At 46.0% G+C, this 288,358-nt stretch overlaps 1 protein-coding gene across 4 annotated transcripts; it reads left to right on the forward strand.

Annotated features, from left to right (window-relative positions):
* Positions 1-26,078: 26,078 nt before the first annotated feature.
* Positions 26,079-226,632, forward strand: GLI2 (GLI family zinc finger 2). Of its 4 annotated transcripts, XM_075028752.1 has the most exons (14): positions 26,079-26,232; positions 79,509-79,671; positions 156,992-157,097; positions 183,780-183,982; positions 185,667-185,858; positions 196,461-196,662; positions 198,946-199,159; positions 200,784-200,897; positions 204,362-204,493; positions 208,095-208,244; positions 211,936-212,100; positions 216,578-216,859; positions 220,013-220,349; positions 221,377-226,632. In XM_075028752.1, the coding sequence occupies exons 2-14, from the start codon at positions 79,539-79,541 to the stop codon at positions 223,734-223,736; spliced, it is 4,590 nt and encodes a 1,529-aa protein (XP_074884853.1). In that variant the 5' UTR covers positions 26,079-26,232; positions 79,509-79,538; the 3' UTR covers positions 223,737-226,632. The 4 variants fall into 4 exon arrangements, with proteins under 4 accessions (XP_074884853.1, XP_074884854.1, XP_074884855.1 ...); XM_075028753.1 differs by lacking the exon at positions 200,784-200,897; XM_075028754.1 differs by lacking the exon at positions 79,509-79,671 and having other exon boundaries at positions 26,088-26,232.
* Positions 226,633-288,358: the final 61,726 nt, after the last annotated feature.

Below are 288,358 nucleotides of genomic sequence, written 5' to 3' on the forward strand. Positions count from 1 at the left end.
ACCTAGGAAACTAATGGTCAATTAAATCCCAGTGGAGGGTGCATATTAGCTTCCTAATTTGTTTTGGACCCATGACTAGAATGTGTACACACATGCTATTCAGTCCGGAGCATTCATGTGAAAGATCCTTTGGGTGATTTAACAGCTACAAATGGCACTTCCATCTAAAATTTTTATTGTGTTGTGCTTCTGCACCAATTGAATCTTTGGTAACAGATCTGATGATCAGGTTAGAAAATTCTCTCTCTCCTACTGATTTTATCATCTAAAAAAGGTATATTCAGATTCCTTCTGAGGTTCTTCAAAGGATAAAAAGCCTTCCTTTCCACTTAACAAATAATTTTTGATTTCCCATAAATAACATGAGAAATATCTTCCCTACTGCTGCCCCTCAGAAGTTTTCAAAATTTTGCACCCATGAAGACCAAAGGATCTAGTGGATCGTTAGCATGTGGACTAGATAATCCAACCACAAACCTTGTTTCTGAGCCTTTCACTCTCTGGCTTATTGACCCAAAAGTTTTTCATCTGTTCCTTGGGGGCTACTGAGAATTCTGATATTTTCTCCATCTGTTTCTTGAAATTTCCCCTGTGAGCACTCGGCATGTTTCCCTGTTCCTTCCAGATGACCCTCTCTTGCTGTTCCCACTGGGTGTCATAAACTCCATGACTACTTCCAAGAAACGTTGAGGTGAGTCGCATTTTATTTATTATGCTGAGTAATGCCATTAACACATTCCAAATTGATCCATCAAAGAAGTCAGCCTGGAGAGGCTGCTCAGTGGCAACTTCAGGTCAAATATTTGGGTGGGGCACTGCCGTTCACCTGAGCACTACATGAAGTTGTTATTGAAGTATATTGCCTAAAATACACCTCTGGGCTCTGCTGGAGTTGCTGGCCTATTCCACGAAGTCGACCAGCTGCTCCTTTTAGAGTCCCCCTCTGAAATGTGAACACAGGACAGTGAAATTGCTGTCCTGCTGGATCATTCATCTGGAAGAGACATTATTAATAAGGAGCAATAGACTTCCCATTGAATTGGGATGAAGGTATGTTTATTTTATCAGTGTTTTGTTTTCTCATTTTTTGAGCCCAGCACTGAGCCCCTGAGCACAGCCCGGCTGAGACTGAATCTTCCTTTAGGGGAAGCAGCAATATTGACACTTCCAATGACTGCAATGAATGTTGGCAAAAGTAATCCCGTCGTCTGAGAGGAGACCAAAGTAGTCAAAAAAACCAGAATCAGATAATTCCCTGTAATGCATTAGAGATATGAGGGCTGCTGTCTGGAGCTTCTCAGAAATTGCTTTTTGGTCCTCAAGCTGTCTGTGGGGGACAAGGGACAGCTATTTGTTTCCTAAAAACCCCAGGCATGTTCATTTAAAAAAACAATAATTAACTTATACTAAACCTATTTCTCTTTATGTATTTTGCCACGTGGCTTCACTGAAACCGTGTTGTGGGTTCCTCTTGACCCTGTTCTCTTCCAGCTGTGCATCTACGTTGGGCTGCACATACCATGAGGTTTCATGGTCCACCCTTTGGGAGAAGGGGAAGCAGTCCCTAGCAGGGTCCCAGCTGCAGGAGTGCTGGGCAAGCTGGAAGCCTGGCACACGGGGGAGAACGAATGGGAAGAACACGACCACAGAATGACAGTGTCCCTGGTTACCAGGGAAACACTCCTAAATTGGAGCATTTTTTATTTCAATCAGAATATTTGTTTTCATTTGAAATATTTTGATAAGGGTTTGGGGGTTTGATAAAAAAAATATTTCTCAGGGGGAAATCTGTTTTTAAAGTCTTAATATTTTTTTAATCAGTCTTTATAATATACAGGTTTGATTTTAAAAAAATGATGGCGAGTTAAGTCATCATCATCTTTTCATAAACGCCTAACCTTGTACATAACTTCATAGAAATATAGACATCATTGGTGGGGCTGGAGGGACTTAGAGAGGTGCACTGGTGCAGGACAGGATCAACTACACCTGAATTCCCCCGACAGGTATTTGTTTGACATGCTTGTAGAGAAGTTCCCATTGTGGGGATTCCCCCGTCATCTTAGGTGATCTTACAGTTTCCCTGCCCCTACAGTTAGTAAGTTTTCTCTGATATCCATCTAATCTTTGCCACAATTTTAAAGCAGTTAAATACAAATTTTGACTTTACTCTGTAAAGCAATCTTTTGCTTATTTGCAGACTGTTGTGTATCCCCAGCCTCTTCCAAATACAGTCATGTCAACATTAGAGGTTGTTGTCATATCAGAGGTCTATAATCCATGACCTTTCATGCTTATTCTCTTCATACTCTGTATCTTTCTTGAAGTGTCATGCCCACAGCTCACATGAATGGTTTTATCCCAGCATGCACATTTCTGATTGCAGAAAGGATCCTACTTTTTAAGCAATATCTGCATCTTTTCCTTTGAGCTGAACAGATATCTCACTATATCCAAAACTGTGTGTTTAAACATATTTTACCCTTCATGCCTATATAACAACAATATTTTGACAATGTAATTCGTCAGTAGCATCCTCCTGTTAAGAGCTATCATCTATAATCTGAAGAAGTGATACAAATCTTAAGTACTCATAACCCTCTTGACTTGTTCATCGAAGATGATCTTACGTAGCCTTCACACCTGCCATTTCTCTGGCATTTTCCTCCACAGTATCCATTTGATGCTCATTAGGTTTTCAAGTTATTTTCCCAGCTTTTTAACTATGTGTGCAAGCTTGTATTCTAAATAGGGTTGTTTATGCCCCATGTGTTTCAGTGAGTATTTTGGTAACAGTACACATGCAAGCGATATATTTGTCCTACACATCTTTGTCCCAGCATTCTGCAGTTCCTTCCCACTCATGCCTGAAAATTGGAGTACACTGGTTTTTTCCTTCATCTCATCATTGTTGTTGTATTTTTTTTACCCTCTAGCATTTTTAGAACATAACATATTTTCATGTAAGTAGTGTTAATTATGTAACATCAATTTATCTCAGATAAGATCTTTTATTTTTGTTGCAATTTGGCAATTAGAATGCAGAAAATTTCAGGCTTTGAACCCTGCCTTTTATGTCAAGTTGTCTGCCCACAACTGATGAGTATAAGTATCTTATTTGCCTCAGAAAAGGAAGTGAAAAAAGTACCATCTGCAAATTTATTGGGAATTTAAATATCTTGGAGGTATGGCTGAAGGAATAGATCATGGAGTAGCCAAAGATTTGCTCTGTAATAGTGACCAGAGTACTTTGTTTCAACACCCTAAGAACCGTTATCAGAGGGCATCAAGAAAAAAGGCAGATCTTGCTTCAGACACATCAGGATGAGGCCAGTGTCTGATGGGCAGAGAACTGTATGGCAGGGAACCTAAATGAACCTTTTTTGCTCATGCATCACAGTTTACTGGGGTTCTTTGTAGGGAGTCAGCAAGCATGTGGATGAGGGAAAGCCAACTCATATAGACTACCCAGATGTCTAAAAACTATTTATAATGCTTTTGTGGGAACTGAGTAATGGTTGGAGGAGGTGAAAGGCTATTGCATGAATTAAAACAGATTAAAATGTGTAAAATAGAAGAGTAAATGGCAAATCTCACAGTGGACTTCTACAGGGATCTGTTTTGACCTCTGATCCAACACTGATCTTATAGTCATTCTTATGTTCTAATTTAGTCAGTGCACCATGTGCTTGATCCAGGACTGTTGAGTGGATGGTAAATCTGACTTCATGTCTCCTAAAGATGTGCCTTCCACACCAACTCCTCCTTTAAAGGGACTTCACCTAGACTTTTTTTGTTAGGGTCCCGAAAGTAGCGGGGACTAGGTGCTCTACTACTTCGTTAGAAAGGCTCAGTTTCTAACTTCAATATCAATTACAGCAGACACTTTAGTTCTGGGCACACAAACAAATTTGATCCAGTATTCCCTAGCTGCCTTCCTACACATGTGGATTTTGATGTTGTATTATCTTGGACATGGATGTCATATCACCTTTTGGAGATCTCTACTGAGGTAGCACAGACCAAGCGTGCTAGGCTTCCCAGTCCTGCTGCTCTTCCTGTGAGAAGAGCTGTAGTGCTCTGCTTTATTCTTTTTATTTTATGGAAAGCATCTCTTTAGATGTTCATCTATCCCTCACCATCCCCCAGGATACCTTAGTGACACAGAATTATCACAATTACAGATCCTAATTTAGGTATTTTTTTCCATGTTGGCAGAACACTGTAAGTCCCATGTTCTCTATGAACTAACTGCCATGGCACTGCTGGGCTATGGAAGATATTCCTCACTCCACTGTATCTATCGCTGTCAGATTTGATTGTCCTCATCAAACTGATTAGCTGACAAATAGACTGTATTGCCTTGAACGTCAGAGTAGATTTTTCTAACTAGGTCTAGCTACTGAGCATATGCAGGAGCCAGAATAGCAGTTGCCTACCTTTATTTCACCCTCCTCCTCTGACAAAGCTAAACTAGCTGATGTTCCCTGCCCAACACGATCTTTCAGGCCTTTTAGCATCCTCTATTCAAACAACTTCTAATTTTCTGAAAGAGAAATTATAGCCCCTTCAAGCCTGCTGGGTGGGGATGATGGAAAGGAATTACTCCTTGTGGGTAGACCCTTGCACACATGTGACTCAAAGGGTATCATGTATTACCAAGATATATATCCTGTAGTCATCTTCAAATACGTACCTTTCTAACCTCAGACATCCATAGATCAGCATTCTTGTGGCACTCTAGGCTGTACATCTAAAAAGAACCGTAACTTCATCAGTGATGACTAAAGAAGAGTCTGCTGTCTTTTTAAATGTGCTAGCATTGCTGGCTCTCCACTGATCTGCAGCAGAGCTCCCTGGTGTACAGAAAGTCCTAATGACACAAAGTCCTGATGGACCCTCACTCTTACACCCTGGCAGTGGCAGATCCTGCTCAGCATGGCAAGAAGGCAAGTTTTTGTTTTGGGACCTGTGTGACTCGGAGAGTCACCCAGTGCCGCAGGACGTGAGTGCACATTCAGCGGGTACTGTAGTGCTGTGAAGAACATACCTATTTGGTATGTTTTCCTCGCACAGCCAGGTGTAAATCAGTCACCAGATTTGGGCTGAGGGAAGAATATTTCTACAGCAGGTACTAATGTCTGTCTCTGCTTCCTATAGTTTTGTCCTCTTCTGCAGCATGGTGCACGGTCCATTTCCCAAGGACTGAATGTACCAGAGCTTGTCCGCTGTATCCACCTGTATTAACTGGCCAAATCACAGTTATCAACATTACTAATCTAAGATCACCCACACAGTTTCACCCACAAATGGCCGTGAGTCACAGCGTCCTGTTCAGCGCCCCTCAACTGGCTGTGTCATTAATTTATCCTATTCTTGTCCTCTTGCATGGTCCAGTCTCTGAAGCTTTTGATCTTTGATGCTGAAAGTTTAAAATGGGTGTTGAGAGCTGTTTTGTGATGAGAGATGTCTAGGGCTGGGGGGACGGTAAAAGGAGAATATGGATTTCTTTCCTTAATAACCATTCATATACAGTGGTAGGGACTGTAGAGACCTGGTCCTCATGACCCAACTAGACTGTTCCAATTCTGGTTTTCCTTTCTTGAAGGACTGTCGTTCTTCAGCAAAAGGTAAATAACCCTGTTTCCTCTGACCCAGAAATACTTATATGAGTCATAATGTTCTAAATGTGCCTGTCGGCGTAAAACTACATGCCAATGTGAAATCCTTCTTTGGGTTTCAAGGTTGTTTTAGAACAAAGTGGATTTTAATTCTTTAACAAATGTTTTACTTTATTGTTCTTAGAACTGGGGAAGAAGGAACCTATATGCAATTTTATAGACACGAAGCAAATATATGACTGTTTACTTCTGATCTCGTAACTGCACCCTAGCGAGTAAAGAAAGGGGAGATGAGGAAAAGAAAGTGCAGAGATTTAAGCAATTCTGACAGGGACAGAATAGAAATCAGTGCTTCTAGAGAGTCTCTGCCTCCTAAATTTCTTTCTAGTGTCAACTGGACCACCTGTAATCCCCATGGAGTGGGATTTTCAGAACTATTGGAGAGGCCACGGAGACTTGAAGTCTCTTATAATTTGTCTTCCTGAGCCAAAGAGATTCCCCTTAAATACCTTAATGTTATTCAGCATAAGGTTATTCTGACTCAGTTAAGCAAAAGGAGCTCACCTTCTAATGAACTCAGGTGGACACAACACCATAACTAAAACTTGCTCTTAAAACTTAAAGTTCCTTGAAACAAACTCCTTTGTGAGTGGAAAGAGAGTAGGAGAGAAGGGGCAGACCAAACTGAAAAATTGCTGGGAATATGAGAATTATATAGGGCCAATAATGAGTTTATCAAAAAGAAGAGCTGGCTAAAAGCTGTAGGAGGACAGTGACAGCTTTGCCAGGTTTTCTTGGGTTTTTTTATCACTATTTTAAAGTTTCACAAAAATGATCTGTTCTATAGAAATAATGCTTTGAGATACTTTAAAATATATGGTAGCTAGAAAAGCCTCTTGCAACTCTCGAGGTGTTGGTATTTCTGTCTCTGGAGAAACTGTGTCTCTGCAGGTCTCAGGTGAAACCCCCTTGTAATTTTTTTTCTGTTACACAGTAGAAACTGTCTGTCTAACATGGGCATTACAGAGTTGGGAGATGCTTAGCTAGGTTTGGCAGCCTGGATCTGAACCTTGAGTGACTACAGAAGTAGGGGTAAAGGCAGTGAATGGCACTGTCACAGTCATTCAGAAGGTATTTAAGATAGTGCCATGGAATGTGACTATTGCCTTGTGCTCCCCTTTGTAAACAAAGCCATGAAGACAAGAGTTCCTCATACTGCTGCAGATCTAAAGTCGAGTTATGAGTACAGGTAAGCAAAGTGCAAGGCAATATCTGGTGCACCAAGAAATCAGGACTGAACAAGCAAGTGGATCATGACAGACCTCAACAATTGCAGGCAACCATGTTAACATACATCAAGGTTTTAAGGGTCTATACGTGCCTCTTTGTCCTGTATAGAAATCCACGTCACAGGCCATAAAATATTGTAAGAAACTTAAGAGCAGTAGTAAAAGGTGTGAAACTGAATCTGTAACTTATTGCAGGATAAAAGCAAGAAAGAGACAGTTCTGCTGATGTCCAAGGTCCCTGTGACAGCTAGAAATCTCTGGTGGAGAAAACTCACCGATGGCTCCTGGGAAGCAGATTACAGTCCGGGGTACAGAGAAGTTGGGGGGAACCCGACAGCACCTCTCCCAGAGAAGTTCCCTGCACATCCAAATCTGGTTGTCAGTTTGAAATTGGGTGTGTGCATGGATACCCTGACTGTGCACCAGATTTAGCAGTTGGGGAGAGAGGGGTACAGGATGTCAGTGATCTGCTCCAGGCATGAAGCAGAGAGATGAGGAGATCCTGGTTCCTATATCTTGTGCTGATTTTTTACAATGGTAAATTCAAGGAAAAAAAGAGAAAACTTTGATCACAGAGAGCTGTGATTGGGGTTACACCTGAGGGTGCAGAGATCTGGGCTTTACTATATGGAAATGGTCAATAGCAAAGACATTTTTAAGCTCAGTTAAGGTCAAGCAGAAGGGCTGGAAGCAGCGACAGCAGTGTGAAGTATTTTTTTTTTTTTTTTGCCTTGCGAGTGTTTTTGTGTACACTGTAACTGCTGTACATTGGTGCCATCTACTGCCTGGCCTGTGGCTGGCCTGACCCGGGCCTCTGTGAGTGTCACCAGAGCTACAGGTAGCAAAAGTGCAACACAGGTAGGAAAAACTCTACAGTTCTCTGTTGATGCCCTGACATAAGATGAAAAATTGTAACTATCTGTCATGATCATAGCAGCACTGATTTAAAGAGAACAGACCTGTCGACCAGCAATACAGCTCACTGGCTTTGGAGGTAGGACAGAAACCATGGGTAAGCATCTCTTTGACCTGGAGGAAGCAAGAAATTGTCAGCTCGATTCCTTAACCATGTCCACATGCTATGGCATGGTAAGTCCCATCCAATCCCATAGCAAATACCAAGAGCAGTGAGACAGGACCTGTGAGAGACAGGGGAGGAGGTGCTGCAGCTTTTGCAATGCTGATGGTTTATGGTTGTTTCCCTCGTGTCAAAGCAGAGGTTCATGCGGCTTCCACGCCAGGAGCCTGGCACTAGAGGATAGCCCCTAGCTCACACCCCGCAGCCGCTGTGATTGTCATCATGAGCAGGCAGCTGTGCACCTCTGAAACCCCTGTTTGCATGCCAGGGCTTCTCTGTAGTTCATGTCTCTCTTCCAATGTCATTAAAATAACCCACTCATAAAGCTTTTGCGGTGATCCCTTAAGCTGCTGTTCACAGCTGCCGTAAAATTAATACATGTGAGGGACGTCTCGATCAGCTGGTCTGAGCTGTACAGCACAGTTCACATCATCACAGTTGACTTGGCTGAGGCTGCTCCAGAAAACTTTGTGTGCAGGGAAGGCAGGAGAATGATGTTTAAATGTGAAAGAGTTTCTGATTGTACGTAAGGTTATGCTATCGGGGGACTGAATAATGATTAGGCAGCTCCTCACATATGTCAGATGTTGACTCCTTAAATAGCCACAGAAATTGTGAAACCTCTTTTAATCTAGCACAGTTATTCAGATTAAACTTTAGTAATATCTGTATGTGTGTTGAGTTGACCTACAGGATCCTTATTAAGAGCCTGTATGCTGCCTCACATTCAGTGAGGTGTTTTCAGTGAGCGGTAGCATCTGACAAAAAATCCAAAAAATATGACAAGAACAGAGAAACAGAAAGAAAAGTTAAAACTTCCCAGGAGAAGAAGGGTCTGACCTAAGCAAATGGAAATGCAGCAGCAGATGCTTTGTGCCTAGTATCCTCAGAAAATCCTAAGGAGGAACACTTTGTAAAATTAAAGAACAGTAAATTTAAAATCTGGAAAGAAATGTCTTTACATCACATATTGCTGATGGAATTCACTGTCCAAAGAAGCGACTGAGAGGGAGAGAGGGTATGACTGATGGCCAAATGACTTTGACAGTCAGGAGCACACCATAGCATCCAGCTCCTGAGGAATTGCTTGGGCTGGTAATGGTGCTCCCTTCAGGTGGGACAGCTGCAGGGATCAGGAGAGGGACCCGGCATCCTTTCCTCGGAGAACAGGAATAGGGTTAATGTTCCTCTCAATCCATGGCATTTGTTATTCTTAAGAATTGTCAAACTGGGTATTTACAAGGTCCTTAGCACTGCTGTGGTAAAGGCTTTAATTATATTCAATACACTGTGCCCTCTTTGTGAGTGTGCTGTCCTCCATTTACAGGCAATAGCAGCCAAAATCCCGAATCCCAGGTTTGTGACCAGCCACCAAGCCAGTACCCAAGGGACAAGAGCGGTGTCAGCAGCAGTAGCAAATGCCATCTTCCAATAGACCCGTCCAGAGGAAAAGGGGGAAGAGTTACTTGAAGACAGACATGGTGTTTGCCTGACTCACAGTTCAAGGTGAAGTCTCGTTTAATGACACAGGTCTCCATGTTTACTTTGTGACAGAGATTGTCTCACATCTTTTCAATCTGTGGGTAAATGCTGACTTTTCTAACATGTTATTCTGAAGCCTCGCTTGGTCATTATGATTACGAGGTAATCTCATAACCAAAGACTTTTAAGTGCTTATGGAGTGCCTGGGTTCAAAAGGATCTGTCTCACTTTCTCTACGCGGTTTTCTCTGCTTCAAATGAAGATCAGTATTTGTCGTAAATATCCCAAAGACAACTCCTATCCATGGATAAAAACTTTTACAGATAAGAATGTATATTTTTGTTATTATGGAAATTACCATTTTAAAAAGCACAAATAAAAGGGGTTTCATTCTCCTTTTAAGAGGGAAATTCTTTAGAAATTATGGAAAATAGCCTTTCCTGATAATTCAGTTTTATACAAATTGAACATAAACTCTTTCTGAGAATATGAGAATAAAGAAAGAACTTTTTTCCAGAGCTGCAAATCAGTGGAGACTGCCTTTCAGGAGAAGAAACTTGAGTTTCCCCCTGGGACCTGATCCCACACATGACTTTCAGGAAGACCAGCCACGGCCACCAACAGATACACCGTTAGAGCCAAACGTAAACCTTTGGGGGAACGTGATCTGACAAGCAGCTGCCACTGCTGAAAACTTTCTTTGTAGACCCTGACATCTGGCTTCTTCAGCTGCCAAGCTTGGCCTCCTCCAAGGTGCCACAGGAGACAACTCGCTGCAGCAGGTAGGAAACCGGGAGGACAAAGATCATAATTTGATGTGACTGGGAGGTAGGAGGCGAGGTTGGCTAGATGTAAGGCACTAATTTGCAAGCCCTTTGTGACTCCTTTTGTTTTCTACTGGTTTGCTCATGACTTTGCAGTTCTAGATGCATAAATTATGGCAGTAGAAGAAGGGAAAGGTGAAAGAAAGGAATGGGAAGGGTTGCAGTAGAACTTTTAATCTATGTTTGCATGCTCAAAAGATTGGGATAATTTGATGTGGCTTCAAACCAAAGCTCCAAATCCAAGTTCCTCGCTACATCTGAAAAGGATGCGTACAGCAATATTGAAGGTATCAGCAGAAAAAAGTGAGATGGGGCAAGTAGTCATGCATTAGCGATATCTGAGCTTCAGACAGTGAGGATGAAAATGGAGGTTGACAAGGTGGTGGTCTCTTGAACCACCCTGGATATTGGGCACCTGGTGACTGGAGACTCACATGAGCTCAATGTGGCACGGCAACGATCAGGTCTGCGTCTGGAGCTCAGCTCCCCACTGGTGTACAGGGGTTTTGTTTGATGCACAGAGCACTAGCACTTCAATCCTTTTTCAGGTGCAGTTGAGACCAGGCTGAGGCTTTTTCAGATCCTGAATAAGCCCAGATTTCATTTCAAGAGGTGGTCGCTTGAGGTCTGAATGGTGAGACAGGGTGAAGGGAAGTTCATGTTGCTATGCTAGGCGCGACTGCATCGTCACAGTGAAAACAAGGTGTTTGTTTTCCATGGCTTGCCAACTGCTGGCCCTACAGGGAGGGGGGAAAAGACCAAGATGAGTCACTTTCTGAAAGCAGGGTTTCGTACTCCTTCCTCTGAAGTATCTGGTCCCAGTGTGGGAGACAGGCTAGGTCACTTGTTTCAGCGAGGATAGCACTTTGTGTTGCCTCTTGGCACTGTGCAAATATCTGTTTTCCAAGAAGTTTAAATGGTTCTTTTCTTTATAATAATTTTTTGCATATAATTGACTGAACTGCTTTGTTCAAAACTTGGCTCCTACCTAGACCTCAGTGAGGAGGAAAAGAAATTGCCTGAGTTTAAATGCTCCCCTGTTTATAATTCAAACACTGCAGTATGGAGCTATTGCGTGAGAACTGGGAAGTGAACCTGACTGCAAGCCAGCTCCTCACAAATGTGAAACAAATGTCAACCTTTCATTATCCAAGATAAAATGTAAAGCAAACAGCTACAGAAGTGATTCACTTTTTAACCTATCTCATTGAAGGATGGAGGCATTCCTAGCAATGCAGAGGAGTGTCGTTACCATAAATATTTTAGCTTATGGGTCTTTAGCAAAAATCTTTTATATCCAGTATACAGTTATCATCGCCAGGAATTATTAAATAGTACCTTTTAAAATCTACCACAAGATGGCAGAGTTGGACTTAGAACAATTGCATTTTTCTGTAAACTAATGACTCTGAAACTTCATACTATAAAAATGTCTTTGTGTCCTGTAGAGAGCAAACAAACAAGAGCTAGTCATTCAAGAAACATCTTCCCATGGCATGGAGTTGCACATCTGTATAAAACCAATAGTAGCAAACAAACTAACCAGCTCTGTCTAGACCTAAACTCAGACACTGAAATGTGGGCTCCTTCTGAATACCCCTGGCCACAGTGGAGGGAATTACCTGAAACATGATGTGTAAGAGAATTGAAGAGTGATTTGGTGGTACCTCTATTTTTTCCAGGGTCACACAAAGTAAAAAGCCAGCCAGCAGCAGCTGCAAACTGATTTCCAAAGATGCCAGAAATGCACATTATGGCCCACTGCTAACAGCCAGTGTTACCATTAAACTTCCATGAATACATCTACTGTAAAGAGAAAGTTGTACACTTCTTGGAAAGTGCTGACGCTTACAGATTGTTGCTGCTAAGCAGCTCCTTCCAAAACCAATATCTTCCCACAATTACAGTGGTGTCTCCCACCCAGTAAAGTTGCTGTCTTGAGGAGTATCCTGAGAATGAGATTTCCTGTGCTTCAAAATGGTCGTAGGATCCCCAGGCTACTGATCACCAACATGTTGTACACCAGGTCCCTGCCATTTCTGCATGCCAAAACGAGGTAGGGAGAGGGTGTGTGGAAATGATGGAGATACTTCGCTATTAGGAAAGAAGTTAGTAACCTGTGCCCCGGTCTCTGGAAGCACAGGTCAGCATTGCTTGGCTGCTGACAGCAGAACAATACAGACTCCTATGGGGAAATCTGGCTCTGCCTGTACACCTTAGGACTGCTCTGAAACCATGCGCAGTCTCCCTTAGCTGTGTGAAATTTTGTTGTTGGGTGGCTAGAAGATAGCTTAGGCCACGCTCAGTTATCACATCGATGGGATGGGTTGTGATGATTTTGAATAAACTTCTGGCTAGTTACATTGTAAACATACAAGCGTGCACACATGTAAGTATCATATATGGTATAAATACACGTTATAAATTCCTGGCCGGATACGCTGCCCTTTGGAGATTAAAATGCCAACCTAGGGTTATTTATCCATAGAGAGCCTTGCCTGTGCATCTCCCACCTTTCTAAAATAGCTTATTCCACTCTCTCCAGGTTTCCGGATATTTTTTAGCACTTTCAGTGCCCGGTTGAGGTGCGATTTTCCCTTTTCCACTAGATGGCAGATTGTCATAGTTGAAATACTCCTGGTCCGTTAATGAGCATCGCCTACTTGCCAACTTTCTGTTTGAACTGTTTCATGTACAAAGAAAACACTAAAACCAGAATAGATACCGTGATGCACTCTTCACCAATTTGTTTAAAATTGAACAAGTTCGTTTGCTTATTTATAGAACTTACTATACATCGGTCTGACGTTTCGGTACGTATGCAGCAGGAGGCACGGTTCCTGAGAGCGCTTTGCAGATCCATACTACCTGTACAGCTACTTCAGGGCTCTTCAGAAAGGAGTGTGTTGGCCAAACCACTCCTGTACAGATCTAGGACATGTGTGCTGTGGCTCTCTGGGATTTCTGGACACAGGGCATCTCAAAAAGTCCAGTACTATGACACAAAACAATTTTTTTCCTCTCCGAACCCTATAGGGATTGAACCTACTTTCTAAGAGCTGATCGCTCTCCTAGTTGCGTATTGCAGAGTTTTTCAGTGCCCTTTTCCCTTGTAAGTGGTGAGCTCCCTTCACCAGAGCAGGTCCAGGTCTTTAAAATGTCACAGCAATAAAATCTGCAGTTCTGATGCTCCTGTGCTTCTGTGACGTTCTCCAGGTTCCAGTCCTGGCTTCAAAATTCAAAGCAAACTCCACTATAGCTACCATATTTTTTCTGTTCCACTCAAACCCATAAATTGTTACAGACCCCTGGAAAGATGACCTTGAGTCACAGGACCGTTCAGCTGGGTCCAGGTTTTCTCCTCTAGAATTTGTTATTTATAACTTTAAGAAATTCTTCTGGGGATGGGTTTGTGCTAGTGTTGTTCACTGAGTTTAATGGATTTTTTCCAGCTTTACTCTGATGCAAGAGAGATCAGAGTCGGTCCCATGGATTTCTCCCCTACCAATAACTAAGTTTGCTATAGTGCTCTCCTGACTCTGCAGTCTGTGCTAAGGAAGTAGATTAGCTGTTTAAGCGTCAAGCTGTCTCCATCTAAAACCACAGCGCAGAAGATTTCACATGCCCAGCTCAAACAGCGATGGGGATTTGAGCTCCATTAGTTGCAAAGCAGCCACTGACACCTGAAATTTCACTTCTGAAGGAACATGTGTGAGCTTTGCATACAAAGGCAAATAACAAATTTCACTTCTGGAGGTGTCAGCTTTGTCCTGTGCTGTTGCCTCAGCAATAGGGGCCTTTTAACAGCCCCAGAGAGGTGTGATGTACTCACACCTATGTGTATCTGTTTTCCTAAGCCTAGTGCAAGTCTTTCAAACTTTCATTTGTGAGTATCAATGTTTCCTAATAGGTTTTCAAAGGCATGGCATAATCTCCCACTTTCCTACGACCTAGGTAAGGGGCATCTTGCAGTACTAATTGGAGCCCGTTACAGCTGGACTGACCTGTTGGACTGTGGCAGCATCAGGCACACAAAGGTCACCCAACCTCTTCTATTTTGTAAATGATGCCCAGAGCTGGCCGTGTCCTGGAAGGTGGTGATCTTGCTTCTTCACACATCTAATTTGAATAACTCCTGTCGTGGTGGATTAGCACTGATTGGACGTAATAATCAGTACAATCCTGCTGCCCCGTGCTGCTGGGAGCTTCCTTACCCCTGTTATACGGTAATCTTTTCCATGCGCTTTTGTAGATGTCAAGCTGCCAAAGCAATTCTCTAGGTTTGTTGTTTGTTCTTTCCCTGCCCCAGGATCCTACTAGTTTGTTAATGTAAAAGGTGGATTTGCAGATCCGTCTCTCAGGGAGGGTTTGGCTCTTCAGGGAGCTGTACAAGTCCAGCAAATACAGCCGTGTGGAAATACTTCTTTTTCCCCAGACGTAGCCATTCCTTCAGGCTCCCAGCCTGCTTCAAGCCCATTCCCGTTTGTGTCCATCTGTAATTTGCTGCAAGAGTCATTTGTTGCCAAATATTGTTTTGACTACACGCAAACAGAAGATCCCTAGAAACTATCTGAATTGATCTAATGGAAATCTGAAGACCCATGGCAATGAACAGACCAGTTATACGGCAATGACAGGTTTTCTGTGCATAAAAACCTTGTGACTAAAAATCCAATACTTCATAGACTGCAGAAGAGGGAGCTTTATATCATTTCCAGCTCACTAATAGTGTTGCCAACTCTCATGATTTTATCATGAGTCTCATGATATTCTTCTTAAAAGCTTAGTTTCTGGAGTCAGGCAATTACACGAGAATCTTTCTCTCTCTCTCTCTCTCTTTTTTTAAACATTCTTTTCTTAGCAGCAAGTTTCTAGCCCTGCTGCTTCCAAAGAGGAAAAAGAAGGAAAGAAGAAAAAGAAAATAGAAAAAGCTTTAAAACATGACCAGGGTTTGTCCTGAAGACTCAAAAAACCCAAGAATGCAAACCAAAAGAGGTACATAGATATTACTGTTTGCTTGTTTCTTTTTAATCTTGTGGGTTTTTTAAAAGCCAACCTCATGCTCAACTCATGATTTTTGAATGCTTGGGATTGGCAACACTGTTTTCACAGGCCTAATACGTATGTGTAGCACTGGAAGTCCTGTTGTGGCATTTATTTTTAGAAAAGCTATTTTAGCTCATTTGGTGCATTCTTTATAGCTCCATCTACCTTGTGTAGTTAGACTCATGGGGCCAAATCCTTCGCTGGAGCAAATTAGAGCAAGACCAATGATTTAAACCATCTGGAGATCTAGCCCATGGTGCAGTCATCTGGCTTTACTGGCAAAGGGATACAAAATATAGTCGCAATAACATTTTTTAAAACTCCATAAAATGTGCCTAAAATAGTCTTTCGTCGTTCTGGAGCAGATGTGGTATATACAGAGAACACAGGAGGGAAAGCTTCAGAGGGTTTTCTTGCTGCTTGTCTGAGAGCATCCCCATAGCTCACTGCATCAGATCTGCCTCTTGTGGGTTTTGTAGTCTTCCCATGCACTGCACCACAACTGAGCTGCTGCTTAAGCGTGGCTGTGCTGGGTGCTGTACAGTCATCTTCATGTGTGTGATTTCCATACCAGGGAGTTGCCTACTGCGCTCCCTTTTCTTCACAACCTTTTACCCATTGCAGTGAAACCATGCAGCTTAGCATGCATGAAGGAGCCCCTCAGATAATAGGCCACACTCAAATCTCTTTGTGCCGGGCTCTCAAAAATCCCCCAAGGTCAGACAAGGTCAGTGGCGCTCTGGGGTTGGATACCTCAAGGACCACAGCGGAGCTGCAGGAAGCGGTCTTGGTGACTCAGCTGATGGCAGTCCTCCCACTGGTTCAGCACCGAGACGATGCCCCAGCATGACGTGAGAAGGCAATGTTTGCTTGGACATCCTTCAGGCGGAGTGCAAGGTGGGGACTCTGACCACTTTGCTTCCAAAAGATCTTACCGACCTTTTTTGTAGGAACAAAACTTGGAGTATCGTTTCTGGAGACTGAAGTGCTCAAGGAAATGTGATTGCTAATTCAAATCTAGGGAAGAGTATTTTTTAAAAATACGTAATTCATTCCCAGCTCTTCCTCCAGATGTTCTGCAGTAAGAGTCCCCACAGCATCATGCAGAGCTCCTGGATGTCACTAAACCATTCCGCTGTGCTGGCTGCCCTTCTTGAGGCTGAATTCCCTTTGCTGAACTGTTACCAGTGTTAATTAGAGTTGTTCAAAGCTGCTCTTTGACTTTAATTTCTGTGACTGTATTGTTGACACTGCACTAGAAGCCTGTGAACCTCTCTCCTACCATTCAGTAACTCCGGTGACAATCACCAGAGCAATTTAAACATCAATGCTCTGAGCCTCCATAGTACCTTCTGCTCAGCTGTCTCAAGTTGCTTCATGGAAGCTGAGTGTTTTGCAGTTCACAACAACTCTCTTCAAATATGGTGGTGGGAAGGAGACCGCAGCTCAGCAGCTCAGTTGCAAATTGTGCAATGCCCCGAACCACACTTGTGGCTGGAGCTCGTTGCTCCCAGAAAACCATTGTAACTAGGATGGCCCATTTCCTCGGGGACTGTACCCATGCAAGACCCAGGGCTCGCCGTGGTCTTCTGAACTGCAGGTTTTTTTGTTGTGGGCTTTCTCGTGGTTCTGCCTGCGTCAGTCCTTGATTGAGTTAGTCTCCTACAATACAGTTTGTGCTTTCTACCTTTGGCTACAGGGTATATGCTGTCTCATGTTACATCAGCTCTACCCTTTTTCGGTGTTTGCTTTGGGTTTTTCTCTGGACTCATCCAGAACCTGATTAAATAACTTCATCCTGGGCAGTTAACTCTTTAGAAAAGCTGGAGAAAATGGGCATTGGCCAGAGAGCATTTGTAAAGAAACCCAGAGATAGGCTGTGTGCAACACCCCCAGGAGGGTCACGGACCCAACGCAGGCTGGCAGAAAGCACTGTAATGCTCTGTAGACTCACTCTCTTCTTGTCATGGTCTTCAAAGGTGGCACACACTTCAGATGGTAACTGTGATGTTCTCTGAAAGCCAAGGAAAAGGCTGGGCAAGCATAATCCTTCTGGCTATACCTGATTAATTTTACCACAATTTATTTTTGTGTGGTCAGAAGGGGAAAATATAACCTAGTGGCATAAGAAAATGTTCCCCGGGTTAAATATGTTCCTATCAGAATATTGCACGTTTTTCAGACAAGCTGTGGGAGGTGTGTTGAGAGAAGTCTTAGGACGGGGCAAACCGTTGGGCTGCACCCGGTCCTGTGAGTTACCAGCCCTCTTCTGGGGAGACCCTACTGCTGCTTAGGGGTGCTGTGACTGAATGACAGAAGGACTTTAAACAGTATTCTTTCTGATGTTTGGAATTTATTAATAAGTCAGGACTGCTGGGCTGTATTCAGTGTTTGTCAGCATCTCGAGATGATCTTTGCAGAGAGGAATGTTGTTCTTTGCATTGATTACAATCTGCATGGTCAGTACGGAGGTGTTCACACCTTAAGCACCTGGCTTGGGGAAGCTCAGCTCCCCTTGGGGCTGCCTGGGCGGCTGGAAGAGAGCACAGCTTCTCCAAAGAGGGATTCACAGCAACAGCCTGACTTACGTGCTCTGACATGACCCGTGCACAAGTCTCTCCCTCTGCATTGATACATAGGGAACCCAGAGCAATACCCTCCTAGACTAGATGCTCAGTGTGGTGCCCATGTTTTCTGTCGTTCTCACCATGTTACAGTTCGTATTTAGGTTATGTCACGTTGGCTCTGCCAGCTGGAATTGAGAATTTTGCAGTGATACTAGAAGATTAATTGGCCTATTAATAGGTCACGTTACTACAGAACCAGATGTATCCCACATTTTTATATCAACATGATGTCATGGGGTTTTTTGCATGTTTTATGCCAAACAATTTTGTGATTGCTGATTCTGAGGAAATCAAGGATTAATAAACTACATATTAGCAACATAATCTCTCTTCTCCTTGCATGTAAGATTGTTACTACAGTCTATTTTCTAGGATTTGTCCACTTCAAATTCTGGAAATCTCTAGGGGTGGAATTTATTTGGTATTGGATTGTTTATTAGTATAAATGTTGTAACTTGCATTCTGTTTTGGCAAACTCCATTTGAATGCATGCATTGGAAACAATGGATTGAAATGAGTGAATGGTTAGAAGGTGGTAGAAATGCATTTCAGGCTTTTGGTGAAAGTTTATGTGGTCCTTGCTAGTCACCTTCTGCTAATGCAGATCTATATTAACAGATCTAAATTGTCTTGGATTATTAAATAGCTACTGCACTTAAGCCAAAGACACTTACATTGCAGTGGTGCTCAATGTGATTCTAATGTATAGAAGTTGCACATTTATCTTGTGTACGGCTACATGATCCAGTATATTATCTACCACTGAGGACTATATCCCATCTGCTTAGCACAAGACATGCACAGATCATCTCTTTTGTGTAAAGCCAGAAGGATTTAGGCTCTATTTTGGAAATGTTTGGGTTCCTTCTGGAAGAAAGGAATTATATTAATGTTATAGAGCTACTTACCTGTACATATGATCCTAAAAACCGATAACAAAGAAAAGAGAGAGAGAGAGAGAAGTGTTTTAGTTCTGTGGAAAGGTTTGATGCTGTGCATTTCAATGGAAATAACTTTTGTCTCTGTGGATGTGTAACTTTATAGCGTCAGTTCCCTAAGTATATGTAAAAAGTATTCTGCCAGTAAACCACTTCTTGTGTAGGCAATATGCATATTTATTGGCAAAACATATGCACACTGTCATCTGTCAAATATTTTACATGTTACTCAATTTCAAATGAGTAGAATAAAATAACTGCATTAGGCTGCAGTATATTTGTAAAACATATCTATTTTCTTATCATAAGAGGAAGTTCTGAACCTCACTAGTGATTGTAGTCCATAACACCAAACCCTATTAAACAGGGTATAAAATCTTGCTGTGGTGGCAGTTTGGGTTGTGCTCCCTTCGTGAGGAGCACTGAGCAACACATTAAGTTCAGCAGAGAACCTAGAGAAAAGGGGTATCCAAGCATTAATCATTCATCTCAATGCTTCATAAAAGAAATCTCAGTGAAAACAAAAGCAGGAAACTCAACTGTTCTGAGAAGCACTTTAAAGTAGCACTAGTTTCAGCTACCAGGTATTTGCACTATCAATCAAAATATATTTATTTATCAGTTGAATCATATATTAAAACTTCAGGCTATGCAGAATAAGAGGCAGAAGAGAAATATTGAATGTATACATACAAAAACACTGAAGCCTACACTTTCTGGAAATAATACATAAATGTCATTTGCTGACAGAAAAACAGATTGTTGTAAAAGGAACTCCAGAAATGACCTGACATCAGAATCACAATTTCCTGTGTCACAGGTTAGTGAGAAATTGCTTCTTTACAGCCTAACAATTCAAGGAATAATGACCTAACATTGTTCCACTGTGAATTGGGGCCAAGAGATATATTTTTGCAGGTAGCAACAAATAAGAACAAACCTTGCAAAGAACTAGAATGCATAAATCCTAAAGCACACCAGAGAATTCACCAGTCTTGACATAAGCAATCTATAAACAATATAACCAATTTGAAATGTATTAAGTATGATTTCAAGCATTGCTTGTCTCTTCAGCAAAACCAGGCTGGACCTCTGTGGGCCGTACATAGGAGGGCCAGTAATTAGGAATTTGGGGTCCTTCTGATTCCAGATGTTGATGGCACTCATTTATTCAACAAATGTAATGGAAATTCACATTGGCTTGATAGAGTTTTCAGAGACCTCATGCCGTTCAGCTAGCGGTTTCATACACCTGTGTCCACATTTTTTGCTCATCATCATAAGATGTTAGTCAAGATTTATAGTAGAGGATGGGTATTTTGGATGTCTGGCTTGAGATAACTCACAGGCACCTGATTTTCAAAGAAGGCAGGCTACCTCTGAAAAATTGAGTACTGAAAATTAGGAGCCCTTTCCAAAACTCTTAGCATTTATACAATTTTGGCTGTCGTTCTGCAACCCTTGGAGATGTTATCTTGACAAAAGGGTCCTCAGTACACAAGAACTCTAAGATGTGGACAATATGGTCATATTCTTGTTTCTAATCTTTTTATTCTGTTACAGCCTCCTAAAACTAGGACTAGTGCAACAGTCCATGCTTTTGCTGAAATGTCATCTGGAAGATTTGTAATACCTCCGAAAGTCTTAGAAAAAGTGACTTACAAAAGCAAATAAGGTGAGATGTTTTCAAACATTTTATATACCTTGAAAATCAGGGCGGCAGAAAGAAGACTGAGCTCTGACAGAATTTCTTCTTGAGACAGCACTACCTAGTAGCTTGAATTTGGGTCTAGGAATTGGGATTTCCTTTCTAGCTTTATCAGGGACTCTTTATCTGGCCTTGGACGAGATAAGCGTTAGATATCCTAATTAATACTTATGGAACCATAAAGATTAAATGAATAAAGATTTTTTGGCTGGGGGAAAGCACAAACTTTTATTAGAATCACTGGCCACTGTAGATAATGTTTCAGCAGTCTAACATCAGGGCAAATCAGTGCAAATTATTCATCAGTATATATACACTGCTACACAGTGTGTACATGCAATATAGTACAATGTGTAAAGCACCGGATTATAGATTTTGTACTGACAGGGATTTCTGGTTTTCTGCAAACCCCAACAAAATTTCTCTTCCTGGAGAGAAAGAAAAGTCTTCTCCTTAGTTTTCCCTCATGAAATATAAATACAGCTTCCAACAAATCTCATTAACTTCCTATCAATGGCCAAGTTTTGTTTTCTGTACATTGCCAGCTCCAGTTGTTTGCAGTTCTTCACACAACACTACGTACAGGTACCCCAGTTACTCTTTTGCACATCCCACCCCCTGCTCTCCTCTCCTTCCTCTAAGGAGACAACACGCTTTGAGTAGCCCAATCGACCCCGCGCAAGAAAATTGTTATCTGGCCCCTCATCAAATCAAGCATTTTGCAGGGGACTGATGAAGTCCAGAAGGAGCCCTGCGAGGCTGGTGTGCTGCCCTTCTCCTTTCTCAACCCCCCAGGTAGGCAGAGCCCTGTAGCCCATCGCCCAGCTGGCAGAGGGGGCTGCAGTTCGAGGGACAGGGAGAAGAGGAATAAAGAATGAAAAACTGCAGAGAGTCATGAGAAAAGACCGTCTCTCAGTAGCTGTGCATTTTGTTTTCACATCCATGCCAAAGAGCAACGTTTCTGCAGTGCCACTTATTTTCCTTATTTCCCCACGTAAGCACGACGTACTGCTGCTTTTCTACAGCTGGAAACACCGTGAGAGGCATAGACCCAGACTTGAGCTTTTCATGTTAAACTTTCCATAGTTTGGGTGCTAGAGCTTGGAGATCCTACTCTTAGAGCAAAACGTGCTTTCTGTTTCAGATCTGAATGGGAGAAGGGACATCTCACCATTCGAGAACGGGCCAGGTCTGGCAAGAGTGGCCGCAAGCGTGACACTTCTTGAAAACTGTGCAGACATCATGGGGTCTGTGCGTTTTGAAGAAGCTTCTGTCCTTCTGCTAAGACAGGTAACGGATGGCATGTATATTCCTAGTTCATGGCGAATGCATGTTCTAATGGTTTGCTTATCATTTAACGAGCAGTCATTTCAGTGTATGTAGTCACGTGAATAAGGTCCTGTTTTAGCAGGACATTTCAATTTGTGTTTAAAGTTGAATAAGATCTTGTATGCTCTCTGAAATGAAAGGCAGGTTTCCAGGCCAGTTTTGCAGTAAATGAAAGTACCACCTCCTTTGCTGATGTAGCATTGAAGTATCCTTTTGCAATCACTGAAAAACCTTAGAAAAGTTTATGGCATTAGCTCAATATTCATGATCCAATATAGATTAAACCCAGCAGGAATGAAAAAAAAAAAAAAAGAAAATGAAACGAAAGGAAAGGAAAGAAAAGGAAAGAAAAGAAAAGAGAAAAAACAAGGAGCTATCAGGAAATTAGCATTGAAGTTACACTTAGGATATACTTTGGAGAGAGGAAAAATAAAATGAGGCTTAATCAAAATGTAGAATGCAGGAAGATGGCACCTGCCTCAAGGAACTTACCACTGAAGCTTTAAACAAGAGACAACACATACATGGAGGCAGATAGGAATCAGAGCTGCATATCATCCTGATGAGTATTGTCTCATCGTCTACCCACAGCTGAGATTTCCCCCAGGTAACAGGGCTACTTTAAAAAAAGAAGGGAATGTCTTGTGCCAAAAAATCTTCCCCATTCTCCTAGCAAATTCTGAGCCAGCATTGCACATGACATTGTTAATTTATTAAATATCATTGTTATTAATTATATTCTGTAGATACGAGGTGCCTTCAGACTTAGTGCAACATCATTGACCCCAGAGCTGGTACAGCTGTTTAAATCAGGGCAGAACTGATTGTGTACTAGTTCCCACCTGGACTTAAACCAGATATCATAAAGATATGAGTTGCATGAAACGTGATTTTAGGCCTCTATCTCCTAGTCATCATCCCACATGTAATTATTTTCTTAATTCTAAAAGAGAAGCATATTTAAATATGTATTTTTTCTGGTAGCTTCTACCCGTGAGTATCCTTTGGAATGCTCAAATGGGCCTTTTAATTTATCATGAGGATCTATGAAGATTTGTAGAAATAAATCCTATAGACGTGAACAGAGCAGAATGGAGCATTCCCCGTTGTGTTTTCAACAATTTTTTAAAATATCTTCTTTAATAAAAAATTACAGTCCTCTTTCAGAACAATATCAAACATTTTAAAAGCCACATTTGTGCCTTTTGAGGCTAGTCTAACTTCCTCTGTGGTTAATCAGATTCATTCCATTGACCTAACAGAAGTGGGACAGATCCCAGGTTAGCAATCCTGGACCTGGTGGTATGTCAATCTTTTATCATAGTGAGAGCTTTTTTAAAAATTGTGATTAAAATCCCCTCTTCCCTTAGTCCAGAACATTTTTTAATGTATCCTCTATACCCACACACTCATGCTACAGCAAGGTGTAGTAAGCGTACGATGTCATATATCTTTCTGTCCCCACTTGGTTTCATCCCCATCAAGTTGTACAAGTGCAGGAGGGAAGACCAGAGGGAAGAGCTGCACTTTGACCTCTTGTTCATATTTTGGTTCTTTTATGTATACCAAATGTCAGTCATTCTGTCGTCTATTTAATCTCGGATACCTATGGAAGATTAAGAGAGGGCAGTTCAATGAGCAGAGCAGGAGAGGGAAGGATGGATGAGCTACAGCAGTCAGATAATGTAAAAGCCGACTCAAAGTTCTCAAAAAACTCCAGCCGTTGCCAGCCATCATCCTTCTGACAAAAAGGAGGAGTTTCCGTTTAGGCTTAAAAATCGCCATCTTCTAAAGGATTGACACGTATGAATTCTAGAAAGGAAAACTGTCCTTCTTAACTACATAACTGCTCTGAACTAATCCTTTAATTCCTCCTTCTTTTGATTTTAAAAATGTTCTTGGCCAACAGTCTGGATGTACATGTGTTTGTAACTATGCAGCAAGAATTTAGAACACACCTAATGTTAATTTTTTGCCAGCTTCCCTTTTTGGTCCATCCAAAACCCCATTATTCTAACCCACCTCCCAAGCTGCCAGGTCACCTTTCCCCAGTAAAGTAACCTGGGAATAAAAGTGAGCTTTGTTTTCTGGAGATCAAAGACTTCCTACTTTTGGTAACCAAAGCCCCCCTCTCCATTGTGTGGTGCTCTTCAGCAGTAGGTGCAATGAAACTCCTCTCAGCACAAAATTATCCACCTGCATGGGGTAAGGTTGCGCTGCTGTGCCAGCACGGACTGCATGCGTAGCGGGGGGGATGATGAGGGAATTTCTCTGGATGAAATAGTGGGTGCATGCTAGTGCCAGCCTTTGACCCCCTCAAAAAAGTTGCAATGTTGGTTGGTGGTTGGCAGAATAACCTGTTGCCCTGCAGTCCTCTCCAAGCCATCTGAATGGAATAAATGGGATTTGGGGGTGCATGGGGAGCCAGTTGTCACTCTCGAACATCAGACCTCTAATGCCACCCCCCCAAAAAAGGAGGCGTGCAAACTTTCAGACAGAAGGCACCCAAATTGGTAGAAGATTTTTAGGATTAAAATTGTAGGATCGAGCCTGGGGTCCAGCCAGGTTGCTTTGAGCAGGCTAGAAGAGGAAGGTTTCTGAGTGGCATAAAGGTCATTTTCCACTTGCCCGGACCTGGACTGTGTGTCGGGCAAATCCGCTGGCAAATGTTAACGCTGCCCAAGGGACTGAAAGTGAAGCTGGGGGCTGATGTGGCATGCGGTTGCCATGGTGCTGGCCATAATCCTGCCGGAGTCAGATACCCTGATGATACGGCGAGTTTCAGCTTGCTCTTGGGTACAGCGCGGTGACCCTCCCCAGCAGCATCTGGTTGTGTTTTAAACTTTTGATAAATTCCATAGCCAAAGAAATCAAAACAAATCAAGTAACAAGCCCAGTCTGGCCGAAGTCCAGGTTAAAACTGCTGCATTTCTCATTGGTATTACTGCTAATGCACCAGCTCAGTGCAAAAGCGCAGATATTTGGGGTGGGAGCGGGGCACTTTTTGCACATTCTTTTTCCTCTCCTCGCAGCCTCGATCCCCAAACACGAGGATTAAAATAGATTATCATGCTCCGGTGAGGCTGGTTACAGCGTTTAGGGAACAATCTTTAAGGAAGGCTTCTCCCACCGAAGGTGTTCCCGAAGGCTAAAGCCGCGGCTGCGGAGATGCTCCGCGGGACTTTACTGCCTCGAACCCCGGCGGGGCGAGGGTTTGAAAAGTAGCGCAAACTCCCGGGGAAAAAAAGAAAAAAAAAAAAAAAAAAAGAAAGAAAGAAAAAAAAACAAACCAAAAACCAAACCACCAAAGTTGGAGGAAAACCACCCCCCCAGCTCCATCCCCGCCTCTCTGCGCGAGTGAATCTGCACAAGGCCAAACTTTTGTTGTTCGGGGGAGGAGGGGGCTACTTTTCCCGAAGAAGGGGGGATTTTTGTGGGTTTAGTCGCAGATGCCGTCCAGCTGAGGGCTGGAGGCGGGGAGGGGGAAGGCTGCCGGTGACCCCGCTCCGGAGCGGCCCGGCAGGGCCGGGCCGGGGGAGAGGATCCCCCCCCCGGCTGCGAGAAAGCCCCGCACCCAAAATGGTGCGGGTGGCCGAGGCGAGGGAGAGAGCCGGGATGAAAGGGGATGGGCGAGGAGAGGGATTCGGTCCGCTGCTCCCGCGCCGAAAGGGTGGGAAGGTTTTGATTCCCCCCCCCCCCTTTTTTTTTTTTTTAAAGCGGGGGGGGGGAGAAAACGGACCCTACAGTCAGTTTTCGTCTTGTGTCAGGGCTTGAAAGCGCTCCAGCGTCTTCCCTGCAGGCTGCTCAACTTCAACCTGCGTGTATGTATGTGTGTATATATAGATATATATATATAAATAAGTGTGTCTATGTGTGCGCGCCGTGTCCCGCCGCCGGCCCGGGCTGATGGGCAGCAGGAGCCGCCCTGCAGCCGCGGCACCCCGCACCTCTCCAAACTGCCCCTGGCCCCCCCCCATCCCTCCTTCCCTCCCCCCATCCCTCCTTCCCTCCCTTCTTCCCTCCTTCCCTCCCTCCATCCCCGCCCGCCTCCGCGGAACCGCTCCGCGGCAGCCGCCGGGGAGAACACCGCGCCGCCGCCGCCGGGATTCGCGGCAGCTTTTGGCGAGGAGCGGAGCGGGGGGGGGGGGGGGGAAGAGGCACAAAAGGGAAGGACGGAGGGAAAGTCCCTCCCACGCCCCCCTCCCCCAAGTTTATGATGGGGGTCCGGAGGAGCAGCTCCGCTCCGCAGCAACCGCTCGCCTGCTGAAAACTTGCCGCTCCGCTTTTGGGGTAAAGTTGATGCTTATTGTGTCTTTTCATTGTGCTTGGGGTTTTTTTGGTTGTTTTTTTTTTTTTTTTTTTTAGTTTCTTTTTTTTTTTTCTCCCTCTTCTCCCGCTTTGGTCGGAGGTGCCCTGCGCCGGGGTGGGGTGAGGGAGGGTAGAAATATTGCCGGGGGGTCTCCTCGCAGCGAGTGCCCGAGTGGGGGGGGGTGTCCCGTCCCGTGTGCCCCCCCCCACTCCCCCGCAGGTGAGCAGGGCGGATGCGGCGCGGGTGTCCGTGTCTCTGTGTGTGTGTTTGTGTGTGTGTGTGTGTGTGCCCCCCCCCCCCCCCCCCCGAGCCCGCCGGGCCCGGGCTTTGGGCCGTGCCTCCACGGCCATTGTTTTTCCCGGTGGGTTGCGGTGACAGTCCCAGCCCCGAGCCGCTGCCGGGACCCTCTTGCCCCGGGTCCCGGAGGATAGCCGGGCTCCCCAAAGCCAGTAGCGAGTTCGCCTTTTTAAAAAAAAAAAAAAAAAAAAGTTGCCCCCCCCCCCCTTCTTGTCACCCCCCCGCCCCCCCGGGAGGGGCAATCTTTCGACAAGTATATTTGCTGAGGAATTTAAAAAATTCCCCGCTGCAACTTGATCCCTGTGTGATGAGGAGCGGCTTGGAGAGACCCGGACTCCAATCCTATTAAGGACTTAGAGAGTTGAGAGTTTTTTCCCCCGGACTCGGTGGCTTTAAAACAATCGGGGAGGAGGGGAGGGAGATGGGCTCATCGCGATGCCTTTTCTGCCTCAAGTGATTGCCATCAGTTCCTGGGAAACCTGACTTCTCCAGCGCTGGGGCTTCGGGGGGTTTATCAGTGGTCCTGCCGCTGGCCCCGCTGCCGGCTTTTCCGATGGTTAAGGGCTTTTCTGTACGTATATATAGTTACATTTGGGTTCTGCTAACCTGCAGCCTGGGCTTCAGAACTTCCCGGGACGGGGCTGCCCCCCCGCCGCGGGTGCGGTGCGCGGTGCGCACAAAGCCGCGTCCCCTCCGCGGGGCCGGGGGTCCGGCTTCGCCCCCCGGGACGTGTGTGCGGGTGAGAAATGGCCGGGCGTGGGGGTCACCGCGGGCCCAGCCAGCGAAACTCGGTGCCTTCCTCTAGATGCCCTCGTATTTCATACAGCTCCAGGTACTGGAAACCTGTATGCCCACCTTTGTGCGTAGAGAAATTAGCCTTTCATAGGAGTGTCGTGTTTGTATTTTTACAGCCGCAGATAAAGGCGCTAGTTGTAAAACTTTGTCCACCCCCCTGCCAATCCCCTTCACTTTTTTATTTTATTTTATCTTTTTTTTTGCAACTGAGGCTCTTGGGACGTACAAGAATTTGAAAGTAAACGTTCGACTAGCATGCTGCGTGAAACAGCATTTAAACAAATAATGTATTGGCACGCACTGTGGAGTTGGTGCCAAAAAAGTAAGGTAAATAAGCCATGAAATTCAAAATATACAGAAATGCAATAGACTGATTTGTTCTAAGACTTGCTGATTTGATCTGTTTGTTCTAGCTACCTTGCTTTAAAAAAGAAAAGGTTTGGGTTTCTCTAGTTCTAAACCTAATTCACTTAACTTCACTAGAAAAGAAACTACATTCACCTGGAACAGAGGATCCTGCTAAATAATTGTTTATGGTCCCGGGATGTTTGAAATGCACGGCAATTGCTGCATACAGCAACTACAGTTGGTGGATTGGTTTGGTTCAACTTTTCTGATGGGCAGATATGGTAATTTGTATTTTGGCTGGAACTTCAGGAAATGTTGACACCTGTCAAACTTTGAATTGCAATAAAAATGTCATATTGAACGTTATTGCGAAACTGACAACTTTTAGGAAGTGAATGAAATTCATTATGGCTTTTCCACTGTAAACAACTCTTGGAAATTTGTCATTTGATTGAAAACATGACCTATCTGTAGCACTGAAAAGTGCCTGATCCACTGAAGATGAACTGTTAATCTACGGGTATGTGTATATCCAAGCCTCTGGTGTATGTTTGTGAAAGAGCTAATCTTTAAAGCAAGGTGAGGTAAGATTCACTTGATCTTGAATGTTGTTATTGCTTAAAGTATGTGACTTTGAAGTGCCCAGAAATGCAACTGCTGTTCTTCAAAGAAAAACAGATCTCGAGGACTGTTTCCAACTTCCTTTCAATGTCTTTTTTTCAGTGTGTCAAAGGGGGATGTATACAGATGGACAAATACTGTTTGTGTTAGGTCATTCATTTAGAGAAAAATTAGAGCCGTAGAAGAATTTGAACTAGATGCATATGCCAGTATAAATCTAGTGTAATTTCATTGAAGCTACTCCAGTTTATACTTGTATAAAAGAAAACAGAACTTGACCTCGGATATCCAATAAGCAGCAGCCAGCATTCCCTAATGTCACACTGAACACTGAAGTCGCATTTGGGAAAGGCAGCCTTTTTGCAGCATATATATAATGACCAGAATTTTTGACGTTGTTTTGAAAACCAGTTGAAACTTTTATGGCAAAGAACCATTTTTGACTATGGTTTCTGTGATTCTAATGATCTCAAAGGTTTATATCACAGCTTCCCTTTCAGTGGCATATTTGTACAGAAGCTGTACAGGCTCTGAGGCTATGTGATCAGCTGTATAGGGGAAAGGTTATGTGATCACTACATCACTGTATAACTTGAAAATACATTTTTCATGATCCTGATACTTTATTTCTATTTAGAGAGTTTGACTTTTTCTAATGAGTTTTCCAGTCCTCTGGCCCCATCTTTTTTGTCTAAGGATACAGGAGAGCATCTGACCTAGTATCAGTAGCATTATCTTCATTTTCTGCTGGTAAGTGCAGAGGACACTTGGTTAACTGCCTCCCCCTGGTTTTGGTGGCCTACTGTAAGCCAGTTGTTTGCCCTGTAGACTGAAAGGTACACAGATACTTCATGCTTTTGTACTCTGAGAAGTGCTCTGTTCATAGTGAAGTTTCCAGTGCAGATTAGTGAAGGCAGTGGATTCAGTAAGCAGCGACCAAAATCTGTATGTATTTGTGCAGCAAACACCTATCTATTGCTCCATCACAAAGCCTCCACTTAATAATCTGGCCAAGGATTTCAAGGCAGCGAGTTTTTTCAAAGAAGCTACTTAGGAACATTAGATGTGACTATAGCATCAAACTAATTAGTTGCCACTCCATTTCTATGAAGCTGCCAGGGCTTTATAGAAATGTGATATTTGCACTTCTCACTTGCTGTTGAGGTATTGAGGTTAAGCAGTCTCTGCTTTTTGTCTGCTTTTTTTACTGATGGGAAAGATTCCAGAGCATTGTTTGAGAGCTGCACAACCCCCTTATATACCTGGGTAAATATTTTAAACAGTTGCGCATTTGGACAACTTGCCACAAAGCATTAAGTGGTATTTAGGGTTTGCTTCAGCTCTGTTCCCAGGGCCCTTTTAAAGAAAACCAAAACAACAGGAGGTTTTTGGGAATGAATTAAATCAACACTAAATAAAATAATAGCAAAGAATGACTCCTAGTATGAATGACGGCAAGAAGGCATAGTGTTTGAAGAGAAATAATACATGTGTGCCTGTGCATCTCTACCTATATGTACACACATGTGTGTATGCATGTAATACATACGGATTTTGACCCAGGTATATAGCAGGTCCCATGTACGTGTATCTTCTAGACATTTACTGGTATTTGGTGTGCAAGTAATAAGAATCGGATCTCACACCATAATCTTGATAGTTGAAGAGGCAAAATTGCAGGTTTCCCTTGTGAACAAGGGACTGGAATGGAAATACTGGGTAATCGGGTCTAATTTTCTGCAGGCCAGTTCCAGCTAGGAGTGAATATGTGTTAGATGTGTAGAGTCCAGGAGAGGCCACAGAACTTTTCTTCATTCACACTCATCTTCTGTAACACCGCACCCCATACCCTTTAACTTCTCCTAAACAAAACCAAACTGAATACACAAAAGCTGAAATGTGCTGCGTGAAGAGAACAGGAAAGTTGTTGTCCTGTAATTCAAAAGTTCAGAGCCATAAAAATTGTTTGGGATTTGTGAATATTCGGTGCCACTGAAAAAAGAGGCCTTGGTGCCTGGAAGTGGACACCCAAATTAGAAAACACTTGAAAATAGGCTCCCCTGGGCCCCCATTGTAAGGAATGGAAGTGTTTCTGGTACTGTCCTGGGCATGGCTGCCCAAATACATTAGTCACCGGTGAGTCTTTTCTCATCATCTCACAATTATTTGCGATTGACTGTCACCTTTCTGCAATTATAAATATTCCAAGAGGAAACAATGCAAATTAGAGCTGTAGGTACCAGGATCTTTGTACTGGATGTATTTCTTTTTACTTTCTAAGTGTTCTTTTTCATATGAAAAGAGTTTAGCAGCTTTATCCTTATTCAAGTCTTTTCTTTTTGTATCTGCTGGGGAGAAAACCATTAATTTTGAGGAATGGTGAGAGTAAGCCTTAAGCTGTCTTTGACATTTTAGTTTAACTTGAATAGGTTAATTTTTTTTTTTTTTTAAAGAAAACAAGTTGGTGGGAAGTGTGTTTTAACTGTGAGCGCCTGATTTCAACCATTAGCATAAGAAAAAAAGTTTTAGTGCATTTACTATTGTATTGAATGAAGAGTTCCAACAGTCAGGGAAAAGAAAGTAAAAGGCTGTAAAGAAATGATGGTCTATTCAGATTATTCAGCAGCCCAAAGCTCTGGTCATCTGCCTCTGAAATCTGTGATCGGGATATCACTTTTATCTTCCTGTGCCTTTCTCTCGCCTTTTTCACATGTTCACTTTTGTCAAGGTTTATTGATCACGTTTTCTTCTCTGCAAATCTGTGGAAAATTTAATGAACCAAAAACAACAGAGAAATAAAAGGAACTTTTTATTCATTAGCACTAGATTGAATTTTGTTCTATAGTCACTACCCTCTTGCCTCCCATGTGCGTCATTGTGTCGCTCCTGCAGCACTTACAGTACATACAGTGGGGATGGCTGCATTATGAATTCTCTTCCAGGGAAAAGTTTGTTTAATGTTGTGATCTCCTGGCAGATCCAGCCCTGCTGCTTGTCTCTTCTTCTCTGCCCTCCTGACATTCAGATTCTTGACTGTGGTGCTTCTGCCACTAAATACCTTAAAGTGTGTATTCCGCAGAGCATTTACATCTTCAAGAATGAAATGTATTTGCTGCTTAGCAATTAAACCCAAATTTAAATGATTGCAGATTAGTAGTGGTTATTTACAATCCTGATTGTTTTGGTGCTGTGATCCTTGTTCATTACACATCTGCTTTGCCGTGGTGCTGCCCCAGAGGGCTTTGTGATGCAAATGCTTTTGTTAACTTACAAATAGTTTCAGTATCTAGATCATCTCAGGTGACATATTTAAGTCTCTTCTTTTTTCCCAGATGGACTTAAAAAGCTGTAATTAAATGTGGCTTCCAGTATGATTAAGCTTTGCTAACATTTTCCATGGAACGATTTACTTGAACTCTGGCACTTTCTGATCCTGTCACTGGAAGAGTTTTCAATAAAGGCCCTTTTTAACATTAATTTTATTTCATTTAGTGCAGCTTGTAAGTGTAGGGAAATGAGTTAAAATGGAGCATATATCTGCCTGAGAGATTTCTTGGGTGTTTCTTGATTCCAAAGAACTTCACTGCTGCTCTGTGTTAAATGCTAAGGTGTAAATCCCAGGGGAAGGAGAACCATGGAGTTCTGTAGAATAGTCCCAAATACCTTGTAATGAGTAGTACTATCAGTGCTGATACTTTCAAGGGATGAGCTAAAAGCCACAAAAGGGCATCCGTACTTGAGCTTGTAATTTCAGCTTCAGCGATAGCACATCTGTGACTGCATCTGTTTTTCTGTGCACTGAGTGACTCTCCGTTCTGTAGGAATACACACCTCCAATCTTAAACTGCCTCTAAATCTAGAGAAAGGACTTTGTGCCCAGCAGAATGAACCCTGCTGGGAAAATCTGGGCTCCTGTTTAGAAAAAAAAAAAAAAGTAATGAAAAAGTCTTTTATCCCCTGTGAAATGTGGGGTTTTACTGTAGAGAATTCATTCAAATGAAACTAATGAAATCTTTCCAGAGGAACACGTCTTCTCTGGGATGCTCTGCTGCGCAGCGGAAGCCACTGTGGGTCCAGCCCCTCGGTGATGAGCACCCTGGGGTCACCGTCCCTCAGCCCTGCCAGGAGGGGACAGGGACCCCCGGCGGGGGACTGGCTGGTCCTGCCCAGGCTCTGCCAGGGCTGCTCAGCTGCACAGCTGAATTCCTGCAGTAGCAGCGGAAAAACTTCCAGTGTTACAAATGCGATTCAGATGAGTAGGAGATGCTGTAACATCACAGTGCTGTGGCTTATATTCCACACTGGGAGCTTTAAATATCCAGCCTCTGGAAGTTAAATCCTTTTTTTTCTTTAAATGTCCCATATATTTAGTGATTATATTCTCTTTGAGCAAGTGGATCACCTGGAAGTTGTCTAGCACTGTGTTAAGCGGTTTGATTCTGTTATGAAAATTCATTGAAAACCCCCTGAAACATCCCACCAAATTCTTTTCAGCTTGAAAAGCAGAATCCCTGGCTAAAATCAGTATATTTCTCCCTTCCATACTGACCTGTGGAGTCTTACTAGAGCCCCTTCTATGGTACCTTCTCTAAAAGCAAGGTCTGTTGATTGCAATGGTGTTAAAAGAGCATCGGTTCCCAACACCAAGATAGCTCCTTTTCAGAGCAATCCTCAGCAATGCCTCTTTGTGCAGTGGACAATGCAATAAGTCAGACAGGACTTTCTGAGCCACCTCTATAAGGAACTGTAAGGGCTGCTGAAGTACACTTGTGTTAAGTTGAATTGATTGAAATTTAATGGCTGTTAGTAGCTATGAATGGTAATGATTTTCTAGAGTATCTTCACCATGCTTGACATTAATAACTGGAGAGTGTGTATGTGTGATGCTAGTGTGTTATTCATTTTAAAGATGCTTTCTCCCAGCCCTCTTTCCCATAATTTAGTTGTTTTGATGCTTCAGAAAAAAAACCTGGGGCTTCGAAGAGCACGTACATCTTGTCAACATAATTTTGTGCTCGTGATTTTTATTTTTTCCAATTCCAACATAAATCAGACTACAATATAGTGAGAGTGATGAATTTGTTTTACATGCCATCATGAATTAATGTTATGCAAATAGAAGCTTTACAGGTGCCATGATTTACTTAATAATTTCAAGTTCTAATATTTAAGCTCATTCATTATGTTTGAGTAAGAAAAAAAAAAGCCACAACATGTTCATATTTTTAAATGTGAAATGTGAGATTTGTGTGCATTTGCTGTGTGTAGTTGCTGTGTAAGCACATTTGATGGCTAAGAAAGAATCAATCAGTGTTTGCATTCGGCACCTTATTCCTGTAGATGTTACAGAGACATTTCAAAGAGAATAATCAAATATTTGTGTGTAAGGAGAGGAAGATGCTGGTAAAACATCCTTCAAGAATATAAAGAAGCAGAAAACTGCCAAAGTAAAGTTTTTTGGCCTTTAAAAATTGAGCAGAGCAGCGTGGTTTTGCTATGCTAAGTGGCCTTTATTTCATCCTGAACAGCTCTCTGTGGGCTGCTCCCAGACCTGCCGTCTTCGCCGTATGGTGAGGAAGAGCAGAGGAGCTGGTGAGAGCTATAGGCGTCCTGGGTCAAAGGTGAATGCGAATGTGATCGCAGGGTTTTCAGGCTTTGATATCATTTTTAGTGTGCTTCCCAAAGGCTAAGGACAAGGGGGAGAAAGTTTGACACATAAATACATCTTGAATCTCTGAAGATAAGAATAGATTTTGACTTTATTTCTCAAAAAATTGAGGTCACTGTGGTCTGATGACAGGCTGAAAGCCCATCACTCAATTTTTTTCTTTTTCTTACTTTTTATTTTTTTTTTTTTTCCAAATGAACAGACAGAAGCTTATTTTTGATACATTGTACACATTGAGTTAGTGACAGCATATTCAGGTTTTGAAGTTTGTAGCCCCAGGGTCAAGGTTTAGCATCAACATGGGGGCCTCCCTGCCCAGGTAGTAAGAATGTTAGTGATTATGTCACAAAAGAACCAAACCTCTTAAATTTGGTAACGTAGATGAATTAAAAGTGAAGCTTTACAAAATGTGTTTGCTCCATGTAACAGGACCATGTGTTTCCATGATTGCTACAGCCATTAGTCATGGGACTAGGCTCAAGAATTGCTCCTTGACCTCTTCAAGCCCAGGGGACTGTTGGCCGGGGAGCAGAGTCGTACTTGGCTTTTAGTAATTTTGACAACTTCTCCTTTTGCTTTGCGTGTTCTTGAACAACTCAGAGGAGAAATTCATCCTGATATGCTAGTCAAGCCAAGGATTTAGCTGGGTGTTAAAGGGCCATTTGGGAAGTGGTGCACAGTGTATGTTCCGTGATCAAGTTAATTATGTTGCTTTGGCAACCACAGGTTTGGTATTTCCTGACTAGGGCTCGTTGATGGAGTCATATTCCAATATCTGGCGTCATCAACGCTAAAATCTCCTGCAAAATCAGTCAGTTTTGTCAAAAAGTGGCAGAAAAAAAGAGATGAGAGATCTTTCTGAGTGTTAAAAATTCATTTTTTTACAGGTTTTGTGTTGAAATAAGTGTCTACTTGGAATTTTAAAATATAATTCCATTGTAGGAAATACAGTAGCAATAAAATTGATTTTCCAGTAGGCTCCAAGTGATTGTTTTAAAATTCTTTTTGTGGAGAATTTCAGCATTTTTGGGTTTTGTCCCAATTCACAATAAGTCAGATATGGAAGTCTCAAATTCCTTTGTAAACTGCAGTAACTGTGTTCCTAACTTTTTTGATCTTCCCTTCTCAGAACTGTAAGGGAATACAGACCTGAGCATAGTACATGTTTTACCAAACCACGTCCATGGCTAATTTTTTGCCTTTGATTTATTGTGCGTGTTGTTGGGGTCTTTCCCCGAATTTTTTTAAAGAAAAGGGAATGAAGGGGAAAACATTGTGCCTATTGGGGTTGCATTGTCTCGGCAAAGCCTGCACCTAACGGCTGACGCTGCTGCAGCACTCTTTATTTTCTATTCAAAAAAATCTTCCTACTTCTGCATTTTACTCCAAGGTCTCTGGCAGGGCTTGCTAAAATTTAAACTACGCGTTGGACTTTTTCTGAGAAACTCGCTGGTGCTGGAGGTGAGTTCATCCCTCTGGGACAAAGCCCATGGCGGGAGGTGGGCGGTGAAGACAGGTCTGGATCTGCGTCGAGGGGACGGGGCAGCACCGGCAGCCGCTGGAGGTTGCACCATTCTCCCAGGAGCGTGCAAGGTGAGGGATCCTCCTCCTTTGCTTTCCAGAGGGCATTTCCAGCGGTGCAGATGGCAGGGGGATCTTTGCCAAGGCATTCGTTTCCTTTAATCTCTTCTCAGGGTAGAGATACCCGAGAGCCAGACGCCATCCAAGCTGTTGAAGGTGGGAGATGAGCAGGGCTTTCCTGGGGGGGAAACTCACTGACGGTGAGCCGGAGTCACTTTCTGCTGGCTGTTCTGGGCTGTTTTCAGGTTTGACCGTTTCAGGTCACCTTGGGTACCTCCACACCGGCCGATGGTTTGCCGGAGAGGCGCTGCCTCGGATCAGGCTGGCAATTTCTAGTGTCTTGGGTGCAGTCAGCTGATGATGTGCTCCAGCCGTCAGGCTGAAGGAAGGGGGCACAAAATAACTTGGGACCCCTAGCCCTGGCCATTTTGGTGTCTTTCTCCTTTGCTGTTGAAGACGCAACTTCGGAGCCTAGAGGGACCTCCTGGCTTCACCCCAGTCCCCCCTCTTGTTGCTGCATGTGGAATAAGCAGCATGTTCATGGGGTTTACCAGGAGCACATCTTCTCAGTGCGGCGTAGGACCCTCCGGTGGAGGTGAAGGCGGCAACCACTCGGGATGGCCTCTTCAAAGTGGCTTTTCCCTCCTTTCCTGGGCCACTCTCTTCTCCTGGCATGACGTGGCTGAGGGGCTGCCACCCTGGGGCTGGCTGGGTGTTAGCCCTCCTGTAAGGAAGAGGAAGCAGTTGGGTTTTTGTTGGGGTTTTTTCCCCTCTTGCTACGTGTTGTTAGTTGCTAGGGTGAAGTCTGTGCTTCTTGCGCGCCAAACAGCGTGCCTTCTGGGTGTCGTAAATCACGCGTCCCCACGAAGCTCCCGTGTAGGCTGGATGGGGAGCCGTTGGTGCAGCAGTTCAAACAAAGTGCAGTGCTGCAGGTGCTCTTTTGCTGGCTGATTGCTTCAAATGTCACACCTCTCCTTGACTTAATGTCTATGCTATTTCAACATCTCATGTGAGCTAATGGAGTTCAGGCATCACCCATTTCTCCCTCTCTCCCTGGAGGTTACAGATTTCTGGACACCCTTGAGATGGAGTTTTAAGGTTATCGGTGGCATTTTGAGGTCACAAAACTGCAGCACCCTGTCTTCTCACCAGCTAACCAAATGACTAATTAGTTCTTATATCGCTGCCGTTATCTTTTTCTCTAACTTTGGTTCAGCTCTGCAGGATGAAGCTTGCTAGGAGACGACATCTGAGAATAATTTGATTGGAAAGTTAGAGGCAGATATGGTCAAGAGACTCCATATGAGCAAACATTGGTGCCTGTGTTCGTCTGCGTACCTCAATTCATCCATGTATATTAAGGCATCTGTCAAAGCACAGTGTTTTTAAAAACAGCTTTCCTATAAGCCTTCTTATGATTATGGCAGTGAAGATACCAAATACACAGCACTTTTAATTCCATTGTAATTTGGGTTAATTCCACAAGGTTGGGTTTTTTCTTCTTCTTTTTTTTTTTTAACAAAGGCAGCTGTGTACGTATTTTTTAGTTTATTTTAGTGTACGTGCATTTTGCATCAGGGCACTGCGTTGTGCACCCTCTAAAACGTTTGTAAATAGGGACCTGGGCAGTGCAAACCTTTGTGTGTATCACAGCCACGTTAATCCACTTTATTTCCCACTTTTCTCAGGTGTTGATGGCATCTGGTTGCGACAGATGCTTTCTGATAAAGCCTTCAGATCAACATGCCTTTGGAGACATCAGTGCTCTGTGTTGGTACTTGCAGACTGCTGTATCCAAATACTCTTCTTTAATTGTCTTATTAAGTAGAGAATTAAGCTCTGTGCTTTGACTGTTTTGGTGCCAGTGACTCTTATTGCAGGCTTTGGCACGGTACCGCGTTGTGTTTTAAAGAGACAGCATCACTTTAATGATGTGGGAATTGAGTTGGAGGATAAAAATCCGCTGAGAAAATGGCTGACTGAGAGTACGGTACGTAAAATCTGATTTTATGTTCTTCCCTTCAGACTATTAGGAGGGGGGCTTAGTTCAAATGCCTGCGATGATTTAAGAAATAAAAAGCAGAAATTCTCACTGCTGCCAGACCACAGGCTCCTCAGCGCCAGACTTGCAGACGAATGTCACATGTTGCTGTATGTTTTGAAAGCATACCATGTGTTATTCTTTAGCTGTCTCAGTCCTCCCCCCAGCTATATCATCTTCTCCCCAGCCAATCTCACAGAAAAACTTCTAATGAAATAAACTTCCCTCTTCCTCCCCTCCTGCACAGACCCTGGGATATGTTCCCCCGTACCTGTCACTCCACACGAAGGTCTCTGTCTGCGAACTTGCAGAAGTGATTTTAACTTGACTTCATGTAACTCTGCCTCTCGTGCTTTAAATCAGGCACTTCTGACACTGATATTGCAGCTTATGTTGTGTGTTAGGATCAAGAGCTCACAAATGACTAAACATATGGTTAAAACTTTTTTTTTTCATGGACTATAATATGTTTCAGTTTAACTCGGCTGTGGGTCTAGATAACGAACGTTTGCCATTAGAATCATTGCGTTTCCAGAAACAATTTTTTACTCCTTCTTTTCTACTGTCTTGGATTAGTGTTTCCTCCAGCTAATGACAGGACTGGACATGCAAACTAGATTAGAGCATAGTGTGAATAGTATAAGCTGAAAATGCTGGCATCTCGCTTTATTGCCTACAAGGTTAAGCGGTTTACTGTGAGGTCGCAAGAAGTAAACTGAAAGCAAACAAGCAAATTAATCCAGATCTCTTGGGTCCCTCCCATGGCGAGAGCAGCTCCCAGGGGATTTGCCTCTCAAATGTTCTTTGAACCCCCCCCCCCTTGCCCATCCTCCCAACCCACAGCGATGCAGAGCTTTCCCACTGATGGCCAAATTGCGTACAGACGGGAGGTCAGAGCCCGGCCACCCATCCCATACCTGGGTGTCACTCTGGCAGCGCATCCGTGGGATGCCGCTCGTCCTCCTGATCTGTGGTGCCAGGATGAATGTGGCAGCAGAAGAGGTGGTGACGGCAGCCCGGCGCTGCGGCTGCCACGGGTGGTAAAGGCTGCTTCATATTAGAGCCGCTCCCTGGGGTGGCCTTCGGCGGGAGGTCTGCTCCTGATTTCGGTAGGGGCAAGAGGCAGCCAGCGCTTTCGCTCCACAGCTCTATTAAAGTTCTCCGCACCAAAAAGCCCCACGGCTTGGGAAAGCCTGCTGCTTGGGCTTCTGCAGAAAAGAGTGTTTGAGCTGGTCCGGTGGTGGGACTTCAGATCACATCTCTGATAAGCAACAAACTGTTGGGGAGTTATGGTAAAATAAAGGATAGACGGTGAGGTCTAGGAAGACCCAAGCAGCTGGTATGAGGGATCATACCTACATGTGCTAGCTGTAGGTACATTTACTTCCTAGACCTCTGCTGAAAATTCATCATATATTTTCCTGGTTTTTTTGTTTTGTTTTTTTTTGAACACTGCCATGAATGGGATTTGTGCAAGCGCCTGCATCCAGCTGTACCTTGTAATTGTAGGTGGTCCTCCCATCTTAGGGTGCTGGGTGTTGCCAACTGATGTCCCAGTTTGCGACCATACTGGCCATACTGGGGACTGGATGGGTCTGCATATTTATTCTACTCAAAAGCTTAGATTTGAATACATGTTGAAAGGCTGGATCCCAGCCTGTGTCTTGGGTGTCAGACTTGGAGTTTTCTCTCCAGTAGAAATGAATGATTTATTGGTTTTCTATGAAAACCAGACAATAACAGAAAGTTTGTGTTTCACATTTAGGTGTAATTATGAGTGCAGTGCTTGAATGATGAGGTGTACAGTGTTCAGAAAAAAAGCTGGCACCATCCCATGTGAGTGCAAGGTTTCCACCAGGCTGTGTCTCTGACAGATCAGTCCGACAAGTCCCGCTGCGACTGGGACCTCCTTCCTCACCAGTTTCTCATGTTTACTGGGGACTGCAGTGCTCAAACTGGGCTCAGCAACCAGCTGTGTTCTAGAGGCAGAAATACTGCTGGGACATGACAAGTGCCCATGCTGGGCCCACCCCACTAAGGGAGAGCAAGTGCTGTGTCCTGCCCAGCTGAAATATATAGCTTGTGTCTATGGGGAGGAAAAGAAAGATCCTCATCTCCCACCAGGGATATCACAGGGGAGATTGCTGGAGAACAGGGGGCAGATTGGGATACAGTGGGGCGGGGGATTACGTGGTATCGAGGTAAAAAGGTGACAGAAAACCATGAGAAAGCAGGAGGAATGATGCTTCTACTCACAAAAAAACTTGTTAATTTTTAAGTGATTTCTTTTTTTTTTTTTTCCCCCCAGTTCAGGACTGAGTTGTGTTGATTGTAGCAAGGTTCTAAAACTGCTTGATCTTAGGCTAGTGCTGCTCACTGAGACCAGGTAGGGGGGAATTTGGGCCATATTTGGAGCTAGGCCAGTTTTTGTCCTAGTGGATAAAAGATGTATCTAAGGAAGTGCTTTAGCCTCTGTCAGGGTACAGCTTTCCAAATGTGCAGTCAGGTTGCCTTTATCAGTAAATTGAAGGAATCTCAAGAAAAGATTCCTGTCTGCCGCCATCCAAATGCAGCCTTCCTCCCTCAGGAAAGCTTGCGGAGGGAGGTGGAGGGTACGATTCCCAGGCACCCAGAGTCCTCATAGATATGGTTTTGAGATGAGGAATTGGAGCAGAAAACTGCTGCTCATATGGACTGGTCGCCTACATCTGCCAGCAGAGTTGGATGAGCAGTCGGTGCAGCTGCTGTTAATGCTAACCCACCTTTAGCATCTCACAGGATGGTTTTGAGCTCTCTGGAGTCATTTAACAGTGCTGGCTCTGTCTCATCTTCTGCAGAAATCCCAGAGGTGCAGTTTCATCTATTCTATTCTATGATAGAATCATAGAATGGCTTGGTTTGGAAAGGACCTTAAAGATCATCTACTTCCAACCCTGCTGCCATGGGCAGGGACACTTTCCACTAGACCAGGTTGCTCAAAGCCCCATCCAACCTGGCCTTGAACACTGTCAGGGATGGGGTGTCCGTAATCCCTGTGGACAACGTCTTCCAGTGGCTCAGCACCCTCACAGTGAAGAATTTCTTCCTTAAATCTAATCTAAATCTACCCTCTTTCAGTTTAAAGCCACTACCCCTTGTCCTATCACTACATGCCCTTGTAAAAAGTCCCTCTCCAGCTTTCTTGTAGGCCCCCTTTAGGTACTGGAAGGCTGCTATAAAGTGTCCCTGGATCCTTCTCTTCTCCAGGCTGAACAACCCCAGCTCTCTCAGCCTGTCTTCATAGGAGAGGTGCTCCAGCCCGCGATCATCTTCGTGGCCCTCCTCTGGACTTGCTCCAACAGGTCCATGTCCTTCTTATGTTGGGGGCCCCAGAGCTGAAGGCAGTACTCCAGGTGGGGTCTCACGAGAGAGGAGTAGAGGGGGAGAATCACCCCCCTCAAACTGCTGGCCATGAATTTTTGATGCAGCCCAGGATACGGTTGGCTTTCTGGGCTGCAAACGCACATTGCCAGGTCATGTTGAGCTTTTTGTCAGCAACAGCCCCAAGTTGTTCTCCTTAGGGCTGCTCTCAATCCATTATCCACCCAGCCTGTATTGATACCGGGGATTGCCCTGACCCACGTGCAGGACCTTGCGCTTGGCCTTGTTGAACTTCATGAGGTTTGCACAGGCCCACCTCTCAAGCCTGTCAAGGTCCCTCTGGATGGCATCCCTTCCCTCCAGCATGAGGTGTGACCGCACCACACAGCTTGGTGTCATCAGCAGACTTGCAGAGGGTGCACTCAATCCCACTGTCCGTGACACCGACAAAGATGTTAAACAGCAGTGGTACCAATACCGACCCCTGAGGAATGCCGCTCGTCACTGGTCTCCACCTGGAAATCGAGCCGTTGACAGCAACTCTTTGAGTGCGACCATCCAGCTGATTCCTTATCCACTGAGTGGTCCGTCCGTCAAATCCATGTCTCTCCAATTTAGAGACGAGGATGTCATGCGGGACAGTGTCAAATGCTGTGCACAAATCCAGGTAGATGACGTCTGTTGCTCTTTTCTTATCCACCAATCCTGTAACCCTGCCATAGAAGGCCACCAAATTTGTCGGGCATGATTTACCCTTAGTGAATCCATGTTGGCTGTCACCAATCACTTCCTTATTTTCCATGTGCCCTAGCATAGCTTCCAGGAGGATCTGCTCTGTGATCTTGCTGGGCACAGAGGTGAGACTGGCTGGCCTGTAGTTCCCTGGGTTTTCCTTTTTCCCCTTTTTAAAAATGGGGGTTATGTTTCCCCTTTCCAGTCAGTGGGAACTTCCCCAGACTGCCACAACTTCTCAAATATGATGGATAGTTGCTTAGACACTTCATCCACCAGTTCCCTCAGGACCCGTGGATGCATCTCATCATGCCCTGTGGACTTGTGCACCTTTAGGTACCTTAGATGGTTTCAGACCTGATCTTCTCCTACAGTGGGCGGCTCTTCATTCTCCCAGTCCCTGCCTTTGCCTTCTGTGACTTGGGTGGTGTGGCTGGAGCACTTGCTGGTGAAAAATGAGGCAAAAAAGTCATTGACTACCTCAGCCTTCTCCATGTCCCGGGTAACCAGGTCTCCTGTTTCCTTCCAGAGAGGGCCCACATTTTCCCTGGTCTTCCTTTTATCACCGACATACCTATAGAAGCTTTTCTTGTTGCCCTTGACATCCCTGGCCAGATCTAATTCTCTCAGGGCTTTGGCTTTCCTAGCCTGATCCCTGGCTGCTCAGACAATGTCTCTGTATTCCTCCCAGGCTACCTGTCCTTGCTTCCACCCTTTGTAGGCTTATTTTTCGTGGTCTGCTCCCTGAAAAGACTCTAAGGTGCAATGCTGCAGATTGCTGTTTCCTCCCTGCTGCTCTGGGCTGCTGTGGGTGAGGGTGTTGTGTGGGGCCATTTGGAGCACGTTTGCAACACCAAAGGTCCTGACTCAGTATCTAATGTATCTTTCTAGAGGCAGGAGAATGGGTGACCAAGTGTTTTCACAAGATAGGCAAATGCAAGAGGGTAGCTTGACTTAGTCCCTTGGAAATACTGGTAAATGTTGCAGCTCTGGTACCCTCAACAAGGGAGTATGGCTGCTCTTTATAACACAGTTTCATAACAAAGAGCTAACAAGTGATGACTGCTTTGTGAGATCAAGTGTGACCAAGAGGGCTTTCTTCCAGCCTCATGTGTTAGTCACACCTGTGACCTGTTTGTACTAATGTACTAGACATGGAGCTATGCCTTGAAACCATCCAGAGCTTGTGCTAGAGTAGAATGGCCGCTTACCCAGCAGCTCTCCAGAGATGACAAGTGATAGGCATGTTCTGCAGCATGCCTTGTCTGTGTACAAGCATGCAGGGGCCGTTCAAGACAACTGCTATAAACTAGAAATGTACACCAGTTTTGGGACTTGTGTTGCTGTGACAGACCTTTCCTTTGTAATGTTGTCATGGTGGCACATGAGAAGCTGCCTGACCCTGATGGCCTTGATTTATGAAAGAGCTGTTTGTAAGTTTGGTTATTTCCCATGGGGCTTCTCAGAAAGCAATACTTTCCCTGCCCTTTCCTTATCTGAGAGAGCCTTTCCTGTGGTCTGCAAAGATCATCTTATCTTTCAGGGCATTTGTGGGACACGTGTGCTATGGCTCAGGTTGGTAGCGATGCCTGTGTGGATTATCCCAGGCAGAAGGACTATTGCATTATTATGTGGGAAGTTCCGAGACCTTTTACAGTCTATTTTTTTTAAGGGAGATCTTTGCCTTAAATTCATTGATTTTCAGTGGAAGAGCCAGTGCCCTATAGAGGAGAAGGCTGGAATGTGAAATTATCAGCTCTCTGCTCTGCTAGACCTGCAGGCTAGTGCAAAACCACATTTAGCTCGGAGCCAGCCACGTGCTGCCTCTTGGCTCACGTGTAGTTAAGGGACATGAAGGACTCCCAAAGAGACAGGCTCCCAGACAACTTGCTGGCAGCTGGGACAAATAGCATTGGGGAAAGAAGAGACGCAAGACACCAAACCTGTAGGAAACCAGTCTTCATTAGTTCTGCAACCCGTCGGACAACTTGCGTTCTTTTATTAACTTTTTATTACGGCAAAAGTGACTAGAATAAAAATAGTCTAGGTGCCAAGGGGATAAACAGTGAATTAAAAGGATTAAGGTCTGAACATTTTATTGCTTTTAGAAAGATGTTATTAGATTTACTAGCTTAAGTTAAATTTACATGGCTGAATTACTTCTTAACTTAGTAATGAGTTTTGTGAGGAAAAAAACCATCTGTTTAGGTGTTTTAGAAGGGCTTAATCCAGAATACATTGCAATTCTGTAGGCCATTATGGAAGAGTAGAGCAGCTATCCTTTCTGTCATGAGCTAAACGGATGCTGACTGGGCATTTGAGGCATCTTCTGGAAGTCAGCGTGACCTGCACATTGTGTAGGAATTGATAGCAGCTCCAGTGGGTAAGATAGCAAAGGAACTATTCCCAGTGTTATGTTAGTCTTATTGCCAACTGCGATATTTTGGATTATTTCAGTTTTCATAAACTCTTGAGACGCTTTAAGATAACTTGGGTTTTTTGACCATATAAAAAAAGCCTTTGTTTTCTGAAGGTGGGTCATGGCAAACTGATGACTGGCAGCGCCAATTCTAGTTGAGGTCACCTGCCATAAACTTCTCTCCCGATACCCGTCGACACAGTCAAGTCTAGCCAAGGTTCAAGCTCCTGCCCTATATAAGGGTTCAGGGTTGCTGGAGGTGTGTGTGTTGGCTTCCTCTGAATCCATCCACAGTGCTTGTGTGTGGCTCTTCCCCCCCACCCCCAGCTCCTCACGCAGCGCACTTGCGTGTTGGAGAGAGTCCAAATTTCCTCCCTCCTGGGGATTCCTTTGCTGTTAATTTAAGTGATGGCAAATGCAAACTTCTTGCCAGAGCTTGCTGTGTGTTTTTGGATGCTTTTTTTAGCTGTTCCCTGAGGGGTCAGCTTTTGTCCTTCCCCACCATACTTTCTGCTGTAGGGAGAGGGGCCTTGAGCTGGAGCTGATCAGTCCCACCTGGCTTTGAGTGCGTCCCTGACACGGCTTCAGTACCCAAGTGTCTGTCACAGTTTTCAAAGACTTTTGCTTTGTTGTTGTCTGTACGAAGCTGGGCTTATAAAAACGTGAGTGTAAATGGAATCTTTATCGTAATAGCAGAATGAATCATTCATGCTTATAATAGAGTGTGTCTAAGTTCCTATTAGGTGGTTGTCTGCATCACTGTGACTTGATGATTTTAGATGCTGAATGGAAGTTAAAATTAGGGGAAAAAATGACTATTTTTGATAGGTATGCAAAAGAGCTTTTCTCTTCAAAAGTCATGTGGTGAAGACATGGAGTTAATATGAGACAGAGCGGATGTGTTGAAGATAAGTGAGTGCCCATCTGTTGTAAGTCCGAACCAACGATTTAAAGGAAATCTTCTCAAACTGGGGATGTGCAGATAGATCAGACCACGGTCTGGAAAAGCGCTCAGCGGCCGCAGCCTCCTTCCAGGTAGACCAGCAGTAGCCAGGAGTGTGTGCTAGCTGGGAAAGCTGGAGGGCAGCTCTTCTGTTTGAAGTCATCGGTGCCTTTGGTCACCTCCCTCCGAGGGGTCTGCCCTTGTCACCGGAGGGGGCTTCAGCACCTGCCCCCGTGCCGAGCTCTGCTGCCCAGGGTTATTCTCCAGGGCCTTTGTCCTGCTGTGAGGCTTGTGCTTGCGCAGCCGACAGCTGGTTCAGTTGTGGTTTTACCCCCCGTCAGCTACTTTCAGCAGTTCTCCTCTTATTTGTCCAGACAATTTTGTTGGAGGAACTGTGCAGCAGGACGTGTTCACAGGACGGGGAAGAACAGTGCTGGCTTTATGAAGACGCAGGTGTTGGAGGAATGTCATCTGTTTATGTTTTGTTTTGCACTGGACTTCTGTGGGGCACTGCATTTTCTGTGACCATCCAGGCTGTTTTTAAAAGCAAAGTACTTGGCTTAGCACAGGGGTATGTAACCCCAGTCAGTGCATAGGTGGTGTCGTGGTTTCACCCCAAGCCAGCAACTAAGCACCACGCAGCCGCTCACTCATTCCCCCCACACCCCGTGGGATGGGGGAGACAATCGGAAGGAAAAAGGTAAAACTCATGGGTTGAGATAAGAACAGTTTAATAGAACACAGAAAGGAAGAAACTAATATTGATAATAATAACAATAAGAAAATGACAATAGTAATAAAAAGATTGGAACATGCAAAACAAGTGATGCACAATGCAATTGCTCACCACTCGCTGACTGATGCCCAGTTAGTTCCCGAGTAGCAACCCCCTCACCAGGCCAACTGCCCCCAGTTTATATACTGGGCATGACATGACATGGTACAGAATACCCTTTTGGCCAGTTTGGGTCAGCTGCGCTGGCTGTGTCCCCTCCCAACTTCTTGTGCCCCTCCAGCCTTCTTGCTGGCTGGGCATGAGAGGCTGAAAAATCCTTGACTTAGTCTAAACACTACTTGGCATCAACTGAAAACATCAGTGTGTTATCAACATTCTTCTCATACTGAATCCAAGACATAACACTATATCAGCTACTAGAAAGAAAATTAACTCTATCCCAGCCAAACCCAGGACAGGTGGGAAGGCTGTGGTGTGGTCTCCCGTTTCCTGGTGGGTTGAAAGTCTCTGGTGGAAGAGGTGGTGCACAGAAATGCTCTGTGATGGCACCTGGTGGGCAAGGGGAAACAACGGTGAAGGAGCGCTCCAGCGTGGCCTCCTGGATGCGGGGATAAAACCTTGAGGCTGGGACCAGCGTGGCAGGCAGACTCGGCATTTGGTGAAGTTACCGGATGACTTGTGGAGGGCACGCAAGCAGCAGCACAGAACTTCAAAATGGGATTCAAGTAAGAAAAACACCTAGACTATCTGGGGGAAAAAACAGAGGAGTAGACGTCTAGGAAGAAGCATCTATTAGGATACCAGGGTCCTTGGGAATCAATGGCTGAGTACAAAAAGGCTGAAAATTTGCTGCTTTTGGTGAATTAAAAAGACCCAAAGAGGGTTTGGGTGCTTGTCCTGTGGTGAAGAGGCAAATGGGACTGAGGACGTAGCACTGGTAAGTGCAGAAAGAGTAATGCATTCAGGTCTGCTTCACTCCATTACAACAGAGATTGACAAATTGGAGAGAGTTCAGGAGGAAAAAAAAGTAACAAGAGAGCTTGAGGGATTGACTTATGAGAGAAGACTGAAAGAGCTGAATATGGATAACTTGGCTAAAGGATGACAAATGGGGTGGTTGAGATATAAATCTACAAATATCTGAAGGGTGTAAACACCAAGGCTATGAAGAATTATTTAGAGTGGTACAATGGGGTGTAACTAGAAGTAATGGGATGAAATTTAAGAGAAGGCAAATTTCAGTTGAATAATGGGAGAAGCTTTTTGACAGTGTGATGTATTAGGCCATGGGATGCTCTTCCTATTGCTCACTACTTAGGGCACAACCCCGTTTATTGAGAAGCCAGAGTTGTCCAGAGTCTTTATTAAGGACAGTTTCAAATCATGCCTTTTGGTTTTTATGCATTTGGTGCAGAGGCACACAACCCGTACGCCAAAACTGCCGTGCCCCTCGACATGTGCGCCGCATCTGGGTGTGACGTAGCGGCTCTTGGTATCGCAGCGGTGGAGGAGAGGGCACAGGTCTGAGCAGCCCCTTCGAGCCACAGCTCAGCCCAGACGGTCCCGCTGGCATGGAAAGTTCAGCCGGGTCAGTAGTGTCCACTCTTTGATCAGGAAGGACCTCCTTTTACCTCCCGTGCTTTGCCCTATCCAGGCGTTGTACTATTACCGTTTGGGGGTTAGTTCAGTTATGGTCTCTGGAATAGACATCAAAGTTACACTGCAGTTCTGTGTAAAAACCAAGAAATCTCCCACTTTGCTTCAAAGAAATCAGGACAAACAAGATCCCATTGATGCACATGGTCTATGGTCTTTTATAAATCTACAATACTGTACCTTAACTTTTTCTTTAGAAACTCCCATTTCTTCTCCTGCTTTTCACTTCACTTGAAATGCAAACTAAGGTCAAAGGATCACTTTCCTACTGGCAGAACACACTGCATTGTCTGTCATTTTAAAATGTCCTCCACAGTAACTGAGGAAAGGTTCATTTCTCTACTCCTCGTGCTTAAGAGTGACTCTCTTGAATGCATTTTGCTTTTCCTTATCTTGAAGGGATAAATTAGAAAATTAGGTAAACTAGCTGTGTAAATCAAGTTAGAGCATCTCAACTAAAATGGTAGTTTATCTTCGGCACAGGGAAGATGGCAGATTCATGTAATTAGAGAAACAAATGCAGCTGTAGCACTTAGCATACACTGGCAACTCAGTTACTCTGTTGAAGAGAGGGAGGACAGAAAACTTTAAAGCATTGGCATGCTCAGAGCACAAATGAGACAAGAGCTGAAAGTGTCTTTTATAATTGTTCTTAAATGTGTTTCGTATTGCTCGTGCTGTCCCTGAAGAGGTCTGTGTCTGTATGCTTCAGGGAAATTTCTGAATTATATCCTTTCTCAGCCTGTGGGAAGAAAGAACCGCTGAAGGGTTTCATTCTCCTCTGGATGGGCATGAATATTTTCTTTGCTGAAAAATGCAGTTTTGGTCTCCTCAGAACTGGATTAATTTGGTGAATGCTTTTCATAGGGAATTTTGTATGTGGGGAAATGTCAAAACAATTGTGTCTTCATTGCAGCCCTTCCCGTCACTGAGGGCTGTGGTGAGAGCACACTTCTGGATAGGAGAGCTTTGCTTTGAACCACTTTTCATATCCAGATCAAGGGTGGATGTGTGCTCAGGCCCCCTCGTCTCAGGAGAGCAGCATAACCACTAAGCTACCTCAAGTTTGCCACCTTAATCTAAGCGGTTTCCATTCAGCAGAAATAAATCATTTATATCAGTATGACCCCAGAATTATTTTAAAAAAATTGTTTGGTTTCACTGCTGTGCAGGAGTATCAATTATTCTCCCTACCTTATTTCTGAGGCCACTTTAAAAAGGAATTTTAATTATGCAGCTGGGGGTCACTAATAGCATTTGCAGGAGACATGGCTGGGTTTCTTTCTGGAGTTTGATTCATGATACTTTTGCACCTCTATTAGGAGACTTGGATCCTACCCATTTACAAGGCAGACTTTCCAGCCGTGCGCTCCTCACAAAGAGGATGGGGCAAACGTGGTCAGGTTTCCTTTAACTGCTGTTGCAAACTCCTCTGAATCCCATTAGCGAAGTATGTCTTTGCAAAGCCACGGCCTGGAGCACACCGAGGGAAGTGTTTGTGGGTCACGAACGAGGGCCTGTGGGAAAGGGCACCTCAGAATAAACCGCAGCAAGTTTGGGGGCCACCATAGCAGCCCAGGCCACTTTCTTTGGTGATGGAGGTCTTGGAGCATCCCTGCAAAATGCCACCGTGCCTGCAGCTTCCTCTCCTTCCTCTACCCCCTTGCAGGTGTGTCTGTACCACCCAGTTCCCAGGCTGGTATTTTAGAACTAAGCCTTCACAGCAGGGCTAGATTATGACCTGGAGCATTTGGAGCGTTTCCACCTTGTTGGTCTGGGCTGATAATCTGCAGGTGAAGGGCCAGGGAGATGGGTGGGAACCATGAAGTCCCAGCAGGAGCTGCAGAAATTCAGCTCCCAGAGGCCCAGCTTGCAAGAGCAGACCTGTGCGGTGTGGCAGACTATAAGGTGCAGTAAGTATACTTTTATCAGTATAAGAAAGAATCTTTATCTGTTAAGGGCAATGAAAAATCTTGAGCCAGCTTGTGCAATGAAAGGATTAATTTGCTGCTGATATTTGATTAATAAAGCAGTAGTTTATCTTCTTACATTTCCCCGTGGTAACTGCGAAAGAATTTCAGATGTGCATGGCCTTTTCTGTTCTCCTTCTACTGTGAAACAGCTGTTTTGCTAACTGCCCCTCAAAATGACAGACCAGCACCCAAACCCCCCTTCTGGCAGGACATGAAGAGAAGCCCAAACTGAGGGAGTCAGCCCGAGTGCAAGGAACACACCTTTCTTTTTCTTCTACCATATGGGAAAACACATACATGCGTGTCCATGAAAGCCATGTTATAAAATCAGATTATTTTGACTTGAAATATGCTATTTGTTCGATTTAGCAGAATTTAAAGGTTGCAGAGGTTTTAGCTAATTGTACTGGAGGGTTGCACAGCTTCTCCGCTGCCTTGCATCTTTTCCTGGGCTTTTATTCTCCATTACTCCCATACTAGTGCCCTGCCTTTATCTCCTGCAAGTCCTGCTCCTCGGCCCAGTGCTGGGGGCCTCTGAGACTAAATGTTTATAATGTTCATTTAGCTTTTGGTGAAATCTGTTCCAACTTTCAAAGAAAGCTCTTTAGTTTGGTCTGCACAGATGTAAACTTTCAATAGGAGAAATTCCCTAGATTCAGCTAATGGCTTCAGGACTTCAAGTGCTGCTGATGTGCTCTAGTTCAGTGTCCTTGTAACTCTGTGTAAAAACTGTGTGCTACCTCTGATTTAGAGTTTAAGCACTCCACAAGAGTGGATTTAGGCCTTCTATACTTGCCGCATATACTAACGGTACCTATTTTTGTTTACGTATAAATAAGATGTCTCTCCGCAAGATCCGTCGGAGGCCAAGCTTGGGTTTTAAAAAGGAATAAATAAGCAATGGAAGAGTTAGTCTGTCATAAGGTGCATTGTGTCAACAGAAGTTTATTTTATTTACCTGTTAGAGTAGGAAGTGCTCTGACTTGTTACAGTTTGTTATTGCTTCCTGTTTTGTTGGGTGCTAACATGGCTCTCAGTCACTTTTGTGTTCTGTTTTCCCAGGAAAAAATTTATACCAGCTTCTTTTTACAGTTATTTTCCTTGGCAAATGTTAGTATTTTATTTATTGTCAGTTGCCATAGGCTATAGATGAACTAGCTCATCCTTGGAGGTATATAATTCACTCATTTACTTTGCACATTTATTAAAAAAACCTGAGGAGGTAGCACCAGCCATAGGTGATGGAAGTTTTTCCCTTGTTGCATTCTCATTTCACATCAAATCCAGATCAGGAGTGACTGAAGGTTGTGATAACTAAGGGCTGTTTGCTCTGCCCATCAACACCCCCACAAGTACTTTCCACCCATACCTCTCAAAGTGCTTTAAAAAAATACCCCAGTATTATACGCCAGACGCATATGTTAAGAAGCCGAATCACAGATGGATAGTCGGGGGTAGCAGGAGACCTGAAAATAGTGTCGGGGAACAGAGACCCTTGGCTCCCTGTCCTGGGAATCAGACCACTGCTTCACAGCGCTGTGTGCATTGAGTTTCCTTTGAGGCCAGATTCTCGGGGAGTGATGGTCCTCACCCGTGTCCCACCACGTCCCGCAGAACTTGGAGGTACACGTCGCTAAAGGTCTCGGCCACCTGCCAGCATTGCAGGATACTGTATTCTAATGCAGAACAAATTTCCCGGGATTTATTAGGATGTCCAGAAAAATCAGCTGTCTTTGCAGTACGTCCACCCTGGATGAATGATTTCTTGTCACTTTTCTCTGACAAGACGGGCAACTGAATGGCCGTGACTGAGCTGTGTCCTCAGCGTCTCTTGTGAGGGCCAGGAGGAAAGGGCAGCGCTGCAGCTGGGCTCCATCCGTCTGTGCCGTGTGGTGAAGTGCAGCTCCAGCACCTCTAGGCTAGCATCAGATAAGCGAGCGATAAGGCAGGTTTAGCAATGTCCTGGCAGCTCACTGAGGAGGTCAGGCAGCCTCGTACTGGGCTGCCTTGGACTGGACAGCCCCAGCCCAGAGGTGTCCAACACGCTCCGTTCACCCCACAGACGTGTCTGCAAATGAATTCCAGAGCTGCCAGGCTGGGCACTTTCACTAGGCTAAAACTCCCTTGGAAATGTAGAAATGAAGGTGAAAAAATTAGCAACCAACCAGTGCTGGTCCTCTAAAATCGGTCTTCCTTTGTTACGGTTTACGCCCATAAATCCTAATAGCTGTTGTAGTGGGGGGTGTGTATGTGAGTGGGGAGAGGAGGAGAGAACTGCTGGTATTGATCAAACTGGATCTTAAACTCTGGTTTGTGTTGAGCCAGAAGGACTTAATCATATATGTTTAACACGCAGTGAAAAGCAACATGGGACTTGGGTAGACCATGTGTAAAAGTGCTGCTTGGGATGATTGAGAGCTGCCGAACCAGGCTTTAGATTTTGGAGATGTGGTTCAGACACAGAATTGTGCTGGTGTCCCTAAACTTTCCTGGTTTTGAATAACATTTTTCTAGCTGAGGTTTTGCAAGTATGAAGCCTGAAGCCAGCTTAAGGAGACTTTATGATGTGAAAATTAAGTTTTCTCTAGTAAGCTGCAGTTTGTCAAAACAACAGCACACATTCCAGTTGGGCTACAGTTTGGCAGGATGCAAAGATTTCATCTCTTCCTTTGAATATCTGAAGAAAATGGAAACCTGGCATCTTAGTGCTGCGTGGATTTCTACACATCCCTTTCAACAGCTGGGATAAGCTACCCTGCTTTATCACACATTTCCCTTGTGTTATGAATCACCACCTTCTCTCCAGGCAGTTCACATGCAGGATTCTTCAGTCTTTGGAAGCTCATGTGTTTGGCTAAGGGGAGCAAAAAAAGGTTGTAAAGGGACTTGCCCAAGGAAAAGATGGATCTCAAATTTGGTTGTGTGACAAGGAAGGAATTGTCATATAATTGGAGCTGGTGCTAACTGATATTTCTGCTTTTGGGGGAAATATTTTGGGAAAACTCACTCTCTTTCCCAACAAAGCTCTTAAAAGTGTCTCACGGAAAGGAAATTCCATACGTTTTTTTGCTCTTGAAGAAAAAAAAAAAAAAAAAAGAACTGGTTTTAGCTGATTATTCCAAAATGAAAGAGAGCAGCTGTCTGCCTTGACTCCCAGAGCAGGGGGCTTAAAGCCCCCCTAAGCTTCGTGTAGAGCTTGAACTCCTGGAGCTCACAAGCTTTCTGCTCCTGCCAGCATCCTGGGATGGGCGTCTGGGCTCCCAGCTGCAGAAGGCAGCCCATGAGGTGGGGCTGCCTGGGAACAGCAGAAGGTGGAGGCTTTGACTGTCTGCCTGGACAGCTGGTGAGAAATTAAGCGGTTTTCTGACCCACGCCACCAGCGGTTAGCTCAAACTAATGCACAGCAGCAGACATTTCCAGTGCAGACAACCCATGCTTCCCATTGAAAGCCTCTTGTGATAGGAGGCTCCTGACCTCCGTTATGTGCGTGTTGGTGCATATGCGATGCATAGCATATTGCGAATAAGGCTGCGGAAAGCCATTTAGATTTGGAGTCTTGCTGGAGCAAGAGCTCAGCTGGGGAAGCTGCTCGGAAAGTCACCGTTTGGATAGGAACTAAATGGAGGTGCCCAAGCAGTTGTCAGCAGGTAGTCAATAAACCAGAAATGTCTGAGTTATTCCCTTTCTGCTTTGTGACCTCGGTATTTTAGAGCTTTCCCCTTTATGAAACTCGCCCCTGTGTGAATTTACTCACAGCTGTAAGAACAATTTAGTTCTACTCATTAGTGGTGAAGCAAAGGTACATAATAAAAAAGAAAGGATAATTCATCACCTAATGTATTTTGTTCCTGGGCTTGATGCATATAGGGCACTTTAAAGTATTAGTTGTTTCTAGATATAGTAGACGTACTGTTGTGTGTTTTGGAAAACCTAACTGCCTAAGTAATAGGAGACCTCGCCATACGCTCCGCTATTAAATCTTTGCTGAGGAGTATGGAGAAACTGGTTTGCTCTGCGAGCGTTTGTGTGAATTACGGGCTGTGCAGATCAGCGAAGTGCAAATTTGCAGACCTCCGCTGTCCTGTCATATCTTGACTCACAAAAAACAGAGTTCGGAAGTTCATTGCTTGGGGGAGGTGAAGAAAAAAAAAAAATTAAGAAAGTTTGCTCTGACTTACTTGTGCTTTTATGAAGACTGTCTGGAGCTGAATAACCCCTGGTGAACTTGCATCTTCCACCCCAGCTGCAGCCTTTCAGCTCCAACAAAGACCACTCACTAAATCCAGGAAACCGAGCGGCGCGTGGGTGAGGGACTGACTCCACATTCACACCCCGCCTGCTGCCCGGGGAAAGCTGCTCCTCCTCGGGCCCTCCGCTCGGAGCCTGCGAGCAAAACCCTCTGCGTGTGTGCGTGGAAAAAAGGATTCTTCACCATCCGCAGAAAACTGCACTTTCCATTGAGATTTTCCAGCAGTGCAGCTTTTTAGAAACCACAACAAAAACTCTGGGCTGCAGGATTTTTATTCTTTACATACCTCGCTGCACAAAAAGGGGCGCCGAATGTTTTTCTGGAAGCAGGATTTCCAGCCATGAGCAATGATTTAGGAGGGTGAGAATATCAGTTTTCAAGAATGTTTCGTTTGGAAAACTTTGAGATTTACTTGAGACACCACTGATCTATTTCCTCTGCTTTGATTACTCTGCTTCCATGTACATTTAGCCACTGGCTGTTGTTCTTTTACCCTCCAAAAATCTGTTTTGATGCCCTAAACATCATCATCTTTGTTATGCTAACGCGGGAGATGGAGCGGAGTGCAGAGAGAGATAAAAGCAGTGTTGTTTTACGGATCCTACGCAGTGTACTTTGCTGGAACTTTTTAAATACTTTGCACGGTGCTCCTTAGTGGGATAAAAAGTTCTTTAAGACCATTTACAAAACACGAACAAAAGAATATTAACAAAGATGAGTAAGCCCAGATTTCCTCATTTCAAAGGTGAAGAAACAAAATTCTGTAAAACTTATTTGTTGGTACAGGGTCTGGTCAGGGGTAAAAATGGTGAGTCTCAACCTGCAGGGCTGTCACGTCCATGTGTCGTGGCAGGTGGAGGAAGATGGTAGTTTAAAGTGAGTAAGGAAAGAGCTAGATATTCAGTAGTTTAGTCATCAGACTTCGCTGCTTGTGTGACATGACGTGTTTAGGAGATGCATTTAGGTGATGTGGATTTCTATCACTGGGGTGTAAAAACAACCCAAGAACCTCGACTGCCCCTGCCAGAAGCTGTAATCTTTTGCATTAGGGAACCTTACATTTTAAACAAAAATGTTGTGATGCTCAAAGACCAGAAGTTTCCTTGGGAACTTCCAGCACTACAGCCTGAAATGAAGCAGGTGGGCTGTTGGGCTGAGGGGGAGAAGGTCCCCAAAGGAGCAGCCATCGAGCAGTGCCTTACTGGCCCCGGGAATTCCCCAAGCACAGCTCGCTGTGGAAGTCCCACTGCCCGCTTTGCAGTTTTTGTTAAAAACCAGTGGTTGGTGGTTTAAAAACAGTTATAATAAAGCTCATGAGGAGAGGTTAATGCAGAGTCGTTAGAGCTTCACACGTCTCCTGCTGACAGTGTTGTGTTCCAGCTGTTTTTGGTCCATGGCAGTTTCTCAGGGGTGCTGTCGGGAGGGAACTCGGAGCCCACATGCCCTGTGTGGAAACCATCGCGAGCCCCCAGTGCAAATGCCAGCCTTTGAGAGGCTGAAAAGTTGTCCCAGGTGCCTTGTGGCGGCACATTCACGGGCTTTTCTGGCCCCTCCACTTGCACCAGGATTCCCCAGTCTCTGCTGCTCATGTGAGAGGACATAGTTAGGATTTTTCCTTGGTAAGGTGTTGGTCAAAGGCAACTTAAACTGATCCAGCTGTGACAGTCCTGTTTCTATCTTTACCACTCTGGCACTCATGCGGTCACACAATATACACATTCAGATGATGAAAACTGATCTGTTTTTTTTGTGTGGGTTTTTTTTTTTTTCCTTTTCCTTTCTTCCCAGAATCAGTTTTTTGGCTGGATCAGTTCCCTGAACTGATTGACACTGTAGTTGCATTAATGTGAGTACAAGAGAATGGGAGGGAAGATGGGAACAGGAGGGACGATGGGATCAGGAGGGACAATGGGATCGCAGCATCCCAGGGTCAGTTTGGTGTAAGTTGCCTCCTTGGTTACTGGGACAGGCTGCATTTGTGATGGCCGGTGGGGCATAAATTTGAAGGTAATGTGTACAGAAGAGTACAGCAAAAAAAATCCATTGATTGTCCTCCCAGGCCACTGGAGGTAATCCTGTATGTCAGCTACTATGCAGCCTAAATAATACTGTCTCTTAGACTTTTTATTTTATTTTTTTTTTTTTTAAACAGTTGACCGTGCAGTGGTTTCACTCTGTCATCTGCACTTAGTCTTGCTTCTACAGTGTGATACTACTGCTTATCAGTGACTGGGATTATGCTGCAGCTGGAGCTGAATCTCTCATCGAGCAGTTCCAGGCGGAGAGCTGGTCCCCAGGGGCTGGTCTGAACAGATGTACACCAAGAGTTTTGCAGCCCGCAAATGTCAGGCTGATGTTTTTTCCTCTTCTGACTGGACGTTTCTATGTCCCCGTAAGTGTAGGTACAGCTGCCTTTTCTTCAATTGCCTACAGCATCGGGACACAAACTACTTTGGTTTTCGGTGCTTACAGCTGGCTGATTTTCTCTCTAGCATTTGCACTGGCATCCAGGGGCACAGACTGACCGTCCTGGTCTAGCCTGCTTGCGAGCTGCTCCCTGCACGCTTTTAGCTGTGATTCAGTCATGTCTCCCAATGGCCTTGCCAGTAAACTGGAATCATCTGTCTTGCAAATGGTCCCGTCTTTAATTAGAAAATCTTTAATGTCTGCAAAGTCACATGTGGGTGCCAGAGTTTGCAGCTCTGTAATGTAAGTTCTGTTGCCTTGCTGGTTTTAGGCGTAAAGTTTTAAAAAACAGTCTCTTGAGCCTCAGGATAACAGTACCCATTGAGCCCTGCTAGCAGATGTTCCATGGGTTAATTCTGGCCAAAACCCCCTCCTCTTGTTCATATTTTTCCCCCAGTGAAACACTAAAAAAGGTTTTCAATTAATTTTCTCATCTTTATCCCCTATGGCCAGCTGTATGTGCAGACTATTTTTGTTTTCACTGTCTCTGTGCAAGCACTAATGTTTTTTTTTCCTGTTTTTGTTTTGTCCTGGAGTCCAGTATCTTGAGCCCATTTGTTCTTTGTCAAGCATTAGCTTGTTTTTCTATTAATCGCATGCTCTCCCTGGCTGTAGCTTTTGCTCTCTGGCTGCTGCCACCAAGTTTCGCATATATCGTGTGCTGGGTAGCACTGAGAGAGCAGCAAGTGACTCCAAACTGCAACCCCTTTCTGATGAGAGGGCTCTATGGGGATGCTGTGACTGCAGCCAGTGCAGAAATAATATAGGCTTCTTGGTGTACTCTCCAAATCTCTTTCTTCCACATCCATCTTGTGTTACGGGAACCTACCTTGCTCCAGACTTAGAAGGAGCCATGTCTGAGGGCAGGACCTTGAGCAAGTTCTTTACAAATAAAACCCTTGAATATTTTTCCAACTTTTCAGGAACCGGAAAAGCATGACCACGATTCAGTTCATGGGGTTGTGGAGGAGGCAAAGTCTTTCCACCCAGATTTAACAGGAGCTGTCCTGGAAGAGATGTATCCCAAGGCTAGCTGGACCACAGGTCTCCTGTTCCCTGTGTCGTTCCTATAAGTTGCTCCTGTATGTTGTAGCATAAGGAAAGGATGCCACTTCTTTCCAGAGACTAGAACTCCCAATTCTGAGAAGCATTTTGTGGACAAAGGTTGTTGAGTTCTGCAGAGAAGACTATTAATGAAATAGAACAGCTTCACAAGAAGCAACACTTAGTGCTTTGTCTGCGAAGGAGCCGGTCTTTCATGAAAGACTTCATGTTCCCCTGATTTATTTATTTATTTTTCCATTGAATGAGCAAGATTGTTTAAAAAGGGTGGTGGGGAAGGGCACTGGGGAAAAGCCCCCTCCTCTACTCACTCATCAATTCTTATAACATTAAAAAAATTAATTTAAATTGCCACTTTCCTCAAAATGAAGTGTAAAGCTTTCATAGTTCTGTTGTTTAATTTCCCAACTGGATATGAAATTAAGGAAATTGTAATTGTTTGACCTCTCGCATCAGGGAGTCTAGGTATTTTTTCTTCTGTTTCACAGGAGTACATCTATATGAGAATAATGGCTTCCCTAGAGGCTCCGTTTCTTGTAAGATACCATCTAACGAATTAAAATATATCTCCTCTTGTTGGTGCTCTTGCGTGCTGTGACCTGCCTTGGGTTTGAGTTCGGGGTGGCTCCCACTGAATTGTCTGAAGGCTCTCAGCACACTTCCTCCTGGTGAATTGTTCTTCCTGAAGTTTGTCTCTTGATTACATCCTCTGGATTGGGTCGGTTGTCTGTCTTACACGGTTCACTAATTTTTCCTCACTAAGCGTTGCTAATGTGCCTTCCACAAACTTGCAGTTTTGTGAGCTTTGATCCAGGAACCTTTCCAAATTCAGCAAAAACAACTAAATAGGAGAGATCCCCCCTCCTCTCCCCTTTCTTTGTGTCTTTTGTTATTGAAGAGGGCTGCAAATATTTAATACCATTTAAAGCCAGACAAAAAAAGCTCTCTTTTGGTGATTTCTCCAAAACACCAGTTGATTATTGTTGGCAAGGACATCACACTGGAAAGGACTAGCTGTTCTGCGTGGTTTTGAGGCCAGAGTACTGCTGGGATCGTCCCTGGTGGCTGGGTGGAGCGTGCTGGGTACCTGCCCGAGAGCCGCGGGGTCCCCACGCAGCAGATGGACCTCTCTTGGGGGGATCAGAGGGTGACACCAAAGAACAAAGCTCCTCTCCACTGAAGGGTGAAAAAAATACGCTGCACATCACCGAGGAAGCAGCAAACAGGGATCTCAAGACCAATGTGCTCTGTATGTCTGATCACATGCATACGAGGTTTTTCAGGGGATCTAAGACTCTGTCTTTTAGGGAATAGCTAGATGTGTCAGAGTGTGGCGTAAGGGTGCATTCGTTCTGAGGGCTCTTGCAGACAAATTTTTGTCCTGAAGTCAGCACTTTGAGGGGTTTCCCATGTGGTGGGAGTGGAGGCTGAGCTGACTTGCCACCAGAGTAAGGATATTTTGCTCTCAAAGAGAAAAGGTGAGCAAACGTCAACCTCGCCGATATATTTAGTCCTCAGTGCTTGTAAGGATGAGCTCAACTGGATCCACGATCTCTCGCTCAGCCCTTAGTTCCCAAACGGGCCACACAAGTGGCCTTATGCACACCCAGAGCAGCTGGTAAAACAGCTCAGCTTGCGCAACGGGAAGAAGCTGGCAGGAGAGGACTGTCGGGGTGGTTTTGCTGGGAGTTTGTGGCAGAGAGGCGACTTTGTGGAGGCTGCAGGAGAGTTGCGTCCAGACCCGATCGGAAGTCGGGACCCGCTGTGTCGCATTTTAGGTATCAGAAGCTCTGGCTTACGTAGCATACCTGGTTTTTTAACGCGTAAAAATCCTCATATTTGTTTCCCTCTCTCCGCTCCCCGTCGCTTTACAAGGAGAGGAACTTTCCAGCGTGCCCCAAACAAGAAAGCGGCAGAAGGCAGAGGGTCGACCACGCTCCAGAGCATCCCCCTCCATCCCGGGCCGGCCGAGGAGACTCTGCAGACGCCGGCGGGAGCGGGGAGAAGGCAGGGGAAGGCAGGGGCTGCTCTGTGCCGCGCTGCCAGACTGCCCGAGCGGCGAGCGAAAGCTGTGCCTGTGGCCGGCAGGCAGCTGCGAGGCAGGCAGCGGCGGCCAGCTCGCTGACAGCACGGCTCTGGCACCGCGAAGAATCGAGCCCTTTGTATTTAACCATCCAGACCTAATATACTGACATGGTCGTCATCAGATACAGTTGACACATGTTTCAATGGTGTATCTCGCTGCTTTGAACAAGTGGGAATGTGTTCTTGGACTGCTTTCCTCTCCGCATTTCTACGGAGTTTCCCACTGTCCATTTTCCATAGTTACTTACAGCAATTAACTGGAATCCAGGGCCGCGGCGGCTGCACGCATAGTCTCTCAAACCACACCTGTGGCTTTTTTGTGTCACATATAATTCATTACTGAGTGACGCTTCCTGCCTTGTCATCTTTAGTCCTAGATGAATGAATGGTGTAGCTAAATCAGCTTAGCGCCGAACTAAAGCCGCGGTTCATGTTTAGCTGTGGCTTTTGCACAAGTCGTGCAGAAACTTATTTGTGTTGGTATGGCTGGGTGTTCGCTGGAGGCTCCAGCTCTTTTGATATCGGATCCACTCACAGCTTGCATGTCCTGCCTTAGCTTTATTTTCCCTTCCAGAGGCGGAGATACTGCACGATTCACTGTGTCTTTGCAGAGGCTCCAATGGGCGAAGGTATTTGTGCTCAAACCTCACCAGGCTGTAATTAATCTGTAGACGAAAGGAAATGGTTTTGTGACAGCTAAGTGAAGACCAAATAATGCAGTGTGATGAAAGGTATGCTCAGCAGTCTGATTCGGGATCTGAAGTTTATATGCGTTTAGCTTTATGGTGAGCTGAAAAACGTTTGAAATGAGAACTGCCTCAAGTCCCGGTTAGTGGCAGAGAAAAGTAGACAGAGGAAAACCTGCATGTAATTATATATTAATATGCAGAAAACCGAACAGATATTTTAAAAATTACACCCTGTTATTCAGTGTGTTTGAAAACATTTAGGAAGCTTACATATAAATTGTATATGACTGCTGTACACGGAGAGGCACGTGCCTTATGCATTAGATCTGTGAGATCAGGGTACGTTCCAGTGAACAGGCTATCTCTTCTTTGGGCTTTAGTTATGCTGAGATAAAAACCATCTGATAAGCTTTAAAAAAAAATAATTGCAGACTTTTGTAAATTAGGCTGGGGTTTTGGTTTTGGGGTTTTGTTTTGGTTTTTTCCAGATTTGGATTGTTTCACAGAAGGAAAGAAGTTGCTGATCATCTTGTTTGAAAGTTAAGTATTTCTCCAGTGAAATGTTTTGGGGTTTATTTTGTTTTGTTTTTAAAATGAATTAAGTTGAATTCATGTTTCAGCTTGTTCATCATCAGTCGCACCATTGATGCAGGTTCTCTCACAGTACTTCGTATGTAGCTGAGATTGGTTTTAGCAAAAAGACACAATGGCAGCTTCCCTGCAGTTTGGTGACATTGGCCTTTGGAATAGGCACCCTAAAATTGGTTGACACTGAACATCTCAAGCAGAAGCAGCAGTGGGTCCTTAGCTACTTGGATGATCTTCCAGAGCGTTGAGATTTCTCAACTCCACTTGTGTAGAATCACAGAATCCTAGAAATTTTGGGGGCAGAGACCTGTGAGGGGCTCTAGTCCAGCCCCCAGCCCCAGTGGGGACTGTCATCAACACCAGATCAAGCTGGCTGTGGTTTGGCTAGCGGAGTCTTGAAAACCTACAAGGACGGAGGTGCCACAGCCTCTTGGGGTGGCCTGTTCCAGCACCGCATGGCCCTCCTAGAGAAAAAGCTTTTCTGAATGTCCAGCCTGAAGTTTCCAAGTTGTGTTATACCATCTGACACTACCAGGAAGGGTTTGGCTCCATCAGAGTTAGAATTGCAGACTCTTATGCTAGATCATGTGTACACGCTTATTTTCACTTTTAATCTAAGCCTCTGATAATGAAACAGCAGTTAGATTGTCTGTATTTAAGCTAAAACCTGATTAGGTTTATAGAATTTTTATGAAATCTTAATTTCACTGTGACTATATCATACCTACACCTTCATAGCATTATAGGACTGTGACAGTACTACTATGACTACTATTGTTATCATCATCATCACTATGTCTATACTTAATGTAAACTTACCATTTCAGGTTGCTATCCCTATTTTTGACAGCAGAAAGCAAAATTTTTTATGAATGGGCAGAGTTGCATACTGGTAGGAGAATGAGTTGGATTCTGTTATGACTATAGCATCATCAACAAAATGATCAAGTACTGTAAATTTACATTACAATTATGATGTCAGTCAAAAAGAATATAACTTGATTTTCAGGTTGACAGAGAGTATGCCCTGGGAATTTGGAGGGAATATATTTGTCTCATTTGGAAGCTAAATAAGTCATAACAGAAGTATTTCAAGAATATATATGTAGTTCAGTGATGTTATATTCAGCAAGTATTTTCTAATTAGCCCAAGTTTTAAGGCCAGGACATTTCATTTTTCATTCCTGTTTTATTTACTTATCATAAACGAACTCAGGATTCTGCACCTTTTTTTTTTTTTTAATATAATTTGCACTCTACACACCTACAGCAATACTCAGGTTTTTTTCCTTTTTGTCTGAGATGTGAATTATTCATTCAAGTAAGCAGGTTGTAGATAACTTGAATCTTGAGAAATGAATGATGGAGGAAAAGCTCTGTTTTCAATATTTTAGTTAAGACATAGGTCGGTATTTTCAAAAGAGTGTAGTGAATTGGCTGCTGGATTTCTTAGGGACACTCTGGAACACCTTGTACGTGCAGAGATGGGCTAGGTACCTAACTCCTCTTAGATGTATAATTTCTTTAAAACATCTTGGCACGGACATCCAAAATCCACATGTGAATGACGGTGGTAGGTGAGTCCCACTTTGCCTCTGTTAGAGAAGATATCCAAAGCCATATAGGACCCCAGCTGCTTTTCAAAGTCACCTGGAGGGAGTTATTCCTCTTCAAAACAAATTTTGGTACCTCTGGTGACTTAGAGTTTCAGAAGGACTTTGTCTTCAAGATCTTTCTGGTTCTTCCTTAAGGAAGGCCTCTCTCAGTCCTGCTCAGGCTTTTCAGGGTTCTTTCTCCAGGGTGACTTCAAGGAGGCGGTGAAAGCAAAGGGCACAGTAACACGGAGAGCGACGCTGTCTCTCATGCCACAGCGGGTATGCGAGCACATCCGCTGCGATGTGACGCGATAGCTGTTCCAACAGCAGCTGGGTTTACTTCTGTTTGTGCTGGTGTCTGATACCAGTCAGCTGCTTTGTGAACAAACAGCACCCACTGGAGCTGAGCACCCTGACTGCGCAGCAGCATGGTTCGATGAATTGGCTTTCTTACCTTCCTGCCTCTCTCCTCCCCTTCCCCCCGAGTTTCTACTACGCTTTCTCTCGTAGACAGCAATATAGGATCAGGCTGCTTTTCATTTCCATCACTTTTCCCTGCTGTGACTGAATCTGTTGCAATTAAATTTTAATTGAGATGCACACTGCTTAAATAGACACAAGACAGCTACAGCTATTGCTAATTAATTTTCTTCTAAAATGACAACATTTAATAATTATATTCCATGTCACTTATATTATTTATACAACTTTAACTCTGGGAATTTTTTTAAGGATACATCAGCTGTGAAAGTGCTTTATGGTGTTAATCTCCTGTAAGGCAATTGTGATTAACTTGAGAAGTGAAAATATGTTTATAGTGCATTTAGTAAGATAGCACATAGCTCTGCAAGTTGCAGGAAAGATTGAGATGTTTCTATGAAAAGGTAGTAGTGTTTCTGGTTGCAGCATTCAAATCTAGAGAAGCCCTAGTGATAATAATTTGTGCTTCTGTGTCATCTCTGATCTGAGGATCTCTAAGTACTTTCTGCCTACGAATGAACAAGCTCACGCCTTATGACAGAGATTCCTCCCCAGTTTCTCACTTCACTTTGCATAGCACAAAGATCATCTGCTGCCCCAGCTTGCAAAACTCCCTGCCCTCTGCTACCTTGCTCTAATACCAGGCAAAGAAAATGACCTTTTTGTATTTTAGTCTGAAGAATCCATCACTGGTTGCTGTCAGACAGGGTGTTGGATGAGCGGGACCATTTGTCTGTTGCGGCGTGACAGTCCTTAGGCAGCGCTGTGACAATTTGGGGAGTCTGTCTGTGTGAGAATACATAATTGCTGCATCATGGCATGACTTGGTGTTTGCGGAGAGGCGTGTTGTCAACCTCCAAACTTCAAATGTTCACCAAACAGGTAGAAATTTCTCGGGACAGCTGTGAGGAGAATTTTTCCAGCCTCTCCGGTGGGGGTGCGCAGCGGTGACGCTCCCTCCGCAGAACAAAGGAGCCGGCTACAGAAGGTGAGATGCATCAGCCCTGGGGATTTACTGGCAGAAGAGGAAGCTTTAGGAAGGACTGGAGAATCAGAGGGCATTTTTTTTTTTCTGTGCGAGGGTCCTGTCTAAGGTGAAAGTTAAAGCTGGGAGCTACAGAAGAGGGATTTTGTGGGTCAGAGAAATAAATATGGGAGGGAGGGACAGGTAAGACTTTTTGATCCCTCAGACCCAAGACCAATAAAAGTCAAAACTAGATGAGAAAAGTGACTGCAAGTACCTGGTTGTGCATATTTTCTCTGCTAGCATAGAGTAACTCTTTAGAAACCTCCACATCTTTCTGGTTGTCACAATCATGTATCAGTGCAAAGTTAAGCTACTTCAGGAACAGAGCTCTGGAAAAGCGTGGGTTTGCATTTACTAAGGATGTTGGGGATTAGTACTGATAAATCAGAGCAGAATTAGTTGGATGGTGCAACCCCCTTCCAGGAAGGCATGACAGAGAAATTTTCCAAGGATGGCATGAAAGGCAATTGTGTTGTGTGCTGCTGTGATCAGAAGAGGTTAAGATGTTGTGGATCTAGACGGCTGATCAACAGGGCAATTGGAGTGCCTCAGCCAAAGGAAATTTGATTAAATGTGTTAAATGGGTGTATAGTGAAACTCTCTTGTTGCATATGTGGGACTATCATATACCATTCATCTCACATAAATTTCAGTGTCTTCTTGAAGCTAGTAATTTTTGTTCCTTTTATCATGAATATATAGCAAAAAAGTATCTCCAGAGCCATTTCACTCTGTGTTCAGATGGATTTGAATGAAAAGCTGTCTGGTCATCTGTTCATATACTGTCATAGAAGCAAAATTACATTTAAAAAAACCCTTTTCATTGTTACTTCACTTTATTTTCCCCTCAACTTTGACAATAGCAAAGCAGACTGGGCAGTAATTAGTTCTGTTTTGGTGTCTATTTGGCTTCTTGCGCACTGTTGCACAGTGCAGGGTTAGATGCTTCAGGAAACTGCTTCTTGGGGTTTTTTAGAAATAATGGAAACTTTTTGCGCCTTTATTTTATTGCTCCTCTCAGTAGATTGTAGCTTATTCTACTCTAGTCCGAAGCAGGTACCGTGGTTAATTATATGCAGATTTTTGTGCTTATCGGTAATACAGTCATGATTCTCTGCAAAGAGAAGGTAGCACAGTGGGGTGGGACAAGGGTGCGTGCAGCCCCCTTTCTCCCCAGTGGCCCTGTCCTGGGAGCCGAGGGCCGCTCCGTTGCACCTGATGGGACAGGAATCATTTATTCCTCTAACAAATAGACCTTTTCCTCTGCGTGTTTCCCCTGAAGTTATTTACACATGATGTTGTTTGCTTTGAGGTCTCGCACGCACTGTAATTTGCATATGGTGCTGGAGTTACTGACGGTTTGTTGCTTTGATTGCTGATTCTCACGGTCCTGAAATCTGCCTTTAGCTGCCAGTGCAGTTGTGTAGCTGTAGGGGTTGTAACCAAACAGGCCACACGTCTGGTAGAAGCTGGAAGGGTTTTCTCCAAGACGCACGGTATGAGTGGTCATGTCCAGGTCCCAACCAAAAGACAGGGCAGGAGCCACGTGGCTTGGCGTCTGTTTTGTATCATTGCCCTGGCCAGCAAAAGGGAAGGCTTAAACATTAATGAATGTTCACAGCTACCAGTCCTCTGCCCTAAAAATCTCAGTGGGGTGCAGTGATGAAAAGCCAACCCTGTGCATGCTTCAGGTCTGTTTCTCTGAAGGCGTTTGCCTGGATATATTCACATAAACAAAGACTGTGATCTTCAGTTACAAGAGTGCTAAGGGAAGACATCTAATGTTTTCTCAGTATGCCACTAATGATTTGGGGATGGCCAACAATTTTTGTTTTCAAAAGATACATTTTCTTTAACTGTTTTTCTAATAAACAATTTATAAGTTAGTAAGAAATATGTGAAATCTGACTTTGCAGTGGAGATACTGGCTCAGAAATAGGAAGTGTGTTGAACTGTCTCACTTGTAATGCATGAAAGGCTGGGAAAAGCCCAGGGAACAAAGTGGTACCAAATGTTGGGTAGCTGTGACCGTGGTTTAAAGACAAGAAATTGTGTGGGTGTCTATAGCTGGTGATATGTCCTCTGTCCACGTGCCTTCAGTTCTATGAAAGTTTGGGCTCAAATGGATGACTGTAGAGATGGGAGATAACATATGTTTAATTCCTTCAGTAGAGAAAAACCTAACTTGCTTTTCAGTCAAGTGCTAAGTTATGACAGCAATTAGGATGAATACTGGAAGAGGTGCTTCACTATTTCTAGTGTATAATTTTCAATGTCGAGGTGCCCTGACACTGTGTGTTATGCAGAGAGCAAGGGGATATAAGAAATAGGCTCTTTCTTTTAGTAAGGGACAAGTGAGTTATGATAAATGAGTTATGCAAATGATTATTCCCTTACTTGAGGAAAAATACAGCGCAAAGGCAGTTAACTGAAGAACCCTAGTATTTCTCCTAACATCAGAACAATGGATCCTAACAGATATGTTCACTGGTTCCTGATTTTCGGAGGGGATCTGATTCTCATCTTGGAGACCTGTAATAAAACAGAAGGCACTCCAATTCAGTAGTTTCATTGGTGAAAACTAGTTATGAATAAGACTGGGAGTGGATGGCTATCTCTGGTCTGTATGACCAAACCAACTCAAAGAACACATATTTAGGCCCTGATTGAAGAAAGTGCATATGCATTTGCTGAAGTCTCCCTGAAGCCGATGAGATTGAAAGCATAGTGTGGTAGGCTTTGAAGGGCTTTGAAAGAGGAGACAATGGTTGAGGCAAAACAAAAGAGCATGCCATCAAAGGATGTAAAGCGAAGTGACAGGAACAAAGTGACAAGCTAGGAAAATGCTCTTTGCTCCCACATTCTGAATGGCTGTGAAATCAGCTTTGTACTCATTAGAGCCAATGTAAAGGAACTTGCTGTAAATGAAAATGAATGGCTTAGAGGCTGGTGTTTTGAGCTCAGATGTGTAGGTGAGTGGCAGAAAACCCAAGGAAGCGCCAAACTCTGAGACGTTGTGCAGAAGGAAGAAACAGGAGTCAGAGGTGGCCTAGAGGCAAAATCTTACGGTGAGGTTGGAGGAACCTTAGGACCACCCCAGGTTTCAGAATTGAGTGAGAAACAAGATGCTATCCACCTCTACAGCATTTGGCATCCTTTGCCACCTTCTAACCACAGCCAGACTGCTGCAAGAAGGTATTTGAGAGGCAGGCTGATGTTTCAGTGTGGTTGGAGGGAATCAGGTCTGAACTACGTTGATCGATGAGTAAAATGTAGGAGAGATTTAGTGGAGAGAAATCCCAGAGGCAAATGGGTACAGAAAATTGGATACAGCTTAGCCGTGAATGAGGAAGAAGATGGAATGAAAGTTACAGGCACCACTGGGATTTGTTTTTAGAAAGAGGCAGACCAAAGCAGACAAGGTTTGTGAGGAAAAAGAACAGAAAAAAGAGAATGGGCAAGGAGAGCAAGAAAAGTGGCTGTGACATCGTTTAGAAGATGGTTATGGAGGAGTGAGATGATTAGAGGAGAAGAGGAGGTGAAACTTTAGGAGCAGGGAGGGAGTGGTAGATGGGAGGTAAAAGACTTACCTTATTTTGACTGTTTTCTCTAGGAAGAACTCAACAAGCTTGCGTGCAGAACAAAGATACAGAGATAGAATACAATTATCATATGCATTAATACACAACAGAAATAATGTACAATAACTACAAGGTAAATAACTACTCCTAGCACTACGAAAAAGCTATATATATACACTTGTATGTGCATGTGTATATACATATGCTACTATAAAGGAGTTCTGTCCTGAAGAATTTATATTAATCCTTTGCATTTTGTCTTAAATTAGACAGTATCAAGGAACAAAAGCAAACAAGGAGGAAGTATTTACAGGGTCTTCCCAGGCTAGCCTTAATGATTTGAGTCTTATGTAATGAAATAGTAAAAACCATCTTTTTTTTGCATGTTGCCTAGTGGCCACAGCAGTCACTGTGCCCCAAAGTCTGGTATACCTCTGAATAGCTGTGGGGACCTAACAAGCATGAATGCAGTTTCCAGTGCTCAGCCCCTGGCCCGGTTACCGCCAAACACAGTTCTTTTGCTTCACTTGCTTGAACTGCCCGGTTGCATACATGCAGCGTGGTTCCTAAACTATTCCTCTGAGCCATAGCAACCTGCTGACATTTGCTAAAAGTTTACTGCTAGCCTGGGTTTTGTTCCAGTAAGTTTTGTGGACATGAGATGTGCTGGCATGTCAGCCCAGCTTGTTTTGTATGTGAAACAGCTACTGCAGGGCAGTGGAGGATCAGACCTCTTCGCATTTCCAGTCTTCTGTAGGCTGTGGAGACACCACTGCTGGGACTGAGAAGGGAGTTTTTTCCCTTAGCATTTGTAACGATATAAATTACAATGTTATTTCTTTCCTTTTTTGATGCTGGCAGCTACTTGCCAGACCAAGAAACCAAGTCAGTTCTTGTAGGCTACCAAATAAAAATTGCATGATACTCTGTTGGTGAATGGTTTTATATCTGTCTCAGTCATCAAAATACTTGCAGCATGGTAGACATAACTGCATAATAAAGGAATGTGTACTCGGCAACTTTGCCATTGGCAGGACATAAACACCGTAGAGTTTATCAGTGTTCTGGGAGGTGTTTATTACTTGAGTCTTACTAAGTCCTTATCACAAAAGAAAAAAATAGAGAAGTTGGAAGGTAGAAGTTAGTTTCGCTTATCAGCAGAGACAGGCTTGGTAAGATTCAATCATTATAAATGCAGATGTTTTGATCTGTGAAGGTATGGCAAATCAACTATTTATAACACACGGATATATAGGTGCTATAAGATCACAGAGGATCAAGGTGCTGATCTAGTCTAACTTTCTCTATTACACCATCAGAGGACTTTCCTGTACTTAACTTTCCTGTACTTAAACCCATCCACGTCCAGTGACAAGTTTTAGACTTCAGCAGATCTTCTGGAAAAATACCTGAACAAAGTGTCAGCTCAGCAGTGCTAGAGAGTCTGTCACCAGCCTGAATCCAGTGCTCTTCTCTGTTGAAACTGGGAGCCTTGTTTCTAATCTGAATTTCTCTAGTTTAACTTCTAGCTCTTCATCTTTGTAATTGCTATTAGGTAACCGTAATTAGATTAGCCATAAATTCTTGTAACATCCCTTACCTCTGGGTCAAAAAGCATCAGTTATAAAATTTTTGTTGATTACATATGTATTAATATTACTGACCAAGTCATCCTGCAAACGCCTCTCTTTTGAGCTCTCTTTCATTTTTTCTCATGGATAGCACTGGAGCCTTTGCAATTTTCATCCTTCTGCTTGAATTGCAGACACCAGAGCTGGGCGTAGTGTTCTGTTAACAGCCAATTCAGGGTTAGACAGAGAGGTATTATAGCCTCCCAAATTCTGCATAGACAAACACATTTTGCTCTAGTTGTTTGGATGCCAGCAACCTCCATAGAACTTGTCAGCCACTGTTTGCCCACCATAAACTTCAAGTCGTCTCCAGTCAGTGTTTCTCAAAACACAGTCTTCATTTTAAACAATTGTTTTCCAGATGTGTGGCCTTGTATGTGGTTGCTTTAAAATATATAATCTTTGTATCTAGCCCATCTAGGGATAGAGAGAGGGTCACTGGTACAAAGCAAGCATCTTTATTTACTGTGTCTGCAGTCATTTATCACTGACAAACTTCATGACTCTGTAGTTGTTTCCAGTCACTGATACACAAAATTATTGTACCTCTCCAATCATATGAGTATTTCCACCAGATTCAGTAATACCGGTCAGGACTAATTTGTGTATTAAATGAGCTATTCCACTTCTTGTTTATTACTTGGGTTTGCAGCGCTAGAGTCTACACAATTAAGGAATCTCTTCTCTTTGAGTCCCTTGGTACCTTGATTAATTTTAATCTTGACATCTTGATTTCTGGCTAAATGAGTGCTCATTTTCACCCTTGTCTTTTGTCATTAGCTTAATACCCTCCTGAATACTTTAGCCTGTCTCCTGAAAGACTTATTCCCTTCCACTCAAATGACAGCCAGCCACGTTGTACAGTCTCTTTTCTCTGTAGAAGATGGACCTGCACTGCTGAAAACTGAGGGTCTCTGCCTTTCACCGCTTGCTTAACTGTTGATTTTTTGAATTGTATATAGCCCTGTAACTTGAGTCACAGCTCGCAGAAATGAGCACCGTTCAGAGTACTAATTTCATTCTCCCTCATAAAGTTTCTTGCAAGGACTCTCGGTCGTTCTTGAATCTTTCTTCACCAGTGTGCTTGTGTCCTTGCAGACCAGGTTGCCTTGCTCATGGGTATATCCCATATAGCTCTGTCGTCTCCTACTACATCAGCTGTCGGATATTTTGACAGTTTTGGGGTTTGCAAATGCTCTGTTACTTGTGCGCATGCGGCTGGACTCAATGACCTCCCCAGGTCCCTTCCAACTCCAAATACTCTATGATTCTGTCAGAAACTCTTCTCCCATTCCCATCTGGATGAATTTTTCTCCATTCTCCCGTTTATGAACTGCCAACCATTTTATGTGGTCTGCATCCTGCCTTCAGCTGGCAACTGTAGTCTTATAAAGACAATATGTGTTTCTACCCAGTGTGGAATAGCAGCTTGTGTGGTGTATGTGTTCAGCAGAGGAAAACGAGTCAATTGAAGTGTTGCTTTTTTGTTTTTAATTACATTCTTGTTTCCTTCCCAGGCTTCTCTCTTCTACATACTTACACGTGTGCCTCTGGAGGGAGGATTCAATAGGCTGATGAACTGGAATGTTTAAAAATAACCCAAAACTTTGTAATGAAACATTTTCTGAAAGAATCCAGTTGCTATAGGGATTTTTGCAAGGATGCAGTCCTTCGTCTTTCATTGCTCAAAAGAAAGGTTTTCCTTCCTTGAGCCAAACGACGGTTTTCTTATCCAAGCTTTGGAGCCTGTTCAATGTCATCTGGATGGACTAGTCACTACAAGACAATATTACTCATCCCACCCCTACATAAAGCAAACCCATTAAACTTCACTGCATGTGGTTTGTATTTGGGGTTTCATTCATGAGAGTTGAAAGTGCCCAAACTACTGCAGCACGGAAGTGCAACCCTGACAGGATTCTCCTTCAGTCACCACCAGCCAACAAAGCATTCACTTCCACCTTCTCAAAAGCTCCCTCAAATCTGATTTCAAGGCAGCTCTTTTTCTCTTAGCCAAATCTCCTGTGTTGGCTCTCGCCCACTCTGTGGAACCTGCATGAACATCTCTGTTCAGAATCAGAGTCCCTGCTCCACTTGTAGTACATGCAATTTACTTTTCTTAGTATCTTTTACTCATAAACCTGCTGAAAAGTCAATAGGTTAATTATTACTGCTTTGGAATTAGAGTCTAATTTTGTTGTAAACAGTTTAACTGCTGGTCCTCCACCCTGGTCTTAATACAGTCTGTGTTTAGCTGTTACCCACCCTGGTATATCTGCCAAGCACCACAGACATTTTATCTGACATGTTAGTTATTAACAGTTTCTGCTCTTGTTGAAGCACGAAGACTTGATGAAGGGGTTTTTTGGTTTCTTCATTTTCATTTTTTTTCTTTTTCTACTCTGGTGTGCAGCAGTTTCCTAAAGTGAAAAAAATATTTTTCATTACATAGATGCACACACATATAGGTAATATTTGTCTTTTTTTATTTTATTTTTTTTTTTTTTTTGGAAAAAACCCAGAAAATTCTATAACAGGAAATTGAAAACTTCTTTGGATTTACATCAAAAAACCAAACTTTGGCAAAAGAGTTGTCTAAGTTCTCTCACCCTTACAAAACAAACAAACAAACAAAACCCAAGTGAAGATTCATGGACCAGTTACAATGGTGATGCATCACTTTTGAGCAATTTTTGTTTACCTGATTGCATCCTCCCATATTTTTGCAGCATGTTAACACAGAGTCTGAATGCAGGAGTGTCTTGATTATCTTCTTTGACGGTTTTTCACATGTTGGAATTCGCATAGTAAAAATTTTCTCATGATAAGACATGTAGGATTGGCTTTGTAAAAGTACAAGCATGACTTTGTTTTCCTGTTCAACCACAAAAGGCTCTTCCCTCCAGCCCTCACTCCTCCATCTTCTCAGTTCTTCCAAAGTAAGAAACAAAGATAACTTCTGAGAGAGAGGAGGGAAAGTCATGTACCCCAGCCTGCATGTCTCAGCATGGACCAATACCGAATCTGTGTCTGGCTTTGAGCTTTTATGTCTGCTCGTATGTTTTGTTGACGTATTGTAATTGTTTATAACCCAGCATCTGAAAGATAACTTCTGTTCAAGGCTCTAAGGTTGGCCACTTGAAAATATACTTGAAGTGGGGAAACGGTTCAAATTTATCTGGTATTTTATAAATTGGTCTTATTTGTAAGGAAGCAGCAATATTAAAGTGACATTAGTGTTTGTGAAAAATATGAACGTCAGGCTAAACCCAAAGGACGGGTGAAATATGAGTTACTTTATTCAATATCATCTCCCTTCCAGTAACTACAGCCCAGAAAGTAAATGGCTTTAGAAAGGGAAAAACCATTTATGTTTCAATTCACTAGCCTCAGTGTGGTCATCTGGTGCCATGGAGTGTCCTAGGATAGCGTGGCCTCTGGTTGACATTCCCAATGGATGCACGTCTCTCGTAGGTCCTGTGCCACGTCTGTCAGCCCTGCCCAGGACCAGGGGTCCCCGGGTGCTGGGTGCCCCTGTGCGGACACTGGCGTTGCACCCTTGCTGTCCAGGACCCCAATAGTGTCTGGTCCCCGCCGGAAGGTCTGCAGGGAGCATGCGGCTGGTGAATGCTAGTTCTGGAGCAGGCAGCTGAATACTTATAGACCTTCCACATGGTGGTAATTTCTGATCACCACCACTGACTCTGCAGGCCTTGTTTGATATAAGTGGAAAGCTGCTGTGGGCAGTGTCAGGGTAAGGAGGGGCAGCACTTGTGGCTCTTTCTGAGGTGTATCTGATGTTGTTCTTTTCATATGCCTGGCACCACGTGAAGCAGTGGATTGTATCCTCGTGTCTAGGTGCTCCAGCTACAGTGATAGAGCATGCTGGACGCCTGCATTCCTTAGAGCTATTTGCAGGGCATGTTTCTTCCATCAGAGACCTTTGCCTCTCTCCATTTTGCTCCCCTGCAAGTTCCCTGAATGTCTTCTGTCTCTCTTCCCTCTGTGCCATGCCTTCCTGCCCTGTCCCTGTCATGCTAGACATCATGCTGTGCCTTCCCCTGCCCTAGCAGGGCTATGTATCTCCATCTCCCACGGTACCAGGTCTGTCTGCAGCCTCTTCCCCTTTCCCATGCTACTCTTTTCTGTCTCCACAGGATTTGCCATTGCCTGCCTTGTGCCTGTACTTCCATTCACTCATATTCTTCAGTAAGGTCTTACCTACTCTAGTCTGTAAGGTCATCCCTCTTTCCCCTTACCTCTTCTCTGTCTTCCAGGCTTTTCTCCATCTTCAGGAACCCGCTGCTCTTTCCACATGCAGCCAATCATCCCCGCAAACATCCCTCCTTCCCTCATGCATTTTTCCATGCTTTGCCTCCTCTCTTTACCTCCCTGGGCAGAGTTGTGCCCGTTGGCGCCTGGAATATCCCCAGATCTTCTGGAGCTGGTTGGAGGTGATGTTCTGAGGTTATCACATTACAGAGAAACGCTGCCAAGCACCAGGCAGTCCTGGGTGCACTTTGACCCCTCGCAGTAAGGCAAGAGTGGCTTCTTCCTCGTGCTTTTGGTTTGCCGTTGCCATATGGAAATGGCAGATGGTGTTGATCAGGAAGTTAATCTAGAAGCGTATCCGTTTCATGCCGTACGTGAAAGATTTGTTCATTAAACTTAGAACTCTAATTTAAAGCCAATTAACAGAGTGATTTGAAGAGACTTGTTGGTTTTGAAGTTCAAAAGAGATGCTGAGTCTCTGATTTCAGCCTTTGTACATTCCAGAACCTGTATAACTATTGCAGTGTTGCCAACTCTCCTGGGGTTTTTCTGTCTCTCTCTTTCCCCCCTCCCCGCCCCCCCCATTTTCTTTTTTTGTCCTCTCTTTATTTTTTTGAGTCATGCAACTTTTGCCGTAGGCTGGAACTGTTTGGTGAAGCCTTATAAACTCCCAGCTTTCTTAGCAATTTTAGCCCTACATTTGGGGGTGAGTGGGCAGAACTTGTGTGTCTTTCTATCCTCTTTGCTGAAAGCCAGCACAGCTCTCTCTTCCCTCCCTTTGGCAGCCCAGTATTAGTCTTCCGTAAGCAGGAGTTGGGCAAGGAGGTAGAAAAACTAAAGAAGCCTTGAGCAGCTCTGTGCCCTCCTAACGCCACTCCTGTCAGCATGGGGTTGTCTCTGCTTCCTTCCCTCCTCCCCATAACATCTCCTGAAGCTGCTAGGGACCCACCACAGAAGCTTTCTCAAGCTTGAAAGGGACTGGACGGACCTCCAGCCAGGCAGCTCCTGCTCTACACACGCATGCCCCAGCGTACAGCTCTAATTTCCATGTGTAATCAACCCTGTAGGATTGGCCCAAGTAGACCATTCCTAAGAAATGGCAGGATGGGAAACCTTGTGTCAGGAGGACCCCCGAAAGTGATTAGTTCTGAATTAATATTTACGCTGCTTTTACCTGAGATTGATATTCTGCAAACGTTTGTAGATCCTTCAGCAACAGACAGCATGTTTGGATAGTCCCAACGTTTAGTAGCAGCATGTGTACAGAAAAAACTTTCTTCAGTAATTTGAAGCTGTTGCTGATATAAAAGAAAATAGAGGGGTCAAGTTTTCCTGTGGTATAGAGCCTATGACTTCACTGGGTTAACTGCTGCTACTTCCGTGTAATTGAGAACATAATTTGGCTCAAACCCTGGGAGACTGAAAAGGATCACAGCAGCCACTGTATTAAGGCAATGTTCAAAACAGTTGGCTCACACTGAATTTCATAAGCAGATCATGTATTCAGAAGGCTTTAGCTGTATGACACAGTCCACTGCAAAAGAAGAGATGGTGGGTGTATCTCTTTGTTCATCTTAACTAAAACAGCACGCCAGGAAAAGCTATCAAACTCGGTATTGTACCTACATGGGAGGCGACGTGGCAGAACAGATAAAGTACCTCCCTGTGGGTGCGTGAGGACAAACCTGGCGAGAGCTGCGTGAAGGCTGCCCGCGGTTATTCCAGCTCCCAGCGGTCACGCCGGGAGCCAGCAGCAGCGGGGCTTCATCCTGGCTGGGTGGAGGTGGTGCTGGTGGCAGCAGCCAACGCACCTCCGCCGTGTCCCCTTGGGGGTGATGGCACCTCGCTGGCACCGCTGGGGCTGGGCGTGAGGAGGTCAGGTAGAGGTGGACTTTAAATAAAGGAGAGGATAGTCATCGGCCTGAGAAAGCCCAAAATATTCACAAGAGCAGAATGGCTGCTGGAAGCCGCCTTTGGAAACCCCTTCCTGCCGCCCCGTGGGGCTGCCAGGCGTGAAGGTGGCATTCAGTGACTCTGGTAGCTTGTGGAAGATTGGACCCGTGTCACAACGTCACTGGTGGCACCTGCCCTCTGCCAGAGAGGCTTGCTTCCACGCTGCTACTTAGTCTTTGAGGAAAGGTGGCCAAAATCGGCAATTCGTGTTTCACAGAAAAGCTTAGGGGGGCAGATATCTAAGTTTTCTGCTCTGTCTAGGGGAGGAGAAGGGGGTTTCTTGATGAAAGAAAAATCCTGAAGAAGGAAATAATGCCTTTACAAGAAAAGAGTGTGCAGGGGGGTATGGTTGATTGAGTATCTGTTTATTCCCAAGTTTGCTGGCAGTCCTGCTCAGGCTGATGTCCTCCAAAAGAGACAGGCATTCTGGGACTGCACTTTCGACCATTCCTCGAGCACTTAGCGGGAGGGATTGTTTTATTAGGAAAGTTTACGGCTTCTTGTTTTCCCTCAAAGGCAAATGTGACTTTGTTGTTTTTAATTCTGTTGGGATTTCTCCCTTTTAATATACAACGCAGCTGTTAAAATAGCTGGGGTTGTCTAGGGCAAATCATATAGCACTTTCCTTGTTCAGATCTCAGATGGCTGCCTTTTTAGTGTTGCTGCAGAATTATATTACAGGGCATATGAATAGTGCTGGTATTAGTGTCAAAATCAATTACCCAACCCTCCTCCTGCAGAGAAAGCTACAAACCTTAGGAACAATCTGAGTAATCTATTCTGGTTTTCTAATTCTGAGTAATGACGGAGGGCAGAGTTGTGCTTGAATAAGTGCACAGGGTCTTTCTCCGTATAGTCACTCCTAAATGCATGCTCTTTACAGGAAAAAGCAGGCTCCCTGTGAAACCCTTTTTCATGCCAAATGGCTCGCTGCTAAGATTAATCTGTCATTGAATTTATAAATTCTGTGTGGCACAGAGCAGCGGAAAAAGTTTAGCATTGAACAGAAAGCAAACTATGTATTGCTTAAAAAATGAATGTTGTGCTCCTGGATGGTGTGGATTGACTGCCTCCGTCAATATATCTTCTTATACCGGTAATAAAAATACTTCCATAGCCTTGTGCCTCCGAGGATCTCAAAGCACTTTGCAAATAGGGCAAAGTATTATTTCCTATTTTATGGCTGTGGAAACCAGCTGTAGGAGAGGTTAAACTTTTTGCCCAGGGACACAGAGGAGACTGTAGCAGAGCCAAGGTGGGAACCTAAATCTCCAGAGCTGCAGCGCTGTGTCCTGGTCACACGCTGCACCAAAGCACAGCAGGGGAGTCTGCTGGTCACTGGCTCTCAGCCATCATCCGTGAAACCCCGGGAGGTGGGATGTAAAATCAGTGTGGGTGCTCCTTCGCTCCTGGGTCTCTGTCCCGGTCTGTGGGTGGGTGTGCTGAGCAGGGCAGGATCCGGCCGGGGAGGATGCTTGTGTCCTCCTGGGCTGGGACGGTCAGCTCTGGTTGTGGGTGGCTGTGGAAGGAGAAGGACTTTTGGTCACTGCTGACTCGGGGAAAAGCTCAGAGCCTCGCATCCAGCCTGCTCTGACCCAAGCACCTTTACGAAGCAAAAATAACTATAGACTTACTACCCTAAATCCTGCAAGATTAGAGTAGTTGTATGCTTTCTTTTTTTTTCTAAGCCAGTATTTGAGAAGGATTTACCTGTTTAATATGACCATTTATTAGAAACACTTGATTTTTTTTTTTTAAATTCATAATTCATCTGAAAAGAGAGCATACAGCTACAAAGGCCAGATTTTCAAATACGGGCCTGATCTCTTGTCAAATTCCAGTTGGATAAATGACACATCTGAAAACCTTGGTCCCTACTGAGGGGTCTGTGGCAGTGGTTTAGAGATCTCGCTTCAGATACCTCTCTGGACAAAAGCACGGCTCTAACCTGCGTGTTTCACGGGAGAACAATTTCTCTTACCAGTTTTTTCCTTCCCCTGCCTGGCTGCTGTGCTCCGCAGCCCCCCGAGGAAGCTCCCTCAGGCATGAGGCTGCCCTGAGGGTCAGGGTAACGGGGGGAGGCAGGAGGCTGGGAGGGGTGCGAGGGCGAGCGTCTGGTTTCAAACAAAAGTGCAAAGCCTTGAAAGGAGGGACTAAGAAGAAACAGGTGGGGGGCTCGTAATATAGCCTCTGAAGTTTATTTGCTTAACGAACAGAAGCCCAGGCTGTCAGACCCAGGTCAAATACTCCTCCAGTTTGAGTGTATTTATTTCCTACGTGGTCTGTAACCCAACCTGATTTCTGGATTAAACCACTGTAAAGTCCTGGCCCCCAGGAACCCATCCCGTGTTTGCCATCAAGCCCAGCACATGCCGGGGCAGGACCTCTGAGGGGCCACCGCGGCATTCACTGGAGCCTTGTGTCATCAGTAAAGCCTGTAATTGCGGGTCCCGTCATTTCCAATGCAGGCTTCGCCGTTTACAGCTGCAAATCGTGACCGCAGATCCATCGCTTAGTTGTGCCGTGAACGCGAGCCGTGCCTGGGGGCTCCTGGGATAAGCCGCCGGGGCTGCGGCACACAGCTGCTCGGTGGGCCATCGTCCTGCCGGAGCCCAGGCAGCGGTGACAATGCTGGAGGACAACATCCACCACATGCCAGCTCCCTCTAGGGTGCCGGCAAGGGTAGCTCTGTATTTATAAGAAAGTTTTAAAGTGGCTCAGAGGAGGAAATGGTTTAGGGCAGCCTGTCTCGAACAGCGGTGCAACGTGGAGGGTCTCCAACGGTGGGTGGGTGCGAGGGAGCCTGGGAGCACGGGGCCACGCGCTGAGCCGTGGAGCTCCTCCTGGAGCGGGGAAAGAGGGTCTTTGCTTTCCTGCTTTTGTGTCCTGAAGTTGCAGCACAAAAACTGCTGGAAAACCAGCAAAATAGCAAGAGGGGAGGGGAAAAAAAAAAATAAATAAATCACAAAACGATGTGCCTACGCCAGGGTCATGAACAACTGAAGGGTAAAAGCTGCAGATCACACATGGGAGTTTCTGAAATCTTTGTGTGTTTTAAAGTTTTTAGGAGAGTTAACTTTTTAATCCAAGATGTTCAGGAGTCAGTTAATCCTCCAGAGTGAAGCGGGGGAAGTTTGAGCTGGCGCAACAGCAGTAAAACTACCTGCAGACAAAAAAATGTTTTCTGGTTTCCCAGACATTTTTTGGCTGATCCCATTAATTCCAGTAAGGTAAACAGCCAGCGTGCTCCAGAGTATCTCGGGAGCTGAAAAATTTGCATCTGAAAATTTGCATATGAAAAATTACAGATCTGCATTAAAATCAGAAAGGAAAGGAGGAATTAGCAGTCGGTTTTCCCAAGACCAGACTGAGGCCGGTAGTGCCAGGTAACTGGGTGGGTTCTGCGAAAACAGGAGTCACGTGGTGACATTTGAAATAAAACAAGTTAAAACGGGGCAAACTAAAGTATTTGCAGTCAGAAATGAAGCATGCCTCCTCATTTAAGAGAAGCCCCACTTTTATATTAAATTTGGGATACACATGTGTTTGCTTTTGGGAGACCAGTTGAATCATGCAGAACAAACAATCAAGCTAACAAAAAGTTTAGGAGCTGTTATTTTTCATGGACCTAAGTTTACAAAAAACCAGGTTATTTGTGCCTTGGTATCTTCTTGCTTCACAGAGCTTTCGGTGGCACTTAATTCACCATTTGTAATGGGGGTAGAGCTGCGGCTGATTTTCAGATGCGACCGGTCAGGATAGAAGAACTTGCTTGGGAGAGAGAAGAATCCGTAGATGTTAGTCCTTACCAGCGACAGCTGGATGGGTTCTGGCAGACCTGCTGTGGCTTATCCGTGAGCACCGTTGAAATGTTCTGGTCAGGGCACTGGCTCAGAAACAGCACACAGAATAAGCACCAACTGGGGAAAAGAAAAAAAACTCACCTTAAATGTATTTTTATCTCTACTTCTATTGGAAGTTTTTAGCTGACTCAGTTTTTTGTTATGATGGGCTAGGTTACATATAGGATGGACAAATTGGTTTTATACACGCTAAATTTTTTGCGTCTCACCTGTCCTTTAATCCCGGAAAGCCCTTTGGACCTGTAAGCTTTATTATGTAGCCCAAGTTTAAGTGGGGAAAAAAATGTATTTCGGTCTTGATCCTTTTAGGTCTTCAACTGCCTGAAGCCAGCGGGATGTGAGAATACCCATCCCTTTGCAGGGTTGTGTCCTTTTTGCTTGCAACTGCTGCGCTGGCTGCACCGCTGGAGTTAGAAACCCTGGAAATCTTTGCTGCTCGCCATTTACTTTTGAGCTCTGCCGAACCATCGGCCGCTTCCTCGTGGAGCTGATTTTGCCTGTTTTGTGAGTGGTGACCGGAATCTGGTTTTGTTTTATGTCCTGTAGGGTTGCTGAGCTGGAAGATGCACATCTAAGATGGAAACTTCTGCTTCAACTGCTGCTGGGAAAAAAGAAGGGAAAGGTGCAGTTCTGGAGGGGAATGGCTTTACGGAGACGGGGAAGAAACCCACTCCTTTAGCAGCTGCAGGAGCAGCAGTGGCACAAGGAGGTACTTTATGTTTTCCAGAATTTGAAAGCAGCAGGGGTGTTTTTCATTAGACTGTAAGAATTTAATAAGTACAGTGGCATCTGTCCTCCTGTGAACACGCTGAGTTTATTGGGGTTCTCGGCCGTCGGAGGTCACAGGAGCGGGAAGCCGTGTCACCGCGTGGCGTCCAAACGTCACTGCGCCGTGACGAGTCGCCGCCGGTCCCAGCGAACGGGGCTGGGGTGAGGGAGAGGACGGGTGGGCAGAGGTGGCCGTCGGAGAGCTGAGGCATCCCATCGCTGCTTGCCACCGGCCGCCCCACCGGTGCTGCGCGGTGTAGGCAGCACGGTGCCTGCTCCTCCTCCACGGCTGGCTGGGGAGGCTGGCTGGAGCTGGGGAGCACCCTCGTATCACGGCCGGGGAGGGGTGTCGTGTGCCGGCTGTGATCCTGCTAATGAGCTAAACAGACTGCACCGTCTTCCGTCGTTGCTGCTGGGATTTCACGGTTAGGGAGGCATTTGGGATGGTCCAGTCCCAATGCAAGAAGGTTCGCAAAGAAAGTTCCCAACTTGCGCCGTTCAGAAATAGCTCAGGTCCTGATTTCTTTTTCCTGTCGGTGTTTTTGGCAAGATTTTGGTCCTGCTGGTGTTGAAGTCAATTAGGAAGCTGTCGTGGACACCCATGGGCATGGGGTCATTTTTGGCGGGTGTAACACCAGTGTGTGGGGGTCATGCAGGCACGTTGCTCCTGCCTCCTCTCACCCACTACGGCAGACAAAACGCAGCCCCAGAAAACACGTCCCTCTCTGGCACACGTGTGCTGGTGGATTGCCAAATTGGTGCCAGGGGCCCCGTGTGGTGGCTCCAGCTGTGGGCAAGGCTGTGCCCACCAGGGAGGCACTACACTGCCCTTGCTGGGGACTGGGACTGGGCATCCTTTCTGGAGAGGGCATAAGGAGACAAACTTAGAAGGGGCTGCACCAGCTTGGATGTGACAAGAGACATCACAGCTGTGTAAACTTTGCAGGCAGCTTTTTTTTTCCCTTTCTAAAATATACCTTATAGCTAGCCAGAGTCTACCTCAAAATAAACCCTTCTCCTCCCTCTCCTTCGCTGCAGGGTGGTTTCTCATCACCCCGTGAGAGCAGCACGACTCCCCTGTGGGCTCCTCTGTTTCTTACACAGCTCAGCTGGAGAGTTTTTGTTTTCTGTTGGCTGAGTTTTGAAGAAAGTTCCCAGCCCAAATTGCTTAAATCTGCTCTATCCATCCTTCCTTTTCAACACCTTTGTTACTCAGTTTTCGTTTCCACATTGACCTGGGAAGATTCAGATGTACAGAATAAGGTAGCAGCTGCTAGATTATAATCTATCAGATTAGTTCATGTGTTTGATAAACTTTGTTAGCTTTTGTTATCCAAAGGAAAGGTTTTCTTAAAAAGAATTAGAAAATCTTTTACACCTTCCTTGTGAGCACTATGCAAAGTGGCAGAAGGGAAGGTTTGCTGGGCAGCAGAAATAGGGGAAAGGCAGAGACGGTAACATGCGGAAGTTTGCCATCCCCCAGCAGATTTTGATCCCCGCTGAAGAAGCACAGGCTGTCGGAACGACTGAGGCTGCCCACTTGAGGCATCGCCTCAGCAACTGGCAGAGCCAAAGGGCTGATTGGCACCAATGAAGTCCGAATGTGTGCTAAAATTGAAAACCCACAGATGTGCTGTTCTGAATAAACAGCTTCTCCCCACTTGGCACTTGCCTTGGGAGTGCCTCCACCAAGGAAGCAGTCACCGCATTTCCAGAGATGCGATGGAAATGAGGATGCCCCTGAGGTGGAGTGTCCATCGGCCCATTTGGCACCCCCGGAGACTTGATTGGTTTTTAAGCGTCAAGTATTATATGTCCCATTAGCGGTGTGCTCTCGCCTCTGGAAAGAATGATTTACGGGCTCAATATTTCTCCTTTTATTAAGAGGAAGTGGAGAAGTAAGTGGAGGATTGTTTGAAGATGTCAGGAGAATTGTGATGAAAGCATTGTGTAATGAGATGTAAAGAGCGAAATCTATGTCATGCTGTGAAGAGAAGTGCTCATAAATGACCTAAAATGGCTAGCAGCGGAGCAGCATGGGATCAGACACCAGCCCCGGGACCCTTCAGGTGATGCACATGCTCTTGTGGTTCGGAGGGCTTTCCTTTGAATTCTGGCTAGACATAATACCTGCTCCTGAAAGGGAGCAGCATGGCGCGTGTGCTTGTAAGTAGAAAAATTAATACAAAGTCATCTTCTAACATCAGTGAAGTGCAAGGTGGGATTCAGCAGATAATAACAAAAAGGCTGAGTAGTGATGAGACTGTACTTAGGTGGTATTAATGCTAATATAACATATTTGACTCACTAAACTAGTGTAATTACTCATAACAGGCCAGAAATAAATACATTTATGCTCATTCTTACAGAAGAAAGCAAACGAGGCATGGAGATTAATTACGATGTTCATCTTGAGGAGGGGAACAGCTTTAAAGGGAGGGCCTCTGAGCTCCCCGCCCTGCTTTGGGGCCATACGAACAAGTCTTTATTCTCATCCAAGAAAAACTCTTGATTTTATTTATTGTAGAGGTTTTACTCTTTGTACTAGCATGTGAGAAAGTGGCAGCAAGGCTTAGCTAGTGCTGCAGATCACTAAGCTGCTCTCCAGAGCCAAACAAACGTAATTTGTAACACATTTCTTCTCCTTTTATTCTACTGAGTCACACAGATGGAGTGCCAACATAGCATGTTTTTCAGATCATACGGCTTGCTTTTTCCCTTGTAGAAATGAATAGATTCACAAGCTTTTATTTATAATTAAGGTAATTGAAGCAATAAACTGAATATTAGTTAAATAATTGAAGAATAGCTATTTTATTGTATTATTATTCAGACTATATTATTATAAGGTAATAATATGTTCAGTCCCCGTTTCTAGTTGCCGTGCTTTGGATATTTGTCCCAAATGTTTCCAGCCTTGAACAAATTAAGTTATAGCTGTAGGAAAAGAGATGGATATTGTTGATGCTGTCAGTGGAGAAGAGTCCTTTTGTACTAACAATCTGCATTTCATATTTTTAGTCTACTGAAGCTGCCATTTTAGAGATCTTCTGTGACATTTTTTTATAGTAACTCATTGATCAGATGTTCAGAAATTGGCCTCACAGAAATGACATCAGGGAAGTCTCTCCTAATTTTCTATTTTTCCATAAATCATGCCAGCCAAGGAGTCAAAGCTCCTGTCTTCTGTTTCAGGAGGTGCACATGTGTATGTGCGACAGAGATGGAAACTGCTTTTAATGACAGCATGTAGGAGTTGCAGACAAGTCGAATCTGTAGAAGAGCCTCTCGCTTTCAGTGCCTCCACTTCTGGAAGGGCAACTCGTAACACTTTGTATTTAGAAAGCCCTTTTGCTGAATGCAGAAACGCATATTGCTGCGTAGGGTAGGAGGCTCTGGAGCAGAGCAGCATGTGAGCGAGACTGGGCTGTGACCTCCAGGCTGGCGCTGCGACACCCTCTGTATCAGCACGCACAAGGAAGCCCAGGCACGTGGCTGAAGGAGAAATTTAAATGAGCCACTCTTTCATAGGCAGAGATATTTAGGAAGATGGGTTTCTCATCTTGTAATAAAAATTAAATACAAATTCTCCTAAATGCTAACTGCCTAACTTTAACAAGGCCCAGAATGCACCTTTCCCTCTCCACTCCACCCTCCGCATGACACAAACACCAAGTTCCCAAATTGATGGTGTTTATGTTTGAAACATTTTTCTGATGTCTGGCTCTGTCAAGACTAATTTTAGCATTTCTAAAGCTGGGTAAAAATATAGCCTCATTACTTTGATGTCAGAGCATAGTTTACTATTAGTATATTCTGGGGTTTATCATTTTAGTCATGTTTAACACGGCTGCAGCAGGCATGCACTATTAAATCTGGCTTATTTTACATTCCTGTCTGAGATTATTTATTTGGAACAATTTCCTCTCTATCAAAAGACACGGCTAATGCTGAGTTTTAATGTGTTATTTACACACAAAATAACCTATTTACAACTCAGTATCTGCCGCAGGGAGAATGAATGGGGCAGTGCTCCCTTCATCCTGTTGTATCTGAGTTTAACAATCTGGATTGCTAATAGAACCATTTATCACGGGGTGGTAATTTATTTTATGTTAGCTGCACAGGTCTCCCTGCCTCTGATCTATGGAAATACTTTGTATATAATGAAGTTCAACAAGTCATTTGGTGTAAACATGGGGAAACCAAGCTGCAGAACCAGTAAGACTCTGGCTACACTTTTTTTCCAGAAGGTAAAGACTCTGATATTAAGGCTTCGGTTGATGAAATACAGCTCTTCGACCTGCGTGTGCTGTAAGGGCAGAGTGTGGGGCTTTTCTGCAGTGGATCAGAGATTGGGATGGAGTTCGGTCACTTGATTTACGGGCTGGCGGGAATGCTCAGAGCTGCAGAAGTAGCACACTCAGCCCTTTCATAGGCAGAGGAGAAGGGCAGGGAGCACCTCCCTTTGCTCTCCAGAGGTCTTCTGTAAGCAAGCCCCGAGTGGCGCTGGCAGGGAGTCCTTGTGCAGTTCAGCTTGTCTCAGTGCTGGATTATGGGAAGACCATGTAAATGAGGAGGAGGAAATGCCAGCATCCCAGCAGACCTCAGCGCACTGAAAAAATATATAGTTTGTGTGGCCTGAGACGCAGACAAATTAGAAGGAGTACAGCCCCAATGAAGTCATCTCCTCTGTCCACCCTGGAGAGGCAGGGATCTTCTCCAAAGAATGTTTTTCATTCAGTTGTTCACATGTTCCAGGAAAAGGAATATAACTAGTACAAGCACATTTTTAGCTTCCCTGCCCTGTCTCGCTTTGCTGTACACAACTTAAAACGTTTTGATACGTGCTTAACAGAAAAGCTGGGGTTGGCTCCAGGAAGGAAGGGGGCAAGTGGTAAAAACTGAATGATGGGAAAATCCCATCATTTAGACTGCAAAATTCTCCTGACAGCCACTGTCTCTCTCATGTGTCTACTGCATATAGCTCAGTGGCCCACACCTTGGGTAGGGCTTCAGTGCAACGCTGCCGTTAAGAGCGGTAGCAATCAAGAATCCTATTTCTTCCCTGAACATTTCCATCAGTCTTAAATAGAAGTAATTCTGCTGGGTCTTAAGGTGGATTTCTTTGCTACCGTAGCCCTTCTGGCTGGCCAGATTGCCTACAGGTCTCTCTCGTGTACCCGCTCCTGTCCCTTTGGGAGGTCTCAGACGCTCAGACTGGGGCAATGCTGAGGCTGTTCCTCAGCCGCAGGGTATCAAGGCCTGTGACTAGCTGCCCACTTGGAATCATGCTGGTTGCCTGGCACCTGCTCTTTGGGATAGTTTCGAAGGATCCCTGTAGAGAGGGGTGAAGTTAAAGCCGTGCTGCACCATTTTTATGTTCAGCGAGCGGTATCTGGTGCGTGGGCATGGTGGAGAGCACCCTGGGAGCAGCACGTTTGTTTCTTCAGCTACATGTGACAGAATTTTCGTAGATAAGATTGCCATGAACTGTGCCACAAAAGCACATCTTTTCTTCTGCCTGCCGTCTCTCCTCTATCCGCGGCTTGCAATGTTGAGTCTTCTCTATTCTCTTCTTTAAAATAGTCAGCAATACATCTTTGTCGGGTAACCCTTTGCTTTGCTTAATCAAGTGACTGGAATCTGACTTCTTGTCTGCTTGTTTTTGGTTTTTGGTTTTGTTTTGTTTTGTTTTTTTCCCTCATGGGGGAAACCCCTTTCCCAAGCCCCTGTACTGGGTTTCTCTGTGTGATAGCCAGCCCTGTGGGCAAAGGTGGAACCTCAGAGTGGATAACCATTAATATTTACAGACTTTTGATTCACATTGCGTAGACCTTACAGATGCTGCTAGAGTCCGTATCACCAAAGCGTTTGATGATGCAGCAAGTTTACGGTTGGATTCAATGGTCTTAAGGGTCTTTTCCAACCTGAATGATTCTGTGATTCATAACATTAGCCCGCATTCGCTGATTGTATACAGCTCCCCAAAACTGTCATACCAAAAGTTCCTACAATTTCAGCCTGTTATAGATGCTGAGGTACTTTGAATACAGAGTAATTTAATCTCATCCCTAACCACGTTGCAGGATTGCACACCAAATTGAAAAGCTTTTATGGGTCTGAAATGAAAAAAGGTATTCTTCACAGGTTGGTTCTGGCACTGGTGAGCCCAACCATTAAGTACCAACTGAAAGACCTTTGTATTTTGTGAGTGTATTATTATTGTTATTATTATAATTAATAATAGTTGTAATAATGATAGCTTCCACTTTTCTGTTACTTTGTAAGCTCCAAAAGCTTATTCTGGCAAGTACTGATTTATCTTCTTTTCTGTGGATCCAGTTTAGACTTCAGTAAAGCGCCTCTCAGAGGGTACCTAAATATAACCTTTTTAAATGATGCTAAACTTACCTATTTGTGCGTTGGTCATTTATAGTCAAGTAAGAAAATCCAGTCACGGTAATGGATTATATTTATCACGATGCTTTCCTGGACTGTCTCCTCTGTGCTGCCAGCATGTCCCCATAGTTTGAATTTTTAGTATCTTTGGCAGCTTTTTGCCTGAGCATCTGAGAATTTGCACATGTTTTGTAAATTAATTTTCCCAAATCCATCCATTAACTGTGGCATTTGAGTCTGCTGTAATCATGGGGGATAAGGAATGGGACTTGTTTTGTCTGAGGTTGGCTGCCTAAAATGTTAGGTGTCTAGTTTGGGATCCCTTTGTGTTAGGGTGGAGTAAATCACTTTGTGGAGATGCCTGCTTTGTTCCCTTGAGGGCTTCATGCCTGATTTAAGGTGGCTAATGTTAGGGGGACAAATCCCAGTTTTCCTGACTTGGCCAAAATTGCAGAGTGGGGTTAAAGCAAGGAACCAAGGTGGGACTAGATTAATGCTTTAAAGCCCTGCATTCACGTTCATCAGTCTGTAGCCTGATGAGCAGTGTGAGAGCCCTGACTGCCAGCTCTGAACTGAAATCTTGCCCCACAGCTTCTCAAATCAGAGGCAAACTTGACGCCCAAGTGTCAACACAGTTGGGGAAGCTGCTTCCCAGAGCTGCTCCAGCTTTACACCAGCATTGACAAAACTAGTGTTTTAACAGTCTGTTCAGAGAGTTGGGCAATTTAAAATCCCCACTAAAAAGACAAGGAAAAAACCTAGTAAATTCTAGAGGCTACAAAAGGCTCCTAAAAATAGCGCAAGTGGAGGAAGGCTATTAATGCAAAAGTAAATAATTATGTTAAGGGAAGCAACTAGAGAGGCCAGTTGTGTAAATCACTTTAAGGGGAACAAGCCTTAGATAAAATCCATTCTTTTATCACAGAGATTAAGTCTTCCTTTTGACGCTAAATAATTGATAGGGTTTGGCAGAGCGCTCCACTGCTGCCTGTGCAGAGCAGTGGGACTGCTCCCGGGGTCAGATGAGTGGCAGAGAAAAATGTTCTTAGAAATGCTGTGCATCCAATACCAGCACCAAGAAATGGGGCTTGTGTTCCTGGCATTTCCTGAAGAATTTCTGCATGGCCTTGAGAAGGTATCCATACACCTCAGACTGAAAGGAGGAACTGGCATTGCTCATCTCCTCTTTAAATTGCCCTCCATGAAACCAGGCAGTCTGTTTTGACGGTTTCATGTGGCAATGAGTGAGGTGGCAGAGGCCTGGGAGGACACAGCCCATTCTGCTGCACTATTTTTAATTTTTTTTTAATTAGAGAACATGAATTGTGCTGTCTGGTGGCTTCTGGGAGGGAGCCCAGGTCCTGTGGGGGGTTCTCTTACCTTGGTCAGCCCCAACAGTGCCTGAATACTTCAGCCCCTTGCACTTCTCTCCACACGTGAACATCCAGGTAAAACAGGGACATGTCGTTGCTCCCATTCTGCAGACAAGGGGCACAGAGGATTTTCCAAGGCCAAAGTGGCTGTAATGGGTTCAGCTGTTTCAGAGAGATGTCGAGAACTCTTTGTCTCTGCGACTTTGGAAATTCATAGGTGGCATACATGGGACATCCGTGGCAGTACGGAGGACTTAGCCCAGGTCCCTTGGGTCACCATATCCACTAGCAAGTCCTTCCTCTCTGAGTGATATGTCACTTAATCATGGTCAAGTAACTCAAATTCTCATGCCCATCTGCCAAACGTAGGAGTTGTTTCTTTCCCTTCAGGAGAGTTGAACACAAGTTGTCTATGCATCATATAGTGCTTTTGAGAACATCACATTGCAGCAGTCAGTACCATTCCTTTTGGTTGTATAAGGGTAGGAAAATGATCAGTAGCACTAATAGGATTTTACTGAATTTAAACTCATTTTTGGCAGTGCCTTTGTCCAGTACCTAGCACAGTGGGCTCATACTTAGGGGGCTACAATTTTTTCCAGAACCAAATGGGACATAACTTGCAGAAACATGAAATTCTGAAATAAATCCATATCATATTAGTTCTGTGTGGGTTCTACATTTGGCAGGATGAGTTCTCTCATCTTAATGGTAACGACAGGAATAAACCTCAGCCAAGATTGTAAGTTTAGCTCTTGAAGGAACGAAGTGGATATAGTCTCTTCATGTTGACTGGTTTAGGATTACGTTAAACTCATGAGTTTACATGTGTTTGGAAGTGACCTGCACTGGGCGTTCTGTGACTCCTGTAGTGGTGCTGGGTCGAAATCGGACAAACCTTGGTGGAAAGAACTGAGCAAAAGTTTGGGCACATAGGCTGACTGAGTTCAAAATGAAAACAAATTAATAAAAAAAAAAACATTGAGTGTGATCTCACATGAACACAAATGAAGAAGATTTCACACAAACTTGTCTGAAATCAATTCTGTCTTTTCTACGGTTTGTTAGAGAGCTCCATGGGGTTTTTCTCCTTTTCTTTTTTATACCTTTCCTTCTCCTGGAATCCCAGATATTTTTAAGACTGTATTCCATTGAAAAAACTTCCACTTGTAGGTAAGAACAGGAGTATTGCAAACAAAACATTTATGTTTACTGCCACTAATATCTGATTTTTAAAATACAGCAACATTTGCAGGGACTGAATGATGCTGTTTTGGCCAGAAAGCTCCTCTCTTCTCTTACATGGATCAGCTCCTGACTGACAGATTTTCAAAAAAATCACAGCTTGAAACAGATGCATCCTTAAGTAAACAGTTAAAGTAGAAGTTTTGATGACTTCAGTTGTATTGATGTAAAAGATTAGTGTCTGAGCATTCCTGAAAACCATCCAATAGAGGAGGTATCTTCCTGTAAGTCCCTGGCCCCGTGTGCGCTGCTTCAATAGTTTAATTGTTTAAAGAAAATGGAGATACTTTCTGCACCTAACAAGGTGCTCTAAGCCTAGAGAGAGTGGTAAGGGCTCAGCATTCCTGACCCTGGGTCCAGAGTGTTGGGAAATGTTTAGATTTTCCCCAAGTGAAATATTTTGCTCTGTTTGCCAGGGGGGAAAAATGATCTTTCTCTGCCCTGTTTTTCTATTGGGGCTTACCTTTGTTTATGGCTGCTCTCTGTGGGGTGGACCAGCAGTAATGGGGGGGGAACTGAGCAGCATCCTCTTCTGCATGCTGGCTGGTGTGAATATCGGTGTCCTGGGTGAATGCAGGCAAATGCTGCCTTCCTGAGACTCGAGGTTAAGCTAAATCTTGTTCATATCAGTTGGCAGGTAAAGCTGGTGATGTTCTTTCTGAGGCAATTACAGCCACACTTTAAAGCAAAACCAGAGAAACACGAAGGTGAGGACTTTAGGCATTGGTTTGCACGTCCCATTTTAACGAGAGGAGTTATTATGTGTTGTGGGAAGCTGACCCGACTCCCAGAGGCTGCTTGTGTGAAGATACCCATTTTTTTTGGTGGCTCCCTACGGTGAGGGCACAGAACTGAGTCTGGAGAAAATTAGTTTCAGTTCCTGATCCAGCCCCAAACTTCCTTCATGATTTTGGAAAAGCTGCTTGACTTCCCTTCGCTCCCCCGTTTATATAATGAACGTGCGTTGTTCTTTGGGCCTCCAGGCCCATCCATCAGCATCTGGTTAGCATGTTTATGGCATTGGTCATACTGAAGCACTTAACGGGTCAGACTACATAGAGGTTGCCTTTCCCCCTCCCCACCGCCTGCAAGAGGGTGCTGCTGCCCCTGGGCGCTGTGTTACAAGGGTGACCTTGCTCATATGTCTGAGGTGTCAACCTGCTGCTGTCAAAGGGGGCCAATAAAACAGATTTGCAGGGTTAGGGAAGATGAGGTTAAGTTTGTATAGTGAAGGTATTTTCAATATCTATAGTGGAGAGACTGTTTGGGATACGTAGAGATTGACTGTATTCCAAGAGGTCACGCTGTGCTCTGGAGTGAGAAAGTTTTTCAGGCTATCTTCCCTGGCAAACTCAGTTGGAGAACATCGTGTTGTTAATAGCTGTGTAAATCTTTTGTATTGAAACAAGAGAAATGAATTTTCCCAGTTTAAGAGGGTTTCCTACATACGTAATCTATGGGCGAGGTTCATCAAACTGTTTGCTGAGGTTCAAGTACCCGGACAGAGTTTTGCACAGACCTGGATGAATTTACAGAAACCATGCAGAGCTTCAGGGTTTCACCCTGACCCAAGTAGCAGACAGTGGTTTTAGCAAAGTCCTTTGTAATTAGACTCTTAGGAAAGGTGTTGTTCTGGGGACCAGGTGATGGAAGGAGAAGAAAATCACTGATGTGGGATGATGGCCTCCGAGGACACCTGAGTTTCAGCTTTCCTTCCCACTAGGCTGCTGTGCATGTGCATGCTCTAATACTGTAATCAGCTGCAGAGGAGCTGGCAATACTATTGTGTGGTGCAATTTTTTCCCTTTGAAAAACTCCGGAGGAATCTTCATGTGCTGTTACAAAGACATCCTCAAAACATCTTTACTGCAGGGTCCTGTATTTCAAATGCTGGAGCAGTGACTCTTAAAATAGATATGAGATGGCTGAATGTGTGAAAAACATTTGCATCTCTTTTTCGGAGCTCTGTGCATGCTACATCACTTTTGTAAGCAAGCTAAAAGGGTTGGGAGGAAAAAAAGAGTTTTGAAAATTTCTGTGCTTCCTTTAATTCCACTTGAAACAATGTCTTAGCAGCTGAAATAAGATCCAAAGCTATCTTTTGGCCACGTAGTGTCAGTGACACTTGAAACAGGCTGGATTTATATGTAGTTACTAAAAAATATATAGCAAAATGAAAGTCTCAGACACTGAGTTCATGTGCATTGCCCATTGTAAAGATAAGTAACGGCTGTTATAAGATCACTTAAATGGTTACCTTTGGGACATAAAAGGGATCTTTGAAGACAGTAAGTCTTAATACAGAAATGTTTACTCATAAAAAATACATTTGGAATGGGGGAGGGGAACACATTTCCTATTAATGTGGTTTTTGCCTTTTATGGCAGGTTGTAGCAGGTCTTTAACCTCTGTAGCACTTGAGCGAGGATAGAAATGAGCTTCTCTAAGTATCAGCCCAAAGGGCCTTTCCTCACTGCCCGTATCTGCAATGTCTCTTGTACAGATGGTTTTAGTTCATTCTTCCTTTCTGTGACCCAAATGAAAAACTATTCTTTTCCAACTTCAAAACCTTCCAATAGTTAAGTCCTGAGGCCAGAATAGAAATGTCCTCCTGAATTTGGTTCACCGAACCTTGTGGTTTTTGAGGTACGGAGCTGGTGGCCCAAACGATGCTTAGACACAATGGGAATTTGAAGGCTATGTCAGCTAAGGCATGAGAACAGAAGAGGGAATTGGCACTTGAACGCCGCAGTTGTAGATACCACAAAGGAGGGATGGTGTTTCTCCAGGTGCTCACAAAGGGTGCGGATGTGCAGGTCCAACATTCCTGATCTGCCTCTGGGTGCATATGAAGAAGGTGGTGGCTGATGTCACTTGTGAGTTTTCTGGTAACGGTTCTGCAGGTTATTTTGAAATACTTTTTCTAGACAATCGTTATGCTCCTAAGTGAGGCAGAAGGTAGTGTCAGCAGTATTTGATCAGTGCTGTGTGAACCCGTAACTAGGGAGGACACAATTTCTGCTTCAAAGTTTTGCTAAATTATTACTAGATGGGGTAAGACACAAGGTGCCAGCAATCTCAGAGTGACAGAGAGAAGTTTAGAGTCCTTTATGGAAACCATGGTGGATTATGGTCAAAAGTCTTTACTTGGGTAAGATGATTTACAGAGCAGCAGAGGTGGCCTGGACCAGAGGTGCAGGAGGAAGGCTGAGTTGTATAGAGGGATCAGAAGGTCTTTGACCAGCTGTTGTCCAGAGATGTGAGGAGCAAGACTTGTAACAGCAGGGTTTGAGCCAAAAGACACCATTTTGTGCAATCTTCGAGAGGAGAACTTGGTAGCAAAGGGAAAAGTTGTGAAGTATTTGAGCAGAGGAGCTACACGCTCATAGAAGGATAAGAAGAAACTGGCTAGGTGCAGAAAAAGACAAAAGGTAAAGAAGGTAGAAAAAAAGTCCGTGTTTGTTGTGAAGATGAGGTTACCAAGCTGAGACGACTGGATTTCTGATGAACCTTTTCTCTAAGCCCATGGCCCACTGCAAAATTAGCTCTCCACATGCCAGTGACAGGGCAGGACTATCGGTGGACTTTGTTATTGTTATTCCAAAACGTGATGCTCATCCAGGCAGGAATCCTTTAGGTAAGCAACATATATTAGGTTTTGAGTCACATACTGACCTGTCTTTGTAGTTAGAGTGGCATGTTCTGGTCACGTAATGAGACAGAGGACAGATTAAATGAAAGACAGGCAGGATTTTCATTCAGGAAATTGGTATGGTAATGACAGATATGCGGTCTTGGCATGTTTCAGATAGGCTTCATCTAGCTTCTTCAGGTAGCTGATACAAGCACGGCTCTTGCTTATATTCACCCAGTCAAGCATGAGGAGGTAACAAGTTCTCCAGAGAGACTGGTATTTAATATCTGCCAGATGCCTGCCGGAGAATACTAATACAGATCCCAGGTTTAGTGTGCCCTGGGAATGCAGATGGTTGGTAGCAACATGCCTGGCCCGACAGCCACATCTCCCTTAGCTCCATGGCAGAGCTGCCTCGGTTTTCATCCCCTTCTATTTGGATTGTTAAAGTGACAGCTTGGTCAAAGAAGCCTTTTGCTGACTTTCCTGGGAGATTTTCTGGAGGGTTAACGGGCAGGAGAGGGAGAGATGCTGAGGTTTCCGTCGGGGTATCACACCAGTGGGTAAGGGGAGCGGCAACTTCAGTTGCCCCAGACGTCACTGGGACCCTCCTCTCGGGCAGGACGAGCCAAGTGCTGTGACGCAGCGAGGGCCACGGGGAGGGTTTGCGCTCGAGGAGAAGCTTCGGCCAGCTCCTGTGGTGTGTGCATCCCCCTCCGAGACCACGCGAGGGGAGAGGGAGGGTGGCATCCAGGCCTGCCGCAGCCCTTGCGGGAAGCCCTGGAGATCCCACAGCTTGTCCTCAGGCTGGAGCAGGGAAAGGATTTCTATGAATCTTGCTTTCTTACCAAAAAAAGGGAAGGGAAAAAAAAAAAACAAAACCAAAACACAAAACAACCAACCCCTGCAAGGCTCCATATAAATCAGGGCAATAAAACTGCCTGTGGTCGCGATCAAATTATACGGTCTAAATCTATATAAAAGAACTGGAGCAGGTTCAGTCCAGTACTAATGTCCTCTTTGCTGTAAGCAGTGAAAGGGGGGTGAGGAGGAGGGAGGGCAGGCGCTGCCCTCCCGGCACCAACGCACCGGGGAAACGATTTGCTGAGGTGGTTGAAGTACATGTTTTGAAAATCTGTTTGTGTCCATAAGAGTTTGAGAAGAGGATGTCGTCTGCTTACTCGGTAACTTGTGTGTGGCCTGCGAGTGGTTTCAGATGCTTGGCCAAAACCAAGTAATCTCTCCTTTTAGGAAATTTGAAAAGTATGCATGCATCCCAAAAAAGAACGGAGATTTGCAGTGATGCCCCGTGCTCCTGCCGCAGCGCCTTGTGTAATCGTAGCACCGCGTGTCGGCGAGATGGTGAGAGAGGGATTGCTGAGCCCTCTCTGCTAGAAACACAGACCAGTATTATGATTTGGGCTTTCACAAGACTCTGACTTAATAGATTGTTTTTAACGGGAGAAAAGACTACCGGGGTATGTCATATATCTTCAGAATTCAGCTGAATGCTGCAAAAATGTCCAAATTAGGACATGGTGCTTACTAGAAGTGAAATAACAGAACTAGTGAACTTTCACAGTGAGAAGAACTTGCAGATAACATTGAAATTTATGGTGGTGTAGGAGATTTTTAAACTGAAGATTTTGGCTTCTTTTCCAAGTACCCTGGCCATGCTGACAAGTTTATAAATCTCTTCGGTGTTTGGCTAATATCCTGAGGATCTGCACTGTCCTCCTCAAAAGTGGTAGCTGCCTTCAGTATTAATTAAGGGCTGTATTAGGGAAGAACGATGGGAGCGAGAGGGGTCTTTCAAGTCCGGCAGCCGCCGCTTTCAGAGGAAATGAGCAGAGAGGCTGCACACGAGCAGCCTGAAAGCCGGAGGGACTCCCCGCGTCTGCGCAGCAGCTCTGCGGGGCCAACCAGAAGGTGTGAAAGACTCATCGGCTGGGGGGAAACATCAAATCTCCTGGGGCAAGGGGAAAAAAAAAAAAAAAAAAAAAAAAGCCGGGAAGCTAAAAGCAGTAGCAGGTTTAGGCATGATCCATCGAAGACCACTGCAGACTTAGATGAAGGAAATGGCACCAAGAAATTTAATAACCTGTTATATTTATGTAGCACATTTCATCCTCAAAGCATTTTACGAACTTAATGATGTGCAAACTATGCGCGCACGTATCCTTTCATCTGCCAACCACTCTAGCCGCCTTCAGCGTGAAGCCTGGTGATGGCTGCTTTGCAGCATCACAACAGTGTAGGACAGCAAGTGGAAAATGCCTTAACTGATTGAACTGGCAGCAGGCAACTTCAGGGAAGCAAAACCTAACCTTTGGACAAGACAGAGGGATTGAGAACAGTTGTGCTGGCAAAGGGCGTGTATGGCAATATCTTCTGCGACTACAATCAATAAGTGATTAATCTTTTAGAGATCCCGCCAGATAGAGCTTTCTTTAGGGAAAGCTGGAAAATTACCCTTAGCTGGCTAGAAATCTGGTATGAGCTTTCTTCAGTGCCACTTGGCAGTCTCCCATCTCAGAAAGTACTTGCTGACTCTGACTCACATGAGCTGCTTTTCCACCTGAGATCCAATGGGGTCAAATAACGAGGTTCTACGGATGGCGGTGTGATGTTGTCCATTTCTTAAATTTTCCCTCTTAATGGCATTCTTGACTCAAAGGAAGGGTGTTTCTTTTTAAAAAGGGTCAATAAGTGAGCATTAGAAATCCTGGGAGATGTACAAGTTGTCGGGAAAGAAAAAAAATGCCACACCAGCAGCTTTGCCCCTGTTATCTTCCCAAGGAAGTTCTGTATTTTCAGGCATGATAGTTTTCAATGTCACCCGCTCTGTAAGAGTTTTGGTGTGCTGTCTAATCCCCCAACTTAATGAGTTCTGCAGGGATGCACCATGATAGCTAAAGATCATTTACCTGAATTGCTTTTTAATTTCTGGAATGGGAAGCTGCTTGTGCAGCAGGATAATTACATTATAATTTACAGCAATCCAAAATCAATAAATTTAGTCATATTGGGATAGAGAAGGAGGGTGAAAAATCCCCCCACCATTAAATTATTTCACACTCTGTACTTGATGTTCCAAGAACTCAACAATAAACTTTGGGGGGATGGGAGAGAGGAGTGGAGAACCACTGACTTCCTGAGACTGGTCAGTAAATCAGCTTTGCCTGGTGATTTCTATAGTGAAATAACACATGGCTGTGTTTGCAGAAGAGGGCAAATACAGCAGATAATGTCCTCTTTCTGATTTATTTTAATTCCAGCATATTAAAGGAGAGAAAATGCTTTGTACTCTCTGGCCCCTTATTCCAGTGGGGAAAAGCTGATGAACCATCGCCAGCTGCAAGCTAAACCTGGGCGTCACCCGAGCTTTGCTCCCTGCCAGAGTGTAACAGTGGAGTTGAATAATTATGGGGTTAAGCCACTATGGGAACTGGTGGGGTTTCAGGTTCTTGATGTCTTCATCAGGATGAGATTGGAAGCTTTTCTCCAAGTGAGTATTTTTGCCGGGTACAAGCTATTGGGCTTATTGCGGGGAGAAATCAATGAAAGCCCGTGAAGTGTGTTGTAAGGAGAATGGGCTACGTGGCCTCAGAGTTTCCTGAGCTTCAGAGCCCCTGCTTCTCCCTACCCCATACCCAGGAGGGACCACACGAGGAACGGTCTTTTCTTTGGAGAGTCTTCAAAACCCAGCAACGCTCTGGCTGCAGGAAGCACTAAGGGAGGAGGGGTGACCTTGCAGTAAGAAGGTTGGTCTCGGGACCTTTGTATCTGCTGCCAACACCTCTTTGGAGCAAGCCAAGCCCTGGCAACACCAGCGCCGATCTGGCCGACCCCTGGACCACCGGGCTGGCAGTGTCCGCCGCGCTCTGGCTTTTCCAGGGTCCACCCAGGCGTCGGGTTTGGTTCCTGCAGGTGGGAGGCATGGCAGATAGACACAGGTAGCCCAAACACACCCCTTCATGATTTAAGAGAAATATTATTTGAGCAGACAGTTCAAAGGGGTTCGGTTGGGCACATGGAGATTGGAGCTGTGGTTTTGGTTTGGGGTTTTTTTTTTCCTTCTGTTTTCTTTAAAAGAAAGCTTCCTGGTTGTATTAAATCTCACCCATGTCTTCACTGAGGTATGGCCTGCTGAATTCATCTCACAGGAAGATGTATTAGGTGTTTCTGGACTTCCCCCGCTCAGACTGACTCGATTTTATTTTTCCTTTGAAACCACAGAAAAGCTGTCGATGCTGCACCCAAAAAAGGATGTTGCATGAAAGGAAATCACTTTGTCTCTTGTATTTGAGGAGGATTATGATCTGGCATGACCTCATTATGGGTTAGGCGAGGATATTTCTGGAAATACTAATTAAATACTTTTTCCATCCCTTGTGCCCTTGTAGCATGTGTAGACTTTATAACAAGAAAAAGAGAAAAAAAGCTGTCTGCAAGGAATTTTTTCAAGCTCTTTCTCCAGTCAAATGAAGGAAGTACAGTTACAGTCATGGTAGCAATATTAGAAGCTATTAAACAAAGTTTTCTTAGTTGTGATGAGCTAGAGGAAAATAATTATCTGAAAGAAGACAGTAAAGCTGGGACTCTCCAGGCGCTTTTGTCTGTGCTTGACTTTAGAAGTCTGAATAATTCTTGTAATTTCAGCAAGATCACTCTGGATTGCTAAAACATCCCTCCTTCTCCGTAGTTTTTTTTTGCTTTTAATTTTTTTTCACATTCAGATTCCGCGAGCACAAGCAGTAGAGCACAGCCTCACAAACCATCTCGTTGGCAAAAGCTGGTGGTGAGCTGTGGCAGGGGGTGGAAATCCGTTACACTGGCGCAGCCAGGGAAGAAATTACGTGGCACCATGTCTTAATATATTTATTAATGGATACCCTCCTGTTATTTCTTATGTGGTGTTCACCTCCTGGGCTTACCCATTTTGCTCCAAGAGCCGTGTCCTCAACTTGTGGCATTTCAGTGAGTTCTAGCAGCTCCGAATCCAGCCCTGACCGTCTGAGCTGTTTCCTATTGAGGTCAGTGGGAGTCTTCCAGTTAACTTCAATGGGAGCTGGACTTGGCCACTGACAAAATGTCTTTAAAAATTGCCTTCAGCAAATAAGCTTGTAAATGTTAGCACTAAAATAGCAACGCGCAGGCCCAAATATGTCTGTATTGAAAACACATGCTGTCAGATAAAAATGTGTTCTTACAAAACCTTCAAACATTATCACGTGGAGGTTGTAAAGATTTTTTTTTTTTTTTGGTGAAATTATTTTGATTGTATATTTAGCACTTTGGTTCGCTGCCCTGTTGTGTGGCTCTTTGCATAGGGTTGAGTCTAACAAGGCAAACCCCTGACTTGTCTGAATGAGCGGTTGGTGGTTTTTGTTTTCGGTTATTGTTCTAAATCCAGGGATGTGGTTCTTCTTTTTCCTGTGAATGTGAGATTTTCTCCAAATCGCAATATTCCACTGGTATGTAACAATATCCAGTCCTGCATTTTGTTTAGTCTCATTGCCCCCATGGATATGAAAGGAGACTGCTATATTGGAGCCAAACGAGGGAAACGGACGCTTTCTCACGTTAACTTCAGGAATTGCTTTCTGGCCCGCAAGTGGGGAACCTTACACTGTAACATTGCAAACGGAGAGAAGAAGTGGTGGAATCGGCCACACTTTTACACTTTTTCACTCTCCGTCCTTCCCAAAGGTTAAGGTAAATGAAAGCTCTGGTTAGGGTGGCTCGGGGCAGCCGATGTGTGGACCGTGGCTGGCTGGGTGCTCGCTTCTTACTGAAGTGCAACTGCTGGAGCAGTTTGTCTGTCATCAGCATCCTGAAGTGCTGCACTTGAGAGAGTGATGGTTAAGGCAAATGGAGCTGGGTGATGGCTTAAATGCCTGTTGTAAATTGTCAAGCCCCGGGAGTGGATTGATAATGGATAACTTGATTCAAGGCAAAGCAGGGGCAGCTGTGGAAGTGGTAACTCCATCAGCCATCCCAAGCCCCGCTGTCTCTGCCTGTCATTGAGCCAGCGGCACCTGGCCTTCGGCAAAGGGAAATGAAAAGATTATATCTAGGCTCATCTGAGATGACTTGTGTAACCATCTCCGTCCTCCAGATTCAAGTCGATAATGTTTGAATACTCCTCCCCGCCACCCGGGTGATGCAAACGCTGGTGTTGCCTTTGTTTCTGTTTCTCTCATCAGAAGTACTTCTTTTCAGGGGTCAAAATCAAAGCTCTTCCTATGAAGTCTATTAAAATGAGTTGAACCTGACTGCCCGGAACAGGGAACAGGAAAATCTTCAGCAGGGTAAACCCTCTTGGGGAGCTAATGGAAGCTAGAGCTCAACGGATAAAACATCGAGATGGGCTGGAGTTTGCCAAGACAAACACTTGGACTTTTCCAGACCCTGTCCTCGCCTCCCATGGGACACGCTTACATCAAGGGATCCTGCCGATCCTCGGGGGTGGTGGCAGAAGCACAGGTTTGGTGCTGTTGGTTTGGTGTGACCCCCTTTCCTCTTGCAGGAGGACTGCTGAAAGAAAATCGCCTGTTAGTGGGAGCTTGGCATTTGCGTTTGTCGTTGTTTAACTCCAGCTGGTAACTAAGCGCCACGCAGCCGCTCACTCAGGACAGTTATCTCAGAGAGGCCTCTCCAGCCTCATCTGCATCAACAAACTCCTCCAGTGGAGAGCACAGTTTATACCAGCAGAAGGGCTCCTCCTGCAGCTAAACCCCATTCCCCAACCCAGCACAGACTACACAGTAAAACGATGTTTTCCTGCTTGCTTTTTTCTTTTTTTTAGGGTTTGTTTTTTCTTTTTTTTTTTTTTTTTTTTTTTTGCCAGTGCATCTGTCTGTGCTCAGGACTCGAGGAGGGTAGAGCAGGGTGCGGGGGAAAGGGATCAGGAGCCAGCCCCCTGTGAGGCAGCTGACAACACCTGCAGTGCTTTGCAATTTGGATGTCGGGTGGCCAGTCCAGTCTGAGCCCATCATCTAGGGGGGAAAAGCACGCAGAGGCTTCTGCACAGAGATTTATGCATGCCACGACGTTTTGGGCTTTGCAAGAGAAGGGGCCCCATTCTTCCCTTTAGCCAAGGAGGCTTTTAAGAAGCTCCAACCTTCTTCTTCTCTGACTCTTGAACTGAAATATGTCTGTACCTTTGAGTAAACGCGCTTGTAGGATAAAGGTGCAGATGGTTCAGGTCCTGGTCACTGCTGTTATAACATGCAGTGAGACTAAAGCACAGCTCAGCACAGACACTGAGCCCAAGCCGATTATGTGAGAAAGTAACATATGAGGAAAATCAGGGTGAGGCAGAAGAACAGTATGGGATTTAAAAATCTCAGCCCTGTTATTAATTTCTCTGGAAAAGGTGAACTAATGAATCTGCTTTTAATTCATTATTATTTAAGCTAAAAATATGTTGGCTCAGAAAGAAAATGATAGAGTAAATGGGAAGATGTAATAATATCTCCCTCCTCCTCTTAAAAAAAAAAATGTTTTGCACAAAGCAAAGACAATTCACTGATTAGAAATGAAAGTTGTAGTCCCGTGGGGCCAGGCTGGAATTACTGCATACCACTTGCCTTTGAAATCAAGGCCTCCAACCTTCTTAATGTCCAGGTGGGGAATTCCGGTGGCTTTACTCTAATCCAGGCAAATCTGAAATCCAACCCTGTTGGGAGGAAACAATGTGGGAAACAGATTCATCTTGATCTCGGCTTTGTGCCTTGGAAAACGATTAAGACCAACTGTTAAGCAGCTCCTGATAGAGTTCACAAACCTGCCGGCCTCTGTGTGACACAGATTTCTCAGTTCAGGCTTCACCCCTTAAAATAACAGATGGAACTGATCTGGTTAAGCTACAAAGTGGGTTTCCCTTATTCCCCAGTTGTTAAAATATTATTTCTGTAGTCGCAAATGATTTTTAATCTGATTGCTTTGCTGTGATTACTTTTTTTCACTTTCTATTGTTACTTTGAAAAAATCAAAACCAAACAATTTAGTGTTGCTGACAGGCAGCCATGCTGACTTCTTTGAGAGTGATGCCCTGAGACACTAAATCCCATGCAGTACTGTGGAGGTCACACACATGGTCCTATCAAACTCGCACGGTAGGGTTCCTTCTCTACTCTTTTTCCTGTCCCGATCTCAGTCAAGATAACTGGTTTTATAGTAGCTTTTGAGGATTTCAAAGTGATTTAGAAAATCAAGTCCTTTGAGGTAGAGAAATACTCATGTTTTGCACATAAATAAAAGGGGGAAGCAGAAAAGCTGCTCTTTGTTAAAGCTTATTTTGGCAAATCCATGAAGAAAACCAAGGACTTGCAAGTCCATCTACTGATATTGTGGTTAGAAAAATTTCCTCAAGGGATCCTGCTTCCATGAGACTTCAGACCTGGTGAATGCTGGAAGGACATCCTGACCTTGCAGAAGCTTCCTGAAAATGAACACTAGAAAGTTTTGAGGTCTTTAGGCTCCTACAACACTGGTTAAGGGAGGGTGGTAAGGCAAGAATAACTAAACATTCACGTAATCTTTGTTATTCTTATTTTTCTTACTTATGTTAATTGCATATGGTTACAATCAACATCTATGGGTAGCAAAACTTGTTGCTGGTTTGATTCTTGGATAATTTAGCAAGTGGTTACTAGCAGATTTGTGAAGTTTGGCACTGGGTTATGCTATTTAAGGATGGGATTTCAAAAGCTTCCAGTGGAATTTGGAGCACAGATCCCTCCATTTCTCCCCTGCAAATAGACATTTTATTCTTTACAGTGGATTTATCATTATTGCTGTTTTGGCAAAGACGTATCAGCAAATTTTGTTTAACACTATTCCTCAGCATTCCATTACTTAAAAGGCATGGGCAGCTTTGTTCTTTTCCCTTCCTTTTTAGACAGCACATCCAACAGGTGATTTTTAAAAGTGCAATTAAATATGCAGTATTGTGCATGTCTTTTGCACTATGTCAAGGATAGAGGTATGGATTCTGCTTTTTTTTCCTACTGGAAATATTTTGCTAAAGCTGTGTGTGTCTCTGTGCGTACACACGTGCACTGGCCACCAGTTCTGCTTCATGCTGTAGGCACAGTTGATGTCTCTTGCTAGGAGCAGGAGGTGCTAACAAGCCAGAAGAAGAACCAGTCTGAAAGTCTGTTTCAGCCTTAAAGTGGGGGCAGAAAATTTCATCAGTTTGTCATGAGGAAAAGTTTCTGGTGTTAGTGGGGTTCCTTGAAGTCAGGTTTTTTTTCCTCTTTATCAACCCAATTTTCTCCAAAGATTGCCCCATTTATCCCTTGGAGGCTGCCCAGACACCACACATGTGAGTAGAAACTGGAGCTTTCTGGTTCGCGGGCTGGCTCGAAGAGACGATCTCAGCCCTGTTCCCGGTGCCCAGCAGGATTGAGGGGCAGTGTGGCAGCACTGGCATCTCCCGCGGGCTCAACGCCAACGCAGCCCAGGCAGGGCAGAGATGGGGGCTAAAGCCTCCCGCTGATCTGTTTCAGGGCTGTGCTTTGCTGCCTGCAGGTACTTCTGCTGCCCCTCGCTCCTCGTCTGCCGGGCTTCAAGTGCCTTCCCCGAATTGCATCCCTACCCTGTAAGCATCAGTGTTCTCCTTCCAGTGCACTTTTGCTGTTGTCCCTGCTGAGTTCAGTGGTATTTAAGCATGTCTTTAAAGTTGAATTTGAGCACAAGAGTTGGGCTGAAAGGGGATGTCAATGTAAAAAAAAAAAAAAATGCCATAAGGTTCCACTTGATTTTGCTCTTCACCTTTGCAATTTTGTAGCATTGCTTGCAGTTAAGTATGGGTGTTTCCTTCTTCTTACCTGCTGGGAATGTGGTAAAAGGGGGCTCTCTTAGCACCAAGCCAGAAGTCCAGTCAGATAGTCGAGGACAAGTTGGAAAGAGTTTGAGATAAATTCACATCTGTAAATGACTAGGTTTTTATGTAGCAATATACATATTTAATTTATGCTTGCAGCGACAGCAGTTGCATATGCAAAAGCAGGCGTGCAACTACATGTGCACTTCTGCTTGGGATTCCAGGCCTTAAGAAAGAAGCGATTATCATCGTAGATGAGTTATACTGTAACGGCTCTTCATGTTGTATAAGAAGCATCTGTATGCCATATTATGCACATGTGAAACTATTTTTATTATATTCATTTGATTTCCACGGGAGATGGCATAGTAACCATTTCCACTTAATGGCTGCATAGAAACTTGTCTTGCAAAGAGTTCATCGTTTATGTACGCAGCTCTTGATACACAGAACGTACCTAGATGGTTGACATTTGCACATGTATAGTTAGTATTCTTACAATGAAAAATCCAGTTGGTTTGCCCCAGAGGAGTTGCCTCATGAGATTTTCATTGTATTTACAAACATGCAACTAGCCAATTATTCTGTTCAGGTACGTTTCTTAATGAATAACAAATTTGTTTTGGTGAGAGTTAGTCCTCTGTTCACTGATTATGAGAGAATGATTGGAGGTGGATGGCTGTGAAGGAGCTTTTGCAGTTGCCAGCGTAAGATCTCTGCTTTTCTTTCTTTATTTATTTATCTATTTTGAACAGTGATTTCCTCTTAGGCTTCTCCCTGATAAAACTCCTCACTTTTCACAGGATGCAATTTCCTCATTTTCCTGGTTCTTCTAAGGCTTAGGAAAGTACGGTTCAGCAGTTCAACCTGCTATATTGAGCTACCTCCTTAAGAAAAGAGATGTGCCAGACCTTGCGCCAGAAGCAGTGGAATATCCAAACTTCTCCCTTTCCCAAGCTCATCCTTTAACTTGGTTATTTATTGTTTGTCAGTGTTGTCATCCATACAGATGTTCAGGTCTTTTTTGACTTTTCCTGAATTTTGTTCACACTAATTTCTTATGGCAAGAGGTTCCCCTGAGGAGCCACGTGTCAAAATCTTTTACGTTTGCAAGCAGTAGTGAGCGGTGCATTACAGCTGACCATCTCGATTACTGGCTGAGACTTCAGGCAGTGCTGCATTTGAACAGCCTCCTTTGCTTCTGACTGTGCTTTTTCCGAGGCTCACAGTTTCCAATTTTCAGATTGCCTCTGTCACAACCAGGAATTTTTTAACTTAAAGAAAACAACTCAGGAGGGAGGGTCCATGGATGATCGGCTCTTCATGGTTTTCATTCTTTGTAACACAATAGCAGGATAAAGAAATTACACGGGGAGAGATGGATTCTAAATAATTATGTTGATTCAGTACACAGAGATATGCCAAGCCTTGCCGCAGAGGTACTGCTGCTCTGTTTTATGTGGCTTTTACATAGCTTAGAGGGAGACCTGTGAGCACCACAGCAGGCTTTCAAAGTCTTTCAAGGGCTGTCCCAGTATACTACCAGTCCCCTTCCACAAGAAGTGCTCAAGGGGAAGGGAAGAGGACAGGAGGATGCAGAAAATTCATGTACATTAATAGAGTAAGAATTTTTGGTACAGAATTTAAGGTTATTTTTGGCACTGGTAAAGTAAATGTTCCTCTGTGAGTTTTGTTAACAGAATATTTAAACTGTAGGGGTAGCTTAATGTTGACGTACATCTTGGTGGGGCTTTTCCCAGTCTTTTTCAGGCTCTGGGTTTAATAATAGTAATGTTCTTGTCATATATTTTAGATGATGGTCATCATATTTGCCTGTCTCCATAGGGAGACCGTGAAAATTAATTAGCTAGTGTTCATAAAGGAGGACACTCAGATCCCCTTACCCTGACTAATTACTCTCTGAATACCTGTATTGATTTAGCAGGAGTGTTCCCACTATGGGATGATGTTTTGCAGGGAGAAGGGCATCCAAGTCTGGCCAGGAGTGCCTTGGGGATGACACATGCTGCTGGTTTCCCAGCCAGCTCTGAGGAGTATATTGACAAATACCTGATACTTGAATAGGTCACCTTCCCTTCTCCAGGCTCTGCAGGATGCATTTGTTGCAATTCATTTTCTCCATGGTTTGTTAGACCAAATAAAACATGACTTGAGGGGGGAAATCCTCAGGTTTCAGGGTCTGAACATTGGGGAAGGCTGTATCTATTGTAGGCTAATATATGTATGAGTGCGTGTGTTTGGGTGCATAGATAATGTTTGTACATGTCAGATCAGGAGAAATGCATTTCAATATGTATATTTTTTCCTGATCTAACAAGTACAAACTTCAACTGGTGGTAGAAGCACCAGTTTGTAATTGTATTTAATAAGGGGATGGCCTGGAGCCAAGCACCCAGAGATCTCAGCACTACTGGGTTAGGGATTGAAGCAGATATCGGTCAGGGCTCTACGGTGCAGACGCATCCCTTCCCCGTGCTCTGTCCTGGCAAGGGCTCTGGCACCCACTGTGGGTGACAGATATGACAGCTCCAGCTAGATTTTCTGACCAGAGAAACTGGGGCTTCAGACAAAAACTGGGCTAGAAGAACATGAGCTGAAAGGAAAAATCCAATGACTAATCAACTACCAGGTAATACAGTTCCCTGAGTTTAGCATTTAAACCCATTGTTCAGATAGCAGCAGCAGTTGAACCTCACTCAGTAGCCCAGACTGTAAAATCCACATCAGCCCTGTGCAGAATTAGCCTGTCCTGAGGCCAAACTACCATGCTTGATCTTGCTGCCCAAACCAAAGGCAGCTTGTCCTGGCCACCTCGTGGCTACCGGTACAGACGAGCAGCTCCCCCCGAGCAAGGGATGAAAGCGGTGCATTTGCACCAACGGGTTGGAGAGTAGACAGCAATCAGTGGTGTAAAGCATGGGCCTTTAGCCCTGGACATCCCCGGTTTCATGGCTTGCAGTGCTCCAGGTCCACGGTGCAGATCGGAGAGCGTACGGAGCAAGCAGAGCAGCTCCTCTACCCGACCCCAGAAGTCTCATATCTCATCCTTTGCCTATCACCAGCCTCTGAACTGAAGGAAAGTTTATCCCAGGCCAGGTACGGAGTGAAGGGTATGCATTTCTGCCTGCTATGACTCAGAGGCAAAGTAGCAGCTTTGGTCTGGCGGAGGTGGAGCTGGGTATATGTTGCAGCCCAAGCATAATAAAGGTCTGGAGGCTATAAGTGGGGAAAACCATTCACAGTCCTGACTTGGCAAAGCTCTTAAAAAAAAAAAAAAAAAAAAAAAAAAAAGAGCTCTTTGCCCCAAGCCACAGAGCCTCCCAAATCTCAGTTGGTTCCCAGAATTCAGACACCAGTGTTCCTACGAGAAATGAACACACACAGTTCATTTTAATAAGGATCGAATTGGCAGCTGCATGGAGTATTAGTTACAAGAACATAATAGACATCGTAGAGGGAACCTTTAAGCCACTAGAAGGGACTACAGGGATGTCCTGTCACTCCTGGAGTCCTTTTCCTCTGGCTTCTTCCGAACAGTTGTGCAGCAGCAATGTGTCATTCCGGGGAGGTGAATACACAACTGTCCTTCCAGTAGGACAGCAGTCCTCATGAGGCCTTCACCGCCTCCTAGATTGCATTAAGGGTTGCACTTTGCTGCAGCTTTTAGAGACACTTTTGCTTTTATAGGCCTTTCCCATAACTGCTCCGCAAGCCCAAATGTATCCTGAGTGTTGCGACCTGACAGCACAGCATGTATTTTTTGTGTGACTCTTGCGATATTGCCTCATTTAATAGTAATGTGGTATCATCTCAGCTTCACAGACTCAAGGGTCAGATGTTGTGAAGACTCAGTTGTGGCAGGACAGTACTGCTCGCTGTTAGGAAAGTTTCTCCCTGCAGGAACTCTGAGTGTGTGTGTGCATACATACATTTTCATGGTTTATTCTTCTTTAAGCAGCCTGAAATCTCTGTGGATCCCTGACTAGATGCAGGGAAAGCATAGATGTGACTCGATTCTAATTTTCTTTGGGACTTAATGGCTTTGCCTGTTAGAGCAAGATGTATGTTGTAGCGGGAAGGCCTTAGATGAGATACTGTTTCTGTGCAGCTGAGCACAGAAGCTTTACTGAAACCCCATAAACCTTGTTTGGGACATGCTGCTGGTGGTGTACGAATGAGCAAACTGAAGGTTGGAGAGGTTAAGGTCATGGCATCAGAGGAAGAACCTGGAAACTGTGAGTTTCAGTGCCTTTGACAGCATGGAAGAGAAGAAACCAAAGTTGCTAGTTCTCCCTGTTTGGCCACTAAGCAAAACTGCCCATATTGTACTGCTGCAGCAAAGTGTCTTCATCAGAGGTGGTCCCCTACATAGCCTGGATAAACCACTGAGGATTAAACCACAACAAAATATCCTCGTCACTAAGTCTGCAGATCTGGAGGGGAAAGAAATGAGGGATAGAAACAATGGATGTTTTTTGCTGGTTGCCAAGATTTATAATGATGATTACGATGATGATGAGTAGCTGAAGGAATGTTGCTCACATTGTAAACCACTGATCTCCTGACGCTCATCAGCAGAATTTCAGCTCTCAGATATTTTAGCACTGGGGTGTTTTCTATCCTTATCCAAGTGGCTTATTTAATACAGCTGCAGCCAAAACCCGAGCATGGTGGCTTCCAGCTGCAGAGCCTGCAAGCCCCGTCCCCAGACCCCCCCTCGAGCGGCTGCTGTGCTGAGAGCCCAGCAACGGGAGGAGGAGGAGAAGCGGCAGATGTCACCGTGTGACATATCTTGTTTATCTTTTATTTATTGCAGGTATTTATACAGGGCAGGTCTCTCTGCTCCCTACTCACAACTTTGCACCAGCGGCGGCTGCTGCTTGCCAGGCAGAGGCAGGAGGAAGGCGAGGGAAGGGGCATGAATAATGCAGTGCAACATATTTATCAACATTGTCAAGTTGAGCCTTAGATCAAGTTTAGCGGATAAAGAAGGGGCTTTGAATTCCCGCCGTACAACACATTAAGATTCAGATAACTTGATTTTGTAAAATAAGCGAGTCCGAGAGGCTGAAACCCAGGAAGTCTGTGTACAAAATGCAGCGTTTCCCCCCCTGTCCTGCTTGTGTCACTAGTGTGGGATTTGAGGCAGGGGAAATTGCCCGAAAAAGATTAGCTGGCCACGAAAACAAACTCCTCTCCTTCCTCCATTGCGCATCTCTCCCACACTGCAGGCCTGCTGCCCTGTACGTGGAAGCGTTGTTTCTGCCTCCCCAGTCCTCGTGCAACTTTTGACACTTCTTCGATATGCACCCTCATTTGCAATTGTCAAGGCAAAAGTAATAAACAATTCCAAGTCAATAAGCCTGGGCAGCCGGATGGACGGTATTTCAGCTACCTAAAGCCTCTCCTGGCTTTTGCGAGCACTGGCCCTGCTGGGGCCAGGCAGCGAGCCGCACACCATTTCGGCACTCCCCAGAAACCTCGAAGCTGCGTCTGACGGTCGTGTCGGACTGCCAAGCTCTGTGGCATCCCCCAGACATCGCTCCTACCCCTGCCGGCACCGAGGAGCAGAGCTCGGTGGAGATGGGCGATCTCAGAGTAAGTCCTCCCCCGCTGACCCGCCGGTTCCCCTTTCTCCCCAGCTTTGTGCGGTCCTTTTCCCATCACAGGCTGCGGTGCAGCCACCGCTCCTGGTGTCACCTGCGTGTTGGTGGCTCTCCAACCTCATCACTGGTCCATGCCGGGTATGGCACGGCTCCTGGGGATGGCTCTCATGCTCCAGCCGTGGGATGCAGCCCTGCTTGCATCCCCCGCCGTGCTCACAGCAGTGTGGGCTTCCCTCACTGCCCTGGTCAGCTGCAGGAACAGTATGAACTACTCAGGTTTGGAGAAAAGTGATTTATTTATTTATCTATCTATTTATTAGAGCACTGGACTGGGACACAAGAGATGTCCTCTGTCACAAAGTACTCCAGTTGTTTCGAACAAGTCGTTAGGGCTGGGTTTTTCTTAAAGCACACGGCAATGGTTCAACTCTTCTGCTGTTTGAAAAGAATGACAGTAAGACCCCAATAACTTCAAGGGGCGGGGAGGAAAGAAGCAAAGTGCCAGTTTAACTTGAGGTTGAATTAGCACTGAGGACTTAAGAAACCCTTACCCCTCGTGTTCCCATTTTCATCTCTGTGCAATGTTTCCTTACAGCGCAGAGCACCTTGAAGCTTAAACCACCTATAGCTGCAGTGGCTTTGCAACACTGTGGACATGAATAACTTATTTCAGCAAAAAATCAGTATATTTTTATATACCAAAGAGCATACGTAATCTCATTTTAATGTGAGTTGCTTGTAACCTAGACAGCCCGTGTGTTTTGGGTCCTGGACACCAACATCCCTACACCCCATCTCTTCGGTGTTAAACCTTGGTTTGTCCCCTGGGTTTGGGGGGGCAGGTGCTGGTCCTGGGCTCGGAGGTTAGGAACTCATCTGCAGCCACTTGCCCATGGGTAGTCGTTCATTAAGGCATAATTCAGGGGATGCTTATTTACTGATATCACTTTTGGCTGCAAATAGTAATTCCAGAAGAAAAAAAACCTGGTAAAGCTAGGTAGAAGCCAGGCTCCCCTTGTGTGGTTTATAGACCCTGGTTTTTAAATGTCTAGGCAAGGACACCCTGGTGTGTGTGTGTGTGAAATTAAAATGGGATTGTTATCTGGCCTGCATTTTAAGTGCCTAACCTCTCCATTTTGAAGACATCCTTCTACTTTGTGGGAAAGCTCATACTCCTTAAATCTTTTTTTTTTTTTTTACTGGGGGGGGAGGGGGAGCGACTCCAAAGGGAGTTTCGTGGGCAGTTCGCACTGTCAACTCAGCATTTTTGCACACTCAAAAAGCATAAGTCTTCACAGTCAAAAAAAAAAAAAGCCCCTAAAGAGATGATCTTAATTCTTAGAATTTTTTTTTTTTAATTTTAATGTGAAGGGTCTAGGCTTTTTTTTTTTTTTTTCCAAACAAATAAATATTTTCCAGAAAGCAAACATAATTTCACTCTGTCTACGGCACACAAGGGAAAGAGAGAAAAGGCTACTTGACCCCAGGACAACATGATGCTCTTTTTTTTCCGTTGTCTGGTTGTGGTGCAGGAATGTGCAATCTGCAGTCGGAACTGGCAGATGCCCAACTTTTGTTTGTAAAACTGACTTCATTATTCCCGCTGTAGGGGTGGGCTGGCCGAAGATGTTTGGGATGCTGACAGTTTCTGGCCTTCCTGTTGAATCATCCATATATTTGGCCTGGACCAAACGAGCAGTAGCGTCACTAAGCTCGGATCCAGGGTCTTGGGAATGAGGGAGCAGCTGGCATCTTTTAAGCAGAGCTTTTTAGCACTAGTTCTCATTATCTCAGCGTTATCATGATTTTACTCCACCCCGTTGCTCAGTTTTATTTTGTCATCTGCTGAGACTACAGACTTTTTGGACCAGGGTCGTCTCCTCACATCACATGCAAAGAGTGGGGCAGAGATGTTTTTTACTGGAGCTTTAGATAGCACTATCACATTACAAATAACTATGATCTAATGTTATATATCACCCTAGAGCTAAAAATCCCAGCCGCCCACCAGTACTTAGCTATATTTTACTTCTGATGGCTTGTGCAGTGCTGCGCCTCCTGCTTGTATCACTCTAATGACTGTCTTCCCTTATTTACCTTCTCAAATGTCTGCCCTAGTCTGAAGCAATTCCCTTAAGGTTAAGACAAAGGCACTGGGGACAAAAATGATGTGTGATTATGTAATTAAAGCCTGTATTAATATATGCGAGGTAGTCAGAGCAGCCCAAACTTTTGCATTCCTTTTGGAGCTCTTGAATCGATCTTCTCATTTGTCTAGTAAGACAAAACATTTTTTTTTCCTCATTTTCCAAAGTGAAGTTTCTTTGTTTTCTTATTGGAAAACCCTAGTTCCACTATGCCCGAAAACGATATTTCTGTTTCCTTTGCAACCACCCGTGGGGTTTGAACCACAGACCTACAGCCCTGTAACAGAGGTCTCCATCGCGTGCGCGTTAAAGGGATTAAAACCAAAGTTAGACAGAAGGAGAAAGCAACAGCTCGGGGCTGAGCATTAGAACTGGGGGGGTTGATGCAGGAACACCTCGCATCCCCTCCGTGGCAATCCCCGGCTGATCAAGCTGTCTCCACGGGTCACCTCTTGTGCCCCCCCTTGCTGATCAGACCACGGACCTTCCCCGTTTGTCACCTGTCCCCTTGCACACCTCAGCTGTGGAAACTTTCCCTTCCCCACGCTGCGGGACTGGCTCCCTCCTCCTCTCTCCCTCTCTGCTGTTATTTATCTCTCTAATTGTGTAAAACATTTTGGGCTGTAGTTTCCGTGAAGGATGCTATGCAGAGTAAAGTTGGTGCTGTATATATGAAATTGTGATCTGTAATTTGTATTTCCTCCACTGTATAACTCAAGATTATTAAATAAGGATGTGGCTGGATGCAGTTATTAATATTGAGTAGACAATGCAATTTGTTTTTACTGTTTCCTTTTGTTAATCCCTCTTTATTACTTCTCGTCTTGCTTGGAAACACAGAACGTTTGACTCGTGGCTTTGTGAGCATTGTAGCAGTGCGTCAGAGATGCAGGAGATGGAGAGGAGGTTAGGAGGCACGATTTGAGCGTCTGTGACTCAAAGTGACCAGGAAACTCCCCAGGGAGGGTTAGATGTCTGCGAATCTCATTAGGTTGTTTATTTTATCCTACCTTCCTAGTGTTTGATTTTTGCTAACGTTTAGAAATCTTGCACTTCTGAATCGCGTTGGCTTGGGATCTGAAGCACCGAACAGCGCATTACTATGGCAAAACTCAACTCCTTTGTGTCTCGTGACACTCCTACAACTCAATGACCTGGGTGGTGGCCCTACTAAGGCCTCTGATCCTACCTTTTTGTTAGTATAGAGAGGAGAGAAAAAAAAAAAAAAAGAAAAAAAAAAAGGAAAAGGCATTAAAATTAAAGTCTCACGACTGTAATGAAAAGATTATTTCCCCTTCTCTCGCAAGTTAAGTTCTGTGCAATATCAGCTCACTTTGTCCTGTCCATCTCGTAGTCTCATTAGCTGCCGGGCCACAGAGGAATTGAGGAGAGAGAGTTGGGGGTTTTATCTGCATGTCGTTCCAGCGTGGAAGATTCAATGAGACGATGGCTTGTCATTTTTTATTAATGAGTTGGAGCCTGATTCATTATAGATGTGTGGAATGAGCTCGGTGTGGCTGCAGGGGGAGGGGAGGGACTCTGCCAATGAACAAGTACCTCCACCACGGGTCTTCTCCGGCTTAGTCTTAAGCAAATTGCCTTGCCAGTGTTGCTTGCCAGCGTGCTACGGAGCAGTTGAGTTAGTGCGCGGCTCCACTGCCCGAGCCTGCGTGTTTCAGTGTGTGACAAGTAGCCCCAGAGGAGAAACGAGTATTTAGCGATGCTCAACAATTAGACATTACAAAGAGGTTTCTAAACTGTCCCTTAGGGTCTGGCTGGCTGGCAGGTTGGTGGCTGAGAAGAAGGTTTCCAAAGTTTCTCTTTGAGGCAGTAGATTGGCATGGTGGAGAAAATCATGTTCTTGCCAACAGAAGCAAACAGCTGTGTCTCTTTCAGTCCTTCTTTACGTGCTGGTGGCATGAATCGTAAATGTGTGTGATACATGTATATATAGATACACAGATATATATACATATATAAATATAAAAAATAATAATTTTTATATATATTTATAAAAAGCCATGTGGTCACACAGACCCGTTTGTGTTCAGAAGGAGGGGTGTCAAGTACTGGGCAGGTCGAGGGCAGGTGACCCTTTAAATCCAAACACCCTCAAGCAGAAGTGGATGCTGATGCTTTGAGGACCCCCCCCAGCCATGCCACCCCAGGAACTCCCTCTTGGTGGGTGCAGGCCGAGGCAGCGTTATCCACTGCAGCCGCTGACCCTTCACCAGCAGCTCCCAGCTCCGGCTGTGCCCACCGTGCGCTTCTCCCTCGCCGACCACACATGCCTCCTGCGAGATGCTTCCTTGGAGGGAGGAGGAATAGTAAGAGCCGCTGAATTTTAGAAAACAGGATTAAATACTTAAAGAGTATTTAAGCCCAGTTTAAAGAGTATTTAAACCAGCTTAAAAAGCCCAGCCCAGGCTCTTCTCCTTGCACGAACTTAATGAATTCTATTTTTGGTGCTTCTGTGTTTCTGCCTATCGCTAGAAGAAGCCCTGAAAAGCTGTGAGAGGGGCTCCTCTCTCACACTTTTTGTCCTATTTCTATGGGCCAAAGAAGTGCAAGTAAATATCCCAGCTCTTGGAAGTGTCTGTGACAATAATCTGGCCTTTTGGAGAGTCACCAAGTTGCAGCTAGAAGGAACTGGGCATCATTTAGCTTGCCTGTTGTATTGTGTTTATTATGTGTTTAAATTTGTAAGCGCTTTGCTCTTTACAGAGATAGGTAACCATTCAGCATTAATCTCGGTGCAGACTGTCAGAAAGAGACACACAGTTGAGTTGTTTGTCATGTCTTTCTTGATCTAAAGGGAAGGTCATTCGGATTGAAGTTACATCTGTTCTTTGTATACAGAAAAGCTTAAATTCTCTGTGTTTGGCAATGGTCTCCTGCTGGCAAGGTGTGGTATGTCCCCCTGTGCCATGCTGGTACACCGACTGGTGCACAAGTTTCTTCTCTACATCAAACCACCAACTCGGAACGACTGAGGAAATATTCTTGAGCATCTTAGAGAATCGTTAATTTAATAGCTTTTGTTGAATAAGGGAAATTTTTCCTGCTTTGCATTTACACTTGCCCTTAGATAAATTCTGGCTGAGGTTATGTTCTGGTGATCTGCAGAGGACAGAATGTGCTGTTTTCCAGTATTGTTATTTATAATCGTGCAGTGTGGTTCAAATGTTTTAAACGTAGCTGCACAACTGGGTACACGCAGAAATAAATATATGCTGCTCCCATTTTCGGTGAGAGCTTTCTTTTCCAACATTTTTTCAGGTCCCCAAGTCTTTTCAAACGGTTGGGTGTACTGTGTAGAAACAAATAAAAACTCAGGGTGCTGTTTGTTATTCTCTGCTTGCAAGGAAAATAAAAGATCAAACCGTCCTTGCAGTAAAAGTGCAGGCTTGAAAGGGTTAATGCAACAAATACACCTAAAGGAATCTTTTCCCCTTGTAAAATATGCAGCCAGTGTGACAGCAGTATTCCCAGAGTCAAGTTATCTTTTACATTAGTGAGTGTTGTTCCTAAAGCTTTAGCTGGGGTAATAAATGATTCATGGTAACCACACCTTTGTGCACAGCCGTCCACTTGATGTTCAGTCCATACGCGACTTCAAGAAGCCTTGTGCAGGAGCTCTACGGCTCCAGTTCAGCAGTGTTCTCCCAGTAACTGTGACAGGCTGAAAGGCATTTGAGTAACAAATGGTAAGTCGAAGGGAAAGGTTTCTCTTCTGCCTCTTAAAGTGTAAATTAGCAGTGTTTGTTTGTGCTTTCTGTGCAACCCGAGTTTGATGCACACTCCTAAGAGTCTGGATGCGGAGAGGAGGCTAAGGAGGAGGCGGCTGAGTCTATTCTCTTCGGAAAAAAAGAAAATAGGAAGGGAGCTTTAAAAGTTGTGCATGTCAGTTCTCCAAGCGCTTCCCCAACATGCAACTAATGAGACCTCCCAGTACATCTGTACTGGGAGGGAGCAGGGGAGACCCCCTTGCAGAGACGCTCCAAGACGGATGACATTTGGAGTGGGGCTGGAGAGCAGCTCTCCCACTCCCTGACCTTCTACTTACGCTGTCGAATGTCCACCGAGAGATCGAGCTCCTCCCAGATCCTTCCGCGCCCAAATGCAGCTGTGGACCCAGGCTCCTTCTTCTGGGAGAAGGCGGCTGGCCCAGGTGGGAGCTCAGCTCTGGATTTTAGAAGGCCAAGGTTCAGTCCCTGCTGCCTCTGCAGTTTATCCTGCTGGGTTAGTCATTTATTTGATAGTTAGTTATGTCCCTTGATATGACATGTTAGATATGTTAACTTGACCTGACCTAAAGCACGATACACAGTCTATGCTAAACCAGTTAAGCCACTGGAATAATTAGAGATGCACATCCAGAGGGGTCTTCATCTGATCTGGAGGACGAATTGTAAAATGGTTGGGAAAATTGCTTTTGGAAGACTCTTTCCACAGATGGAGGGGAACTAATGAGAAGTTACACATTGGAGAGATGAACCCTCTCTTTACTCTCTCTGGTAGCATTTATACAAGTAAAGAAATCAGGGCAGGACGTATTCTTTGGCCCTGCAGGCCAGTTTAACAGCACCACTCGTGTCCGCACAGCTGCACTGCCTTCCTCCCCAAAGCAAAGCAGTCTGGTCTGCACCACAAGTAAGGGAAGAGCCCCGGGCCAGCACCCTGCTCCCAGCCGTGCCCACTGCTTCCTGGGCACAGTGTGGGAGGGAGGTTGGGGTCACCCGAACAGAGCACCCCGGTAGTTCCCTGGTGGGACTCACAGCCCCGCTGATACTCCTGCAGAAGAGGTGACTGCTAGCGTAACTGCTAGATTTTGAGACTCCGTGATTACTAAAGATGGACTTGTCCAACCAGTAGGACTCATGCAAGATTAAAAAAATCTAGAAGAAAGTCTTCTGACTGGGGCAAACGAGGTAGGCACAAAGTTTGACCCAATTAGATAGTGGACATTGCTAACAGGCCATTATGTCAGGGCACTGGACGGTGATTTATAACACTCTTTGTGTTCTGAGATGCAGCAAGAAGTGAGTGGAGAGAGGAGCTATCTAAAAGCAGGCTTGGACAAGCCTGAGACATTTCTCAGCAGTTTAGAGAGGAGCTCAGAACTAAGCAGGACAGCAGACATCCAGGAATGACAAATACTAATGAAGGGAATTTGGCCCAGTTCATTCATTTTTTTTCCACAAAATCATGTGGGGAGGTTTTTGGTTTTGCTCTTGAGTTGACTTCCAAACGGATAGTCCTTATGTCATTCCCCTTATCACTATTCCCTGTGCGAGCGTCAAACATTACACCAAGTGTTCAGCTGACTTTCCCACAGTCTGGTTTCAGAGTGCCACAGCTCTCTGGAGGAGCAAGCATAACGTATTGGAGACCCGCGTTTTATGTATCTCTCTCTCTCTCCAGCAGTTCATGAATAGTAAGCACAGTGGGTTTTACAAGGACAGATATGGAATAGTCTCCATTGCATTTGAGTAGAAAGCGCAGTATACAATTGACATAGCTCAGTCTTGGGCGTTTGCTGGTTTAAAAGAAAAAATGATTTCCAACAATTGAGGGTTTTTTCTTACCAGACCAATCACAAACTTTTGAAGCATGAAATGAATTTCACTGGTCCTTGCCAATAAGCTTCTTTCTCTGATATTGGTTTTTATAAAATGGCTATAATCTTTGCAGGTAATGAATGAAAGCTACACTATGAAGTCCAACCTAACATTCTTCTTCTTGATTTATGGTGTATTGGTTAAAATAGTAAACTGATAATGATCGCAAAATAGCGATAAATCACTATAGGCTGATGTATCAGAAACAATAGAAAATGTTCTGGAGAAAGAAACTTGGAGCAAGTTGTGGAACAGCTGGGTGTTCTGCAGATATGAAAGATACCAGGGAGTCCACAAAAATACAAATTAAAAGCCTCTCTCCCTTTGTTTCTGTCAAGATTGGGCTGTTCCTTGCTTCTGTATGAAATAAACTTGAGACATTTATGATGAATTAAGGTTCCCACACCCCCCAGTGTATCAAATCTAATTAGAAAGTGCTGGTGGAAATCTGTTCAGGCCAAAATCCTGGCTGGATCTGAAGTTTGGTTCTGGACGTGATCATTCCAGTTTGTACAATTCTGCAGAAGACTAGTATTTAGATCTCACTCCTGCCAAAAAATTACCCTTGTGGATAAATTTATGCTATGAGTAGTTTTCTAAAGGTGAAGCAAAGTAATGTTGTTATCTTGTATTGCCTCAGCTTCTAGATAATGCACCTTTTCTCCTCTCTTTTCTGTCCATCAGATGTGTTTTCAGACAGTCCATATTTTTTTGTTGGGATCATATAATCGTAATGCATACTGGCTCAGATGTGCTTTGAATAATGATATGCCAATAGATAAAAGAAAAGATGGAGCAAAATCACCCCTGCCTAAATATAGTTTGAAGAGACCATGATGTCTCCTAAAGTCTCCTGAGAACCAAAAAGTTACCTGATCTTTTGGGGACTTGATCTATCCCAAACTGATCTTCCTAGAAAGGTTTTGGGTTAAATTGTCCCTCTTGTCTTGTCTTGTAATGGAAACTTTCTTTGGACTTGGCGCTAATCATACCAATGAGCCAGCTCTGATTGGTACTAGCTTGCAAAAGGCCTCTTTTGTTCTTGTTAGAGTATCTAACCTCTAAATCTATTTAATACCCTTTCCCTGGTTGTCCATCATTATGACACATGATTTTCCAAAGGATTTACTATTAGTTAGCAGCACAGGGCTTTCTCCCTGGGGTAGCAGCTACTTGCAGTGAAGAAAATGCATGTTCGATGTAGCAATTTGTCTTTTTTTATATATTTATTATAAGAGTAAATGAGTTATTGTGGGGGACTTCAATATTATTGCAAATTAGGTGCTACAAGCCAAGCCGTGCACATTTGTTATGTTTCCAGGCATACACAGCATGCATAGCAGTTCAAAAATCAGCAGTCATATTATATCTAGGCCTTTTCCTGGGCAGCTGCTACTTTGCAGGTATTTTTGTAGTGTGACTGTTCCATAACTCTGCTTACTTCAAATGAAGGGAGGGGGGAATCTGTCACAAAAGTGATTGCTATAAAAAAGGTTTTGATGAGCATGAAGGCATGAATTATAAAATCTCTCAAGATTTAGTTTCCAAAGTAGGCATGGGCTAATGAATATACAGAGAGCATTGCTTGTCGTATATTCCTTCTATAATAGTAATTTATGAACTGGGTTCTTTTTTCACTTGCACCTTTCTGGATGTACTTGCAGGCTGGAAACTTACCAAAATTATAAATTGTTCCTTCATTCAGAAAAGAGTACAGAATCAAGCAAAGCACACAGAACCGAATCCTACCCGACCTCTGCTTCAACAAGGGGCTTAAATTAACTGCTGAACTTGAAGTCAGCAGAATTAGTAAAATATTTTTGTTTCAGCAGCTTGCGAAAGCCGGGGTCTCTGTGTTGGGGAGGGAGAGGAGGGAGTTCTGCCCCAGGTCAAGCTTCCGAGTTTCTGGTTTGGGGGAAACCAGACTCTCGCCAGAAAAATCTCTTTTCACGTAATTTCATCTCAGAAGGATGCAGAAATGGCCAACTAGGCAAGAGACCCTTCCTCAGATCCTCTCCTTCCCGAATTGAGCCCTTTTCTCTAGTTTAGGCATCAACCTAAACCTGGATTTAGAGGCTAATCTGGATTCAAACTCTGTTTCTTTTGATGTTCCTGCAGGACAGGTGGTGTCTGGTGGAAGGGGAAAGCATCCTGTGTACAAAACAGTAAGGAAAAAAATTCTTAAAAGTCTCCTTGGCTCCACCAGCTTTCAGAAGAGAGGAATAGATAAGAAGGTGGAGCCCTCCTGCATCTCTTCTCTTCTACTTTTCCTTTTTTTTTTTTTCCCAAGAAGAGAGAGCCCATGTGTCATGTTTCATGTAACACTCGTTATATTCATCATAGGTGACCTGGATCATTTGTACTTGTGGTTTATAGTCTCTCGACATGCATTGTTTTCTCTAGCTTGAAATATAGCACATTAATGAGGTATGTATCTGTTCAGATGTATGCAGTCAGCTCATGAAAGATGCTTTGGTAGCACTTCGACTAGTTTGTCAACAGCTAGCATTTTGGCAGCTGCAGAGAAAAAAACATCCCAAATTCATACAACGGACTAAGAAAATCTGACATTAAACTTTTGGGAGCCATGTTTACACATGCTGGAGCTCACTGTGTAATTAGGCATGTTGTAACCTCCTAACGCAAGCTCCAGTGAAGTAGCTATCACTTTACAATTAATGCACATCCACTTCTGATGGGGCTATATCGATAATTCTGTTCCCTCTTTGCTGGGAGTGGACTGCAGCTGGTGTAGCCAACAGCCTGAGAAGGTAGGGCAGCACTGGAAAATAACACCAGGGTTGTATGCTCACAGCGGTTCACATAGAAGAGTCAGGAGGGGTATGTTTGGTGAGAGGAACCAGGGATGCTGAAGGCACGGTGGGACAGCCTGGGAAGCTGGTGCCTGGGCTGCTGCTGCAGCTGGACCAGGTTGTGACCTCCAGCATGGGAGATTCACGCTGCCTTTGGTCTGCGTGGGATGGCCCATGCAAGCAGCCTGCTCCTCTTGCTCTGTGAAATCCCCCCATCTCACCTGTGCTTTCCTCTTGAGCACGAGCCTGCGGTGCTCGGCAGTGCCCACCTGGGCGCTTTGCTGCAGCGGCTCCCCGCGTACCGGTTGCTCACTGATATTCCTGATCTGTTGCAGTGCCATCTTTGCCCTTCCTTATTACAAAAAGGGGTCACTTTTTATTATTTTCCTATATAAGATCTGGAGTTGCTTGGTGGTGAAAACAGAATGACTGGGAAGTGCTGGGAGTCCTAAATTTAGCTGCTCATTTGGCTACAGGTTACAGCTTTGTGTTTACATGCTTTAGCAGTGCCTCGGAAAGCTGTTAGTATATCGCTTTATAGCTGTCGACTTCAGTAAGCATTGGACTAGGACCTATTTGCTACATAATATTAGATCTACAGGAGCATTGGGAACAGTTTGGATTGTGTTCCCAGTTACCAGGACAAGCTGGAAAGACCTTTCAGACAAATTTAGGGAAGAAAAAACATTATTGCTGTTTCTCCATCAGATAAAGGGAAGAAAAAGAATTTTCTTACTGAGAATTTGTGAGGTTTAAGCAATTGTGGAGTACAGTCCCATTGTTGCACATGAATGCAACTTTTTATTATTAATATAAAATCATCTAGAAAGCTGTCTTAGTTTGCAGAAATAATTTTCTTTGCATGTTAGTGCCTTCTGTATCAATGGATTACGGGTACCAATCTGCAGTGGCATACTAAGGACAAAGAGCATGAAAAACTACATCTTGAAATCCATCTAAACTTGAATAGTTCAAGTCTCAAGGGGCAAAACTGTGTTATAAGTATTCCTGTTGAGTAGTAACAAGTAGTCCCATTAAGCAGTAGCTAGAAATCAGCATGCCTCCGAGACAACCCAGCAACATTTATTCAGAGACTGTTTGTGGGTGAGATGAGCGGCAGTGTCTTTGTACTTTGCTCTGAAATACTTATCCACCAAACATCCCTCTGAGCTCCTGGGTTTCCAGAGGCCAGAGCTGCCTCTTAATCTTTGTTTGCATTCACCTCTCAGAGATCAGTATTTTCTCGTTACAAATTGCTGTGCTTTTTAAATGACAATGAAGGTAACTTTTAGCCCAGAGATTGAGCCAGTTGTTTGATTTAACTGAACTAGTGGTGTATATTTAGGGGCTTTCTGATTCCCAAGAGTTTGTGTATATACGTTCTTAGGAGAATCTTTGCTGTCAGGGACTTTTTTTTCTTGTATAGGGACTCTTTATCAGAGCTCATGCGGTAGGTTTTGTAGGAGCTGAGACCATGAGAAGTTTCTCCCAGCTGTACAGAAATCTTTATTGCCTTTAATCGTTCAGTATTCCACAGAAATAGTATTGTCGTCATCTTTTTCTTTGCATGCGCCACTCTGATATAAATGCATCTTTTATGTTGGCAGATTTGGCCAAACCAGTATGTTATTTCAGCTACTTTTCATTAACAACTTGGGGTATTTTAGCTGCGCAGTAGTTTTTTCATTGTGTTTCTACGCTACTTTACTATTGAATGAAATTTAATACATTGCTTATAATTAGCAGTGAGGAATGTTACCCTATCATCAGTTCACTGCTACGAGGCTCGCTTAAAGATTTTAACAAAGAAAATACTCTTTACTCTTGAAATGCTTTGCAGTTCCACCCAGGCTGCTCAAAATAAACATTGTTTTTGAACCAAACTCTTCCCCCCCTACTCCCCCTTCCAAAACAAACAAAATATTTTCAGTGGCCATCAGATAGAAATTTGACCCTAATCACATGCTTTGTCTATTCATGTCATGTAGTAGGGGTCCAGAGGGTGATAGTTTGAAACTGAATGCACTTTAACATAGCATCAGGTGCTGGTAGAAATATACAGCGTGTGTTGAAAGGTGTAATGAGAGTTATATGCTCTTGTAAGCTACAATTTGCATATGTGAAATGAGATGGGATTTTTTTTCTATAGTGATAAGCGGTTCTGGGACAAGCCCAGAAATCCTTACTCAGCTGTAACTCCTGATGCTCGGTCATTGTTCATATATTCATAATATAAATGAGACTTTTGCATTAGTTGAGTTTCCAAAGACCATCTCATTTCTTGCACCACTGAGGGTTTCAGTAGTCTCTAAGGCAAATCTCTAGTGCTCAGCACTGCAGTTTTACTCATCACCTCTTGCTCCAGAATCAGGATGCAGATTTTCGGGGCTGGGAGGGGGGACGTCCCTTGGAGCTGCTGCCCAGGTCTCTTTGCTTGTTAAGTCTCCATGCGATTGCTCGCACTCCTGGGCATTTCTCTGGGGAGCCCAGGAAGCCAGATGGCATCTGCTGCTCATAGCAAAGCCCCTGTTGATGGCTGGATACCTTCAGTTCCCAAAGCCCCAGCAAAGCACCCAGAAAGGGGTCTGCCCAGTCCAGGCTCTGCTTAGTGGGACCTGCTGCAGATACAGCAAAGCATTGAGTGCAATGGTTGTTCCCTTGGGGTCAACTTAAGGAACATCTTAGTAAATATGCTCCTAATTTGTAGCAGTGAGGACATTCATTTGGCTATGCTTTTGCTTATGTCTGTGTGCACCCAAGTGGGGTCAGTCGGTGGCTCGGACCTGGAAGGTGCTGCAGGTTGGTGCTGGTGTGGAAGTGTCCACGCAGGGAGGTGAATCACTCAGCAGCACGACTTTTTTACTCTTCCCTGGGTTGTTATGGCCTTGTTGCACTCTCTTAGCTCTCATGACCCAGCTGCTTCTACTAAGCCCAGTATGCCACGCTAAGGTCCTGTCCTTCCCAAACTCAGTGCCTCTTCTGAAACCCAAATTAAAAATAATAACATTAATGTTGTTTCATTTCCCTTTGGTGGTTCTTTTTTGTTTGTTTATTTCCTTGTTTTGAATTCAGTTTATGACTTTGGTTTCTCTGATGCATAAGAAAATTTTGTGGCAGTTCTGCAGACATTACTTCTAGGCAGAGACCTAAAACAAAACGAGAGAGAGAGAAAGGAGGAGATTGTCTCTTAGTTACAGAACAGCTATTTTGTTTGTATTGAAAAAGAGACTAACTCTTAAAGAATGCACTGTAATTTGTATTGTAGATCTAATTTGTGTGAGTCTTAAGTGCAGCCATGCGTTAGAGTGTTTGCAAAACTTAAAACTTGGAGATGTGGGAAGAGATTGAATTTAATTTGTAATTTGCGCAAACATTTTAATCTCCCTCACAGAAGACTTGTGAAGTATCTTTAAGCCCAGAATGTTTAATTGTTCAGACAGAGCTTTTGCAAGGGGCCCAAGGTAAGCAGGGACAAATTCTCAAATGCAAATCACATCCTTGGCCTCTGTCCATGTTTTGACCAAATCTGCACTTTCCACGTCAGCCACATGAGCTACCAAAGAAAAGTGCTGTGGTGGGTCCTGCGTGGTCCATGAGCAATGTCAGCTGTGGCTTCTGAAGGAGGTATGAGCATGCATCAGATACAGGTATACCTGCCTATCTCAGCTCTATAAAGTGGAGAAATTGTAAGTACAGTAAGTAAGCCAGCATTACCATTGGATCCTAGAATGAGAAGGAAGAAGTGAATTTGTTCAGCAGCCATGTTAGAGATTCAGTTTTGAGCTGCTTTGATGGTTCTGTGGCTACTTCAGTCAAAAAGAGAAACGAAAATGAGGTACTAGTTTATTGCATACCTCCCAGTCCGAAATGTCTGTACCAGGATGGGGCATTGATGGATGTTTGCAGCAGTTCTGCAGTAGAGGCTTTTCAGTAAGGAACATCAACAGAATGAACAGAACTGTTCATTTTAATACATCGTTATTATTACCCTTGAGTGGTGTACCTCAAGGGTTCCTACTGGGACCAATACTATTTAATATCTTCATCAGCGACATAGACAGTGGGGTTGAGCACACCCGCAGCAAGTTTGCGGATGACACCAAGCTGCGTGGTGCGGTCGACACGCTGGAGGGAAGGGATGCCATCCAGAGGGACCTTGACAGGCTTGAGAGTTGGGCCTGTGCAACCCTCATGAAGTTCAACAAGGCCAAGCGCAAGGTCCTGCACCTGGTACAGGGCAACTCCCAGTATCGATACAGGGTGGGCGATGAGTGGATTGAGAGCAGCCCTGATGAGGAGGACTTGGGAGTACTGGTGGATGAAAAGCTGGACAAGAGCCGACAATGTGTGCTCGCAGCCCAGAAAGCCAATCGCATTCTGGGCTGCATCAAAAGAATCATGGCCAGCAGGTTGAGGGAGGTGATTCTCCCCCTCCACTCCGCTCTCGTAAGACCCCACCTGGAGTACTGCCTTCAGCTCTGGGGTCCCCAGCACAAGAGAGCCCAGAGGAGGGCCATGAAGTGACCAGAGAGCTGGAGCACGCCTCCTATGAGGAAAGGCTGAGAGAGTTGGGATTGTTCAACCTGGAGGACAGAAGGCTCTGGAAGATCTTATTGAGGCCATTCAATACTTAAAGGGGGCTTATAAGAAAGGTGGAGAAAGACTTTTTACCAAGGACAAGGTACAGTGGTTTTAAACTGGAAGAGGGTAGATTTAGATTGGACATTAGGAAGAAATTTTTTACAATGAGGGTGGTGAGACACTGGAAGAGGTTGCCCAGAGAAGTTGTGGATGCCCCATTTCTGGAAGTGTTCAAGGCCAGGTTGGATGGGGCTTTGAGCAACCTGGTCTAGTGAAAGCTGTCCCTGCCTGCGGCAGGGTTGTTGGAACTAGGTGATCTTTGAAGATCCCTTCCAACCCAAACCATTCTATGATTTTGTATTATAGGTTGTCTGGCTTGAAGCAGGTATGCTGAATGTTTCAACGGCATGAGACAAGCTGCCTGAAAGCAGCACAGAGTCTCAAATTGGACTTTCAAAATCTCTTAAAATGCTCTTGAAATATTTCTGTGAGTGTGGTGAGGCTCTGTTACACCCTCTTCAACCTGCTCTGAAGAAGGTACAGATTTGGAGCGTGGCTTGCCTCAAAGGCACTCTCCCAGACAATTTGGATGCTGTGCTCCTAGTAATACTGAATGGTGTGCCATAAACTGGCTATTTTATATTTTACACACACCCAGTCATCAATGGCTTCCTGCTTGGGAACTGTGGTATTCAGACACATTAGCAGCAGCAGCAGCAAAGACATGTAAACACATTTACACCCATTAAGTCAAGGCCAGAAAAATGTTGGCCCATTCCCACTAAGAATATAATAACTTGCTCACTAGTGCAGGTCCAGCTCATGTGCTGGGGTGGTTTCTGGAGCAGCCTAGACTGGTGGCCGCATCCCAAGGAAGCTCCATGACGTTGGGGTTGACTGAAGCGTGGGCCAATTGCAAGGCCATTGCTGTTCTCTTCTTTCTCTTGCTCTGTTGTGTGTTTGAGGGATGATGGCCATTTAGGTCATAGTTTATTTCTGGGGTAATGTTTGTTTCTCAAAGTCACCAACGGGTTGCCAGTTTCACTATTCACGATGGAAGGATGAGCAGAAATGATGTTGAAACCCACCATCAGGATCTGCTTGGGCAAAGCCCTGTTATTTCATAATTAGCTCTGATGCTTTTGGCCCAGCTGCTTAGGAATTGGCTCTAATCCTCTTACAAAGCCTAATTTCTGGTTTTTTTTCTTGGCTCTGGCAGTGCTCCTGCAGTAATGTGATGATGTCTGGCTCCAGGGATGCTTACAGTGAGTTTGTATGACCGAGTGATCAGGATGGAGCAATCGTACCTAGACTGGCATTAAACACAGCCTTCAGTGGAGTACATTGCCATGGTTTTGGTGACAGTTCTGTGGATGCTGTGTATCAGTCTTGCTCTGTATCGGAGTTGGTATTTTTGTACCTTCATGTGTGTAGGTGCCAGCAGGCACCACTTTACAGGCAACTGAATGTACCGTAGTACCAGTGCTCTACACTGAAGATTTCCAAAATCCTCCAGAATAAGCTCCAAATGGTTGAGAATATGGGGAGTGAAACCAGACTCTGTTTGTTTGCTTATTAATTGATATACTGATTGATTTTTAATGCATTTTGGGGGTATGTGTGGGGTTTTTTTACAAGAGGCAACCTGCTATTGCAGCTCCAGCCTCAGTAGCCTTAGAGGACTTCTACACACATTTTGCAATGGGTCTTTGAAGGCAATGACTCATAGGTGGTTTTGGCCTGACTCCATGGAAAAGTGATTTTGATCCCTTCCAACAAGGGGCACTACTGCCAGTCTGTGTCAGCCAGCATACGCTCTGTTCTCCTTCTGTGTATTCACATTTCCCGTGAACCCATGACAAATCTGAGCATGTGTGTGGCAGTGTTTTTCTTTTCTAAGCTAAAAAATGCAGTAGCAGTGGTCCAAGTCAAGCCAAACTTAAGCACTTAGATAATTTGGGATTATTCCCGTTACAACAGATAGGAAAACTTCCACTGCACAAAATGGATTTTGCAAATCCAAGTGCAAAGCAATGAATGGAAAGCTCATTAGAATATAGTCATTAATTCTTGAGCTAAATTAACAAGGTTAAATATAATTTAGCGAGTTTCTCAATGTAGGTCTGCCCGATCCATTAACAGGAGTTTAAAACAAACACTCTGTGATAACCACATTTCTTGAGAGCTGCATCAAAAGTGCTTTCGCAGAAGGTCAGCCCTGGATCTGTGATATTTTGGGCTACCCCATGCTCTTGGGACCACTTTCAGTGTTTAACATGCAATGAATAAATAAGCACTCCAGAGCCCTTTTTCTTTTTTTCCTTCTTTTTTTTTTCTTTCCCCGAGTGTGAAAAGCTGTGAGAAACAATATTGGCAGCAGGAACACCTTGTGCAGATGAGAAGAAAAACCTCTCCTCTGACTTGAGTTGACTCCCGCTAATTACACGGCTGGAGATGGACCTTTAGGGAAGCTGCTCCACGGCATTGTCCTGGACAACCCCCACCAAATTAGGGCCGGTCAGGCCGAATACGAAGAGTGGTGATTACGGAGATTATTTTCTTTTTAAACATGCTCCTTAGCTCTAGTTTGCTGGGTGTTGGTTTTCAAAAGGGACTTATAATAAACGTGGGCCATCTATATATAGCCCAACTTTTGTTCGTTTGCACAGTTCAGAAAGCCTACTGTTTGAGGTTAGCCTTGAGTAAACTTGTACCATTTACTTTGGAGCATTTCAAAGGGAACAAAAACACAAATCATGATGAGGCTAATAAGAAGTTTGGGTGTTTAGTTTAAATGTGTACACAGCAATCATTGTAGAGGAAGTCCTTCTCTTTGGGAGTACATTATTATTAAGCAGCATTGCTGTTTGCCTGGTTTTGTCTGGTCCACAATTTGCATTCACTTGATGGATTGCCAGGGTCGGAGGTGCACTACTTGGGAAACACTGAAGTGCCGTCTCAGCAAACTCTTAAGAGGAAGGGAACACTAATACAAGCATTTGCCCAAACTCCTTGAGTCTTCTTAGGCTTCCTTAGGCTGTGCTAGATCAATATGACAGTTTGCTAAGAAGCTTTGGACATGCATTCACAAACTCTCTCTATTGGCTTTCTTGGCGTGTTATTCAGGAGGTAGCTGCTAGTGAAACATGTCTGCTACCCGCACAGAAGATTTATACATGCATTTTCTTCTCCTGCTAAGTGATTTATTTACTAGCAATAATGCCTTGCAGAGCTGCTTGGTCCAGTTTGCAGAACTCATTATGTCGACCCTCAACAATCTATAGATGAATGGGATCGCTCTCTCTCGTTCCCCCCCACCCCCATCCCGTTTTTTTAACCGCGATCACATGGCTCCAATCCTCGTGTTCACTGGAGTGAGATGATCCCAAGCTGGTGAACATTTCTTTCCATACTATGCACAGAGGTAAGTTCTCTTGTGCCACCTGTCTCAGAGCAGTGAAGGGATTTGCTCGCTTGCTTGCTTGCTTTAATTGTAATCATTTTCTTTCTGGCTGCTTATTGTCAGTTGCTTGCAAATGGATGGGCTTATATGGGAGACAATTTATACAGCTTATTTCCCATGATCTACAAGCCCTGCAAAATAGAGGACAAATGTAATATTGCAGAAGTTTTCAATGGCAGAAACTTTGCACTGGCCTTTACTCACAGAGTGCTCAAATCTCTTCTCATTCCACCAGAGTCTCACTCTGGTGCCTCTCAGCCTTCCCGCTCGCTGGCTGGCTTTAATTCCTGCCTCTCCCGAGCACTTGGTGAGATTCAGCCCTTTCGCATCCCACTGGTGGAGGATGGGAAATTAGCTGCTCCGACAGCTCTTGCTGTTGATCCCTCAGCCGGGGAGGTTACGCAAAGGTGAAAGGTGACCAGATTATTCACGTTTTTATCGGTGAAGCACTAGCGGTGCTCTTCGTGTCACTTACAGGAGGGATGGAGGCAGTCTGGGCTCCGACACGCCAGGGTTTTCGCGTTCGCCTCAAAGCCGCGTGTCGGGGAGGTGCTGGCCCGGCTGTGGCAGGGCAGAGCTCCCGGCTCCCTCCACGGCTGCGGGCAGCGGGACCTCTCCCCTCTGCGACACGCTGAGTTTTCACTTAGTGGTGGAAAGTGCAATTCAAGATTTGGGACTCACCGTCCTTTGGGGGAGTGGGGAGCCTCATCCCGGTCTTCCTACTTCACCCGAGTCTTTGCTTAGGGAGCTCCCCGGCACATTTGGCGTGGTCCCCTTCCCCAAATGCCTGAACAGATATATGATTCCTCGGACATGTGATTTAAAAATGTTCCAGTTCCAGGGCATCTTAAACTGTTTTGCATTTTATTAGCTCTGCCAAGTTCTAAGCACACCTTGAATAAATTCATAGTTGGTGGTTGTGGCGTATGTACCTTGGCTATCGTGGGTGGATAAAAAATGTTTTATACCCCTGAGGAGCAGCAAAAGAGCTCGCTCGCTCCATGCAGCGAGAGGAGTGAAAAAGTTGGATTAAATCATGTCTGTCTGCCTGTGGTTGAACTAGCAATGAGGCATTTTCAATCAGAGGTCAGGGCTGTGGTCAAATTTCTGCTTCAGTTTTTGCTTGCCGTAATTTTCCCTCATACCAGATTCTCTGTGAAACTCCAGGACCGAGACACTCTCTGTGTCTGACCTTTCGGGGCAGGATTTTTCAGACAGTCCTGTTTCAATTGAACTCGCTGCCAGAGCATGCAGGAAGGAAGTGACATGTGTTAGTCATACACCCCGGTGTGTGTTTAGCATCCAATTTATGTACAGTCCAGGAATAACCCGGCATAATTCTGCAAAGCTGGACTCATGCTTAGAGGTTTTGATGTTTGGGCTAGGAGGGGATTTCTTCATACATGAAACAGGCTTTCAGCGCTCGGGAAGGATCAATACCTCCCCCCGGGGAGCTCAGGCAGTGAAAATATTTTTGCAGTAGATGCTAGAGCTCAACCTGTGCACGGGTGTCTGGGGCTGAGCGAGTGCATTTCACAGCTGGCGTTTACCTGCGTTTACCCACCCAAGCCGGACCCGTCACGGGCGCGCGCGGGCATCGCTGCCCCGGCTTCGAGGGCAGCATCGCGCCCCGGGCTCGGCTGATGTTCGCCAGTTTGGGGGGAGCGTGTGCCACAGAAGGCAGACTGGGAGCGGTGTGGGAAGAGCCTGAGCGTGCTCGCCTTACTCACCAGCCTTTGGAAACGGCGCTGGGGGCAGCCGCGCCAGGCTTGACATCTTGAAACAACATTAATTAAAAGTAACTTTTTAATCCTTGAGGGAAGAGAAACCAGAAGTGACAGTCTCCTGGCTACAGCCTTTCAGTTTTAATCCCAGTTTTGACTTTTTGCCTGGGATCGACAAGCCACAGAGAACAAAAACATATTTTAAAAAGTTTCTTTCAAGGCAGATGAATGTTAATCATGAGGGTGGGATTTTTTGTTGCCTTTTTTTTTTTTTTTTCACTGTTGCCGGTCTGAAGGAACTGCAACAGCAGACAGCCTGGCTTTAAACGGGTATCATTCTGCTCCTATACCTAGAACAGTATTTCTGCTCTTCGGCAATCACAGTCGTACATTGTGTCTGGCTATTTTTGGGACATCAGGCTGCCGTGCAGGATGGCAGGTCCTTCGCACCGCATGAGCATGGTGCTGGGACGGTCTCTGTGAAGGGTCCTTGACTGTGGTGGGAGGGACTGGGATGAGCCAGTGTTTGGATCCATGCAGCTTGATATCCTTGAAAATGGGCTCTTTGAAACCAAACTGGAAGTAAAGTGATGCAAGAGAGGCAGGAGATGCTGTTTCTCTTCTTGCTGCAAAATCCCCCCCGTTTTCCCTCTGACACAATGTACTAGTCACCACATCTGCTCCCTCACAAGGGCCTTGGCCCATTAGCGACTGGGAGCACCTCAGCAGACCTCCTCTTCTCAGCTACCTGTTAGAGCAGCAAGCCCAGGATTTCCAAATAACCCATTGATCCAAAAATGCGTGTGTGCAGTGCCACAATTAACATTCCTTCTGAGTGCCTTGCATTAAGCATCTCTATATGTGTCTTGAAGGAAACCTCTGAGAGATTGTCTTTTATGGAGGAGTTATAAGAGATTTCTTATGGCTGAGTTCACCTATAGAAAATACAGAATTGTAAGTCTATGTAGTTCAAGAAAGAAAATGAATTAGCCAGACCCAGACAAGAATAAGTTAACAGTACTCACTAAGGAGCCTTGAGTGGAATTAGAAAAGAGAAAAATGGCCTGTTGATAAAAACAAAAGCCTAAAAACTCGAAGAAACCCTTCCTTCCCCCATCCCCATCTAATCAGTCCGGGACAGAGCAGGAGCGGGGGTAGGAGGGAATGCGGGATCTACTTGATGCCAGTGGTATATCTCCTCCTTCCCTTCTTTATTTGACCCTCTTTTAGAGGAATGTTTAGCAAAGCTGTTTATTTTGCATAAACCCAAGTAATAACGTGGCCCCGGGTGACAGGACCTGAATGAAGATGACAGCAGTTTGATTTAACGATTAGCCACCTGACCCGATAGCACCTCTGGAATCTCAACTGCAGAATAAATTCCCATTCTTCCCTCATGGGCTGCATGTTAATCACGGGAAGAAAAGCAAAGGGTGGTTGCAATAGGCCCATTGTTCCTGGGGGCGAAGGCTTGAAAAGAAATTGCCCGTCCCTGCCTGCTTTGTGCTGGCTTCATGCTGAGTCTTGGACACTCAAGTTTCTTTTACTGCTTCTGTAACCCCCCTCCAACGAAATACTGGTTTCCAATGGGGCAGATTCAGTCAGGTTCATTCACTGGGGGACTTGCCTTCTCCCTGAATTATCACTACATAGTTTCTAATATTATTTTTTCAACTGAAAGTCGGCGCTCGCAGCGCGGGAGTCTCTCTATTTGCAGTTAGTGGAGCAAGTCGCTGAGGGATCCCTGCTTTTTCCAAATGTTCCCTAAAGCAGCTTAGCAAAGTGGTAGGGCTTTGTTTTGAGGGAAACCAATTTGGGGAAAATCTTGCTGTGCTTTTTGTTTCCTCCCTCCCCTCCCCCTGCCTTCCCAAGTCTTTCAAAGCCTCTGCATTAAGCATGGTTGTAATGGTACAACCCTCGCCTTAGCGGGCTAATATTCACTTACAGTTCAGCCTTCCAGCTTGGTAGCACAGGGAGAGATGTGGCAAAGGGGAATTAAAAAATGATTGCAAAGTCAATGGTTTAAAGAGTAATTACAGAGTCATTAAAGGTTATTATGGGGAAATGTTCAGCTGAGCAGCGATTAGCATTCCTGATACCTCAAGTTCACCATGGTTTGAGGGCACAAGTGAGATGAGTTGTAGAGGTCTCTGCCGCGAGGGGATGGAAGCGGCTCCCAGCCCTGCAGCTCCTCCGGGGCTCGCAGCCGGGCACTGGCTGCATGGCTGCATGGCTGCATGCCTCCTGCCTCCCTCGGGGCTGCCAGCTCCGCCGTCAGCTGAACCTCGGGATTGTAACCAGCTCCAAACTACACACGGCCGTGCTCTGCCCAGAGCAACACTTGCTTGGGTTAGCTTGTGGCTGGTGATCCCAGCCAACCATTCAGAGCTGCCTCAGTCCTGTCCCGCTTCCTACCCATAGAAAAACCTTCAGGTGCCGTCAGGATTCAGCTCTCACGACATGGGTGGTAGAGGGCTGCGTGCTGCGATTTACACCTGCAAATAATTTCAGCGGTTACAACACCCAGCAGGCAAATTCTTGAAAGCAGCGCCTCAGCATCGCCCTTGCATGGTCACTGCGATGCACTTGCATGGCCGTGTCACCCCAGTGCCCAGAACTGCTGGGGTCTGGGGTGCTGTCCTTGACATGGATGGACCTTGCTCAGCCCCAGTGGGAAGCTGGGAAAGCCTGGTGTCCCTCTGTACTGTAACTGTGAAAGTCTTGAAGAGCAGCAGGAGCAACCAGTGTTGTCTCTTGTGTGTTTGTGTTTGTCCGTATGCGGTGAAAAAAACCACAAATCAAAGTCAGGTCTGTTGTGTCAATGCAAGAAGAGTGAAATACTGGCCAGCGTCCCTGACATTTTATATTGAGGAAGGCCAAGTAAGTATTTAAACAGATAAAACACATAAGTAAAAGAAAACTAAGTATTAATGACAGCATTAGCAAGTTACAAATATTTAGGTACAAAGCAGGTACCGCTCTCATTGCTCAGGCAGTTGGCTTCTGGTCCGTGCTGCTGTTTGGCTTTTCTTTTGAGCATTGAAAAGGGCATTAATACATTGCCAGGAAATATTATTTCCAAGGTAAATTGAAAAAAAAAAAAAAAAAGAAACGGGCACAGCAAGCCAGTGGGAGCCCTGGGATATGCAGAGGCAGACCCCGCCGGAGCCCAACGACAGGGCAGGAATGCGCTTGTGCTCGAAGGGGAGCGATGGGCAGGCGCATCCCAGGTGGGTCTCTGGGCCAGCGAGGCAGACTCAGCTTTCCTTCTTGGGTAAAATAAACCGGGATTTGTTTTCGGGTTAGAAAGAGGTGTATTTCTAAAAAATCAGCGATGATAAAAGGCTACTTTTTTCCCCCCCTCTGAGGGCAAAAAAACACTTAGTTTGCTTACCAACTGACACCTCAGGAGGAAAACACTGCTGCCTTTTCACCGCGCCGCTCCCTGCGTGTCTCCCCCAGACGGACAGACAAGGCACGTCCCGCCAACCCGGCCGGCTTCCCGGGGACCGCAGCCCATCCACAGAGAGAGGCTGCGCTCCGAGTCTGTCCGGGCAGCTGGTATTCATTTATGTTTTACAAGAAAGCCTCTCACTGCAAATAGCTTTTGCAGATCTCTAAGATGTCGGAGCAGCGTAGGGAGGGAGGCCGCGTTTTTGGCGGCGTGGGGCTCGCTTCCGCAGCGCCGCTCGACACCAGCCTCTGCGTTTCCCCCCGTCGGATCCGTGCTGGTCTGCTGCCGGCGGGGGGATTTTCACGCTGACGTGACCAAAGCTCAGCCAAACACGTTCAGTTAATTCAGTTGATTTAATTATTCTTGTAGGCTGCTTCCACCCTCTCTTGGTAAATCCTGTGACATCTGAGACCGGGAGCGGTGGAGGCGAGACTTTGTATCCCGGGCTTTGGAGGCCCAACAGCCACAGAGAGATAACCAGGCGTCGTACGTAGCTGGAGCACGGTGCACGGTAACTGCTTTACGTCTGAACTAGGGGCACTTCCGAGGCCGTCAGCTTTGCCAAAGTATCAAGGATTGAAGCAGAGCCTCTTGCTGCTGGTGCGAAAGAGCCAGCTCCCAAGAGCTGGTTTGGGGCCAGGAGTTGGGGGTTTGCAACATGTCGAGCGAGCAAGAGGTTGGTCTTCAGCAAGCAAAATAGCAAAAGATAAGGACCCCCAGCCGCTGCAGGCATCCGGAAATATTTCTCACCTGTTTTTTTTTTTCCCCCCACTGATGGAAAGAAGGGCAGCCATGGGGTAGCTGTTACGTTTAGCTGAACAAAAGACATTGGAGGTAAGAAAGACCCGACTCAAGCAGGCATTGCTATTAGCCCAGCTGGCTGCTTCCCAGCCTCCCCACTGCTTCCACACTCCGCCATGCCATGTCGGGGAGCGGGGGGTCCACGAAACGTCAACGCAGGAGCAGCAATATCAGCTTAGGTCGAGGTCAAGGTCTGTCTACCTCTGGCTCCGGCTTTGGAGAGGGGCGAGTGCCCAATTGCAGGGCAGGTGTGCAAGCAGCTTCCCAGCGGTGTTCTCGCAGCCTTGCAAATCTTCCAGTTCAAGGACTGTCTGAATTGCAGGTGGTGTCATGGGATTTTTCATCCATGTATTTGTAGAGTCATTTCCTGAAGTGGTATATCCTTTTAGGGCGAGCACCATCCTACAGCAAGGAGTGCCACAGCTTAGCTTTGCGCTGCGCAAGGGAATGAACGCCTTTGATCGTCTTAGCCTGCGTCCTCTCCGTGTTATTTGGTGGCTTGCGGGTCTTGCATAGGAAAAGACTGTGAACTAGCAACCTGTAGCGCTGTCTTCATCCCAGCCACAACTTGCTGAATCTCCTTTGGCTGGTTATTTTTTGCAAACTGAGGAGTGTAGGTCTGCTCACTCTCTGCATTGAGCCTCATCACAGGCGCAAAACTCAGTCTGCCAGACCTGAGGCTCCTCACTTTTAAGTGCCTGAAGTAGGAAACAGGTCTCTCTGGGCCTCCTGAATAGTCAAAGGAGAGAAAAAGCCTCCCTCTGGCAGGAGAACTAGGCCACCCAGTCTGATCCCCTCGTCTTTCCTCTTTCTTTCTGCATTGTCTTTATAGGGAGACTCTTTATGTAGAGACTCCAGGGTTCAGGTGGTGTGGTTGTCGCCCCTGTAAGCTAAACAGCTCCTACCTGTGACTGTCAAAAGGACTGGGTGACTGGGTGCTGCTTGGGTTTTGGTGGGTTCCTACAAGCTAAGGTAGGGTGCTGATGGATTTGGGGGGTTCTTTGTTTGTTTTGTGTTTTTTTGCTTCTGGTTTTGGATTTTTTTTCCAAGGAATGGGTGCAGGACACATCTTCGAAAACAGACCCCTCTGGTTATGTACTGGCGATTGCTGGTCTCCTCTGAGAATTCAGGCTATACTGTCTTTTCTGTTGGCTGCTAATGATATGTAGTCCCGTATTCATAACGAGCCAAATATATAGCTTCATGGTGGGAGTCCTTTCTGCATGGCTTGCCCTTTCTGTTTGTATTTTGGTTGCAGGGGACTTGCAGTCCCTCCCTCAGACGTATCCTCCAAGGAGCTGTATGTTTTACCTTAGGAACAAGATGCAAACAGAGAGACGTGTTCCCTGCGTAGTTAGTAATACCGATGACGCTCGGCGCGCTGTGCAAAGCGCCTGGGGCTGTACAGAGGTGTTTTGTGCAGACCCGCGACCTGCTGGCTGTTCACTTTTTCCCTGAAAATATTTTGCGTGCGTGACGGTGCAAGGGGAAAATGGAGGAGTCGGAAGAAGGGCAGGAGCCAAGGATACTTGGGCAGGCGCTCGGCACATCTTTACCGGCTCAGCCCCGACCTCTGCTTTTTCTTGCCTTTGCCTGTCCCGTCTACCTGGCGGCGGCAGTGGGGCTGGGAACACAGGCGGGCGCCAGTGGGAATCTGCAGCCCCTCTTTGAGTTCGACCCACCCAGGCTCTGAACGCAGGTCTCCATGGGTGAATGATCAGTGCCTTAAACAATTGCGCTGTGCTCTCCCGGCATCTAATTACCAGGACAAAGCGGTCCATAATAATGGATATTGCAGAATAGCTTATTCTCCTGGAGGATTTGATCCAAACCCCAATGAAGTCGGTGGAAAGACTCCCATTGATTTCAATAGACTTTACGTCAGACTGCTAGCGTGCTGTTGGTTGCTTTGCCGTTAACCACAATACGCTTTTTCAAAAGTTTTTCATTTAAGAGAAGATCTCAATATCATAAATTATTTACTCAGAGCAAGGAAGCGCCGTCCTTTTCAGAACGACTGTTCCTCTATCTTTTATTGTGATGTTGATTGCTAGGAAAACAGGATCACTTTTGAAAATTGCCTAGTTTAGCTTTAGTAATGACAATTGGTAATTGCTTGCATTTTTTTATTTTCCAGTAAGTAAAGCTGTGCAGGATTTTGTTCTAAGATCATACCATTTCAGGAGCCTGGCAAAATATTTTATTTGCTTCCTCTGCTGAAAGCGTACACGAGGGCTGACATATACACTACAACACTGTTCTCCTGTGCTTTCGCTCCTTGTGGCTACAGTCTCATTAACATTGCTGCGTGTAAAAGACTCCTCAGACTTTTTTTTTGTAAACTAAAAGTTTCCTCATCTGATATTTTCATGAGTCTCAGGAAAATATTTTGATGTAAACTAATGGAGGAACAGTGAAAATTTTTATAATTTGTATGAGATACATATTTAAAAAAACATCTAATGCTTTAAAATTCTTATGGTCCCATGGGATTCCCTATCACCACACACTGCTCTGGGAAAAAAATGCTTGGTTCCCGCTAACACAACCATGTCCCTTTAAATGGACCATTTTCTTTAGGAAACTAAAATTTTAAAAGTTGGTGACGTTCCTTTGCAGCTTCCTGGTTTGACCCTGGTTAGCGGGAGGCTGTGAGATGACAATGCCTTGGTGAGGACTTTGGCTGAAGGTTCAACGCCCAGGGGCTGAGCCTCAGAAGTGCTGGGGGAGGCGCAGCCTCGACCTGCAGGGGGAAGGTGTTGGAAGGGACGGTGCACGTCTGGGAGGGGGAGTGCTTTGGGGTCCCTGAGTGTCGTGGTTTAACCCCAGCCAGCAACTAAACACCACGCAGCCGCTCACTCACTCCCCCCCCCATCCAGTGGGATGGGGGAGAAAATCAGGAAAAGAAGTAAAACTCCTGGGTTGAGATAAGAACGGTTTAATAGAACAGAAAAGAAGAAACTAATAATGATAATGATAACACTAATAAAATGACAACAGTAAGTAATAAAAGGATTGAAATGTACAAATGATGCGCAGGGCAATTGCTCACCACCCACCCACCGACACCCAGCCAGTCCCTGAGCGGCGAATCCCTGCCCCCCCCTTCCCAGTTCCTAAACTAGATGGGGCGTCCCATGGTATGGAATACACCGTTGGCCAGTTTGGGTCAGGTGCCCTGGCTGGGCATGAGAAGCTGAAAAATCCTTGACTATACTCTAAACACTACTGAACAACAACTGAAAACATCAGTGTTATCAGCATTCTTCACATACTGAACTCAAAACATAGCACTGTACCAGCTACTAGGAAGACAGTTAACTCCATCCCAGCTGAAACCAGGACACTGAGGGTGGTGGAGACATGCCCAAGAGCAGTGGTGATGTGCCTAAGAGATGGAGAAGGGGTTCAACGGGGAGACTGGTAAGTGCTGACACCCTCAGAGCTGGGAATCCCCTAAGGAAGGAGCTGGAGAAGGGCTGAGGGGTGGAAAAATGGGATACCCATAGTCATCGTGTTTAGGGAGATGGTAGAGAGGCCAGAAAGAAATGAAGCAAAAGGAGAATATTGAGAGGAGGACATTCAGAGCTGCTCCGGAGGAGGGTGCCTGGGAGAGGACAACCAGTGGGTGCCTTCCAGCCAGGCACCACCAGTGCGGGTCACGCAGCTGCTGAGCATGATCCCGTACCAAACCCAGAATATCATGAGCTACCAAAAACAGAAGAAGCGGGCCAGTACCAGGAGGGAAGGTTTCACCGTCTCTTTGTTACCTGCTGGGCCGAGGATGGGAGGTATCGGCACAAGAAGAAATCCTATTTGATTCCTGCACAGGAGCTTATCCCAACTCAACGGGCAATATTGGGCTGTGTGTGAACTTTATACTACAGCCATCCTTGCACATGAGCGTACAGGTGCCTGGGCAGTTCCTTCTGTCTGGCGGGCAGACAAGCCCGAGGGACGAGCTGCACTGAGCGCCATGCTCAGCCCGATGTGCCGAGTCCAAGAAAAACAGCGCGCTTCACTGCCAAGAAAGCGACAGCTAAATTTGTCTTCAAACTACAGCGATTTGGAGCAAGATCCCTGCAAGGGGAAGCAGGTTCGTCACAGTTCAGAAGATTATTCGAAACGCGTGAAATTTGCGTGGAATTTCCTTAATCTGCCTTTACAGGAAAATTCCTTTCCCATTTCCTGAGGGCAGGCCCATATTGTTGAAGGCAGCATTCTTTGACGGGGGGATATCATTTATTATAAAGGATCATGGGTCAAAGTATCTTAACCCAGATCAAGGGCAAGGTCTGTGGGGACTGCCTGGAGCCTTTCGTGGTAACTCACAATAAAGAGCCAATTATAGAGCAAGAGGCTGACACCAAACCCATGCCGCGGCTGCAGATGGCAAATGCACCTACTTGGGTCGTGCATCTTGTAAAGGGAGAAATTACCATAGGTTCAAATTCTTGAGCTGGGTGACCATGGCCAGCGGGCTAATTATGCCTTTCCAAAGTGAAATCCATGTTGCTTAATGCTCACTGTATTTTTCTCAGTAGTTTAACCTTGATATCTTTCCTGGGATTAGAGAGTGATGAAAGGTTGAATTATTTGTCTCTGAACTCCCACCGCGAGCAGTCTGACTGCATCTGTTCAAGTTCCTGGTTTCTCAATATTGGTGTTGCATGCAATGCTCTGAGGGTGTTAGGCACTAAAACTGTGTCACTCTAAACTACTGTTATTCACTTGGGATGCAGTTTACTGGTTTGAAAGAGACAGCAGGTCCAGGAAAAAAAATAGGCAGGTAGGGAATCCCATGTAATTAAAAGAAAATTTAAAAATTAAGGGGTTTACATACATACGCATGGAGATTTCTGTCCAAGGTTCTTTGAAGCCGTTTGCGAGCATTGGTATAGTTGTTAAAAGATTTTTGTAAAACTAAGGGCAACTTTTTTTTCAATTTTGCTGCTAGGGAAACTGAGGCACAGCTTGGCAGGGAAACCTCTCAAAGGTTATTAAATACAAAGGTACATCTCTGGCTCAGGACCCAAGGTGGGAAATTGCCTGGGGGCAGTACTTCGGAGTATTGTGGTGTGCACCTTCTGGCCTTGGGGTCTTCTCTGGGAGATGGCCACTGTAGAGATAGGACACCTGGAGCCTTGTCTGACCTGGTGGGACTGCTTGGAGGTCCTTGGGTGTTGCTGGGTATTGCAAGGGCTGGTCAGGATGTTGGGAGAAGGAGGAGGAGGACACTATCCACTTCTAAGTAGTAAAATCTGCTTATTGCGCTCTTTTGGAAAGCCAAACAAAACTGTAGACCTGTGTTTCATTCCTGTTTTGCGTGTATGCTTTCGACACGTCCAGCTAACTGGCCAAGCTGGGTGTTTGCAAACGTAGCCCTGGTGCACGGGGAGCTCTGCAGGGGAGTGGAGGCTGAGGGAAGTCAGCAATGCGTGGGATATCTGTAGCTGCTCTAAGTGCCAGGCTGTGCTAGGAGGTACCGTAACCTCTCCCTATGTCATTAAGGCTTATCATTGCCACAGACAGTGATTGGAAAAGGCTTTTTGCAAGGCTGAACTGTAAGCAATAAAACTTGCATTCTGATACAGGCATAGTGCACTTAGCTAATAAAAATAGCCTTGGTGTCAAAAGGTTTCAGTAAATGTGGCTAAAGATATTAGCAGTCGCCGTGTTTGCCTTTCACTTCTCTATAGACCCAGGATGAGGTGAGGTGATAAAAATGAGCTTTTTGTTTCCACTGGGAGTCAAAGTCGCAGAACTTTACTGAGGATGCTGAGGGAGCAGTCCCGATGTTTCCCAATGCAGATCATCTCCCTGCTCTTTCCCCCCTCCTTGGCAGCCCAATTATACTCCCCGCCACGACGGGTTCGGTCTCGGGTGTCCCGGTGTGGGCAGCAGAATTACCCTTTCCCCCTGACCCCGGGTGGAGTGCTGGAGCGCAGGTGACACGCCTGGTGTGGGTGGATGGAGACCTGGCCCTGCCTTTCCCACCGCTTGTGCGTGACCGGGCTGAGACACTTGCATCACGTTGCTTGAAAGTTCAGGCTGTGAAAAGAGAGGGATAACTGCGCTGTGATGGACATGAGGATGTGCACCATCACTCCACTGTTTTCCAAAGCCTAGATCTGCTATCCAGCCCCAGCTGGAGCTCTGTTAATTCAGTGGAACTGCTTGCAAACTACGGTATTACCGGACATAAGTAAGTGTAGCAAAACTGGACTTACAACTAATAAATTAAGGGTTTCTTGGGACCAGATGCTGATAAAAAGAGAAACATCATGTAGTTGAAGGTGAATGTTGGTTTGACAACAAAGCATTATTTGACAATGGAGCCATTAATGTCCATTATTTGCCCAACTATTAACAGATTTCTTTCATATGATCACATAGTCATTTGAGTCAGAGGAAAGTGTATTAACCAGTCTGCCTGCATTTCCCAGTCATATGTCAACCGCACGGTGTTTGCCAGGAGAGGTGACAAGGGTGCCTGTGAATTGGATTATACTCCAGAGGTCCCTTGTCAGCTGGGAGCTGTGGTCGCAACAGTTAATAATAATTAGCACTTATATGTATTGGCAAAGCTGTGTTTGGCAAATCTTTTAGGCTACGGATGTGGCTTGCGTTTATACTAGATGAGACAAAGTCAAGAGAATAATGCACCCTGAGAAATGGAGAAAACACAGTAATCCAGAAAATCGTTGTGCCCACAAACTCGTTTGCTAGCCAACTGAATAACTGAAAGACTCGTAGGGAAGTGCGTGAATAATTAAACATAGCCATAGCCATTTGTGGTGATTGTAGTTCAATTAATAATTTATAAAGGTATCTGCCATGGCCTGTCTTCCCCTTCCTTCACATCACAGCTTCCTCTGCTCTTTTTCTTCCTCTTCTTCTTCTCCCCCATCTTTTCGTAAATGAACGTGGCAGGATCTGTGGTACCAGCTTATTTCTGGGGAAATGTGATAGGGTCCTGTGAACCCACTAGTGTGGTTAGATGTGCCATCACCTCAATCAGTCATGGCCTTGACAACCAGCACGATGCCAGCACGGGTTCACCTGTGCCCTTTCTTTCCTTCCTCTTCCTCAGCAGCCCCAGAGCTGTTTCAAGGTGCTGGTGCCTACCTGGCACTCTTGGTTCCTGAGGAACAAAGTCACCCTTCTTGCAACGTGGTTTCTTCGTCTCCCCGGCGCCTGACCCAGATCCCTTCTCCTTTTAAGTGCATGCAGGCATGTTTGCCTACGAGTGAAGAATTGCGAAATCGGGGTTGGTAATGGGAAAATGCTCATTCAGGTGTTCAAAGGCGTCTGCCACTGGAGCTTTGCTGCTCAACTGAGGATGCTGATAGTGCTCCCCAGCAGCAGGTACCCCACCCTAGGCACATGTCCAGTTTATAGTGATACCTGCCCTTGTGGGGCTGGGTGAAAGAAATCATCCTCGGACTGGGGGCCAGGAAACTGAGCCTCTGGGAGAGCACCGACCGCTGCCGGTGAGGTGGCGTGGGTGATGTGACATGTGATGACGTGAGTGTAGAGATTAAGGCACCACGGCTTCCTCAGCTGTCAATACAGCCTCATTCACACGCATTAGAAATCCACTTGTAATTTTCAGGAGGATACGCAGAAAAATTCCTCTAAAACAACTCTCAACGAGAGTGTCACCAGCTCAAAGGACAAGCACTCATGTAGGCCATATTTGAGTTATCAAACCCAACAGCTAGAGGCAAATGTCAGCTTATCATAACTGCTCTGTAAACAGAAATCATCGCATAATCTTTTGTCTCACCCATCACATGCAGGTGACAGCCCAGGAAGCCTATTAGCAAATGCCAAGACGCCTACCACACCAGGGTGAGTTACGTGCCTGGGTTAAACACTGCAAGGGGAGTACGGGAACCTCAGCAGGGTAACAGCAATGAGTCACCTGAAGTCAGAGAAGTGCTAAGTGATTTTCTCATGGGAAAAACAGAGATCTAACATCACCAGGATTGAAAAGCCTTTTTTTTTTTTTCTTTAAAGTTTCTTATTGAAAATATTATGCATGATAAAAGGGGAGCACAGAAAGAGGGTGCATATACGCATACCACTCTGGATGGACATATTACAGTCTGAATTTTGCAGTGGGAAGATAAATTATAGAAGTAACCAGAGCCAAATGAATACCAGAGCTAGAAGTAAAATTGCAAGAATTACAGTACATACTTCAAAGTAAAGTGCTTGTACTAATAGCCTGATAGCAGTACCCGTTTCAAAGTTAGAAGTGTGTTGTCAGTAAAACACAGTGTTCACAGATGTTTTGATCTGCCGGTACTGCATTTCTGAAGAACTTAATATGCCCATTTCTGCTGTTGCCCTAGTTCGGGGGCTCAGTACACGAGTGGTTGTGTAGATCCCATCCTGAAACGGCGCAGTGAGCCCCAAGTAGTGGGTCAAAGCAAATCCAAGGGTCTTCCCCAAGCTTCTCCTACCAGGATGTCTGGCTGCTTTTCCTGTCCCGTGCTGCTCTGCAGGTGTTGCTACATTGCAGTTGTTGATTTTGTACCAGAACAACACTGAAAACGAGAGGAAAGTCCAATACGACAGTATATCTGTTGTGCAGTAGCTTCCCAACTCAAAGCCAGTGCTAATATTACTTGCAGCAAATGATGAATGAATAAATAAAACCCTAAATGATATCTGAAGCTGTTTGCCATAGGAGGCTACCCATCTTGCAGATCTCTCAATTTAGCTTGAAGCTATCAGCACACATCAGCCGGGCTCTGAATTGAGAGTGGGGAAACCGTTCCTTTTTCTGCTCACTGAGGACAGATGCTAACAGAGGCACGCACTGCAGAATCACCCAACTTGAAAGTCAAACGTGGTCTTTTACAAGTGGGGAATTTGCTGTCAGAAGTAGATAGAGTTTAAAAAAAAAACAAGCAATGCGTTAGTCACAAATTAATAAAACCATCCCAATTTAGGCAAAACATGAGGTCGAAGGGACCTGTTTCAGAGTCCCTCGTGTCATTAGAAATACTCCTGCTGTCACAAAACTCTTTTGATTGGTGTCATATTTTGAAGTCCTTTCTTTTTGTGCATCCTTTACGATTAGATGTTTTTTAATAACAGAGCTGCTCCAAAATTGATTGGGCGGGTGAGGGTGTCATGGTGATCATTAGATTATTTCAGTGCAGATGTCATTTGGTTTATTCTAGCTTAGTTTAAGACTGTGCCTAACTTTAGTCCCCTAAATTGTCACTTTTAACCCAAGAGAAAGGGGTTTGTGCAGGTTGTCTTAAATAATAAAATGCACATAAATTAAACAGCACAGCTTTTGTGGTTTGATCTGGCCAAAGTAATCTGCTTCACTTCCCCAAGTTATGGGATAGATTGACTGGCTGAATTAATATGGGGAGTAATACAGGATATTTGAACTCTTGTCAGTTATTTTATTCTGCTTTTTCCCAGCAGTGAGATGGATTTGTTCTGAAACCTGGAAAAGAAAGAAATAAACTTGGCAGATGTAGCCAGTTTATGATTTATTCTGAGTCTGTAGCCTGATCCAAACGTCACTGAAGTCTACAGAAATCTTTGGGGGGATTTCAAAAGGAATCTCATCAGGCTCTTGATTAATATGCTGGGGAGTTGGGGGGGGAGGGGGGGCACATGTCTGGGGCCAAGGGAGTCTTGAAGATCTAATCCTTTTTTTTCCAGGGTTTGCATTCTCTTGGTGTACATCCTTTCATGCAAGTCTCTCAGTGTTCCCTGAACCATATGTATTTGGATTAAAAGGTAATATGAGAAGCACTAGGAAAAGCTGGAGCCAAGTCCCATTTTATTGCAGGAAGGCCTCGAAGTGATGTGAGGAGGGACAGCCTGTCTGACATCTGGGGCTGTGGGAACATTGCTTAGTGGTTGCAATAGAGATGGGGGTTTCTTGTCAGTCCCGTTTCCCTCGTGTCCAAACTCTCGTACTCATGTGCCAACTCTGAGCAAATTCGGGGGTGGAAAGGAAGTGGGGGACGAAGGAGGAGAGGTTCGCATCGTGTCGTCTCCTAGCACGAGCCCCACTGCAAAGGATGCTCGGCAGGCAGGCGTCTCGTCTCAGGGTGCGGGTGGACCGAGGTGAGTCGCAAAGCCTTGTGCTCTGGTGTACTTTGGAACTCGGCTTCATGAGGCAGCGTAAGTGTGTGACTTTAATCAAGCCGATTAAGCTTGCTGAAACATCTGGAAATAGAGATGAGTAATAATTGTAGCAGAATTTAGCATGTGGCATCTTTTAACTTTACAGTTATCTGCAATGTTTTCTAGACTGGAAAATTTCCAGATTTTTCTAGGATGGGAAAGGGCACTACATGATGTATGGAAAGGAAACAGGCTTTGCATCTTGATTTATTCCTAATCTTATTATTGTGTGACAGGATCAGTTATCTCTCAAGGGGTGGTATTAATTAATGTTTACAAAATATTTGCAGTTCTTGGGGAAAAATGCATCACAAAACTGTGTTATTACTTGAGCTATTTATTAGATGGCACCCAAGATGTGAAACCTCCTGCTTGTAACTGTCTGTGACCGTGTTTCAGTGTGAGCTTTCAAACTCCTTTTGGAAAAGCTTGTCTTTTAAAACCTTATTATTTTTCTTCTTCCCCCCCCCCCCCCCTTAAAGTGGGAGGGAATCACAGATGATCTTTCACATGATTCTTCCAACACTCAGTCATTCATCAGCAGAGACTTAAAGATAATAAACTTTTTGTTTCAGGCAATTACTTAATCTCGACAAACTCCTGTGTTAAGCAGGGCTATTAACTGAGCAGGCCATAAATCAGCGTGTTGCCAGGTGGGTGAGTCTCCTGAACTGCAATCACTCTTCAGGACCTTCCAGAGACCCCTTACAGTCTTAAGCACCCTCATTACACAAGCAGCATGCTAACAACCAGCACTTTGCATGAGCTGCCCGGAGAATCCGCGGCAAACTGCACTGGGACCATTTTTAACACCCGTCGGAAAATTTTCATACCAAGGCAGGATGATACATGGGAGTTATTAGCCTGCACCAAAACCACAGCTGGGTAAAACAGATAACTTCCTCACCCCTCTCCTCATCAGACCTTCTGCTTAGTTAAGAGCAGCAGGCTGCCTTATGCTTGGTTAAAAGCCAGCTCGTGCAGTATCCTCTTAGTTTTTATGGACCGGGAGTGCTTTAGGGACTGATGTCCTGAACCATGAAAGCTCCCAAAACTCTTCTTTGAAGGCTACTGAGATGCTTATCACCTGGCTATAACTGCAAGAAAAAAATACCCAGCCTTGTGATTTTATCATGACTAGTGGAAAGCAGACATCTTTGCTTCCATTTCCAGAAAGAAGTTTGGTCAAAATGCACAGCAGACTGTGCACGGGGTTTTTCCAGACTCGATATGTTCAATTTTACAAATAATATAAACAGACCTTTCATACGAAGGGGAAATTTTTCAAACCATTGCCTATAGGAACAGTTTGATTTCAGTTTGTTTTAGTGCCTGGAGGAGCATATGCATAAAGAAAGCAAACTCACTCCTGTGGTTTGGATTGGAAAGGCTAGAAATGCCAGCGCTGCATTTGAAGCACAGCCTTGTCCTGAAAGATTGAGAAAGTCTTTGTAGCGCGAGGGGGTACGGGTGTCCCCGCGACGGCAGCAGGCAGCCCTGCAACGGGGGAGACCGTTCAGGTAGGTCTGTGCTCAGGGCGGGCTGGCGTGCCCTTTCTTGTTGGCGCTGGCACCTGAGCTTTCATGGGATTGAGGCATCTGCTTGGGAGTTTTTCTTCTGCGAGGCGGCTTTCCAGCTCCTGCAGGTTGTGCCGGCTCCTTGAGCAGACAGCTCGCGGTGCGCTACCCGATGGATTTGGGGAAACGTATTTCGTTTGCAATGGCCAGTCAGCCCAGCTACTCCATACGTGTAGTTTGTCCAACACTAGAAGCCCCTCAGGACCAGCACCTGGGAAGCTGGGCTGTGAGCGTGAAGCTCACCCAGCTGAGCACCAGCCCTTGGGAAGGGGTAAGTTATTTTTCATCGGGACGAGCTCCTCAGTCCAGTCAGCCCCGCAGCTGCACAAATAACAGCCTGGCCACCGTAACGGAGAGTGCCGTGACGTGAGGCCAAGTGGCCAAGGGAGGTCAGGACTTCTGCTTTTGGTGGCAGCCTGGCCTGGAAGTGGTTGCTGAACAGCAGCCTAAGGGCCTTTGCTTATTTGTGCACCAGCGATCTCATGGTAAACTGGTTCAGGGAGTTGATCCAGCCAAAACCCCATGCAATAAACTTTTAGGTGATTAGTTTTCAACTGGATGAACTCCCTGAGCTGGCTCAGTGTGTGATTGCGTGAGTGCCAGTGCCACCTCCGGGGAGGGGTGTGAAAGCGTGGCTGGGGGCGTGAGGCAGGGTCGATTTGAATGCTAAAAGGCATCCCCATCCATAGACCTGCTCCGAGGGCTGCAGCTTGGGATGACGCTCCTCAATGAGCTTTCATTTGCATGAGTGGAAGGAGCACGGTCAGGGCTCTGCTAGATTTGCTGTTGGATGAGAAGTGTCTCGCAGAGAGCGCTGCATGATAGCTGATGTGCTCTCCCTCCTTTTTCATTCACCAGTTTTGCCCTTTCGGGCTTAAGCACTCTTGTTGTCTCCAGTCTGAGGCTGCTGAACTTCGCCATCCGTCTGCATCTCACCAGCGGAGATCCTGGGCTTGGTCATGTCGGATGCAACTGAGGGCATCAGTGTCCTCTGGTGCTCCTGCTGCCTCCTGGTCATAAACACCAATTAGTGCTTTCTCCCATAATGCCTCCATCTAATGGCAAATTACAATTTAGCCGTGTATCATAGGCGATCTGAAGTAGTTGCACTTTTGAGAGCCAAGGAAGTTTCCTCAGACATAAAATCAAGTTCCTGGGAGCATTTGAGCCATATCGAGCAGCACGTTCTGCTGCCTATGGACTCGCGCTCTGGTTCTCGGCTCCCTGGGGTCCCTGCCCCACCCAGCAGGCAGGACCTCTGTCAGGACAGCATTTGAACACGCATCAAATGCATTTCTCTCTCCTGGGGGTACCCCGAAAAAGAAACATCTTGAGGACTTGTGGGGTCTCTCACAGCCAGGTATTGGGGACCACGGGAGAAAGGCAGGGGATATTGGGGAATACTCCAGGCGCTCAGTAGTCGGCTGAGGTTGACACAATCCCTTTTCACCAGTCGTTTCAAGCAATGTGGCTCCCACTGTGAAATGAGCTTTAATGTGAAATACACGGGGGACTGAAAGAGTTTGGCATTCGTTATCCTGGTCCTAGAGCAGTCAGTGGCAAATCTCCTTGGCCTGGTTTTTTTGGAAATTGCTGCATCAGTCGGAGATGCAGGCGGTTGCTGAATCCAGGATGCTACTGGCATGGCAGGATGATAACAACTTGGAGAAAACTTCTCCCCTTAAACCTGTAGGCATTTTTTCTTCCGTGAACGTGTCTTTCTTGAGGGATCCGTAAGTTTGCATAGATGTTTTTGACGTACTGAATTTTCTCCTGCTGCCCGTCCAGGCAGGCACAAGCTGAACCACCATCTGGTCTGCCCCCACCTCCCTGCCTGCCCCTCGCGCGCTGGGATTTCTTCCTCACTGGTTGGGCTTTTTTTTTTTTTTTTTTTTTTTTTTTTTTTTTTTTGTATGTGTGTTCTTTTTCTTCTTTCCATTCTCTGGCAGCAGCTGTTGGGAGAACAAGCCCCAAGATCCATCTGGCCCTTCGAGCTTATCGGGCTGTGTCTTTTCTCGACAAAGCGACAGTGGCCGCGCTTTCATACAAGAGTTACATTATATAACAGCAACTTGCTCCAAAAGCAAACTGCCTTTTATTAGCTTGTGCTGCCTTTCTCCCTTTAGAATTGCAGCCACAGCCGAACCACAATGTAGCCTCAGATCTGAGTCAGTCTAGAGGGCTGCTTTTCTCTTTTTCTTCTTTTCTTTTCTTTTTTTTTTTCCTTTTTTTTCTTCCCCTCCTCTGCTTTCTGGAGGAGTTGGCACAATCCTGTGTTATTAGGACATAAGCCAGCTTGTTCTAGTGGAATTTCCTGTCTGATTTTAATTTCCCCCTCATTTTTTTTTCCCCCCTCAAAGTGAGACAGAAAAGCTTTTTAATTGCACTGCCGTAGGTTGGCCTTTCGGGATATTATTATTCTTATTAAGTACTTCCTGTTGGGAGGCGGCACATGAGTAGAAGTAACAAGGATCTCGGTGCAGTCAGGGCTTGTGGCCTCTTTGTTTGTTAATAACTGTCAGATTGGCAGCATCCTCAAAATACATCTTGGCCTGCCAGCCTGGCAATTAAGTGATTTTCAAGACTCTCAACATTTGCAGCTAAAGACCTGTGGAATTAATAAGCCGCATTAGGACTTTTGGGTTTGTTTTCTGCCATTCGGTAGCCACAGCTCCTTGTCCATCTAATAAAAAGTCAGCGCTGGTGGGAAGGGCTTGCCCTGGAAATCCTCGGCGTGGAGGTAGAAACTCCTGACCAGGTGTGGTGGGGCAGGCTGGCACGTCCCAGGTGGGATCCGCAGCCCATTGCCCATCTCCGTGCCAGCCTCGGTGGCTCGCCGTGGCTCGCCGTGCCTGCATAGCGTCTAGCGATGAGCCCGGGATGGTTCTGGTTGAAGGAGAGGGGCCTTGACAGCAACCCTGTGCGGTGCAGCTCAGAGACCGAAACCTGGGCGACTTCTCCAGCGGAGGCGTGTGAGTGGAATGGGTCGCCATGTGCCATCGCGCTGCTGACGCTTCAGATTTCATTGTGTCCCAAAGAGGAATTCAACGCTTACTTAGCAGAAAAAGGCAATTTTATTTTCTTCTTAATTTCCCAGGAAGCAGAAATTCTCAGCAATCTCTTTCAGAAACTTCCCAAGCTGGCAGATATTGTTGTAATAAAGTCAAGGCGTTTCAAGTTCATCACTTCCACGTTCTTCTTGTAGTCTAAAATATAATAGATCATAAACCATCTTGATCTCTTCTGTGCCGCTTTTGACAGCAGCTGCTGGTTCCTGGAAAATGTTTTCTGACAGAAAACTGTTCTGCCTTAAACCTTCCCCCAGTTCAGGCTATTTAGGACTGAAGATGATGGCTGGTAGCAGCAAGGCTGATCAAGAGACTTTTCTAATTATTGCTCTTTGGAAAGCCATCTGAGCTTTGGTGTTTGGGCACCCCGCTGCAGGACTTCCTCGTGCTCGTGGGGTTCCCCCTGGCTGCAGGAGAGCTCTGCTTTCATGTTATTTACCCTTCCCAGAGGTGTAAAAAAATAATGACTTGTCCCCTTAAGGCTACCACATATCAGTAACCTGAAGACCCCAGGAATTCTTGTAGAATAATAAATAATGCATCGCCTTTATTCACAGATGCCTACCTGAATGGCTGAAAATACTTCTATACACGTAAATACATTCATCTTCCCAACACCATTTTGAAGTTTTTGAAAGTTTTGGGTACAACCTATTTTACAACAGCAAAGCCTGAACTTTCCATGAAGGTTGTCCGCAGGCTTCAGAAAATTCCTGTTTTCTCACCAAGAAGCAAAGTGCCCCATTTTTGGTCATACCTGAAGCGTGCTGCAAAGCCAGCTACTGCATGGGGGCACGTTGCAGGGTCTCCTGGTGTCCTCATGTCCCTACTGGGACAGCTGTCCCCAGCCCTTCGGTGGCTGAGGCAGACCCTCATGCAGCGTTTTGGAGATGGTAGGTAGCAACTCAGGTATTTCAGGGTTTGATTTCCTAATGACGATTCTGCATTCTTGTAGAAAATGTCAATGAACTCTTGCATTTTTAATCTAAATTTTCCAGGTAGAGGGAAAGGCCATTTTTAGCTTCACTGTAATTGTTCCAGCTCTTTCGCCGAGGAAAAGACTGACAGGTTTAATGCCCTTAACAAAGGTCAGGCGGTGCACAGGAACGAGCTGAGCGGAGCTGCCAGGAGCTTCAGGATGGGTTAGACGTCGAGATGAACAACAATATCCTACTTCCATTAGGGCCTGAGTTCATTTAAGCGTGCCGCCTCCTTCTTGGGGTGGGGAGGAAATTTATGGGCAAATTCCTTCCGTCTTGCCTCGAGTTGGCCACAGGGCCGCGGGGGGAGCTCGCTGATCTAATCTCGCCCCTTCCCAGCTGCAAGAGTCAGCTCGCTCTGCAGACGCCTGCCTGCCCTGCTTTTGGACACAGCCTGCGGCTCAGCAGCGCTGCCCAAATGCAAAAACAGTGGCCGGGCTGAATCGTGTTCCCTGGCTGCGTGGCCACCAGGACCGCTTTTCCACCTGCCATGGGCCGGCAGTGCCTGTGTCCTAGGTGGGGGCTGCGTAAAGGCAGCCCTCAGCATCTTCAAAAGACTTTTTCTTTGTTCTTCCACCTGAGCTGAAGCAGTAGAATAAACTTTGTAAGAGGATAAACTCCTCGGGGCTGTCCCCAAGAGGATGGTTTGTTGTTGTGATGGGTCCCAAGTAGATTTTCTCTGGGATGCTGGAGAGGGGCAGACTTGCATTTGTAGTGTCTGACAGAGATGTTTGCTGCGTCCTGTGGCCTTTATAACAGTTTTTATTATGCAGGTAACCCCAGGAATGGGCTTTATTCTGCAGAAAGTAAGTACCGCGTCCACATGGACATCCAAAGTCCGTGTCCCTGCAGGGAGCTGAGCGGACACATGTGTGGTCTCGCTGCTGGCTGGCAGGGAAGCAAACAGCTCCTCGGTATTTCCGTGGTGGTGGGGTGCTGGGGGGGGGCTCCAGCAGTACTGCTGGAGAAGAGGCAAGCGGAGAGGCAAGCCTTCTTGGTGGTGTCCTCTGCTCCTCACTGCACCTCAGTTTCTTCAAGCATGAAGTCACGCTGACTCTGTCCTGCGGGTGCTTTGAGGTGTCAGCACAATAATGCTTGTTTCAAGGCTTTTTTGGTGCTTTTATAGCTGAAGGGCAACGTCTTTTTTATTATTTCTTGTTTACTTTTCACGTATCTGCACCCCAGCAAGGCCCCTTTTCCTTCCAACACTCCTACAAGGTATTTACAATTACCTGAGCTGTTTGTCCAACAGAAGTTAGCTGTGTGCTCTTTATTGCTTACCTGAATGGGAAGCTTGGCTTGCTGTACCCAACCCACTGTTAAACTAAGCACGTTGCCTTCTCCAGCATCCTGACACGCATTGCCTGAGAAAAGTAGTTTTGTAAATCAGGCTACCACCATCTTTCTTCATTAGGTATGTTAGAAGAAGAGAAAACTGGTTCTGCATCCCTCTGGATGGAAACAGCTGGCTGGATGTGTTTCAAAATGGCCCGTAATGCTCGGGGTGGGAGAGGGCTCTCCCGGAGGTGAGCTGGTGGGAGCCTGCCTCCCATTTATCCTTGCTATAGTGTTTGTAACAGGCCAGGATGAATATTTGCTATTATTTTACCTGTGTAGTTCCTCTCTTATTTTCGTCAAAGCCACTGAGCAGGTAATATAACAACATAATAATTAACCAATAATAATTGAAGTATGCCGTATGAAAACCAAACCAAATGCTAACAAGCCAAACAAAAGAAAAGCACGCATGGTGCAGCCCTGTTTATAGTGCTGTCTGCTGGAATCATTACACGCGTTGATATAATAATACTGAGCACTTAATTACCACATCATTTTTAAAGTGCTGTATAAACATTAACCAAACCTCCGAGGTAGGGAGGTATTATTATCTCCATTTTAAAGAAGGGAAATTCTGACAAAGCAAGGTTAGTCGGTAATTTAGTGTCGTGAAGCCAGGCAGCTGGCAGGGCAGGAGATGAGGTTGCGGTTCCATGGCTGGTCTGCCGTGATTTTGGAGGCAGAACAGTGGAGCTGCTGAAGCACCTGAGATGGCTTTTGGTGAAACACATGGTGCTGCTGTTCGGGGAAGGCAGATACGCCCCCAGACACTTCTCTCTGCTTAGAAAAAATGCAGATTGGTGTATTTAGCAACCACATAATTATTCCTTGTTGAGGTAGGTGCACAGATGGTGTATTTTGCAAAGTATCTAAACAACATTAAAGCGAAGCCCTCAAACGGGGGCTGATGAAGGGCTAAGAGGCAGCTACTGTAGTCTTGTGTGTCTGCTCCCCCTCCTCCCCGTATCGATCCGAGCAGTGGTTCTGGGAATGGCTTTCCCTGCAAAGCCCTTAATATTCTGTGTGGTGGTACATGACTTCATCCAAGGAGAATCCCACAGGCGCATCAGCGTGATCTGCTCTGTCATGTTTCTGTGACCCAATTTTCCCCGTTCTTTGTCTCAGACCTTCCCTGACCCCAGGCCTATTATCTCTTCCAATAATTCACCCGGGCCATTATTAATGGTGCATTAACTTTGGCTGCGCTTTCAGCAAAGATGTTTTTCTTGTGCTCATTCATTCGCTCAACTCACTTAAACAGCGAGATCATTATGCTGGGGACGTCACACAAACACAAAAACATCTCCCTTGCCGACACCTACAGCCCTGCAGCACTTTGCCGGAGGGACGGCCATCCAAACAGAACACTGAAACGCCTAGGAGGGACTATCAAAGGGAGTCAAGTAGCCACACACACACTCGGTCGCCCGGGGCCCGGTTTACCTCCCCTGCTCACGCGCCGAGGCCGTCCGGCGATGCTCTGAAGCCTACGGAGGCCAGAGGAGCTCTGACATGAGGAAAATCACTGCAGGAAGTCTGGGGAGCAAAGCACGAGCCCCTCTTTGCCGTTTCAAAACGAACCTGATGTTTGCTGCCACAGCCGTCGCGTGCCAAAATGCGACCCTTTAAAATGTACGCTGTGGATGAGTAAAATCGGGACTTTAAAAAGCATAACAAGGAAACAAATGCCACCTACAATTAATTTCTCACTTGATGCTTTGGGCTTCTCTGGGTGATGACTGAGTGAAGGACACTTCATGGTTGTTGTATCTTTAACCTTGTCCTTGAGAAGAGAGTCAGATTTGGACATCCGGGAGAAAATGTGGTCAGTGAGAAGGGTCTTTGCTCTGGAGATGTGGAAAACTAGTGAATGCCTCCCCTCATGTCTTAGAGGTTTCCATGTAGCATCTAGTGCAGACAGCAGTTATTTTCCTATTATCCTTTTCAAAGCAGCTGGACCTGGGAAAAAAAACACCCAGAAGCTGTTGCAAGCTGCCGTGTCGCACCAAGCAGCGTCCCACCACCCCCAGTAACAGGGATGTGGCCCGTGACAGCAGAGTGCTGCTGCTGCAACAGCACTCATGGACACTCACCAGCATCTTCTGGGACATCCCCTTCCCATTTTTTTTTTCTGTGTCAGCTGCTTGTGCACAGCTACTAATGATACCGCGGTGACAAGAGTGCATGAGCTGTTGTCTGGAGAAGTTTTTCTCCCACTAATCCAAATCAATCCAGTACCCCTGGGGTCTGAAGCCTTTTAGAGATAAAGTTGCAGTTTCTGCCTGCTGTGGTTGAGGTTCGCTGGGGAACCTGCTCTTGTTTGACTGTGTAGTCTTGGGCAAGTTATTTTACATTACCCTGTTTCAGCCCCTCTTCAGTAAAAAAAAAAAAAAAGCTATGTTTCAAATGCATGTGTTTGCTTCTCTTCCAAAGGAGAGGTGAAGCTTTGTGAGTCTTTGCAAGGTAGCTTGTGATCCCTTTATGAAAGCTGTGTTCCATGCATCACTAAAACCCTAGGAAAACAAGCCAAAAGGGATCTCAAGAAGTCAGTATTTGTTTTTCCTCTTTTATAAAATGTTAATTTTTTTATGGGTGTTTTTGCAAACTTGTTGAGAAAAGCACTGCAGGTACTGAATTATCCAGACAGCAATCTTTTACTTTTTTTCCTCAACAAATTACTTTCCCTGTTGATTGCAAAATGTTTATGCTCTATTCCTGATGACAAAGGAGCCCACTCACAGCCTGAACTGCTTGCTCCCACAGAAGACTGTTGGACATCCATAGGAAAACCGCATTTTTTTAGCCTACCTGGTGGCCCGCGCAGCTCACATGTGCTTTAGATAATGCAGTGGGAGCCCAGCGCATGTCGGATGGTACAGAGGGTGTATGTGGGGCTTCTCGGGGTGTCTCCCCAGCCAGTCTTGCTGCAGCAGCCCAGTTGCAAGTGGGAACAGAAGACATCCTTTAAATGCTTTCCCAAGGGCTTTCTGAACTGTTTTTGTCAAAGCAAACTGCAAATGAAACCCGATTCAGTGGCATGAGGTCTGATTTCTTCTGCTGCGCTTTTTTTTTTAGTGATCACGTGTGTAGGCTGAAGTATTTGGAACAGAAAAAGCTTATTTGACCCTTCCTAATTCTCCTTTTTGGGCTCAAAAAGAGGTGCTGCTGCCAGTGATGTCAAAATGACTCCCTTGCTTGCTATGCAAACCCGTGCATGCAGTCTGTGTTTCTCTTGAAGCACAGGTTTATCTGTGGAGATAATCAAAAGCCTGCATCATCCTCAAAAAATGCCTGTTTCTGATGCCTCCCTCCCTGATTCCTGGGATTTTCGGCAAAGGGACATCCCCTTTAAACCTGCGTTTCTGCTTCATATCTTTTCTCTTTGAAGCCAGAGGGTTGGCTGGCCTTTGAATAGACAAGGATGAGAATACAGCAGTGGGAGGTCCGTGTCTCGCTCATAAACCTTGGCCAGAAAATCAGCTCCGACAAGTGGGGACAGGTAGCAGCGTCTCTCCCCTTATCAAACGGCGTGGTGGAGCAGACGCATTCCTGTGCGAGCAGCGGCGGGGCGGAAGGTGGGGCCTCCCGGCTGCGCCTCGCTGCCCTGCCGCCGAGCTTCACCCCGGGAGCTGCGTGCCACGGGCTTGACGAAGAGCCGTGTTACTTCTGTACCAAACGCCCTGTTTTCTGCCGGCCCTGCCCCTTGGGTGCTGCTTTGATTTGGTCTTTGTTTTTTCTCTTCCTTCCGCAGGAGCCAGAGAAAATGTTTATCTGTTGTTCCAGTGGTAGGGGACTTTTGGAAGTGCCACGGCGTGCCTTCGTGCCGCAGCGTATCGTGCCGCGTGGCTTGGCGTGGCCCGACTTTTTCCGGGGGGAAAGCTTTCCCCAGGCCTCCTGCTAAGACCTTCCTCTCTCTGTGTAAAATAGTCATCATTAGCGCTAATTGGGCAGGTTTGGGGTTAAATCTGCAAAGATTGCTTGGGTTTGGTAAATCCTCTGCCACTGCAAAGCAGATAATGCTAAACAAAAGATTGCCTTGATTAGATTAAAGTTGGCAAATTCATTGCCCTAATCATCATATTGCCCTTCCCGTGGCTATTCAGGAATACATCACCGTGACTTACTTGAAGTAATTGAATATAATTGTCTTTTTAACTTGTATGTGTAAAACATCCATCTTTGTTAACGGCGTGTGTTGCTGTCCTGCTGCCAGCTCGCCGTCCTCTTCGGGAGGGGTGGGAACAAGAAGCAGAGCTGGGCTGACGTTTATGAATTGGTAGTTGATTGCCTATAAAACCATTCATTATTTCTGACCAAGCACCTGGAAGAGAATAAAAAGGAACAGCACCAGCCACTGGAGCCCATAGGCTTGGCTGGTGTTCCCAGGCAGGGGAGCAGAGGCGAAGCCCTGAAGTGGGACGTTGCAAAAGGACATCCCCGAAAACAATCCTGCCCCTCACCCTTGGCGGCAGCAAAGCAGGGCACGTGGCAGGGTTAGAAATAAGAGTGGCAGAGTGAAACAGGCGCCCAAGGCAGATGCATTGCTGACCCTCCCATGGTCAAAATAGGTTGAAATGCTGAAAACAAACCAATGGTGCCAGTGGGAGGGAGGAAGTTCGTGGAAATTTTTCTCCCATTAATAATCAGAGGTGTGAAGAGGGAGAATTTCTCTTCAGATGTCATTTTTATACCGACAGATAGCTAGGAAAGGAGGCCAGGCAGCAAACACCCCATGTTTTCTTTTTCCCAGCTCTCCTGAGTGACAGGGAAAGACTCTTTTAGCACAGAAATTTCCAATATTACCTCAGCAATCAATCATTCAGAAATGCACAGTTACAAAATAAAACATAACTGGCTGGGTTTTAAGAGATTCAGATTGACCCGTTCTTAATGGTTTCATCATTATTAGTGAATGCAACTGGTTCAGGGAACGGGCCCAAGGATTAGGATATGACTTTCCGTATTTTTAAAACACTACCACAATGGCTAAAGCAGTTTCAGCCCACGTGGACTCACACTTCCCTGCAGACTGGGGTTAACCCAGCCCTGGACCTGCCCGTTACAGGCAGATCAGCCACCCTGGTTTGGGAGTTTGCAAAACTTCACCTATAGGGATACCACCAGGTTTCCCTACCAGGTGGGCTGTGTAGGTTGGTCCCAGGACCGCAGAAGAGTCCCTGTTCCTTTGGGTTTATGTGAATGGTATAAATACGGGGTGAGCACAGCGGCCCTGCCTGGGGGAGATGTTTGTGTTGTCTGGCATCAGGATGTCTGTGCAGCGACAGTGGATTTCGTGACCGTGCTTGGTATGTGATGATGTAAAACCTCCTTGCCCCACTCCCTCTGGTCCCCACCGCAGCTGTGGGTTGTGGCCGTAGCCGTGGCCAGGGGACAGCAATGTCCCCAGGGAGGAGGACAGCAGCTTTAAGGTGTCTGCCAGCCCTGCAGCGGTTTGGGCTGAGCGTGGTTTGGGGAGACCAGAGGCCGTTTGGTGCTGCGTGAGCAGGGGCTGGGATGTGACAGCTGAACTCTGCTGCATTTCTGACCTGGAAAAACACTAGCTGCCTCTTAAAACGAAGGCTCCTTACAAGTGTCCCTATGTAACAAATTGTCCGTACCCAGGACGGTTAAAGGGTGAATCTTCCTCCTGCCAAAGCAAATCCTAAAGGATGCAAGTTTATTCTCTCCCTGAGCTGCTTTTGGGAGAGGAGGGGAGGGGAGCAGAAGGGGGGAAGGCAGTTAACAGTTACCCTACTGTGTCCTGACATTAGGCGAGCTGCAAAAATGCTCCCAGTGTATCAGGTAGTGTGCGGTGCCAGCCCTTTGCTGGAGCACGGAGAGCAAGTCTGCTGCGGAGCCTTAAATACTTTCCACCCCGACTACCTTAGCTTAACGCCTTTCAGCAGAGTTGGCAGGAGGGTTGTTTTTGTGTAGTCTCTCACCTCTCCCGGCAGCCCGGCTGACGCGCCTGTGCCGCGCTGTGCTTGGGGATTGTACGTTGCAATGGGAGTAGGAGCCTCAGATCCTCTTGCTGATATGCCGGGAGAGACGTATACGGGGATTTCACGCAGGCTTTGCGCGATGGACCTGAAAGGAGCACAGCCCTGCCGGACGGAGTCGGCGTAGCTCTGTTGCAGCTGGAGTCACAGATGCGAAAGGCTGAATTTTAAGTCTTTCATAGAAAAAGAGTTTGGCGTTTGCTGAGCATCAGCGAGAGACTTGACCCAAGCCTTGACGCTTTGGTTTTGGATGGTGCTTCCCACCTACAGAGAGATGCTACCTGTCACGGAGGCAAGTCACAGTGAAATACTGAGCGCAGACTGGGTTTTGAAACGCTCGCTTAGGAGGTTGGTTTTGTTTTGCTTTTAGTCTCCAGTTAGACGGAAAGGCCAAGAAGCCACAGAGGGAACGGGAAGACCTATGACAATATTAAATAATCTTTAATGAAGAACTTGTGACTGTTTGTAAAGGCAGAGCAAGACGAGCCTTTTAACTTTAAGCCGATCGCTGGTACAAAACTAGAAAGTGGCGTCATTACAGATGCAATGAGCCCTATCAGAGGGCGATTGTACAGTATCGTTATTGAGGCTCTGCTAATTGTATTTCTTTAGCTTCTGTAATTTTAGCAGGAAAGGCCCAGGCGGACAGGCAGCATTGTTGGGGGTGGCGTGGAGAAATAATCTGATGAATTTTCCATCGGCTCGACTCACTCAAATATTCTCGCTGTTAACTTTTGGGTCAATAATAAATATTAAAACCTGTAGATTTAATAAGTCAATGTAGGTGTTCTCTGCCTTTTGAGACCACTTTATCTTTCCATCAAAGATGAAACAAGCTTCTCAAATGAATAAAAAATAGGGCCTCAAGTGATTACAAGTGAGAGCAATTTGGTCTCTTCTCTCAGAACCTGGCAGTAGGCACTTTTGAGCCTCTTCTGACTGCCTAGACCGTCTGCATTAGCGCTGCTCTTGCTGTTACATTTTTAGGTAAATATTTCCAAGCTGTGTGTACAGACCTTCAGGAGAGGTGTTTGCTGCCACTCTAGGCATGAGGGACGACGCAGGTCTGGATCCCGCCAGGCTCTGTTGAGTCTGATTTGCGTTGCAAGTCTAGTTTTCCTTGGTGCTTCCTATAATCTCCTCAAGTTCAAAGAGCGCTTAGCTGCTTGTCTTTGTCAAAAACCCTGTTGGAGATCTTTTATGTCGAAGATGTAGGATTTCTCCGCATGACTTTGATTATTTATTCATTCCACTTCTCTGGTGTATGATAGCGCTGATATCATGAAGACCCCTTGTCTTGCGCTGCTCTTGCTCTGAAATTCATGGAGATTTAGTGCCTTTGAAATTGTTTTAAAAGGAAAGGAAAAGTTTTTGAAGTCCCTTTTTTTTTCTTCTTCTATTCCCCTCAACAGTGCCGCAGCACATTTTTCCGGCCTTCCACGCTCCTTTGCCAATTGACATGCGCCACCAGGAAGGACGATACCATTACGAACCTCACTCTATCCACGCTATCCACGGGTAAGTCTTGCACCTCCGCTCCCGTGCCTTGCTAAAATGTCGGCCGCCCGCGGTACGCTGAATCCCGCTGCTAAAGTCCCGGGGACTCGCTGCCCTCTTGGCAGGCTGGTCCCGCTGGCTACCCTCCACCCCACTGTCCCCATCCAGTGACAATATTGACCTGCCTGCCAGGAATGCCCTACAGCTCTGTTAAACCTATAGAAGTGCCGTACGGGAGCAGGATGGGAGTACAGGGCTTCTGTGTCGTTATCGGGCTGAGGTCCCAGGGACAGGCTGGATTTGTGTTTTTGCGCCCGCGCTGTTTCTCACATCCAGCCGTGCCCGGGTCATTTCTGGCACCATCTTGGCGAAGACCCAGCGCTGCTCCCTCCGTTTGGAGACCTTGCGTTCCGTTCCTCCCTGCCCGCCAGTCGCGCAGATGGCGGCGAATGGCTGCCGGGAATGCTGTGGTTCGGTTTGATTTCACCGGACGACAGCCTGGACAGGCTGGGAGGCGTTTTCTAAAATGTGGTAAAGAGGCAGGTCCTCACGCGGGTGTCCGTGTCTGCTCTGGAGGGGCAGGACCCTGGGTTTCGGCGGTGACCTCCTCACGAGAGCCGCCCCTCCTCGGGGCAGCTGATGGGCAGCGAGCATAGGAGCCGGTCAGGGGCTGTGTCCCAAAAGGGGGGATCGTGTTTAATCTCCTTATCCAGGACATGACAGCTCAATAGTCCTTGATGCCTTGGGAGACCTGTTTATAGAGAGATCTGTGCTCATGTCCTGTAAGCTTTGATTAGGGCAGGGGAAAAGGAGCCAGCGGGGATGTGAGCGGAGGCTGTAGTGACTGTGGGGCCAGAAGGGTTTCTCCTGGTCCCTGAAATGCACCATCCCCATGGGAGGTGAGGAGCAGCCTGATGGGGTTTGTGGTCCCACGGCAGCCCTGAAATCTCTCAACTCACATCTGTAACGCAGGTCTCAGCCATCAGCTGAGGAACAGGTCTCAGGGCACTTGGTGTAGGGGAACCCGTAAGGGACGGAAACATTTTGCAAGAAGAGCAACGGAAGAACAAATAGGGCTCATCACTTAAAAAACTCTCATTTGACCCCTGGGAGCCCCATTGCTGTCCGGCCAGGGTCAGTGCTCACCCGGCTTTGCAGGGGCTGTTTGTAGAGCTGTGCTTTTTCTGGAGAGGTGTGAGTGGGGGGAACAGTCCCCGGGAGGCAAGTAACACAGACAGCGGCAGCCAGAAGATCTGTGGAGTCCCACAGCTACCAGGGCTTTATTCCGCTTCCAAAATGCTGGGGGAAAAAAATGATAGGGCATTCCCCTGGATCCTACCAGAAGACAAGTCCTTGTCTTTTTGGCTGGCAGTCAGTTTGACTGGGTGTTTAAAGGGGCAGAGCAGCTCCTTCCATGCTGCATGCAAAGGGGAAAGACAGAGCAGGTTGCTAACATGGGAATTGTGGGGGGCTAAGAGGGGCTGAATGAAATTGTTTTGCTCTTGCGTGCAAGTACATGCAAAAATTGTAGAAAAAAGAAAGACAGATTAATAAAAAAAATATTCTGGGAGATAGTTAATAAGCCAGAGCTCTGGCTAATAAAGCACATACTGACTTCTGAAAGGGGCAATATTCAAAACAGTGGTTAGAAGGGAGGATGGCAGATGCTCAGATGTTTGGCACAGGTTATTTGTGTACGCCGCTCAGTGCTCCCCTTTACTCCTCACGACAAGGATTGGGTGTACTGCATCTGCCCTGGGGCTCCACAGCAGTTTCTTCAGTGGGGTCATGAAGCAGGGTCTTCTCCAAACACCACCGCGAGCTCACCAGCTGGTGCTATGTACCTGTGAATCATAACTCCCAGTGATGGGAGCCAGTATTTTATCATATTGGGCTTGTCCAATTGATTAATCCTGGCCAAGTGTACAGTGGTGGCAGATCATGTTTCAGTTCATCTGAGCCGATATTAATAATCCATCGTCTTCCCTGTGACCACGTTTGTCTGTCAGTGGACAAGAGTGTCCTGCTTAGTGTTTGGGTAGAGTTGTTGGCAAACACCTATTGCCCTTCTTCTTTGGGATCCTTCACCTTCTCAGCAGCACGTCTCACAAAAACGACTTGTGAGGCACTGGAGAGAAAACTTGGTTGCTGGTCTTAGAAGAGGAAACACAGTGTTCTTTGAAACTACCTGGGCATTGCACTGAAGGGTGCCTTTGCGGCTGGTGAAGCACCAAAGCTGAGCAGCCAACTGCTTCTTGGCTCTGGGAGTTTTTTAGGGTCAAGGGAATGTCACTTCTGTTTGGCTCTTTTCCAAGTGCCCTGAACTACGATACAACCACAATGGGAAAATTTGCACCAGCTGTGGAGTTAGTCTCTCAACAATTTTTCTCCTTTAATTTTATCTGCAAACATCTTAACCTCCCTCATCTCCTGCCCTCTCCTCCTCTAGTTTTTGTTCTGATTCTCTTTTTTTCTTCCTCTTCTCTCCTCCAGTTTCCGCTCTGGAGGTCATAACATAGTGCTCACCCTCCTCGCTTGCAGACGTCCAGTGTGAAATCATCCAGAACATTGTGGTGGAGCTGGGCTAGAACATACTTACTGGTTGTGTGGTTCTTGTTCAATAGGTTGGGTGGACTCTGTGGGCACAATTGAGCCTCTAGAAAATTGTACTTTATCCTGATGGTACAGAAATCCATCCTTCTGTTTAAAGTAAACAACTCAAAAAGAATGCATGTGCATACTTTCACTCTAGAAAATTATGGGATATGTTTAGAAGAAAAATTGTGTCACTGAGTTTTGGCTTTATGATTAATGTGATTGGTGCCTGACGGAGAGCCCCCAATTCATCAAGCCCATATTTTAGCTGTCTGCTGTCTTGCCGGTACCAAATTTATCTAATTACACGAACATTGCACAGCAAATTAAGTGTAGTCTCATTTGTTGCTAACTATGGGGTCTTATTATCTGCCTGCTGCATTATGTCAAAGGTTTGTTTCCTGATTGCTCGATGTGACATGGCAGTACATTCCCCTTCATCACTGTTTGCATTTGGCTTAATGAGAACATACGTTATTTTATCCTAACTGGACGGAACTCATCCCCAAGGCTGTCTTGAACAGGACCACCTGTGGGACCCTTTTCTTGAGAATATGGAAAACTCAAGTAATAAAAGACCCACATGCCAAAACAGGGGCCTGAAAGATTTGCTGCATTTCTGCTCACTGTTGTCAGTCTTTATGTCTCAGTGATTTCCTTGTTAAGCAGCATGACAAATAATCTTCAGGACTTGAGTCTTCTTTCAAATCACTGAGCATTTATTATATACATCCAGAAGCAGATCATGTTGGTATTTCCTTGAAGTATACTTCTAGAGCTTTTTTAGGGTGTTTCAGTGTTTCTCCAGTTACTAGGACAACTCACTTTTTTGTACAAACTCTGTTGTTTTTATTTATTTGGTGATATATTTTTTGGACATCTTTCATTTTTGGACATCTTTTTTTTTTGGCATTAAGAACAATTTGGCAGAATCATGGTGCTTGCTTGGCTTGTCTAGAAAAAGAAAGTATCTCATTCAGATGATCCTTGAGCTCTCTGCAGTGCAAACCAACAGTAATATTGTGGATTCAAGGCATCGTCCTGGATTCTGGTGCTTGTGAGTTTGTGGTCATGTGGAGGACAGGGGGAGAGGCAGGACTGGAGCTCAATGGACACTGTAAAAGGATGTAGTGCAGAATGGAGTAAAACTGAATATGGGATGAAATCTATTGCAGGAGTGTAGAATTAAAGCAGAATGAATAAATGAAATTGTATTGGTACATGTAAATTGTATGAAGCACCACTTCCACAAAACAACATTCGTTTAATATTAAGGTTGCAAACTACAGTACTCAAAAGCTAAAATATGACAGAAAAATAAATTTGGAGATACTGACTCCAACATTGTACACTGTGACGACAATGCATTAAATCACAGAGTCACATGCTGCTTTTCCCTGGGATCCTCACCTCTTCCACAGCACAGGATGGCCCAGGCTCTGTGGAAGAGCAGTGGTGGGTGTTACACGCGTTTTCTGCATGCAGCTTTTATTGATTTGTCAGAATTTCACTCTGCACTGTTAGTTGTAGGCAGAACATAGATCAGCTTTGAAAGTCATCTGCCAGGGTGTTTCAGCAGGTTCAAAGCTGAACCAAACAAATTCACTTAATAAGCTAGAACAGGTCTTTTTCTAACAAAGGGGATATTTTGTATTTGAGCAAGCTTCTTCACAAAAGCCTACTCCACTGGCGCCTGGTCTCTGCAATAACTCCATCCACTTTAAACCAAGGGGACTCTTAGCGTCAGCTTTGCAAGATCAAGCCCTTGACTACAGAGGAAAGCTGCTGGCAGATATGGCAGGTGATTACTGATAGCACCCTTCCACTCCCCATTTTTAGGTGTGCTTAGCTACTCTCAACTTTTTTTTCTTTAAAAGCACAACAAAAATAACTGAAAACTCCTTAGCTCAGCTTAAAAGTCCCTGCCAATGCAAGAGCCTTCAGGGCTAACCCTTGTAAACAGCATGCCTAGGCTTGACTCAGCAAGAAGCTTTTTAACAGTAGCTCCTAAACTGTGGTTAAAACCCATCAGGCATTACGCAGTGTAACAAACAAAAGCAGCCTTGTTTTTCTACCGACATCCTGGTGGTGTTTCAGGATGCAGTTCTGACATTATTTATTAACAAAATATTGTTGTTGCTTTTCTGTCCACACATGAAAATAGTAAAAAAACCCCATAGCTGATAGTCACAAATTCCATGGCTTTCATGAGGACTGAATTGTCCCAAAGATCTAAACATAGACAAGACTCCGTCTCCATGATAATGTGAAGTTGCCCTTAATTTGCCTCTGGTAGGGAGTTTATCTGGTTTAATCATGGATCGTTCTCCATTTCCCTGAGATCTTAATATATTACAGATTTTCCCTGATACTCAGCCTACACTTTTTTTCTTTATCTGATCCTATTACCCCTCCTTGTTGAAGTTTGTTTTCTTCTTACTATGTTAAAAATTACAGAATACCTCTTCAGGACCAGTTCCAACGTTTCTGAGCTGTTTAGGCAGGGTAATTCACAGGTAGGCAAGGTGACTGGTAAACTTCTCATCATAAAAAGACTATGTCTCAAGTGTTTACAAATTTGCCAGATTTAATGTCGAACCCAAGATTTTCCATGCTGGATATCTGTTTCAGGCTGGTTTTCTCTTTCCTTTGTTGTTTTTGTGAGATTCAGCCAAGGGAGGCCAAGTGGGGTTAAGGGAAAATATGTTGTTTAGCCATACGAAAAATAATCATCATCATCTTATAACTGTGCTTTGAGAAACACCAGTGTCTCTTGCTTTAGAGTCGGAATTTGCTATTGTCACAGATGTGCCTTTTGCTGTTCCTCTTTTAAAAAAACACACGCAACCCCCACCCCTCAATTTTGCTGGATACAAATCCTTTGAAAAATCTCACTTCCAACACATTCAGTGAAGGGGTGTTGGAGTTTTGCAGCAAAATTTTCCAAGTGCCCCCATGGCCCTGACCGTGCTCCTGCCAAGCCCAGCCAGGGCTTCCCTGCCAGTGCTCCTTGTTTTCCACCAGGGTCTCTCGGTTGTCCCCTCCACCCAGGGTAATTCATGACCACAGCCGACAGTGGAGGGGAGCCTGTTGCATCTCACGCTCACGGAGCCGCCTTTGTGCACTATCGGGTGTCCGTAAAGTGCCTTTGGTTAACCTCCACGGGACAGGGCTCCCACGAGGCTGCAGCTTTGATCTCATCAGGCGGTTTAGGATGGGACCCCAGGTAGTGGTTGCTCCTGCAGCAAGGATGCCGCTCAGTTGAGCCACAGAACGTACACGCCGATAAAACCTGTGTGTTTTCATATTTACTTTGCTACCGGCGTAGAAAATCTTTGGCAGGTCGTGATTGATGGTACTGTGCTGCTTTGGAGATAGAGCGAGCTCCCTCCGGAGTCAAAGCAAACAGCTGCTCAGAGAGGCCTTCTTATGTGTTTTGCAAAGTTTTATGACTTTCACCAAATAGATACATTGCTCATTTGGGAAACAGGTTTGGGGGCTCCCACATCCAATTTATTCTGTCCCCTTCTTTCCCACATGCTTCTTTTATTTATTTAAGAAAATAAGAATGTGTGAGTATGCGATGGTTTGCAGAGGCTGGTCCCCTCCAGAAGGCTGGTTCAAACCTCTCCCTGGTCTGTAATTAAGAGGAGTGTGTTGCTTTTAGGTGGCTCTTTGGTAACTTACAGGAGGTGATTTGGGGGACTGTCAATACGGATCTCACTATAAAACTACCAGGATTAATACTTGATGGTCACTTGATCCATCTCCAGGAGACCACAGATTAAATACTGGGCTCCTGCTGTCCTGTTTGGGGAGCTGCAAAAATTACTTTAATTCCATCTGTGCTTTAGTTTTCCCATCTCTAAAATGCCATTACGGTAATACTCACTCTCCTGATGTTTTGAGAGCTAAGAAAAGTCAAGAGCTTTCTTGATGAGTCTGTGACTCATTCAGCTCCCCAGAAGGGGCTTGTGGTATGTTTTCAGGCATCAGAAAGAAGTACACAGCGCTACCTACTTGTGCAAAAACTAAGAAGGTACATGCTTAACATCTTCTGACCTCAGTGGGAAGACAGGCTGATCAGGTCTTCTGAAAATGGGGCAGACATAATCCAAAACACTCATCAGGGCTAGAATGTTTCTGTAGGTTTTTCCAATCTGATAAAACTAATTCTATGGAAAAACAACCCAGCCAACCGAACACAAAATGCACGCCACAGCTTTCTCTTTTGAATCTTGTTAACAATTTTCAAGCATTTTCCATTATGAGAGAGATTTGCACATCTATGCTGTTCCTTAAATTGAGGATAGTTTCATCATATGTGTTTAGTTAAATAGCATTCAGAATACTTTAAAAAACTCAAATCTGAAGTCCAGAGGGACCTGAAGGTGCATGGTTTCAGAGTCACTAAACTATGCAGTGAGACACAGACTGGATTTAGAAACATTTAGGTTGGATCTTCAGTTGCTTGACTGCCGACGGCATTGCCCTGGCGTGAGGGGCCTCGGTGAGCTCAGGTGGAGTCGTGCCCATTAGAACTTAGTGAAGGTCCAGGCCACCGAATTGCTGGTTCTGTGACACCAAAACTTACTGAATGAAAAACTGCAGCTCTAATTTAGTCTAATCAGTGCCAGAAGTGTAAAAATGGCTAGGAGGTTTTAGTTTTGAGAGCAAGAGTCTGATCTCTGAGGTCTTTTATGTAAACCTCTGGCATGTGTTCGTTTAATATGATGTCACTCTGTAATCCACCATTGCTTTTAAATGTCATTCTCAGAGCTTCATGTCAGCGAGTCTTAAGTGATAATCCCTTTGTTTACCTCACTTTATAGTAGATTAGAAGTGACTTCATGCTTCCACCTTATCCGCTGTTAAGCTTGTGCTTTAGGAAAAATTTATTTGAACTCTATTCTCCTGCTGCTTTCATAAAAGTTTCTAAACAGAGAGTGCAGGTCTTTCAGAAGCTATCTCAATGGTATTGCCCATTCTCCATTGCTTTCAGCATCCTGTGAAAATGGATAAAAGTTCAGTGCCAATCCCCTGCCCTTTTAAACTCCAGTGTTACGAATTTGTTTCTCAAGTTTTCTCTCAGCTAAATGTGGAGCACTGCCCCTCCTGGCCTCTCCTTTTTCTTAATCCTGAATAAATCCCCTCTCTATATGACGTTTCACCTCTCACCAGCTTCTTACAGTCATGAGGACAAGCGATGATGAGACCTGTCGTGGTGTTTTGCTCCTTTGTAGCACTTTCTCCTGTACAGCACAGGGTTGTGCAGGTTTCACCTTTCTGGTCCTGTATCTCCTGGTTGAACTTCTGCTCTACCCTGTAGCAAATCCGTTCTCAGTATAAAAAGCTCTCCATGCAGGTCACCTTCCTAGTCCACCTTCTTTTTTTTCTCTCCCTAAATTTCACCCTTCTGCTCCTAGCACACCTCCTTCTGTAACACATCCCTCCAGATACTTGCTGCATGTTGTCATATCCTTCCTCCCCGCACTAATGAACTGGCCAGGCTGCAGCCTGCAGCATATACTCAAGTAGCAGTCTGCTCAGTCTCCTCATTTTCACTGTGTTTCTCTGAAATCCTTCCAGTGTGTGTGGAGATAAATGGACAAAACCCATCCATCCCACTGGCTTGTGAAATGAAGCCTGCGGCACATCACTTTTCAGGTACTGGTTTATCTGGGTTCCCAACTACCAGTGGCCATGGGAAGCAAATAACACAAGGTGCTGAGAGATAAAAACTAAGGGCAGGAATGCTGGCTTGTGATACTGGAAGAAAAATGTAGGATTTTTAATGTCCATACAGAGCGGAAATTTTCAAATCCCATCCAAAAGTTCCCCCCACGCAACAAAGAGCAGAGAAGTCAATTTACGCTGGAAGGATGAAGGACTGAGTCAACTCTGCTGGGATTAGAACATGTGGTTCGAGGGATCCTAGGTATTTCGGGTCTGATTCTCGGACCACCCAGATGGCTGGGGGGAAAGGAAAAAAAAATAATACTAATAAAAAAAGGACCCTGTTTGGCAGAACTATGGATCTGGATACCCTGGCTGCAGCTAACACCGTGCACACACATCTGCACAGACCAAAAGGCAGAACTCGGTGCTGTTACTCTGGCAGGTCTCGGATCTGCAGAGCGCTTCTGCAGGAATGCATGCATTTAAGTGGGCTTTCTAGATCCCTGGCTTCGACACTAAACCATGTATGTATGTTTTTCTTCTGTGTGCCAGACCATTTTGAGAATTTGTGATTTTACACAATTTTCTGCCGTGGAGGCTTTTCATGCCTGTTCTTTTATGTTTTACTGTTGATATTAAATAGACAACTAACAGAGCTAAAATTTAGATCATTACTCAAGGGTCAAATTTTAAAAAGTGCCTGTATGATTTCAGATCATAAATCCAACTGTATTGGGTCTGGCTAACAACGTTATTTTGAAAGTGGTTGTTGGGAGTTTCAAAATAATGTTAACTCTTAGGGCCAGCTTGTCAAGCGCTGGTAATGCAAAGGCACAGTGGGGTTTTCAAACATGCTGGATCCCAGTTAATGTCTTACTCCCCCAAACTTCATTGAAACTCAGGACCCCAAAGCCAGCCCTAGTAAAGAAGTTAAGTACCTAAAAATTAGGAAAATGGCTGGAATGGAGTTTAAGAAACACAAATGTATTAATGAGGTGGCTTGTGCATGCTTGGAGTCCAGCATACACACTCAGGTCATACAGCTCCCGTAGGACGGATGGGGATGTTTTCTGCCCTGTCTCCTCTCTGTTGCAGGAGCACGCACATAGTGGGAGGATGTGCTGTGGAAAAGCCATATTCAAGGTTTAGTTGATATCAGTTGGCCAGACTCTACTTCAAGAGCAAGTTTACTGCATTCCCTGTGCTCACTTTATTGGCATGTATGGGGTTGGGTTTTGATATAGTTGATCGTGGTAGCTGATAGTGAAACTGGGAGGTTGTGAGCGTTTTGATGATTTTTTTAAGCTGATACTTGGGGTGGGGGGACACCTTACAGCATGGCAGGAGCCTGGGAGGTAGGAGCTATCCTTTTCCACCCTCTGGGCAGCAGAAGGACCTGTACCATGGTCTCCCCGCTGCTGAGTGCCTGCCATTAGATTAAATGTGAGAGTTAGGCTCCACCACCACCTCCTGCCCTTTCTACTAGTGCAGCAGTGCATCAGCGTGTCCTTCGTACAGGTGGAGCCTCCTCACAGCAGAGGTATTTCTTCCTGCCACAACTCATTTTCTCTCTCTTGTACACCCCTCCCTCCCCGCTCACACATACCCACGTCACTTACAACAGCACTTGGATGCAGTCAGGCATTCCTGAAAAAATACGTTAGGGCTGTATGAAATGCATTTTGAGTTTAAGTCTCACTGAGAAACAAACATGTGTTCCTAAATCCTGTAAGGGCCTTTGAAATATTTTCCTTTCAATCCTGTAAAAGCATCCTGGAGAATAATTTGTCTTATTCCTTCTCTTGCCCCTTCTCGAGAGGCTTTCCTAGCTTGGTTCTGGAGCTACTTATATGGCTTTTGATTTGCAAACCAGCTGCTGGACATGGTACCTGCTGATTGAATGCTTCATCCGAAAGCTTCTTAAAACCCCACAGATTAACCACACATCCCAAATTACCACTGGTAGAGGAAAGACTACCGGAGTGTGGTTAATACATTAAAAATAGGAAAGTTTCAAGCTTACAGCTGCATTAGGGTGATGTTCTTACATGTATATTCTTGTTTGGGGCTATTTGTCTTCACTGTGAGATAAAATACTTGGTTTCATATGCTGTCTTTCATCCCAACTCAAGTGCAGTATGATACTTTACAAGAAAAAACAGGATTGTAGATGACAAAATGCAGGGTGTAGAAAGATAGGGTGGTGAAGGAATTAACACATTCAGTCATCAAATCAGTAAATGAAAGGAAGATCAATATAATGGGGATTAGCAAGGAAGGAGAAGAGATATTTGTAGAAGAGATCTGAAAAGAAATGATGAGCTGATGAGGCAGAGGGACAAACAGAAAGTGATCTAGGCTACAGAACTGTTTTTAAGTCTCTCCCTATTCATGAAAATACCTAAGTATATGCTTAATTAGAAATACCTGCTTAGGTCCATTGACTTCAGAGAAACTTAAATGCATGTTCACATGCTATCCTGGAGAAAGGTGTTCTTCTGAAGAAGCCATAAAATAGAAATGTTTGCTAAATCCTACTTGTGTATTCCTGCTTTAAGAATAGTTTATATTAGAGATTTTTCTTGTGCCAATATGGACTTGGTAGTTGACTTCAGACCTGTTATGGTAATAGATTATTTGCTGGTATTGTCATGAAGGGTTTCACTTCAGTTGTGTTTCTTTAGATAATTTTGGCAAAGTAGAAATCAAGGCCTAATGAAGGGAGACTAGAGCTCTGGTTACTTCCACATAACATTGCTCTAAGTCCAGCATCATCACAGAGATCCCAGAACTGGTGTCAAACAGGCTAATTTGGAGGAGCCTAGCTGCAATGATACCACGTGGACAAAACATCCTGGTGTTTGCTTCTGAGGAAGAGCAAGTTTTCAAGGGATTAACAGTGTTTGACATGCTGCTTTGAGTAACTGATCTCCATTCATGTCAGACAGTGTGGTGGTCCTGCTTGTTTGGAAAGACCCTCAAGGAGCCAACGATGTTTTCAGTTCTTTGGAAGGAACTGAAATGAGAGCCTTGCTGCTGTTTTACCCTGATCACGAGACACCGATTTTGTGATGGCATCCTGTGGCGGTCAGGGTACAGCGTGAGAGTTAGTATATGGTAGGGACCAGGTCAGGGTGAATAACTCTATTATCTGTAGACCAGTGGGAAGGATTTTGCAGTCGGTTCCCAGGGGAGAAATCATATAAAAGTTATTTCTAGTTCTTTCCCTTTTATCCTAGTCCTCCAACCCAACTGTTTCTCTGTAAGAAGTAATAGCAGGAAGTGATGAAAAGTGAGGTATCTGCAAAGTTTTATCCAGTACATTTGAACACTTAAATACTTATTACCTGTTTGTATATTATTTCCAGTAAAAGTCTCGAAACAGAGAAATGATCATAGTGAAATCAGTGTCAGCAGGCCCCAAACCACTTTATTCACTTGAAAAAAATAGAAGACTTCCAAACTCCAAATAAATTTCTAGCCATTTTTGGAAAAGAAATCCTACATGCCCGCATAACCAAACCAATTTTCAGGTTAGGTCGGGAAAGTTCAAACGCTCCTTCAGAGCAGACAGCAATGAGATGACCAGAATGTAGGAGACTAAAATGGAATTGAGCCAGGTTAGGTATTTTACAACCCATGTCTTTTTAAGAGTCCCACAGGACCTTTACCAAGGACAAATGCACTGGACTTTTGGGCTTTAGCGGGTAGGTATGACGGCCATTCTGTATTCCTTGCCAGAGCATCATCACGTGGTGTTGCCTAATGAGTCAGAGGGAAAGGCACTCTCCCACCAAGACCACTTCCTCCGTGTCCTGGGATTTTCTTTGCAAGTCATCTATTCAAGGCCTGGCTAGGTCTTGACCTCTCTTGGCATGTGAGATCTAAACCTGGTATGACTCCAGACTTCCCTCGACCACGTCTGGTTTGAATCCTGTCAGTGCCGAGATGACTGTTACCGCAAGAATAAGAAACTCTTCAAAGAGCTGTTTGTTTGTTTATTTTTTTAAGAGCCGGCTTCTGCCAGATGTGAAGAAGGTAGGACCGCTGTGAGTTGTAGCTTCTTTCCCTTCAGGTCCTGATGTGCTGATGGACCTCAGGATCCTATCAGCCTGGTTTCTCCAGGCTTGATCTCTGCAGAGCAGGGTTTGCATTTCTGGTGAATTATGTGGCAGTTTCTGATAAGGACGGATAGTGAGCAGAGACTTGGGCTTCATTTGTGCACGGGTGTCACATTGCTTTAGGTATGTCACACTGGTGCAGCGTATTGGGTGAGTGACCTTTGCCAGGGTGACTCAGTGAGTAAATGGCACAAACTGAGGGACAGAAAATTCCTCAAGGAGCCTGCGCTGAAGGGCAGATTCTGCTTTCTCCCAAAATCTTGCACTAGATGCAGTGGCTTCCTATCCCTTCATTTGGTTTTAGACTATGTTGCCAAACTGGCCTTTATCCACACTCTGGTTGCTGTGATTGATTTCATTGCTTTGCCTTTCATAAACCCAACCCCAACCCTACCAGCTCTGTGTTCATTGGTGGCTTTTCTCCCAGGCAGGGCAATTTTGTGGTTCACGCATTCACAAGCAAAATTGCTGTGATCTGTGAACTTCCAGTGCAGTAAGGATTTGTGTTTATGTGTGTTTGTGTGTGTATAGTCTTCCTTACTTACCAGTGCAAGGTCTCAGTCTAATCTCCTCCTCCTGTTATCATCCTCAGTGGGTGAAAGCAGGGCTGAAAGATAATCCCCTTGCCTACAGTGCATCATGGTCTGCACTCCCCCGATTGCATCTGAGTTTCAAATGAAAAAGCCTCTGGAGTCCAGGAGCAAACCTTCGATTGAAGGGAACCTGGAGACTTTTAGAAGCTGTTCTTGAAGGCTAAAAGTAGAAGATAGAGATGGTGTAGCCAGAGAATCTGGCATCATTGGGAGTGTCACAAGAGCTTGACAAATATGCCAGTAAAAATCCATGGGTACAATAGCATGAGCTGCATTTATTGTTCATTTTTGGCTCCTCAAACTTTTGTCCTGCTTCGCTGAACAGCAGAATGAGAGCTTTCAAGGGGGACTTGTGTAATTAAAAGTTTATCTCCTACCCATTGGTCCTTACAACTCTTCTTGCACTTGCTCTGTCCCTCAGATACTCTATGACTGAGCTTAGAAAATGGCCTGTGCGTTCTTGTACCTTTTTTTATTGGCTAGAAGCTCTTTTATACCAGGTGTGAATGGTTGTATTAATTCTTACAGCATTCATGAGTACCAAATGTGTACTGCAGTGCTGGGTAAAAGTAATTATTTTGCCATTACATTATGAACAGCTTTAAAACTTGCACTGTAATGTGACGTGCATAAAGGGAATTGTTAATATTAGAAGTTCAGTTCTGGATAGTTGAATTTCCTTGGTTACTAATAATACTATAGATTATTTAAACCATAAAATATTTTTAAAATCCACTTTATTTTCACCTGTTATGTCCTTTGTGTATTTTAACAAATCAAGCCACAGATACAACTAAAAAAAAGCCCAAAACATGCAAAGTGCAGGACCTTAAGTCCTATTTTCAAAGTAAACTCCAAGTCGGAAGTATTTAGACATCAAAATCCCATCAGCAGGGAGCTTACAGCACACTGAAATCAACTTGGGCTGCAAAAGATACTTAAAGGTGCAAAAAGATGACTGATGGGACTTTCTAAAGCTGCTACCACATGGAAAATCTTGCTGCTGGGATTTAGGCATAGCTTTGATTTCCAGGGTTGGTTTGCTCGTCATTGTGTTGTCTAAACAGGTAAAATAATCTACTGCACCTGAGCAGTTCTGTTTTCTCATTCCCAGACCACGGTACAATGGCCCTGTGTTTGCCTTTTCTAAAACTGGAGAGAGTTGTTTAAATAAAATTTTGTGCTGAATTATTAAAGACACTGCAAATGTTTTCATTAAAATTTGAGTATGTTTAATATCCCTTCTCTTGAATTTTAAATAGAACCAATACTTGGTGACTTAATTACCCAGCAATATCTCTTTTTTAGATTTTTTACCTTATTTAATAAAATGAGTGTATTTACATAGTTCCAACCTAAGCACATCTTGTTTTACTGACTAAGTGCATCATTTAAAGGGCACACAATGTTAACACCTTTTGGCTTGCCTAAGACTTTACATCATGTTACACACTGAATCCCACAGTGAACTTCATCCTGCGCAAAAAATAACTCATTTTCTCTATCCTTTCTGATAAAATGTTTTAAAAAACCCCACAACTCTCTGGTCATTTTAAAATGTCCCCAAAACATATGTGCTTTCATTGAGGTTATAGTCAGACTACCTAGAGTATCGTCTCAGACAGACTTTGGCCGCTGTTAGGGAAAGTGATAACTATAATGTCTGAGTGGAGCACCTGCAGTTGGCCATGCAAATACAGCAGCCACCTCTTCCTTAGCTCTGCATAATTTCAGGGCTTGGCAAAGTGTGTAGAAACAGGGCTGGAGGTCTCATCCCTCTCTTCACTTAGATGCCACAACAGGAGCATAAGCTCTTGTTTGGTGAGATGCAAGAGGGGTGTTTTTTGAGGTTGGTGGAGTGATGAGGAACCTTCTGCTTCTGCTCCTGGCCCAGCAGTATGGACCATCACCAGAACTGTTAGCACGAGGAGGATGTCTGGGGGCCTTAGCCAGCACTGATGCTTTAAAAAAAATCCCCCGTTTTTCAGGCAGCACGCCAAAGCCAGCCATGATTCCCTGGAAAGGGGAGGGTAAAGAGTGGCTGTGCCTCTGCTGTTGCTACATTTAGGAAAGAAACAGCTTCAGCGACTTGGTGTCAACATGGTGCTTTTGGGAATTAGATGCAACATCGAAGGTTGGGCTGGGGACATTTAAGGCTCAACTGAGGACTGGAGATTCTGAATTTCCTACCTTTACCCAGCCGACCTTAGTGTTCGGTTACTACCTGAGCTGAAGGAAGGTATGGGGCATCTAAAATTGGCATGGGGTACCGGGCAGGCAGAAAGGCAGGTGAGAGCGGTGGCCAGGGGAAGTGAGGCCACAGCATAGCCATGAGGACGGAGGTCCCTGGAGGGTGGTGGCATCATGATGAGCTGTGCTGTGCTCAGACCTCCTCTCTGGCCAGGCTGGTGAACACCAGACCCACTGGACCCTGACCCAACCGTGGTGGATGCGCAAGGGAGGGCTCTTTCTTCGGCCTCAAAAGGCCATGTGCATGTGTGCATCACTCTCCAGCTAAAACGACAACGACTCTTTGAAATGTTTTTCTGCATTTGCATTTACAAAAGCTGGATAAGCCTTTTTTAAAAAAAAATCTGATAAGTAGCAGGCAATTGAATTAACCACTGTTGACTGTATTGCTGTCTCTTAACAAACTCCATCTGTATGGTCTCCCTTTGTAGACGCAATTTTATAACTTAATTTCCCTACCAAAACATCAGTGTTTACTTAGTAAGAAATCTGTTCTTTGTCAGCTTAAAACAGTGATTTCTTTATTACCACTCTGCGCAAGGAATGACAGCACAGAGTTGGCACTGGAGCAAGTCTGGTTGAGTCTACAGCGTTGTAATGGAAACGGGGTGAACCGAGGGTCAAGTATAATGGGATTTGTATACAGAAATGTGTCTGCATAAGGAATAGCTGCATGAGATAAGAGAATGAAAGATGAGGCCTGCAGGTCTCCCTTTGCATGGCGGTGGGAGGGAGGTGTCGCCGTAGGTATACCGTGCTGCTGACACGGGAGACGGCGTTACCTCTGCGCCAGCGTAGCAAAGATGCCTAAATCACGCGTGCGTGCTCCAGCACTAGCTGCCGTTGGTGGGTGTTGGATGGGTTGGGGCGGTAGTCGATGATTACTCTGAGAATGTCTCGTATGTAATCTTTATTGATTTCAGGAAGCATAGGGTCAATGAGGGGTTTTAGAGCTATTACAGTCTGTGGCCTCCCTAAAAATTTTCCAGCAGGGTTGTCAAACATGGTGTTTGGCATGAATTTGGCCTGAATAACAAGAGGCTTGCTGGGTTTTTTTTGCTGTCTTTCACAGCACCTGAAGGAGTTTTTTGTGATTCCCAAGGGTTTTGCAAACCACAGGTTGAAAAGCACTAGTATAAACTTTCAGCAGTAAACAGCTGGGGAACATCAGATCCCTATTCCTTCCTTGATAAATATGTTATATTTTCCTGTGTCACTGGAAAACTAGAAGAATAGGAGAGCAGCTGTAGAGAATGACACGAACGGATCTGGGAGCAAAAGGGTTTTGGAAGGAAGGCTTTTTGGGTGGTACATGGATGATGAGATATAAAATACCTCATCCTTTCTTACCATGAGCTGATGATTTGGGGGGGGGGGGGGGGAGGAGGCAGGGGGCAGCATTCTGGCTTCTTCGAAGTCTGTTGGAGTTGTACGGGGCAGTAAGCAGTGCTGGGGTTTTACCATAGGGGTGGGCTTCTCTTTATTGCATTTAGTTTCTCCTGCTGTAGAGCCTTTCTCAGTCTTACACTGCAGACTAGAGCTGGTAGAGAAATGCCAGTTGTTTATTGCAGTCAATTGGAGAGAGATTCTGCTTCCTCTGGATTATTTGTGTTCATCTTTTCCCTATGGAAAATTAACTCCCAGCTGAATGTTGTCCAGATTTTAAAAACATCCATGTTTCATTCTGGTTCACTTTCTTTCTAGTGCTAAAAAAAGAAAAGGAAAAAAAGTGATAGGTTAAAAAGAAGAAATTAAAATTGAAGCACTGACTTATTGTTAATTCTCTTATTTTGTACAGAAAACTCCAGACACTTCCAAGTGAAAAGCTTGTTTGGAATAAAAAGGTGGTGTTTTTTTTCCTGCAGTCATATCAGTGAAAAAGTTTTACCTAGTTCTGCTCTTCACCCTATAATTGCTTGCTTTTCAGCATACTTGTAGCAAAGGAAAGGATGGTTAGATCAGCCAGCCTGCTGGATCAGATCTTACATTACATCTTGAGCTCTTTGAGTGCCATTAGCATTTCCTTTTAGAAGTGAAGAAATATTGACAGTTTGGTAGGTTATCTCGCATTTTACTGCACGTTAGGGCACTTCAAAGTCTTTATGTAGTGATGGGAACTGTCATGAAGTAGATGTGAAAAGGGCCTTTGGTCCAACTAAACCTGTCAGCAAGAAGATTTAGGGCAGATGGTTATTATTAGAAATCAATGTATTTATTATATATTGTTCAGGAATATTTCCCTTTGGAGGTTACTGTGAGTGCTGTTGCTGTTTAAAATGTGTCAAATGCCAGTAAAATTAATTCCTGCAGAAAACCCAGGGAGCCCCAACCAAAAGCTTTGCTATTATGGGAATGCACGTCTTTTACTTCTTTGTGCTGTGATACACCAGAGGCAGGTACACACGCAGCATGCCAGCAGCGTACCTGGTGTGTGTGGATGTGTGTGTGTGAGATGTGTTTCTGTGCAACTATCACAATCACCTCTGCATACAGAGCTCCTCGGACTGCTGTGTCTAGAAAGGCTTTGTAGAGATTTGTGCTGTACCTGTTCCCATTTCGTTTTATTCCCCTTTGTAAAACATGGTTTTCTGGTTACTTCCAGTTGGTTACAACAGCTTATTGCTGCTTAGAGCAAGCACAGTATCTTTCTAAAGCCTGAACACCAATGGTTTCCCCCTGTACTTCAGAAAAGAGAAGTAGGACATTTCAGGCTTTTTATAATTAGTTGGGTGTAGGTTTTTCTTCCTTGATGTCCTGTTTAGTTACAGGGTTTAAGTTATAGGACCTTGGATTATGGGAAGAGGACATTCCCAGTAGAAAAGGAGCATATTAGCAGCAACATTAATGCTGGAAGTCGCTGTCCTGGAACAAAGATTCATTTTCCATTCACCCCGTGATTTACAGCACATTCCAACCAAGTGATTTGGCTATGGTCTTCTGGCATAACATTGTTTGCCCTTTCCCTGACATTTTGCATATAAAGAAAAGTTATGAGCTTCTTGGGCATTCAAGGTACCAGGAAATGCAGGACTCTACCTAATTTGTTAACATGAAATTATAGATGTCAGACATAGACTCTGTTAGTTAACATTGGTTAGAGTAATGCTGCAGCCAGTTGATTGTATTACAGTCATGATGAAGAGGAATGGTCCTTTTTTGCTTTTCTGGGATATGACGGGTATAGAGCCAAGGCAGATTTAAAGTGTAATGAATGAAGAAGCATTTTCTATGGTTTGCCTGAGTCTTCCATGAGCTCCACTGCTGTGGTGTTGCTGCCACTGACTTGCCCTCTCCGCAACAGGTTAGTGCTGGCCTAACATGGAAAGGGACTTTTCAGAAGTACTATAGGCATAGTCTTTTAAATGTTAAACTATTCTGTAGCACTTGAATGTTATTTCCTTTTGAGGGAGAAAAGCCCCCACCCGAAAGTTGCATGGCAAGAAGACACTAGGCAGGGATCAGAAACTCTGATTTCCTCCCCACACACATACACTTCCCATTTGTTTTCCCAAGCCCAGTGTCTTCACAGCTACAAGCAAAGTATTCGCTCCAAAGTGCTAATATCCTCAACATGTGTCCCAAGGGAAATCAATCAGATGTAGAGAAATGGCTGTGTCACATCCAACACATCTTTCCAACACCCATTTCCCACATGACCTCACCAGCGCTGAATCCTGACAGATTTCCCTCAGCTTCCTACTCAGCTCTTCCGTCAGGATCTGGTCCATGGCTACACCTCTTCCCGTCCCATTCCCCACCACTTCCCACCTTGCTTGCTCCCCCCGCACCCGCCATGCCGCTGCCCAGCCCTCATCCCCTCTCCGCCCCGACCCCACAGTGTTTTGACACCCCAGCTCTCAAATTTTGTGACTACTGGAATCAAGTTCTCATGCCTGGTGGTTTCAACCTGAAGTTCACGCGCCTCCAGGTTTGCACCGCTCCTTCGGTCTGTCGCTGAACTACTTCCATTGGCTCTCGCACTTTTATCCATGCTTTCTTTCATGCCTTTTTCGCTCACTCTCCTTCCCTCTCTCCCTCTCAGCTACCTTCCTTGAAGTTCCCCTTCTTAAAATATGCTTCCTCTCTGAAGGCTTTCATCATTAATCTCTCAAGAAACTATCTTAGAGACTCATCTGCTGTGCTTTGATTTATTCGTTGTGGGGGTTTTTTGGCTGGTATCTCACAAGAACTGAGCTGGTCATCCTTCTACCTCCGTCGCTAAAGGAAAGCTTGTGTGAAAAGGTGGGCTTTCAGAACTTAAATTAAAAGATCATGTAAGTAAGATAATTGGATAAAAAAGGATATTAGGATCTGAAACAGAATGTTTACTTGCTTTGATGTGCTTTGGGAACATATGTCTGCACAGTGGGCTGTGTGGCTGATTAAGTATAAAACAACCCAAGAAAAAATCACCACTATTAAGCTTAAATCAAAGATCTCTCCTAGAGACACTAATTTGATTTGGGTTTGAAGGTCCCGTATCAACTCTAATTTCTACTTTTGATGTCTTGCTTCTTTGTGTGCTCTATAATGGAGGGCAACCTTACTTATTAAAATTTTGCATTTTTCTTCCATTTTAAAAGCAAATATTGATATTGTTGTTGTTATTGTGTTGCAATTGTGCTTAGAAGTGTAAGCCAAAACTAGACCTGCATTGTGGTAAATGCAGCATAAATGCAGTAAGAAACAATATGTGGTTAGGAGAGTTTCTAATCTGAGGACCAATTTCTGCACTCACACTCCCAACTTTGCTCCCTCCAAACATCGCCCTTGTCCCTACTAAGGCTGCCAACAACCTGTGAGCTTAAGAACGTTGTTAACTTCTGGTGGAACTTAGACGAAAAAAGTTTCAAGCTCTAAACCAAAATACTTTTGTTTTCATTGATAAAAATAATAATACTTTTGTATTGGGTGAAATTAATTCTTTTGTTCCATTTGTTCTTGGTTTTAGATACTTTAAACTTAGGATTGAAGTCAGGTAGGTTTGAAAATGAAGTAGTCTTTTGAAAGGAAAAATGAAAGACGTTTACCTTTTTTTTCCAGTTTTGAAACAAAAAAATCCTTTTTCTTACCTGGAGCAAATATATTAAATTGACCTCATATGCTAGAAGTTGCATTAAGCCTTGAATATGTTTTTCTAAGGGATGGAAAAAAAATTGTGCTAAGAAATTGTACCCACCTTAGATTATGATACTGTTTCCATGGTGTAGATGGAAAACGGAGGAACTGACACACTGGATACCTGTTCCTGTTGCTCCTGCCATCAGCAGCAGAGTTTCCTTTGACTTCAGTGGTGCAAGATTAGACTTTAAGGTGTGACTTTTAAAGGTATTTAGACAACTGCCATTGCCAATGGATGCAGAGTGGGATTTTTCATAGTGTCTGCCTAAATCATTCTCAGAGCAGTGCCCTAACCACAAATCCACAAATAAGGGATTTTATGTTCAGAGGTTTGTGTCTCTTAAGGCCCAAAGGAATTACCGCAGTTATCTGATCTGACATCTGTGACACTGGCCATAGGATTCCCCCCTTTAATTTCTACAGTGGGAGAAATTACTCTTTCCTACTATTAAAACTCCAAACCTTGCAGTACACTTAGAGCCCATCTTTTAGAAAAACATCTAGTTTTGCCATAAAGTCTTGCAACAGCACTGAATTTACCACTTCCTTCCATAAACCCATCTAATGGGAACTTGCCCTCACTGTTAAAAAATCTTTTTTATTTTTCATGATTTCCATGCCTCAAAGCCATATTTGAGGGAAAAGAAGAAAATGGGAACAGCTTGAAACATGCCCATTAACTTTCTGCAGAGAAGCTGTTGCAATTTTTGTCCAGCTTCACAGTCTCCCTAACAGCTTCTTATAAGTGAGTGTATTAATTGCTGAATTAGCAAAGGTGGCTCTAATTTTCTATGTATCCATCTTTGTGATTATGAAAGAAAAAGGTATTATTAATCCCATTTTAGAGCTGAGAAAATACAGGAAAAATAAATAAAATTATTTGTGCTGAGCATCCCAGCAGGGGAGGGCTGGGAGTTAACAGTGATGTGTCTTGGCTCCCCATCCCGATCTCTTCCTAGTGCAACATGTAAGCTGGCATCTTCAAGCTGATAACCCTATATTCGAGCATCAGGTCACTTTACAGGATAATTATCAACTTGTTGCAGTGCTGGTAGAGCTGGGAAGCATGAGTGATTCCCCATCACCGCGCTCCCTGGCAGTGGCTGGGGTGAGAGGCGGCTGCAAGGCAGCTCCATGCTGCTCCTCGCAGCGCATCCTCTGCTCCCCGAGCCGAAAAAATGGGAAGGAGGGGGAAATCTTTGCGAATGATCAAATGTCTTGTGAATTCAATCGTTGTGGCCCAGGTTTGACCTCTGAAAGGTACCTCGTTTTGATGGACTTTGTGGGTTTTGATCCTGAGGGTACCGCACAAGTGTCGCGACCTATCGCCCTTCCTGTTGTAAGGGACTTTAAGTGAGAAATAAACAGAGGTGAAGTTGAGGGGCTGGCGAGAGCTGTTTAGACTGACTCGTTTAGCATGGATCCTGGAGCATTTTAGGTTTCCTGCTAGGTACAGCTTTGGCATTCTATACGTAGAGTGTCTGCCACAAGCACAGTCCATTTTTGGGGCATCCATATGTCTCTCCGCCATCTCCTGCAGATGTTGGGTGGTGTTCTGGGTACGCAGGACTTGTGAAAGCCAGGCCAGGGAGTTTTCTTTAAAACAAAACAAAAGGAAGGATTTTTATGTGGGGCTTAGATGGGATTGTTGGCTTTAAAATCTTTTTTCTTATAGTAAAACTCTACCAGCCGATGATACCCCTCCCCATGAGCAGCTCTGTTCCTAGCTTCCATCTCTGTGTAGCAGCTCTGCAGTCTTTTTATTGTACAGCAAAACAATTGACTGCAAGTGTCCATATTCCATTAAGCGTATGGAAAAGTATTCAGCCTTTTGTTTTCCACTGAATGAATTTACTTGGCATGTAAGTATTAATTTAGACTAGTCATGGGACATTAGTGCTGGTTAATTGTCCCCATTTTTCTGGGGTTTATTTAACTGATGGAGATTATTTCAGAAATGTACAACTTCTTTAACTGTTGCATTCATTGCTGGATGCCCCTTGCAGAGGCTCCAGACTCACATGCAGCAGTGGGGAGATGGTGGCACACCTCTGCCATGCAAGATTTTGGGATTGCTGGTGTGTGACCACAGGGGGAGAGCATGATGAGAAAAAAGTCACCCCAAGGCCCTGTTCATAGCAGCCAGCACTGGTTTTGCCAGTCCCTCGGGGGGTTTCCTTTCCCAGGAGCCCAGCCCGGCTCCTCAGAGATGATGATGCTCGTCCACTGTGGGACCACGAGGCTCCTTTCTCAGCACTGCGTCCAGCAGCGATGGACCGAGCGCAGCGCACACACCTCCTGTGAGCTGCGGCAGCGGAGACGAGCGCCTGCCAAGCTCCAAGGCACACGCAGGGACACGCCAGTCCACCTCACTGAAAACCACAGGCTGAATTTTTTTGCCTTGCTTTCTAAAGAAAAACTACCAGCTCCTTCCCCCAGACTTTGGGATGAAACTGTGGAGCTTTGGACAAGCTGCTGCTCCTTTCAGCAAAACCCAGGTGGCAGGAAAATTAAGCAGAACTCTTTTCCCCGCTGCCTTCAGTAGCGTGCATGCCCCCAGCATCACCACGAGGCCCTGCAGCCCTTGGATGGGATCAGGGAAGGTCTCCCCCACCTCAGTGTCTCCCTCTGTTAGGGAGCAGGGAAGGGACAGCCTCTCCTGGGTGGGGGAGGAAATGAATCCAGGCTCGCCTGCTTCGTCAGAGATGCAAATTGCTCTACAAGTCCTGAGCATTAATTATAGAGCCTGGGCTTCTCGCTAGAGCCACGGGGAAAACAGGCCCCTGGCTCCCATTAAATTTAATGGCATTTGGACACCCAATTCCCTTAGCCTATTTGAAAACCAGAATCCCAGTTTCTTCAGAAATATATGTGGTCAGGTGAAATCCCTCATCCCGCTGCAGACAGTGAGATTTTTACAGCATTGGCTTCAGCAAAGCAGGGAACTCTCCCCCAGGCGCTGGAGTGTTTTCCTCGTGCCACCTGCGGGATCCAGGGAAGGAGCAGGGACTGATGTACGGATAGCGGAGGTCTGGGCACGGAGCTCTGCAGACACACGGAGAAACCCAGCTCTGGCACCACACCACCATTGCACGGGCTGGTTCACGGCACCATGCTGGAGATTGTCCCGCTGCAGGGCTTGGGGCATGGGGATGGGAAGCCCTGCTGGCCCGGGAGGAGAGCAGAGCATGGGGCAGAGCTGCCTTCCCCCCGCACAATTTCATCTCTCATCCATTTAAGCCACTGCCTCTAAAACGTAGCAGCTAATTGTTCTCCTCTGCCAGGAGCAGACCTGCGAGGCTACGGCTGCCTCTCGCTGTGTATTTGCAGAGTGCCGATGCGATGGCACAATGTGCGACTTGGGGATTAGGTAAGAAATAATGCCAGTAGCGCAACTGGAAAAAAAGGGGGGAAAAAAATCAAACTTTTGGGGAGTTAGGAGCAGAGGAGCCCTCTGGCCAAGTGAGCCCTTCCTGGTAGGCAGCTACTGGAAGCCACGTTATTTTGGGACATGCTGCTTCGTGGGATGGTGCCTTGCTAGAACTGTAGGTGTACAACGGTGAGACGTGATCCCTGCCTGGGAGGGCTTACAGGAGCCAGACCTGGCTGAGAGTACGGCGATCCCAGTCCACAGAAGGAGAGATGCGGTAAGGAGAAGCCTGCTCTCCACCCCAACCGGTCTTTATACACAGGGCCAGCCTCGTATTGAAACACCACCCGGGGCTCCAGCTGCATGCATTTTGGGTGAATTCTTGATCTTTTTCCCAGTGTTACCTTTTTGGCCAGGGTGGAGTTTTCCTGTTCTGAGGGACTCCAGCGTTTCTGCCCAATTTAGCACGGAGAAAATGAACAGCAAACCCTTCATATTGTTATACACATTTTAGATGTCGGCCTCACAGTTTGATCAGCGGAGGCTCCGAAGGCTCGTAAACCTGGTAATACATAGTTTCAAGCCTGCATCAAAGAAGTTCACAACCCTTTTGGGAGAAGCTGTGAGTACTGATGAAAGAGGGAACTTATTGTATATGTAAGAAAACTTCTTTCATGGCTTATGTATTAAGGCAGGCTCTGTGGCCCAGGGAAGATTGGGGCTGCTTTTAATTTACATCCCCCCTCACTTATATTAAGTCTTCGTCAGAAGAAAAATTAGTCAGATGTTTTCTTAATGACATCATTTTTTTTAATCCTGTTTCATTTTTTCCAGATGAGGCGGTGGAGATTATTAGAAATGAATTGAAACTAAATCTGGAACAGAGACTTTGATTCACTTCTCCCTCCTCCCCGGTAGAAATAAATTGGTCAGCTCCGTGCTCAGCCGCCTTTATTAGCAGCCTCGACAAAAAACAGCCCCGGCAGCCTCGGCTGCAGCTTTCCTGAGCTTGCTGCCATCGCAGCTGACGTCATGGCGAGAGGCACCGGAGAGTGGCTCGGAGAGGGACTTTGGTCGCCCCATAATTTTGGTAACGAAAGGCCGTGGCGACACAGGTGGGGAGGTTAGGAGGTCTGAAATAGCCATGCCGTTATAAGTTTGACTTTCGGTGCTGTAAAAGAAAACAGGCTCGATGCTGGTGGGTGTTCCTCTAGCGAAACCCCAGCCTGGGTCCGACGAGCGCGTGTGCGTCCGTGGCTGTGCATCTCCGCAAGTCCCTTATATCTGATAGGTTTTCACTGTCTTGTATTTCACACCAGTGAGCCGCGAAGAGTATTGCTACAGGAAAGTACTTTGAACTATAAATATTTTAAAAGGCATTTAATTTACTACCTATCAGCAGAAAGTGTTGAAAAAGCCACAAGGTTTACTAATTTATCAGAAAGACAGAGAAACATGCAGAAGATCAAACAAAGACAAACATGCTCGTAAACTGCTGAATAAGTCTGCAAAGCTTATATTACATTTCTTTGTGGTTTTGTTGATATGAAGGTAATACAAATAAATTAAAATGCACCTGAACCGTTGATAAGGCAGGGTGGGACCAAGATCCTGAGGTGCAGGTGGCATGTGTAAACTGCTCAGACCCTCGTGTTTGTGGTTGTCTGTGCATGGAGAGACAGCTCTTAGATGCACTCGCTGGTGGCATATTTGGATATTGTTAGTCAAGGACCTTTGTAACACTGTCCCTTAGCTCAGCCCACGTCCCAGATCCCTGACCTCCGAAACCCCAAATCCCCATGGTCTCCCACGCCTGGGGTGCAGCCCCGTGGGGTGCACATCCATCTCCCTCAGCTTTGCCAAAGCACCAGGCCAGGGACAAATGCCGTCCCTGCCGTGACCTGCATCTCTGCACCATCTCCACTTCCAGCAGTCTGTGAGTACAGAGAGAGCTAATGCAAAGCAGATTTTGCTCTTTCATTTTGCCTAATGGCAGCTCTTTGGTGCCTCTTTTGGTGTTTAGCTCAGATTTTCTGCTTCTCAGGTCAGGGCATGTAACTTTTTCTCCCCTCCTTGCACCCTCTGTCGTTTGGCTAAGAGGCTAGAGGGTACAGTAGAAGATGTGTCTGGGAGATGTCCACACACTTTCTCTTCCATCCTTGCTCACCCTGCAAAAACTGCTCGAGTGCCAAAACAGGCCTGTGACTTTCTTTTTGTTACCTGCTGATTCCCTCAGCATTTACTGACTTCTTTCTCAGGTAACACTTGGCCTGGGGAAGATCTGAGGGATTTAACAGAGGTGGCCCCCAGAAAGCATGCAATAAAACCTCTCATGAACTTTTGCCCTCTGAACCGTACCACCGACCTGTCAAGGAGGTTTGTGCAAGCCGTGATGGACGCAGGCAGGGAGGGCTGCTCCACCGGCGCTGCCGAGCCACGCACGCTGGGCCAAGCGAAGCACGGCTCTCCTCAACTTCATATAACTACTCCTTGCGCCGTTTGCATCCTTTCACGTGCAGTCCCGCCTGGGGCTTTGTCTGCGCATGGCAGCGCTAAACATCTGGATACCCAGGGGCAGTGAGGAGCTCACAAACCCCAGGTTTGCCTCGAATGTCTTCATGCAGCCAGCCTCCCTGTGCAAGGAGATGGAGTGAGATCTCCAGCACGGAGCGTGCTCCACGCAGCCTACACGTGCAGGCTCTGCCAGAAGCAGCTCATGCCCCTTTTCACAGCAGCCCAGCTGGGGTGAGCCACCTTGCACAAACATGTGTTTAGTGCAATGTGAATGCAGGTCTGCAGGAAGCTTGCACTGGCTTCAGGCTCCGTATATGCCAAGAGGGGAGGTTTTTCCCACCATGCGCTCGAAATCCTCCCTCATGGGCGAAGGTGGTGGGGTGGGAGGGAGAAGTGTGGCGGGTGGCCGTGCCCACCCCAGGTGGCTGTGAGTGATGGCGTGTCTCTGTTTCCTTCCCAGGCCTCCTCCTCTGAGCGGCAGCCCCGTCATCTCCGACATCTCCCTCATCCGCCTGTCTCCGCACCCTGCCGGGCCTGGAGAGTCACCCTTCAGCCCGCCGCACCCTTACGTGGCACCCCACATGGAGCACTACCTCCGCTCCGTCCACAGCAGCCCCACGCTCTCCGTCATCTCAGCTGCCAGGGGCCTCAGCCCTGCTGACGGTAAGACGCTGTGCTGTTGGTACTGCAATGATTTTGTAGTTCACCAGCACTGAAATTCCCTAAAATCCAGGGATTTGCAGCTGCAAAGGCTCCGCAGCTGCTCTCTGAAGTGGGAGAGCTGTCTCTTTTTCTTTTCGGGTTTTTTTTCCCCCCCGTTAACTACACATTTGTTTTGCATCATTGCACTGAGAAAGCAGAGCGTGAGAATAGCTATTACCGCTGGATCATATTATAAATATTTTGCTTAAAGTACGTTCCTTTCTGCAGCGCTCTCGGCTCTCTTACGAGCTTCCCCACTCTTATGTCTCTACTGGGAGCCCTGCTTCCCCCAAAGACGGTCACGGTCGCTTCGGCTGCCTGGCCTGGCTGGGACTGACGTTGCAGAGATGAGGCAACGCCGGCTGGGTTATCCCCCTGTTGGCTTTGTGTCTCGGGGCAGGATGGCTCCCGGGTGAAGGAGAGGGGCCACGCTTTCCTCCTCCTTACTCCTGAGCTGCCCTGCAGCAGCTTTCGGTGAAGGCGAAGGGCGCGTGGGGAGCTGGCACTGGGTGCGCGCGGAGGTGGTGATGTTCTCCGAGCCCGGGCAGACCCTGTGCCAGGGAGCTGGGGACAAAAATGGCTAAGCGGGGAAAGGGGAAAATGCACGATTCTGCTTTCGCTTGGGGAGGTGCAAGTCATGCCCTATTTTGTCAGAAGTGCTTCGTTACACGGTTGCAGGCAGCTGGCTCTGTGCCCGTGGAGCAGCCGGGGTTTGGGGTCTCGGCACACCCAGCAAACCCAATATCTCTTGGCTCCCAAGCTGCTGCAGGGGCAAGCAACCCTTCTCCCCCACAGAGCAAAGCACACCAGAGAGCAACAAGGCCTTCAGCTTAGTGTCTCACAGCGTAAAACCATCTTCTCTGGCTAAAAAAACATCGCTAGGGTGATCCGGAGATGGATGCGTCTTCTTCCCTCCCCCAAAACGTCATCCAAACTCCCAGCTGCCCGCCGCGGAGAGGTCTGATGGCTGGTACGCGTGTGCTCTGCCCCGTCCTCTCCTTCCAAAGCCAGTTTTGTTGTTTGCTGTGAAAAAAAGGCATTGTGTTTTGGTTGCTTTTCTTCTCCTTTTATTCTTTTTCTTTTTTTTTTTTAAGGCAGTGGTAAATAAGTTAATAGGGCAAGCGGGTGGGGAGGCAGGTTTGAAAAATTACAGCTGGGAGAAAGTAAGCGTAATTGGCTTTGGCAGCCAAAATGGTTTTATGCTGCCAGACACTAAACCTAGCTCTATGCATTAGACCTTGGCTTTAATTTCCTCGCACTGCTATCGGGAACTGGGCTGCATTTGTCTTTCCTTCCTAATAGGCAGGGATGTTAATGCTGACAGGGTTACTGCTGCCGGCAGGCTGGGCCCTCTCCCCCCTCCCCGGGGTGCTGGCTGCGTCCGAACGGGAGGATTATTAGAAGGGGGAACGAGAGATTGTTTATAAATTTGCGGAAATGGAGGAATGCAGAGGCCCCAGCTTAGTTTCTTTTGTCCGCAGAAGCACGCCCAAGCGCACGTCACGAGAGCCCTACGCGGAGCCGCGCGGCCGGGGCTGGCGGGGGGCGCGGGGGGGAGACGGGGCCGCCAACGTCAGCGCCGAGGTCTAACGTTGCGGTGGGAACCTTCTCCCCATGTTTTTCTCCTCACCCGTGGCTCCGGCAGTGGCTCACGAGCACCTGAAGGAGCGAGGTCTCTTCGGGCTGCCCCCGCCGCCGCCGGGAGCCAACCCCGCCGACTACTACCACCAAATGACGCTGATGGCCAGCCACCCGAACCCCTACGGGGACCTCCTGATGCAGAGCGGGGGAGCAACCAGCACAGCCCACCTCCACGATTACCTCAGCCCTGTCGACGGTGAGTAGCGGGTCCGGGTCCTCCCCAGCACAGCTGAAATTTTGGGGCAGATGGATGGGACTGTCCTCCAGGTGGAGGTTGCTACATGTGGTTACTCTGCCCTGCCGAAACCCACAGGTGCTGCGCTACAATTCTCGGCTTAAAAGGTTGCCTTGTTCCATATATATGTATAAAACATCCGTCATTTAAAATATCTGCGTTGTGGCCTCTTTGGGAGGATGGCATGGCTGCTGCACGGGTAGGAGACGCGCTGGTCCAGTGGGCAGGGCATCGCCGCCGTCCTGCTGCTTTGGCCGTGGGTGACCACAGCGTGCCTGGGGGCAAGCTCCAGCTCCGGCTCACCATCCGACCCCACGTTTAGCCCGGTTGGTGTCTGGGACAAAAGCTGGCCTTTTCCTGGCATAGCTGGGCTCAGCACGATGGACCTCTCGTCTTGGTGGAGACCTCTCGGGTCCCCAAGGAGAAAAAATATGTTAACGGGGAGCCGTGGTGGAGAGGATATGTTAGTGCTTTGTGGGAGGAAAAAAAATGCAGGAATGTGGTATTTACGCTAGTATCAGGCATTACAAACCCAGAAAGTTCTCGCTCCTGGCTAAATGGAGAAGAAATAAAATCATGTTAGGCGCTGCGGTGCTGAGTCATTGCTGCAGCCTGACCGCTGCCCTGGTGAGATGGGTAAAGCCTATCTGGAAGCGTATCTGAGATCCAAATGATTTTTCTGAGCTGTTAGAAATTTCTTTCCTTTCACTTTATGCTACATCTTGCAAGAACTGGGGTTGCGCAGATATTACAGAGGACAGTTTGGGAATTATTTCTGTGGCAAGAAAGAGAAGTCTCTGCTCAACTTTCAGATCCTGGCTTCTGTTTCCTGGGCTGCCTTCAGATTTGCCTGTGGACCATTATAATTTTTGGAGTGGAGATCTGCATCGTTTCATTACCGCTTCAAAGTTTCTGTTGTTGAGCTTTTAAGATGAAAGACTTTGCAGTCTCGCTGCTTCGTAAAGTGACTGGTTTGGAATGATAAAAGCTGTTCTGGCTGTTCAGCGATGGGGGCTTATAGATGTTTCTAACAAAAAAACAATTTCTTGGCTGCAGCTGCTGCGGAAGTTTTACCTGAATAGTCATTTTCTGCTGCCAGTTCCTAGATTAATCAGGAACCTGGATCCCAGTCTGAAAGGGAGAGCACATGCTCCTTGGTACCATCCTGCCTCTAACACCCAAAATACCTTCCGGGCTTCTCTGCTACACAGCAGCTGGTCAGTAAGACCTCTCTGTCTTCCCTCCAAAGGGTTAATGTCTGTGGTTATAACAGATGGGTGCAAACCAGCCCTGCCAAGTTCTCCTCGGGCTCATGAACAAGACTCCTTCCTCCTTGCCTCCTTATTAGTCCATCTCTGACCAGCAGTGCCTCACTGAAGTGCCAGATAAACAGCCAGTGAGGGAAGAAAACACCACTGTTTTCATGCTAGCGCAGGCTGACTCTTGGCACACCAAGATGCTCGTCCTCTGGTTTGCCGAAGATCAGTCTTTATCTAAAGTTGTCTGAGATAGTCCCCTTAGCAGAAGACTCTCTTACTGCTTGCCTTCTCCTTAAAACAGCGCTAGAGTGAATCACGTACCAAAGGTCCCAGTTTCATGCAGTCAAGTTCATAACCATTATTCACTGCAAAGCCAGGGCTCACCAAGCATTTGTTTTGATCTTTCAGTAAAGCTTTGTTGATGAGTAACTGGAAAGCCCTTTCTGGGCCTTCACATGCTCTATGTGAGATGAAAACTTTCAAATGTCATGAGGATGTGACGTGAGACACCAGAAGGCTACTTTTTAAGAATGTGAAAAGGAGCAGCAGCCCAGTGCCAGTCTCTGTTCTACAGGTGTAGGTTTATCCATCAGCCAGAGAGAAGAGAGAATTCTGCATTATCAAGGCGGAGGCTAAAATGGATGGCTCTGAAACACTGGCTGGGGAACGAGAGTCTCCCTCTCTTTTTAGAAAGTTATTTAAAAAATCTAAATCAGCGGGGCCTAAGTAAATAGTAGAACCAATAATTTAATGAAGCATCCTCTTATGGTGCTTTTCTGAGACAAGAATATCAATAGCATGCATAAAACCCTAATGAGTCACCACCTCACAGCATCTGTCATTCAGAGAGCCCTTTTCTTCCCAGAGAGCCCCAGAACATAAGAACTTTACAAGAATTAGTTTGCTGAAAATGCAGGTAGCTCCTGTTAAACCACATGCAGCACCATCACACATCTGTGATAACACTGGCACCTGTAAAAGAAAAAGCAGCAGATAAACATTTATTAAAACTGGCCTATTCAGTGTCACGTCACCTCCAAACACCTGCAGGTCCGTGGGACCCCTAGACACTGGGCATGGTAGTTCTTCCACAGACACATACCTGGGCCCTTCTTGTTGCTGTAATTGCATTTCTTGGAGAATTTCCCGATGCGTCCTTGTTTGTTGGTGGTTTTTTGTCCCATCAGGCGTCTAGGGTCAGGAAAAGCAATAGGACATAAATGTTGGCTGGAGCTTGTTGCTACCAACCTTGTGGCAGGTCTGCTGAGTGTTTAAACGGTGACAGAGCTAGGGTGCCCCAGAGCTGCATGTGTTTAGCAGGGTTTTCACTGTGCAGCTAGAAGTAGTTAAGTCACTAAAGTAGACCAAATTTAAGTTATACGCACCAGATTGCTGGGGTCTTCAGGCCAGTTCCAGTGGAGACTAAACAACCCTTCAGTTATCTGTCCTGTTTCATTCTGTTGTCCAAACAGGGACTCTAAATCCAAGAGTGGAGTTTGAATCCAGGCTTAAATCCATTTTCTGGAAAGCTTACACTTTCAAATCAAAAGTTAATAGCTTTCCAATGTCACAACATTGCTGGTGGGGCACTTTTGAGACTAATTTACAGGATCTATTCACCAGATCAAAACAATCTTTCACATTTCTATTCTAGAAGTGGGTGCCACATGGTGACAGAGTGGTTGCACAAGAACATCCCTGGGGCAGTAAAGACTGGTGGGGAGCACAGATGAACCTGGAGATGACTACAACTTTCTGAGCATGTTTAGTACATCCAACTTTTATTTTCCCTAAGCACAAAGGCTCCTGTGATTACCCTCAGCCCTTCAGGACACGCCATTTGCTCTCAAGAGGAGCGTATCCAGACTGACTCGATGCTTTTACTGTTATAGCCCTGTACATCAGAAGATCTCAAAGTACTGTACAAAGCAAAGCTACATCATCACTGGAGACCCCAAAGAGAAAGGAGATAAAATAATCAGTGAGAAGAGCAGCGGCAGCTCTAGGAACAAGATCCAGATCTTTGGAATAAGACTCTTATGGCCAGGGTGGGAAGCAGAGATCATCTTTAAATCCATTGCTTCTGTTTGCACAGTGTCAAAAGTGTGATTGGGTTGTCCACACTGAGTCAGGGAATGGGGGAAAAACATCTTGAGTTCAACTTGCGTCCAAGCAGCGCTGCAAAGAGGTAGTCGCTCAGGTCAGGAGGGCTACGTAGATGTGTTTGTGCAACCTTACCGTTACCAACAGCAGGAATGACCCTGCAGTACTGTCACGGCATTTCATCCAGTTCTGGAGCTAGAGCGGGGATCCCTGCCCTCTTTCTTTCTGCCTGGTGCATGGCAGTCATGAATGTCTTGACTCACAACCAGCAGTTTAACTGGAAAAAGGCTCTGTCCAGCCCAGCATAGCCAACAAGCCAATGGCTGGCACAGTTGCCTGGGACGTGGGCAAATCATCAAGCAGGACTTTATTTCCCCAAATCAAACAGTGATTCAGCTTCACTGGCCTCTTTCAGTCAGTGTTGTTGGAGCCTTTCTACTTCAAGTAAATGATTTAATAGCCATCAAGGTAAGGAGCAGGGCTGGCAGTGCAGCCCAGTGGTTACTGCAGTCATCAGGCGTGTGTCCGTGAGAGGTGAGCTCAGGACTCTCTTCCAGCAGGTTTATGTGAAGTGACTGCTCCCTCAGGATGGACGGAGAGAGCCCAGCCTCACAGCGACCTAGGAAAGAAGTGCCTCACCTGGGGCTTGGGAGACCAGCAGCTTGGGGTTTGCAGGCTGGATATGCTGGATCTCGGATGACTTCTCAAACAAGCCAGCTGTTGGCTACTCCGGGCAGACGGCGCGCCCTGTAGTCGCTTCCTTAAAAACTCTGAAAGATCCTTTTGTTTTGTTTTGTTTTCTTTGTCCCAGCACAGAATGGAAACTTGCTGAAATCTCAGAAAAGGTTCAGAGAATGGGAAATGATTTCCCACCCATTTCTAGCCAGCAATGCTGTTTTCCTCCCCAGAAAAATATGCGCAGAAGAGAGAAAAAGTCCCAGAGCATCCCATAAGCGCTCTGTCTGGAATCCTGCTGCACTCTGGTTTCTAAAGAATTCAATTTACATATGCAAGTTGGGTCGTCTAAACAGTTACCTTGTGGATTGGGAGTAGAAGAATGCAGCCTTGTCTTTCAGCGAGGATTTGAGGGAAGCATTAGTATTCCTTGAACTGCAAAGTTGATCAGCCCGGGGAGGGCAGAAAGAAGGGTCCCAGGACAGCGTCTGGTGCCAGAACAAATGTCCAGCATCTGCTGCAGTCTAAGTAAGACGTGTGTTGCCGCTGCAGAAGGGCAGAGGGGAATAAGGATCTGGTTATGCGAGGAGTGTTTGTAGTTTATTGCTGCTGCTTATTGATTAAGGGATCATCCTGGGTTTTTATGCTTCCCTTGGATTTAATTTGATGGTGGGAGGAGGGGGATATTTCTGTATGCTTTGGGTGGAGCTTTCTTGGTGAGTGGCCAGGAAGACAGCCCATTTTGATAACGCAGTATTTATCCCGTGTCTTGGTCAGGGGGTGCAGGGGAAGCCGTGGCTCTGGCCGTGTTTCGGTGAGGAGAGGGAGTGAGCCATTTGCAGCCCATGTGCCTTAAGGGCTTGGCCATTTGGAAGCAGATTCCCCCGACATCCCTCTGCAGTCGAGATCACAGCAACATGCCTGTCTGTAAAGAGATGCCTGAGATTTCCTTGCCCTGAAGGAGCCTCAGAGGAGCTCCCACTGAGTGCCTGGCGTTTCCTTTCAGGAGGGCTTTGCTGCCACTATTTCTAGTGTGATACGAGGTCTGAAATCTCCCTCCAGGAAAACCATGTCTTGTAATGTCCCTCTGATGGCTCACAGCCATGGCGAGTGGTCGGAGCAGGAACCTCTGCTCCCGCCTCCCACGTGAGCCGGGGTCTGATCCTGCCCTTCGGCACAACAGCACTGGGAAGAGCCGTGGGAGTCAGACCACAAGCCACCACATGTGTAAAAGCTGACCATTTGGCTCATTGCTGGCCCGTTGTGGATAAATCTAAATTTGGGAAGAACATCCCAGTTTCTGAGCAACCCGTGGCTGTGATAATTCATAGACACTGTAGGAAACTGCCAGGAAAACTTTTACCTTTTTACCAAGAAATCTGGACTTTCCTCCCAGCTCTAGGCTGGTTGGAGGACCGGGCTGGGACATTTGGCAGACGTGGACAGTGTCACTTGAAAATTCAGCCTTGAATTCTTGCTAGGTTAGAAATGGGATATTTAAACCCCGCCCCAGGAGAGAAATGGATTTCAGTTGTGAGCTGTGGTGTTTACATTTACCCTGCAAAGATAATGCTGCTGTAAAGTCAAGCTTTTTTCTGCTAAAAAAGTTGTTCCAGGAAGTTTTAAAAGGTTTCTTAAAATATGTGGGTTATATTTATTCTCTAGCATGTAGAGCTGAGCTTGTGACAGTCAGTATATCTGGGTCTATGTATGAAACAGTATGGAAAGGCCAGTGCACACCAGTTAAAACACTGTAAAATGTATCCAGAATTTATTTCTTGTAAGATGAGGCAGCAGGGGGCAAAGGCCTATGGTAAATTTTTTATTGACCTTCATGGGCAGCCATCCACAACGCTATCACCAATGTCCAGAGCTTTGGCTCAACCTTTACTGCACCCTTCCATTCACCAGTTCACATCTCCATTTTAATCTCTTCCTAACTCTGAGAGAGAAGGGGATGGTCTTTTGGCTTAAAATTTCCTATGTCTCACTTTAGGCCAGAGGACATTTTTGCTGTTGCTTGAAATCTGAAGCAGTTTTGAATTCTAAGAAGGTATCTTTACCTTTTTGTAAAAAACAAACAAAAAAAAGCATCAGGTTTCTTCCATTCAGAGCTAATTCATTTAATATACACTGAATAAATAAAAAACAAGCTGTTAGTATGTCCAAAAAATGACTGCATCAACATAGCATTTTTTCCAAGTGGGAGAGAATTAGTTTGAAAGTAAAGATGAGATATTTCAAACAGGGGTGTCTCTAAGTCAGCTTTTAAATTCACATTTATTCTGTGCTCCAAAGTCCATGGAAGTCAGTGGAAAGCATCTGCTGGCTTTAACAGGTGTTTGTTCAAGATGAGAGGTAGAAGTAGCAGAGCAAATTGATACAGGAACAGCCACCACCCATCCTGGGCATGCTGTAAATGTATTTGGCTGGAAATATTATCAAACACCAGAGGAGGCAATGATACAGGTATCTCAAGGAGTTGTCTTGTTTCTTGTTTTGCTGTGTGGACTTTGGCCCATCACTTCTTTCTGGACCTGGGTGAGAAAGAGTCTTACCATCTCTTAGTAGTATTCAAGGGAAAGAAACTGAAGGTAAAAAAGGTCTCCATCTGAGGTAGAGAGGCATAGAGAAATTAATTTTAAAAACTTAAATGCTGCTAGATGAATGGAATTAATTTTAAAATAATTTCCTACTTTTATTTCAGTGTGTGACTTTTTAAAATTCATTTTAACCTGTAATGATTTTAGGTTTCTGAACAAAACAGCTTTTAGAACAACAATGGAAAAATACCAGATTTTTTTCTTCCGATAGTGTTGAAGGGGGTACTCTGACAGTTTGGAAACTTCCCCCAACATATTTCTAAACATTGAAAAAGTCCTGAAACGCACCCTGTTCATTTTGATAAGTCAGCATTTTTGAAGAGATGATCAGTGAGGGAGCACTAGCGATAAATCCTCCCGAGGCTCTCCGTCTCTGTGTCTGAAAAATGGATCCTGCCTTCATTTACTTCTCTGGGCAAAGACACTGCTGAAGAAGTTGTATGTGGTTTTTCCTTTGAAACATCACTGGACCTCAGGCAACAGAGGATTTTGCTTACATATTCGAGTGGCTGTCAGTCAGCTCATATTGAACACCTTGCCTATGTGTACAAGTACACTAATGCTTATCTTGGCTGCTGCCTGGTATCATTGAACGTTCATGCTCAGTGTCCTCAGATCAGGGGATTAGGTCAGGCCAGTTTTATTATTAAGAACAATCCCAGTGCTGCTAATCTGCTTTTGAATAATAATTTTGAAAAGATTCCCCCTTCCTAAATGCACTGATGAGCACTTCTTCATTTGGTTAAACTCCTTTTCCGTTTCCCAGACGCTTCTCTTCCCGGGTACCTTGGGCAGGCTGTCATTGAGAAGAGAGGAATTTTTCATCCATAGCATGATTTTAGGTTACAGCTCTCCCTGGAAGCCCGCAAGACCTAAGAGACTTTTGTGTAAAGCATGAGCCCAACATATTGGATCTGCTATCAAACATTTTAGATAGCCCACGGTACTCGCAAGATCTAAATTAGAGCGGACGCTAACGTAATGCATATTACTGGTTTTGGGCTGGAGAATTCCCAGGCCAGCTTGCAAATCTGACAGCTTCCAGCAGAGTTTTACATCGGGAAAAAATGACGTACCTGTGTGCAGCAGGGAGGGGTGCCCACGTTGGTTGCACTGCCAAAACCCAGGTTTCTGTTGGACATCGGGACTTCTTCCCTCTGTAAATTAATGGCGACCAATGGCTGAACCAGCACCGTGGACATAAATCATGGGAAGGAGCAGCGAGAAATGAGTACAAGGCTTTTCTTTCTATTTAGTAATTTATCAAGGGAAGTGGCACATTAATAAACAGATCTCCCTTGAGGTGTGGGAGTAACAGAGATAAATATGACTGTCAAATCTGGCCTGCTTCCTTCTGTTAGAGAAGGAGGAGACTGCGGGAATGCAAATGCAGAAAGCAATATCTATATCTGGAAAGATGCATATTATTTGTAGGACAGAAACACTGACAACTCAGCTGAGATGGAGCCCCATCGCACTTGGTGCAATACATACAGTATAAAACACAAACCCTATCCAAAGGAGCTCATCTAAATAGACGACGCTAGGAAATTGGGACACAGAAAGAAGCAGCAACTTGCTCAAGAAGGTATGGCTGGGGAAGACTTGCAACAACACCCAGGTCTTTCCAGATTGTGGCCCATGTATTGAATCAAGATGTCTTATGGCCGGGGCTGGGGGGGGGGGGGAAGTTTAATTAGTTCAAATCAATTACATTACATTAATATGTTGTGGACAGAGCACAGTTTTGACTATTATGATCTAGACCCAAGCAACCCTCATGTTGCTCGGTCCAGGGCTCTGGCAGGGCCCAGATTTCATGAACCAGATGTGAAGTTTGGGAATGCTCCACTCCAGCGTTTAGGTAGGGCCAGCCTTTGCTGAGGGAAGTTCATTTGCTCATTTTGGCTTTGTGTCCATCATGCCTCTATAATTAGCTGCTAATTTTCCAGCTCCCAAGGTAAGTGCCACTCACAACAGCAGAACAGGGCTGGAGTCTGCCAGCTGCAAACGTTAGGAAAGTTTGAGTCCGGTCCCTCCAAATCATGGGACAGCCTTAACACTCAGGAGGTTATTTTTATGGACCACTGCTGCTCTTTCTGTTTGCTACCTGATCCTTGAGTCACGTTTTCTAGCATCTCCCTGCCTCGTGAGGCTGCAAAATGTAGTTATACAAAATACTGTAAGAAGGTGTTCAGCATATATGCAACGACCTGATTTTTAGGAGAAATTCCCAATGTTGTCAGTATTGCAGTAAAGGCATTGCAGCTAGCAACGCCTGAGGCTTCTTAGGTGTGGGACAAAAGTCACAAAAGCGCTTGGTTCAAGTACTAACTTAGCCTTGGACTTCCAGTGGGACCTTGGGCAAGTCATTTGTCTTGTGCAACAGGGGACATTATGGGTAATAAGGGGATGGTGGTGCTAAAACCCATTGATTACACAGCACCCAGGCATAGTAATGACAGAGCCACTTAGGTACACGGGTGAGTCACGAGGAGACTAGGAGACTGCAACCCAGCCACTGGTCTCAGGGAAATGTTGACACAAACTTCTGTGAACCAACGCAAATCAACCATTTGGTCATGCTGGCAGGATATATTTTACCTCCTTGTACATCCCATTCACCCTCTCACATACCAGCACTGTTGTCAGGACAGAAAGTTTATGCTCTTGCAAAGTGCTGGGCTTGTGTTTGGTGATATGCAACCAAAATCAGTCCCTCCAACCAACTAGAGGAATACAGCTCATATTGCCTGCCTGGGCAAGTTACTGTTTTATTCACCGTGTTTAATAGGATATACCCACAGCAAGCTTTCTGGGGAGACCACCGCTGGAAAAGCCGGGTAGTAATACAGTGCTGCACTCATCGAGGGAAGGAGCTGGAGCAGCTGAGCCTTCCTGCACCCCTGGGTGGATGACAGGGGTTACCAGCCAGACCCCATGGCTGAGGGGCATATTTTACACTTAGAAATCTTTTTTTTTTTTTCAAAAATAAGTGACCTAAACGCTGCTCTCATTGCTTTGGAGGGATGAGCCATTCCAGCCAGGGCTAGGGCTCAGGCAGGCTTTGGATCTGGTGCCCTGGTATCAGGGAATGTTGTGATACGGCCCATCCCCAGCTCCCGTCCATGCCACCTCGGAGAGCTGCAGGTGGGTCGGGCCTGGACAGAGTTTCCTCTTGATGAAGTCAGTCGTTCCAGTTAGCAGTGCCGAAATGCTGGGGGAAGCCAAATTCATACAGTAGTAACTCTCCATGAATCGCAGATCCACAAACGGGACTGGCAGGGTTGGAAATGACTTCATGCCCGAATGATTGACAATTGCTAATAGGGTCCAGGCACTGGCAGGTCCCCTCGGAGGGGGAGAGCTTGAACTTTGTGCCTAGGCTGCCAAATTGGTTTTCTTAAAACTCTTCATTTACTTTCGGGGCTCCTGGAGCCTCGCCTCCTTCGTTAATTGGATGGCCAGCATTGTGCTCGCCCTCGTTTGGTTTCCGCTCCCTCCGCACTCAAGCACACACACCATTTCCAAGGGTTGCCCCGGCTCTGACGTGCGGCTCTTCTGGCCCGCTGCTCCTGCCACCGCGTCAACGGGGACGGCTGCGCTCATGGAAGCCTCGCGGGGCCTTTTCCCTTTTAATTTTAAGTTAATCTGGTGCCAATGAAAGGGGGCGATGGACAAGCTTCTGTTTATTCCCCAAGGAGGGTGAAGCAGGCGGGCATTGGTGGTGGTGCCTGACCCCTGTCATTCAGCACCCAGCGGAGGGGAAACCTCCTGTCAAAGTGCAGCTGGTGCCCGCGCTGCTCCTGGCTCCTGAACGTTCCACAGCAGTCACAAGCGCAGCGGGTCTCAGCGTCTCCCGCCCCCCCGAAGGAAGGGAGCAGCCCGCTGGTTTTGTCTGACAAAGTCTCTCTTTCCTCCAGTGTCCCGGTTTTCGAGCCCGCGGGTGACTCCGAGATTAAGCCGAAAACGAGCCCTTTCTATCTCCCCGCTGTCTGATGCCAGCATTGATCTCCAGACGATGATCAGGACCTCCCCAAACTCTCTTGTGGCGTATATCAACAACTCCAGGAGCAGTTCAGCGGCGAGTGGCTCCTATGGCCATTTATCTGCCGGGACAATCAGGTAAAGCTCTGGGACCGGCTCCATTCAGCTGCATAACCATCCCCACGAAAGGAGGGGGGATCCTCCAGCAAGGGAGACCTTCCCTTCCTTGCAACCTCTGCTTTCGTGCTTTGGGGCTGTGTAGTGTATTAAATCAAAGCCCCCAGCTGGTTTTGCATGTGGAAGGGTACTTTGTGGCATAGGCGGGGCGGGAGGTTGCTGGATTGGGATTATTGGGTACCAGTTTCCAGTACTTACAGTATGATCGTGCCTCCCTGCAAGCAGAAACAGAGAATAAATTCGTCTAACAAAATGCTCATTGTGAGCAGTTGGACTGGTTAAGAAACCCTCTGATTTAAGAGATTGCCCCAAAGTATTCTCCAATTATTGGCCCACATTCTTAAAAAAAAAGTTATCTGGGTGGATTGAAGAGCTTAATTCTAAAAACATATTTAAAACAAATCTAAGCCCTTGAGTAAAGTTTTGTTCAAATCTTAATTAAAAAGCACTTACACTAGGCAGCTCACTGTTGCCAATTCCTGCCGTGATTGCTTCACCCAAGTTTCACAATGTTATTATTCTTTTTATTACTTAACTGTTAAAAATGTTAGCTCTAATTAACACTGATGTTGCAAAGCGAGGGTTTATAAAGATCACGCACTCCTAAAAATTGTAGGGAAAAACAGAGATATTGCCATTAGTAACTATAACATTAATTTTATAATTTACTTTATCTGGCAGCATCATTTAGAAATTGACTGTAAAATCAAACATAATGCTTACTTAAACAAATTGCAACTCCTTGTCTGGGAATCATATTTTTCTAGTCTTTTCATCTGTTGTCGTTAGCTGGGCATACCTGTAGCATCTCATCTTGTACTCAGATTTTAAGTTTTTCAGGGTAACATCTGGTATTTTCAACAAATCAAGTAGAGTGCAGTCAGGCCCAATGGTCAGTTGTTGGCCTCCAAGGGAATGATCAAGTAATAATAAAGAATTTGAAACTCTTCTCAGTGTTCTAAAGGTGTATCTTAAATGTCAGGAATTGTAAAATGGGTTACATATATAATAGGATAACTGTCAGCAATTTGGGGTGAAAAGACTTTTTTGTTACTATTTTAACAATGTCTTAGTGACAGGAATGAAATCCTTTCTCACCCGCTCAGACCCAGATCCTAGTAGCACTTCAGAAAGTCATTTTTGGACTTTGCTGTAACATAACAAAGCTATGCAGCAGCCTGCCATCACACCTCATTTGCTGCAGCGCGTATTTAACTCCCAGACCTCTTTTACACTGTAGTGATTTTTACCCTTTATTCTTTTGGTCAAGTTGTCATTAATTGGTTTGGAACAGAAATACTAATTCTATGGTCACCAGCAATAAGTATTTTCTCTAAAAGCAAAATCGGAAATGAAGCATGTTGCTAATTATGGCCCTGCTCTCTGAGCACTCACACCGTGGGCAGTTTTAGTAATATGAGAGAAAATACCATGAGGGTAAAGGTTGAGGGCGACCACCTCTTAAAGGTGGGAAATAATCAATTTTGGGGCTGAGAGTCTATGGTTTGTGCATCACCCACGCAGAGCAGAGGGAGAAGAGCAGCTCCCATGCTTCTCTATCTCTGCCAAAAGGACTCACCCCAGGAGTGAACCCCTTCTTTCCAAAAGCAGAGCTTTGTTTTTAATGCTGTCGACTGCTGCATCCTGGCTCAGACCTGTTGCCCCCAAGCAGCCAGGAGCTGGTGGTGTTTCTGGTCACGGCCGACCTAGATTGGAGCTGAACCAGTGACCTACATATGAAGGGTGACATACTGCAGCAGTCCCCTGAGCCAGCACTCCCCTCACCTGAATGCAGAGCAAATTACATGGGTTTGGCGTATGTTAAATGGATAGTTATTCATCCCCCCTGTAATCTGTGCCAGGTCAGCCAGGTGATGCTGGTTTTTTATATCCAGGGTAGCATAACCCCAAGGTGGCGAGTCTGCAGAATAGGTCTGCCTGGGAAAACCTGGGAGCCTCAGGGGCTGAAAAGCCAGATGTGTCCATGTCCCATCCTTTTCTGTGCTCTCTGCCAAGGGCTTTGGCTGTTTTTAAACATAGGAAGCAGAGGCACACACGAGATGAATCTGTCCTTGCAGTAAAGCAGGCTGTCAGGCTTATCGTGGCATTGAAGGCATCAAGCTGGGGCATTGCAGCCTGTCTCCTGGAGTCTCCAGGAAGCCAAACTTGAATCAGTCGCAAGCTAATGTGATAAATATTGTTTAAAATAACCCCTCATCATTTTTCCTCCTCCTATTGCTGCAGTCCGGCGTTCAGCTTCCCCCACCCCATTAACCCCGTGACGTACCAGCAGATCCTGACCCAGCAGAGAGGCCTGAGCTCAGCCTTCGGACACACTCCTCCCCTGATACAGCCGTCCCCAACCTTCCCCCCGCGTCAGCATATGGCGGTCATCTCCGTCAACCCACCGCCGGCACAGATCAGCAGCAACAGCAACTGCATCTCTGACTCCAGCCAGGTAGGGACGGCCATCCTGGCTCTCTCCATGCATGGGAAATGGAGGCATGTTCTCCATGGGGTGAGCACCGCCCTTCGTGGCGGCTGTGGGAGTTTTACTTGCTCTCTTTTTACTCACTCTCTCCCTCTACATTGCTTTTTCTTCCTCCTGGCAAAGCTTTTCTGGACTAGTCACAGGCAAATTTTGTGCCCTCCCTTCCTCGCACGCACACACGTACCTACCCGTGCAGGAACCAAAGGCCTTGGTCCATCAAAGCATTGAACGTGATACGCAGGGTCATCTCAGGCAGCAAATCTCCTTGAACGTGTGTTACGTGCTATTGAAATCGAGGGAATTCAGCACATGCTGGAGTGTTTTGCCAGATAAACACCCGAGCACTGTGAACCAAGCTTCATCAGTTCCTTCACAAATCCCTCCTTCCTTTCTTCTACTGGCATGAACCAATGGTCTTAAAACACCTTATTCCTTTCCTCTTTAACAAATAAGTGCATCTTACCTAGGACCTCTAGCCATTTTACTTATAGTTCCATCTTTTTCAGTAGCTACTCTCTCAGGGTATCCCTGCCGTTGATTTTTACTGTTAAGGTTTGCGAAACCAAGGGCCAGATTTTGAAAACTGGGAATGCCATGATATGTATGAAATCCCACACCTCAAATGCGTCCTTGCAAATACCTGTGAGTTCACACAGACATGTGCATGTATGCACAAGCCCTCCACATGCACGGGGTTAGTGAATATGTCTAGCACATTTTTAATAATTTTTCCTTCCCAGTTTCATTCCTTGGAAGTTTAAATTGCAGTTGCTTTTCTCCCCCAAGACTTACTTCACCTCATTTCACACCCATTTCAAATTGTTGTTTTAGTTGTATCATACTGAACTTTTCAGACTGGTTTATTGTTTTAGGGTTTCTCATGGCTGCTGCACTGCAAACTCTGTTTGTTATTGAAGGTTATTTGATTGATTGGTTTTGTTTTCTTCTTACAAACTGGCTACCAAAATAATGTGGCTGGCAGGAGTTATGCCCCTGTTTAATAACTTGCAGGACCAATCTTGAGCAATTAGCAAGAGTGTATTTAAAATGTTAATGTTCCAACTTTACGCACATACAATGGGATGGTTTTTCTCATGAAGTTGTTCTCATTTTTTAAGAGCTTAGCAAAATATACACATAGCCTTTCATGCACCCAGCATGCCAGAGCCTTCGCATGTAACCAGAGCCCCCCACTCCCCCCAGGAATTCATTTTCTCAACAAATCATTTCATCGCATTGAGAAATAAAATCGTGGCTTGGGTGGGGGTTGCATAAGGTTTTGACGGCTTTGACAGCGACTGGATCACTCTGAAACGTAGCAGCAGCAGCAAGGCCAATCTCACTGGTGAGCCTGCAGAAGCTGATGCTGCCCTCGATTCTTCCTCTCTCCCATCTCTCTGCCTTGCACAAACCCACACAGACTAGTTTTCATGTGAAACCCGGGCCAGCAGCCCAATACCCTGTTGTCGCCGGCCTCTCCCGAAGTTCAACCTTGACTGATTTTTAAGTTAATTTTTAATAAGGAGGTGGGCTGAAGTCTGCCTCTCCTCCCAAACCCCGGTGCCATATCTTGCCTGGTTTTCTTTCCTAGAGCAAGCAGAGCAGTGAGTCGGCCGTGAGCAGCACAGTCAATCCAGTAATTAACAAGCGCAGCAAAGTCAAGACTGAAGTCGAGGGCTTGCCCCCAGCATCCCCAACCACACAGGTAACCTTCCTGGTGCAAGACGTCTTGTGGGGCCAAGGCAGCAAGCTGCTGGGTCTCGTTGTCTCTGGGAACGATACTCTTGGCACCTTTTGCTGCAGCTGGGAGCAAGGCATCAGAGTCTGCCAGGCAGGCGGGTGTCTTTCGGAGCATGAAGCCCGGCGAGGCACAGGGCAGAGCTGCAGCGACTGAGTGAAGCATTCGATGGGTGCTTGGGACTCAGCTTGCTGTTGCTGTGCTTGGATAGAAAAAAAGGAGGGAGGGAATATTTCAAGTGTGATAATTTAAAAATGATGTCTGAGTTTTCTGTGCTGATAAGCAAGCAGCATTAGTGTCTCAGAGCAAACATAGATTATGAGGGAATCTTGCATGTAGGTAGAACACTTGCAAAAAAGGACAACTTCTTGATTCAACAAGGAATTGCTCCTAGAAACATCCTTTACACTGGTGACACAACATCTGACACCAAGAAGGGCCCAAAGGCCTTTGCTTTCTTTCCGGAGCTCTGTGATTGCAAACTGTTTAATGGCTGACAGTATCCATCTGACCGTCCTTTATCACAACTGTAAACTATCAGGAGTGCTCTGGGCACTTCATTTTCATGAAATATTAGGCCGTGTTATTGTCAAGCAAATGGAAGAGTTGATGACAAATTTCTCCTTCTGCCCTGGTTCAGGAGCAGGTCTCAGCATGATGCATGGGGACAGCAACGTGTGCAGTCATCAGGGGGCTGGTAAAATTGATGAAGATAGCATATCAGGGAAAGATAAACATGCTGTAGTCAGCACGATTAGGGCAAAGAGGCACCTCTCTGGAGCTTTGAGTTTAGGACTGCATCTACACACTACTGCAAAAGCACATGCCCTGAAAAACCAATCTGGCCACCACCTGGCCTAATAAGGCCACGTGTTTATTTCTTGCAGCAAATGAAAAAAGGTTTGAAAGCCATCACCTGTTTTCTCAAAGTATCTGTAGCAGAGGAGCTGTGGGACAGACAGCTGCTTGCTCAATGGCTGTCATCCTCCGGTTTCTCCTCCAAGGTGAAGAGGTGTGCGCCCAGTCGCAGGCAGTGCTTGGATAGCATCCGCCTGGCTCACCCCTGCAGCCCTGCCCCGGAGTTTCGTCCACTGGTCTTAGGCGAAATAAGCACTGAAAGAAGTGGCGGAGTAGTTTAAAGCAGCGCAAGAAGGTTTGATTAGAATAGCGAGGTGAAATTAAGAGAAGCAAAACGCACGCTGATCGTCTAATAGTTCCTAATGAGGAGATCTGTGAAGTAATACCCCAAGGGAAATGTAGGCTTCACATCTTGCAGCATTTCAGTATTGACTGGGAAATTAGTGGAAAGTACCTTGTAAGAGACAGCCCATTCTTGGCAAGGAGGACAGGTTAAAAGACTAAACGTAGGGGGTGTCTCCTCTTCAGTTGGTCTAAGCAACAGCAACTTGTTAAATTTGGGGATTCCTGTTCTGCAGGAGACTGTGCTGAAAAGTTGAGTTACAGTCAGTTAATTATTGACTGATACATTTTTTGCAGAGTATGAAGCTCATCCATCCCCAAAAAAGCATGCATGTGTGTGTTTTGTTTTGGAAATGCTGTTCTGGAAACGCCTCATGTGAGTTGTGGTTTGGGTGTTTAAAATCCTTGGCCAGACAGTGTCTCCCACGATGGTTTGTGCTATAAAAAACACAATCCAGACAAGATTTGTGGGACACAGTGGAGCACTAGGCATGAGGGACCTGAGTTACTGTACCCTTACGATACCACAATAGCTCCAGTAGAGATTCAGATTAACATTGAACTAGCCAGAAATGAAACAAGTCAATCCTCTTCAACAATTTAAAATGGTTTCAATTCCATTTTTTCCAACAAAAAGTATAAAAATTTTGGCAAAATAAGATTTTTAGTAGAAAATTTCACTTTTCCAGAGACCACAGTGTGCACGGAGAGAAATGTTTCAACAAGAATAATGTTCACAGCTCAACCAAATAGGAATTGCAGGAAAAAGAGGCTGCTGTTTGAACTTTCTCAGATTATTGCTCTGGGCTCAGATATAGTTTGAATCTCCAGAAGTCTTTCTGTAAATTACTACAGTTTCCTGTCCCAAGAGCCACCTTACAATATTTTTTTTTTTAAATTAAGAGCTAATTAAAACAAATCTCTTCCTCTCCATATCTAAATTTTTGAATTGAAAAGTCACAGCTGGCATGTATGTCATGAGCTAGTTAATGAAAATTGTTGAACTTTCAGATAGTACATCGCACTTTGCGAGTCATATAACGCCATAAAGTCATTAATCATTGCAGCCCCTCAGTAGGCATTGGGAAGGTGTTGGTGGGGAAGGAGATGGCAGCTAGATAGGTCCGTTTGGGCAGGTCAGAGGCAGTTTGAGATAGGTCTGGCTGTGTCTACACACTTATGGGGCCAACTGGAGCACAAGATCATGAGGAACAGTGTCTCATGCGGTCAGTCACCCCAGACGCTCCTGTCTAAAGCTGCCCTGGAGGTGGGATGCTCTGCATTGGGCAGTAGTAGTAATTGGGAGGAAAGGGAAGGGAATGAAGGGGGTCAAAACCTGCAGGGTTCTGTATTGTTAAATTCCCAAGCCAATATTGGCTGCCGATTGCCCTGTCTGTAGTGCAAGTGTCTGACGCACGCAGAGCCAACAGTTGTCCTTACCTCTAAATTGTACTAATTATGTTGTATGTTACACTATTGAGTAGGTGCCGATGTTTTAATCCTCATAGCAGCCATAACAAAAATCTTCTGTGCTTCATTTAGCACTGAGGAGCTGGCTAGACAGAGAAGTTAAGGAGAGAGCTCACAGCGTGCCCAGCATTAAAGTAACTCATTTATGAGTCTGGAGCCCCTGGAGCTCTGCTCCGCAACCCACTCATCACCGGGTCTTGCTCAATCTTCCCAAATTTCCCTATCTCAGAGGAGTGCTTTGAGGGCTTACCACTCTTTCCTTGTGGAGTATCCTGCAGGCATAAATCTTTGGGTAAGGGTTAGGTATAATTTTCTCATCTCTTGAAAGATGCAGAAAACAGGACTCCCCCCTCCCCAACCCACGTCAGGTGAGTGTGGTAGTCACTAGCCTCTGACTGCTCTGTGGTTTCTTCATGCTCCCCACTCCCCCTAGATCAGAACTTTTTCTCCAGCAAAGAACACAACCGAAGGTCAAAAGTCAGCCTTTTCCTTTCTCCAGCCTTTCCTGGGACTGCCCACGACCTGGCTGGAGCCAGGCATTGCTGCGACCATGGCTTCGAGGTGTTTTGTGTCTTGTGATTAACTCTGATCCATTTTGACCAAAACTCTGTAACTCATTATTTCACAGTAATCAAGGATGTTATGTTGCCGCAATGAGCATGGTTTTGTGATCAGTTGATACCTGCCCTGTAATCTATGAGTGACGGAGGAATTCAGATGAAAGAAGTTCACCTTATACAATGTACCGTTGTGTGTTGCAGGAGCATCTGACAGACCTGAAAGAAGATCTAGATAAGGATGAATGTAAACAGGAGCCTGAGGTTATTTATGAGACGAACTGTCACTGGGAAGGGTGCACAAAGGAATATGACACTCAAGAGCAGCTCGTCCATGTGAGTAATGGTTGGGAGGAAACCCCAGCGATAAATTTGGGTTTCTGTGCACTTGTCCTCATTTTTTATTACTAGCTGCTGTACAGCTAGAGCTCACTCTGGGAGCTACTAAAGGTGCAAATCAGAGATACGGTGTGTAAACACTGCCAAAGCAGGTCGCTGCTCCCCAAGGAGTTCAGCTGCAAGAAGCTTCTCATAGATTATTTGATGTTGCTCTCTTCTCAGCTGCTGAGGCTGCAGTTTTGGTCTCCCTTGTGCACAACCCAATGACAGAAGGCTCTGTGCAGAGGACCTGATCGGAAAATGGGGAATTGGGCTGAGCCCTTCCCTCTTTGCTGGCTGTATTCACTGAGCCTCCCCATGCACCTACACCAGCTATGGGCCAGGGATCACCCATAATGTCCCCAGTCCTTGTCCAGGCCGTGAAAGCCTTTAATGCTGCTGTGACATGAGCTGGGGTGCCATATCACTTAGAGGCTGTTGACCTGCTCAGCATATCCCTCCCACAGAAACAGAGTGCTGCCAGAGTTTGGAGACACGCTCCACTGTCTCCATCAGGGCCCGAAATACAGGAAGCGAATTGATTTTTTAAAAATTGGGAAATAGGGCTTCCATAATCACAGTGATGTCCCCAAACCAGTGTCAAAACTGCTCTCTGAAGCCTCCCCAAACCAAGTCATTAATCAGATTTTCAGTTCTAATTAATTCCAAGAGCCTTTCACATGCTTTGCTTCACCTGGGAATCCACCTTTTGGTTTCCTTTGGCTTCTTGGGTCAACAAATCCCTCAAACTCAGAGTGTGTGCCTGTGAAATCAGACATGATCTGTGTCTGAGCCCCATCCTGCCCCAAGCCCAGCACCCTCCCAGGCCTCACTTCAGGTCTGTGGTGCGAGCCCCATTTGTTTGAAGCCAGCCCAGAGCTGCTGGGAATTCACCAGCCCCAGCAACTCTGCTGCTTGCAGCAAAATGTTGGATTGAGCAAATTTTGTGACAGGACCCTCTGTCTTATCCTTTCCCTTCAGCCTTTTGCTGCTTGCCTCAGCCGGGCTCCGAGCCTGCCAGGGGCCACCCTTGTGCAACTCACATGTAGCCCTCTTCCTGAAGGCTCATGTCTACTCTCACCCTTTTTTATATCTTCATTTTAGTCATCTTTAGGCACCACCAAGTAGGCATTAGTCTCTGTTTCCCCAGGCTCTGCACACAAACATTATCTTAGCCCAGAGGGACCACACTCTAAATGATAATTTGGGGCATGTGCTCTTCTTCCATCTAAGGCTAGGACCTGCCCACCTCTGCCAGAAGTCACTGGTTCAGTGCAACAAGTCCTTGAGTAGAGACAGATTTGGAAATAGTTTTCAGGGCCAATTGAGTGATAAGGTTTTAATGGGTTGCACATTGCATGCCACGGGGCGTTGCTTTTGTGGGGTTAAACCACAGCAGCCCCGTCAGATGGGCTGGGCTCACATTTGTCCAGCAGTATTTGTGCGTTTCCTTCTCAGACGTAAGAAAAACTCTTTAACTCTGCCCAGAGCAAAGTGCAGGGCAGATCCAGGCAGCTCAGCACAATTTATTTCCAGAGAAAACCCAAAGAAAAATATTTGATGGAATGTCCAAGATTTTCCTAAATTTGGAATGTTATAAAAATGGAGGCTTCTGTACTACGATTACTAGCAACATGGGGTTGTGGATTTGGGATGCCTAAAATACACATGCAAATGAAATACAGATGTTGTGGGCCAACTTCTGAGAAGGTGGCATCCCACCGTGCATGGAAAAACTCTAGTTTGTGTGCAGAGCAAAGTACCTGGGCGTGCAGTGTCCGTTCTCCATACGCAGTGGGCAATGTACTTGTGGGAGAAGTGCATGTCAACGGCGAGCAGCAGGAGTGAGGACATAGTTTTGCAAGCACCACTGCTGCTCCCAGCCTCGAAGGTCACACTCAATTTGAGAGAAGCCCAAGCAAAGCCTCCAGCCAGGTGGGGTTTTGATGGGACTATGGAGCCATAGCTGAAGTGTCGTGAGTTGTGCAACTGCTCCTCCACCGTGTGATGGGAAGCAGATGTTGCCCAGACAGTGAGTTAATAAGCCTAAAGGGGGTTATAGTCCCCCTTCCGTAAACCTATCTTCCTCTGGCCCAAGCAGGACCAAAAGGGCAAGCCTGTGCACTCCCCCACTCCTAGCACTGCCATGTGTAGTCTTGGTCGCAAGTCAGACTCCCACACAAACAGAGCCAGGAGACATATCTTCCCAGTCTGGTTTGGATGTGGTTTAGCGTGTCCATGGGTCTCCTGGGGGGCTCACCAGATTTCCACCATCTGAGGCTAAAATCTCACGCTGATGCCATGTAATAAAACCAGAACTGTAAGCAGCTGAGCTCCAAACCCATATGAAACCTCTCCCAAACTCAGCCGCCCCCAACCCTCCCAGCATGCAGCTTTGGGTCTCGGTGTTTACCCCTGGTGCCCAAGGGATGAGCTGAGGACCATGCACCTCCTCTTGCCTTTGGGTAGACCTGGTGCCCCAAGCAGGAGGTCCCTGTCCTCAGGATTGGGCCACAGCACACAGAATGCTGGGGCTGGATTCAGCTAGGACTGTGAAGGTCAGTGATTCTGTCTTAATGCATTTTTGTGTCCTCGTGCTGCCTCACCACCCCAAGAAAGTCTCAGCCAGAGCCGCAACATGCGTGCCTGGCCTTGGACAGGGGGACGAAGGCGGGGGCTGGAGAAAAATCTCAGCGCAAAAAAAAACAAAACCCAAACCCAAAGTGGTTTATTTTAGGATTTCCTGTCAGTGAATGTCTGCTGAAAAACACAGGAGCGAGGACAGGCATTATTTTTGGCAGTGAGACCCCATTCAGAGAGACAAGGCCGCCGCGGGAACAGCGCTGCCGATGGGCTGGTCTCCGGCTCTGTTTATTTTCGGCAGGGCTTGATCTGCCCTGGGCTGGGAAAAAGCAACCCTCATCTTCCTCCCAGGGTGGACAAAGGCACCGTTCTGGGTCTGGCTTTTCAACACCCCGGCACAGGATTTCACGGACCCGAGCAATTAGCAGTAATTGAGGCCACCGAGCTTTCCTTGGCGCATAGCTCGCAGATGCTGTCATTTCCTGCCAGCCGCCAGCACTGGACAGCAGGTGGATGTCTTAGGGCCGGTGTACGGGCTGGCGCGCAAGTAGGCTTAGAATCATAGAATCATAGAAACATTGAGGTTGGAAGAGACCTTTAAGATCATCGAGTCCAACCGAGGCTCGTCTCCTCCTCTCCCCCATCCCCCAGCAGCACCCCAGGAAAGGGTCACAGCTGCGTAAATGCAGCACAGGAGGGTTCAGCAGAGACAAGTGGGCTTATTGCAAACCTCCAGTTTATAGCTGCTTTGGACCCAGCGCCTGGTGTGCTGGATGCTGTGAGCTTTCTCCCGCAGGACACACCAGACCACAGAGCTGGGTCCCCTGTCCCTGGTGTTATCTGTGCACCTGGGACCCAGGTGCAGTGCCTGACCGCAAGCACTGGGGAGGGAACGGCTGGCTTGCGGAGCACCATGCGTGCTTTGCTGGCATCAGCTTTTCCAGGAGTGACCTGCTTCTCCCTTCTCTCCTACCAGCACATCAACAACGATCACATCCATGGGGAGAAGAAGGAATTTGTCTGCCGCTGGCAGGACTGCACACGGGAGCAGAAGCCCTTCAAGGCTCAATACATGTTGGTGGTGCACATGCGAAGGCACACCGGAGAGAAGCCACACAAGTGCACGGTGAGCATGGTGTATCTCAGCTTGGCAAGTGGGACTGGACTTTGGTGGTCACAAAAATGCGTGTGCAGACACAGGCCTATGGCTTCAACCAGGGCTCTCCCAGGGTACCTGCTGGCACCCAGCTCTGGGCCAGTCCAGCTCTCTGTGTCCAGGTTGGAGCTGCTTGCAGGTGACAGCCTGGGGACAGGGCAAGTGGTCAAAGGAAGGTGTTCAAGGTGTTAGTGGGCAAAACTACATTTACTTGGGGAAAATGGGTTCAGCTCTACCACAGAGATCCAGAGTGACTCAGGACAAGTCACTTAGGGTAGAGAACCAAGCAATTTAGTTGCTTACCTCCAGGAAGGAAATCCAGTAACCCCACATCGGGGAACCACGTAACCCTGGTCGTGTCTAATTCAGCATCACCCAGTACTGCTGCTGGGGCTGGAATTTTCCCTCACTCACGTACCTGAGTGTGCAGACAAGCCTCCTTCCAGCCTGGGGAGCTGGGCCAACATCTCCTGCCTCTGCTCTCTTAATCCAGAGATGAGGTCAACCCCTGGGTGCTTAAACCCCAAGAGGAGCTCAGTCCCTGGACCTTCTGCATGCAAGAGGCACTGTGCCTAGTGTTAAACACTGCCTGAGGAAGAGTATGGGCTGCTATTTTGTATCTCAGCCCTGTGGGGTACAGGCTCATCTAGCACGTGTGAGAGCTGGGCTCACCTCCTCCTCAACCTCAAGATATTAAAGCCTATATCTGCCCTCACACATGGAGTCTCCCAACGCACCACTGACTGATGAGCAGCCGAGGATGCCTGATGGGGGGCATGAGAGAAGCAAGCTGTGTAGTGGCTGTGGCCAACTGGTAGGAGAGGAGAGGTGTTCACCATCTCTTTCCACATATGCTTCAGCCCTTTTTCCTCCTGAAGGTCCATCCCTGTCTTTTGATATCTTCTGCTCCCTGCCTTCTCCTCCTGCCAGTTTTTCATACCTCCTCCGCTGTCAGCATTATGCTGTTCCTCTCCCCAGAGTCTCGGAGATGAGTCTTGCTTTCTGCTTGGCAGATGTCTGAGCCCTCCTCCCCTATCTTCCTTCTCTTAGTCACTTCCAGCCCTGCTCCCTCCCTGGCTCTGCCCCAGCTCCTGCTTACAAATATTAGGATATGTATGATTTGCTTGCTGCATGACTCCTTTATCAATCTTCCAGCCCTCTGTTCATTTAATTTAGAGCATAAGCTCCCCAGGGCACAGGGCCATGTCCTTTGTTTTAATCTTCTAAAGCACTTTGCCCAGTTCTAGTGCTTTACCAATCTTCCTTAAAAGTATCAAGGAATATTGATCGTCGGTGTGCTACAAAGTGAGCAGTGAGGGAAAGTCTAGCCCTGCCCTTGCAGGTAGAGGTACTCAGAAGACAAAAAGCAGCAGGGGCTGCATCCTCTTCAGCGCTGTAATGGAGCAGGAAAAAGCACCATTGCACAATCCTGCCTCTTTCAAGCCTCGGTTGTGTCGCACTGGAGCAATAGCAAGGCTGGGTGTGTTTAAGTCTCAAGTCATCCTCTGCCTCCTGGAGAACTGCAGTCCCTCCATGTGCAATATGTCACAGCAACTATCCCCGAACTGGAGTACCACCGGTTTCCAATTGCCTGGGATACATGGCAGCTCTGCAGCCCTTCTGTGGCAGAGCATTCCTTGTCCAAGCCTGGCAGTGATTTTTCAAAGCACCATTTGTTTCAGACAAGAAGTTTGTGGTGTACATAAAGCTACAGATGAGCCTAATTGCAGCCTGGGATTTGGTCAAGGATTATTTCAACAGATGACAGCCAGAACTCCCACTGACATAATCAAATCCACGCATAAGAGTGGGAATAACTGCTTTGAACATGCACAGGCTGCTTTGCTGAGGAGCTCTTATTTGAAAATGTGGCCTTAGTACTTTTGCTCTTAATAACTGCATTTTTGTGTCAGTATCCAGCAAAACCAGAATGGACACATGAGTTGCCTCGTGCTGAGTTCCCTTTGTTTTCCAGCAAGTGGAATGATGTATTTCAGTGACTGTAAGCAACTTGAGTTGAAAAGGACTCTTTGCACAGGGCAGGAGAAAAAAGGGATATACTGTGCTACCTCAAAGCTGTGGCATGTTCTGTGGGCCAAATGGGCTAATGAAAGTTGTCTGAGGCGGGGGAACTGGATCTATCCCACCTCAACAAAGCTGTGGAAGGAATCAGCTCTTGCAGGATGCTCCTACTGTCCTTGAGGAGATCTGGATATCTCAAGAGACCAGAGCAAGTTTGCCTTATGTCCACCATCCCTATGCTAGACCTTAAAGGGAAGCTTAAGTAACCCTACTTCTCTTCCAGCACAACAAAGTTATATGGGATCAACCTGTGCCTAGGTGCTTCACAGGTTTCGCGGGCTGCATGTTTGCCTCACTCCTTAGCAGTGCAGGGGAGTCCTATGCCTGCGGAGCACAAGGAGACAGGTACCGTTGCTATTGCATACAGCTGCCTTTGGCCTCTGCCCAAAAGGGCCAGATCTCTGGACACGTAGGGCCATTCAGCTGCCCACAGGGAAATCAGATACTGAGCTGTGGCATGACCTATCCTGCTATGACACCGGTTTCTTCACCGGCCAAGATTCAAACACAGCAATGTGAAATGCTGTCACATCTGGGCTGAACTTGTAGACATGTTTGAGTGATCTGACTAAAATATAACACTCTGTGGCTTGCATGCATTACAACGGGAGGGTCCGCTTGTTGAAACTTAAAGTCTGTTTTAAGGTGCTTGCATAGGAAGTGCAGCACGGGCTTTTCAATGCTCGCAGCTGAACAGCGAGTGCAGCATTTAGCTAGAATTTGGAAGGGAGCCTCGCATTTCTTAAAACCTCTTCCAGTGTTTGTAAGTTCCCGCTTGCTTCGTCAAAGAGCATTTAAGACGGCCTCCCTGGTTGGAGGTGAAATCCTCCCGTGCTGCAGTCAGGGCAGGTGCAGGGAGAAGCCTCCAGCCCAGGCAGAGTGGAGGGTGGCAGGACCCGAAGCCTCACCGTCTCTCCCGAGCTGCTCCTTCTCGTTGTGTGGGCAGCTGGTTTCCTTCCAGGAGGAAGGTTCCTGGCCTGTTTTGTCATCCAAAAATCCATCTGTCTTCAAGATTGAGAGTCTTGTTTTTTAAACTCGTAATGTCAGACAGCCTGACCACAGCATCCTCTGAGAGTAGACCCAAGCTGCAATTTGGGAAACTTCAAAGCTCGCTAGATTTCTGCCTGTGTGTTAGAGAATGGTCTGGGCTTTCCAGCACTGGTGCTAGTGAAGTTGCAAGGCTGGCCAAACTGTCAAGAAGCCGTCAGTTCTCTGGGTGGGAAGGAGAGGGCCTCTGTTTCTGAGTGTGTTAGCTGCAGAGAGATGGCAGGAGGGGCTAAGAGAGCCCTGGGAGGAGCGGAGGGGTGTTCAATCCGGCTGGAAAAAAGAGTCTCTTGTTGAAATGTCAGGTGGGTACCCAACAAGGAGCAGCACCTTAAATATGACTCACTGCTGAAACTCTCAGCCTGCCTAGGGAAGCAAATTCTCCCAACAAAGTGGATGTTGTTCCCTAAAACACAAGCCCTTTAAAGGGAAGAAAAAAAAGAAAGAATGAGAAACAGATGAGAAGGGTTTAGGCAGGGGGAAAATCAAATTTTTCTGGTTAATTAATCACTCCTCTTGTGTTTTTTTATTTTAGTTTGAGGGTTGCTCCAAAGCCTATTCCCGCTTGGAGAACTTAAAGACACACCTGAGGTCCCACACTGGAGAAAAACCCTATGTCTGTGAACACGAAGGCTGCAATAAAGCTTTTTCCAATGCCTCGGACAGAGCCAAGCACCAGAACAGGACGCATTCCAATGAGGTAAGCCTGGGCTTACAGCAGCTCAACAGAGGGATTTTTTTTTTTTTCATTTTGCTGACAATAAACATACACTTTACATGCTGGAGTCATGTAAAAAGAAACCTACTGTAATAAGAGGTTTTTCTTATTTTTAATGGGATTTATTTTGCTGGAGAGCCAGACCACATTAGCTTTATATTTATGAAAGCCATGTTTGAAATCATAAACAGATGTTAAAGTATGCAAACTTTTTAATCAGCTTTGGAAATTAAAGCAAGCATTTTCCAAATTTATAATTTTTAATAGCACAAATAGGATTGTACAGTTGTGCATGTGGTGTTTAATATTACTGTGGAGCAGACTTGCAGTAGTATAACAGCTACCCTGGATCCTGACGCTCTGGCAATAATACTCCCTCCATCGTTTGATGTACAATGATAAAGCACAATGCAATGCTTTGTTAACCTTGGCTAATTAAGACCCACTATTAGTAGTTGGGGAGCAGAGGAAATTGCCTTTATTGTAACGCATGTGATGGTCTGTTGCAATCAACCACGGCCGACGATTGAAATTTATATTACCACTAATTAGCTGACAGGGGAAGAAAAAACAACACTCCAAAGTTCTAATAGTGTTTGCAGCCATGAAGAATTCAGTCTGTAGCCTAATTTGCAACAGTTAAATATAGACTATTGGAGAATGGAACACAATTGCCACGGATGACAGCTTTTTAAAGCGATGCTGTGTCTACAAAGGGCTTGTTGGGAGTATTTGTGTCTCTGGCATAATATCAGTCAGTGATAACCAAAGTTCTGCAGGTTTCAGAGATTCTGTTGGAGTCAGAATAAGGACTCAAAGTCTAGGATGCCCTTCCATGCTGTGTGATGCTGAGATGGACCCAATGAATGACCTGGATCCCTGTGTTATTTGAATTGGTTTGGGTATGAACCCAAATGTCAGGATTCTCCTTCACCAGTGAGCCACTTCCCCAGCAGGACACAGGTTAAAATTAACCCATACCCGCACTGGCACTGGGTAGTTTGGGGTTGGTTTAAGGCTACACCAACCCTGAGGCCAGGAGGGACCAACAAGACATGCAACCTCTCATCTGCTCAGCAACCTGTATTCCCAGTACCTGGTGTTTGACTAAGACATAATTTTCTCTCTGCTAAAGCTTCTTCCCCTGAAAGGTAGGCAGTCATGATTTAATCTCACATTTCAGGTATTAGAAATTGCTTGTTTCCGAGCCCCGGACGCTTTCTCTGCCTTCCTCCAGTGCTGGATCCAATGTCCCTTTCATTGTTGCTATTTCCACCTCACAACACTACAGTGCTAAGTCACTTTCCATCTTCTTATAAGCTAAATAAGTCAATCAAGCCACTTAAGATTCTCATTACTGCAGCATTTTTTCCTGTCCTTAATCAGTTTTGCATCTCTCTTCCATCCCTAAGGATTCTCATGTGGATGGATCAAGACTGCTGGTACAACTTTTAGTGCTGGATACAGGCTCAGTCTGCCCAGTTTGTGCACACTGAAGCAGTATGTGAGCTACTTTTTGCCCATAGCTCAGTTGAGGTCGGATCCCTAGAGCTTTTCCAGGATTTTTCCTAGGCAGGCCAGAGCTTCCCTTCTGCTGGGCCAGCTTGTGTCCCATGTTCCTACATGTGGAGTTTTGGCCTTGTCTGTATTATTAAATGTCATTTCTTTGATGGGTTCAGTTTCCCAATTGATCCAGATCAGGAGCTGCACTGGATCTGGGATGACTCCTCACTTTGTCTGAGCAGAGCTTAGACACACTTGAAGGTCTGTTTGTTTGGGTTCCCACTGTGCAAGAACATGAGGCTGTAGGGCAGGAGCATCCAACTCCTTGTCTATGGTGGACCCCGATCTAATATGCTGACACTTGGCACAGGCTGCGTCCAACAACACAAATTAAAGACTCAGATAACAGATAGGCATTTTACCCTCTGCTGTTGCTTCCCCTGGAGGATGCCAAAGCCTTCTCAGGTGCAGAAACAGCACAGCCACTAGTAGAGGATTTGTACCAGACCAGCTGAGCCTTATCATGGGAACTACATTGCACTGCATGATCTTACATTTTGCGATCATGCTCGCTCCCGAACTGCTGTTCAACCCTCCTTGATGCAACACAGGCGTGCCCCAAGAATTGTGGGAGATCTGTAGGCTGCATATAATGGCTCTCCGAGCCATATATTTGACACCCTCTTTCTGAGGAACATATAACACGATCCTTTGCAACAGATGACATTCCTCATGGCAAAGCTCATTGCATTGGGCAGCAGGCCCAGGTGACGGTCCTGCAACCAGCTGTGGCCATGACCAGTGGGTTAGCAAACTGCACTGAGACCTTGGCTCAAAAAACCACATGGATGCAAAGCAGGAGTCTGTGGCCGTGAATATTTCCCATTACCCATTGGTAACTCTGTTGTGGTTCCTAGCTACCTACTAAATATTTTCCTCTGCTTGCAGTGTTTACTTGGGATACACCACAGTTTCAGAGTTAAGTCATCCATGTCTCCTCTAAGGGGGAAGTTCCAGGTTCCCTGTATTTGCCTCCGTCATTGTGTGACAGGATGTAGTGTATGGTTCAAACATGCCGAAGTTCAAGGCTGGGCATATATTAGCACACTGGCTTTTTTTTTGATTGTCGAAGTGTCACATACACTATTTCATTTTAAACTTTCAGTGACTATTTGAATCCCTTCAGGGGATCCCAGTTACTCCTGGGAAAAGAGCTTTCATCCCATGACCACTCTCCAGTGCATACACAAAAAAGTGGCATGAGTTCATGGCCAGCCAAAGGCTTGGAGTGACGTTTTCTCCAATTCAAGCTAAACAAGGGTAAAATGCAGAAATACAGTTCTGCTGAGTGCCTGGGGAGTTCTCCAGTTCTCCCACCCTAAGGAGTATCATGCTGTATGTGTATGGGAGTAGGAGGGAGGCGTCTGAGATATCTAAATTGTTGACTTCACTAGGCCATACACTGCTTTAGATGTCAGAATCTGAATAACCCAGGGGATTATATGAAGGCATGCCAACAAAACAGCAGTTGTGCTCAGTTCAGTTGCAGGAGGTATGGCCTGATGAAGAGGATGGTTGCACCCCATTAGGTGGAGTGTCTGCTGTCCAAGCAACAGTGATCATGTTACCCTAATTACTGGTGTCTGAAAAATCAGAACTATTGGGCCTAAAGGATCTTTATAAAAAGTCCTTGAACTGTTTTATGTAGGGTTTTTTAGCATGTGTGGTGGGGGTTCTGTTCTTTAGAATAGGTTTTAATAGCAGCAATAATATTTCTATAATGCCTCATCCAAAATGTTGCATGAGATTAATAAACAAACTATTTGACTTTTTGTGCTTTGGTTTACCCAGATTTAAAATATATTAAATATTTACCTCAGTGGGGTGTTATGAGGATTTAGTTTGTTCAAGTGATGTGCCAAGATCAGTCAGGAAGCATGCTTTTGAATAAAAAACAGACTTTCAATGTTTTTCATGTGATGATGCTGGCTTTCTGCAAAGAATATATACTCCTTTGTATTTTTGCACTTAAGCTTCTGGACGAAATTACAAAACAGATTAAAAAAAAAGAATAGGAATGGTCATTTTGGGCAGCCTTCAAACGACATCTATCTGGTTTTTTTCATGGATCTGTCCTAGTGCATTGGCAGCAAAATACTTAGAGTAGCTGTGAGGTTGAAAGCGGAACTTGTGATGAATTCAGAGCTTCGAGTGCAGCAGCACCAGCTCAAACAACTGCAGCGCTAATACACTTTGGAATTGGAAACTCAATAAAAAAAAAAAAAGTTAAAAGAAGAAAAGTATCTGTTTTCTGACTTCTGTTTTCAGAAGCATAGCTTCAGCCTTGTTTTCCTGTGGCAATCAATGATTCATGAATTCGGGACTAGAGTGCTATCGTCTGAAAAAAACATTGCATGCCTGTGGTTTGTTTTGCACAATAACAGATTTCAAGGTGACAGGTGCTGGAGTGGTATGATAGATTGAGTAGGGTGAATCCAGTCTGGCTTGGTTTCACTGGAATTCTATCAGCCAGAAGGTCTCAGGCATATTCTCAGTGTAGACCCCACCTTAGCAGAGAGAATGTGTTATGGCCAGTCCCCTACATCACCTCCCTCCCATCCATAATCAGGAAACATTCCTGTGGCCACCCGAGCAAATACATACATGGAAAAGTAATATTAGGAAAGTATTTCATGAATTCTTAGCTGCCTTTTAATCCAGAAACTGAAAACAAGGAGTTTAGCCAACATCAAATGACTGGCCAGGTCTGTGTGGATCAGCAGCAGCCCATATATCACATCTTAGAGATCTCAGTCTTACAGAATCCTGTGGAGCAGATGCTCCACATTTTGCTGCTGCCAGCCGCTATGCTCATTGTATTTTCTTGGCCCACGCGCTGTACCTGGAATATTTGGCCTTGTTCTAAATATAACCCAAGATTTGCTTGTATTGACAGAAACCCTACGTCTGTAAAATCCCTGGGTGCACAAAGCGGTACACGGACCCTAGCTCCCTCAGGAAACACGTCAAGACGGTGCACGGGCCCGATGCCCACGTCACGAAGAAGCAGCGCAATGACGTTCACCCGCGGCCACCGCCACTCAAGGAAAATGGGGACAATGAGGCAAGCGCCAAGCAGAGCAGCAAGGTTTCAGAGGACAGCCCCGAGGCCAACAGCACCACGAGGAGCATGGAGGATTGCTTACAAGTCAAAACGATAAAAACAGAGAATTCTGTGGTAAGAGCAGTTGCTCTTGGCAGAAATGACGCGGCCCCTAATTTCTCGGACGCAATGGGGGCGTGAAGCATTTGCATGCCATTTACCTCTCCGGGCAGTTGCCCTTCACCTGCCAACACCCTAGAATTCAAGTCCAGAGATGAAACTGCAGGTCAGGGCACAGTCCAGAACATTTTACACCTTCCTAGCCAGCATCACAAATTCCCACCCTCGCAGTCATGGGGGCCACGTGATGCCCAGTGTTGAGCTTGGCCTCCCTGTGCTGTGAAAGTGGGTAAAACTCAGAGTGTTGTGGTCAAATGAGCTTTAGCTACCTCACCAATTTAAATTGAGCAACAACCATGGGGCACAGATTGATGAACACTTCTTGAAGCAGAAGTCCTGGCTTAAGCAGTCCCTTTTCTCCTCCCTGCACCCTTCAATGTTTTTCTTTCCAAGCTGCTGCTGCACAGCAGTTTTGCTGGCACAACTCTGTTGTGGGGTGTCTGATGAAGCCAGTGGGGATAAAAGTAGCTGCTTTACTTTTCTTGGGTATCTCAAAGCAAGTTCAATTCCTTGGTCCTGTCCGCCATACACAGAAGCACAGAATCGCTAGGGTTGGCAGGCACCTCTTGAGATCATCTAGTCTAACCTCCCTGCTCAAGCAAGGTCAGCTAGAGCAGATCACTCAGGAGTACAGGAGCTCAATACCCAACTCCCAGCTGCCACAGAAAATTGTAGTGGGATGATGGGCCAGGGGAGTAAAACCAGGAATAAACATGGGAGCAGTGCTGTGGCCCACAGAGTACGGGCTTGCAGTCAACTGTGATCATGTTTTACAGCCCCTTGAGTAGCCACCAGCTGAAGCAAAGGCAGTTTATCAGCCTTCTGGCCATTGCAGCAGCTCCACAGTAGGCAGCAGTGTGGTTTATAGTGCTAACGAGGTGTGTATGGTGGTGGGTCCAAACACGTTCAAGCCTCTTCCACCCCACGCAGGGAGCCCACTTGCTCCTCAGCACACCACTGCTGGTGGAGGAGATGGAGCATTGCAACACATGGGTCACACTTTTGCATTTTGATATTTTTCTTCACCTTTGTACCCAAAGCTTTGGTCTGCTGCACCAGCTCAGAGTGGAGCAGGGTTCAGGCTGGATACAGCAGAAAAGACCTTCACCTGCAAAAGAGAATGTTCACATAGTCCCCAGAATTCTCACTAGAGCTGAAAGGACTTTGAACTCCAAAATATATATTTTCTTGATTTGAATCCAGGCTAAAAGACTGTTATCCCTATGAAACAACATGGCCTGGAGCTGCAAAGATTTTCTAAAGAAGGTTAAGGGATGTGTTGTTGGACAAATTACTAATGAGCAGCATGTTTTGGTTAGGAAGGAATTGAGTATTTTCACATCCAAAGTGTCTCTAATTGACAAAAGGAACAGTTTTACTGTGATGAGGCTCTGTATTAGGTTACAAAAACTGAGTGTGAGAACCACTGGACATAATGACCTCTCTCCAATACTCTTCCTCCATGTGTTTTGTTTTTTTTTTTTTTTCTATGAAAACATGGACACAATCACGGCTCCCCACCCCGTTTCTCCTGAAGGTGTGGGGTTGTTTTCCTAGGGCTCTGCGCTCCCAGGGCAGCAGCCAAGCCATCTCACTGGCGGTAGGGCCGTGGGTCGGATGTTCCTCTCCGCTCTTCCCGTCCAGCACTGCGTACTTCACTCACGCACATCTAACGGGCACATCTGACCTGGCAGGCCCATGTCCAACTCCTGTTGGCTAGTTAAAGTCAGGGTGGTGGGAGGGATGAGATGTTTCACTGGTTCCCATCATTCCGAGGCCCCTTGTTTCGGCCCATCTTTGGGTCTCATCCCAAATCCGTGGAGACAGGTGGGAAGTGTCTCCTAGGGGTTTTTATCTGGGCTCCCAAAGAGGGAAGGCAGAGAAGACGGGGTACAGGAGAGGGGGAGATGTTGGCAATTTATGTTGTATTCTGCACTCCCCTCTTCCTTGACTTTTACTAACATGGTCCTTTCTGTTAATGCTGTCTTTGTCCTAACAACCTGTTCTTTATTCCCACTTACCCTTCCTTACTCTACCTTCCTAAGGACAGTCGGTACTAAGGTGAGCAAAGAAATCCTTTGTATTAAAATAGCTGTATAAAGCATGGTCTGCTGCAGACCTCCTGTCTCCAGTTAACCCCCACGGGGCGGAGGCGGAGGCATGCGGAGTGATGGGGAGGGACAGGGGATATTTGCTTGAGTGCAGAAAGGGGGAGGACATAGTGCCTGAGGATTCCCTTTGCCACCTTTCTCCCAGCATCACAACTTGCCATTAAATCCCGGGATTGCAATCTCTGTCATCCTGATTGAAGGGCAATGAGGCTATCAGAGCCAGGCAGCCCTGCCCAAGAGGACTGCTACGGAGCAAAGTAAAACACTGCATCCCCCTCCACTCCCACATTCCCCTGGGGCAAACTACAGTACGTTGCCTTTTCAGCACTCCCATTTTTTGCCGGAGCACGGGCCTCGAGCAGCAAAGCCGGGCATCCTGTCTGGTAGCAGCAACAGCTACCTCAGAGCAAGTTCAGACCATTTAGCGTCTGCTGCAAATAAACTACTCAATGTGAAATGCAATTCCTAATGTAAATAAAATAAATATTTATGGTGCTTATCTACCTTATCTGCAAGTGGGAGTTTGCAAACAGTGAACCGGGTTTTTATCTGGCTGGAAGTTTGTCAGCTAACCTAATTATATGTTAGGGTATTTTAAAGACAGAAATACGTCGTGTCTGAAATACTTAGGCCTTGATCCTATGTTAGATAAGCCAGTGCTTGCTGCAATATACCTTGCACAACCAGGTAACGTGCTGCTTTTCTTTGAGAAGCATCTGTTCTTAATCTTTTGGAGGAAGAGCATTTGGTTTCTCTCCATCTCCTGTTGAACCCACCCTAGTTTTTTCCAGCTGTGGGGTGCTGCCGTGCCCTCCTCCCCCAGGGAAGGTGCCCCTGCCCTCTGGTAGAGCTGAGATGCTTCAGCGGGGAAGGTTGAGAAGAGAGGGGAGAGCTGGGGATGGGGCAAACATGTGGAGCCTGCTGGGGATGTTGGGCTCCTGGTTTCTTTCCATCCGCGTTTCCACCTGCTCATCTCCTCCACTTTTCCTTCCCCAAGATGTGTCAGTCCAGTCCTGGTGGCCAGTCATCATGCAGCAGTGAGCCGTCACCCCTTGGCAGCACCAACAACAATGACAGTGGAGTAGAAATGAACATGCACAGCGGGGGAAGTCTGGGAGATCTGACGGCGTTGGATGACAACGCTCCTGTTGTGGACTCAACGGTCTCATCTGGTAATTCGACAGTCAGCCTGCAGCTAAGGAAACACATGACGACGATGCAACGACTTGAACAGCTCAAGAAAGAGAAGCTCAAGACAGTTAAGGATTCCTGCTCATGGGTGAGCCCAGCTCCACAAGCCAGAAACACCAAGCTGCCTCCCATCTCAGGAAATGGTAAGCCCTGGGCCTGGGCCGTGTCCTGTAGGAACCCTCCAGAGTTTGACTCTGGTTTCATAACCAAGAGTCTGCCCTGGAGGAGGATCATTTCTTATTGCCTCTGAGTCAGCCCTTGCGGGATAGAGATGTCAGGTAAAATGGAGAGCTTGGGTGTAAACACAGCTGTCTGGTGATGTGCAACAGAAACCCAGATGCTCAGTGCTACAGAGCTATGAAGGGAGGCAGAGGTGTTGGTGTCCTTGTATCAGGGCTTGCCCAAGGACCCAGCCGCAGGTGTCCTCACTGTCCCAGTGGCAACTGCAAGACTGCTTGGGTTTGTTCCAGCAGTAACAGTTCCCTAATGGCTAATGTGCCTCCTGGAAGACTGCAGGAGGACAGCAGCAATCCAGACAAGCCCTCCATCCCTGATCTTGCTCTGACAGGCCTTCTGTCACTTCGGGAGGTCCTGGCTATTGCCTACAGCTTCATCTGCTAGTTTCCCGCTGGCTGGGGATTCCTGATAAAGGCTTCTTTATGATCCTTTCAGTGCTCCTCCAACTTTGCCAAGAAGTGCCAAGGCATAGGGCCTGGGTTGTACTAAACCTCAGGGCTTAGTATATTGGAGCTTCTTGGTTTACTCTGGGAAGAGTCCTTGAGTGTCAACTTTTGAGCTCTCAGTCTCCTATCCCTGACTGCTGTGCCTCTGTCCCAGTGAGTGGCTGTGGTTGTAGCTATGTGCTGTTCCCGTGGCACTGTTCACACCAGTCCTACTTTTTTCCTAAGAGAAGCCCATGTGGAGGCATTTCCTCAGCAGCTGAGTATCAGCGGGGTACACGTTGCAAAGGCTCTGCAGCCCTCTTGTTCTTTGTGCGTGGACACAAAGCTGGAGATGAAGCTTTGAATTCACTGGTAGCAAATGAAGTTCAGTATCATTCCCATAAAATATTGGGGGTGGCTTTGTGTCTGTATTCTGGCACCAAGAACACTACCAAGTGGAATTTCTCAGGTGACTAAATCTTTTCCTTCCCTGCAACCTTTCTTTCAGGCTCTATTCTAGAAAATAGTGGTGGTTCTTCTGCTACGCTGCCTAATCCCAGAATAATGGAGCTGTCTGTCAATGAGGTTACGATGCTGAACCAACTAAGCGAGCGCCGTGACAGTACAACAAGCACCATCAGCTCCGCCTACACCGTCAGCCGCAGATCATCAGGGATCTCCCCATACTTCTCCAGCCGCCGTTCCAGCGAGGCTTCGCAGCTCGGGCACCGCCCCAATAACACGAGCTCTGCCGACTCCTACGACCCGATTTCCACAGACGCCTCCCGTCGGTCGAGCGAGGCGAGCCAGTGCAGCGGGATGCCGGGTCTGCTGAACCTCACACCAGCTCAGCACTACAGGCTGAAAGCCAAGTACGCTGCGGCCACGGGGGGCCCTCCTCCAACTCCCCTGCCGAACATGGAGAGGATGACCCTGAAGAACAGGATCTCACTTATGGATGGACCAGACCCCACCTTGCCCTCCATCCGCCTCCCTCCGGGCCCCAGGCGTTGCAGCGATGGCAACACCTACGGCTACCAGTCAGCTGCAGCGTTTCCCCACGAGGTGCCGGGCAACTGCACGAGACGGGCAAGCGACCCGGTGAGGAGACCTGCCGGAGACCCCCAGGCCCTCCCGCGAGTTCACCGCTTCAACAGCACCAACAGCATGAACCCCTTCCATCCTTCACACCCCACGGACAGGAGGAATTTCGGCCTCCAGAGCTACGGGCGCTCGGATGGGAGCCTCCCCCGGCACACCTACTCACCCCGGCCGCTGAGCATCAGCGAAAACATTGCCATGGAAGCCATGTCCGGGGAGGCGGAGGCGCCCGTCGGAGACGACGATATTATGCTGCCAGATGACGTGGTGCAGTACATCAAATCCCAGAGCAACGGGACGGCGGCCGAGAGCACTTCCATGGGGTACAGCAACGAGATGCAGGGCTTCCAGGGAAGCGGGAAGCTGCAGCCTCCAGCCTTGCCGGGCCAGCGCAGGATGGCGGTGGCCGAGGCAAGCATGAGCCACTTGGGACCCATGATGGCAGAGTGTCCCATGAGCTTCGATGCCTCCTCAGACATGAATAAAAATAACATGCCCGTCCAGTGGAACGAGGTCAGCTCGGGGACGGTCGATATCATGTCCAATCAGTCGAAGCAGCAGTTTTCACAAGGGAACTTAGCGGTGGTCCAGCAGAAGCAGAACTTTGGTCAGTACCAGAACTACAACCAGCAGCAGATGCAGCTGCCGGAGAACAGTATGAACATAACACAGCAGAGCTTTATGCAAAGAAACGTCAGCATGGATGGGCAGAGGCTAAACTGTATGCAGCTGCGGCAGCAGCCGATGAGCCTGGGCCCCGGTATGAACCCCGATCTGGGCTTGCACGCAGGGTATAACCAGCCTCATCAGATGCTGAGCCCCAGCGCAATCAGCGGCAACCCAAATCAGATGTCTCCTTCTTGTAGCAGCATGGCAGCAAAGTCTGGACCCCACCTTCACCCTCAGCAAATGGACATGGCGGCCGACCCTTCTTTAATGGTCAGCAGCAACAGCGAGCGCACGATGCTGGGCCAGGTCATGCACGAACCGAGTCAGCAGAACTACTCCTCTCAGCCGACCCGCCTGAACTTCCCCATGGCTCAGGAGCCCTTCCATCAGCCCATCATGACCAGCTCCAACCAGCCCAGCTTCGAGCCTCAGCAGAGCATGATGGGCTCAGCCGCGCAGGCGTATCCGCCCGCCATGGTCCAGCCTCGTCCTCCGCCCGAGCCGAGCCCAGCCAGCCGACCCCGAGGCCTCCGCACCGTCCAGCAGCTGGGCTACATGAGAACTCCCCACCCTACCAACACCATCAGCCCCGGCCAGGAGGCGGCGGAGGCCATGCATAAAAGAACCGGTGACGTGTTGCCGGCACCGGCCCAGCAGTGCGTGGACGGCACGAGGGAAAACAATTTGATGTACTATTACGGTCAAATCCACATGTACGAGCAGAACGGCAGCTTCGATAATCACGCGGACTGCCGGGTCAGACAACAGCAGTGCGCGCTGAACAGCAAGCCGGCCGCTCTGCCTTCCCCCGGCGCGAACCAGGTGTCCAGCACGGTGGACTCGCAAGGTCTTGAGCCGCCCCAGATAGATTTTGATGCCATCATGGACGATGGGGACCACTCGAGCCTGATGTCGGGAACTCTGAGCCCCAGCATCCTGCAGAACCTCTCCCAGAACTCCTCTCGCCTGACAACTCCACGAAACTCTCTGACACTGCCCACCATACCCGCGGGAATAAGCAATATGGCAATAGGCGATATGAGCTCCATGCTAACTACGCTGGCGGAAGAGAGTAAATTTCTAAACATGATGTCATAACAGTAAAGCACAAGGCCTTAGTGCTATCCAAGGGGCTCTGCGTGAAGCAGTTTTATGAATGTGCTTTTCAAAAATAATCCGTTTCAATAGAGTAGATTTTTTTTTTAATAAGTATTAAATACATTAAAGGGATTCAAAATGAAAATTTTAAAAAGTCTCTGTACAGAATTATGTAAACTATATCCAGGCAGTTTAGCACCGCAGTGGTGCACCTCTAGTATTATTTTTTGGCTTGGTTTCCCAGAGCACTGAACGGTATCACCACCAAGCTAGGAGACAGCATGAGCGTGGTTAGAGATGAAACCCTCCCTCCCTGGCAGCCCTGTAAATAGCACTCCCCATCATTTTCCGTTAGTTACGTCTGCAAAAAATTCCATTTTCAACCTGCCCCAGAACGAAATGGGAGGATGCGGTTTTGATCAGAATAAAAGCCATACTATGTATTCTGCTCTGATGACACTAGGGTTTAGTTACGTCTCCAAACAAGCCCTCTGCCAGCAGTATTGTTTTATACCGTAAATACCTTTATACCTTGCAAAGAGCGTTGATTCCAAACAGCTTCTCAGCAAAGTGCCTTACCATGCTTTCGTGTTAAGTAGCCAAGGCCTCTCTTCCTTTAAAAATCAAATATAGTGTATTGCCAGAAGCGTATATAAAATGTACATTTATAAAAACATAGTGGTGTTTCTGAGAAAACATTGGAAAGACACATTGATGAGACACATAAAAGGTGAATGCACACTTTGATCAGATGTGTTTACAACGTGGTTTATATCATGTGCAGAGTGGAGCAGAGGCCTGGGAACAGCAATCACTGGGAAATAATCCCCCGTGGCAGGAAGGCTTCGGTGTGCAGACTGACACACGTGCATAACTTTGTGCCCTCTGAGCACAGTGACTTTCTGCAGGGGCTCCGCATGCATCTTTAATGTCAGATCTCTGAAACGTGCATTACCATATCCCTGTGCAGCTTTGCAACGGCTTCGCTTTCTGTTGGGTTTTCCGTGCTGAGGTGCTCACGTACAAAAGTGATGGTGATGGAGAGCGTTTTGTGATCGCTGCAGCCCAGCCTGCACTGTGGCGGGGTTGTGGGAGCTGGTTTATCTGGCCGGGGTTGTCTGTGTAATATACTCCATGCAGGGCTCTGCCTGGGCTCCATGCACACAACAGGCGCGTGGCTGCACTGATGCGAGGCCAAGCATGAGCTAATACGCCCTGCCCGGCAAGCAGGCTTTTTTGGCATGCACCCAGTGCTACATTAACGTGTCCCACAGCTTTGGTCAGCATGAAAAGAGCTGCTGTATCCAAAAAATATACCATGGACAACCCGGGGTGTTAGTTTGGCTAGTGCTTTGTGCTACGGTACATAGCTACTCTTTGTACCCAGCCTGGTTCAATTCAGCACTGCACCTGCAGTCTATAGCGTAGGCAAACATCTGGATAGTCTCAAAACAGGTATTTGAGTCAAAATAGTAGCTCGGTCAGTGAGAATCTCTTGGAAACATCCTTGAGGAAGAGATGGGAGGAACAGGGCCTCCCAAAGCCAAATCCTCCACCAAAATACAAGTGCTGGTAATAATGATCAGCTGTTTCCAGGCTGGTCCCACCTGGCAGTGAAGTCAGTCTCAGTTGCATTATTTATTTTTGCTGTCGTTAGACAAAAAGGGTAGGTGCATGTACCTGGGCAGGAGGCCTTGCTTTAACTTCTGACTGCGTTGGACAAGGAAAACTCTCTTCCTGCTCTCGTAGCATCAGATACTTTGTACCCCGTATGTTGAAGGGCAGGGGACAAGTGTGACATCCCCCCCAGGTTCTCACAGTTTGACCAGACAAGCATCCGCAGAAGCTTCACTCTCTCCTTCTCGTCTCCCCTCTCCCCCTCATATCAATGTGATGTTCTCACTTGCATCTGACTCCATCCCCTGCGTGAGTCAGGGACAGCTCTATAAAGGTGCTTTCTGGCGTCCTTTCTGCTTTCCTTTTGCACAAACTGATGTCAGGCTCACTCTTCCCGGCATGACCAGGGGCTGGCATGAAAATGCCACGTGTTACCTCCAGGCAAACTTTGCGATATCAGATACGCCGGCAGCCCCGCTTGGCAGCGGTGGGTTGGGACAGTGCTGCTGCCAGGTAGCCCTGGGTATGGCTGGTGCAGGAAGGTGCTGCTCAGCATCCAGCCATCTCAGCCGTCCTCATCCTACATGCAGAGGGTGCGCACAGAACGCTCTCGCCCCCACCCTTCACCCCTCGAGGTCCCCTGACTCCTGCTGATGTCCAGGGTGCACGAGGACAGGAAAGCAAAGCAAGGTGCCTGGCTGTTTATTTGTGTCTACCATGAGAATTGTGTTTAAAGGGATTGTTTTATAGTCCGCTGTATATATTCTCCTGCAGTTACTGACCTTGCCCTTGCCTTTGCATTTATGAAAAGAGGGCAGTACGTATTTTAGGACATTGTATGTTGTCCTGGACGCTTGGAGTACAACTGGGCATCCCTTGTGCTGAGATGGATCAGGCTTTCGTGTGTCCTTCAACTGCTAATCTGATTTTTTTCAACAGCTGCGTAGGGCAACGATGGCTACTGAGTCCCTCTTCGCAGATATCTCATTAGTAAAAGATCAAATACAAAAGCAAAACCAAATCTCCAATGACTTGAGATTTCTCAGACTTTCCAGTGGTGGTCTTCCTTCATTTACTGAAAAAGTATTATAATAACCATTCCAGCACTGTATATATTATGTATAGAAGACATCATTACTAAAAGTACTGTAGGTGAATTGTTCTGTCAAATTTATATCTTAAGAACATTTTTAGCTGTTTTCTACATCATAAGAACGGAAGTAACATGCTGAACCTGTATATAAACCTTTTGTACATTAAAAAGTAATTTTTTTCATAATTCCTTGTGCCTGTCGTTATTGCTTTTTATTGGTAATGGTGGTTGGTCTTGATCTGTCGCTGCCACACCAACACAGTCGGTTGGACTCTGGTGGTGCTTAGGAAGAGCTGGTGAGGAGCTGGATGGGGCTGGTGTGTGAGTCACTGCACGGATGTGCAATGGTCTTGCCTTGAAGACCCTCCAGTCAACAATGGGATGGAGGTGGCAGAAAGAGAGGCAGCAAAGCCGGGGTGCTGCTGCAAGCACAGCCATGCTGCCCAGGTGTCCTTCATCGGCCTCTTGGCAGAGGTGATTTGATTTGCAGTGCAGCAGGGACAGCACAGGAGAAGGGCTCAAAGCATGGGCTGCAGAAATTTGGCAACCAGAAGATTCATGGCAAAATGGCTTGTTGACCATCTTGGTCAGTGTCCGAAAGGAGACAGAAATAGGACAGATCAGCAGAGCTGTGATGGGCCATCACAGGGACAAGTTGAATATTGGGTTTGGAGAAGGGAGAAATGAATCTATCCACTATGTATGCGATGGGAAGCAATGATATGGTGAGCAACAGATACATCGGTCGTGATCCAGTTAGAGCCTGGTCCAGCCCATGGATGAGAAAGATTTCATTTGACTGCAGCAAGAGTTAGCTCAGCCACACAAGAGACGGATTTTCAATTTGGTTTCGTAGAGTTGGGTTGGTGTGGCCAGGGCTAGCACTTTAAGGGAGGGTGGGGAAGCTGTTCAGGGGCGAGATCCTCGTGGGCACAGCAGTGAGTTTGGAATAAAGTCAGCTCTTGAGCAAAGCAGTTGGCCAGTGAATCAGCCATGACACTTGGTGCAAATGAGCCAGCAGTTTCATGCAGAAGCAGTAGAAGGGGATGTCCATATTTTCCTCAATGCAGAATCCCTACTGAGCTGATTGGTAGAATCAGGTAAGTTTGGGACAAATCCTCACCCTGATGATAGGTTCCTTCATAGTCCGTGGCAAGAGATTGGCATATCCCAAGACAGAATTAGTCTTTCCCATTTTAGACACATAGGATGGGGTGGATTTTCCTCTGGAAGACATCAGTCAGTCTCCTCATTGATGACAGAGATATCCCATGTAGCCAGCTTAGATTAGATACCTTCTCCAGTAGGGTGAGAAGAATCCCATGCTCCTGTGAATATCTTGCACTAATCTAGTCACCCTCAGCACAGTCAGACGTTGAGCCAGTGAACAAGATGTTGATTAATGTGTTAATGATCCTGTTAGTCTGCAAATCCATTGGATAAATATCACACCCCTCTGGACTGTCCAAGAACTACAGAAATCACATTTTAAAAAAATGCAGTAATATTATTAAAAGGAAATTGTTCAGAGCTTTTCTATTGACAAAAGGCTTTGGAGACTCAGATCAACTCCTACTGCTTTTCTACTTCAAACACTTAAAGTGGGTTTCTAATCTAGATCAAATGCTGCTTTTAGCTGGTATTTCACTTCAGAGTTCGATCGGGGCACACCTCTGCCTGTGTAAGAACATATTTATTACTTAAACTGGGTTAAGATTTCCTAGGAGCCCACCCGAGGTCATGTACCAGCTTGTGTATTTTTACTGCTTGGCCATCCTGGAATAAACAGGGATCGAAAGGCTCGTTGCTCCAATTGTAAGTGGGTAATAACCCTTCTGCAACAAATGTTGTTTATAAGCCAGAGTTTGGAGTTTATACTACTGTGGCAGCTGCATAATATTCAATTAACCTTCTTTTTAATCCATCATATCCCTTATGAAAACAAACCATCCTAGCAGAGCTGATTCTGACCCTCTTTGGTGAGTGTTAACCTCACTCCACTCCCAAAACCAGTGGGAGCATAGGAGGAGTAAGATCCCACTCTGGGTAAAACCGTCACAGCTCTTTAATATTGCACTAATATCTCAGGTTTTCCTGGAGGGGAGAAAAAGCCCATAAAAGCTACTGTTGCTGGATCTGATTGCACTTACTGAGTACAGAGTCATTCCAACAGCTCTTTATTGCAGTGGTCTCAGTAGGGATGACATAGGAGCTCTTGTTCTTTACGAGCTGTTGGATCTACTTGGAAGAGCATACGTGTTGTAAATAAATGGTGTGTTTTATATTATTGGAAGGACAATTTATGACCAACCAAGGCCTCTTGCAGACAGCTATTTAACTTGTAAGTAAAATGACCTAACACTTAAGAAATTTAGAAGCTACAAAACAACCTATGTTGTGGCCAATATACTTATTTCTCCTTGATTTATGCTTCATGTAAAACTTGAAATGGCTATATTAAATATGTTTGCTGTAAAAATAAAAATAAAATTAAAAAAAGAACAAAGTGATGCTTTCACACATGCTGAAGGTTTGTGACTACTGTAGCTTCATCCAATTGCACTAGCACCTCTGATTCATTACACAGGTCCCTTCCCCTCCCTATTTCCATTTTCCCCACACTGGCCTGTCAGGCAGATATGTAGGGGGCACGGTGGCCTGCCTGCTGTCAACTTTGAAAGAGCTGCTGCACTCAACTACAGTGCACTTGCTAGAAATGTCTCTCTAAGTATCAATGGCTTACTGAAAAGCAAACTCTGTGGCTGCTGCATCTGTCCGTCAGAGGCTATTTTGCCATCACACCTTTACCATCGTTTCTAGGGTGGTTAACGGCAAGGAGCAGCAGGCATGGTAACACACCCTGAAAGGCAGCTCCTGCACCAGGCAACAGGGCATGGGGCTACATAAATCTTCGGTCTAGGTTGCTCTGGCTAGTCTTAACTCTTATTAAGTACAGCCCAGGCTAGTCTCCATAGAGAAAGGATGTTTAAGGACTTCAAAGCAGAAGCTTAGTCTGATGTTCTGAATGCCTGCTAAAGGAGTGTCTCTTTTCCTTTCTCTCTCCATTCACTATACAGATAAAGGCAACCTTCACAAATACCCCCTCTCTCCCCTGTCGCTATGCCTTTTCTGTTCCTCTTTGGGAAGGACCCCAGAGTGCTCTGCCCATACAAACATCCTCTCTGCCAGGGTTTGACAGACAGACGGTTGCATTTTTTGACTCAGGAGCATGAGGAACAGCTTTCCTGACACCTGCAGAGGGAATCATGCAGAAGAGGAGCACACATTTCACAGCTGGATGGTGGCCAAAGCACCAAGGTTCATGCTACAGTGCAGTAGTAGCGGTTAAAATAGATCAAATGAAACGAGGGGAGCAGCAGGGAAGGAAGCAAAACTCTGGACAAAGCAGGACTAATTTTCTTCATGGCTTTGTGTCTCCCAGTGTGTCTCCCACCTGCAAAATTTCAGGGGCCGTGAGGAGTTACTGGCCGTAACAAAAGCAAAACAAAGAAGTGATGCTTATGGGGGTAAGAGAGATCTATTTTTGAAGAGTTTCGATCTGTAGAACTTCACTTCAAAGGCTTTTGGGAGCAAAAGCACCGGTTTTAGCTCTTTTACCTCTTTTGCCCACCCCTCGGTTGACCAGTCGTGCAAGCAGCCATCACCTGAAAAGGCAGCGTGACTGGTGGCACGACAGCAGCGGTACGGCGCTTGGAGGGCTTCAGCCACCTGCTCGGATGGAAACGACCGCGGCAGTGACGGCAACCAAGGAACACAGCTGGGACTGATCGGCGGCAAGCTTGGAAAGGCGAAGCAGCCCCAGGGCTGGAGTCTGTAGGTGGGCTGCCCCACCCTTTGGCAACGCCAGCATCCTGCCCTCGGCTGCAGACCTCCGAGCAAAGGCGCTCCCAGCCTCTGCGGCTCAGCCAAGCTGCAGGAAACAAACGTGCTTCTCCCTTTCTGGCCACTGTTATTGTATAGCAAGAACCTGGTAATCTCCAGGTGGCTTTATTGGCCCCATTTCCCAGCTGGCAAAGCAGCCCTCTGAGAAGCTACCCGCCTGCTGCACTTACCCATCTGACTGGCATCTGAGCAAAAAGTGTCTCAACTGACTGAAAAGTGATGTATTAATTTATTTTTTTTTTGAGCAAAATGTCTTGATGCAAATCGTTTAACCTCTGTGTCACTCATCAATAATGACGATAAGTGAAATTCGATAGCGCTACATGAAATGCACAGAGGATTAAACATCACTCCAGGCATACTGAAAGTGGGCGGTGTTACCGTATCTGGGAGATCTTAAGGAGGGGTGAGAAAATGGGTTTTGCTCTGCAGTCCAAGAGGCTGCACCCCCATAACACCAGTACCGACTAAGGAGGGTGCTCCAAATGGTGATCCTAATCGCTTCCTGCAGGCCAGTGAATTTCCCTTGTTAGCAGCCATCCAAGAACTGAACAGGTCTCACCTTGCTTGAGGAGCTCTCAGGAAATGATCGCTTGTCTTAGCAATGTCAGGAGGTTTGTCAGTGAATATGAAAAATGTTTTTAGGGAATAGAAACTGGGGCTGAGCCAGGTGAAGGTTTCTACTTAATTGGGGAAAAAAAAACCCACCCGCCACAATAGATCCCAGCATTTCCATCATTAACTGGAAGTAAGTGGGAGCTTTTTGAACAGATCAGCAGTGGCCTAAGCGTTGAAAGCACCAATGACACCAAAGTGGTTGAGCAGGCTTTTCTTAGAGATGAGAGCTAGCTTTGTGGCCATTGAACACTTCAAAAAAATGACAATTGCCCAAATTAGAAGGGAAATTTAAAATCAGATCCCATTCAAAAAGCCTTCCCAAAATTTAAGACATATTAATAGTGCATCAACAACTTTAACGTAAAACCCTTCCAAATCTAAACCTTGGATTCAGAAGCGCATGGGGCTGAGCCATGACTTCTCAAGTAGTCTTGTAAAAACGACATCAAAAAGATTTTCAGCTAAAATACTATCAGTACGTTTCTTCATTAATATTTTAACTGTCATTTACGTTTAAAAAAAAATAAATTAGTATGCAGAGACCTGGGCTGGCTTCATCATGGGTGAATCAGTACCAGAACAAATCAAGTCTCCAAGGAGCCCACGAGGAGCTGTTTTCCACCCCTGCTCTTCCTACAAAGTTGTTCCACTTGTAAGAAGTTTTGGGATCAAGCAGATCTCACAAAAGATGAAGGTGTAAAATAAAGTCAGGGGCTGAGGGCCTTTTAGATTAGCATCATCACTCCTTATAACAGGAAAAACCACATTGTTAGTGTTGTTTAAAATTGTCCTGGCTAACACACAAAGTATTGTACTGTGTTGCAATTAGATCAGCTAAGGTAAAACGTCTTTCCCAGCCCTTATTTCAGTGCTGACACAAGGTACTTCAGGCAAAGCGCTGGTCCACAGATGTTTCAGCAGATTCAGCAGGGCTCAGAAACTGTTGATTTGGGAGCACAACTGCTGAACAAAAGGGGTCTTTTCTCCCCTCAGAATAAACCCCATAGATGGAGGAGAGGAGGTTTATTTATTTTAAGATATCTCAAACACCTTTACTACTAGTAAAAAAAGACATTGCCGGTTTTGAATAAAAGTAACTGCAGAACCATCAGGGGGTTGCAATTCTAAACTTGGTCGTGTGTACATGCATCAGTGCTTTCTATTAGATTAAATGAAAACTACTCAAATTAGAAAAAAAAAATCCTCAAATGAACCAAACTGGGTATCATGCCGAAAACTGAAGAAGATTCTCCTCTAGCATAAACAGTGCAAGTGAGGAAGCGTAACTTGTCTCATTAGCTATGTTACCGCAGGGCCATGCTGCCACATGTGAGGACCCAAGGAGAGTGCTTTGCCTGGGTGAAGAATGGAAAAATAGGTGAAATGTGGAAAGACCGTATTTTAACAGCATTATGAAGGAGGAAGGTGAGTACAAGGATGGGGGGGGTAGAGGTCCGACCACTGAGATACTCTGCCAACAGGACTGTTACCCTGAGGTTCCCCACTCCCTTGGCAAACAGTCATCCCTTCCCATCTTCTCCAGGGTGGCCAGTGGCCCGTGGCAGGTCGAGCTCCTCCTGCATTTTGTAGCTACCTTTCCTCTGCAGAGAGCTGCTGCTCACTCTCCCTTCGCTTTTCGCCCTCTGCTCCTCACACTGCTGCATCCCTTTAACCTGACAAAACTTCTCCCGTCAGCAAAACCAGACCCCCTCCGGGGGTTTTGTCACCGCACTGTGTCAGCTAGGATCATTTCTCACACCTAGCCCATACAATTAAGCCAGAAAAAAAGCCTTGAGGCTGGGCCTGAGCTGTATGTTTCTTTTCGTGGTGGTGATTTGTTTTTTCTTAAGACACCAAATTTTAAGCCTACCATTTCTCACAGCTGAAGAAAGCACGGAGAGACAGCACTCACGGTCAAAACTAGCCCAAACACTGAAACCTTGGCCAAGAAATATCTGACTTCAAGAAAGGATTTAGCTAATTCTATCCTCAGAGGGATTTTTGCTGGAGGCAGATGAATGTAGCAGCCTAGCAGAGCTGCAAGATGAGGCCGTGTTGCTCTTTACCTAGGTGCGGCCAGCAGTGTAGGAACCAAAATGCTCCCGTAGACAAGCAGCAGGGATGAAGAAGGCGTGGAGGTGCAGATCTGGCATTGTGAGAGGAGACGAAAACACGGGTCCCCTCTGGTCACAATTGCCCCACGTTCCTGGGGCTTTGAGGTGTTTCCTCCGGGCAGGACATGCCACGTTTTAAAGAAAACTTGCCCTGGCCCAGTGCCACTGCCAGCAGCATGGGCTGCTTTCACTGGCCTAGCGGGGCAGCCACTGCCGAAATTTGCAACTCCCAGCTGCGAGTGCTCACCACTCGCCGACCGATGCCCAGTTAGTTCCCAAGCAGCGATCTGCCCCCCACCAGGCCAACTCCCCCCAGTTTATGTACTGGGCATGACGTCACATGGTCTGGAATACCCCTTTGTCCAGTTTGGGTCAGCTGTCCCGGCTATGTCCCCTCCCAACTTCTTGTGCCCCTCCAGCCTTCTTGTTGGCTGGGCATCAGAAGCTGAAAAATCCTTGACTTTAGACTAAACATTACTTAGCGACAACTGAAAACATCGGCATGTTATCAACATTCTTCACATACTAAACCCAAAACATAACGCTGTACCAGCTACTAGGAAGAAAGTTAACTCTATCCCAGCAGAAACCAGGACACCCAGGTAGAACGGACAACTGAAAGAGCACTAAGACATATGGCACAATATGTGACAGCAGACTCCAACCACCTGCAGCCTTCACAGTGTGCTCAAAGTCACATACAACAAAGGACAGCTCGCTATGTGCTTCACGTCAGGCAGCAGAAGATGGAGCAAGTCGGGGTCTAACCCAGTTATGTGGGACATCTGAAAGACTATATGAATATATTGGAGGCACAATGACTCTTTGGCTTGGGTTTTCTAGGACCCATGCGAGCTGCTGCTTTTTTTGTTTTGCAGTGTAGAGGATGAGACAATGCTGGTACCATCGAGGCTTCAACCAAGAGGCAAATATCTCATTTAAAAGTTTATTTTAATGAAGTCACAATAAGGCCTCCAGCTGGAAAGGTTATTTATTAACCTCTTATTTACAAATTGAGCCCTGATTTGAAAATTAAGGCATTCTAATTTAATATTAACCCACATGTCAGAAAATAATGACACAAACTACAGGGAAAATTGCATTCCATATTGCAAAAGACCCATTTTATTTATAATGACCAGGATTAAAAGTCATGCCAACATTGATGGATCATACTTTAAAAATCTTGATAGCTCATTCATTTCTATAATTATATTTATTACAAATTAAATAAGTTGCGGACACCCTTGATATACAAAGAGACAAAATTAATTTGTGAATCAGTATTAATCTGTCATCAAACTAAATGAACTCCCTTTCTGGCAGCCTACTGAATGTAATGTACTGTACCAGACTTTCCGTGATCCTCGGGACATGAAAGCAGTGGAAGTGCAAGTTCAAGCTGTTGAAGGACCGTCTCTTCACTTGCACGGATGGCATTTCTCAGTATGGCTTTTCAAATCAAGAGATGAGACCACAATAGAAAACTTTCTTGGCCGGTTTCTGGAAATCGAAACAAATTCTAACATTTCCATGAGCTTGCAAGGGCTCCGTAGCCAGGTGCCTCCATGCAGTCAATTGGTAGAGCTCCATGGCCCTCAGGGCAACTAACCCCCGTAGCCCAGCCAGCCCCCAGCCAGCAAACTAACCCAGCAGTTGCGGCTGCCGTATGCCACCACTTGGGTCAGCAGCAAAATGCAACGTGCAGCTTTTTAGTACTTTTCCTGTGACCCCTATACCCAGACCACACCGTGGAAGCTGAAAAGCCTTGTACTGTGGCGGCAGTGCAATATCTCATTCGTAAGCGACGTCAGCCCGAGCAGGGTGGGTGCTGTTCGCTCCCCTCGGCTGAGGGAGAAGCGAGGGCGGCTGTTCAGATGTTCCTGGATGAGATTACAGACCCTAATGCTCAACAACTGCCACTGTGGTTAGCCGAAATGTGTGCCCATCTGCTTTGGGGTTTTGTGCCTGTAGACAAGGAGTTCTGCCAGCTTCAGGAGGACTCAGGCTTTCCTCCAAAGTAGTAAATTTGGAAAGGGGAAAAAAAAAAGAAAAAGGCTCAATGCTGCAGGTTAGAGCACGTCGTCCCAGTAGATAGAAGCAAAGCGCAGTAAGTCAGGTCGGGGCTGCATGTCCCCTTGCCTCCAGCCTTCCCATCCCAGCATTAGCCCCAGCGTCAGTGCTGACAAGCTAACGGTCAGGCTGTTCCTCTCCTAAATAGGACACGACTCGTCTGAGGCAGCAGAAGTGCTTGCTTGTCTCTTTGCAGAGCAGGGAAACATACCCGTGTTTACTCATCTTATTTTTAATTTTTTCACCATATTTTCTTTTTTCTTCCTTTCCACCCCCCCACCCCTGAGCACTCCCAGAGGGAGGTGCACAAGCTCATCATCTCAGAGGCAAAATTTCAACTCCAGAATGTTGGACCCCATCCAAAATCGGCCAAAACACACTGAACTCCCCTGCCATAGTCTGCTGATCTCTCCATGTCATTTAGCAGCTAGGATCAACTAATAAAGTGCAAGATGCAGAAATGTCATTTAGAGTTACCTACCCATAACTAAATAACTTTGTAATGAATGAAAGGCCATTTTGAGCTGATGCCTTAAAGACTAACTTCATCTCCATAAAGAAAGAAATATGACTCGAACAGAGGCAGCCCGCATGTGGCATTAACAAACCCTCTTTGTGTTTCCGTAGGAAAGACTGACACCAAGTGAGTTGTGCACTTGCATCACCTTCACCTTATTTTGCTTTAATACTGATGACTCCACCTCAAAATATTGCTACAGCTTTAGGTCTACTTGCAGGGAGCTGGTGGGCCCCTTGTCTAGAAAATAGAGAGCTGGAAAGGTGTTTCTGAGCTAAAAATTTTGTATTAGGTTAACTTCAGCTATAGAACAAGAACAGTACCTGGTTTAGTAATATAACAGTAATTAATTCTGACTGTTCATAAAGGAAAACTCGGTATTGCCAGAAGAAATTATTTACACATCTTTATATGACAGTGTTTTTCCATTCACCTTTTTTGGAGCGTTTCCTTCAAAAGACATTAAGCCCATACATTACTATTTAAAGAGCCTAATTCAACCCAGGCAATAATGATCCATAAATATTCATGATTTTGTTTTAACATTAAAATAACATCTGTTTCAAAACATCTGCAATCTGTTTTCAATGCTTCGGTAACATTTAAATTAACTGTAACTAATACAATAAACCACTATTAGGGATAATGATAATGAAAGATGCCCTATTAAGAGACACGAACAACATGGAATTGAATGAAAAACAAAACGAGGGGTGGAGGGGACGAACCCAACAGTCAGATACCAAAGCTCCCTGGAACCTAAATCCACCATTATGGGAGAGTTTCCTGTGTGTAGGACTATTGTTTAACCGTCTCAGCTGCTGTGTCTCAGCTCCTCTTGGGTCTTGTTCAAATTTCCACTGCGAGAGCAGTAATTTATGGCGCAGGCAGTGTGACTACTTTTAACGCGGGAGGGGAGGCTCGCTCTCTCCAGCTGAAGGGGCCTGCAAAGTATTTCTGAGCTGGAAAAGCCAGCCGCAGCGCGGCCAGGGCTCTCCCAGCCAGATGCGGTTAACGAGCCCGTTAACCTCCCCGCCTGCCAGCGAGATGTCCCTGGCGAGCGGCGACGGCCCGGTGGCCGTGCTCACGGGCGCTGCCACGCTCCGGGGCGCGGAGTTAACCGAAACGGGTTAACTTCCCCCCCAAAACGGGCTGTTGTTTTCTGCTACGATTTCGCCTCTTTTTTCTCCCCAGGAAAGATGACATCATGCACATCTGCGCATCGTTGCAAGGGTGAAGGTGAAGGCCGGGTGCGTGACGGAGCCGGGGAGGAAGGTTCCCGTCCTCTGCCGGCGGCTGCCGGTGGGCTGACACTTGGCACCGGCCTCCGCGAGACCCACACGCACCTCGCGCCCGCGGCCCCCGGCTGGAAAGTTTTACTTTCATGGAAAGTCTTGGTGGGTTCATCAGTCATAAATCAATTTGTTTAAAGATGATATTTAGAGGTTTTGTGGTTTGTTGGGGGGTTTTTTTAAGCCAGCCCTCCCTCTTTGCTTCTCCCACTCCCCGACAAAAATCCAGGAGGTGTTTTTAATCTCCTGGACCAAACGCAAAATGCCGGAGCAGCAAAAGGCAAGGATTACAGCAGCTGGGTTTGCTCTTGTCTGATGACTTCTTAAAAAAAAAAATTCTATGTTAAAATACATTTTTTCAGTCAAAACAAAGCCAGGACTTGCCACAGTTCTGTGCAAACTCAGTGCAAGAAGACCAGCTGTTTACACTGCCAGAGTGACACCTCTTTACCCCAAATCCTCCGGCAATCTAGAGCAGCCATCGCATAGGTACAAATAGCTCCAGGAATAACCCCACGGCCGTTCATCCTTGTCGGCCCGAGCACTCCACCCCGGCACAAACCCTGTGCCCTGGCTGCGCTCCCGGCCCCTGGCACCGGGCTGGACCAGGTCCTGGCGGGCCACCACGGAGCCGTGCCTCCGCGTCTTTCCAGCAGTGACAGGAGCCCGTGGAAAGCAGAGCATAAATCCAAACCATTTAAAGTGTGATTAAGACTTCCCCTGATTACTGCTCTGCATGATATTGAATGCTTCGGCTGTCGGTGATTTATTGAAGTAATATATAATACGCTGCATTCAGTTAACGGTCCCCATCAAGCACAATCTAGCTGAATAAAAAAAAAGAGAGACACAGAGAGAGAGAGAGTGCTCTAAGAGGAAATCTCCCTGGATTTAAGGGAAATTGAAATATGCTCATGGAAATCTGTGTCCAAAGCTTTTAGCACTTCAAAAAGTGCCAGTTGCTAATACCACTGACTAAAATCAGCATTGCTTCGATGGCTAATGGTCCTACTGCCATCCTCACCCACTCCTTCCCTCCACCACTGACAACTGGCTCCTTCACCTGGGCTACTTTGAGGCAGACACTTGGCTTTTTCTTTTTTTTCAGCTTTTGGGGTTTTTTTCCCAGTTTTATTCCAGAGTGAAGTTTCAGTTTCAGGTTCTTTGGCAAAGGGGAGGTTGTGCCTCAGTGTTTTGTGCATCACCACCAGCACCAAATCAGAGCAGAGGAGGTGAAACTGATGGTAACTATAACCTGAAAGGGAATAAACTGGGGCTGACATTCAAAAATAAAAAAAAAGGAGAAAAATAGCAATATAAGCACTCAGTATCGTTCCAGTGCTTTTAATGCTTTAGTTTTAATAGCAGAAGTAGCTGTTAGTTATGCAGGGAAGAGGTTTATTTATTTTCATATATGATATTTGATGTATTATCACTCCTTTAGGCTCTGATTCAATGAGATACCTCCACAGTGGGCTAATTTTAAGGCGTCATCTTCAATTAACATTGATCTCAATTACAAGCCTTCCAAAATAAGGTGGCTGGCTTAGAAATGATAAGATTATAAATCAAACGTTTTATTTGACATTTGCTTTTGAGGATCCATGCCTCCAAGTTGTTAGGTGGTGTGGGGGGGTTTGGGGGGTTGGGGTTTTTTTTCCCCCTGAAGGCATAAGCATTGGAAATAAATAACTTTTTAAACAGCAACAATAAAAGCAGATAGATACTCTCACACAAGCACCCCTACTCCACAGCCTGGGGCTTTCACAAAACCCAGATGCAATGTCCAGAAATCACAAGCTTTTTCAGTGCAATACTCAAACTTTTCCAGCTCACCAAAAATGGCACCTGAAATGAATGGCACCTGAATGGGGGTTTCATTTCCTCAGTTTCTAAAACTGGTGAAACTAGACCCAATACCAAACCTGATACTGATGAGAAGGACTTTTCTTCAGCTCTGACGTTCTTGCATGAAAGGTGCAGGGTTGTTTTTCTGCACCACAGCCGGTAGCTGACTGACTTCTTGCAGTCAGTGTGTGATGGCCATCGGTGCCCGTGTGCATTTCTCTCCCAGCGAAGGCGCAGTCCAGCAAACAAGGGACCGTTCATGGCATTGCCCTGGCTCAACTGGCAAAGAGCAAGACTTCAGCTTGTGTCTTTAGTTATTCCTCATCCTTCTGGATGCTGGGCAGATGTCCTCCATGGGGACTGCGAGGACACGCAGCCCCTAGAACAGAGTCCCTGCTGTCAGCTGAGACCCCAAACACACTGCCACCAGCAGAATTGCAAGAAAAGTCCTATTTACCCTCCTCAGCCCAGGGATGCAGGCTTGGTCTGGCTGGGAAGGAGGAACATGACATTTGGGTGGGGGTTGGAGCACTCACTGAGCTCATGGAGGTGCAGAGTTTGGCTGCTGAGCTCTAACATCTCTAAAGTACACACTGACAAAACAGAATTCTTTTTTTTTTTTTTTCCCCCTGCAATTAACGTGAGTGCATTTTGGTGGGAGCGGCAAAAGTGCAGCCCTGACCTGAGGGTAGGCACATGCCAGCTGTTGAGGTCTTACTCCAAGGTCCAGGAGCCCTAGAGCTTCTCTGGAAAATGTCTGTAAGAATATTTTAGGCTGGGCATCACATTTTCCCTTAATCTCACTCTCAGAAATGACGTCATCATTTTAGCTGAAACTTTCCAAATCAAATTCAGCCTGAGGCACAGACCGTTAAAAGTCTGGCAAAGTTGTAGACTGCTGGGTCTTCAAACGAGAAGACTCAGGCAGCCTCGCAGAGAGGTAGAAGTCCAAGCTCTGCTGACGAGCTGGAACACTGCATGCCTCCTGAAACCCAGAGAAGCACCACCAGTCCGGAGCCTGGACATTATGAACCTCAGTATTGCAGCAGCAAAACTATTGCTATTTCTCAGCCCAATAAAGCAAAAAATGCATATGCAATAAATTGCCTTTTTTTGTTGTTTTTTCCACAGTTTGATTATCCGTCATGATAAGACATTACTTAAAGCAGTGGTGACACTGTCTAATCATTCTTGTGAAATATAGACTTCTCTCTCCACTTCAGACAGAGACGACATTAATACACATTTATGCAAAGCAGAGCTGGAGCTGTCAGGGGCTAATCTTTACAAGTATGATAAATGATGTTTATTTTCAGTGATGGAACGAAACACCCGGGCTGACAATAATTGTAATAAAAAGGACAGATCAACTTCTATAAAGTGATTGAATTACCAGTCTATTGCATTAATGCCTGATCTTGGCTCTGTCATAAACCTGCTTTAGGTTACCAACGACTGCGCATTAGGAAACATCCACCTTCAAATAGACACCCTGCCCTTGACCTGTGGGAATGCAGGGGAGTCACTGCTGGATGCAGGTTTTGGCCATTCTTACTTTCATTTGTTTACAGTAAAGTGATGTTTCCTCTTCTCAGGCCGACAAAGAAGCACCCCGTGTCTCCTGAGCCTTGCAGAAAAGTTGCAGAAGCTCAGCAGCTGCACGTGCCTCCTCCACGCACACACGATGCCTGAGCTCCCGTACACAGGGATGTCGGTCCTGAATTTACTGCTTGTGCCTGCAATGCAGATCGGATTCATCAACATCCACAAGGACCGGCACAAGGGCTGTGGATCACCAAAGCCCCCCTGAAGCAAAAAAATGGAAAGAGGTTAGCCTTCCCCACCTACCCAGCCAAATGGCAGCATCTTGCACTGGACAGGGCATGATGCAGCCCAGAGCTGTTGAGAAAAAGAGGAGACGTGTGTCAGACCACTGGATGGAATACCCACATCCTTCATGCAGCTTGACCAGCCTCCGGCCCAGGCTTTAGGCAGGAGACACCCCCCACATCTCCAGCAAAGACAAATGTCTAAGACATAGCCTTGGAGGACAGGCCTCACTTCGCCTTGGTCTTTAGTTTTGTGGAGAAGGACATTTCGATAAAATGTGGGCTCCAGAGAGTCCATAATATGTCTTAGCTTTATCTGTGGGTTTTGTCAAGTGGGTGCTACCACCAGATTTTCTGTGGTTGCCCTGTCTGTGACACGAAGGAAAAAAAAAAAAGAGCTCTTGAAGCCTTTGCCAGGCATCCCAGGGTGGGGTGGGGTGGGGGGGTCACAGGTGGCATGGGGACACACATGTCAAGAAACCCAGCTAAGAACGGGGCTTATGCAGCTTTTCCAGACTGCAGAGTGATTTACTCCAGATTCAGGACTCAGCCACAGCCCACTGAAAAATGGGTGAGGCTAGGAGGCATCATGCTGCCTGCCTGCCCTGCTCTACAGCTCACCTTAGCATCCATGGTATGACCAAAAAATCTCATAAATAACTGGGTCTATTGATTGCTTTGTAAGTAACTCTATCATAGAAAGTAAAAACATTTTCAGTTTTCAGAATGGGACAGATGTTGTGGGAAAAAGAAGGAAAGACAGAAAAACAGAACAAAAGAGCGTGCAATTATATCTGTGTATGTTTATACAAATGTTCATGCATCAATTGCCCTGTGTTTCCCTCCAGCTAGGATTTCTGACATAAGACTAAAAACTGAATAGGAAAGGTAAAAGTGGGGTTCATCAGCAATCCCTCACAAAAAAATATTCTGACCTTCGCTTCAGGTCAATTGAAATGTTTGCATTTGGGGATTATTTCTTTTATAGGTTTTCCATTCCATTATGTTTATAGTTAGTGTATATTTCATATTTTGAGTATTCCGTGTTTCTATTCCAGTCTAAATTTGTATAGTATTATTCTGTTTCATAATTCTTTTTGCATTATTTCATGTAAGAATTTGTACTATGGTATACATTAATGCACAGTGGTGCGAAAGAGAAGTCATTTCAGCCTGAAAACTTGGAATGTCCCATTCTGACAGCTGACTGCTGACTGCTGTGAGTTTATTGAAATGAGTTATTCTGATTTTTTCCCCTAAACTTAAGTTTGTCCAAATTGACACCCTCCCAAGGGATAGTTCAATTTTAGCAGAGCAGTGTTTTCTGACAGCAGACATTAAGCAGGAAATTTTCAACCTTTCTCAGTCGTGTGTTTTTGTCTGCATATGAGCGTGTGTGCAGTGCCACAGGGCAGGACCCCACAGGGACTGGGAGCTGATGACCACAGCTGGGCAGCTGGAGATCTGCTCACAGCCCGGATGATGGTTTCCAACAGCCCTGGCTCCTGCCCAGCTGATGCTGGAAGGGTGATGGTACTCTGGAAGGTCCTAACAGAGAAAAATCATGATTTTGAAGCAATATAAAGCAATTAAATACAGTTGATCTAGAGAGTTGGTTGACTTTATTGAAGACCATCTCCCACATCAGTTCATTTGTAAAATAAACCTTATTTCTGCTGGATCTGTCTGTTCCCAGCATTGCTGTTACAAGGTTTCAGCCTCTACAGACCTACCTGCAGTCAGAAATACAACAGACCAACCTGCAGCATGGCTCCTGTGTGCGGACCTGGGACCATCATCTGGCGTGAAGCCAACAGACGTGGCAGGTTCCTGGGAAGATCCTTCAGCCATGGGGAGAGAGGAGGAAAATGGGCAGCAGGACCTGCTCATTCAGCTGGGGCTGTGCAGGAGACTCAAGCTTGGGGACACTTCTGACCTGCTCAGGGAAGACAGATGCATGAGTGCAAATATCCCCTTCCTACTACCGCAAAGGGCAATGAAAGCTGCTACCTCCAAACCCCTTTCTCTACCCCATTTCCTACTCTGAGCACTGAGATTTTCTAAATACTCTGCTGTTTATTAAAAGGGGATATGTGCATAGGATGTGCATCTCATAAAGAGAGCAGAAACCTCTAAACTACATCATACCCCAATTTTACACGTCATGTAATGCTATATATGTTCTGCAGGGTGAACTATTGTCAGAGTGAAAATCAGCTCCATTGGCAGCTAAAGATTTTTTTCCCCAGACAGCAGTGAGAAAAGATCCAGCACAAACTCCTGATCATCCAGCATTGCCTGTGTCTACACTTTGATGGCAGAAGTGCTTGAGGGCTGAGTCAGAACAGCTATAGCTGCTTCTGTCATGTGCCACACATCAAAAAGACAAGCAGGGTCCAATCGTCCCATCATCCGATAATGTCAGCAAGACGCCAGCATCCTCAAAGTACTGCTGACCCCAAACGTGCTGGAACTGGTGGGCCAGCCATGCAAAGTGCACTTGTTTAGCTAAAAGAAAGAAAAGGCAAAGAAAAGAAAAAAAAAGATGCATTTCTAAAGTCATGTATTTGAGATTTTCCTCTATCTGGCTTTAGGTGAGTATTTCCAAGTGCTCTGAAGAGTGCAGAGAAAGCCCTTGATGGACAAGGAGGCAGCAGTGGCCAGGCATGGGCAGAGCTTTGCAAAAAAAAACAGCAACCTAGGTGGAGGCTGGGGCTAGAGAGCTGCCCTTCTCCCTGCCATTCCCAGGGTCTGGCACTGCCACCAGGCAATGCCAGCTGGGGGACCCTCTCCTACCCCTGTCTTCCCCATCCCTCCCCTTCCTCCAGGGCAGGAACAGCCCTGGGCCAGCTGTCACCAGCACGGCTGCATTTTCCTGCCCTGCTTATAGGCCGCCAGGATGCAAAACAAATGTGAAGTGGCAAGAAAACTTGTGGTATTTTCAGAGAAAATGCCTGGCTTGTTTTGTTTGGGCACCAAAGCAGCCACCCTGCATCCCTGTGCTGCTCTGGGCAAGGCAAGGGATGGGGCCAGCATTACAAGCCTCCCTGGTGCTTCCCAGGAGGAGGGCAGGGAAGCCTAAATACTTTTAATTTCTAAAATAACTTGTTTACTGCCATACCAGTAACCTTCTTGCTTTTGTCTATTGTGTTTATACCAACCAACTTATCATAAGGAAAACTAAAAACACCTCCTTGCTTGGCGAGAGCAAAGACAGCCCCCTTACCTCGATGTGTGCAGCGAGAAGAACAGCAAAAATCCAAGTAGAGCCCCTGGGTGGTGGGGGGTGATGGCAGCGGGGATAAGCTGGGGGCTGCGGCATGCACCCAACAGTGCCCAGCCTTGGTATGGGGCAGCAATTGCCACCGCCATCCTGGAGCACCGACCTCTGAAGTACATGTCTCTCAAGAGGTGGCAATCCCAAACAAAGCCTTTGCGGGATGTTGGGCTCCCTGCATGAGCACCATCGGGAGCTGCTCAGAGGGTGATGGGGAGCAGAAGGACATGTGGGAAGAGGTAATGCGATAGCAGGGGCCATCGCTCTGGTCCCCTTAAACCACAGGACTAGATCTCCAAACACAGAGGGGGACACATTTCAACACCAGGTGCTGATGAAACGGGTTGTGGTCCCCAGCTACCATTTTGACCCCTTCAGCAGAAGCTACTGCTCTCGCAGCTCTGCCCAAAACAGCCTGAGCCACGCATGCTCCATGTATTACTGGGCTGAACAGAGTTGGGGGGGTTTTGCGTGGGGGGGAAGGAAGGGACACTCACATGAGCTGCTCCCCCAGCAGCAATGCAACAACCCTGGAAAAGGGGGAGAGCAGGGCCAGGGTATCGGGGCATGGGTACACTTGCTCACAGGCATTGCACAGTGGAGGGGTCATGCGTGGGGCTTTTGCTGGGACTGCCAGAGAGGTGAAAGAGCTTCTTACACTTGAGAGCGTCAAAAGGCAGCACCATGATAAAAATTGTGCAAACAGCAGGAACATTTCTTTAATAAGTCTCCAGACAGATAAATCACAGCTTAAGGAGAGATTGCAGTGCTATTTATTAGTCATTTGTGCATGATTTGCTCACACCATTGGTAGCGGAATTTCTTTTTCGGGTATTTAATTTTCATCAGAAATGATTTGTGTGCTGCACAGCAGTTCGTACCGACACCTCCGCCCTGCAGTGCACAGGCACCTGTAACCAGCCACCTACAGACGGCTCCAGCCTCAAAGAAAAATGCTGCCAGTGACCTCCTAAAGGAGATGCCCTAGTGGTTAAATGCATCAACTTTCACATGTATCTTTCTTATTTTTCAGAGCTGTTAGGTTTCCCTGCATGGCTGAGCAATACCCACCAGGTAGCACGTGGTCCTTTAAGCTGGATTCGTTATTTGCAGCCATTTCCACATCCCAGCTTCACACAGGGAGACAAAGGGCTGGGTGGTAATGGTTGACAAGGCACAGAATAAGGGAGTTAAAAGGCTAGTGTAAAGGAAAACAAACTGAAATCATTAAACAGACACAAATTACTTTTTAGAAGACTGAGTTAAAAGCGACCCCGATTTGTACCTGCTGTTAATCCAAGGGGTTAAGTCAAAGCTGAATTTTGCCCCTGGATGTAACATCCAGCAATACAACAGTGCTAGGACTAAAGTGACATTGCAGAAGCTCCATAGCAATTACTGCTCTACAGGGGAGATCTTGCTATTTGATCCTTCTCAAAAGCAAATATTACCAGCTTTTGGAGAAGTAATTAGCTGTCTTTCAGAGATCTTCATTGGGGGACCTAATGGCTGGTTTGACTGCATATTCATTGCTGGGCAATTTTCATTTCCACTTGTAAGACGTAGCAAAGCAAGACCTTGCGGGGTAGCCAGAAGCTTTCAAGCTCTCCAGCACTAGCAACAGCAAAGGCTACCTACTTGGAATAGTTTAGCTTACTTACTTACAAATTAAAAATTATCCCCAACTCTTGTTCTTCTGATAGTTCAAGATACATTCACTTCTTCACTCAAAGCCCCACTTACCAGAAGAAGCTGTAAACCAAAGGGGCTGGACTTCGGAAGCCATTAATGCGAAGCATGAGGAATCCCAGCCGAAGGCTCTGCCGTCGTGTAAAATCCACTTTTTAGCTTATTCAGACACACAGAGAAATTCAGTCCCTAGTCTACTCCCTGCCCAAGTCCTTGAACTTGCAAGAACACCAGCAGATGTTCATTAGTGCATTGGTAACTAGAGAATTGGAGGCACTTGTCGAGTCTGTATGTGATGAATATATGTTAGAAAGTTTCTGCTAGGGAATAGCACTTTTGGTTTGGGGCCAACTGGATGCACTCAAAAAAAGTGTGTGAGGGGCAGGGGAGTTATGGCCAGCAGTTCCACCTTGTTGTTCCTATTATTATTAATTTTAACTGTAAGTGTGAGCTGCCAAAAACCCGAGGGTATCTACCCCCTACCTAAACATAATAAATAGCGAATATTTGGGTGAGATTAACCAGTTTTTTGAGGTTTAATAAAGATTTGTCTGCTCCTGGGTATGCGTACGATGCCCTCCTGCTCCCTGGCACCATAAGAGCCTGGACATCACAGTCATCTCATAGACCAACGGCCAAGAAGAGCAGAACTCGCACAGGAGCACTGCAAACATCAACATCCCTTGAGGTTGCAACACACCTCCTAAACTCATCTTCAGGCTTTTACTTACCTGGCAAGTTCAGGATGTTTTCCTTCCCTGCAAATACCCCTCCAGAGCCTGAGTCCACCACCAACCCCTCCAAAATCCAGCAAACATCTCCAACCCCATGGGTAGCTGTCACTTGCACCAACTAGTCTCTTTTAAAAGGAAGGAGGTACTTCCCTCAGCCTTAAACTACATCGTGTGTTTCTGAGGCTGGCCTGGGACTGCAAGCAGGGTAACACTGCAAAGAAAACTCCTGAACTGTGCAAGAGAACAAAGGCTTGGTGGTAGAGAAATTGTTTCACTTTGAAAAACTCAAACGTTTAAGCACTTCTTGTTGAAGTAATTCAAAAATGCAACACTGGCCCAACAGGAGAAAAGCCAATGCTTCTCCCAAGGCAGCTGTCTGGGCCAGAGCTCTCTCTGTATGTGGGATGAGGAGCTCCATTCAGTCTGTTAGCAGAAAAATAACTGAAAGTGATCTGTTGGAAGCTGTCTCCATATACTCAGGCATGCAGATACACAGACACAGACACACACAGCTTTGATACGTGGGTCTGACTTAATTATAGCTGGCGAATGCAAAGGTTAGATATGCTTGAGAATGATGCTTGACAAAACTATACTCTGCAAAGGAGAACTTGGTTTCCCAGAGGAAAATAAAGCAGATAGCGGCCACATCTGGATTTTTTCTCACTCTCACATCACTCTGCATTTCCTGGTTAGAGCTGGGATCTCCCCAAGAGAGGCTTTTCTTGTGGTATTTCTAGCTGGGACTGGACACACCACAAATCTCATGAGAAGGTCTTTCCTTCCAAGATTCATGAGCTGGAGGCTCATGAAGCACAGATAGCTCGGGAAAGTGACCGACTGCAGATTCTTTCCAAGATCTCAGCCTTTTGGGGGGTCCAGTAGCACTCACAATGATATAGGGACCCATTTCGCCCCCTTCCCACCAACATGGACACTTGATGTTACAACTGTCTGGAAAGCTCCTTACTTGAAAAAAAATTTAAAAGGGAAAAGAGAAGTCCCACCGTGTCAGAGCAGGCAGGGCTTAGAGGTCTGCCTGACTGTTTCAGGGTCATAAAGCAGCCATCTCAAAACTGCTGCTCTAGTTGGTAATACACCAAGAGGAGAGGGATACCCTGAAATCACCCAACTGCTGATTTCCGATTCCAGGGGACACCGGCTTTCCTCCATGCTGGGAGGTGAGCAATGTCCAGCAGGAGCCTTAGACCTTCTCTTGCAGGAAAAAAACCCTCAGGCCAACCCAAGCCTTTCACTCCAGTCAATTCTGGGTCTAATCCATCTCCATAGCACACAGCATAAAACCATCCAAGAAAAACAAATCTTCAGAGCCTTCTCTACCCTGGCTCACACCCCTCTGTGCTTGGTCTCTGGGTTTTCTGAAAAGGTGCAAAACAGGCACTTTGGAAGGCATTTAGCTGATTGTGGGACACCTAGGATCTCAGTCATCCCTTACCATGGGGTTTGCTGCCTGACCCTGGGTAATCCACTTAACTGATCCGTGCCTCAGTTCCCTATACATAAAAACAAGAGGGAGAGAGAAGTAACAGCATTTCCTGGCATCCCTGGGATGTTGTGCAAGATTCTCCAAAGGAAAAGCAAGTTAGAAGGTCAATATAGCACTGAGAAGAAGTGTGTTTTGACACAAGGTTTGTTTATTCCATGTTGTTCCTGTCCGAGGGAGATTTGAAGGTTAAAATTAAAGCAGAATAAATGCATGTCTTTCTGTGCTCCAGCGGGGACTGCTCAGTGTGGGGGCACATAGGAATGCTCTCAGGAACAGGAGGTTTGGAAACTATTGTGAAAACTGTGGTCAAGAAGAAGTGAAAGCTACTGAAGCCCCCAAGGAGCCTTTACCGCCAACCGCTCGGTGATCTCCTCATGGGCAGAGGCTGGTGGACGCAGACTTCCCTGCTCTTTGACCCAAATGCAAAGCCTGGAGCCACATAGGCTGAAGGCGGTCAGCCACCAGGTGCCGAAGCTGTGCCTCCGCTGCCTGGCTTTATTGTGGCTTCAGGGTAACTCACCTTGAGTCCCCAAAACCCACCAGGCACCGCTGAAAAACCTTGGCACAAACGTCCTCCAGGATTCGAGTTAGAGACCCCTTTGCAATATAATCCCACTCCTGAAGCACACAACCCTCCTTCCTTCCACTTCATTGTCGTTCAAACCTGAAGGCTTGTAGCTCTGCCTGTCCTGGAGGAAATCTCACTCTAACAGTGTGTTTTGGCACAGTATGCATTGGCCGGGGTCACATCACATGGGGACTGTGGTATCGTATTTTAGCACAGGACAATGGGGCTTCCAGGACTTTTCCTCTTCACAGGAGGCAGCCGCTGTTTAAGAAGCTTGGAGCCAGCTGGGAGCTGAACGCCCTCCAGTTCAGTCTGCAGTGTCATGCTGCAAGTTTGTTTTCCTTCTGGACCCATGAGACACATATTCCTGAGAGGGGACCTTTCTCTCCAGGGAAGTTAATGCTATGTATTCAGGCACCTTCAACTGACAAAAAAGGCCTAAAATTCAGGTCCACCATCTTATTAGGAAATGTCTACCGTTATCATAAGCCTATCTGAAGAAAACAGAGCTATTTCTATTTATTTAAGCACTCATCCTGGACATCTAAGCACAGGACACATTGCCTCTGAATCCACATGCCATGAAAACTACCACCTCAGAGCTGCACGGAACTTCCAAAGTAATTGCAGGTACCTTCAGATTCAAAGACACCACTGGTACTTCCACTCAGCTGAGTTAGACCTTTGTCACACCCTATCCCAATCAAGGCTGTCATGCTTAGGAAATTCACTGCATCGGAAACGTAGGCATCTGAGCCAGCATTATGCATCCCGGCACAGTGCTGGGATCATGAGCGCTCCAGGATGAGACCAGCCCTGACTGCTCAGCTGCACAGCTCCCATGCATCCAGTTTGCCCAGAGGAGCTTGAGACAGTCCCTGCTTTCGTGCCATCACATGTAGCTCATCCATTTAGACTTCAGATAATTCAAAGAAAAAGAGCCAGTGCTCTTCCACCCTCCTCTGAATTACAGAGGTGTACAAATATAAATCCAGGCATGATATCTGAGTGATGGGCTCCAGACATACCCCCAGTCCACAGCACCTGTCACCCTTCCTCCTTTGAACTCTTATTTTAGATGATAGTGCAAAAAATTCCTAAGGCGAAATGTGATATGCCAGAGACAAGGGAGTGTGCGGGGTGCTGAGGCTGGTGCCTCGCTCCCTGCCTGAGCCTCTCACTGGGGGTCCAGCTCTGAACTGCTGCAAAGGAGACTGGCAAGCACAAACTAAAGTGAGCGGGGGCTGAAAATTCAATCCAGTCTTTGGTCTAGCAGGAGTCAAGGGTCTGAGGTGCTGACCCATGATTTCATCTGCCACTTTGCCCAGTCCCACTGAGCCTGAACCTCAAGGAAGATTTGGATGATGGGGAAGGGCACATGGAGGATGAGTGCAAGGGATACAGGATAGATCAGGAAATACTGATTTCTGAGTGCAGGTGTGGAAGTGGGCTTCAGATATGCAATAAACTACAGTGAAAAGGAAAAACACTGTTTTCTTGCCCAGGCTGTATTGCACAAGAAGTCAGGGGCATCAAATGCAGCAAAAAAAGATTCAGGTTAGACAGCAAGAAAATCTCTCTAATGATAAGGGTAATGTGGGGAAGCTACAGAATTTCCCCATTAGAGACCTTTAAGAACTGGTCAGATGAATACATACGTGTCAGGCCAGGTATATTTGATCCTGCCTTCAGGTGTGACCTCTTCAGGCCTCTGCCACTCCTCTGATTTTCCAGGGTGCATTGAAGCAGCCCAGGCACACCAGTCGCCTGGGGCTGCTGTGAATCCCAGCCCTGGGCTGTCACTGGGAGCACTGGAGGTCTCAATGGGAAACGTCACCTTCTTGATGTGGCAGAGCTCCTCTTGTCAACCTGCTCGTCTCTTCATCCAGGCTGGGTATGAGTCCTACCTTGGAATAACTCACATGCACCTGGTTAAAACTGCTACCAATGCAATGCGTTTGACTTCTGGGAGGGGAAAAAAGGGGAGCTACAAGGAGTTAACATCAGTGGAAAACACTAAAGGTGCTGATGCACGGTAGCACGGACATTGGGCGAAGCTCACCAGCAACTCGATGGGCTGTGGCGACGCTAGGCTCCCTTGCAATCAGCATGAATGCTTTCTCCCCCCACCTCTCTTTCTTTTTTAATAGATACAGCCCATTTAAAACCATATTTCCTAAGACCGATGAGTAAAGGGTCATAAAACACCCACAGGTGTCAAAACAAACGTGCTGCCTGTGCCTGGCGCAGCAGGGATGGTGACTAGCGGTGAGTGGGACCCAGCGCTTGCTGGGCTGCTGGCACCCGCACCCCGCTCAGCACCCGGCCCGCTCCTGCCTCCACACGCCCTGCCTCTCCCCCAGCCCTCTGCAGCAGCACCCCTGGTTTATTTGGGTCTGCTGAAGTCTCGGCTAAAACAGAGGCCTTTGGCTTTGCAGGATCCCCCTTCCCTTGTGCTCAGCTGCGAGAAGCGGGAGGATTTTCAGCCAAGCTCTTCTCTACCACCTAGTGGGAAACCAGATTTTTGAGCGCGGTGCTGAGCACGATCGCTTGCGTGATGCCTGGACAAGCCCTTTGCAGCCCATCTGCCCATACCCACTGGGGACATCCCAACGGCCAGAGCGGCACTGGGACGATGGGTGTCTTCCTGCCTCTTAGCAGCACCCTGGCTTAGCGGCCAGCAAAACATGATTGGGAGAAGTTGTCCCCCCCAGTACTCACTATTTCTAGTGCAAATAGGGACTATCCAAGCCTATTTTCCGATCAATCACCAAGCAAAATGGCACCTAAATCTGCAGCACCTCAATGCCTCTCAATGCAGCAGTCCCCATCCAAAAAAGCTGAATTTCCCACTTGTGCATAAATTCTCCATATCTTCCTGCCTCCAATCACCCCAGCCAAGGTTTGGGCATGACCCAGGAGGCCCCGAGCTGCCCGCAGCCTCAGGAGCTGCGATGGCCCCGCAGCACCTGAGCGCCGGCCATCAGCGTCCGGCCCCGTGGCGGCTCTCGGAGGAAGGGGGCTCTGGCCAAACTCCAGCACAGGTAATTGCAGTCTGTGTACTTAAATTCCCCCTGCAGATACAGCCGCCTTAATTTCCTGTCCTAAACTGTAGGGTAGTGTTGCAGTGTGTTGTTAAACAGCTGCCATGCGCTACCCAGAGGGGCTTGTATTTCGGCGGTGGGTGGATTCGGCACGCTTCATCTATGGTGCAAAAGTAGGCAAGGAGGGTGCTGGGTTAGGCTGCCGCTTGCCTCCCCGCTTCCCCGGCACGGTTTAGGCATCGCCGACTCTCTACACTCTTTCTCACGTGGCCAAAATCTGGACACCCCCTTCCCCTTGCCTGGTAAGCAAGCACCAATGGGGAAAGCTGGTCTTTCCTCCAACTGCTGCTGGAATGGAGGATGCAAAGGGTTAATGGTGCAACTGCCAAGGGGGGGGGGTTCTCCTTGCAAACTGGAGACCCCTGTGAGTTTTATGGGGAAGGCTGGTGGGGGCGGAGGGATGGGGCGGGGGAAGAGAATTTGCTTTATGGCTTTGACAGGAACTCCCATCATGGTATAATTATGGAAGTGAGAAGTCTGCGTGTAATGAAGACCATATGCCGTGTTAAAACACACATGCACAAATATTAGGCCCCCGTGAGGCCTGCGGGGGAGCTGGGGGGGATCAGGAAGGGGTGGTGGACCCAGCCCTCCCCCCAAAGCTCCTCGCAGATTTTCCAGCTCGGCCACAGCCAGGGCAGCGGGGATGAGAGGCGGTTGGGGAGCCTGGCACAGCCAAACAGGGCCAGTTTAGGGTAAGAAACATCCGGTTTAAATAACATTGATTGGAAGGAAGGACCCCGATGCCAAAAAAAAGGGCTTTCACCCTGCATTGCTGCAGACAGCCCCCGAGAGCAGGGTCGCCTTCAGCAGCAGTTTTTCTCCAGGTTGCGCTCCAATTTTTCTCTTTCCTTTCAAACTACACCCTCGCTGCTCTTCCCTCGCTGGAAAACATCTGCACGCAGCTGGCTGTGGAGGCGACCAGCCCTCCTCCTCGCCCGATCCAGCTGCGCCGGCGGGAGCCGCAGGAGCCACGCGACATCCCCGAGCAGCTCCTGGGCTGGGGAAGATGACTTCAGCGAGCGCCAGGGCCACCCAGCTGGTGTTTGAAGTCCCCATGCCATCCTCTCCATCACCCCGCCCGCTCTTTATGATGTGAAGCTTTCTTGGCTACGGTATATTCATCTCTCCTCTCCAGATCTCGCATGTCTTCTGCTTCACATCTCCCACTCGCTTTCTTAATGGGTCCTTTTGGCTTCTTTGAGGCTGTTTCTTCCTTTGCAGGTCACACGCTTGCAGGACTGTCTTCTTCCCAGCTCCCTTTCTGGGTCTGTCACCCTGCGAGTCCTCGTGACACCCACGCCCCCTCGCCCTCACACCCATTCTGCCAGCCCACCAGCACGCACTCACCCTAGCACACTCAACTACCCACCGCATCTCTTAGGGACCCGTTCTCCATATCAACCTTCACAGGGATGGACACCAGCTGTCCTTCACCAGTCTTAAACGCGCTTACAATGTCCACCCCCCCAACTTTGTCTATCCTTTTCCCCTCTGACAAGACAGACTCTGACCTGGAGCAGATGCCCCTGTTTTTTCCCACTCTGGACAATTTTCTCCCCACTGGTGGTGCCTTAGCTTGGAGCCCCAGCTCGAGCTGCCTGGCACAGGCCCATTTTTTTCTTCCAACCATTTTGCCAGCAAAAAATGGAACTTCTGCTGTTGTGTACCAGGGCTGGATGCGAGAGCTGTGCAAGAGTCGCCGTGGGCAGCGATGCTGCTCTCCTTGCCAAGCAGCACCAAGGGCGTCCAGCTGCAGGTCTGGCTGGGGTCAGCAGGGGAATGCAAGGGTATAGGAAAGCAAAACTGATTAGCTCAACATAAGCTCTCCTTACATCTAAGGAGGGAAAAAGGCATCCCCGTGCCTCTGGTGGAAAAGAGAGGTGACAGAAAAAATCCCATTCCCTGGGGAAGAAATACCAAATGCAACAGCAGATTGTTCCAGCCAGTTTCACGGGGACTGGCAACATGCAGGAAAGGTGAGCCCATAAATTGTATTTGCCTTATCTTTTATACAGCCTCCATATAAAAAACTCTTTTTGTTCATTTATACATATAACATTTTGTGTCCTCCTAAACAAAGCCGCTGCTATACATTCATTACAGACACAGGGTTTGGGAGCACGACTCCCACAGCATTGCAGGGCAGTATTAGAAGAGGGTCACCCACTCTGGAGGGGGACAGTCTGCATTTCCCAGGCACGCAAAGGGGATCCACCAAGACTACGGGACAGAAAGTGCCTGGATGAATGCTGCTGCCAAACGCATGCTCATTTTAGGATTTATCTGTCCTCCTCACTTTATCAGTGTAAGTTCCTCCCGCACATTTCCCATCTGCATCTGCTCTCAGGCAAAGTAACAATAAGCATTCATGGTTGGGAGCAAAACTTTTAATTGTTGCTCCAATTAAACGTATTCCTCACCACAGGGGCTAAAAGATGCTAACACTCAGGGCTCATCCTCCCCAATACACACCACCCACACGCTGCAAACCCTCCCCTCTGCTGCCTCCACGCCCGATGAGAAACAGAGACATCCCCAGATGGGCCCATCCAGCCCAGCTGCAACGCAGTGAATTTTGCAGGGCTCCTGCAAACTTTTACAGCCGTTTTTACAGGGGGGAGCTGTCATGCGGAGGTGAATCACAGGTGCAGTGCAAGTGGCCTTCCTCCACCGGGGACAACGGGATGAGGAGCGACCTCTTCTTTTCCCAGTGTCTGCTGAAATCCGCGATTCCCGTCATGCACAGTGTGTCATTTCCCATGAGTACCTGCCTGTTTCTGCCATCTGCCATGATTTATAGAAAATGGGCAGTGATTAATAGCCCAGTCAATGCCGAGTGAAGCCATTTTCTTTCATTTACCTGCTCCCTGACCTCCCCGCGCAGTCCCAGACAGGGGCTGGGAAAGTGTATTAATCATGCACTTAAAATATACTTAAAAGGGGAGATTGGCCGGGAGCTCAGTGGTATTTATGGAGTCATTTTCTACAGAGGGTGCAAGCTAATTGCCAGATAAAACAAATGGGCTCTTTGAAATGGAAATGAGTCACTTGGAGGTACTCAATGTTTGGTCCTTAAGTGATGCTCCAAACCCAGCTCCTCCTGGGGCTCCCTGTCACCTACCTGGGACCGAGCCCAGTGGTGGCTGCGGCTCTCAGACACAAAAGATGGGGCACGTCGCGCCAGCTAGAAGTGCGGTCGCAGTGCTAAGAGGTCTCTGTCACTGAAGGGGTCTGTGCTCTCACCGTACCATGGTGGTGGCACCAGGGCAGGGTGCTGCAGGTGTACAGCAGGCTTGTGCTGGGCTGAAGTCCACTTGAAGAGATCCTGCAGCAGGGGAAGTAAATTTGGGGAAAAGACCTTAATTTCCTATGACTTGAGCTGTATTCTCAGAGCATGTGAAAGCATTTGGTCCCTGTCTGGAACCACAACATGAACAGTTAGTAGAAGGGCTCCAGCCCAGCTCCCCAGACACAAGGTGGGCTCTCCACATCATTTTTACCAGCTCCGAGTGGCAGGATTGGCCCTGGAGCTCCCCGTCCCCCAGGAGGACCAGATAACTTCATGGGGATAAGCATCAGTGTCTCTTGCTTCCCCAATCCCGGAACGGGAGCCCCTGTTCACGTCTGCCCTCTGTGGCACAGAGCCACGATGCCGTCACCTGGAGTGGCACCCCACTTTGCTTCACCTCAAATCTGATGTTTCCTTTCCTTGTGCTACAGCCCCAGGCCAGCACCACATGCACCGTGTACTGTACGGCTCCGCGTGGCCTCTTGGAAAATGCCGCTCTGCCGTGGGCCTCTAAGGACAGCCAGGGTTGATAGCAATAAAACAAAAATCCCCTGTCAAGCCAAACAAAATTATTGAGTTATTCTCACCCACCGGAGACCAAAGCTTTGTTGACAACTTAATTAACTGTGTTTGTAATGAATTTTTGGCCACATGCAACAGACTAATTATCAAAGCAAACCTTAATCTCTTTCTAGGCACATCAAAGTACTGAGAGCACAAGATATTTACATGAGTCTCAGATAAAATTCGTTGCACTAATTCTAACATAATTAAAATTATGTTGGGGCTAAGGTAATTATGCAAGGTGCTTATATGGCATAACAATGCAATACAAGCCTGTACTTTCTTTTCACCTGTAGTCAATCAGCAAAGTCCTCAAATGTGTGTAACTTCTATTAAGTGCACTTTCAAGTGAGAGAAAACAGCACCACTTTTAAGCTCAGTTAAGGCATTTAAAACTGCCCACTAAGGCCAGATTTGAGATAAGCACCTTTATTATTTGTATGATCTGAGTTTTTCCCAGCAGTAACTAGAAATGAGTAAAATCAGTGAGTTTTAAATGGCCACTGCAGCATTTCCAACTGCCTCTGTGCCACCAGTGATGATTTTCTTTTTCTTTCCTTCAAAGCACTGATGTGAATTTGATGACGGAGAGGTGGAGTGTCAACCCATCCTTTCCTAAAGGATGCCCCTCCCAAGAACAGGTCGCATGATAGGGAGAGAGGGAAGAGCAGGAAAGGGGAAAAGAGATCCCCTTTCTTCCCGGGGTGAGCTGTGGCAGGACACCTCTTGGTTCCAGAGGGGGGGACACTGTGACACAAGGCTGGCACCTCTGCCATATCCCAAAAGCCCCAGAGAGCAAAGGGGGTCACAGACCATCCCTGTTACTTCTGTATCCTCTGTCTCGCTCTGCACAAATGTCCGTCTCGGCCATCCCCATGGCTGTAGGGACTGCCTGGCCACAGCGAGCTCAGTCCTGGCTGCACATGCCACCGAAGAACTGCCTGCGGTGCAGAGCACCAGCTAAGCCAGGGCATGAGAAAATGACCAAAAACCAAGGTCATTCCCAGGTCCCACCTGCCATCTGTGCCAGGAGTCACTTCTGCTGTCACAGGAGGTGACCTAGTTTCAGGGAGCAGGTCCCGGAGATGTCACCCTGCATCCCCCACCACGTCCTCCTGTCCCCGGCACCAACACACCTGCACTGCTGTGACCCAGTGCCTTGTGGTGCGGGCCATGCGGAGAGTCTGTGATGACCCAGAAAATCCTTCAACTGATGAGCTGAGAAGGCAAGTTGCCTGGCTGGAAAAAAACAAACAAAGAAAAAAAAATAAAATGCTGCCTTAGATCTGCATCACCGAACTGCAGAGACATGGCTCCAGAGGTCCCTGGCTTGCTCCATCCCTAATGTAGGACCAAATGTGCTTGTACATGTCTGCCTGATGTCTGCCTGCCATCATGATGAACATCCAGCACTGGAGATGGACGCCTTGTCCCTCCGTGCTGGCACTTCCATTAGAAAGTTTTAAACTCTTCCTCACTGGTGTTCGAGCTTCAAGTCCTGCACACCAGCGATGGGCAGAGCTGGAAAATTCCATGGGTGCAGCAGCCTCATTCCTCCCAGATTACCCATCTGGTGCCTGACCTCCATCACGATTCACAGTGAGGAGGGTCCCCCTCCATGTGGGTTGTACTAGGCTGGAGCCTTCAGCAGCCGTTAAAACTGCCCTTTCTTGCCAAAACACGGAGCTCAGCTCCCTCCTCGCCCACCACACCAGCTAAACCAGTAGCAAGGCCATGGGGGCTCACGCTACCCCACCGTACGGTGGCTGCGGCGTTGAGGAGTGCCCAGTCCCAACACCATCCCTGCCGCAGATGTCAGGGCATATGTTCCTGTTTTCCCAGCTACTAAAATCAGCTCCTTTCCACAGCCTTTGGAGATATTTGCCAGCGGAAAGGATGGGTTTGAACAGATTTCTGCCTAGGTTTGACTTCATTAATCAAATCATCTCCTGACACAAAACACTGAGGACTTGCTGGAGGTGCGAGGCTGGAGAGTAGAGCCGTGACAAACAGCTCCAAGGGGCTGCCCGGAGATGTTCCCACAGACACACAGCTTCGAGGAAACTGTTGAGCTTCCAGTTTGATCTGCAGAGCTTAAAAAAATTAACAGGTAAGTTTGGAGCAACGACAACAACTCCTCCCAGCCTTGTTTTCCCCACTATCGCTGTCGTGCCGGTGGGGTTGCAGTGATGAACCCAGCCCTGACTGGTGGGTTTGCCCCCATCTCTGCAGACAGGGTCACCCCAGAAAAGCACAGCTCTGGGGCAGGACTTGGCAGAAACCCAGGCACATGCAAACACACCCCCCCCAGGCACCCCTCAGCTCCTCCCACCTGGGCTGAAACCACCTAAACTCACCCCAAATGACTTGTTCCCTGTGGCTCACAAAGGTTGGGGCACAACCAGGAGCTCTCTTACATTTCAGGCTTTTGCATCAACCACAAACCACTCTGGAGCCAGACCAGAGTTTCATTTTCTGACTGGATCAGACCTCCAATTTCATATTTTCCAGCTTTCCTGCCTCCACAAAGGACAGAACATCAGACTGAATGGAGACACAGACTAAGAGGCAGATGAATGAGCAGAGAAGAGGCTTTCAGGGGCTAAGAGCTTTGCTGCTTCTCAGTCTTGGCAGGTAGGTTGCTGAGAAGACTTTTTGCTCAGCTTCCCATCAAGAGAGATGAAGAACTCCTCATAGGTAGAAAGAGTTCTAGAAACAGCTCTCTTACTGGTACCAGTATCAGCTGGTGTTACTATCCACAAGACAACTAACTTTACACTGAGAAAAAAGAGCAACATCACATCTCAAGGTCCTCGAAAGGTGAATGAGCTATAGAGAGACTATACGGATTTCTTCCATGACAGTGGGGGTTAGCCTAGGGTTACCCAGGAGACAAGCCCTACTGTTTGGCCACAAGCAACCAACCAGCTAATTGCCCTGATGCCTCTGAGGGATGGGATGGAGGAAAGCCTGCTCATTAAATCTGTGTGCAGGGGAGGGCTGTAAGAGCCCTTCCTCCCCCTGCCTCTCTGGCCGAACAGTTCTGGCATTTGTTCAGCATTTAGGTAGATGAAGTAAAATCCGAACGCTCGGCAGGCTCCTGTGCAGTGCTGCTCCTTAACGCTTGATTACCTAAAAGGCAACTCCCATGTTCCTCAGTGAGAAGCTTGATTTTTTAATTATTTTTTTTTTTAAACCTTAAAGCTCCTGCAGGATTAGGGTTCAGTTTAACCTCTGGCAGAACTGACAGATGCTTCAGGAGCTGCAAAGATTTTAGGACTCTTTGTCCTTGGCCTCTCGGCAGAGGCCAGGACCTTTATATTGCTGCCACCTTCCAGCTGGAGGAGAATTGCTGGGGTGCTCTGTAGTGGCAGCCTGCAGAGAGAGGAGAGAAGTGTGCAGATGTTACTCACAACATCTGTAGCAGCTGAGATAAAACACAGCTGGGGAGGCAGGCAAGCTTTTGAGGTGTGGGAAAAAACAGAAAGTGTTAGCTAGGGGAATGGCAGGCTACAGACTGGTAGAAATATCCTCTGCCCAGGTTGCTCTTGACTAAAAGGCATAGCATTTTCCATTAGTTGTCAAAAGGAATTTGTGATATCTGTTCAATGCACTGGGTTTTTGCTGCTTGCAAAGGGAATGCTCTGGGTGCTCTTACTGCGGTACCTCAGCATCTTTACCTTTTTCTTTTTATCTTGACAAAACTCTTTTGAGTTTAGGGGATATTAGCCCCATTTTAGTGACAGGAAACAGAGACGGACAGGGCTAGCCTTAAAGGTGTTTTAGCACTAGCATAGAGGAAGATACTCAGCGTTAGTGGAAAAGGTGCATGGAGCACGCCTCCGCATTTTAAGAAGTTAAAATAACTCCAAAATCTGGATCAGAGCATGGAGAGAGTTAATTTTAAAAGGTATATTTGTAACCTTTTCATTATTACCTTTTCAAGTTCTGAATAATAAAGATTGGGAATTAGACAGACTATTGTAATTCTCCCACTACCTAGCAGGGTAGCAATATGAAAAGCTGGGTGGAGAAGGGCTTGTGAGAAAATGAAATTTAAAAAAAAAAAATAAAAAAAAATCCATGAACACTTTCCACTTCATAGCTATAAATACTTTTGGCCTTTTCTCAGAGGAAAATAATAATCCCACATTATTCCCAAATTATCACTCCCTTCACCCTGAAAACCATGGGATTTATTTATTTGACTAAAAACTACAAGACTGCACTTTGGGGAGGAAGGAGGTCCCATTCCAGCCTCTACACCAGCCCCTGCCAGCAGCTGCCCCCTTTTGAGGCCATGCATGAAGACAAGGGGTTAGGGTGGCCTTCCCTCCCAGATGAACCAGCCACTGCATCCCTGGGTGCCAGGCAAATTCCCAGAGCAGCGTCCAGCCATCTGAGGGTGCCCTGGACCTCCTTACCTCCAGCCTTCCTCAGATCCCCAGACTGCTGCGGGCATCAGAAGCTGCCGCAGGGCCGTAAGGGAACTTGGATGGGTGGGAGCAAGAGTTGGGCTTTTCCTTCCAGCTGAATCGAAGCCGAAACATTTTTTTCCCTGGCGCAGAACAAAAATGTGAATCTTTATTCACAATTCCTTAAACCCTTTGTGGTGAGCAAGCAAATCTAAGCCTAATCCTTGTTCCAGGGAGGAAAACAGCCACTCAGCGCCCTGCAGTCCCACTTTCGGATGTGCACAGCGACAGCAGATGGAGCTGCGAGATCAGGAGTGAGGACCGGCGGTGCCTGGTCCAGCTCCTGGCTGCGGGGGGGAGAAACGCTTGGGTTTGAAGGGGAGCTGGGAAGTCTCAGCTCAGTGTGGCCTTTAGAAGCTCCCCCTCAGTGCCACGAATTAAGAAAAGGAAATGTTTGTTTCAAATCCAGGAGGAAAGGCTGGGAGAGGGCAGAGCCTGCCGGGTATTTTGCAGAGAAGACGGATGCTCTGAAGTTGGGACGTGGTGTTCAGCTCCCGGCCCTGCTGCCACCGCAGGCTTCACATGCAGCCTTGCCTGCATCACTCGGGGAGATACCTGAAATGGCCTTTCACCATTTTCCAGGGAACTTAAGTAATTGCCAAGCAAATGGACTCTGGAGCATCCCTCAGTTCCCCTGTCCCGCCCTTCCCCTGGCAGCCCCCCAAGATAGCCTCCATCCTGATGCCTCCTCCAAAAGCTTTCAGAGGTAGCTAACATTGTCCTCTGCTCATAGCCAAAAGGTAGAGCCACAGTTTACCTAGGGGATTTTAGGACTCCTGCAGTTGCCCCCAGGGCAGCGCTGGTGTTTGCCAGCTCTGAACCTCCTGAACGCAGGGCTCTGTGCTGGCCCCAGCAGGCGCTCCAGCAGCCCCAGAGGTGGTTCTTTACATGTGTTGCTTTGGTAGGTTATAAAACTCCCTTGCAAAGTAAGGGATTACAATTAACTTAAGTTTTATGGATGTGGAGTGCTCTTTGATGGTGTTTGGGTCACGGGAGGGAGTGAGGAGAAAGAGACTGATGCAAGTGTGCCCGGGTCAGCAAGGCCAGGCTGACCTTGTGACAGATGGGGGGCTCAGCCATCCCCCCCGCCACACGCTCAACAGACCAGTGCCCCAGGTCAAGAGATTTTATAGGAGAAATAAAACAATAACTTCAGTATCATAAGCTTACACAGAGTCCTCCTTAGCTTAATTTTTAACTGTGAGGGTGACAATCAACCAGCAGAACAACTTCCATGGGGAGCGGGTGGATTTGTCATCCTCAATCTGTGTCCTCCTGGGGCATTTTTCAGGGGTGGCAAACTCACTTTCTGGGGCAGGCCTGGCTGACGCCACAGCATCTGACAGGGGCATACTCAGAAGATTTTTAAAAGAAACTCATTTAAAGATAAGCTGTATGCATGCCGTTAGATTTAACTTACTGCTTCTGCAATAACTGCAATGCAGTTACATGTACACTATGCTGAGCTACTATACCATCCTAAAAGTCTGCACCAGTGCTTAGCGCGGGGCTGGATCCCACCCTGAACTATCAGCAGCCCTACAGACCCTGAGAAGTTTGGATGAAACTGTTCTGCAGGCCAGGTCCAGGCTATCCCAATTATCATCTCATTTATGGGCTCGGGGCAGCTGAAACAGGAGGAGGTTTTGGCTCGGGGCACATACATGGGAGCCAACATACAACTGCAATGGCTCCTCCTCGCTTTCACATCTCTGGAGTGCTTCTGCCACATGGTAACAGTAGGGAACAAGCTATTTGCTCCACAAGCATAACCACAGCCTAACATTGCACGAAACACGTAGGAACAAAAATAAAAGCACGTTCTATCCATGTTGCAGCTATTGTTCTTCAGCAGGATTTTCATCTCACGGCAATTTCTGAGGGAGTTGAAGCCTTTGTGGTTTCTTGCATTTGGGGGGAAGAAAAGAAAAGATCAAAGCACTACACCCTCTGAGATCTGGCCTGGGTGACACTGTCCCCAGATCACTTGGTGGCATGTGACATCACAGCCTGCAAAACAGACTTCAACAAGGCAAGATGCATGAGCGGCTCGGGGCTGAGCAGCAAGACGAGGTGGGTAGTGGCTGCCGAGCCCCCCCATGCAGCATGGTGGATGAGACAGCTGTGTCGTGGGTAAAGCCAGCACGATGTCCTACAAAGCCCATCCTTTGAGACTTCTCCCCCGTTGCATGCCAATACCATCTGCCCTGGGACATGCAGTCCCTTCGCACGCCAGGTCAGCTCCCACTTGCCAAAAAAGAGAGATGAAAAAATGTCCTTGAAGGAAAACAACCTAGGAGCTCGTGGCCTGGCAGAGTGGATGTCCCGCGATGCCCTGCCCGCCTACACAGCCTACGCGAGCTGTAGGTATCCAGCACCCATACCTCCAGCACAGGGCAGCAGTGCACAGTGGCCAAGGAGCCTCTCAGCCTGGCGAGGGTCAGCAGAGGAGCTCCGTGCCGCAAGCTACCCCCAGCAAACCCACCTGCCTGCCCAGCTGCTCTGTGTCCACCTACAAGCCTTACAAACCCTGCACAGCCCTGAGCAACCTGCCTTAAGATCAAAGTGAGCCCTGATTAGAGCGGGGAGTTGGACCAGAGACCTCTTGAGGTCCTTCCAGCCTGATTTATTCCATGATGTGCACCATGGGAGGTCATTCCCCAGCCACCACCATCTCTTTCTATACACCTCCCGTAGAGGCTAAACCACCCAGTGCTCCAAGCCCTGACACAGAGGTTCTGCAGCCAGATTTCCCCTGGTATTCAGCTTATCCTTTCTGCCAGCCCAGCTGGTACAGATCATTGCCTGAGCTGGCACAGGACCTAGAAGAGCCCACGTATCACAGCTGACTCAAGCCCAGCCTTCCCAGGATTTCTTCTCCCATTTGCACCACACCAGCAGAACAAACCCACATCTCCCACCAGCATTTTGCTACAATTGACCAAGCTGATGCTGAAAGCCCAGGGCTTGACTCCTGAATCCCTGTTAAGTTTGCAAGGCTGGAGCCTGAGGGAATAGACATGGAAACCCTTCACACGGCAGCCTTGAGAGGCAAAGCAGAACTTTCAGCCTGGGAACTTTGATCGCTTTGGTAAATAACAAGGCAGGGACTGGGAGACTGGAGAAGGACTTCTGTAACATCCTGGTCTGCCCATAAGATGAAAGAATAGGCCGTACATTTAATAACTTTGCATGTTTTCTGACATTATTGTCTGTAAACCTTCTTAGTTTCCTTAGTAATCAGAAAACTGATTCCTCTAATAGAAAACACAGTGTACTCGCCACAAGAGCAGAGAATGAAAATTGGTCTCCTATGCAAATAGTTCAATTATAATCAAACACAAGCACTGAAAAAGGTCAGGTTCCCAAAAGGATGTATGTTTACATTATAAATAAGGAACTGGGAAACAGGAACAATATGACAGCTTTACTACTTGGGAGCCGTGACTCGCTAAGGTAAATGGCAGTTTCACAAGGGAGCTAGAGGTGAGGCAAATTCCCAATGGTGGCACTATGCCTCTTTTTTTTTGTGGAAAACTGTAAAAAGGCTTATTCTTTTTCACAAAACCATGAGGCTGACCCCCAGGTAAGTCAGCAGGGTTTCCTCTTTGGTGTTTGGCCTGTTTGCTTACTTGACCTGAAATCAGCACAAACAACTCTGAAGAAAGCAGAATTTGTCAGTTAAACACTTCACTGAAGATAAAATATTATCTAAGATGGGTCCAAATCCTCAGGGATGAGGAGAAATCAGTTCCTTGTAATTATTTTTAACTCCTTTTGTTTTCCAGTCATGGCTTGCTAGTACAGTCTAGCTTTAAGACATTGGAGGTTTTTTGGAGTAACAAAATCAAAACCACTAAATATTTTACTATTTATAAGTAATCTGTTACAGGCAAGTAATGGAGTCCTACTATAGCTTTGAATTAATGTATAACTTAAATAATGGCTAGCCTAGTGCTGTTGTGTTGGTTTACATCCGGGAAGGCTTTAGGCAAAAGCAAGGCCTGATGTGGATGGTTGAATAATACAATATAAAGAAAGAGATCCTAATACAAGAAGGAAAACAAGCCCAGTATAGGGAATTATAAATATAAGACAGGAAATATATAAGGAAATATAAATATAAGCAAGCTTACTATAAGCAAAGACAAAAATTTCCCTCTGTCACCTCCCAGGAGATGCCTCAAGTTTTTAGGGCTGCAGGCTGAGCCCACAACGCACCTCCCGACTCCCACCTGCGGGAACAGGTCAAGGCTGGAGATGATCTGCCACAAATACCATCTAGGTGTGAAACATTCAGCTTAGGAAACATTAAAATAAGGCCAAGAGTGCCCAGCAATGAGCCATAAGTGCTATACCACTCTGAATGCAAGAACGGCACTCTCCTGTAGCCATCTGTGCTTACTCTAATGCACCCACTTGGAGAGGATCTCCCAGACAGAAAGCAGTACCCATATTCCCCCAGCCCATCAGCTGTGCACAGGTCCTCAAAAAATACTGCTGGAGAGATCTTTCAGGAACATCTTGCCTTCTCCATTTTAAGCTGGAAAATTGGAAGCTCAAAACCTGAGAAGTTAGATCTTCTCAAGCCCTGTATTATCGTACCTTGAGACTTACAGTCAACAATCTCCAACGGAAAGGCATTCAGCGACACATTCAACAGGGTAAAAAGTCACATCCATGTAGTTGTGGTAGAGTTAATTTTGAGACGGCATATACCTACACTCCAGCCGTATACTGAGTGCTGAAGGTCAGGCAGCAATTTCCCCTCATTTTCAGAGGTACAGAACAGTTTCAGCTCCCACTGAGGTGCCAAGGATACTTGAGGGAAAGAAACCTACCTTTACAACAAGCCAAACCCAAAGACAGCAAACCAGATTCCCCAAATCTCTGTTGTTTGAGTGCTCCCAACTCCCCCCCTAGAGTTGCACTGAGCATCAGCAGAGTTTAGATTGGGTTTTCCCTAGTTATAAAATAAAATTTTGTATTTATCTCAACATAATGGATAAGTTTTCTATAAGACAGCCAAAGCTACTGAATTCAGGATTTCACCACTTTATTTGCTTTTCTACATCAGCCAAAATCTGGATTACTCTTGCATCTGCAGCTGAGGACCTCACTACTTCCCTAGCAAAGATAACTGTAAACCCCAAATAAACAAATTGTTGGACTTGTCAAAATTGATGAGATTTAATTGAAAAGCAAGGTAAAAACCTTGAGTATTGTTAACACCAACCACTCTTGATCATAGTTAGTGACCATTTCCACAGAAAGACCATCATGTCAGCAAAATCAGAACAAAGAGGAGATGCACCTTTGCTGTTTGAGAGAGATGTTAACAAGAGTTCATTACACACAAGTGGAGAAAACAGCCCTTTTGATCTGAATAGGACCTTCAACAGGCAAAGGTGGAATGAACTCCAGCTGCAAATGCTAACAGAATAATGCTAATCATTTCTTGGGCAGGGAAGAGGGCAGAAATTGTTCTGAAAATCGCTACAAACTTCTAAAAGGGATCGAGAAGTCTCTGAGCTTACAGTGCAAGAAGAGAATTGACCAACAATACCAGAGAGAAGTTGTACCTGTGCTGTCTTGTCCTGAGGAAGGCAGAGGGAGCTGCTGCTGCCCTCCTGCTGGCCCCCACCTCCATGGACACTGGGAACTGTGCAGCAAAACACCTCCCAGGGGACACTGAGATGACCTGCCCAGCCTGCCCCTGTCCACCAAGTGGTAGGTTGACAGCTCTTTATGGGTCAATATGCATTGCAAACACATAGGTATTACACCTGATTTATCAGTGTATTTTCAAAGCATATTATCAAAGTATTTTCCAAGCACCTTCGCAACCATTTTACAGATGGAAAAACTGAGAGACAGAGAAACCAAGAACCGTCACTTCACTTCTGATATACCAAGTAGGATATATTCAGTGATTTCAGAGTTTCTTTGGGAAAAATCCACATAGGGAAAAACTGCTGTACAAATGTATATAACCAGTATCAAGTGACAGAAGGAGACCACATAAGTCAGTACCTCTAACTCCTGAATCCACTCCCTTACCCCCAATTAATCAGGATAATCAGCAGATTTCCAGTTCATTAAAATCACGTTAACTATTGCAAACTTTCCTGAGCGCTCCCAAAGCTGAAAATAACTTCCACTTCCAGACAAGTGCAACAAGACATGCTGTGTCTCCTGCCTAAGGCCAAGCTACTGACAGTGTTAGTCTTTTACCTGCCCTAAATAGTCAGGGTATTTTAGGCTGGAGGAAGTTTGGCCCAGATCTGTCTCTGCTCCCAAATGCACGTTCAGCTTGTAGCTTGGAGTGACTGCAAAGGTAAAAGGACACAGAGCGCCATATGCCAGCGAGGCTCTGCGCCTGCCCCCATCCCCTGTTATCACATGCACCACTGAGATTTCGGCTCTCCCATCAGCTGCATCTGACACATCACATCAAACCGGTTCTTTGCCCAGATGCAAACGTCAGGAAGGGAGGGAGCACACATAGGCCAAAACTGATCTATTGGAAAGGGGGGAGGTGGGGGGCAGACCTGCAAATGCAGGAAAACCCAAGCCCTGAAAATACGCGGAGGAAGAAAAGGGATGGCCTGAGGGACTGAGTAATAATGTGCCTTTTCTTCTAAGACTCTAAAGGAGAACAAAGTCAGACAGAGACGAACAACCCTGCTCCAGCTGAAAGAGGGATTAGGGACTGCTTCCAAGAGGAAGGACCCACCAATAAATTCAAAGTGAGATTCAGCAAGAATCGCAGAGCAGGATCTAGGTGACAGCAGTTATTTACTATGTGCTCCTACAAACTTCAGCAGGACACTGTTTACTTCTCCTCTTCTACATGTTACCTAACATTGCTGCGCAGCATTTCACAGCTGCAATCCCAGATCCCTGGAGGTGACTGCACACCAGAGGGTGAATGTCTGCATAAAGCACATTAAATGCATATGTCTCCCAAAACAGTCTCTGTCCATACGTTAACCACTGATCCAGGCTGGCTGCAGAACGGCATCTGCGTAACACTCAGTGCCAGTGCTGCACAACCATTTTAGAAGCTTGAGTGAAGAGAAGCACAGATGTTTTCCAAAATCCTGCAGGACATTTTCACTGTTACCACAGCTGGGCAGGCTTTTGCATGGTAACATCACAGCAGACAATAATGCAGAAGAAAAGGAAGAGCTGGGGCCTTAGCTGAGCTGCCAGCATTTCAGCAAGAAATGTTATTTCAATAAGGACCACAAATGCAGATGCTATTTCTGAGCAGAGCAGAATCCTTCCCCACCAATTCTTCATACGCTGCTTGAATATTCTACCATCTCTCCATAATAAATGAAGTTACTTGTCCATGTGATTTTTGCTACTGTCATAATATTCTCAGACTTGGGGTTTCAGAAAAAAAAAAGAAGGAGTTGCAGGTGTCAGTGCCTCTCGCACCCAGGCTGCCCTGACTGCAGTCACTTGGCCTCCACATGTAGTGGGAGATCTGTAGCCCGTGGTGGGCCCTCTGCCACACAGAGCGGTGGAGGTGCTGGAGTCAGGACCCAACTGGGAACTCCAGGAAAGAGGAACCTCTTGCACATTCATTATAGTCACAGGCGCTCACGAGCAGCAAAGGTATTCTGCAAAGGCTAGTGTTTTCACACACTCTGCCTCTCTCCACCACAAAGACAAAGGCTTGCCAAGATCAGTGTGTTTGCTGAAATGAATCAAGGTCTGAAAAAACTTCCTTCCAGCCACGCAATATCAGCAGAACCAAAGTGACGCCTCTCGACCAGGTCTTCAACATTCAGAGGAATGTGCAATGTTTTGCCACAACATTTGAACAAGTTCGTTTCAAGAGGTGTGCAGAGGAGGGAGGGGCAGTTACTAATGTGCTTAGCTCATTCCGTGAAGAGGTGTAATTAAGGAGTGAAAACCAAAGTATATCTCATAGTGCCACATATTAACACAGTATTTTTAAAAACTCTGTGGTTGTACCCATGGAAAAAAATTACGAGAGGAAGAAATGTACTTTCGGCAGTGGAAACCTATATTGTCACATTACCACAGCCTCTTTCCACCTGAGAAAAAAACATCCTAGCAAGTCAGTGTGGAAGAAAGCCTTTTGTTTGTTTCTTTTTTGTAACTAAGTCCGTCTTGCAAACAGACAACAAAAACTGGATTTGTGGGAGAGTAACATAGGGAACCCGGAGCTACACAGTGCACCTGGAAGTCACTCTCTCTCTCTGTGCTTTTGTTTCCTCCTCTTCCTCAAGTGCCCTGTCAGGCCCTATACACAGCATCTTAATGCAAATATTCATGGGTTTAGACTATATATTGTGCTAGAACCTAGGAGTCCTCCATTACAGGCAGTGTCCTCACTGGGGTCAGTGCTGTCCAAATGTGGAAGCACAAACTAGTTCCTGACCACTTTTGAGGTAAAACTTATCCAACATGAAAAGTTCTGGAGGGCCACCCCAGTTCCTACAGAGCACAGTCGGACATAACCTGTATTCCTTATCTCTAATCCATGAGATCCACAGCCAGAGCACATAGGTCCGGCCAGCAGAGCTGCTTTTCTGGCCACGCCACATCTCTCAGATTTGGTCCACTGTCCAAAGTGCTTCTACTCTCTGTTTTAATTGAGGAAAATGCAGAGAGCGCCTCAGGCTCCATTTGTACTAACCAGCAAAGCAATTTAGTTATAGTTTAACTCCTGCTTGAAAACGAGGTCAAGAGGTGAAGCCTACAAGCCAAGGAGAAGTCCTCCAGCAGGCATGTGGTTATTGGGTGCACCACATAAAATCAGCTACGCCATCTCTAAGCATAACTTTATGATTCATCACGTGCAGAAGCCTTTGGAAACTGTTGAGGACAACTATTGTCCCTGGAAATACCAGCTAAATTGGGTAATAATGTGAAGACTTTTGTTGTATTCATTAGGTGCTTTCTCCCACCAGATGTGGTACTGGGCAGCCCAAATTTTGTACCAAAAGAAGCTGAACTGGCAAGTCAAAGCTTGCAAGAATCTGTATGCCCTCAGCTCAAAGACACCACATGATTTCACTCTGCCAGGGCTTCTGGGACTCTAAAAAGCTTCTCAGTCATCTGATAAAACATTACAGACTGTGACATCCCTCTCCCTGTTCTCTACAAGCAGGGAAAGCCCTGTTGCTTCACACAGGTCCCAGAATGTGCTATTCATCCTGAAATAAAATGAAGATACCAGACAAGTGAGAGCTTAAGCAGTGAGGTGCCTGCTGTGGTGAATCTTGTCTCATTAAAGGGCACCACAAATGACATTTCCTAAAGCAGGGGAATGTCCAGAGACAAGCACAGTACCCACTACAAGTGACCCGGGTAAAAGTGGGGCAAGCAGATGTGGTAGTACTTCTGCAGGACACCTTCCAGCAAGGGACATGTGCTGTCCTTGTTCGGCTATAGCTAACGATGGGACGCTGAAATTCCTAAAGTTTGAGGGTCCAGGCTTCATCTTTTATCTGATCTCACGCTCCTGTCACCTTGGTATCTTAGCACAATCTCAAGCTTCTCTAAGTAAACATTTCCACAGAGCAGCAATGGTATGTGCTAACTCTTTCCATTTGCCCTTTGTATTTCCCAGGGTTGCAGGCCATTTCCCATTCAACAAGGCTGAGGAGGCTTTGCCGCAGAGCTGAGGGGAGGCTCCTCAGCAGATATGACCAAGCATGTTTTTCTCTCTCTCCTTTTCCCTGTGGTGATGGTTCTGCCCTGCCCTTCCCTTCCCTCAGCCCAGTCAGACAAGTCAGACAGTCTCCAGTCTGACCTTGCTCTGCCTCCCTTCCCCCCGCCCCATATTGCCTTCCAGCACTTACCATGGCACAACAAAAATGCACGTCACCAGAAAAACTCTGTGCCTGACCCACACCTGCCCATGGATTGTTCTCAGACCCTTCTCCATTTTCAGCATTGCATGTAAGTATCTCGGAAAGCTCACAGCATTCATGTGGCCTTCACCCATGTCATTGCAGAATGAGTCTACAATCCTTTCTACTTCCTAGGATCCATGGAAGATAATGGGGATTTGACATTTTTATCTGGATGGCTTACAAGATACTTCTGCAGCTCTGAAGAACTATTGAGCTTGGGAAGTAATTGTCAATCTAAATTACACATAGCTGGAAGTTTTCTCCATCCACCCTTCTCCGAACATCTGGGCAAACCTTCAGCTGGTGTAAATCAGTGTAGCTGTACTCGGTTACTCTAGCTGAGAATCTGGCACATGTCTTATAGCTCTTCCAATATTAAAAACACACATTCTCTTATGTGAGCTCAAATATTTATATGATATTCTTTGGACAATTTTACTTTTTTTGGTGCAGATTAGTTTTCCCCAAAGAGATGGGTGTAAGTAAAATGTTGCAGCATTTAGGCTTTACTCAGTCCCTGGCTTCTATGTTTCTGATTGTTGTTTGCATCATTGTTTTAATGATGTGAAGTGTACATGAAAAAAATCAATGTATGGGAAAGGAACTGATGGAGGACCAAAAGCTGTTTACAGATGAAATGCAAAGTACTTAGTGGGGTTAACACCAGCAGAGCCAAATAAGGCCAGTTGAGTTACATGGGTGCCATTCTAGAGTTGAAAAGCAGACTTTGTACATTTCTAAATCTTAAGTACCAGGTCACTTCATTGGAATATATCCATTACCATTGAGATAAAGGGTCTATGCTCACTTACATCAGAGGACAAACTGGCCACTTATCTGTATACAGAAATGTATTCATCTCCCTGAGATTACCCCACCAATTTATCTTTAGTCTTAGGCCACATGAAATTGAATTTAAAAGCTCTGTGTCACCATGATACCCCAGTTCCTCTAAATATAAGATCCAAGCTGTAATGGTCTTCTGCAGCATCCCTGTCCCCATACCCGTGCGCGAGTCTGGGGAACCTTTTTTCCCCAGCTGTGAACTTCTGCATCAGAAGATTTTTCTCCTGACTTTCGCTGCTTTTTACATTATTTGATGACCATCCCTTGAGTACTAGGGCAGACTTGCTTGATGGCTTCTGAATCTTGACTGCAGTTCATCACTGGTTTTCACAATGGTTGCTGAAACAGCTCCGTGTTAACTAGTACATAAATCTTCTATTTCCCCAAACACAGACAGTTTGGAATCCTCTTCTGTGTGACTATAGAGTTTTTCCTTCCCATCAGTCACACTAGAAGTTATTAAAAACACTGTTTTTAATAAACCCCAGAAAGCTATGTATTTCCTGTACATGCCTGGCTAGCAAAAGAGGCTCCTTTTCAAAAGTGCCATATGCAAAGCTTATATCATCTGCCAAGGAAACTATACCTGTACTCAAAGCAGCAGAAGCGAGTGAACTAAAAGAAGAACCTGTGCGTATTTCCTTTACCAACCAACGTCCAGCTGGTTCAGAAAAATTACTAGGAATGAGATTTCTACGCATTTTTAAAGCCCACAGGATTCCTCTGTCAGCACTAGAAAAATCCTATTGCAAAAACCCTCTCCGTCTTGTCTTGTCTGCCTACAGAATGAGCTGGCTAAGAAACGCAGTTTACTTGGTCTGTCGCAACATCTGGAAGTCATATTGACACATCCAAGCAAATGAGAGCCGGAGACCAGCAAGTTATGTAAAGAACGAGCACGTCTGACCGACCCTCTCCCAGACACCACATTATCATGAGGGGAGATAAATGGACCCCAACAGGGAAACGCAGGTGCAAGAAAAGGATGACATTGGTACACTCACCTTCATCGCATCAAAGGTGTTGCCTTGAATTTGTTTTCAGAAGGACAGCTGAAAGTTCATACTAATCAATACATACATTTCCCTGCAGAAGGTTAAGGGAGATATATAGAAAGGATGTTATAAACAATTAGTGGGGTAATAAATCCTAAGCTTTATATTTAGCTCATCAGAAGAGATAAAGAATGATCCACTCTATAGGGAGACTTTACTACCCTAATAGTTGTGGCTGCACTGGAGTTGCTGGTGACAGCATCATGCCTTGCAAATAAAGCTCTGTTTGTAAATGGCATTTCTTCCATAGTGGCTACTGACTGGCAGAATTTCCATATTTTCATGCTGCCTCTTTTCCCAGCTCAGCATCACACTGCAAACACACTGACATGCTCCAACTTGAACTGTCCGGCACCAGCATGAACTGCTTGTTATCAGCAGTTCTCACTCGGTGTTGTCAATTTTACATCTTTTAGGTCACCCAAGAAGCGTTGCTGGGCCTGTCCTATTGTCTGCCTTTGGAGGCCACCAGAGCAGTGCTAATCACAGCTGCCAGGCCTGGGATGCTGGCATGCCCCAGAACATGTTATAAAGTCTGCCGTACCATCTGATGCGCAGTTCAATGCACAGATGGCATTGGTGAAATATCTTTTGAATGCACTAAATATTTGTCAGTAGCAAGTCCATGTCTCAGAGCCATCCAACAAATTGGAATACTCTACTGCTTTGTTGACCTTTAATTGGCGTGAAGTTTAATGCCACTTGGTTCCCAAACTCTGTCTGATAACCGCTGAAAGACATGCTGGGTCCGCTACTGCGGTTTTGCAGCTTTTCACCGTGTGCCATTTGCCACCGCCCTGTCACCTAGCTGTGTCTGAGTGACATCTCCAGGAGGTGGGCTGGCTGCTCCAGGCAAGGACAGTTGGCAGAGCAAAGGCAGGAAACACCGATCCGGTTACGTATGTCACATCCCCACTGGTGCGAGGGAAGTGGTGGAGACCTCAAGAGCTTCTGCAGCAGGTAGCAATGGTGCTTAGAGTACACTGCCAGGAAAGCGATCGCCTGTGGTTAGGTGGGTGCACAGAGTTATCACCTGGCAGAGGTCAAAACCTGCACCTACAACTGGAAGTCTCTGCCTGGCACCTTGACTCCAAATCAGCCCCTCCAACAGCTCTTACAGAAAATAGTGCAGAGACAAAACCTGAGGCAACAGCCAGGTTTAACATAGATTGCATCCACAGTGGTTCACCATGCCTATGCCCTGCTACCTGCCCTTCCTTGTTCCCAAGCAGTCTCCCGGGAACATAAACTGCTCTGGTGGCAGCAGACTGCTCCCAGCTACTTTTTTGCTGGGGCAAGATAGGAAGGGGCCAGGACCCACATGGGGAAGCCATGAATTTCCCCCCAGGAAGGATCAAGTCACTGGAGTGAGCACTGGGTTGATTGTAGGGCTTTTGTCTTCTGGCTAAACATAGTTTGGGGTTCAAGTTACTTATAAATGGCTTTTAGGGTATTGGAGACATAAATCTGATTGAAATGATGATATGCAAATTTGGAACTAGAGACCAGATCCTGCCCCTGAAATGCCATCTCTGAATCAGAACTGAGAGCAGCATTTGGACAGGGGAGCAGGCATCTCCTGTGCAGAATTTCCTTGGAAAATGCACTACTTTGCACTGTAAGTCAATCATTTTAATGTTATTTCTCCATACAGCTGCGGTCACAGAATGGGAAAGCACCTTGTCCCTGTAGGTCTTACAGAAAGCTTATTGTTGCTTATGAAGAGCCTATACACATCAGCTGCTAAGACAGGCAGCAGGCAGGGCAGCCTGGCTGCGGTGCAGACAAGTGGCATTGCCCCTCTGTACATCAGCTGATCCCACATTTGGCCAACACCACTACGTTCTGGTAGGGAATAATTTAAATTTTTCATACCTGGAGGAAGCAAGGAGTTACTTTAAAGGAAGATCTGGGCCCCCAGCACATGGTCTAAAATGCAAATTGCAGGAATTTTAAAGGAATCACTCCATGGCAGCTACCCATGTCTAGTTATCGCACTGGATTCAATTCAGGTCCCATTTCAGGAGCCCACCTGAAGGTGAATGAGGGCCAGAAATTCAACCTATACCCTGAAGATCAGAGATCAAAGAGCAAGCGCTACATAAAATACAATAAATTCCTTCGGTCAGATGGGGAACGGGCTGGTCTTGATTTGACACAAACAGTTGTAGGGCTTTGTTGCAAACGACAACCACGCAGGTATTTCATTTGTTTTTACCCTTGGCTGTTATCATCCCTCTGGAGCTGGCTCAGGCAGAACCAGGTCAGTTGGTTCCAGTCTAACCTTTGAGGGGAGGGGAAGAAGGAGGGACCACTTATTTGCACTGCTAAGCAAAGCCAATCTTTCTATCACCATCTGCCCTGCTCTTTTGCTAGACGGCTTTAAAAAAAAGCATAGCTAGGAAGAAAAAAAAAAAATACATACCCCACCCAGCCTGCCTCCACTACATAGCTGCCCTAATCAAAGGTTAAAAATGAACTCGGGCCAATGAGATGGAAATAGAGAATAAACATGCAGAAGCATCTGAGATTTACTACTCAGATAGGACTATTTTCCATAGGATTTGACTAAGAATTCCTGGCAGAGGAATGGAAGGCAAATCTATCTCTGTCCTTTGAATGGAATGGGGATTTTCAGGTCTTTCTCTGGCTGAGTAAGTGCAGGCATGTGCAGCTTTCTGTGGATGTGAGCAGATGTAAATACCATTTTCAGCAGTCAAAGGTTCAGCGCAAGCTTGCTGCTTTCACAGGATCTGAGGTTTAAACAAAGCCCGTAAAGACAGCAGGAGCCTTCCTTGAATCAAATGCCTGACCCAAAAGCCCAGTGAAGCAGCAGGTCATCCGAGTATGGATGATTTGTTCATTCTGAGTTTTCACTGAAATTTGTTAGGAAGTTTGCAAAGAACGTTGCAATAATTAAGGCCAAAACATGCAAATTTCCCTTCTTCCCCTTCATTTCAGCTAAACAGCTCCAGGCCTTAGCAAATTCCAGCTCTGCAGCCCAAACACACAGGAGATCTCTCTCAGCAGTCATAAATGTGTATATGCCAAACCTATTTTTATGCAGGAACTATTGTCATTAGAGCAATAAGCCTTTCCCAGTCTGGGAACACCACACATCCCTAACTGACATGTCACACAGACAGGACACCCTTAATTAAACCCCATACAATTAACTGCACTTCTCATGCCACTCCAGGCACCTGAGCTGGTATCTCTGCAAAATGCTGTTCTAAGAGACATGGATGTACCTGTCTGCTCCAGGCTAGCTTGGGTACCTCCAAAAACCCTGCAGAGCACAGGCTGACCTTGTTCCCACACACCTTCAAAGAGAAGAGATGTTCCATTGACTCAACCAGTCACATATGGTACAAAAGCCCTTATGTTTTCTGAGTTCACATTAATAGATTAGTCAATTTATTTAAAAGTTGAGCAGAGAGACAAGAGGAGGATGGCTTCAGACTCAACATAAATTCTGTGTTAGTGTAAGGTAGAAAAGTGCCTTTTTTCCGATATGATCCCCGTAGGGAAGAACGCATAACTGTCTGTGAGGACCTGTTGGCACTGTACTGACCTGTTTTATTGAAGTCAATCTTACAGGTTTACTTGCCATTTTATGCTTGTGTATGTGGACTCCCATTCGGGAAGTCCTGATCCCTAATTTCTGTCCGCTGAATGGTGTCTCCAAAATAACCACCCCAACTAGGCCCTGCAGCAGGCACGGCACAAATGCAGAGCAGGAGACAACCTCTGTCAATCTAAGCAGCCCCCACAACCTAAATAAACAGGGGAGTAGAGCCTGTGCATTGCTGGGCACTGCTCTGTCCCCAGCTGGCAAATCAATCACTGCTGGCCTTCATTTAACTTCATGTTCCAGCACTGACATCACTTGAGGAGTACTGGCAGGGGGACAGCTTTCAGTGTCCCTTCTTCCCCTAAAATACTGCTTCGAAAGCATCCCTTCTGCTTTCCCCCATGCCCTTCCACACTCTTATGGTGGTAGAACATGGCTCCTGTGGAGGATGGGGATGCAGGTATTGGGGGAGTGCTGCTGAGGGGACAATGTCCCTAGCTCACGGGCCAGGGATGGGTGCTGAGAATCCCCCGATTCCCTTGTTCCTCCTGGTTTTGCAGCTCTGCAAACAATACAGGTTACTGTGCTATGCTGGGGGGACTGAGGAGAATCACTCCCGCCGGTGAAACCTGGGGACAGAAGAGTCATGTTGCAGTGTAGAGCTGTTTACCCCATAGGGTATTACAAAAAGTATCCGGTGTTGGAGGAAAACCTGTAAAAAGCCAGGAAAGCACTAAATTGCCAAAGGAAGGCTCTGAATTCAAAGCTGACTACATTATCCTTGAAGTACAGAGACTCAGGTCCTCAACTGGTGTTAACTGGTGAGGTCCAGTTACATCATCCATTTATCTTACCAAATTCAGTATATTCCTTGGGACTGCATCGTGCTTGGCAATAGCCTCCTTGTTCTATATGTGCTCTCAGCTAGCACAACCCACATTCGAAGGATGAGATTTCCAGCCAGAGCATTGTTTGAAGTTTCGGATTTGGAGGTGGCTCAGCAAGTGAAACATCCCACATGACTTCAGATCACAGCGGTGGTCAGAAGCAGAGCTGTGCACACTGGCTGTGCCTGAGGAAATCCAGAGCAAACGGAGCAAGCAAGCCAGACCTTGCTGAGATCAGCAAAGGGAGGCTGTGGCTCAGGCTTTTACAGTGCACTTACTACGTGGCCATCTGGGTACATCAAGTAAAGAGAGGGTGGGAGGGAGACAGAGAGAGTGCTTGGATGCTTTTGCTTGAGCCATGAGAAATCTTCCACTGTGTTATCTCCTTCCCTCAATCTATTAAAATTCTTAATATGGTTGGTCCTATCAAATTGCCTAATGGGGTGAAGAAACTTCCTATTTGCAAGACACAGTTGCATCACAGATTCACAGTGTGATCTTGAAACTGTTCAAGGTCCTAATTCTTATCAGTACACCTAAATTCCTATTTAGGAACCTAAATATCATTGTGAAATTTAATCCAAATCAACTACTTTTTTTTTCAGACCTCCTGAGCCAAACATGGAACTAAATATCCTTTTGAGCCTACATGCAGATGGCTCATCCCCCATTTGCGAAGGATCCATCTAGCTTCTTCAGTGGGGCATGCAGGGAAATCCAAGCAGCGGGTCTCGTGTTCCCTACATCTGGGATTCCTGCACAAACAAAAGTCCTCACCTGCAGAAAGCTCAGTTTGGATTTCCCCTGAAAGCATAATGCCATCCGGGCGCCATGCAAACTGAGCTGAGGAACAAGCCTGCTGCGCCTCCCATGCCCATCTGCCAGCTTAAGCAGACAACAAACCCATCGCTTGCACCTGGCACTTTGCATTAAGCAAAGGTGGGGACGACGGCAGTAGTTTGCTTTTGCCCCACCTTTGCACATGTACTGCAAACCCAGCAAGTTTGCAGCACACACACACCGCTGCCTCCTCCCATCTCCACGAGGTGCTCAAGTTCACGGACTGAGTCCAAGCAGGGTTTGATCTGAGAGCAACTGGGATTCAACTCAGTGGAATGAGTTTCAGGACAACATTCACTTTCCATGACCCTTAGCAGGAACCATTCCTCAACTTTCATGTAAGAGACAGCTCGGACTCACTCCAGGGAGCTGACAGCCTAATTCTGCTCCCTCTCTTCCTGAACACTAGCAGGTCCAGCAGTTCACACCCTGGCTCGAACTAGTTCCATTCTGAACCATGGTCACCTCTTCCAGTTTAACTCAGGTTGATGTTGTGTCACCTACAGCTTTCCTTGGTAATCCAGTTTCCCCACCTTTAGCTCCAGCTGCCTGGAAATGTCCTGCCTTTTTCCCACCTTATTCCTAAATTACGATGAACCAAGAACATTTTCTTGGTTTTCTTGTAAATAAAAAGCTAACCCAGGTTCTGCACATCCTTCCCCAGAATTAGAAGTGTCAGCCAATGAAAAGCTGAACTTAGGAAGCAAGTACAAAATTCAGGAAGTAGTTCATTACAAAAATCTGCTAGAATATTTTGACAGAATTTTGGAAATTGTTTTAAACGCAAGACAACTAGATGAACTTAATATCAATGAGCAAACCCAAGAATTATTTAACACTAGCATGGACACGAGACAGCTACAACACAAGCACCAGCCCTTCATTGATCCTGCTGACATCCAGTTTCTGTTCAGGACTGTGTCCTCAGGGACACCTTTGTGTTGCTCTGTAGTGTGTTTACCCTGAAGTTAGGAGCTTTTGTCCTTATCAGTCTGCTGCGCCGATAATAATCTTCTTGCGGCACTGCTTTCTTTGCAATGTTTATACAGAAATTCAATATTAGTGGGTATTAATGGAAACAAATGTGAGTGAAAACAAAGATGCAAGAAGCACTAAGGCTACAGCTACTGTAAGGAAGCAATGACCTCAAGAATCTCTCTTTGGATTTTAATGTACAGTAAATCTTTAAATTTGCATGAACATGTAAGTCTTCATATACACCACTCAGCAATGTTTTTGGGTGACACTGGGGCAGGAAGAGTACGGACACACACTTCTAAGGTGTATCACCTTGTCTAAAACAGCTACCCCATGTTCACCCCAAAACATCTATCTATCTGTCCATAATGTCTGTCTCCTACTAAGATTGCAAGCTTTTGGATAGACAGAGATCATCCTTTTGCTCCCTGACAGTGTTTTCCTTGCCATCAGCCCAGCAGAAGAACTAAAGACATCTTTCTGCATGGCTAGGACTCCTGATGATAGAAGGAAAAAAGCTCTTCAATATATGTCAAAATATCTAATAAAGAAGGTCAGTATCACAGTTCCTGATTGACAGGTGGGAAAAGCTGAGAAAGAGAGGTCATGCCTACCCTGGTTTGAAAGAGCAGGTTTGAGCAGCACAGTCTCCCACTTGCTTGCCTGTGCTACCTGTAGAAACCTCAGCTGGCTTCGCCTGGGGGCACAACAAGCTGCTGTGTGTGCCTGGGTGGATGAGAACACGCATGTCCTGGATGATGCCTCAGGCATGGGTCACTGGCTGGTTGTACAGCAAGTAAGAACGGCCTCGAGGCACACATTGCCAAGCAGATAGCTCAAAGACATCTGACAGGCCAGTTTCCAAGCTGAGAGATGGACTTCAGACTCCTGGTCCTGTTCTGCCTGTATCCTTCCATCATCCAGTCCACAGGCAATTAAAATATCCCCCAGCTAAGCTAGAGAGATTTCGTTCTCAAGATATCAATATTCAATCTGTGGATAAAGGTTCTTTATCAGCAAAGAGGTGGATCAGAGTATCCAGTGCCTGGGATAGTGTCATTTTCATCAATATACTGAGTGACATATTGAGTGCAAAGCAGGGGATGGGTGCTAAGAGGGTAAGTATACCCTGCAGAGGGTCTTTCATTCTCTGTAAAACCAACCCTCAAGGTATGTGTACTGTGGAACAATGGGATTTAGAGGAACAACTAGGATTTACCAGAAAGCTCTTTTTTTTTTTTTCTTCTTGTTTTCTAATGATATCATACCTATCACCGTGGTATGTGCTATAATACGTGGTGGCAAAACTGGGCCATAGTATAAGATAATGTGCTCCAAGTGCTAAAAGGAGCAAGGACATCTGCAAAAGGTAAAGTCTGATGTTTAAACACCAGAAGTTATCATTTAGATATTCTGGTAGGAATTTTACTCATGGTGAAGACAGACAAATAAAGTACTTGTTTCAGCTCTAAGCAATGCTCTTTATATAAGTCCCTGCTGGATATGCTACAAGGAATTGCTCTAATCATAATGACTATGGGTTGGCTGTGGAGGCTTTGAAGGCACGTAAAAAATCAGACTTTACCAGACTTCAGTCCTACCTGTGCTGGTGCATGGAACACAGACACCAGTGCTATAAGAAACTAATGCTACTGTGAAACAGACATTTCATGCAAGTTGCCAGTCCTATTTCCTCGATATTAAGTGCTAGAAATGTGTGTATTACACAGCTGTCAAGTGTTCTACAGTGCTTGAAAGTTCATCGGGTGTGAACAACTCTCATTCCTTGGATGGGTTCTCTCCTTGTCTGAATCACTCTGGACAAAAAGTCCTAATCATCCACCCCAAATCAGATAATGTTCTTCACCTGGCTGCAACCACTTGCAAGCTCTTTCCCACACTGAATTCATCAAACTACCAGTGATACAACCACTACTGTAACTGGTACAATTCCAAGTGTAGAGGTTACTCTGAATCAATTCAATGTCCAAGTAAATTAAAGAAAATTATTCCTGAGTTAGAAGGACAGTTATGAGGACACTGTTTACTTAATTAGGACAAAACCATCTAAGTTTTACTGCAGGAAATTAGTCCTGTTGCTCCTTCACCAGTGTGCCCTTCACTATTTCATCCACAAAGATGCTAGCTTTTTATATAACTTTGGGTGAATCTCAAAGGGTTGGGTTAAAAAATCCCAAACTTGGAAAGCTTGTCCAAGCTATTTGACCTTCTTAAGTCTGCAAGGTCTGGTACCAAAGACTTAGTCATTTACTTTTCTAGCCAAAAGCAGAAGCACAAAGACCTACACAGATGAAAAACAAGGTGGAGAATGGCATGTGCTGGTCACTGGAATTGATTACCATGCTGACTGTATAGTACCACAGAAGTCAACAGCCACCATTACTTCTCATGTGACAGTCAAAGTGAGATTTGCACGCTAGAAGACATGGGTGTGACTGCTACCAAAGTCAAAGGGCTTTTCCAATTGGTTTCTGCCCCAGCTTTTTTTTCCAAGCCAACTCCATCTTTTTCGGAAATTGCTCACAACTTTCTTTAAGGATTCCTTTGGGAGATGAAGTTTTCTAGGCTAAGATTCAACCCAAAAGGTTTTAATTTTAGCCAAATTGATTTGACCATTTTTGAGTGGTGAAGGAATGGAAGAAAATACTTTCCCCATATGTTCCAGTCAGAGGAGTGTGTTTGCCGAGAAGAAAGAATCCTTGAGGAGACAGAGGGGGAGAGGGGGTAAATATCATTAAAGGATAAAAATATTCCCAGACACAACACCACCATGAGCTAAGCCCTAACCTTGCGTCAAAGAACACAGCAGCAATGGCATTTGCGTTTACACCAGCTGAGTATCTGGCCCATAGGAATAGAGAAGAAAGCTTTCTATTAAAATTTTGGATAGGATGCATCAGAATCTAAACAACATGGAAAAAGCCTCATATATTAACCCCCTTCTTGGTCTTTCTCAAGACTGAAAAACAGCATATTCTAATGCGTAGAGAAGACAATCTGTTGCAAGCCTGGACATGACGAGTCCCTGCAGTAAGACATCTCTGCCCAGACCTTCAGCAAGACTCAGGACCCCCCAGGGATCTCGGCTCATTAACCACTGTGCTCCTGGCAGCTCAGCTGCTCAACCTCTCTGGGTCAGACCAAACTTACTGTATCTCTACCTGTTGCCTCTTAGTTAAAGCAAGAGAATATGAAGTCCAGGAAGAAAATTAACAAAGCCAGTGGTGAACAGTACTGAAAATTAGCGTTGCCAAAATCTTAGCAGTTCCAGTACAAGGGAAAGACAAACCTCAAAACTTACAGCTTCCAGTCCTGACCGTGGAAGCCCATGGATCTATACTGCAAGACAACCCACGCTGCAGTGTTACTTTAGGCAGAATTCATAAGGCTTGAGGCATCCCATGTGAGATAAGAAAGCCAGGTCTCACAAGAACCCAGCTGCACCACATGAAGCTCAGAAATTAAAAAAAGTAGTTTATTTCTTAACTTACTCTCAATAGAGCCTCCAAGGTTTTCCAGATTCTTGGTGTCACACGCCAAGCCCAACACACTCCAGTTTCTTCAGCTTCCAAGGAGGTTTTCATCATGAAATTGCCAGGGACCTGTGGATAAAAGACACCCTGGAGTCATGAGCAGTACACTCATTTTTATTTAATGACATCATTATTAAATACCCATGTCATAGGTACCTCATCGAGATTGCTAGGTGTTATGCAAAAGTGTGAATTCTCTATCTCAGAGAGTTTGTGCTCTATAAAGATGAACAGCAAATAAAGGAAGAACTAGGTAAGAACATAAGCTGACATATAATTCAACATCAGTTTGCAGTGTGAAAATCTATAGGTATACTAACTAGTACCTGTGAATGAACTCTTTCAATACCTCCCCTCGGCTGTTGCTAGTCTATTGGTTCTTTACATCAGTATTTATTACAGATGCGGACCTTAGAGAGAAAATAACTGGGTTGGTGGTCTGTTTCTTACAGTCTCCTTTGAAGGCCTACCATCAATCTCTGCTGGACACAGGCTCCTTATAAGTGTATAAGCACAGCTGGAGGACACTGAGAATGCTTGTAAGTGTTTGATAGGACACAGGTGAGTAGGGGGTAGAGGTAATGAAGGAAAAAAAAAAAGAAAAAAAGGTCTGAAAGGCAAGCCTGAGACTCTCACACTTGGTATAGGTAGATAGAGAGAAGCAATAACGGAAAAGTGCAAATGGTTGTAATACCAACATCATAAATCAGCAGATCTTCCTAGTGATGATCCAGCTTCCCTACCTTTAGCAGTAGTAGTCTGTGGGAGGTTAGATGAGAAAAGAAAAGCTAGCAGGAGGCTGGGAAGGAAGAGAAAGATGAGAAAAGGAGGAGGGAAAGCACTTTGAACATAATAAAAATATTGATATAGGTTATATGTATGTAGCAGAAAAGACAAAAGAGTCACATAAGCTGAGCAGTAGGCATTTAGTAGCCAGGAAGATGGCAGAAAACCAATAGGTTGGTATTTTAATTCCCAGCAAAGTTTAACTGTTAGATGGTCAATGATGATTAATAACCCATTTATATTCCATGCCATGGACTCTTGGGGACATGAGTGTCTGTAGGAAGATAAGACTAGTCTATTCTAAAAATATCCCTGATGTAACTATATCAGCATGAAGAAACAAGTGCAGACTGCTTACAGAAAAGCCCCCTTGCTGAGACAGTTTAGCCTGGGTGATAGAACTCATCCAAACAAAAGGCTTTTTTACCATCTTGCTTTTTGCATAGGAACATTTGCCAGCACACCTCCACTGGATGTGAACACATCTAACTGTTGCTGGTCCATAGCAGAGGTAGGTTCTTGCAAAATACACCTATCTCAGGTCCCAACCCTGCAACAGGATCAGTGAAATTACATTCTAGGAAAGGTTTCCTGTATTGCAACCTGCTAATTTACCTGCTGTTATCAAATCTCAATAATTAAAGACATGAGTCACACCCCCTAAAAGCTGTACGTTTAGGTTAAACAAGATGGGGTTTAAAAAAAATGTTAGGTAATAAACACCAGGCTTCTTTTTAACTGCCTTTTGTTTAGTGTTGTCTGTTGTGCAGGTTAGAACTTTGATTACAAATAAAGCTGATTTTTTTCACCCTGGGATCTGCAGCTGGAGCCAGGTGTGTAGGATTAACTCAGTGTATCCCTAGAGCAGAGCAGCACTGCAATGTACACCCATGGCAGCACCTACAGCTTGCTTGACCAGCCAACCCCTCCAGGTCCAGCCACCAGTGGAGACAGTGGCATTGGCCACACAAGGGAGAGACCCTGAATCTGAATGTGGTACAGCCCTCTTTTCCAAACAAGCAGAGGATTCCCATGCCTCGGTCACAGGGTCATGACCCTAGAGAGGACCTGGAGTTCACTATGTGGCCTTGGCTCCTTATAGGACCCTATATGAACTTAGCGTTGTGTCCCTGTGTCCAAGTTCCCTGTCCATCAAAGGGGACAATAATCCTGTGCAGGTCCCCACTGGTCTCTTTCAACTATTCAGAGCAGCTGAATAGTATGTAAAACAGGTTAACATAAGAGCTTCACCTGCAAACACAGTTCAGTCATGGTTATGAATGCTTTTTCATTTAATTCAATGGTATGTTTAATTTTGGTCCAGAATAAGCACACTGACTTACAGACAAGCACCCATGTACTCAGGTGTGATGGGCAGTACTTTGCTGCTTCAAAAGTTCTTGACTCTTGTGAGACATAACCTGTCTCTATACCAAATTTGGCTACACTGTTGAAAAATAGGGCAGTTCCGTGCCCTTACTGAGAGGTGTGGGCTGTTGGGTTAGTGGGGAAGTCCCTGAGTTTAAACATTAGGAATAGAGTAACCAGGCAAAGGAAGTGGCATGAAAAGCAAGCCCCAAGCAGGGGAGAAGAAATCAGTAAGTTGTTGCAGCACTGCAATAACTGTGACACTTTAGCACATATCCTCTGAGGACCTCAAAAGTCTCTAGAAGATACTGGCTACCACGAAACTTTGTGGGTTCCCCCCTGAAAAGGAAAGAGAAATGGAACCTGTGAACGGTTCCACTTACTTGCTGATGGGGCACACTCACCCCCACCCTTCATTTCCTACACCACCATGCATCAAGGATTGTGTTGACCATAGAGTAATCCTGATATCAAACTGAGATGTGGAAAAAATCTCCTCTGGTTTGGATTTCAAGACTTCACCAGAAGGGAGCAGGAGAGACCTGCAGAAGAGCTCCAAGTAACGCAAGCACTGTGGACAGTGTTGTCCTGCGTAGAGCCTGGCTTTGCTGCAGGTGTGTCGCAGCCAGGCTCCCAACAGATAGGACAACTGCAAGATTAAGAAATCTCACCAACGTCATCTTGTAGCCTGGGAAATTGTAGCTTGCAGTTTTTTCTACATGTGCAAGTTGTATGCTTATAACCATGCCAGTCCAAGTAGACAGTAAAAGTTGTCTCTTTCCTTTCCCACTGCCAATATACTTCCAGTTTATAAATACAGGTACACCAGAAGAGTTCAATCCTATGTAAAAAGAACATAACTAAGTCCAGTTTCACATACTTTTCTAAAAATGTGACTATATCTATGCTTACTAGTAGGACAGGTTAAGACCAAAATAGAAATCTCCCCTTCCCTACTGACTTGGATATAGAATCATAGGATCATTTAGGTTGGAAAAGACCTTCAAGATCATTGAGTCCAACCCTCATCCATGCCCACTAAACCATGTTCTGAAGTGCCTTATCTACGTGCTTTTTGAATACCTCCAGGGATGGTGACTCAACCACTTCCCTGGGCAGCCTGTTCCAATGCCTGACAACCGTTTCAGTAAAGAAATTTTTCCTAATATCCAACCTAAACCTCCCCTACCGCAACTTGAGGCCATTTCCTCTCATCCTATCTCCAGCCACCTGACAGAAGAGACCAGCACCCACCTCACTACAACCCCCCTTCAGGTAGTTGTAGAGAGCAATAAGGTCTCCCCTCAGCCTCCTCTTCTCCAGACTAAACAGCCCCAGCTCCCTCAGCTGCTCCTCATAAGACTTGTGCTCCAGGCCCCTCACCAGCTTGGTTGCCCTTCTCTGGACACGCTCCAGCACCCCAATGTCTTTCCTGTAGTGAGGGGCCCAAAACTGAACACAAGACTCGAGGTGCGGCCTCACCAGTGCCCAGTACAGGGGAACAATCACCTCCCTGCTCCTGCTGGCCACACTATTTCTGTTACAGGCCAGGATGCCGTTGGCCTTCTTGGCCACCTGGGCACACTGCTGGCTCATATTCAGCCGGCTGTCGACCAGCACCCCCAGGTCTTTTTCTGCCGGGCAGCTTTCCAGCCACTCTTCCCCAGCCTGTAGCGCTGCCTGGGGTTGTTGTGACCCAAGTGCAGGACCCGGCACTTGGCCTTGTTGAACCTCATACAACTGGCCTCAGCCCATCGATCCAGCCTGTCCAGATCTCTCTGTAGAGCCTCCCTACCCTCAAGCAGATCAACTCTCCCTCCCGATACACATATTGGTCCCCATATCAACTTTGCAGTCAAGAATTGAGAAATCAAGCCTTAAACGAGCACCATGAAAAGAATAGCAAGAAGGAACCTAGTTTAAATCATGTCTGGCAAGGAACAATATTTCAGAACATGTTTCACAATAAAACAGAACAGTACGTATAGAAAACCAAGCTTTTGCCTGGTGCAGAAGAGTTTCCTAGACAGAAGTTCGTGAGCCTCTGTCCTGGACACAAGGCTTCAGCTGCTGTCTGGCACACAGTTGCAGAAGCAGCCCTGCAGCAAGTTTTACAACTGGTTTCTTGGAAGACCAACATTAGCAAAACATTCAATGTAAATATGCCAACCTTTAACTGCCTGGAGACCTGCTTTTACCTATCTCCATTTGACAGCAGCTCCCCTCAGAGCATGGGTCAGAGCCCTCTATACCACCACTGCAGAGTCAGTGCCTTGCACATGACCTTGACAAATTTGTATCACAGGAATGAAAGGTCTGGTATTTCACATCTGGCCCAAATTCAGGGTCATAGTCTTTGGGAAGACTTAGGACTATGGGCTTTCCTTAAAATTCTCATATCACCTATGCTAGTCACTAGTGGATGTAGTAGCTGAGAAACCTTGGACACCCAACACAAGCAGTTTGATTGCACAGAGTCCACCTGCAGCTGCAGGAAGCCTGACACAATGGACATGGGGAGTGCACTAAGCCCCTCATCTCCATGGGTGAGGGTTCAGATTTAGGAGCTATCATGAATGATTAGATTTAAGACCTGGGTTTGAATGACATTACCTGCAAGCTAATTAAAGAGTTAAGCAGAATAAGTGGCTAACCTGCGTGCAGGTCCCCTCTCATGTCCAAAAGCAACCATCCCTGTTGGGTCTAGCAGGAGCAGCCATGGACATTGTCCTGGTTTTGGCTGGGATAGAGTTAATTTTCTTCCTAGTAGCTGGTATAGTGTTATGTTTTGGGTTTAGTGTGAGAATAGTGTTGATAACACAATGATTTTTTTCAGTCGTTGCCAAGTAGTAGTTTAGACTAAGCCAAGGATTTTTCAGCTTCTCATGCCCAGCCAGCAAGAAGGCTAGAGGGACACAAAAAGTTGGGAGGGGACACAGCCAGGGCAGCTGACCCAAACTGGCCAAAGGGCTATTCCATACCTTGTGACTTCATGCCCAGAATATAAACTGGGGGGAGTTGGCCTGGTGGGGTGCAGATCACTGCTTGGGTACTAACTGGGCATCGGTCAGTCAGTGGTGAGCAATTGCATTGTGCATCACTTGTTTTGTATATTCCAATTCTATTATTGTTATCATTATTATTTTCTTCCTTTCTGTCCTATTAAATTGTCTTTATCTCAACCCACATGTTTCACTTCTTTTTTTTTCCCGATCCTCTCCCCCATCCCACTGGTGGCGGGGAAGTGAGCGAGCAGCTGCGTGGTGCCTACTTGCTGGCCGGGGTTAAACGACAACAGACCTTTACTGTCCACCTGCCTGTCTTCACTCCCCAGCTCAGTGTTAGTGCTGCCAGAGTTTACCTGGAGTACATGGGCACTCCCTAAGCTGTTCCAGGGCAAGACCAGCCAGCTCAGGGCACACCATTTCCACCAGATTAAACAGACAGATCCCTTCAGAGAGGAGCAGTTGACGCTTCCAGGTGCATGTTACTGTCCGCCTGCCAAAGAGCACTGTGACCACTCACTTGGATTAAACAGTTTCAGTGACGGCTCCGACTTAACCCAGCTGATTTTGCCCAGTGTGAAGGAGGGCAGAATCACGTTCGCTGCCAAGGTGGAAGAAAACAGTAACTCAACAGATGGTGGTAGGGCGGTGGTGACCGGAGGAGGCAGATATCTCTCCAAAACCAAGAACCAACCTTGCACCAAAGTGGCCAAGGAGCGCCCACAAGGTCCAGGGTCTGGTGGGGCAATGGAGTCCACCCCCAGCAGAGTTGCGGGTCAGCCAGGCACAGCTAATGCCCAAAACCTGCCTCGATGGCTTCAGGAGCATGGACAGGAACCCTGTGGGCTGAGTAATGGATCCTGTTTATCCCCTAAACTCAAAGCAGAGTTAAAACTCATCAAGCTTTCCTAGCAGCTGGGTTATATACACAGAAAACTGGGTGTTGATGTTTACAAGACCCAGAGCTCATTTCTGTTCGTTTCTATGCACAAAGAACAAAACATTTAGGTACTTTCCATCTAAAATAACATTGCTCTTGTTCTTTTGCCTCAACTGTCCAAGAATGAGGGCTGCGTATGACCAGGAGAAGGGAAATGCTTAGAATCCTTCTCATTCGACTGCTGCTGTTCCTTGCTGACATTTAGCGCAGACAATATGAGCACCACCCTCAGTTACACCCAGCTGGGCTCAGTGACTTCACTGGGAAGCCATGGTGTGGCACAGCTGTAAACGACAGCAGAAAAAGCCCAAATATTTCTGTGTGGAGCATGAGATTGTTTGCTAGACTGATTTTTTCTTCGCTCAGTATATTTTGGGTGCAACGTAAGTTGCTTTAAACTTGCTCCACCATTCCTGGTCCCAGGGTAACACTGCAGTGCAGAAGAGATGGGAACACAGATTGCCCCTCCAGGCTCTGCCCCAGGGACAGCTCTCACCTCTGCTCCTACGTTCTCGTTAGGGGGAAGGAGCAATCCCCACACTGCTTTGCAGGACCCTGCAAGCTAGAGATGAATGTGCAGGCTGAAAAGCTGTCTATTGTAGTTGCTATTACTCACACCTTCCAAAATACCCACTGCAAATTGTGATGGTGAGTCACAGAGGAGCGCTTAGGGGGGGGACATGGTAGACCCCATGCAAAGGGAGCAGGGACTCACACTGCCGCTCTGCTGATCAAGCCACATCGTTTCAGTGCTGCAAATCTGCAAGTCTCTGAAA

Source organism: Buteo buteo, chromosome 5, assembly GCF_964188355.1.
Source record: "Buteo buteo chromosome 5, bButBut1.hap1.1, whole genome shotgun sequence".
In the NCBI taxonomy this organism is placed as follows: Eukaryota; Metazoa; Chordata; class Aves; order Accipitriformes; family Accipitridae; genus Buteo; species Buteo buteo.

What these genes read in the sequence shown, in the direction of transcription:
- GLI2 (XM_075028752.1), top strand. Translation starts at nt 79,539, where the DNA reads ATGGAAACTTCTGCTTCAACTGCTGCTGGGAAAAAAGAAGGGAAAGGT. An exon ending in AGCAGCAGTGGCACAAGGAG is followed by an intron (nt 79,672 to 156,991) that starts GTACTTTATGTT and finishes TCCCCTCAACAG; the next exon opens with TGCCGCAGCACATTTTTCCG. An exon ending in TTACCTCAGCCCTGTCGACG is followed by an intron (nt 185,859 to 196,460) that starts GTGAGTAGCGGG and finishes TCTTTCCTCCAG; the next exon opens with TGTCCCGGTTTTCGAGCCCG.